This window comes from Mesoplodon densirostris, chromosome 1 (genome assembly GCF_025265405.1).
Source record: "Mesoplodon densirostris isolate mMesDen1 chromosome 1, mMesDen1 primary haplotype, whole genome shotgun sequence".
Classification (NCBI taxonomy): domain Eukaryota; kingdom Metazoa; phylum Chordata; class Mammalia; order Artiodactyla; family Ziphiidae; genus Mesoplodon; species Mesoplodon densirostris.
This window is the reverse complement of record NC_082661.1, coordinates 61,459,452-61,697,671: the sequence shown is the minus strand read 5'-3', so window position 1 is coordinate 61,697,671 and position 238,220 is coordinate 61,459,452. Positions and strand designations below refer to the sequence as shown.

General features: G+C 35.9%; 2 protein-coding genes across 10 annotated transcripts; both read right to left on the bottom strand.

Annotated features, from left to right (window-relative positions):
• Positions 1-1,686: 1,686 nt before the first annotated feature.
• Positions 1,687-177,687, bottom strand: LCORL (ligand dependent nuclear receptor corepressor like). Of its 9 annotated transcripts, XM_060103717.1 has the most exons (8): positions 177,392-177,687; positions 126,460-126,525; positions 114,646-114,725; positions 113,617-113,746; positions 56,914-57,165; positions 32,599-32,692; positions 19,831-24,638; positions 1,831-1,928 (listed from the first exon to the last, which is right to left on the bottom strand). In XM_060103717.1, the coding sequence occupies exons 1-8, from the start codon at positions 177,549-177,551 to the stop codon at positions 1,915-1,917; spliced, it is 5,604 nt and encodes a 1,867-aa protein (XP_059959700.1). In that variant the 5' UTR covers positions 177,552-177,687; the 3' UTR covers positions 1,831-1,914. The 9 variants fall into 9 exon arrangements, with proteins under 9 accessions (XP_059959750.1, XP_059959700.1, XP_059959761.1 ...); XM_060103767.1 differs by lacking the exon at positions 19,831-24,638 and having other exon boundaries at positions 1,687-1,928; XM_060103725.1 differs by lacking the exons at positions 1,831-1,928; positions 19,831-24,638 and adding an exon at positions 28,071-31,279.
• LOC132479913 (GTP-binding nuclear protein Ran-like) lies at positions 76,838-77,618 on the bottom strand. The gene has a single exon (XM_060083679.1). It carries the CDS (start codon positions 77,610-77,612, stop codon positions 76,971-76,973), a length of 642 nt encoding a protein of 213 aa, XP_059939662.1. The 5' UTR covers positions 77,613-77,618; the 3' UTR covers positions 76,838-76,970.
• Positions 177,688-238,220: the final 60,533 nt, after the last annotated feature.

Below are 238,220 nucleotides of genomic sequence, written 5' to 3'. Positions count from 1 at the left end.
TTGCTTATGTTACGATGGTTCCTGGGTTAGGGAAATGTTCACATATACATGTTAATCATGGAGTTCTCTATGTTTTTGGCATAACAAAATATTTATTGTGGGTAATAAAAAATACTAGTAGGAAAAGAATGTGACAGGAAGTCCACTATATACTAATGTATGAATGAGCACTATTTCTTCATTGTAAATTTATTTTCTGAATTGGCACTTGCCTGACTTAAGAAACTTAAACCATGTCATATCAGTCCTCTTTCTTTCTGTAACTCCCAACTAAACACCTTTTACTCCTCTGATAATCATCTCTATTATTCAGAATAGAAATACCTTAACATTGGATGTAATACATTGGTTTTAATAATAATTGTGCTTTTTTTAGGTTTATTTACCAGAGGCCATTTATTTAAGGTGACATTCTAAGATGGAGCTAAAGTAAGAATGCTGTGCTTTTTTGAGCCAAATTGCTACATTACATATGTATATGTGCTTTATAAAACTTAGAAATATAAAAGGAGTCTGAAGGTTACAAAGAATGCTTATTAAGAAAAAGGAAAAGGCAGATATGGTGGTGATATAAAACAATGAAAAATAGATGATTGTTTCTCATTCTGTTGGCTCTGTGTCTTTTCCTGTGCTTCAAATTCCTTATGTAAGCCTTTTTGTTAAATCCCTGTCTTTTTAAAAATAATTTGGGGGTTGGGGTAGGCTGGGAGAAATAAGGACTTAGAAGGTACACAAAATGTGCCATAAGTAAAAGTCTTTAGAAACACAATAAACTAAATCCCATTTAACCCATAGCTAGGCAATCCAAAGGGAAGGGTGTTCTTACATACTTTACATGGACCACCATACCAAAGCTTTCCTTCTTAGCCATGGGAAAAATTAAGCATCAGACTTTGAGTATTCTTACTATTCAAGTTTTGGACACAATCACATAAGCCAATCACAAAAGCTATGCTTTTGTACTACTAAAGGGGTAAGGAATATTATCCTCATTTTAAGACATCCCTTAACACTTTAAAATAAATGGCTAAAATACAGTAAAATCAATGGATGTAAATCCATTTACCATTTTTCATTCAAAATGGATAACTTACAAAAACCAAACAGTATTCTTATCTGCAAGAGGCACAGATTTGCTCAAGAGTCAACATGCAATTGTGCCATTGCTCTTAAAACCCAGACTTTATAGGTTTAAAAGTACAGAGAAATAACTGATCAGTTCAAATTCTCCTTATGAATGGAAACATGCTACTTGATGATAAACTATGATCAATTTTTCTATACATATATAACTTTGAAAGAGATATACTTCTAAGAGATACCTTTGCCTTTTACCAATTTGCTTCGAGGTAGTTGGTATCCACCTGTTATACAACTGTTCATGGGTCAGGTAATCACAAATCCTTACAATACTAGCCTTCTAAGTCTCACAATGCATTATATATTAAGACATTGTGCACGGAAATAAAACTGGGGACAATTATATATTTAAACTTAGGCAGTAAAAAATTCACAAAATACCATTAAAAAGAGAAACTTCAAAAATCCATTTGTACTGCAAAATTCCACAATGGCCTGGTGTAAAACGTAAAAAAACATACAAAGAATATAATCAAAATGATTAATGCTAATGATTTAATATATAGACAAATCACGACTAGAAATATTTCAAAATCAATCGATAAATGCTTATCAGCAGGAAGAATGTTGACGTACAAAATAAGGATAGTGCAAGAAGAACTGCAATCTATTTCTCTTCACTTTTGAGATTTTGGTTATGAACTGTACAGCTCGCTAGAGATGCTGCTGTCAAATTCAGATTCCATTCAATGGGACGATTAAGGCACATCTTAATGGGGCTCAAAGGGCAACTTGCTGTATTCCCATCAGACAAATTCACTTTCTCATCAGTTTTCACTTGTAGCATGCTGGAAAAAAAAAGTGTAAAGCACTTTAGTTTTTACTTTAATTTCAAAGAAACTATCAACCTTCTAAAAGAAAATTCAGTAGTTTTATTGTTCAGATCTCTCAACAATAGAGATTGATTGATTGTTGGGGTTTTTTTAGCTCCTCTCTCCTTAATGAACTGAATTCAACACAGGTAATTGAGAGGTCACTCAGATACCACTGGACAAAAATAGCATATACGGATTTCATCAGTATACATCAGAAAGGATATTTAACCTACTGAGCTTGGCCGGATTCAACCCTTCTTTTAACTTTTCCTTTAACCTACCAGGATCACAGCCACTTTGAGATGAGAAGAAATTAACCTTTGTTGAATGCCTACCATATTCTAGGCACATTCGCATGCATTATCTCATATTTCATAACCACCAAGCAAGGTTGGTATACTGTAAGCTCATAAGAAACGATAAAAGTGAGTCACAAAGAGTTCCAGTACAAATAAAGTCGAGTCATGGGCTGGACCTGGAATACAGTCTTCGCTCTTTCCCTTATGCCTGTCTACTAGCTCTCTGATGAGAATCTTTTCTAAAATCACAGAATTGAGAGTCCAAAGGATAGCTAGCCACTCCACATGTGTAATATTAAAGTCAATTCACATCTTCCAATGTGAATCCTTAGGTTTAGAAATGATTTCATAGCTTGCTATACATTAGCTCATTTGACACAACTGATTAGTTCAGTTAGACTACATTCCTAAGCTTTCTTCAACCGCAGGTCAATGATCCTTCCCACTCGTAAAGAGGAAGCTGAGTTGTGTAGCATTTTAGTGGCTTATTAGAGTTGGTAAATGGCAGCAGCATCCAGACTTCGGTAACATTTTCCTGATCTCTCCTTACAACTTCAAACAACTGACTCACTTGCCATTCAATAAGCCAGAGATTTAACCTGTTAAACCATATTTTAACAGCCATCATATTTTCACTGAGTTGAGTTCTCCCCAAACAGTCCCAGTTCCACCGAATGACATGGTTTCAATTTTTATAAATAGATAATGAAACAAAATGACAGTTTAAAAGATTATTCATCAAAAATAGTAAATCATCATTTAAAAAAATCCAAAACCTAGAGATATGATCAATAACAGTAATGTTTTTCCTTCCTCCAAGGACTGCTAGTCTTCATATTTTTCTTTGTATTTTCAAAACAAGAAAGTCTGATGTATGACTCTTTGAGAAACTCTAAAGCAAGCTATAAAAATACAATGATATTAATTGAGGTAGCTTGGTAGGTAAGTATATCAGGCATCAAACTCCAAAATAAGAAAACAATGGCATGGAGCAACAAATCATAGTCCCAAAAACGATTTATTTTTCTGTTTTCTGTTTTCTATTTGATTGGCAAAGGTGTATTCATCAGAGAATACTACTCAATAACTACACTATTGTTCTTTGCAATACTTTAAAGACTTTTAAAGTTACTTTTCTAGAGTGTACTCCAAATTTGGGAACACAAACGCCAGGGATGCACAAAACTATACACATGCACGGGAAGAAAATAGTCAAGAAAAAGAACTAAATGTTAGTACCAATATACAGATTGACATGTTTAATTCATAAATATATACCTACAAAAAAAACTAGCTGGTGTTTGAAGTTTCGGCACTACTGATCTTGAAGTGCTAGAACCAGAGGCATTAGAAACAGCAGAGCTAGAAGTGACCTTTCTAGTCCCCACTTCTCCGCTTTTTTTTTTTTTTTTAAGAGATGATAGGGAAACTAAGATATAGGAAAATAGAAAAATAAACTGCTCTTTTTCAAAGTGTTCTAACCAGATGTATGAGGACTAATATAAGAATCTCGATCTCTAATTATAATCCAGTACTTACCAGAGCACTTTTCAATTCCATCTTCTCTACCAGTCAAATTATTTAACATTTATTGAATACCCATCAGAAAGCACTTTGGGATACAAAGATGAAGATATAGTCCACGCTTTCAAAAAATTTGCAGTCTATAGGAATTTTTTACAAATAAACCTTTATATTTGGGAATTAAAATTTTGACTAGTTAGGTTTAATGTTAGAAATTTGTTATAGAATCATATACATTTGTACCAAGTGAAAGATTAATAAATGCTCAACTTGATGTATTTTTTAAACGATTTTTTTAATGTTTTAAAACTAGGTAATAAATTTGCAAAATTAAAAATAGATCAATAACTACAAAATGTTATACAATGAAGTCTCTCACTGCTCCTAGCCCCTCTTCCAGGAGCAACTACTGTTGCCAATTTCTTGTGTATTATTCCAGATAGTCTCTCCACATTGATATTTATGTATATATGTCTGTTTCAAATATCTCCTTTCCTCCTACACAATTCTGAGTACTGTTCTGTATCTTGCTTATATATTTTGGAGATTGTTCCATATTTGTACAATGAATATATGATTCTTTTAACAGCTACATAGAACTCCATTCTATGGCTATGTCATAATTGACTTAGCCAGTCTTCAACTGATAAACTTTTGGGCTATTCCAATCTTTTGCTTAAAAATATCAATGTATTGAATATTCTTATATGTGTCTCTTTAAGTATATGTGAAAGTACATCTTCAGGACTGATGTCTAGGATTGTCATGTCTGGGTCAACAGGTGCTTTAAAACTTTTGATAGATATTACCAAAATTCCCTTCACAGACTGTACCTTTTTACACTCTGACCAATGATATATGAAAATGTCTTCCCTCACACTCTTATAACAATGTATAATAAAATTTAGGAAAGCTTAAAAAATTGTATGCCCTTGCTTAATTTGCATTTCTCTTCTCAGTAAAGTTAAACTTATTTTCATATCTTGAAGACATTTGTATTTCCTTTTCTGTGTTGCCAGTTGAGACGATGACTTTTCTCGTATTGCCAGGCAGTTAAGAATTAATCCTGTGTTCTGTGTGATTTACAATCCCACCCCTCCCCACCCTGCCTAGTTTATTTGTTGTTTGTATCTGCTTACAGTGAGTTTGTCATGAATCCATTTAAAATTTTATATCATCAAATATATGTCTTTTATTTCATGGCTTCTCTGTTTTACATCATGATTTAAAAGCTTAAAGAGCAGCATTTGAATCATCTGATAAAGTGGCTTTATATGTCCATATCCAGGATTCTAATGAAAGCCCAGCAATAGTGTATCCAGTGGTACTCTTGAGAGTAAAGAATTGGGGAAAAGAATGTAAGGACCCAGGTTCCAGTTCTGACAATATTAATAATCAGCCTTATGACCTTGGATATGTAACCTTAGCCTCCTTCAGCCTCACTTTCCTCATTTGTAGGAAAAAAAAAAGTAAATGACATCTTCCCTGCTTACATGTTTCTGATGATCTAATGAGAGTCAGTTAACATGCTTTAGTAAGCATATGGAGCTATAAACAAATGCAAACGCACATACTTTGGTGAAAGGGGGAAGAAGCTGGAGAGAGGTACTTATCCGAAGTAAGGCCCCTTCTATCTCTGTCTCTACCATCCAGGAACCCAGATGGCAAGTGAGGCTGAATAAGGGCAAAGGGTGCCTGCAATGATTATGGCAGACAGCTCAGCCTATTTTCAATACTTCAGTAATTTCACTCACCCGAAGAAAAAGCCCCTCTCCACCATTTGAATGAAAGTTTATAGAATATGTGCATTTGGAAAGTACAAAAGATAAAAATCATTTGTGAGTTATGAAAATCCAAACAAGTATCATCTGTGATTTAAAGTAATGATACTGATAATTCTAACAAAAATAATTTTTAATATATACAACTTATAATTTAAACTTGTTTTACTTATTACTGGAGATATGTGATAGTTCATTTCTGTCATACAGACAATAAACTTAAAGTGAGCCACACTGCAGGAAACAAATTTTAATGTGATCAAGACAGGTCCGAAAATAGCATTTGTAGAGCAGTTGCTATATGCCAGGCACTATGCTAAAAGCCTTTTTTACATTACCTGATTAAGTTCTAACAATCATCCACTGAGGCTCAAAGAAGTAAAATGACTTACCCAAGGTCACACAACTGAGTCTTCAGGGCCTATGATCTATTTACACTATCCTGCACACTGACTCTTGGTTTGTGATTCTGTCATGATTCTCCCTTCGTGTTAATATCCATTTATCTATTTCTTTAGAATATTTAACATACACCACATGTCTGGTGTACGGCCATAACCTTATCCAGGGGACCTATATGTTTAGAGCATGAATTTTCTTTATGTTTAAATAAAGAGGGGGCTGCCAGTCATATCTTTTAATTTCTCAGTGTGAAAAAAGAAAAAACGTTAGGGCAGAGACTGACAAGAGGGCTACCATAAAACTATTCTTTAGGTTAAGGGTTTCAGGGAACACAAGTTTATCTTTTCAAAGAGAGAAAGAACTCAGCTGTATGCATGGATAAACAATTCTGATATAGGATTTGGAATTTGAATAGTTGCTATAATGTCCCTGAAACCATCAAATTTGAACTTACTTAACGCCAGTGGGTGACTGGTTTAATTTCCTTTGGAAATAATTAACTGAATTAATTACTGTTAATTCAGTAAAAAGTTTACTGAATAGTTGTAGCTCAGCACTGTCTTTGACCCTGATCTCTCTACAAATCTGTCCAAATATCATGATACGGTTGTCAATTTGCAAAACTAGAGCAGAGAACCTTCCTGAAGTAGACAAGTGTATTCCCATGTTTTGGATGTAATAAGAAGTTATAAAAATGAAGTCACTGGTCTACTGGACCCTAAATGTGATGGTTCTTAGGTTCTAGGAGGCCAGTATAGAGGACCATGCCACAGAGCAAAATCTTTCAGTTCTATATGGAGCTGGCATGTGTTCATCATCCAGGTCCGCTGTTAAGTAAAGTTAAATCTTTAACCAGTACCTACCTAATATGTTAGGAATATAAAAGACTGAGATGGTATCTGTCATCAAGTGTTTTGCAGCTTGGTAAGGAGACAGTGGGGAAAAAGTATTCATAAATTACCAGAATTAAAAGCAGTAAAAAATAAAAGGAGTAGCTAAGGACAAAGGGATTACAGAGAAGGGAAAGATGAATCCCAGAAGTGGGGAGATGAGGGGGAAAAACATTTGAAATAGGTCTTTAGGGATGAGGATTTTAGGAAAGTGGGACAGAGGGAGACTTTAGAGCCTGAGTTCTGATCCTGAATCAAATCACTCACCTGCTGAGTGTACACTCCTTAGCCTCTAAGCTTCAATTTAACTGGATAGTGAAGAAAGAATACCACATCTTAAGGGTAATGTGATTATTAAATGAGTTGATGTAAATAAAGCACCTGGCATAAAGAATGCATGTAATATGCCCAGCTGGACACATAGTAAGGAGTCAATAAATGTGAGTTAGTACTAATAACAAAAATCAAAATAAAAAATTACATGTGTGGGAATAAAGTATGGCAGATATGTGTATGATTTGTTTCTACAATGTTCACCATACTAGTTTGTTCCTATAATTTGTATAGTCAGATAATAATATGACAGTTTAATTTTGAATCTCTGGGCTTAAAGGGGATCAAATGTAAAAAAGCCATACAATGTAGCCAGGTAAACATGGTCCACTAGTGAACCATGAGGTCTAACATGACCAAATAGATCGTTTCTCTTGTTGGCAAACTCTCTTAAGAGTTAGGTTGTACAGGTTTTTTGGTTTTTTTAAAAGACTTAATTTATCTCAAGAGTAAAATTTCCCTTTGGTAAGATACTGATGAATTTAAAGGCTTTGATAGATTGTTAAGGGGGAGATTTTAAGTCAGCCATTTTTTCTGACTTGCTTTTGATTATTTGATGTGGTTACTGGAGGAGCAGAAGAACCTGGTGGTTAAGAGCAAGACTTGGAAATCTGAGAGTCTCGGATTAGAGTCCTAGATTTTCAATTTACTGCAACCAATTTTAGGAAAATTACTTTTTCAATAAAAGATTAGCATGTATACAGATTGCCAACAAACACATGAAAGGATGCTCAACATCACTAATCATTAGAGAAATGCAAATCAAAAGTACAATGAGGTATCACCTCACACCAGTCAGAATGGCCATCATCAAAAAATCTACAAACACTAAATTCTGGAGAGGGTGTGGAGAAAAGGGACTACTCTTGCACTGCTGGTCAGAATGTAAATTGATACAGCCACTATGGAGAACAGTATGGAGGTTCCTTAAAAAACTAAAAACAGAACTACCGTACGACCCAGCAGTCCCACTACTGGGCATATACCCTGAGAAACCCACAATTCCGAAAGAGTCACGTACCACAATGTTCATTGCAGCTCTATTTACAATAGCCAGGACACGGAAGCAACCTAAGTGCCCATCGACAGATGAATGGATAAAGAAGATGTGGCACATATATACAACGGAATATTACTCAGCCATAAAAAGAAACGAAACTGAGTTTTTTTGTAGCGAGGTGGATGGACCTAGAGTCTGTCATATAGCGTGAAGCAAGTCAGAAAGAGAAAAAGAAATACTATATGCTAACACATATATATGGAATCTAAAAAAAAAAAGAAGAACCTAGGGGCAAGACAGGTATAAAGATGCAGGTGTAGAGAATGGCCTTGAGGACATGGGGAGGGGGAAGGGTAAGCTGGGACAAAGTCAGAGAGTGGCATGGACATATATACACTACCAAACATAAAATAGATAGCTAGTGGGAAGCAGCCGCATAGCACAGGGAGATCAGCTTGGTGCTTTGTGACCACCTAGAGGGGTGGGATAGGGAGGGTGGGAGGGAGACGCAAGAGGGAGAAGATATGGGGATATATGTATATGTATAGCTGATTCACTTTGTTATAAAGCAGAAACTAACACACCATTGTAAAGCAATTATACTCCAATAAAGATATTAAAAAAAAGATTAGCACATGGTGCATAGTATGTGCTTAATTAGTAAGTGCTACCATGATTATTAGAGAGCAAATGGTAATCAAGAATTCAAAAGAAAACATTTAGAATTGAATCATTTCTACTGAGAACTGAGATAATCTACCTGAATTTTTAGTTGAATGGAATGAAGGAGATTGCAGTCAGATCAAAGGTACAAAACAAATTCTCTCCAGGAATCAATGAACAGTTTGCACTGCTATGTGACTTAGAAGTGATTCTTGGCCTTGTAGGGATCCCTGAATTTGTTAGTGAACTTGTATATTAAATTAGTACAACACAACTGTGCCTAAAGCAATACTGTATTCAAATATTCAGTAACTACATGTGATTCACATACCTTTATAAAAATAAAATAGAAAACTTCAGTACTAAATTAATATGAAAGTAAAAGCAATTAGCAAGTTGTTTATCTAAAATAATGCCAACTAACTGTAAAAGATCGCAGAACCTGGCATGACTTAAAACAAATGTTTTTGAACCCTGTTCCCATAGGCCTTCTCAGGAACTTATCAATGATCATCATCAATGATTCCGACCCCCTTTTTTTAAAAAAAATATACCATCTGTGGCAGATTAATTCCATTAATAGCCTCAGCTCTTCACCCATCACTATATGCACTCTCTCTGCCCTGTCGTTTTACCATGTCCTCTCATTCTGCCTCACCTATGTGATTTGCTCTAGCTAATGGGATATTAGCAAATATGATGCAAGCTGAAGTTGAGAAATTGGGCAATTATGCTCACTTTTACACCTCTGTTTTTGCCCTGAGAACATGCCTGGGCTGGTTTACTGGATGGCAATGAGAGGCACAGGGGGAAGCTGCTATGGGGCAGGGCGAAGCTGTCCACTTGACAGCCAGCTAACCCCAAAATACTCGATGGAGCCCAGCCAATATCCAAAGAACCTCCAGGCTTATTTGCCAATCACTGATTCATGAGTGAAGTAAGTGCTTATTTACTTTAAGTTAATGAGTTTTGGGTGGTGTGTAATGTAGCATTGCTGTGGCAATAGATAAATAATAGACCATCTCTTCTCAATTGGATCCTCACCATGATGTTTAAACAAGTGTGAGGTCTCTCATTCCTTAAAAAACAAGGCTTCACTCAATCTTTTACCTTCCTGAGGTTAATATTTTTAAAGTTAGATTACTTTACTGAGTTGTCCTATACTTGCTCCCACCATTTTCGATACCTCTCATTCTTTAACCTACTTCAATCTAGCTTCCAGGCCTTTTACTCCATGAGGGCAGCACTAAAGTCACCAATGACATGATAAGTCTAATGAACGATCTTTAGTTTTCTACTTTTTTGCCTTCCTAACAACATTCAACACTGTTGCCCATTTCTTCTGCTATGGACTGGATTGTGTCAGCCCCTCTCTCCCCCATGCCCCTCCCATCTCCCTGCCTCAGATTTATATATTAAGAGATATAGGGCTTTTAGGAAGTAATTAAGGTGAAATGAGGTCACAGGGCGGGGCCATAATCCAATAGGATTGATGTCCCTATAAGACAAGAAGGAGATACCAGAGAACAGGAAAATGGCCTGCAAGCCAGGAAGAGAGCTCTCACCAGCATCAGAACCCTCCAGATCTTGGACTTCCCAGCCTCCAGAACTGTGAGGCAATAAATTTCTGTTGTTTAAGTCATGCAGTCCATGTTATTTTGTTATGGCAGCCTGAGCAGAGTAAGATACCCTCTTCTTGAGACTCACTCTTTTTGGCTTTTGAGACAAAAAACAATACTGGCTTTCCTTTGCCTCTTCCTGTCACTTCAAGGCAACCCACTCTACCTGCAGAGTACATATTGGCATTTCTCAAGGTTGAGTACCAGGCTTTCTTTTCTTCTCCTATACTCTCCCTTAGCTCTCATCCATACTCAGTTTCAGTCATGAATGATATCCTAGATATCTCAATTTTCCTGAGTACTCAACCTAAAGCAGCTCTCCCTAAAAACTCCTTATGTCATTTAATTTCATTAACACAGAATTTACCAGTGCCTTCTGTTTTCTATTTTATTTTTCTCCCCCTCCCCAAAAAATACAAGCTTGATGACAGTAGAAATCCCTGCTGGTCTTGTTCAGTATATTATTTTCAGCACCTAGCATATAGAAACTGGATAAATATTTGTTAAAAAAATAAATCTGGGATATTTGTTTCTGGCCATGATGAAGTAACAAAATGAATTTGCCCTCTCACTTTAAACAACTTAAAAAACCCCCCACAAAATATATGAAATAATGTTTTTAAGATAATGGATGACAGGAAGTATAGGATGACAATGATTCCTGACAAAAGGGAAGCAAAAGGTGGTAAGTCCTAAAATTTGCTCTGGCTTACTGCTTGGAGAGTTGCCAGACTGCAGTATAGGGGGAACCCAAATAGAGCTTGGAAATCTTCCCGAGAAAGGAAGACAGAGTTTGGAGGTGAAGGAGTCCCAGGTGACTAGAATGTGTGGAGCAGAATACAGGAAAGAGAGCTGCAAAGAAAGCTAGTTCCAGAGCTCCTTGCAAGTCTGTAGATAAATACTGATCAATACATGAATGTTTCCCAAGGCTGTGAAATAGACCACTGAAAAGGACCAGCTGGAAAATACCTAGAGGCCAAACAGGACTGGATATAATTGGTGTTCCCACCAAAAAGAATGGAAAGACCTCCTAGCCCCTGGGGCATTAAGTAGAGTCCTCAGACAGGTGTTGGTATTACCTGGCTAGTGGGGTAAAATTAGCCACTGAGAGGACGTGAACATGGTTTTTGAGAACCTGCATGGTCTAGCCTTCACTTGCTCCTCAATCTTCACCACACCTGACATCATGCTCCTCCTTTCCGTCTTGACTCAAGACACACCAGTCATGTCTTATCCTTCTTACCCGCCAGGAATACCAAGCCTCATACTTTTTTCACATTCAGTTCTTCCTGGAAGATCACTCCTCCCCTCCCCATTCTCTGCCACTTGGCCTAGTTGGTTCCTACTCATTCTTCCTACTCACTCTCATTCAGCTCAGTGGTCATTTCCTCAGAGAAGTCTTCCTTCACTTCCTTGACTTGATTAGATCTCCCTATAAGGAATTCTCATAGTTCCACCTACGAATTAAGAAGTTGTAAGATTTGTGTAACTGTTTTCTCAATGTCTGCCTCTCCAAACAAACTTGACCGTGAATGGAGTGACATCTGGTTTTGTCCCCCCATCATATTCCATATGTCTAGCATACTGCCTGGCACACAGGAGACAAACGTTTTTGAAAGAATTAATGGGTCTATAGATACTGGCTTCTAAAATGTAGCCTTCTGTATGTTTATATAACACAGAGACAAAGAAGCAAACAAATGAATTTTCCAGGTTGCCTAGAACTGGAATTGAGGGGGAGAAAAAAGAAGCCAAGGTCTTGCTTAAAATTAAACAAAAACAAGGAAGAAAAAACCTGGCAGGATGAAATCATTCAGACACCTACTCTGCCTTTTATTTTTCTGTAATTAAACAAAAGGTGAATTCAGTAGGCTTTATATTATGATAATCACAGGACACTCAGCTCCCCTACAAAGAAAACTATTTACTGCCCAGGAGAAATGAGGAGAAAAACATGGTAGCCATGAAAGCTGAACTAAAAATTTTGAATTACTAAGTGAAGAAATAGAGAAGGAAAAAAGGGGTAAGAAAAGGGGAGAAGGGAACACTCGAGGAAGGAATTTAAGGTGTGAAGCACTGAAATCAATCTCTTTCTAACAGGTGGTAGCATCTGGTTAAGGAAGAGAAGGGTGACCCTTGAACTTACCTCAGATAGACAAAGCAGGTCTGGAGGCTGCAGGGAGAGAATAAAGGTTTACAAAACAATAAAACTGGCATTGATGGCTCCCCCAGCACCACTCTGCTGGATAAAGACAGGTCTTGTTCCATAGAGAAAAACAAAATAACACAACTACACGTCAGAAATGTATTGTGTGCGAGGTGGGACTGGACAACAGGGAGTGAGTATGGATGGGTGTTGGAATGAACTGGATATAATAATCTTAATTTACTAAAAAAATACAATATTTTTTTTTCTAGTCACACCTTATTAAAATTCTGATATTAACAGGGGTCAGCAAACTTTTTCTGCAAAGGGCCAGATAATATATTAGGTTTTGTGGGCTTTATAATCTCTGTTGCAACTACTCAATTCAGCTTCTGTGTCATAAAAACAGCAATAGACAAACACATAAGTGAATGAGCATGGCAATGTTCCAATAAAACTACTTACAGACGTCCCAAGTTAGAAAGTTAATTTTGTTTGAAAATAGTGCTGTACTCCGTATCCATTAAAAGGGAGAATCAGGGCTTCCCTGGGGGCGCAGTGGTTGAGAGTCCGCCTGCCGATGCAGGGGACGCGGGTTCGTGCCCCGGTCCGGGAGGATCCCATGTGCCGCGGAGCGGCTAGGCCTGTGAGCCATGGCCGCTGGGCCTGCGCGTCCGGAGCCTGTGCTCCGCAACGGGAGAGGCCACAGCAGTGAGAGGCCCGCGTACCGCAAAAAAAAAAAAAAAAAAAAAAAAGGGAGAATCAAACAAATTATCTTTCTATAACTTATACTAATTATGTTGCCAAAGTGAAAAAACAACTTGAAATATTTTTTGATAAGTTCCCTGAGTTCCTTTGTAACTCTAGTATCTAACAATGCATGGTAGATCAAAAGAAAAATATACAATATTTGTTGAATAAATTGAATAGTTTTCTTGAAAGATATGGGGCAATTAGTAAAGCAGAATGTCCGCAACGGCTGACAAAGCAATGGGATATAAGATATGCAAGAAAAATTCTAAGAAAAAAAATCAAGACAAGGAATTACTAAAGTAGCTCTTTCATATTTTAATATAGTATTATGGCAATAATACTATATTAAAACTCTTTAAAACCTGACATTCTTCTCTTTACTCAGTTCCTATGAAAATCACAATGATGGGGAAAATAACCAATTGTAAACAGAATGGATTTTTATTAAAATTTTTTGATTTCATTAGAATACTTTAAATAATTGGGTCACAGTTCTAATATTTTTACTGATGGCACTGGCAAGTAAAATGGTAATATGAAGCCCATGTAATACAGAACAGGTCAATGTATTTATTATTTCTTACATTAAAATATCTGTCTTTGTTTCATCCAGTTCTGACCAAATTAAGAGTGTGGATAAATTAAGACTTGAGGAGACACTGATCTCGTATGTTTTCTTAAACTCATAAGATACTTTCTCATGGTCTGTAATACAGAGAGGAAAGCCACCTGAACTGACTGCTACCACAGCTCTTCCTTTCTTAACTCATTATGAAATAAAATCTAATATACAAAAATGAAACTAATTATACAAAATAGGCTGATCCACCATGCATTGTTAGACATTAGAGTTACAAAGGAACTGAGAGAACTTATCAAAAAATATTTCAAGTTGTTTTTTCACTTTGGCAACATAATTAGTATAAGCTGAAGAAAGATAATTTGTTTGATTCTCCCTATTAATGGATATGGAGTACACCAGTATTTTCAAACAAAATTAACTTTCTAACTTGGGGCATCTGTAAGCAGTTTTATTGGAACATTGCCATGCTCATTCACTTATGTGTTTGTCTATTGCTGTTTTTATGCCACAGAAGCTGAATTGAGTAGTTGCAACAGAGATTATAAAGCCCACAAAGCCTAAAATATTAATTATGTGTCTTCTTTCAATGGCGAATCTTAGTAAAGCACTTACAATTTAATTTTGATTACTCTAACAATTTATGTACAACAAGAACAAATCTAGTACATAGATTAACTTACATTTTTACAGTCATTGCTTTCTTTCTGGGAACATCACAGTAAGTACAGAGAAAGCCTAGCAGGAAACTATGTAGAGCAGTGTTTCCTAATTATGTTGCCCAAACTGTGTTCTGTGGGATATAAAATTTGGAGAATGCGGTTTAACATGCTAATGGGGCACTGCGACTCAATAAGCGCAGGAAAGAGAAGGGAGCATTTCCCAACGTTATTAGACCACAGAACACTCTGCACACAGAACATCTTGGTGGACTAGCGTTTCCTGGAATACACCTTTGGAATGCTTGCATAGCAAACTAGATTAAGGTGACTAAATCATCTGGAAACGTTTTTCTATCAGAATGAAATTCAGAAAACCATCTACTCTATGCTTTACAGTTTTTCCATTAGAAGATAATTATTATGCTGAATAACAGCACATGAAGTAACTCTAATTCTAAATTTTATTTTTAAATGCTAAAGGATACTCTGTGCTGAGGGTTGCCTCAACCATACAAATTTAAAAGAATATCTTGAGTTAGGATTCAAAAAAAATATGGTAAAATGTTCATTAGCAGGACCAGAGAAGTATGCACGGTTAGTATCAGTTTTAGGTAGTTAAAGGAGTAATCACCAATCAGTTATATACCTGAGTGAAAACCAGAATTCTGAATGGAAAGAATATATATATATATTCAGTCGTTTTTGAGGATAGACCACAAAACAGGAGAAGCTGACAAACTGAACTTTTTTCAATCCAATCCAAAGTGTCAACTTGAGTTCTGAATTTTTAAGGGAAAATTTAACGTTTTAGGAAAATAGTAGCTTTAAGTACACACTAGGTTATTCTAGTTTGAAATTTCCTCGGAGGTGTCCAAAGTCCATTTATTACATCCAGATATGTATCAATTAGGAAAAGGCACACCTTTGCTTTAGGAATTCAAGACACTGACATTGAAGAGGTCTATATTATTATTTTCAATAGTCACACACAATTTTAGGCCATTATCACCTCTGAAACCATCTCTTACAATTGGCCCTTCACACACCCCATTCTGCCCTCCCCTCAAATCTACACTGTGTGCAGCTATTAGAAAAACACTCCTTAGAATTACACTTTGATCACATAGTTTATCACAATTCACAGAATGAATTCTTGGTTTGATCTCTTTTCTTCCTGTTACGCCCACTTGGTGAACCTAATTACTCTTAAGTATAAGGGCCCACCTTTCTCCAAGCTTACATTCTGGCAACTGAGATAAAATCACAAAGCTGTTCAATCCTGTTATTTTTTGAGACAGTATTTCAAACATTATCCACAGAGCTCAATGCCCACCATGCTACTCTTAGATTACCTCTTGATTCATAGAAAATAGACTCTACTACCCTCAATATTCTGCCCATAAACTTATAAACTGCTTTGCATCCTCATATATTATACCCACTATTCTCATGTTTTAAGAGAGAAATGACTCCTCCAGCCAAAAGCAATCTCTCTAATGATGCCCCAAGATATCCCATAATCAAGTCAGGGGCTTCACACCATTTCTCCTACTTGCCATCTCATTTTTCTATCTTCAATCTTTTTTTCCACCGGCTTCTTCCCATTGGCATCTAAACATCCTTCAACTGGGCTTCCTTTCACTATTTCCCTATTTTCTCTCCAATCATAGCCATTTACATTTTTCTGTGCTAATTTTCTTCATTTCCTCTTCCTGCATTTAGTCAATCATAACATTTCTGGCTCTATTAGTCCCCCCAAACTGCTCTCTCCCAAATCTCTAAAATAACCTCTTGTGCTATGTTCAATGGAACATTTCAAGGCCTAACTGACCTCTTAATAACATTTTACACTGTTGTTTTCTCCCTTCTTAAAACATATTTCCTTTCACCATGCTCTGCTGGCTTTCCTCTTACCTCCTGACTACTCATCAGTCTCCTTTTACACATATCTTTTCCTTTCTCCATATCTTTGGGGATCCGAGACCCTATGTTCTTCACATTTTACACTGAACAGTCTCTTCCACTCTCATGGCTTCAATTATTTGCTGGCCCCAAAATCTGTATCTCCAGCTCAGACCCCTCTCCTGAGCAAAAATCCCATATTAACTAATTCCTTCCTAAACATCTTTTCTTGGATACCCCACTAGATACCTCAAATTTCTTATGTCTAAAACTGAACACCTTGAGTGTTCTCTTATATCTCAGTGAATATTACAATCACCTACCCAGATGTTGAAGCCGAAAACCTGGATGTTATCCTTTATTCCTCTCTTCTCTAAGACAGGTTGATTCTACTTCATGGATCTCTCTCAAATATATTGATTCTCCCCCATTACTGCCACTATTAGGGCTCAAGATATTTTTTTTTTCATCAACTGATGCTGACCTCACAATTTGGGCTATGCTTCCATCAGTAGCTTTATCTTTTGCCATTTTTCCATCTACCCCCTGCCCCATCCTTAATTCCTATTTTGTGTCTCAGCTATATGAACTAAATTAATCAGTGCTCCAGACAAGCCTGCTCTCTTCTGTCACCCAAATTTTCCCCATGCAATTTGCTTCTGCCTGAAATACTCTCTGGACTTCTAATACTTTGTCATCCTTCAAATTTCAGCTTAAAAGTAGGAATCCTTGCCTAGTTCTCTGAACCTGGGTTCAATTTCCCTGTTACGTGCTCCTACAGTCAATCTCTCCCATCACAGCACTCAGCTTTCTACCAGAATTGCCTATTCACTATCCCCCATGAGATGATAAGCTCCTTGAGAGTACAAACCATGACTTTCACCATTCTATCCTCTTAAAACATATAATATCCCACTTAAAACATAAAATACACTCTATATATTGAATAAATAAGCGATATAGATCTTGTTTTCTCACTTAGATGGAAAAAGAACTTTTTGAACCTTTTCCGGTGCCTAAGAGCATATTGTAGGCATTCAAAAAGTATTTGTTGAAACAAGAATAGAATAGAATTGCATTTCTTCTTCTTCCTTTCCATGTCTACAGTTGATATATAGCAGTACAAATGTAGTCAAGTATAACTTTTAAAACTTCTGTGTACTAAACTATATCTGGGCAGTTAATCTTGAAATGTTTATAAACAAGACATTCATGGTAGAAGCAAAACTCTTTATCAACAGAAATATTCCATTAATTCATTATATACCTAGAAAAGTCCTGTTGTTAAAAGTCTATCTCAAATTTCCAGTCACTAAGTACTCTATGAAGAAGAAAAACACATATAAAACTAATAATGAATTTTAGTGTCATTTCCAAAAAGGCAAAAAGAAGTATGGAATATCAAGAATAATGAGAAAAAAACAACACCTTAAGAAACATTTAGAAATCAGATAATATAACAAATATTGCCATAAATACAACCTTATAAAAATAATGTCCCTGTTGATTGAGTGGAAAAAAAAAAGAATGTAAAAAATAAAGAAGGAAAGTTATCAGTAAAAGATAAATAAAACTTTAAGCAGAACAGGAACTACTACTAGTAATTTTTAAAATGAGAAAAGGTAAAAAACAACTATTAATATGATATTAAAAATTTTTTAAATGTCACAAGGATTTGAAATTAATTTGAAAAGTAATAATTAGGCATCTTCCATCTTATTTTTCTAGGCTGATCTCATATTTATAGTGAGGTGAAGAATCATATTAAAATAAATTTACACTTATACCTTAGAAGGATACGATGGTTAAGAAGCTGGAAGGAACAAAATACAGTTCTGTTGAAAAATGACAATGTAAACTACCTTAAGTATGAAATGAGGATGGTATAAAGAATTAAAAATGAAACACTACACTTTATTCTCCATTCATGGCAGTCTTTTAAAAATATGTGTGAATATTTTTAGGTGAATTATAAGTTCTTTTAAAAAAATAACTATCAGATTTCTTCCCTCTTTTTCCCTGACATACTATTTGTTATAATATTATTTTTAGTTATCCTTAGTGCAAGAAACAAAGGGCATTACTTTTAGATTTGACTCATCTTTCATAATGGAGACTTTAATTTGACCACCTTTAAAATTTTAACCACTGAATGTTAGTTAAAATTTTAAAATCACTGCATGTTAGATATACTGAAATAAGTATTATAAAGTTATTCAGTTAAGTAATTGAATTTTGGGGGTCATAATAATCTTCTAACCTATTAAAACTTGAGTTTAATTACTGATTTTAATATTTTAATTTAAGACCTGAGAGTGTTTTTTTAGCTTTTAAAAAAGTTTTTTTAAAAGGTAATAAAAATAAAGCTGCCAATACCTTCTGGACCCCACAAAAGACTCCCCTAAAATACACAATGTAACAATGCAACCATATGATAAAATATCCTTAAATTTCCAAATGTAACCCGGCACTCTTTCACGTCAGGGAAGTAATCAACAAGCACTACCACACTCTTACTTATCCTAAATTGTCTAGCACCTATCAATAAGCAGAGCTTGAACTCACTATGATGGCAACTACAGTGTTTACACCCAATTTTTGCTAGGTTCTAGGGGTAACACCTGTATACGACTTTCTTCCTTGCTAGGCTATGGATTATCTCCGTAAAGAAATCCTTTATATTCATGGAATCTAGTTCAATATCAGATATGAAAAAACTATTCAACAAGTTGCTGATTTATTGGAAAAAAAATCTTGTTCCTTGACACTCTTTAAATAAATAAAATCTTAAAGTGGTTCCCAAAGTAGTACCAAAGGGTCTAACAACTTAATGGTGAATGTGAGACTGATACCCTAGGATTATTACATATGTTATAGTCTTTATCAATTTAGCCATGAGATAGTTTTTACTTCCTTCCAGATGGTCTCAAATCAAGACAATAAATATATATTAGCCTGTAGTGTAGTAGTTAATTTTTAGATAGTTACTTGGACATATTTATTTGTCTGTTTTCTATATTTTATATTAGAACTATCAGAAGCAAAAGCAGGTAACGTTTACATTAATATTTTTAGAAGCTTTCTATGTCTCAAATATACTTTAATTTGCTTGAAATCCTGGACACATTTAGATGTGGGGAAGTGCACTGGGACATTTAGCAGCACCTAATTTCATGAGTTTCATACTAGGTGCCAAGAAATTAGATTGTCCAAATTTTTTGGAAATAAAACTAAATCAGCTGTCCTTTTTCTACCCATTATCTCATACTTTACTCAAGGCACCTACAATGAAACTTTAAAATTAAGTAGAGAAAAACTTACCTAGTTGGGATTTTGAATAATAGTTTGCCATTTGTCCACTGTTGCAAGACTGCCGTTTATGTCTTTTTGTTGACATTTCTGTGGTCTTCCATGGTGGTCTTTTTCTTTTGTTCAATTTGCTAAGAACTTCAGAACTATCAGAAGGATTCTTGTCATAGTTAACACATTTATTTAATTTACTATTGTCAAGTTGGCTAGGAAATTTATTGCTTGAAGGACTATTTGCTTTAGCATTTTCTATTTCTTTGGATTGCTTTTTAAAAGAATTTTGCCTAGCAGAATGGGATCTTAAGGTAATGTGCTTTGATTCTTCTATGTGAGTTTGATGATTACTTCCACTGTTAACAGATTCAGGAGAGTAAATGATTGTATTTAACTTAAAAGTATTTCTGTGTTCAAGATAGTTGATCTTCCTCAAAAATATTCTACAATCTTTTAAGGTTTTTGACCTCCAATTATTTGGACATACACTTCCTAGTCTTGGGCCCTTTTCAAAATCTTTTTGGCTGCAGTTTGTTCCATTCTCCTTTGCTTCTGACTTAAATTTATTCTCTAAACTACCATGTGTTTTGAAGTCAGACATTGCCACCCTCTGTTGCAAAAAGTCATCCCTGACCTTAGGTGGCAAAATAAATTGATTATCTACTGTGTTTTTTCCTTGGCGTGGGATGTCAGCATTTGTTCCTCCCTCAGTCTTACTCAAAAATTGGTTCTGACAAAAAAATCTTAAGTTCCTCCTTTTAGAGATCCAAGCACCTGTTCCATGGCTGTGCAGCTTTCCCTCTCTTCTCCACCTTTCATGTCGCAACCTCTTAAACTCAGTTCTTTTTAACCTAGTTAGTGTTAAATTACTTTTCACATTTAAGAGTGGAGAGCTAATCATTTTATGCAGTATATGCAACTTCCCTGCTGATTTTGAAGGAGAAGATAGTGCAAATTTTTTAAAGTGCTTTCTGAAGGGGCTGGTATTAAAATCAGAATATTTGGTCCCTAATTTAATTCCTCTGGTATTTATTACTTCCAAAGGGTTTCGTGCATTTGCTTTTCTAACTAGTGAAAGAGACTGTGTTTCTGTTGTTTGCATAAACCAGGTACAGAGTTCATTCAAATCATACTTTTTCCGAAAAAGCATTTTTACAGGTGAAACTTCAAGTTCTAAAAAACAGGTGTCCAAAGGGCTTGCTATTTTGAAGTTATCGTTTTCAATGTGTTCTCTTTTTTTATGAACACAATTTTCAGCTTCATCTCCACTCACGGACACCCAAGCATTTGTTATTTGCTCAAATCTATTGTTTAATTCCTCTAATAAGGAATCGTTTGAAGTGGAAGCAGCCCACCACCTGAGCAAAGGGTTTGATGAAATTACAGGGTCCAAGGATACTTCAGAAATGGGTATTAACTTATCTTCCAAACGCTTTTTTGCATTCCTTGAATTTCTAGCTCCTGGTGTACCTCTGGAAGCTATTTTAATCCTTGACTGCTTATGTTTGTCCTTCTGACTTTTACCTTTCTGCAAATGGAGTTTACATGATTTATGGAGCAGAGCATTTCTATAAATAAGTGAACCAGAAGATGCTAATGAATGTAAGAAATGCAGAGATGGTTTTCGATCCCTAATAGAATGTCTCAAAGGTATAGTAGCAACCATACTTTTTGATCCATTCTTAAATTCGTCAGCTTCAGTGTGCCTTGTATCCACGGTGCACTGGTGATCATATTTTACTTCAGGCAGATTTTTTTCTAATATATTCTCTTGTTCTAAAGGAGGTAAGCAGCTGCTAATACTTACTTCTCTCTCCTGAGGTGAAATTCTATTAATAGTCACAGATATGCCAGAGATTTTCACTTTTGCAGGTCTACCAGGCTTCCTAATTATTGCCAAAGACTTCTGATTTGGTCGAATAATGTTCTTGGAGTGTTGAGGTATCACAGACTTGTTCTTGATAGGTCTAACATATTCAAAGCCAGACCCCAAGGTCTCAGTTTCAGTAGTCAGACTTGAAATAGCACTTATTCTTTCACCCGAGTCTATTTCATATTCTCTAATATTTCTGAGACTATTATATTCTGTTGGAAAATCAGCAACATTATTATTTAAAGACATACCATTGCTTATGTTTACACTTCCTTCAGAAACATGCCTTTTAGTTCTTCTTGACCTTCCATAAATAACAGTTATTATAATACTCTTCTTATATATACCTTCTTTTACTTCTGATATGAGAGATTCTGGGCTTTTCTTTTCAGCACTAAAGGACTCATTTTGGCAAATGCTGATGTCCGTTTGGTCAGTTTTAGGTTTTGGTGGTCTTCCAATTGGTCGCTTAATCTGTTTCACAACCTGGGGACCTATTTTTTTAGGTCTACCTGGTTTTCTTTTAAAAGATGAATCAATAGCACTGCTTGAATATTCCTTAGGTTCCTCTTGTGGCTTATCACTATTCATATCATCTGTAAACACTGAAGAGGATTCTGCAGTTTCTTTTGCACAATTAAATTTGTTTAGTTCTTTTTGGAGACCGTCACTATCATTAAGATTAGAACTATAATTTTCAAAGTTAGCATTTGGGATATTCTCATTTGTTTCTTTTTTTTTTTCATTTACTTGATGAGTTGGTCGTTCTTCCGAAGGAAGATAGCGATCTGATTTGGAGTTATCAACTGAAGTTAAAGTATATTTGACTCCTTCACTGCTTTTAACCTCAGATAGAAACATGAGTTTGATAGGACTAGAATAGTTGGCAAAAGAAGAGCTTTCAATGGCTTCATATTTTGTTGGTACATTTTCAACACTGGAAATCAAGCTACCTGTATTTAAAACAGATGACTTTTTCTTGTTATCAAGTCTTTTGTTATTCAAATCTATTGTAGGTATATGATTGCTTTTAATATTGGTGGATGCCACTATGGATTTTGATAAACTCTGCTCTTTGCATGTCATTCTACTTACAGTAAGAGTCATATTTCTACCAGCATGTTGGTCTTTACCATCAATTTCTATCAATTTCTTGGATGCTTTATATCCTTCCGATAATGACTGATTATTCCAAGACTTTTTGGCCATATTTATTGTATCTTCCAAACGTTCCACAACAACTTGTAAATTAGAATTCATTGCAATTTTGTTTAAATCTATATTGTGTGAGCTTTCAATCTGAATATTTTTTACTGGATCTTTTTTTTTTGTAGAGTCACAAACTTTTTTGGCCTTAGGTGATTTTTTGAAAATATAATTATTTGTTACATATATAGAATACCACCCTGGAGGTACAATATTTCGTTTAGTTCTGCTCAAAAGTCCAGGGACATCACTTTTCAAAGGAGTTTGAATATTCTCTAATTTTGGATTCTCTTTATGATTTTGCAAAAAATTTTTTCCAGCCACAGATTTCTCCTGTGATCTTCTTATGCTCCTTTTCTCAGAAGTTGTTTTAAAGCTTTCTGAAAATGCATCAAAAGCCAAGTTAGTTTCTAAATTAAGAGGTAGTTGCAATGACTGTAATCCATAATCTGGTGAAAATGTTTCTGCATGATTATTATCTTGAAGGCTTTTAGAATTTTGTAAAGAAGGCCCTTGGCAATGATAGAATTCTTCTTTGTCCGCTGAAAATAGTTCATCATGGCACACAAATTTCCTTGGATTTTTTTCAGTGTATTTTTTTCTTATAAAGTTTTCATCAAGACTAGCAAGTTCTCTTTTTATCCGTAAAGACTGCCTTCTAAATATGGATGAATCAGGAGAGTTGCGCATTGCAAGTAAGGTTTCTTGACGCTTTCGAAATCTTGTCTGAATAATTTTATTTTCTACCTTATCATGTTGACTCAGTAATTCCATAAAACTGTAATCACTGGCCTTTGCATTATGCAAGAGAGAGGTTATTAAATCTCTCAATTTTATATCATTATCTCTATTACAATCACTGCTAGATAATTTTATAAGGTTTGTCATATCTATCGTTTCTATTGATTTTAACTTTTCATTGATACGATCCATTAAATCTTGAAAAATTACAGTAGTTTCACCTTTTTCTTGATTTGTAGTACAATTATTGCTGTCTTCCAAGAGCAAACAATCAGAGTTACTGGATTTTTTAGTTTTATGCATTTTACCTTCATGATCATCTTTGTCACTGCTTATTTCTGCTGGTGTCAGAGATGGAGGCTGGTTAATGTTTGTTTCAAGTCTGTTATTTTCTAAGGCTGAAAGCTCTGAGATGACATCTTTCAATTTTTCAAACCCTTCAGTCTGTACAGGTGATAATGGTGGGGGTGAGGGACTTCGAGATCTACAAACGTCTTTAAGACTTACTGAAACATCACATATTTCCCTTGATGAAAGAGGAGTCTGAAAGGCTGATTTTGTGGAATGAATGTTTGGTAACAGTCCAGAACAACACCTGTGAGAATTATAACTGCTTGCAATTCCTCTATTCACTGTCTTAATGTGTTCAATAGTTACAGTTTGGCAAGATAAACAATGTATATCTTTAATACAGACTGGCAGAGGCACAAAACCAGGGCTTTGTCTTTCATTGTGTAAATACCCTCTTTCTGCCAGCCTATATTCACAACTACAGAATAGACCATCTAAGTCATCTTCAATAAGGGGATTTTGAGATTCTGAAGACACAGAATATGATGTATTACAACAGCAAAGAGAAGCAGCATTCTGCTCTTGTACTAGAAATTTCAACATAGCCAAAACTTGTTGCTGGTGATGTATGCACAAAGATTCCACAACTTTGCTTAATGCTGATTTTCCTTTTTCCATTTTAGTAGCTTCCTCTGATTTTGCATCAACAGTTGAACTAAAAATAAAAATCAAACAAAAAATGAATTACAGCAAAAATACTAATATCGTAAGGAATTTTAATTTTAACAGAGTTTGAACAAAAGATATTTTGGTATTGCTGGACTCCTAACTCCTATGGAGAGCTGTAATAGTGACATCTTCATTATTGTTTAGCAAAAATAAAATGAAGCACTGGTGATAATTAATTTCCTATGACAAAATATGAGTCAAAGCAAAGCCCTATGTTTTGTGATATAAAAGCTGCTGTTGATGATAGATATGATTATATTTAGAGATTGTTAATGTTTAGTGCTTTGGGTATATTAAGAATATTTAATGGAAAGTGCTTCAGAAGGAGTTAAAAATTTTAAAGTAGACATTTTATAAATTATTTTGATGGTTATCAGTCCATATTAGTGCAAATAAGAAAAATAAGTGTAGGAGAAAATCTTTCTTATCTTTATTTAAAATAGATATTTTTCAAGGTAGTGAAAATAAAATTATGAAAAAAAGTTTTGCATAGTCACAATCAAGGGATTTAGATTTCATATAAATAACAGACTGTCTTTTCTAAGATTAAACTGCAGGCCTTTTAACCTAATAAGAAAATAAAAATTGAAGCTATTTAAAAATGAAATCTATTTTTAATTGATTTTAGATACTAAATTAATTACATCAAAACTAAAGGCATTACTTACCTAATTATTTAATTTCAAATGCTGGAAAATGTCCCACTGCAAAAACTAACATACATCTAATGTTAACTAAAACCCAGGATTACTTAGCAACCAATGTAGAGGTCTACAAAAGGCTTTTTAATCCAATACCAGCAGCAAGAAGAATAAAATATATTAAAAGAATTCTGTTTCAGAAAAGTATCTATTTAAATTAAACATATCACCAAACTCTGTACATGAAAATAGCCTCCCACTTGTGATTTCTTATATTTGTTGTTAGTTCCTGACTTGTAGAAATTTTATTAGGGTTGGAGTTGAAATATGCTGATTATAAATTGCTATAGAAGATTGTATTTTGTTTAAATAAAGGGTTATTATGTTCATGAATATTAAAACTTAAAGAATTTTTCTTTTAAAATGAAAAGTGAGATTTATTTTTTAAATTTTCCTCCCTAAAACTGGCTTACCCTGTTTCACAGATAAGTATGCAATATTTTATCTACATTTTATAAAAATTACATTGAGTAACAAAAACAACAAAGCAAATGTTTCTAATTTGATCTAATTTGATCAAAATTTTTCTAGAAAAAAGGTATCTAGATTCAACCAATGTTTCACTACTACAACTAGCATGTGATTTGACATAAAGTGGCTATCAAAGAGATAGGAGATACGAAATTACAGTAAAACTTTTTAAGCCCACTGACACCTCTAGACAGATGAAGATAGGACGTGACCTCAGTATCCTTTCTTTTCTGAAAATAATTTTTTGTAAATGTTTTCATGGTTGGGAGTGTAAAATAATTGAACTGACTCTGAAGATTCACTACTGGATAATTCAAGAAACCTATGTAGAGAACAGAGGCAGGAGTAAATGTTAACTATCAAATAAGAAGATATAAGTGATAATATACTCTTTCCCAGTAAATTAAAAATTATAATTTTCACATAAGCAAAAGAAAACCCCACAAGTTCTGATAGACACATTTCCAACAGGTTTCTTTAAAAGTTATGTTATGGCCTATTAAACATATCTGTGACTAAATAAAGAGATTTTACATGTTTCTCAGAAAAATACATTGCACTACATTTTAAAGATTAACATGCTTTTGTAACAGTTCTTGGAATGCTCAAATGATTTTTTTCTGTTAGTAAAGTCTAGAGTAGAAATAATAAAAATTCATGACTAGTGTTGACTATTCTGAAAACCACTGATTTTTATAGCTCTCTTTTGACTTTCCAAGGAAGTCTATACTTATTATTTTTAATAATGGAACTTCAAAAATCTCAAAAATACCACAGTGGCCAGTAATTTCTATCTAATGTCTTATGAAGAACAGCTTTAAAAAGTTACTAATTAGATATTCAGGTATTAAGATTATATATATATATATATATATATATCAGATATTAGATAACTAAGTTCTTAAATTATAAAGCTCCACAATATGCTTATTTGCCTTCAATTTTTTTCTTTTCCATATTTCTTATATGTTAGAATCTCAAAGAAAAACCTAATATATAAGTAAATAGTTGAATACACATAAGCCTCCAATCTAGAATTTATTCTCAATTGATTCTAAAATTGTATGTTTCACAGCTCCCTTGTTTTTCATGCTAAAATTTTTTTCTAACCTTTTCCTGTTCGATTTATATATAAAAAAATTCTGTTTTTTTTGTAAGTTTCTATCCATTTTGCCATTACAAGTTTTGTTGTTGAAACAGCTGTCTTTGGAGAAAGTTAATTTCTAATATTAATATTAATAAAACTGCTTCCTAGAGTGAATCAAAGAAGTCAGTGTAGTCAGTTTTTTCTTTTCTTTTCTTTTTTTTCCTTTTACTGAATGAGTAAATCAATCACACACCAACAGTGTTGTAAATTTAAGTGCAAAAGCATTGAAGTGCTTTACTACAAATTACAACCTAGAAACACGTTAACTGAACAATTAAAATTCATACAATCAGATTTAGATATATAACAACACAAAGTAGAAACAGAATTACAGTACATTTACAACACAAGACAGATACATGAATTCATTAGAAAATATTGTAATAAATAATTCATGAATTATAGTGCAATTGATTTATGCATAAATATAACTAATTGCCTAACAATCAGTTTATATTAACAAAATCTGTCAAAATCAAGGCAGCCACAGAGTTTTACTAAATTACTGCGACAATGGAAATACTGCAATTAAAAAACAAATACAAGTATTTGTACTGTAAACAACTAAAAAAATCGGTCTCACTAAAGTTAGTATACAATTTAATATAAAATTGTCATTAGCTACCAGAAATGGTTTAAACAACTTTACTGAGCAGTAGTTTTCTAAAAACAGAGGCACTGTTTTTTCTTTTCCTTTTTTTTTTTTTTTTAAATATAAAATACTTGAGGAACATTCAAATAAGTAGAAAGCACATAAGGGCTGCTTTCACCTTCATTAAAAGTCTGCTGAAACTGGATTTTTCAGAAAATTGTCAGTTAATAAGTAGTAACTGGTAACTAAATTTATAAAGTACTTTGAAAGTTTAACATAAAGAACATCTTAACAGAATCACTGGGGAGAAGGGGAACCCATAAATTTCCCTGCCTTTCCTAGTTTGTATAATCAAAAGTTAACTCAATAATTAGAAACATTTTGTTTCTTTTAAAAGTTATGGGTTGATCATTACCTATAAACTATCAAAAAATATTTAATTTACTATCTCTGACCAAAAATAAATAATACAAGTACTAAAATGCTGCAAATTAACTATAATATTACCTATAAAACTACTGATCACTGTGAAGTCAATAGCAAAATGATCCCTGATTTTATGAATCCTGTAAAGTTTTTGGTCAGGTCATCTTTTAAATGATATAAAAGTGTTCTGTAAGTATCCCTTTACTATAAACTTCTCAATCAATTTATTAATGTAAATATAGTGTGAGGAATAAAAAAGCTCAATACAATATAAATGTTATGTAATGCATTCAAGCCCCCAAATTCTTGCAAGTAAAATTCTGTATAAAGAGGTCAATAAAATTGTGTTGAAACATTTACTTTAACTTTGTTTTTCAATGGGGGGGGGAAGGGGAAATATATTAAATAATCCAAGTTCTGGCCCTCACAAAATATGGCTTAATTCTTTAAAAAGAAAGATGACCCTGACATCTGCTGTTTTGCAATCTATTATGTATACTTTCTTAGTGGGGGAAAAAAAAGCAAGAGGATTCATACCCTAGTATGCAGGTAACACTAATAGCTGAAGAGGGTTCAGTATGGATCTAAGAGACCAAATAACTACTCGGTTGTGTAGTTTCCCACTCTTCAGTTTCCTTAAAGATATGTAAGCAGTTTTAAAATGTAATAGCTGAAAATTTCTTTAGTATTACATGTATATGTGATTACTAGATACACACAAACACAAGTGTAAAAACACATGTATTTGACAAGGTGCACTTATTTTTTAAATTCAGCTTTAAGTATTCCTTTTGGACTTAGGAAAACTGGCTTAGAAAAAATAATCAGAACCTGAATTTTAATAGAGAAAAGGGGCACTCGAAGAATTTTGAATTTATGAAGCAAATCCCCATTCTTTCTATGGAGGCACATGCTTTATAACATTTTACCACTAAAACTGCATACTTCATAAATCCAACATGGATACTCTGAACCACATTTTGAAACTGCTATATAAAATTACTGGTCTCTCTTATGAGTCTAGTAAAAGTTAAAATGCACTGCCCAGCTTCTAAACTACCCAATTAGTAGAGAGTTTACATTACTGAAAGTTCAAAACAGCTTCAGTGTTAAATATCTGTAAATCTATTCAAGACCCTGAACAAACTGCAAATTTGGTTATTAGCAAAATGATAATGTATCGCCCACCAAAATGAAATCTGTAATTCATTTTGATAAACTGAAAATGTTTTGAAATGTCACAGCAGCAAATATATTAAAGTTACACTGAGGTTTTTCAATAGTAGGAGTGTGTCACAATCCTTAAAATTTAAAGTAGTCATAACATCAACTAACCAGCACATTTTAAACCAAAATTATCATTCTCAAGCTTTTTCTGTGCACATTATAAACATGCTCTAAGTTGCATTCCAACTTTCTTTTCTAACCTTACACATTAGCTTATTTTTCAAATGAAAAACAAAATTAAATTATTTTAATAATTAAATTTAAATTACTTTTTGTTCTTAGTATTCCATCTTACATTAAAGGACTCTATAGCTGCTGGGGTTAACTATGTGTCAGTTTTTTTTAAAGTATATACCTTATAAACCCCAACTTCCTGCTAAATCAACTATTAAATGATAAATATTAAATTTCATTATACATATCATTTAAGGTTTTCTTTTCTATTCCTGGTGGATGCACTTGAGTGCATTTCATATTTCATAGAATGCACTGTAGTGTACTAATACTGTATATATTAATTTTTATTAGTGTGGAGATAGCTGTCTGTTTAAACTTTGATTGGTTGTTTGATATACTTACAACAAATGTAAGTATGCTATGCAAAAATGTTTACAAACTATTAATATATTTCCATTATAAGATGGTTCAACTGAATGGCTGGAGTGGTCTTTCACCAATAAAAATGTTTCACTTGACAATTACTTGTTTTCCCACAACGCTTTATGCTATTGACTACTAAAGAAAACCTGAATCTTTTTCACCTATTTATACAAGGATTAAATACAAACTATCAGAATTAAGTAAGCAACTATATAGTTCTGTCCACAGTGAAAACCCTGAATAAAACTTTTTTTTCAAAAGGCATGTAAGTGGTTTTTGAACTGTAAAATTTCATGTCTCCTGTCAGAGTGAGCATCTGTAATTCCCACATGTGTGTATACAGACACACAAATACACACCTGTGCACATACACACACGCAAACACGCATACACACACACACACGCACATACACACATTTTCCTAACAAGTAATCTACACAGGCTTGCTGCTGTTTTTGCAGCTGCCAGTCCCTGAATCTGTCATATTATATAACCCAGTGTCTGGTAATCGGAGTTTCTTCTTCGGAGGAGTCTTCAGTGTTCCAGATCTTTCTTTTACCTTGTATTCTAAAGTGCTGTGAGGTACCCCATAAATTCCTTGTGCTTTGGAAACACTCATTTTTCCACTCATTACCATTGCAATAGCCTCTTCCATTATTTCATGATCATATTGCCGGTAACGGCCACGTTTTTTCCTGGGCTGCTTATTATCTTTTCGATCCAACCCATCTTCAGTATTTTCAGAGGTTCCATCAACTGTTCCATTTTTAGAATTAAGACACAAAGGAGAGAGGTCCCCATGTAGAAAATAAGAGTCAACACTTGAGTGAGTTACGGGCCCAGAACACTCTATTTTGTTCTGTTTAGGGAGTATATTTTTCAGTTTTTGGAGAGCTGATCCTTCCAGGACTGGAGAGGTTTTGGAAACTTGATACATAACATCCAGCAGACCAGGACCATCAGGTTGTGGTTTTGAAACAGAACTTACTCGTAGCTGAGGAATTTTTAACTGTACAGTAGGATGTGTTTCATATTGTAGGCTTTCATTTTTTTCTTTAAATTGAGTAACCATTTTCTGTAGAGTTAACTGATGGAGGTAACTGGAAGCTGTTGGGAATTTTAATTCTGAGGTTTCAAGCAGATTGAGTTTACTTTTTTCTGTGCGCTCTGCTTGAGCTCTCGCCCACAAGGCTACTTTTTGCAGCACTGCACAAGTTTCTTTACTGTCTTTATATGAGTAACTATCATTGAAATCTCGAGTTTTGTTTTTAAAAGATGCAGGCTTCCCTGCTGGTAAGGCTTCTAAGTGGAGAAGTAAAGTTTTTTGAGGTATGCCATAAAGTATGCCTGCTTTATTTATGTCCAGTGCTCCAGACTGAATGTCTTTCAAAGCTTTTGAGAGCAAACCATCTGCAAACTCAGCACTTCTTTCCACATAGTCCTCTCTGTTTCTGTGTAGTCTCCTGGATGGATGGAATGAAACGATGGTAAACTGATGCATGAGAGACTCTCACACAGCTATGGAAAGGGAGGGTCCACTCCTTTATTATACTCCTTGCTTAGGTAACATCACTGCTTATGACTCTTTTAAGTCTGTGAGATGTAGTAGTTGCTCCTTATCAAAGCAAACGCTATAGTCCTGGTAGGACAATGTGTCAATCATACGGTGGCCTCAACGGGCAGACCTTCCAAGAACATAAAATCCTAGCTCAGTATTTGTAAAAATATTCTCATGATGTTGCTAGTCCTCTGACAGATGCTTGCAGAGCAACACTTATAATTTTTTTACAATTAGAGTTCCATTATATAAAATACCCAAATCCTAAAGGAGTTTTTGTTAGTAGAAAAGTGACGTTACCGCTAAACAAGTAATAAAAGAGTCAACCCCTTTAAAGGAAATTTGTAGCACCAAGAATATTTCCAAACACAAATACCCCATATTTCCACAAGACTAATTTTTCTCTAGATAAAAACTTAAAATCTGAAACAAGTAGATAAGTTATATTTGGGTAAAATACTTTTAGATTTTATACATGTTATTTCTATTTCGAATGTATCACTATAACTTTTAAAGTTTCTTAAACAGAAAGCTCACTATACCTCATGATTCAAAAAGCTATTACAGCCTTAGTTGAAACAGATTACACTCTACATCTGAGATTTAAATGTTACTAAAAATTTTCCTATGCAGTTTGTTAATGGGAAGATGCAAAAGTTACCAAAAAAAAAAAATCCAAAAATCCAACAGAACAGCATTTCACTATTAACTATTTAATTAATTTAACAGCAGCTTTTAAAGCATGAAAGGATTTTTTGTGGTGATTACTAGATAAAGTAGTCTGCCACCACACCTAGAACACAATGAAAAAAATCTAAACACTGTTAAGTTAGTTATAAGAATTAGTAAGCATAATACTTTTAAAACTGGTTGTTTAAAAAAATTAAATAGTGAAATTACATATTTTCCTTAAAATTGCCTCCTAAATATTGAATTTAAAATTCTCTTTACTCGTCCTGCTTCTTAGTTTGTATTCTATGATTAATTTGGTAGTTCATTTTAGTAACATGAACTAAAGTTTGGTGATTGTTCTGATAACTTTTCTTTAACAGAAAGAATAAAAAAGAAAGAGAAAGGACAAATGAAAGGTATGAGAGACACACACTTATGAGTGACAAAAATTCTGGAAGAAAACTATATATGTCAATCTATTCAGAGTAGTATTAAGAGTTCTCTCCATAATTTTATATTAATATTAAATTATATTTCCTAGATATTGCTTACCCAGCCATTGAATTTTCAGAAGAAGGATCACATATGGATGACTCTTCAGATTTTATGCTGGTTTTCTTTGTAGAGAGATCTAACACTCCATCCCCTATAATTTTTGCAAGAGAAAAAACTTTATATTTGTGACAGGTAATCCTTAACATTTTAACATTTCATATTTTGATGATCTACTAATTCATGACCTAAAAATTAACACTTGTATTTGACACATGGCCATCACCAACTCATCTTGTGGTTTTAGCAACAATACATGACTGGGAAGGCACTACATAGGAAAAAAGAACAGAGAAGGAGCTGGCACTGCCAAGTGATATGAAGAAACAAAGAGACTAGATATAAAATGTTTAAAATCCACCCTTGGTCACCTTTTCCACTGTTCTGCAGTGAACAGCCATTGACTGCTCATTCAGTAGAAACATGACTGCTTCCTATTCAAGGCTGCCCAGATGATGCTTTGGCAAAGTAGGAATACGTTGAACAAAACAGAAAGCATAGAAAATATGATGATGAATAAGAAAGCGATAATTAGCATTTACTAGGACTAGTAATATGTGGAACACATACTTTAGGTAATCTGTGACTCTATGTACAACCAATCTATTTTTTAGAACTCAGCATAAAATTTTCCTGTTTTAAATAACTGAAGTGTACAACAGTTGAATCACTGCCTATGTAATGTATTGTGGTTATATCTGTGATTGGATGAAGACACAATATAACATTTTAGGAAAAGTAAACTGTTAGGAAACAACTACATATGTATTTGTTACTAACGTAGTTATTTTTATTACTATTATAATGTTGAATTTACATAGATGAAGCTTCAATGATTCAGATATGTTGTTAATCTGATAAACTTCAAAATCAAAAAGAATAAAAGTAAACTATGAATTTAAAACACAGCAATACATACTGGGAATATATCTCTACAGATAGCTAAAAAATTGAAAATTAAAGCTACAAGAAATAATTTTAAGAAAACCCATGTTTAAAAAATATACTAAAAAATTCAACTAGGTTTAAAAATTTAATTATGTGCAAAGCACTGTTTCAGGAACTTGGAGACCAGCAGTAAAAAAACGGTATACAAAGTACCTATCCTCCCGGTGCTTGTGATCTAGTTAGGTAATTCATACACCACCACCACTGACAACAACCGTATTTCAGGTTGATGATCAGTGCTACTTAGGAAAAATAAAGCAGAGTGAGCTGATAGAGTAATGAGGGTAGGACTAAGGCAGCTGCTATTTTATCAGGTATTATCAGTAAAGGCCTCTTGGGCTTGAACAGAGTCCTGAACAAAGTGACAGGACCAACCAAGCAGATTATCTTGGGGTAAGCTTGTAAAAGGATCAGTTTGTGCAAAGGCTATGATATGGAATCATATCTGGAATGTTTAAGGAACAGCAAAGAGGCCAGGGTGACTAGAGTGGAGTAAGAAGACTGTGAGAGATGAAATCAGAAATCAGGCAGATCACATAGGGCCTTGTAGGCCATGGTAAGAAATTTTATTTTGAAAGATAAGAAACCACTGGAGGATTCTAAGCATAAATCTGGCACAATTTTAATTTATGTTTTTAAAGGATCAATCTGCTGTGGGGAGAATGGACTGCAAGGGGCTAAGGGGGGAACAGGGACACCTGTTGGGAAAGTGCTATGCTATTTCTCACCTCTAGGCTTTCACACTTTCAGTTAGTTTCCTCTGCCTAGAAGTCTCTTAATCCTCTCCTTCTTCTATCCCCACACTCATCCTAATAGTCACCAAATCTTACTCATTATTCAGTCATTCATGACACAACTTGAACTTGGTTGTCATTATTCTAGGTTCCTATACTTGCAACACTTACCTAGAGTATTTAGCATTTAGCAGGCTATATTCTAGTTGCTTATTGACTTATTAGTGTTAGCCACCAGACTATAAGCTATGTGAAGGCAGAGATCATGTCTATTTTATTTACTGATGTATCCCCACTGCCTACAATAGTGGCTGGCACACAGTAAGTGTTCAATAAATATTTGCTGGAAAGAATTGAGAGGAACTAGAAGGAATTCAGTTATTGCTAGAGGTTAGAATGCCTAGATTGAAAAGGTAGAAAGGGAGACTGGACAAATAAAGTACATGGTACATACTACCTTAAAAAATTATTAAATGAAGTGTCTCGCCCCAGTTTATCCATCCAGCCCAATCTTAGGCTTAGTCAACAACTTATCTCAACCATCACACTTCCTGTGCATCTAAACCACTTGCAGTTCCTCAAACATGCTATGTGGTGTCAGGTCTCTCAAACTGCAGTGCACGGTTCCCTCTGCCTAGAATGCTCTTTCCACTTTTCAACTTGCCAAACGCCTCATCTTTAAAGATCCAGATCCCCCCACAAGTAGAATCTTAGTGTTCACCTTGTCAACAGCATCCTGTAACACTTACGACACTCTCATGCAATTTTTGATTTACGTATCTTTTTCTTCCACGAGACTGAATTCCTCAAGGTCAGGAATCCTGACTTACTCATTTGTGTTTCATAAACAAAAGTAGAGTGCTATAACCTACTAAAATAGAGAAATGAATGTTGTCTTCTCCTTTACTATCTCATTTCTCTTCTTCAGCACTTAAAATTTTACTATTTTAAGGTCTTATAAGACCATCTTCAAAAAAGTCATTACTACCTAATCCATATTCAGATTTAACACTGAATTCACTCGTTTTGATTCTGCTCGTTTTATGTAGTTTATAGCATATAAAATACACTCATGTCATAAGTGTGTTATTCCTTGTCAATGTTACAGAATAAATTAATGAATTTCTCCAGTTCTAAATTTTAGACTTTTGATATGGTCGATTTCAGGTTAACTACTCCACAAACCATAAATAAGGAGGTGCAGAGAACTCCTTCTCTCTCTCCTTTATATTAACTATGAAAACTAGGCTGTAGCTCCCTAGCTAGGACAGTAAAGGTATTCTTGTCCTTTTTGGACCACTCCTTGATTGCTGGTTTGATAGCTAATTTCAGTCTTGAGGATGAGCTAGACTTAAGCCCTGCTCCATCTTTAAAAGAACTATGGTTTAAAAGAAGTTTAAAAGGACTTCTTCTTTAGGAACTCTAAACAGTGGCCCAGGTGAGAAATGCTTTTATCTTTTTTTCCATAACCCATTCTCCATACCTAGGCTGCCCATGTTATATATTAAAAATCTCACTTTTTGTTAGTGGTTTTGTCACCTATATTAAAGTATTTTGCTGGTATCATGATTCTTTTTTCCATCATAAAGGCTGTGGCTCAAGAGCTAGAAAAAATCATAAAGAGTAACCCCTAGGATTATCTGAAATAGAAAAACAAAAACAGTAAGAGAAGGGGAGAAATAACTTGGGAACTAGGATTAAGAAAAAGAAAAAATCAGAAATGGCAAAAAAGGGCATTTTCTTGCCTCTGCTGCTGATTTGCACCTATCAGCATCACTTCTTCACAATGGAGATATCACATAACTAGATTGTTTTGTGTGTATACATTTTCAAAGTACTAATAATTAACTTGATGGATAAAAAGTAAGCACCTATCATGCTAAATGATTCAGGGCAACAGAAAATAAGTAGAAGACAGAAAGAGAGACTGAAATTTATTTACCATTCACCTATTGGTAGGTACTTAGGCTGTTTTAGGTTTTCACTATTACAAACAATTCTGAAGCGAAAATCCTTCTAAATGTTTTCTTGTGTTTACGTATAAGAATTTTTCTAAGATGCACACCTAGGAGTGTAAGTGCTGGACAGAAGGGTATACATTTTGAACTTCTGTAGATATTACTAAAATTTTTTCCATAACCTTGACAACACTTGGTGTTGTTGAGATTTTTAATTTTTGCTAATCCGATGAGTAAGAAGAGCAAGTTGCAGGAGTAAATGAACATGAATGCATTTGGTATGCATTTACGTGAATCTCTAAAGCACATAAAACTATTTTGCTTAGAGATGCATAAATAGGTATTGTCAGAGGTTGCTTTCAAGGATAAACAAAAGGATGTGATAGTTCCTCAAGAGAAAACATATTAGAAGCAAATATGATCAAATAACACATTTATTCGTTCTGGGTGACAGGAACATGTTTATGACACTGCATTTTGCTGTATATAAGAAAATTTTCCAAATAATAAAAGCAGATTGTTTCCATTTACTGGTTGTAGACCGAGCATTAACAACACAATTTAATTATTTCTCAGCAAACACTAGTGCAAAAGATATAGAATTAAAGAGAGGCTGATGTAATCTACCAACAAGGTCAGGTAATTGTCTACATGACACTACCAGATAACTTTAAAAATGGACTGGTGTTTGGAAAATTGAAACCATGACCAAATTAAGCAATTTCTTGAGTATCAACATTTTATTGGGTTAATTTTTTTGAGAATTTGCATTCCAAAACCAAGATTTGGATTTCTGTTTACAAATTATTCTCAGCTCTGTATTCTCCTGCAAATTCCTGATGAAGAATCTATTAAAAGCAGACAAATACAACCCTCATAATACAGAATTGTCTTTCACTCCTCCAAAGACACCATTCTTGCTCATCTCTTACCTGCCTCTGTCCATTCTTCAAAGTATGCTCTGTGCTCTCTTGGCCTGGCTAACTTTAACACATCCTTCCGGATCATTCCCTCAAAGAAGGTTTTCCTAATTTTTCCCCAGCCTTCTTTCATATTCCCATAGCACCCTTCATATTCTTCTATACTGTATTTATGATGTGTTATTATAATTTGCCTAGTTTAGCACCTGAAGCCCAATAGTACTGTGAGGATTTAGTAACTATGTTTAGAAGCTATTTACGATTTATATCCAATTAAGTATACTTATTTAGCTGATTTTCTCACAAGACTCACTTCTAAGCAAGGGCCTGAAAGCAACAGTAACTCAATAAAGACCAATTCACTGACTCATCAACAACTTGCTCAATTCTGTCACACCAATCCTAAGCATATAGCACTGCATACAGCAGACCCTGACTGACAAAATAATCATGAACTCAATGAACTTTGTTCAGCTAGTGAGAAAATGACAGCATAGTCAAAAAGTTGATATCTATATGGGAGAGAAGTTAGCTTCACACAAAGAGAAACTCCAGTTCAGTTAAAGAGGCCGAGAATGATTTTTAATCATCAATTCCTATATTCGTTAGGCTCTAATAACAGATTTTTCTTTAGAAATGTCAAGTTGATGATCACTAACCACTAAATTAAATATGAATATTAAAAACATATTTATTAACTCCTCACAATACTATTGGTCTCCGGTTGCTATACAAGACAAATTCATCAAGCTCAGTCCATACCTGAGTATGAACATGAGTTAAAAGACCTTCAAAAACACATTACTTATCATCAATATTAAAGATGTAAATATCAGTAAGATTCAGTACATGAAGGCAAGTGAATTTTAATGACAAAATATCACATACATTTTATGTTGTTTGGACAAGGGGAAAATATTCCAAATTAAATTTCATAATAACACTAATCACTAGCAATAAAACTTTCATCCAAATCAATGCAATATAACATTTCATGATGTTTGATGCAAACCTATGTTAATAGTTTTAATAAATATCTTAATACTATTTCTACTTTATGTCTTTGATCACCTCTTATCTCTCTCCTTAAATGGGTCTTCCTGTCTTTCTTTTAGCCCCTCAATGTATTGTTCTAGTCAGCCTTCAGCTCTTGTTTTTCCCTACTGTACTCTCTAGAAGATTCCCCTGATTTCAAATATTAATCATTTATATTTAACTGATCCTAGAAAACAGAGCTTATATAAAAATCTAAATATATAAAACCATAACATTTTTATAGTGTGCAGAACACCACTCTAAGAGCATTATATGTCTTAACCCCACTTAGGGCTCACACAACCCAATATATAAATAGGTTTTATTTATTTGCAATTTTTAATGATAAAACTGAAGCAAAAGAGGTTTTAATTATCTTGCCCAAGATAACTGTAAGTAGTGAAATGCCATTCAAACTCAGGCAGTTATTCTAGACTCTGTATTCAACTACAAGTCTAATCTGTGTAATGTTTTAAAGTGAAGTTACAATGTTGGTAATGGCGCAATAAATTTGCCACCATCACACATTACCAGTTTAGGAACAAATGCTTTTCTAAATAATCTAGTAATATGCTATCAAAAATCTTAAAAATGTTCACACTCCTCTAGGCATCTATCTTAAGAAAATAGTTTTTAACATTTAAGTGGTTTTATATACAAAGATATACCAAAGATTTCAATATTACTGATAAGCACAAATATATATATAAAATACACACAATATAATCTCGCTAATTTTCTGCTTTCCCCAAGTTTGCCATAATGAGCATATATTCATGAAGAAACCCCACAAACTTATTAACAAAATAATACCAAAGTGTAAAAGCAATCACTTGGGTTTATCCAAATTTTATTTTAAAATTGTTTTTGTTACTTGTTTAACCACTGAGTTAAAGTTTCAGGGTCATGGAGGAAATAATATAATATCAGAGTAGCACATCAATTAAGCTTTAACATTGGTTTTTCCCTCCTTCATTTGCCTTCTTCTTCATATCAAACACTTTTTTAAAAGGGAAGAATTATTGCTTTCTCAATGTGTTTTTATTTAGTGCATACATAGCTGAAATCCCATAGAATTCACTCACCTACTATTTACTAATAATGACAAGGGACAAAATAAATCAGAGTGAAGTGCTTACAGTAAATTTAGGATGTAAAAATTAATAATACTAAATTTAATTAGGAAATATTACTGGTAAAATTAAACAAGGTTTCAGCACTTCCACCATATGCCATTTTAGAATTTCATTGCAGTTATTTTTTTTCTTCAGTTATTCCTACAAATACTGAACTAAAGCAAAGTTTCAAAAGGCTTCAAGTCAATACCTTGAAAAATATTTTAAAAAACACACTCTCTTTTTTATCCCATGTATTGTACTGTGTATTATGTAAGTTTAAGTTTCAACCAAACATTTAAAATGTGGGATGTATACTTATTACAACATCATATTGGAAGACTTTAGATTTGCTAGCCCTTAACATGCTCATCTAAAATTGATTTATGAGTTTAAAAAATCTTTTTATTAAAATACAACATTCATAACAAGAATGAACCTAACTACACAATTTAATGAATTTTCACAAACTGAACATTTCGATGTAAATAGCATGTAGATCACCACCATCAACACAGAAGCCCCCCATCGTATCTCCTCTGGTCCTAACTTACACCTACCTCCACTATCTTGACTTCTAACAGCTTTATGCATGCTGTTTTATGCAGCAATTTCACGTCTAGGAATATGTCCTAAGGTAAAAATTAAGACTGACTGCAAAATACCAGCTCGAGCATGTTCACTAATATACCTGAAGATACAGAATTAAGTATAATGTGATCCTTCCAGAAAATTGAACACTATTCAGCTAAGTAGATCAATTTAAGTATTAAAATGGATCTGCAGAGAAACAGTAACATATGGATATTTAAAAATATTTTAAAAATACAACTTATAGATGATTATATAATGAATGATTTGTGAGAATGAGCTCTGGGAGGAGAGAGTGAGTGTGTGTAAGTGTGTGTGTTGAGTATGTTTTTCCAGAAAATGATTTGGAAGGATTGAAAACCGAAGCAGTTACCTCTGGGTGGATAAATAAAAGATCAATGCATAGCTTTACAGTTCATTCATTTGATTAATATTTATTGCATGGTTATAATATGCCAGTCATTTTTCTAAATGGCACAAAGGAAACAGTAGGGAGCAAAACAGAAAATGTTCCTGCTCTCATGTAATTTACATTCTAGTAGAACAAAGCAAAGTCAATAAAATATTAATTTCACAAGGTGGTAAGGCCTTACAATGAAAATAAAACACAGTGACAGAACAGAATAATAACAATGGCAGGTGGGAAGAGGTTACTATGTTGGAATAAATGATCATTTAAAGCCTCTGGGAAGATGACTTGCTCTTTCTTAAAAAAGAAATTTAATTGAGATACCTTTCAAAAATGCAAAAATATAGAATGATTCCTTCTATCCACTCTTCAGTTTATACAATTACCTAAATTTTTGCTACACTTTCTCTATTTATCTCTATCTACTTAAGTATTTTAAAGTTAATTCCAGCTGTCACATCATTTCTATATTCTTATGCATCTTTAAACATATGAACATTTTTGTACATAACTATAAAAATTCCTTGTTATCACCTAATACGTAGTTTGTACTGAATTTCCTCTAGTGAGTCCAAAATGTCTTTTTACAGTTTGTATGTTCAAATTAGGAGCTAATTTGTCTGTGTTATTCTTGATGGCTATGTCTCTTAAAATGTATAGCAGCCCTTTCCCTCACTGTTTAAAATAATGACACTGACTTTTTGAAGAGGCCAGGTCATCAGTTCTACTAGAGAATGTCTGACATTATGGTTTGTTCTTTTTGCTCTCCTATGGTGTCATTTACTTTGCTCTAAAGCAAATGGTTCTCAAACTTTTGGTTCTCACGATCTCTTCACTCTTACAAATTACTGTGGACCTCAAAGAACTTTTGTTTAGGTGAGTTATAATATTTACCATATTATAAATTAAACTAATTAAAAACTTTAAATATTTGTAATTGATAACTCTATAAATGTTAATGTTTATAAAAACATTTTAATGAAAAATAACTGTCAAAATAAAGTGAGAACTTTAAAAAATAATTTTGCAAATCTTTTAAATGCCTAGCTTCTATTAAGCTTCTTGTTTAATAGGAGACAGCTGGATTCTCATATATGCTTCTGTATTCAATGTGTTCAGAAATCATACATCAGCCTCTGACTGACTGCACTACACACTTGTGAGAGAATGAGAGTGAAAAGGGCAAATAATATGTTATTATTAGTTTTGACCTGGCGTATCCCCTGGAAGAGTTTCAGAGACACTGAGGGCTTCCTGGACCACACTTGAGAACCATTGACCTAAAAAATCGCTTAGATTCATGTTCAACGTCTCTGGCAGGAATACTTCACAAGTGATGTATAACGTCTGTTTCTAATGATGCTTAAGTGATCAGTGTATTCTGATGACAACAGCCTGACCTCTCCATTGTAACGTTCCCCAAGCAACCTCTCCTCTAATAGTTTTATCTTCTGATAATGTTTGATTCAGTTATCTTACTAAGCATTGCAAAATAATAATATTTAAAGTCTGTCGTGTCTGCCATATTTATTAACTGAAATTCTTCTTTAAGAATCTTCCTCAAAAGACTATTTGGTTGTCCTGAAATACAATTTGTAAAAGCAAAGCAAAATAAATGCTTTAACTCTTTCCTCTAATTGCTCATTTTCAAAGTAAGGAGTTGGTATGCTATGCTTCTCCAGTGTAGACTAATGACTTTGAGGGGCACCGTTTTTTGGGGGAGGATTATCATGAACTAATGGATTTTAAAACATTCAACATGTTTCAGTTGAAACTGTTCTTCCTTCTGATGCTTAAATGTTCTCTTATTTGGCCAGTGGGGAACCCTTAATGTTGCCTCCTGCATTTGGTTGACAAATTAGTCTTTGGCACGTCCTTGCTTGCTGGCACAAGATGTTCCAGGCTCATCCTGTACATTTTCTGATCCAGACCTGGATTCCAAGGAAGCCTATTTCCCTTTAAGGGAAAATAACGTTTAGAAGACCACAATCTTGGTCTAAATTCAATGCCACTGAGCTGTCGTGTTATTGCTTTTAGAATATTTCAGTGGTCAGACTAAGAAATGCACATTTTTGAAAAGAAAAAAAAAATCATGAGTTTGCAGTGACATTTCCAATCTACACATGTAATATTACAGGGTGCTTACTTTGATTTTACACTTGTCTGTTTCTTCTCTTACCCTGAAAATCTTGGTTTCCCAAAACAATGTTAACCTGATTATATATTTGATTTATCCTACAGATCCAAAATAACAATGGCAATATTATTACTAATATTACTAAAAGAAGTTTAGAATTTCTTTGAAGCACTCTTTTGTCCTTAGAATATATTCCACCAAGAATGTATAGTCAAAATACTGGGTAAAGTCACCTGACATCATTCTTTTCTTAGTGTTAATATATTACTAACTTGATGCAGCTATGCTCATTTGTTACATTCTTTTTCAAATTTTAGGGATTGCTTTAACTTTAAAAAAATGCTTATTCTTTGGGATCTGAACATTTATATAAAACTACATAACAAGGTCCATTCACAACACTTCTATCCTGCCTCCTCAGCCTCATTTACTTCATTCCCTGATAGGTTTTATCTTTCCTGCTTTGTTTATACAAAAAGAGAACATATATATACTGTTCTGCATCTTGCTTTTATCTCCTAAAACTTGAAAATGTCACTAAAAAGGGATCTTTCTCACCCTTTTTATTCAAATGCTTGGTTTGCCACTGTGTGGATGTACAATAATTTAGTTAACCATTTGGGTTACTTCTAATCCCTTGCTATGTAAGTAATGTTGCCCAATGAATAACCTTGAGTGTATATCATTGATATTTGTGTAAGTGTAATTATAGGCTCAATTCCTTGAAGTGAGATTTCTGGCTCAAAGAGTAAATGCATATATAATTTTAACACGTATTGTCAATTCCCCTCCATAAGGATTCTACCAGTTTGTATTCCCCTAGTAATGAGAATACTAGAGAGTGCTTGTTTCTTCACAGTCTCACCAGAAAGATTATGTTGTTAAACTTGAATTCTTATCAGTCTGATAGGTGTGAACCATATATGACTGTATTTCCTATGAGTTTATAAGTGTGTTTCCCTACGTTTAAAGGCTTTTAAAACCTCTTCTTCTATGAATTGACAGTAAAACAATGCTCATTTTTCTATCACTGGTATATCTTTCGCTTCTCAATTTTTGAAACTCTTAATGCATTAGAGTATTAGTCCTTTATTTTGTAATATAAATTATAAATATTTTTTTCATAGACTACTGTTTCTCTTTTGATTTTTCTGATGGTGTTTTCTTCTTTATCACCCAGAAGTTATTTTTATACACTGGAATTTATTATTGTCTTATTGTTAAGCTGATATTCTAGCTAAGATATAAATGATGAAGAGGGCCAAGCCAGAGAAAGAAGAAGATCTAAAGGCAGAATAATCCAGGAAAGCCATCAGCAAGAGTGAAGGTTCAGAGGCGAAGTAAGCTTAGAATGTGTCAGAAACAGACAGATAGTGTGACTTGCACATACTAAGCCAGGAAGAGAGGAAAAGGAGTTAAGTCCAGAGGGGTAGACAGGGACAAGGTCTTAGCAAAGCCATGTAGGTCATGGAAAGAAAACTTAAATTTTGTTATTCATGTAATAGAAAACTAAGAGGAAGATTTAAATATAGAGTAGTATCAGCTTTACTTTATTCAAGCTGTTATTTTGAACCCCATTTTGGCACACTGATAACTTCAAAGTTAAGGTACATATTATGAAAGCTGTATTTGGAGGGAAAATACATGAAAAAAATTATAAGGGCAATAAAAGCTCAGTGAATTATCACCTGGAAACCATGTTGTGATAGAGTGGCTAATTTTATATCAAACTATAACAAATATTCAGGAAAAATGTAATGGTTATAAAGAAATTGATTTCTTTTTCTTTTTATACTTCATACAGCTAATTAGGTTAGTCAAGTGACAGTTACATGGTAAATAACATTTATTTATGGAACTTCTGAATTTAAACTGCATGGCTTTTTGTGATATTCTTTACAAAACAGAAAAGAGAAAAATCCAGCTTAAATATACCATAACAATTATATTTCTTGACACTCTATAATCTGACTTTAGGGAAAAGCTTTGACTAGTCTCTTGATCTTTAAGTGACTGAGACAATCTTCATACAGTTCCTCAAACATACCTGATTTGCTCCTGCCTTCTTTGATTTCTGATATTTTTTTCTCTGTTTTTGATATTTCTTCTGCCTGGAATGCCCTGCCCTCAGATCTTCATGTGGAGGACCTTCTTCTCATTATTCAATTCTCTGTTCAAACTCACTTCTTCTGGGAGGCTTTCCTGACCACCTTACCTAAAATAATTCTCTCAAATCACTCTTGATATCTTGCTTATTGATTCTTTTTGTAAAATTAGGGGCACGCTGACAGGCATATTTCAAAACAGTAACAAATAACTTCTGGAAATGGAAAAATAATAACAAATTAGAACCTCAAGACAAAGGTTAAACAGTGATTAGAATAGCTCAAGAGGGAATCAGTGAATTGGAGATAGTTCTAAATTAAGTAATCAGGATATAACACAAAGGGACAAAGAAGTGGAAGATATGAAAGAGAAGATAAGAGATATGAAGGATAGAATGAGAGGATACAAAATATGTCTCAGTAAATTTTGACAAGAGAAAAAATGGGAGCTGCATTACACTGAAAAGATAATGGCTGAAAAAAATCACAATTGATAAAAGAAATTTGTCCTCGGTTTTAGAAATGATAGGACTTCCAAGCAGAATGAAGAAAAGAAATCTACACCCGGGACTTCCCTGGTGGCACAGTAGTTAAGAATTTGCCTGCTAATGCAGGGGACATGGGTATGAGCCCTGGTCTGGGAAGATCCCACATGCCGCGGAGAAACTAAGCCCATGCGCCACAATTACTGAGCCTGCACTCTAGAGCCCACGAGCCACAACTACTAAGCCCATGTGCCACAACTACTGAAGCCCATGCACCTAGAGCCTGTGCTCTGCAAAAAGAGAATCCACCATGATGAGAAGCCCGTGCATCGCAATGAAGAGTAGCCCCCACCCACCGCAACTAGAGAAAGCCCTCATGCAGCAATGAAGACCCAATACAGCCAATAAATACATAAATAAACAAATAAATAAATAAATAAAAGGAAAAAAAAATAAAGAAATCTATACCCAAACACATCCAGGACAACCTGCAAAAAAGCATAAACAAAACACAGAGAGAAAAGTGAGAGAGACATGCTAATAAAAAAAGTGTGTAAAGATTGCCTACAAAGAAAAGACTATTTGTTGGGTGGTTATAGCAAAAATAGAAGCCAAGACACTATCATGGTAGCAGTGCTAAGAAAATAATAATAGTCAGCTTAGACTTGTGTACCCAGAAAAAAAACTCTTTGAAGATCAAGGTTAAAAAAAAAAAGAATAAGAAACTGGAAAAATAATCCCAAAGGTTTACTACCAGTAGACCTTTATTAAAAGGATCTCTGGAGCCTGTGCAGCCTGCCACTGCCAACATCCCGTGATCCAGGGACAACTTCCCCAGGAGAACACAGGGCACGCCTCAGGCTGTTGCAACTTCACCCTGGCCTCTGCAGCCCCAGACTCACCCCGCATTCCATACCCCTCCCTCTCCCCAGCCTGAGTGAGCCAGAGCCCCCTAATCAGCTGCTACTTTAACCCCGTCCTGTCTGAGCGAAGAACAGACGCCCTCAGGTGACCTACAAGCAGTGGAGGGGCCAAATCCAAAGCTGGGCCCGGGGAGCTGTGCCAACAAAGAAGAGAAAGGGAAATAAAATGGACAACCTGGAAGAAATGGACAAATTCTTAGAAAAGCACAACCTTCCAAGACTGAACCATGAAGAAATAGAAAATATAAACAGACAAATCACAAGCACTGAAATTGAGACTGTGATTAAAAATTTTCCAACAAACAAAAGCCCAGGACCAGATGGCTTCACAGGTGAATGCTATCAAACATTTAGAGAAGAGTTAACACCTATCCTTCTTAAACACTTCCAAAACATAGCAGAGGGAGCAACACTCCTAAACTCATTCTAAGAGGCCACCATCACCCTGATACCAAAACCAAAGATGTCACAAAGATGACAGGTCAATATCACTGATGAACACAGATGCAAAAATTCTCAACAAAACACTAGCAAACAGAATCCAACAGCATATTAAAAGGATCATACACCATGATCAATTGAGGTTTATCCCAGGAATGCAAGGATTCTTCAATATACACAAATCAATCAATGTGATACACCATATTAACAAACTGAAGAATAAAAACCATGTGATCATCTCAAGAGATGCAGAAAAATCTTTTGACAAAATTCAACACGCATTTATGATAAAAACCCTGCAGAAAGTAGGCATAGAGGGACCTTTCCTCAACATAATAAAGGCCATATATGAAAAACCTACAGCCAACATCGTTCTCAATGGTGAGAAACTGAAAAGCATTTCCTCTAAACTCAGGAACAAGACAAGGTTGTCCACTCTCACCACTATTATTCAACATAGTTTTGGAAGATTTAGCCAAGGAAATCAGAGAAGAAAAAGAAATAAAAGGAACCCAAACTGGAAAAGAAGAAGTAAAGCTGTCACTATCTGCAGATGACATGATACTATATACATAGAGAATCCTAAAGATGCTATCAGAAAACTACTACAGCTAATCAGTGAACCTGGTAAAGTAGCAGGATACAAAATTAATGCACAGAAATCTCTGGCATTCCTATATACTAATGATGAAAAATCTGAAAGAGAACTTAAGGAAAGACTCCCATTTACCACTGCAACAAAAAGAAAAAAAATATCTAGAAATAAACCTACCTAAGGAGACAGAAGAACTGTATGCAGAAAACTGTAAGACACTGATGAAAGAAATTAAAGATGATACACAGATGGAGAGATTTACCATGTTCTTGGATTGGAAGAATCACACTGAAAATGACTCTACTACCCAAAGCAATCTACAGATTCAGTGCAATCCCTATCAAACTACCAATGGCATTTTTCACAGAACTAGAACAAAAAATTTCACAATCTATATGGAAACATAAAAGACCCTGAATAGCCAAAGCAATCTTGAGAAAGAAAAACAGAGCTGGAGGAATCAGGCTCCTGGACTTCAAACTGTGCTACAAAGCTACATTAATCAAGACAGTATGGTACTGGCACAAAAACAGAAATATAGATCAATGGAACAGGACAGAAAGCCCAGAGATAAACCCATGCACAAATAGTCACCTTATTTTTTATTTTTTTATTTTTGCAGTACGTGGGCCTCTCACTGTTGTGGCCTCTCCCATTGCGGAGCACAGGCTCCGGACGCGCAGGCTCAGCGGCCATGGCTCATGGGCCCAGCTGCTCCGCGGCATGTGGGATCTTCCCGGACCGGGGCATGAACCCGTGTCCCCTGCATCGGCAGGCAGACTCTCAACCACTGTGCCACCAGAGAAGCCCGGTCACCTTATTTTTGATAAAGGAGGCAAAAACATACAATGGAGAAAAGACAGCCTCTTCAATAAGTGGTGCTGGGAAAACTGGACAGCTACATGTAAAAGAACGAAATTAGAAAACTCCCTAACACCATACACAAAAATAAACTCAAAATGGATTAAAGACCTAAATGTAAGGCCAGACTCTATAAAACTCTTAGAGGAAAACATAGGCAGAACACTCTATGACATAAATCACAGCAAGATCCTTTCAACCTACCTTCTAGAGAAATGGAAATAAAAACAAAAATAAACAAATGGGACCTAATGAAAGTCAAAAGCTTTTGCGCAGCAAAGGAAACCATAAACAAGATGAGAAGACAACCCTCAGAATGGGAGAAAATATCTGCAAATGAAGCAACTGACAAAGGATTAATCTCCAAAATATACAAGTAGCTCATGCAGCTCAATATCAAAAAAAATCCCAATCCAAAAATGGGCAGAAGACCTAAATAGACAGTTCTCCAAAGAAGATATATAGATTGCCAACAAACACATGAAAGGATGCTCCACATCACTAATCATTAGAGAAATGCAAATCAAAACTACAATGAGGTATCAACTCACACTGGTCAGAATGGCCATCATCAAAAAATCTACAAACGATAAATGCTGGAGAGGGTGTGGAGTAAAGGGAACCCTCCTACACTGTTGCTGGGAATGTAAACTGATACAGTCACTACGGAGAACAGTATGGAGGTTCCTTAAAAAACTAAAAATAGAACTACCATACGACCAAGCAATCCCACTACTGGGCATATACACTGAGAAAACCATAAGTCAAAAGAGTCATGTACCACAATGTTCATTGCAGCACTATTTACAATAGCCAGGACATGGAAACAACCTAAGTGTCCATTGACAGATGAATGGATAAAGAAGATGTGCCACGTATATACAATGGAATAGTACTCAGCCATAAAGAGAAACGAAACTGAGTTATTTGTAGTGAGGTGGATGGAACTAGAGTCTGTCATACAGAGTCAAGTAAGTCAGAAAGAGAGAAACAAATACCGTATGCTAACACATATATATGGAATCTAAAATAAATAAATAAATAAATAAATAAATAAATGGTTCTGAAGAACCTAGGTGCAGGACAGGAATAAAGACGCAGACATAGAGAATGGACTTGAGGACACGGGGAGGGGGAAGGGTAAGCTGGGATGAAGTGAGAGAGTGGCATGGACATATATACACTACCAAATGTACAACAGATAGGTAGTGGGAAGCAGCTGCACAGCACAGGCAGATGGGCTTGGTGCTCTGTGACCACCTAGAGTGGTGGGATAGGGAGGGTGGGAGGGAGACACAGGAGGGAGGAGATATGGGGATATATGCATATGTATAGCTCATTCACTTTGTTATAAAGCAGAAACTAACACACCATTGTAAAGCAATTATACTCCAATAAAGATGTTAAAAAAAAAAGGAATCTCTGATTCCAGAAGACACTTCAAGACATAAGAACAAATAATGAGCCAAGGAAAAAGGTAATCATGTACGGAAATCTAAACAAAACTTGATTATATAAAATAGTTACAATGTTTTAATTGTGATATCATAAAAAGAGAACAGAAGTGGGCTTCCCTGGTGGCGCAGTGGTTGAGAGTCCGCCTGCCGATGCAGGGGACACGGGTTCGTGCCCCGGTCCGTGAAGATCCCACATGCCGCGAAGCGGCTGGGCCCGTGAGCCATGGCCACTAAGCCTGCGCATCCAGAGCCTGTGCTCCGCAACGGGAGAGGCTGCAGAAGTGAGAGGCCCGCGTACCGATTCAAAAAAAAAAAAAAGAGAGAGAACAAAAGCATTAATAAAACGGCTGTCGTGTCAGGGCAGGTAAGAAGTTAAAATATTCCTTACAGGACTTCCCTGGTGGTACAGTGGATAAGAATCTGCCTGCCAATGCAGGGGACACGGGTTCGATCCCTGGTCCAGGAAGATCCCACATGCCATGGAGCAATTAAGCCCGTGCGTCACAACTACTGAGCCTGCGCTCTAGAGCCCGAGTGCCACAACTACTGAGCCTGAGCGCCTAGAGCCTGTGCTCGGCAACGAGAGAAGCCACTTCAATGAGAAGCCCACGCAACGCTACTAAGAGTAGCCCCTGCTTGCCGCAACTAGAGAAAGCCTGTATGCAGCAATGAAGACCCAACGCAGTCAAAAAAAAAAAAAAAAAAAAAAAGAAAGGAAAAGAAAAATTCCTTACATTAACTGCTGAGTTAACTGGCATTAAAAAATTTCTAGGGAAACCACTAACAGAAGAGCAGTAGAGTATATAACTTCAAAATTAGCAAAGAAAAAATGCAATCTAAAAGGAAATAACAAAGGAGGGAAAAAAGCTTAACAAATGGGACAAACAGAAAGCACAAAATAAGATGGTGGAAACAATTACAAGGGTGATGAGGCTACAAAAGAATACAGGATGCTATGTGAAAATATGAGACCGAAACTCAATTTTGGCGGTAATTAGTAAGAATGCATGTGTTATGTCTGTGTGCATCCAATTTAGGAGGTGTGGGGGAGGTTTTCTTAGAGAAGTGATGTTTAAATGGAGACCTGAAGAAAAAACAAGTAAAATTTATTTAGAAAAAATTGGTGTGCATAGGGGGTAGAGTGGCTTCTACAGAGTGGCAAAAGCATGTACAAATGTTCTGAAGCCTGAGTATATGACATTCAAAAAACAGAGAAAAACAATATGAAGACTAAAGAAAGGTGCAAGATGAGACTGAATAGATAGGTAAGATCTGGATCTTGGTGAGTTTAGGATTTTAGACTTTATCCTAAGGACAATTCAAAGCCATTAAAGTGTGTGTGTGTGTATGTGTGTGTGTGTGTGTGTTTTAAGCGTTTTTAAGCAGATGAGTGATATGGCTTTGATTTGGAATTTTAAAAAACCACCTGTTTCGTCTATCCCTAGAGTTAGAGAAGGTTAGATCAGAAGGGACATGAATCATTTAGATATGTTTTATTCTTCAGGTTTACTAAAATATGGTATCTTCTCAAGCATGGAACATAACATTTTCTTCCATATGTCTTCAGCCTTGGAAAACAAAAGTTCAGCATAGAAAAACAAGATGGATAATTTTATTGCCTTCATTAGTAGATATGGAAATATCTTCTAAATTGAAATTAAAAAAAAAAACAAAACTATTCAGTATTTTCCTAACAGAGTAACAACAAACTTCATTTATAAACAGCATAGTTTATAATATGTGATATCATAAAATGATACATTGCTCTTTTAATTATAGTTTAACATCTCAGCTGACAGAGTCACCTACCTTAATCTCAGCCAAGAAACCAGACTAGAATGGCAGCAGCAACAACAAAGGATACTTAGTAACAATTAAACATATCACTGAAATTTATATATTTCATTCAATGAAATGTAAAATTTACCTGAAGCCTAGTTTATATTAGTCTCATACATAATTTATTTTTTTAAAAATCTTATTCAATCTAGGAGACATGATTTCCAAAGTTTAGCCTACTGATAGCAATGTGAAATAATAATTTCTTAAAAGTATTTTTAACTTAATCTGTTGCCAGTTAGCTTAAGGGAGAATAATTCTAAAAATGACAAGTCATTACAGGTCAGTGCAATAATTAATGTTCATCATGACACAATGTTCCATATGTTGTTTAAGAAAGTATAAAGGTATTTCAGGATAATTTCCATCCAATATGTTTAAAATAAGAAATTTCACTACTAAAAAACCATAAATCCAATGATCAAGTATCAATTCTCAGTTTAGTTGTCAATAGCATTTGAAAATAGTAAAGATTTTTAATCCAGTAAATCCAATATGTCATATATCATACACGCCCTGGGGATACAAAACTGAATACACAGGTTTCTGCTCCCAAAGGTTGATTACAGTGGGGAGATAAACACGGAAACAATTACAATGAAGTGAGAAATTTACTATAATGAAAATTCTACCAGAATATTCACTGGACCTCATGGTAGACACCACCACCAACAAGGCCAGTAAAGTGCTGCCCTTTCATCTCTGCCCACATTTGATCTTGTTTTGTACAGAACTGGTAAATTCTTCATGGTTGTCATGATAATGATAAAGGTCCGTAAGTTGCAAATTTCTTCCTGTACTTTGGAATTCAGGAGAAGCTTTTACTTTGGGCCCAGATTAAAATTGTAAAAAAATTTTTTTTGGTTATGCTAATGTTATTTCTACCTGTTTTTTAAGCTACTGCTCCAGGACAAAAGAATTCATAACTTACTTTCTCCCAGTTTCTGAGGCTCAGAGTATTTATACAAATCTGCAGAAATGAAAGTGCACAAAGAAATCTCCCTAATATTTGAAATACCTGGTTAGAAGGTACAATGGAGAGGCAAATAGGAATGTATCTCTCAGGGCAACAATATTTTAAGTCAGTCTACAGTTTGTGGAACAGAGGACAAGGAAAATGAGAAGTATGGAAACTGATTTATGAAGAACAATTAGAGAAGCTATATAAAGATTGGCATGGAAAATAGAGGTTTAGACAGACAAAATAGTTTCAACAAATATTTACAGCACTAATAATAAGTAAAAGGAATAAATTTTCTCATATTGTTGCAGATGGAAAAGAAACCCCAAAACCCTAAAGATTAGCATGGGAAAGAGAAGTCTGGAGATACAATAATTTCTACAAATATTTACAGTACTATTGAGTAAAATAATTATTGCAGATGGAAGAAATATAAAATGAAGGGTGGATGTTTCAGAGATAGGAGCTTAATTGTCAGAGCTGTCAAACAACGATTTTTTGCATGTACTTACTGTCAGTCAGAGGTTGAATTACCATCTTTTATATGACAGAATAAAAGAACCCTATATTGGGATGAAAGCTGAGCAGGATATTCTTTTGAGCACCTTTTACTTGGCTTATTTGGTTATTCTGTAATCTTCTGATAACTGTTTTTGCCTATTTTTCTAAGGTGTCATGTTTTCCTCATTGGCTGTAGTTCTGTTTGATTAGCTGAATGGTTGTACATCAGTTATAAATACTGTCTCCAAATTTGAGGCTTGAATTTTCACTCTCTTCACAGTGACGTTTATAACACTTAAGTTTTACATTTTAGTACAAATTTACACCATTATTGCATGGATTGTTATTTCTGCATCTTAAGAAATTCTTCCTTATTTTAAATTCATTAAGATATAATCCTTTATCTTTTCTAACTTTTAGTTTTGCTTTTAACATTTAGCCCTTTAACCCAACTAAAATTACTTTTGTGAGTGGTGTAAGGTAGGGGATCCATTTTTTCCCCCTCCAAGTGGGTAACCAATTGCCCTGGAACTGTTTACTGAACAGGTCATCATCCTGGTGATTTATAATGACATCTCTTCTGGGCTTGCTAATCTGTCCTAGTGATTTGTATATGGCCCATAGCACCCTGTTTAAATTATTATACAAAGTCTTGATATGTTTTAGAGAAGTCCCTCACCACCTTGACTTGGTAATTCTTGGCTCTTTTAAGTTTTACTCATAAATTTTATGATTGGCAAGTCATTTTTCACAATAAACCCTATCAGAATTTTGACTAGAATGACACTGAATTATTAAGTACATTAAAGATGAACTGCTATCTTTTAGAGTCTTCCCATTCATTTAAAATATAATCACTCATTTTGGGAGTCTTCTTTTATAACCTTCAATAAAGTTTTATAATGTTCTCCATAAGGTCTTAGCTTATTAGCTTCATTCTTAGGTGTTTTAATGTTTTTCTTGCTTTTGTTGCTATTGTAGGTGATTTTTTAAAAACTGGATTTTCTAATTGGATGTTATCATACTAATCTCGTGAGTAGTACCTTTTCTGAATTCTTTCATCAGTTCTAAAACTTTACATAGATATTCTTTCATATTTTCTATATACACAATCATACTGTTTGTAAGTAACCACAATTTTGCTCATTCTTTCCTTATAACCTATTACTTATTATTGCTTACTTTCATATTTCTTCTTTTCTCATCACGTTATATGAGTCAAGACGTCTCATAAAATGTTGAAAATTTTTGTCATGTCCATTACTTCAAATCATTTGGTTATGATGTCCCTCATAGCAGAAGTACTCATCTATTCTTGGGGTGATAAGCATTTTTTATAATAAATGTGTCAGCTTTTGTAAATTTTTTCTGTATCTATTAGGATGATATGGTTGTTTTTTTTTGTAATGTGTAAAGTCATAAAGGTGTCTCAAATGCAGAATAATCTGTGCTTCCCCACAGATGATTTGTAATGTTTTTATAATTCACTATATTCAATTTGCCAACATTTTGTTTAGAATTTTTGTACCTAGGTTTGTAAATAAGACTAGCTTGCAAATTTTCTTTCTTTTGCTATCTGTGCCTTGTTTTGATAAAGATTATATCAATATTTCTCTCTTTTCTATTCTTTAAAATAGTCTGTAAAAGATAGAATTATCTGCTGCCTTAAGGTTATATAAAGTTACCTGTAAAACCATTTGGGATTAATAATTTTATAGATTTATAGGTCAGACAATCCATAAATTATCTACATTATTTATGGCTAGATTATCTACTGGATTTACAGATTACAGCATCTAATTAGAATAAAATAAATTACAAAATGAACAAATGACTTAAACGAGTATTGTTGCAAAATTACAGAGTGAGAATAATGTGAAAAAAGTAAGACTAGCAAATAATAGACAAACAAAGGCAGAACTAATCCTGCTACTACTAGTATGAGCATTTTATTAATTATACTATAAGGTATGAACAGTGAAGTCAGTCCAAAAGTTTTTTTAGTTCTTAAGAAACGATCTGAAATAAGGATTTATACCTTGTATTATTACTAATGAAACGCTCCAAAGTCTACATTGTGTAATAAGATACTGGGGGTGAAGTCACCATGATTAGCAAGACATTTAAAAATTGTTTATAACATCTTTATTTCAACCTTAAAAATTTTAATTTGTGGAAATATTAGTACATATAAGGTATTGGTGTGTATAGATACACACATACATGTGTTATATTAAAAAAAATTTGGTATGCAAGTAGACAAAGTTAGAGCTTACCAATCTATACCACAGCAGAATAGTTTTATAAAAGAAAATCTGATTTGTTACTCTCTGCTTAAAGAAACCTAGCAGCTTTCTACGGCCCTAAGAAAAGTCAAAATCCTTAATATTTCCTACATGGCTTTCTCACAATCTTACCCCTACCTATTTCTTTAGCCTAATCTATTACCATTCTCTCCCTTGCTTTATACACTACAAGTCACACTAAACTAAATGACTTTTCAGCCTCAGAATGTTCACATATATATTTGCGCACTTTGCCTAGAATATCAAAATAATTTAAATAAGTAACTACATTACTTATTCTCTATATATACTTGGGTCTGCCTTATTGCTTAAATTCATAGAATCACAGAATGTAAGGACTGGAAATTTACTTTTAAAATGTCATCTATTCCAACCACTCATCTGATGCTTTTGAATGCCTCTAATGATAAGGCAACAGGGAATCTTTTCCCCTTTCCCCTTTAAAAAAAATGTCTGATATTTAGAAATATTCTTTCTTATATGGACCTGAAATCTGTTTCCACCTAACTTCTAGGTAATGATCCTAATTCTACTCATTGGGCCATTCAGAGAAAGTTCAGTTCTACTTTAGTGGAAGAGCCATACAAATATTTACAGATAACTACTATGTTACTTCCAAGCCTTCTCTTCTGTGGTGGTAGGGAACAGGAGGTAGAGAGTAGGGAGAGACTAATGTCTGAGTATCTTTTATGAGTTGGTTACTTTATATTTAACTTTCACATTGTTCCAATGAGTTTGTTATTATTATTGCCAAGTAACAAATGAGGAAATTAAAGCTCTGATAGGTAAAGTTAACTATTCATGTAACTTAAGTAGCAGAGCTGAGATTTCAACCACAAGTCTGTCACAGATACCAAAGCCTATGTTTTAGTCTCTTTAGAACACTGAACTGCCTCCCACAAAGGAGAAGAGATATAAGAGGGTATGAAACAAGGAAAAGCAAGACAAACAAAAATGCTAAAAATCCCATGCTTTCTAACTTCCAAAATTCAATGTATTGATATATTTTTGTCCTTAAGACATATCAAAATCATCTTCAACATTTCTTTCTCTGTCTTATAACCTACCTAATTATCTCAAATTTCTCAGACCTTACTACATAAATAAACTCATACAAACTACAATTAGGGAAGCAAAAAAAGAAAAGTATTTCCATATTTCAACCTCTCTCAATTTTAATGTCTTACACAGTGAAAAGATTATCTTCTTTAAACACTGACTAGTGTACTCTTCTTTACAGTCTCCAACACCACACTGCCTTCTGCAATCAAACTTAATCCTGACATTTTTTCTGGCTTTGAAGCCTGACAACACTATCCTTAACTTGTATTAACAAAAGCTACTTGTTCTCTCTTCTCCAGGCAAACACTTGTTTGGCATCCTCCACAAGCATTTTAAGGTCTTCCTTCTTTTCCTCTGAGAATCACAACTCTTCCTTCAATTAACAGTTAGATAAGACCAATACAGCCTCATCATTCATGCTTCTTATGAAAAATGTATCTCCATATAGTTAATTATACTTATCCCATGAATTAACTTTTCTCTTTCCCTAGTTACATCTTAAACAATTGAATACAAATCATCTATTTCTTTTTACCTTTCACCTAAGTGCAAAAAACTGAACAGCAAGTGCTTAATGAATGTTCTCAGCTGTACATTACAAAAATACATTTTTATCATATATATCTTTTTATTTATACACTTTCCTTTTAGGTTGCTTGCTAGAATTCTCTCACCATACACTTTACTGTGAAAAAACATTGAGAGAAACTCTCACTTCCAGTTTTATAAACAAAGTCAAATGTAATACAAAAGCTCTAATTCAGCACTTCTCTCTAGTCCATACTACATAGGTTAATTACAAGTAATATTACTTCTGAAGTAAATTCCTCTGTGAATATAAGGTTATATATATTTAAGAATACTAAAAACATAAAATTTATGTCACACACACACTTACACGCACATACCACACATATACACACAAATCTTACCTTGCTGAGTATTTTGTTCTTGCATTCGATTCACAGTGAGGTCTAAGGGGCCTTCCTGCTCTTCCTGAAGGGAGTTTTCTGCTTGATTCATTTGGATACTCTTACATATTAGACTTGGTCCAATTGAACCATTTCTATTCTCTTGAATTTTACCACTTTTTGAAATATACTCAATTGCAAACTGACGTATCATCTTTTTCATTAATTCCTGAGCAACTAGGGGAATGTTAGGATCACAGTTCTGAGGAAGATCTAGGGAAGAAATAAATATAATAAGAATTAAAAAAGAGAATGCAAAATACCTATGTTTAAATTGATCTTAATTACAAATTAATGATTTCACAAGTCTCAGATTCAGTCCATAATTGCGAATGGTTTCTAGGACTTAGCAATAAAAACCTTGTTGGTTTAATTAGTATTATGAGAATGTATCAACCCCAAACTTGGCATTTTTAATTGTTTCTTAAAAATAAATATTTTTGGTCCCAAACTAAAATATAAACAACTAGACATAAAAACAGACAGCTTATTTTCAGAGTTTTAATTCAAATGTATTCTACAAGATACTAAGACACTTAGTATGTGAATATAAATTGTATATATAAGTAACCAAGCAAGTTTTAACTTAATAGAGTAGGTATACACATTAACTATTAAAGAAAATATCTAAACTCTGTAACTATTTATTACCATTAATTCTTCAATTCTGTCAAATGTGCACTTCATATATAGCCTAAATGTCATCATCAAGGATTTTTTTCTTTTTCAACTTTTCATATTGAGAAATTTCAATCAGAAAGAAAAAAATAAAGAACACTACAATGACACAGACAGCCTCTACCAAGATTCAAGAATTGAATTGTTAGCATTCTGCCACATTCACCTTCTTTTTACTTTTATTGGTTTTCAGAACTACTGGAAAGTAAATTGCAGAATTATGAGATTTCACTCTTAAATATTTCAGTGCCCATCTACTAAGATTCTCCTATAAAAACCGCAGTACCACTATTGAGGGTCTTAATCAGTCCTTGGTCCCAAAACATGTTGGTCAGCTACAACCAAAATAAAGGACAGCAGTCATATACAATTCTGCTCGAAACCTGTACAAGAGGTAAAAACAATTGAATGATTTTATAAGAGGTGTGGAATAAAGACAGACCACTTATAAACACAGTATATAATAAGTAATAAAGAGTTTTAATATTGGATGGTGGTGGCTTTTTTCACACACACACTACTGGCCTCACCCCAATCCTTTTATTTACTCTGCTCCTTCAGAGGCAGAATGGTTGGTGAACTAGGAAGGATGACTAAGTGTATTTGGTTAGGCTCCATACTTCTTCCTCTTAGAAGTGGGCCTACTTCTAGAGATAATGGGTTGGCCAAAAAGTTTGTTTGGGTTTTTCTGTAAGATGTTATGGAAAAACCCAAATGAACTTTTTGGCCAAACCAACATGCTCCTCTGCTCCTTAAATGCCTCAACTCTTACCCAGGCAGATCACTGCTGTGTGAACAGGCCTGCCCTGATCCTGGGCTGTCTGAGACTGAAGGGTTGAGTCTCCTTAGTTTTGGGGTTCAGTATTAGCTGGAGCAGTTGTCTAAGAGATCTGAAGGCAAGTCCTCCAACTAGCATCTACTTTTATAGATCCATGATTCTAAAATGCAAGAAGATTAGAAAACATACTATTTAAAGGTGAGGAAACGCAACAAAACTACCTCCACCATGACCACCACCATATCTGGTAGCAAAATGTGACCTCAGCCAACATCAATCTGTTTATGGTGCTGCAGAAATATCAATATATTTGATCACAGGGTGCTGTTTTGGACCTGCTGGAGATGTTACATAATAAACATCTCGATTACATTAGCTCTTTCAAAACAAAGAACGTTGAATTCTGAAAAAACATTTGAGAAGGGATTATGGGCCTATAAAAAAAGTAACATTTTAGTCCTCACATTTATTCTTTGAGAGAGGCACTATTTGTTTCTGAGTACTAGATAAAAAGACTTGGTTATCCAGTTGAGCACTGAGCAACATGCATTTGAACTGTGGGGGTACACACAGACATGGATTTTTTCCAATAAATACATACTACGGTACTGCACAGTCCATGGTTGGTCAGTCTGCAGATGTGGAACCCTGAGTATGGAGGGCCCACTGCAAAGTTAGACTCATTTTTCACTGTGCAGAGGGTCAGTGCTCCTAACCCCCATGTTGTCCAAGGGTCAGCTGTATATATCACATGCCCGTAGCTCATTTATTTTATAACTGGAGGTCTGTACCTCTTAATTTCCCCCTTCACCTATTTCACCCCCCAACACCCCTCCCCTCTGGCAACCCCATATTTGTTCTTTGTAACTATGAGTCTGTTTTAGCTTAGTTTGTTTTTGTTTTGTTTCTTAGAGTCTACATATAAATGAGAACATACAACACAAGGAATATGGTCAATAATACTGTATTAACTTTGTATGAGGACAGTTGCTCACTAGACTTATTATGGTGATCATTTCATCTTGCATGCAAATGTGAATCACTCCACAGTATACCTGAAACTAAAATAATATTGTATGTCAACTATATTTTAATGAAAAAAGAAAGACTTAGCTATAGATTGAAATCTTAGCCATCTTCCTGAATTCAGGCTAGTTACATACCCCTCTGTGTTTTAGTTTCTCTGTTCATAAAAATGGAAATGATAATAGAACCTTGGAAGTCATAATAAGTGTTGCTCATAGGATATTTTAAAGTTATATGAGATTGTAGATAAAATACTGAACTCCTGTACTTGTCATTTTAATAGCTGACATTTAGTCCACTGTTATCTTAGGTTATAGTGAAAATAACAAGAGAAACAAAAAGATGAAGGCTGAGCAGCTATATTTTAAGTAAATCATAAAATGTTAAATAAGTAAAAATATTAACTAACTAGGTTAATATGTAAAATTATTAACCAGCTGGGAAAACACAAAGGACATAATTTCTAAGCCCACGTGATATACTGTGCTCTAGAATAGATAATATTAGCACATGTAACCCAAGTAAACTGATTTGTAACAAAACGAGAAATTTCCATGTTACACATAAGGATTCCCAATTTATACCATTTCTTGATTATTACTTCCAGGAATCCTTGAAGGCATCTGTGAACACTCTTTTCCATCTTTTTTCAAACTTAATCTTGCTTTGAATTATGTGTTAAAAGGAGATACTGATTTACTTCTAGGTATTTTGGTTAATTATCCTGTAATGTATTGGCTAATATCACTTTATAAATTCAAAATAATTATATTTATCAAAAAACAACAGAAATAGGATCAGACATATCATGTGACATGGGCTATTCTTTAGAGTTGAGTTTAGAGCTAAGTTTAAAGCAGAATAGATAATGTTACTTTATTCTATTCAACTACTCAGTTTTTGTTTGTTTATATTGGGAATAAGTCTATGTGTGAGACCAAGGACTTGGCAAAAAACAAAAAAACAAACAAACAAGATAAAAAAGAGGAAGAGACAAAGAAAATGCTGCTCAGCTGCTGATAAGTGAGCCTTCTAGAATACTTGTGCAAATTATCATAACTATAAAAAAATTGAGTTAACTAAAGATCTAGGCCAGGGATATAAACTCAGATGGTTTCACAATTCAGGCAACTAACAAACACTGGGCTAGAAGAGAAAATATGTTGCCAAATGGAAATGGTATGCTCCCAAGAAGACAGAAATAATTTATTTTTGCCCTATCTCTTCATTTTCCAAATTTAACTAATTCAAGAGTTTAGCAAGTTGTTTGTGGTAGCCAGTTTCAAGATGGTCCTTAATGATTCCCACTCCCACCTCCTGGTTTCCAGTGTTGTGTAGTCTCTTCCACATTGTATCAAGGGTGGAATGTGTGATTTAATAACAACATAATGCAGAAGTGTATGTCACTTCCAAGATTAGGTTATAAAAGAATATGGTTTCTACCATGGATACTCTGAACACTGGTGTTCGCTGTGACCCCCACCCACACTATTCTGTCCTCTTGCTCTCTCATCTGGAGAAAGCTGTACTGTGAGCGGCACTGAGGAGGCTCACAAGGAGAGGAACTGAAGTCTCCTGCAAACAGCCAAATGACTGAACTGGGAAGAAGATGCTCAAGACCAATCAACTCCCAAATGACTGAAAAGGAAAACAACACAGCAAAAGTTATGTGATGAAGCTAAAGCAGTGCTTAGAGAACAATTTATAGAAATAAACACATATATTTAAAAAAATTCAACCCAATAACCTAACCTTCCTCCTTAAGAGAAAACAAATCAAAAATTAAACCCAAAGCAAGCACAGAGAAAAAAATAAATAAAAAGGGCAGAAAAAAATAAAATAGAGCATAGAAAGAAAACAGAGAAGAGCAGTAAAACCAAAAGTTGGTTCTTTGAAAAGATCAAAAATTTTACCAAGAATAAAAACCAGAATAGACTTGTTTGTAAAATCAGAAATGAAGGAAGCAATATCACCATTAACATTAAAGGTAATCAAGAAATACTACAAAAAAAAGAAAAAAGCTATACATCAACACATTAGGTATCCTACATGAAATGGCCAAATTCCTAGAAAGACACAAACTATCAAACTCACTCAAGAAGTAACAGTAAAACCTGGACTTGCAAGTAAAAAGACTGAATTAGTAACCAAAAATCTCGCGACAAAGAAAAGCCCAGGGAGACAGATTTACTGGTGAATTCTATTAGACATTTAAAGAGGAATTAAAACCAATCCTTCACAAACTCCAAAACAAGAGATGAGGAAGGAACACTTCCCAACACATTCTATGAGGGCAATATTAGCCTGATCCCAAAACTGGACAAAGAAATCACATGAAAAGAAAACTACTAAACGAAATGAAAACTATCCATTATGAATAGACAAAAATCCAGTTGACTCTTGAGCTACATGGGTTAGAGCTGTGCGGATCCACTTATATGTGGATTTCTTCAATAGTAAATACTACAGTACTACACAATCTGTGACTGGTTGAATCTGTGGATGTGGAAATGCAAATACAGAGGGCTGACCATAAGTCATAAACAGATTTTCAACTGCAAGAAGGGCCAGCCCCTATCCACCACATTGTTCAAGGGCCAACTCTCCAAGCACACAGAAACAGGCAACACATAAAAAGGATTATACAACAAGACAAGGTTGTCCACGCTCACCACTATTATTCAACATAGTTTTGGAAGTTTTAGCCACAGCAATCAAAGTAGAAAAAGAAATAAAAGGAATCCAAATCGGAAAAGAAGTAAAGCGGTCACTGTTTGTAGATGACATGATACGATACATAGAGAATCCTAAAGATGCTATCAGAAAACTACTAGAGCTAATCAATGAATTTGGTAAAGTAGCAGGGTACAAAATTAATGCACAGAAACAAAATTAATGCAAAGAAATTTCTGGCATTCCTACACACTAATGATGAAAAATCTGAAAGAGAAATTAAGGAAACACTCCCATTTACCACTGAAACAAAAAGAATAAAATACCTAGGAATAAACTTACCTAAGGAGACAAAAGACCTGTATGCAGAAAACTGTAAGACACAGATGAAAGAAATTAAAGATGAGACAAACAGATGGAGAGATATACCATGTCCTTGGATTGGAAGAATCAACACTGTGAAAATGACTCTACTCCCCAAAGCAATCTACAGATTCAATGCAATCCCTACCAAACTACCACTGGCATTTTTCACAGAACTAGAACAAAAAATTTCACAATTTTTATGGAAACACAAAAGACCCCGAATAGCCAAAGCAGTCTTGAGAAAGATGGAGCTGGTGGAATCAAGCTCCCTGACTTCAGACTATACTACAAAGCTACAGTAACCAAGACAGTATGGTACTGGCACAAAAACAGAAATATAGATCAATGGAACAGGATAGAAAGCCCAGAGGTAAACCCATGAACCTATGGTCACCTTATCTTTGATAAAGGAGGCAAGAATATACAGTGGAGAAAAGACAGCCTCTTCAATAAGTGGTGCTGGGAAAACTGGACAGCTACATGTAAAAGAATGAAATTAGAACACTCCCCAACACCATACACAAAAATAAACTCAAAATGAATTAAAGACCTAAATGTAAGGCCAGACACTATCAAACTCTTAAAGGAAAACATAGGCAGAACACTCCATGACATAAATCACAGCAAGATCCCTTTTCACCCACCTCCTAGAGAAATGGAAATAAAAACAAAAATAAACAAATGGGACCTAATGAAACTTAAAAGCTTTTGCACAGCAAAGGAAACCGTAAACAAGATGAAAAGACAACCCTCAGAATGGGAGAAAATATTTGCAAATGAAGCAACTGACAAAGGATTAATCTCCAAAATTTACAAGCAGCTTGTGCAGCTCAATATCAAAAAAACAAACAACCCGATCCAAAAATGGGCAGAAGACCTAAATAGATATTTCTCCAAAGAAGATATACAGATTGCCAACAAACACATGAAAGGATGCTCAACATCACTAATCATTAGAGAAATGCAAATCAAAACTGCAATGACATAACATCCCACACCAGTCAGAACGGTCATCATCAAAAAATCTAGGGCCTCCCTGGTGGCGCAAGTGGTTGAGAGTCCGCCTGCCGATGCAGGGGATACGGGTTCGTGCCCCTGTCTGGGAGGATCCCATATGCCGCGGAGCGGCTGGGCCCGTAAGCCATGGCCGCTGAGCCTGCGCGTCCGGAGCCTGTTCTCCGCAACGGGGGAGGCCACAACAGTGAGAGGCCCGCATACCGCAAAAAAAAAAAAAAAAAAAAAAAAAAAAATCTAGAAACAATAAATACTGAAGAGGGTGTGGAGAAAAGGGAACACTCTTGCATTGTTGGTGGGAATGTAAATTGATACAACCACTTTGGAGAACAGTATGAAGGTTCCTTAAAAACCTAAAAATAGAACTACCATACGACCCAGCAATCTTACTACTGGGTATGTACCCTGAGAAAACCATAATTGAAAAAGAGTTATGTACCAATATGTTCATTGTAGCTCTATTTACAATAGTCAGGACATGGAAACAACCTAAGTGTCCATCGACAAATGAATGGATAAAGAAAATGTGGCATATATACACAATGGAGTATTACTCAGTCATAAAAAGAAACTAAACTGAGTTATTTGTAGCAAGACAGATGGACCCAGAGTCTGTCACACAGAGTGAAGTAAGTCAGAAAGAGAAAAATAAATACCGTATGCTAACACATTACGTGGAGTCTGAAAAGAAAAAAAAATGTTCCTGAAGAACCTAGGGGTAGGACAGGAATAAAGACGTAGATGCAGAGAATGGACTTGAGGACACCGGGAGGGGGAAGGGTAAGCTGGGACGAACTGAGAGAGTGGCATGGACTTATATACACTACCAAATGTAAAATAGATAGCTAGTGGGAAGCAGCTGCATAGCACAGGGAGATCAGCTCGGTGCTTTGTGACCATCTAGAGGGGTAGGATAGGGAGGGTGGGAGAGAGATGCAAGAGGGAGGAGATATGGGGTTATATGTATATGTATAGCTGATTCACTTTGTTATAAAGCAGAAACTAACACACCATTGCAAAGCAATTATACTACAAAAAAGATGTTAAAAAAAAAGGATTATACATCAAGACCAAGAATACAAGGTTAGTTCAACATATGAAAACCAATCAGGCAATGTAATATAACGTATTAATAAAGAACAAATGCCACATAATAATCTCCATAGATGTAGAAAAGCACTTGATACCTTTTCATGATAAAAACAATGTACAAACTAGGAATAGAAGGAAACTACCTTAATCTACGAAAGAGTATCTATGAAAAATCTACAGATAACATCACACTTAATGGTGAAGATTGAAAGTTTCCCCCATAATATCAGAACAAGAGAAGGACATATGCTCTCACTACTTCTATTCAACATGTACTGGAGGTTCTAGCCAGTGCAATTAGGCAGGAAAAAGAAATAAAAGTAATTTGGACTGAAAAAGTAGAAGTAAAACTCTCTTTATAGATAACATAATGTTGTATATACAAATTTGTAAGAAATCCACACATAAAAAATTTTAGAACTAGTACGTTCACCAAGGTTACAGGATGCCATATCAATATATAAAAATCAATTTTACTTCTATACAATGGCACTAAACAATTCTAAGAGGAAATAATTAAGAAAATAATTCCATTTACAACAGTATTACGACTTACAGGAATACGACAGTAATACAGTAATACAACAGTATTACGACTTACAGGAATAAGTTTGACAAAACATAAATAAACAGAAATACATCCTGTGTTCATGAACTGGAAAACTTAATATTGTTAACATGATAATAACTCCCCAAATTGATCAACAAATTCAACACAATCCCTATCAAAACCCTAGCTGGCATTTTTGTATAAACTGACAAGCTGATTCTAAAAAGCATATTGAAATGCAAAGGATCCAGAATAGCCAAAATAACCTTGAAAAAGAACTAAACTGGAGGATTAGCAATTCCTGATTTCAAAACTTACTATAAAGTATAATAATCAAGCCTAGGTGTTAATTTCCTAAGGACAGACATACAGATCAATAGAGTAGAATTGAGCCCCAAGAGAAACCATTAATCTATTTTTGATAAGAGTACCAAGACAATTCAGTGGGGGAAATCATTGTCTTTTCAACAAACTGTGCTAGGACAACTGGATATTTACATGCAAAATAATGAAACTGGACCTCCACCTCATACCATATAGAATAATTAACTCAATGCATCAATGACCTAAATATAGGAGTTAAAACTATAAAAATCTGAAAGAAAACTTAAGTGTAAATCTTCATGACCTTAGATTAAGGCAATGATTCCTTAGATTTGACACTAAAACACAAGCAACAAGAGAAAAAAATAGATATAATGAACTTGATTAAAATTTAAAACTTTTGTACATCAAAGGACACTAAGTGAAGAGAGTCCACAGAATAGGAGTAAATATTTACAAATCACATGTCTGATAAGGGTCTACTGTCCAAGTATATAAAGAACTCTTATAACCCAACAATAAAAAGACAAATGCCCAAATAAAAAAACAGCAAATGATTTGAGTAGACATTTCTCCAAAGAAGATATTATTATTGACCAGTAAACACATGACAAGATGATTAACATCATTAGTCTTTAGGGAAATGCAAATCAAAAGCACAATGAGATACCATTTCACACCATGAAGGAGAATTATAATAAAAAATGCAGATAACATGTGTGAGTGAGAATGTGGAGAAATTTGAGTACTCATACATGGTGGGTGGGAATGCAAAATGGTGCAGTCATTTTGGAAAATAATTCTGAAAACACATTAAAAAATGTAAACATAGAATTACCATATGACCCACCAAATTCCACCCCTAGGTATATAACTAAGAAAACCGAAAACATATGTTCAATCAAAAGTATGTATGAATGTTCACAGCAGCATTATTCACAACAGCCAAAAAGTAGAAACAACCCAAATGAATGTCAACTGGTGAATGTATAAATAAAATGTGGTATATCCATACAATAATTATTCAATCATAAAAAGAAATGAACTGATGCATGTTACAACAAGAATGAACCTCAAAACATGCTAAATGAAGGCTGCACATAGTGCAATTTCATTTATATGAAATGTTTAAAACAGGCAAATCTACAAAGAGAGAAATCTATTAGATTAGTGGTTGCCAGAGCTTGGAGAAGAGTAAAAGAATGATGAGTGAGTGTTCATCTAGTAATGGGTTTCTTTTTTAGGGTGAAGAAAATGTTCTGGAATCAGATAGCAGTGATGGTTCCAAAACTTTGTTAATGAGTATTAAAAACCACTGAATTTTATACTTTAAAAAAGTGAATTTTATAGTATGTGAATTATATCTCAATTAAAAAAATAGGAAGAAAGGATAAATTAGAAAGTGGAACTTAGAGCCCAGAGGGCAGATTCAAGAGCCATAAAGAATTTTTCCTTAAGATCTAATCAAATAACTTCCAACATTTGCCCAGCTGGATTTCAGGATTGCTATGGAACAGTGACCCCTGTGTGCACTCCATTTCGCTATTTTTGAACAAGAGTGTTTACAGTGGTTATCCTATGCCTGTCCTAACATTGTACGTTGGGTGTGTGTGGGCAAGTAATTTGCCTTTTTACTTTTAAAGGTCTACAGATCAAGAGAAACTATATTTGAAGTGCTATACCAAAGGAACTACACTCAAGGAACTTCATTTGTACCTGAAACTGAACTAGATAACAAGAGTGTGGTCTCTGAGATGATGCTGTAGTAAGATAAGACTTTTGGAGGTCTTGGGCAGGGGTGAGTGTATTTTACACATGGGAGAGGTGTGAATCACCAGAACCAACTGATTCCAACTTCCTTGTATTCACTCCTTTGTTTAGTATTCTTCCACACTCATAGGTAGCATATAATGCTACTATTTACCTAGAGAGAGAGTTGCTCTTAGGACCAATCTAAGAATATCTGTGTAGGTTGTCTCAATTATGAGACTGTCAAAGTGGATAATGTTGGTCACTAATCCAACAAAAGTTTTAAAGACCAGGATGATGGTATTTTTCTTATCTTCTCTTTCTCCAAAATCCATTTCCCTTCTCTCCATGTTTGATATGTATTAACAATTAATACTTATATAGCACTTTATTTAACATGAAGAACTCTGACACATACTGGTATCATTTAATAACAAATATCATATCAGTGCAGATAATGATATAATGAAAAGTAAGAAGGAAAGCAAAGTTCTACAGAACCACTTATGGTGTACAGTTCTTGCCCTTGCCTTCTATTCTTCCCCAAATATTTTTTTCTAAAAATTTCAATCTACAGAGAAGTTGAAGAGTACAATGTACTTCGACAAAATTTTACCTCTAGATTCAACAACTATTGACATTTTGCGTCACTGGATTTACATATAAACTCACACACACAGGTTATTTATGGGTGAAGCATTTGAAAGTTGCAGATATCATGAAGCTTTAACTCTACTTGAGAAATAAAGAACATTATGATACATAACTATAATGCCATCATCCCTTTCAAAAAATTTAACACAAAAAATATAGTCCCCAACTTTCCTCATTATCTCCTTTACAGCTTTTTCCTCCCCAATCTCAGGTTGCAATCCAGGATTACACATTGTATTTTTTTTAACATCTTTATTGGAGTATAATTGCTTTACAATGGCGCGTTAGCTTCTGCTTCATAACAAAGTGAATCAGTTATACATATACATATGTCCCCAGATCTCTTCCCTCTGGCGTCTCGCTCCCCCCACCCTCTCTATCCCACCCCTCTAGGTGGTCACAAACCACCTAGCTGATCTCCCTGTGCTATGTGGCTGCTTCCCACTAGCTATCTATTTTACTTTTCCCAGCTTACCCTTCCCCCTCCCCGTATCCTCAAGTCCATTCTCTAGTAGGTCTGCATCTTTATTCTCGTCTTGCCCCTAGGTTCTTCATGACCTTTTTTTTTTTTTTTGATTCCATATATATGTGTTAGCATACGGTATTTGTTTTTCACTTTCTGACTTACTTCATTCTGTGTGACAGACTCTAGGTCCACCCACCTCACTACAAAAAACTCAATTTCGTTTCTTTTTATGGTGGAGTAATATTCCATTGTATGTATGTGCCACATCTTCTTTATCCATTCAGCTGTTGATGGACACTTAGGTTGCTTCCATGTCCTGGCTATTGTAAATAGAGCTGCAATGAACACTTTGGTACATGACTCTTTTTGAATTATGGTTTTCTCAGGGTATATGCCCAGTAGTGGGATTGCTGAGTCATATGGTAGTTCTATTTTTAGGTTTTTAAGGAACCTCCATACTGTTCTCCATAGTGGATGGATCAATTTGCATTCCCACCAACAGTGCAAGAGTGTTCCCTTTTCTCCACTCCCTCTTGAGCATTTATTGTTTGTAGATTTTTTTTTTTTTTTTTTTTTTTTTTGCGGTACATGGGCCTCTCACTGTTGTGGCCTCTCCCGTTGCGGGGCACAGGCTCCGGACACGCAGGCTTAGCGGCCATAGCTCATGGGCCCAGCCGCTCCATGGCATGTGGGATCCTCCCGGACCGGGGCACGAACCCGTGTCCCCTGCATTGGCAGGAGGACTCTCAACCACTGCGCCACCAGGGAAGCCCTGTTTGTAGATTTTTTGATGATGGCCATTCTGACCGGTGTGAGATGATATCTCATTGCAGTTTTGATTTGCATTTCCCTAATGATTAATGATGTTGAGCATTCTTTCATGTGTTTGTTGGCAATCTGTATATCTTCTTTGGAGAAATGTCTATTTAGGTCTCCTGCCCATTTTTGGATTGGGTTGTTTGTTTTTTGATATTGAGCTGCATGAGCTGCTTGTAAATTTTGGAGATTAATCCTTTGTCAGTTGCTTCATTTGCAAATATTTTCTCCCATTCTGAGGGTTGTCTTTTCATCTTGTTTACGGTTTCCTTTGCTGTGCAAAAGCTTTTAAGTTTCATTAGGTCTCATTTATTTTTGTTTTTATTTCCATTTCTCTAGGAGGTGGGTCAAAAAGGATCTTGCTGTGATTTATGTCATAGAGTGTTCTGCCTATGTTTTCCTCTAAGAGTTTGATAGTGTCTGGCCTTACATTTAGGTCTTTGATCCATTTTGAGTTTATTTTTGTGTATGGTGTTAGGGTGTGTTCTAATTTCATTCTTTTACAGGTAGTTGTCCAGTTTTCCCAGCACCACTTATTGAAGAGGCTGTCTTTTCTCCACTGTATATTCTTGCCTCCTTTATCAAAGATAAGGTGACCATATGTGTGTGGGTTTATCTCTGGGCCCTCTGTCCTGTTCCATTGATCTATATTTCTGTTTTTGTGACAGTAGCATACTGTCTTGATTACTGTGGCTTTGTAGTATAGTCTGAAGTCAGGGAGCCTGATTCCTCCAGCTCTGTTTTTCTTTCTCAAGATTGCTTGGGCTATTCGGGGTCTTTTGTGTTTCCATAAAAATGGTGAAATTTTTGGTTCTAGTTCTGTGAAAAGTGCCAGTGGTAGTTTGGTAGGGATTTCATTGAATCTGTAGATTGCCCTGGGTAGTATAGTCATTTTCACAATGTTGATTCTTCCAATCCAAAAACATGGTATATCTCTCCATCTGTTGGTATCATCTTTAATTTCTTTCATCGGTGTCTTATAGTTTTCTGCATACAGGTCTTTTTTCTCCTTAGGTAAGTTTATTCCTAGATATTTTATTCTTTTTGCTGCAATGGTAAATGGGAGTGTTTTTTAAATTTCACTTTCAGAGTTTTCATCATTAGTGTATAGGAATGCTAGAGATTTCTGTGCATTAATTTTGTATCCTGCTACTTTATCAAGTTCATTGATTAGCTCTAGTAGTTTCCTGGTAGCATCTTTAGGATTCTCTATGTAGAGTATCATGTCATCTGCAAACAGTGACAGCTTTACTTCTTCTTTTCCGATTTGGATTCCTTTTGTTTCTTTTTCTTCTCTGATTGCTGTGGCTAAGACTTCCAAAACTATGTTGAATAACAATGGTGAGATACACATTGTATTTGATTGTCATGTCTCCCTAGTCTTTCCTCCTGCTTTTTTTTTCTTTTTTTAAAATTTCCATGCCATGTATCTTGTAGCATGTCCCTAAATTTGGATTAGGTTGCTTATGATTTAGGTTCAGGTTAATAATTTTTGACAGGAATAGTACATCAGTGATATGCCGTTTGGTTTATCATACCAGTTGATCCCAGTATTAGTGATGTTGTTGATCACTAGCTGTAAGGTGGTATCCAACAGATATTTCCATTTTAGAGTTACCTTTTCTCCTTTGTAATTAGTAATCTATGGAGTAATACTTTAATGTGATTATCCTCTTCCCCAACAATCTTGTACTTACCCAATGTTTTCAGTATCTATTGATAATTCTTGCCAGAATCAACTGGTACACTACTGGTTACAAAAAATTAATTTTCTTAATTCCATTATTCATTTTCCATTTTTCTATAATATTCTTTAAAAAAAAGAAATGCCTTCTCTTCTGTGACCCTTACCTTTTATTTTTTGTTATTATCACTATGAACTCATAGACTGTCTCTTGTTATTCAATGTGTTATCTATGACTTCATTATTCATTTTAATGCACAAATTATTCCAAATTTGCCCAGTGGAAATCCCTTCATGCTGGTCCTTATATCCTTTTGATATACCTTCTGTTTTTGAGGACTTCCTTTTTTTTTTTTCTGTTTTTTTTTTAGCATATAAAAAATATTCCATGCCTACTTCTACTTTTCCTGTCCCTGACCTGGAATCAACCAATATTCCAAATACCCTATTTTTTCTACTTGTGGTAGGAACTGGTATTTAGGCATCAAGGTCTGATGATAAGTGTGGTCATTGCTACTATGGTGTCATTGTTTCTAAAATCTTACAGTAGGAAAAGTTAATAAATGCTAACTATATACATATTTAAATCATGAGTTCATACTGGGACCTCTATTACCATGGAGTTCTTCTTTTTCTTCCCCCGTTCCATATTTTTATTCCCTTCTCTTACAGTAAAAACTCACAAAATTACTAAACCAATACAACTATTGAAAAATGTTTATCCTCAAAATAACCCCACTGAGAGTACAGAGCACTATATTAGTTATTTGAATTAATTTTTCCTGTGTTTTGTATTATTGATATGATATAGTTAGGTTTATTTGCTTTTTTTGTTTGACCCAATCACAGGGCTTCCTCCCCCATCCTTGTTGATTTAATTTTATTTAAAAAATGCACAAAATTAACATGTCTCAAAACTCAAAACTATACAAGACTCAAAGAAGGTTCACTTATTTTATTTTCCACTACTCCCAAAATAACCAAATTTTATTAGTTTCTGATTTATGCTTTTGTGGTATTTTGTATAAAAATAAGAAAATAGATTCATATATTCTTTCCTCTTCTTTCTTAAAAGTTAACACAGTATACATCCCATTTTCTTCCTCTTGCTTTTTTCACTTAAAAGTATATACCAAGTTAATCCTTCTTATCAGTTCATAGAGATGTTCTTAAAAAATTTTTTTTAACTGAAGTACAGTTGATGTACAATATTAAATAATTTTCAGGTGTACAACAGTGATTTACAATTTTTAAAGATTATATTCCATTTATAGTTACTATAAAATACTGGCTATATTCCTTGTATTGTACAATACATCCTTGCAGCTTATTTATTTTATACACAATAGTTTGTACCTCTTAATCCCCAACCCCTATCTTGCTCCTCCCCCCTTCCCTCTCCACACTGATAACCACTAGTTTGTTCTCTATATCTGTGAGTCTGTTTTTTGTTATATTCACTAGTTTACTTTTTTAGATTTCACATTTAGAAGATATCATACAGTATTTGTTTTTCTCTAACTTATTTCATAAGCATTATACCCTCCAAGTCCATCCATGTTGTTGCAAATTTCATTCTTTTTTATGGTTTTGTATTCCATTGTACATATATGCAATATCTTCTTTATCCATTCATCTGTTGATGGACATTTAGGTCACTTTATTCTATTCTACAGCTCCATGGTAAGCCATTGTTTCTACCACGTGGTCAACCTGTCTCCTATGGGTGGGCATGTGATTTCAAACATTTTGCTATTATAAATAATGCTGCAATAAATAATTTTGTGCATTTCTATTCTCATGTTGTTAAACAAGTACCAACAGGTAAATTCTAAAATGTGGGATTATTGAATCAAAGGGTAAATACATATGTAGTTTTAATAGATATTGCTTAATACTTCTTTGTCAGGACTGTACATTTTGTACTTACCACTGCAATTAATAAAAGTGACTGCTACCTCATAGGTACCCTAACTGAGTGCTGTCAGGCTTTTGAATTTTTGCTAATCTAATAGAAGAGAAATGGTAACTCAGTATTGTTTTAATGTGTAGCTTAATATAAATTTAAGGGTCATTTAAATATCTTATTTTTCTGTGTGTAACACTCTGCTAACACCTTTTGTCCATTTTTCTATTAAGTGGTTGGTCCTATTTTTTCCCTTATTAATTAAAAAAAGTTCCTTATATACTAGGAGATTAACTATTGTAATATACAATGCAAGTATGTTTTCCCAGTTTGCCTTTGTCTTTTAACTTTGACTATGGGATTTTCTTGCTAGACAAATTTCTATTTAATATAAATAAACCCTTTAAATGTAGTCAATATTCTATTTTATTGCATCTGGACTTTAAGTCATACAGAAAGCCTTTGCCCCCTATTCCAGGTTACAACAGAATTCACTCATATTATCTCCTAGTATGTACATGGTTACATTATTTTGTGTTATATTGAAATCTCTTACCCAATTTGAAATTTATTCCAGTGTATATGAGATATGGATCTAATTTTACCTTTTTCTGATTAGTTTTCCAATTATCCTAAAATCAGTTATTATCCTAAAATCAGTCCATCATTTTTCCTGTGATTTGAAACGCCACCTACATCATGTATCTATTTCCCTGGGTGTGTGGGTCTATTTCTCAATGAGTTTGTTTGCCCATTCAGGTAACAGTACTGCCATTTTTTTTTTTTAAAGTTATATGATTTTATTTATTTATTTATTTTTATTTTTATATATATTTTTTTGCGGTACGCGGGCCTCTCACCGTTGTGGCCTCTCCCGCTGCGGAGCACAGGCTCCGGACACGCAGGCTCAGCAGCCACGGCTCACAGGCCCAGCCACTCTGTGGCATGTGGGATCTTCCCGGACCGGGGCACGAACCCGTGTCCCCTGCATCGGCAGGCGGACTCCCAACCACTGCGCCACCAGGGAAGCCCAGTACTGCCATTTTAATTAGAGAGGTTTTAATAACTGGAAGAGCCAGTACTAGATCTTTTTAAAAACCTATTCTTGCATATCTGTATTTCCATATGGTAGCTCCAAAGGGGTGGATGAGATTTCCTAAAGGAATCATTAAATTTATATATTTATTTAGGGAAACCAAAATTGCTTGTTTGTTTATTCCAAAGTATTTGTCTTTTTTTAACTACTGTAAATAGAATTATATCATCTGACTATGTGTACATGAAAGACACTGTTGCTTTAAATTTTGACATTGTACTGATTTTTTTTTTTTTTTTTTGCTGCATTGGGTCTTTATTGCTGTGTGCGGGCTTTCTCTAGTTGCGGGGAGTGGGGGCTACTATTCATTGTGGTGTGCAGACTTCTCATTACAGTGGCTTCTCTTGTTGCAGAGCAGTGGCTCTAGGTGCACGGGCTTCAGTAGTTGCAGCACGTGGGCTCAGTAGTTGCAGCACGCGGGCTCAGTAGTTGCAATATGCAGGCCCTGAAGTGCACGGGCTTCAGTAGTTGCAGCACGTGGGCTCAGTAGTTGCGACATGTAGGCCCTAAAGTGCAGGGGCTTCAGTAGTTGTGGCACATGGGCTCAGTAGTTGCAGCACACGGGCTCTGGGGCATGTGGGCTTCAGTAGTTGTGGCTCAAGGGCTCTAGAATGCAGACTCATTAGTTCTGGTGCATGGCCTTAGTTGTTCTGCGGCATGTGGGATCTTCCCGGACCAAGGATTGAACCCGTGTCACCTGCACTGGCACACAGGTTCTTTTTTTTTTTAATATAAATTTATTTATTTTTAGCTGCATTGGGTCTTCTTCGCAGTGCGCGGGCTTCTCATTGCAGTGGCTTCTCCTGTTGCGGAGCACAGGCTCTAGGCGTGCGGGCTTCAGTAGTTGTGGCTCACGGGCTCTAGAGTGCAGGCTCAGTATTTGTGGTGCACGGGCTTAGTTGCTCCACGGCATGTGGGATCTTCCTGGATGAGGGATCAAACCCATGTCCCCTGCATTGGCAGGCAGATTCTTAACCACTGTGCCACCAGGGAAATCCCTGTGCTAAATTCCTTTACTGTTTGAGTTAGTTTTATTATCAATGTTCTTGGTGTTCTAATATCATTTGCAAACAGAACTAGTTGTATTTCTTCTTCCAATTCTTATGAATCTAAAACAGTTTTCTCTTATCTAATTGCACAAACCCAAACCTCCAACAAGATGCTGAATAGTGGAGACACACGACAATCCTATCTTGTTCCAGTTTTAGTAGGAATGCTGTCAGTAGTTTCCACATTTTAAGCTGTATTTTAAAAACAGGAGTATATGTGTTTTATCAGGTTGAAGATACATGCATAAATTCCTTTTTTTTACCAAATATATTTAGCAGGAACATGCTGAATTTTTCCAAAGACCTTTCGAACATCAGTAGAGATGAAGTACACTTTTTGTTCTTCCTTAGAGTAACAGGTGATTTATGTTAATGGATTTCCTAAGACAGAACCATTGATCAATGGAACACTTGATCAACGATGTATTATTTTACTACAACACTGTAGAATTTTGTTTGATATTTTTGTATTGATATAAATGAGATTATTCTGTAGTCGTGTGTGTATGTGTGTGAACTATATGAGATTTTTATCTAGATCAACATCATAGTCATTTAAAAAATAATTTGGGAACTTACTTTTTATGTTCTGAAAGATTTTAGGAAACATAGAGATTAGCTGATCTTAGAAATTTTGGTAAAATATAACTTTTAAACCTCCCAGCTTGGTGTTTTTGTTGGTTTCTTGATACATTTTTCTATTGCTTAAAAAAAAACACATAAAAACGAATAACTTGTTTAAGTTTTCTAGCTCTTTGTCTTTGGAGACAATTTTGGTAAACTGGATTTTCCTATTAATTTTATCCATTTCACCTAAGTTGTAAAAAACAGAATCTATGACTTTTTAAATTTTCTGCTTCAATGATTATTTCCCCCTTATCATGTCTTCTACATCTCTGCTTTCTCCCTCTGTGCTAACCTCTCCCCTGTTCCCTGGCCAATTGGTTAACTAGTACTTTATCTATTTCATGGCCTTTTCCAAAGAAAAAACTTCTTTTTCTATTTATTTTTTAGTCTTAATGTTTTTCTGTCTTCCACCTTAATAATTTTTGCTTTTATCTTTATTATTTCCTTCCTTGTTCATTATTCTGATTTACTTTGGAGTTTTTTTTTTTTTTTTTTTCAGAAGTGCCTTGTGGCTTGTGGGATCTTAGTTCCCTGACCAGGGATTGAACCCGTGGCTCCCTGCAGTGGAAGCAGAGAGTCCTAATCACTGGATTGCCAGGGAATTCCTATTTTGTGATTTTTTTCCCCTAGCTTTTTTTGATGGGAATTTAACTTATTCTCATTCTGTAGTTTTTACTGATAAAAATATTAAAGGCCAAATCTTTTCCTAATCACTGTTTTAATTATATCCCCTAGATTCTTACATGTATTTTTTCATTATTAGTATATTTTAAAGAGATCCTATACTTTTTTTCTTCCCTTTCACACTAAAGTTGTTTAAAAGAATGTTTACATTGTAGGTGCATAGGACTTAATTTTTTGCTGTTGTTACTCATTTCTATCTTTATGGCATTACGATTTTAAAAAAGCTTTTTTTTGGTATTGTTTCTACTTTATGAACTTCTCAGGATTTCTTTTTGACTTTGTATATAAATTTTTTGTGAATGTTCTATGTACACTTGAGAAAAAAGAATAGTTTATATTACCCGAGGATAGAGTTATACCCATGAACTACCCCTTACTATTATTTTAGGGTTTCTACTATATATCCTTACTTATTTTATTTATTTATTTTATTTGAAATACAACTTTATTCTGATTCTAACTGAAAAGAAATGGGAATGACCGTAACAAACAAGATTCCACCACTGAATACTGTGATGTGACTGTAGCAGTCTTATATTTGAAACTCAAGGAGGAAACAATTGTGTTCCAAAACACCTAAATATGCAGGTCCAAAAAAAATGAAGGTTTTTCTTTTTTAACCGCCACATTCACTCCGAAGCTCATTCATCTCCTTCAGCATCCCAAAGATTAAGCACATGTTCTGCTTAGCTATGTAATAAAGTGGCAAACATGCTGCACCACTGACATCACAGGACAGTTGCCTATAAAACTAGACTTCTGACGCTGGGCTCCAGCTTCACTTTCTCACAGGTCATCATCTTCATCCGGGAGGGCAGTTGTCTGAGTAGCTTCTAGATCGTGCTCATACTGCGCTGCCAACGCTGGGTCCATGACCACCTCTGGCAGGGCGAGAGCAGGCATGGCGACGAACTCCAAGTTAGAGCCTCCGATCAGTTTTCTAGCAAGCCAGAGGAAGGGCTTTGCAAAGCTGTAGTTACTTTTGGCAGAAATGTCATAGTACTGAAGATTCTTCTTTCGGTGTAAGACAATTGACTTTGCCTTAACCCTTCTGTTCTTAATACCCACTTTGTTGCCACACAACACGATGGGGATGTTCTCACACACTCGTACCAGACCTCTACGCATGTTCTTGTAAGTAACTCTCGATGTTACATCAAACATTATAATGGCACACTGAGCTTGGATATAATAGCCATCTCTCAGTCCACCAAATTTCTCCTGACCAGCTGTATCCCATACATTGAACTGAATAGGTCCTCTGCTGGTATGGAACACAAGGGGATGGACCTCAACACCCAAGGTAGCTACATACTTCTTTTCAAATTCACCAGTCGGATGACGTTTCACAAATGTAGTTTTACCAGTACCACCATCACCAACCAATACAAGTTTGAACTGAACTTGGGGTTCTCCTTGGGCAGTCATTGTTATGTTACTCCTCCCGGCTGCCTTCCGCTGCCACCGCTGGGACGTCCTGATCCCCGGCCCCGCGGCCCCCACCTTGGCCTCCTCCTTACTTATTTTAGATCCACTTTACCGATCTAGGACTGAAAGTAACATGTTAATACTCCTGAGGTGTTTGTCCTTTACTCTGAATTCTCTCAAGTTTCTGCTTTATGAAGTTCACTGCTATATTATTTGACACAGATATTAATAAATATTATTTATGAGTTAAGGCCCTTAACAAAGTTTTTTGTCCTCAAGACAACCAATGTAATTTGGTATGCAAGAGAAATATTTTGAGTATTTCACATTTAATTGTACAGACTATTTTTTAAAATGTCTAACCCAAGGGTTAAATTTTCATAAATTAAAACAATTTTATTCCTTCATCAAGGGCATTCTTAAGTGTAACAGCCCTTTTTTTTACTACAATGTGTGCGGTGCTGAAGAACACAAGGACTACTAGGTATAGTTTAGTGCCACTGGTTTGACTCATGCTAGGGTACCAGTAATTTTAACCAACATTGCTCTTGCACCATCAGTTTTAAGGTCAACACAGCAAAAGTGGCAAGTAACATCTTAGAATCATATTTTATAAAGTTTTGACCTTGCAGATTCCTTCAATGAGTCTTAGAGACCCAAGAGTTCCATGTACAACATTTGGAGAACCACCAAACTCAGTATATTTTTAACCCATAATAAATAGTACACTGGAAGGCAATATAGAAGAATGGTTGGAAATACATCATTGTAGTCAGATACACCTGGAATCAAATTTCAGCTCTGCTGATTACAAGCTGTATAACGTTGTGTAAGTTACTTTATAAGCCATAATTTATCTGTAAAGCAGTTTTACTAATAGTGTCTAAAGGAGTTGCTTCAAGGATTAAATGAACTAATGTATAGAGAGTGCTTACCCAGTGCTTATCACATATTCCTCAAAAAGCAGTAGCCTAATTACATAATTTTTATATAAGGCAACTATTTTCTAACAATCCCTATCAGGAGAAAAAAATCAAAGACAATAATTTGGGAAATCTCCCTAGACCAAAAACTTTAAAAATGAGCAAAATACTTGAAGCATTAAATTCCTAGAATTTTAGGATGTAAAATTTCAGATACCAGCGAATTTTGACATTTTCACTTTAATAGCCTTTTTTAAAAAATTGACTTTTTAACTTTATCTTTTCTATTTTATCTTTGCCTATTATTTCACAAGTTTTGTTGATATCTTCTGTGTCTGCCTTTCTCCTAATTATTTAGGGTCACTTTATTTTATTTTATTTTTTATTTTATTTATTTTTGGCTGCGTTGGGTCTTCATTGCTGCGCGGGGGCTTTCTCTAGTTGCGGTGAGCAGGAGTTGTTACTCTTTGATGCGGTGTACAGGCTTCTTATTGCGGTGGCTTCTCTTGTTGTGGAGCACGGGCTCTAGATGCGTGGGCTTCAGTAGTTGCAGCACACGGGCTCAGTAGTTGTGGTTCGTGGGCTCTAGAGCGCAGGCTCAGTAGTTGTGGCACACGGGCTTAGTTACTCCGCAGAATGTGGGATCTTCCCAGACCAAGGCACGAACCCGCGTCCCCTGCACTGGCAGGTGGATTCTTAACCACTGCACCACCAGGGAAGTCCCTTAGGGTTACTTAAAAAAAAAAAAAACTCCTTCACTTAGATGCTCCGCTGACTTATTAAATTTCAAATCTTTTTCTTAATATAAAAATTTAAGGCTATAAATCTCCTTCTACCAAATCCTATAAGGCTTATATAAGAGCTTTAAAATGTATTTTTAATATTATTTAGTGCCAAATATATTCTGACAGCCATTAGGATTCCTTCTTTATCCCATAAATTACTTAAAAATATCATAATATTTCCATATGCATAAACTTATTCCATTAAAGTTATCTTTTTTGTTACTGATTGCCATCTTAACTGAACTGTATCAAGAAATATGGTCTGTGTGATATCAGTTTTTACTTGTTGATAACTTCTTGGGCTTCCCTGGTGGTGCAGTGGTTGGGGGTCCACCTGCCGATGCAGGGGACGTGGGTTCGTGCCCCGGTCCGGGAGGATCCCACGTGCCGCGGAGCAGCTGGGCCTGTGAGCCATGGCCGCTGAGCCTGCACGTCCGGAGCCTGTGCTCCACAACGGGAGAGGCCACAGCAGTGAGAGGCCCGAGTAACGCAAAGGGAAAAAAAAGAAAAAAAAAAGTTTAAGATAACTTTTTAATGGCACAAAATGCAGTCAGTTTTTATAAAACTTTGAGTATACTTGAAAAAATGTTTACAAGGTTTCGAAATTTGCAATGATTAGGTTTGGGGCTCTATGTATGTCCATTACCTCAAACTTATTAACTATGTTGTTCAAATCTTCTTTCTTCTCATTAACACTAGGTCTGTTGGACTTAACAAGATCTTAAACTGCCTATGACGTTCTCCTTGTACTTTTGATAATTTTTGCATCATATTTTCAGGCTGTGTTATTCTGACACACATATTCACAATTGTCATGGTTTTCTGGTGAAACAGTACCTTTTATCATAATATAAAAATCCAATTAATTTTTAATACTTCTCTCTGTCTTTATAAGTCATTATGTTTGATGTTATACATTGTTATGCATATTTGGTCAGGCTTTTACTACTGTGTATTCTTTTATAAAGAACATATAGGTGGATTTGAATTTTTAATCTATCTAATAATCGATGTCTTAATTGGAGAACTCGTACTACATCTATTTAAATAACTAGTATTTCTATTTATTCTTTTTTTTTTTTTTTTTTGTGGTACGCGGGCCTCTCACTACTGTGGCCTCTCCTGCCGTGGAGCACAGGCTCCAGATGCGCAGGCCCAGTGGCCATGACCCACGGGCCCAGCCGCTCTGTGGCATGCGGGATCCTCCCAGACCGGGGCACGAACCCGTGTCCCCTTCATCGGCAGGCAGACTCCCAACCACTGCACCACCAGGGAAGCCCTAGTATTTCTATTTATTCCTATTTTTTGCTTTTATAGGTCCTAATTTTTCTTTTGAAAAAAATTTTCCATGTATTTTCCCTCTTCTACTGGTTTGAAACTAGTATCTCTAGAGCTATTCTTTCATTACTTAGCCCCCAAAATTTCAGATGCATTATTTTTCCTTGTCAAGGAAAGTTTGAAGTTAAGAAATATACTTGCTCTATTAAAAAGGGCTGTACAGTGCTTTAATTCCACTCATACCACTCTAGATTTACATTCTCTTGTTTTCAGGTATTAACGGGATTTATTAATCCCACAAGTAGCTATTATTTTTATTATCTTATGCAATCAATTTTTCTTTAGATTTACTTCAATGTTTACCAATTCGTACTTTCATTCCTCCTTACATTTCTGACTTTCTTTTCAAGATTGTTTTAGTTTTTCCTCAAGTATAACCCTCAAAGGGTTTTTTGGTTTTGTTTTTGTTTTAAGTCTATTGGAGGTAAAGTTTCTGTTTTCCATTTTTTGGGGGGTTTTTTTTGTGGTGTGCAGGCCTCTCACTGTTGTGGACTCTCCCATTGCGGAGCACAGGCTCCGGACGTGCAGGCTCAGCGGCCATGGCTCACAGGCCTAGCCGCTCCGTGGCATGTGGGATCTTCCCGGACTGGGCACAAACCCATGTCCCCTGCATTGGCAGGTGGACTCTCAACCACTGCGCCACCAGGGAAGCCCCTGTTTTCCATTTTTTTAACCTGCAAACAAATTTGTTTCTTGAAAGAGCTTTTACCAGATCCTAAGTTGATAGTCAGTTTCTTTTGTAGGAGTCCATTTCTGCTTAGAAAGCAGCTGTCAGTCTGTTATTCAACTGTAAGTAATCAGTCCTGTACTTCTGGCTGTTATCAACATTTTCTCTTGCTCTGCAGTCTTCAACTAAGTCTGATGTGAATTTATTTTCATTCATCCTGTTAGGTAACACTAGGATCCCTGAATATGATTCATGTCTTTCATAAATTCTAGAAAATTCTCTGGTAGTATCTCTTTAAATATTGCCTCTCTTAAATTCTATTTATAATCCCCACCTTAAATTCTGATTAGGGCTCCCCTGGTGGTGCAGTGGTTGAGAGTCCGCCTGCCGATGCAGGGGACACGGGTTTGTGCCCCAGTCCGGGAAGATCCCACATGCCGCGGAGCGGCTGGGCCCCTGAGCCATGGCCGCTGAGTCTGCGCATCCGGAGCTCTGCAATGGATTTTTTTATTTTATTTTTTATACATGATGGGTAGTTTATGATAGTCTCTAGCTTTTACTCATGCTTTAATTTTAAACTTCATATTTCTTTAAATAGATTAAAACATACCCTTTTTATATTCTTACCTTTTAATTACAAAATCCAGTCTTTGAAGGTTGGTTCTGATTCTTTATTATTTCTGCCAACAATTGTAAACTGTTTGCTTATGTGTTTTATGATTTATTTTATTTTGGGGGAATGAATTCATTTTTTAAAGAACTATATTTGGGACTATTTTGAAAACAAAGATGATTAAAAATTTTTTTTATTGTGGTAAAATACACATAACATAAAATTTACCATCTTAACCATTTTAAGTGTATAGTTTAGTTCAGTGGTATTATATACATTTATAATGTTGTACAACCTTCACCACAATCCATCTCCATAATTTTTCATCTTATAAAACTGAAACTATACCCATTAAACAATAATCTCTCATCCCCCTCCACTCACAGCAACTGCAATTCTACTTTCTGTCTCTATGATTTTGACTACTCCAACTACCTCATATATAAGTGGAATCACACAGTATTTGTCATTTTGTGACTGGTTTATTTCACTTAGTGTAATATCCTCCTCAAGGTTCCACCATGTTGAAGTATATGTCAGAATTTTCCCCCTTTTAAGGGTGACTAATATTCCATTGTATATATACACTACATTTTGCTTATCCATTCTTCTGTCCATGGACAACTGGGTTGCTTCCAATGCAAGATGATTTTAAATTAAATTCTAGATTTTTGAATTAGTTTGAATTCAGATTCTTAAACCCTGTGGCAATTAGTCAATGGCTAAAAATTACCAGGGGAGATTTTCTCCTTTTGGATACAGGTATATATTCTTGCTCTCTATTTTAAGTTTTGATTTTTAATCTAGGATTTTTCATTGTTTCTTTAATGAGAGTTTCATATTTCTAATCATCTATATTTCCAGAATCAAGAAACCAAATCTTCCTTGGTTATAAAATTCCTTGTCATTTCAAAAATAAATACTTCTTTAACAATTCATTTAAAAAACAAGTTATTCATATGCCTTACGTTTAAAAGATATAATTCACGTAAACATACAGAATTATCTCTTTAGATAGTTTAAATATACTAAGGTGATTTATGTTATCTACCTTTAATAACCTTTGAAGCTTAATGATGTAGTGAGACATGTAAACTTCCTAGGGGAACATTCTGAGCAGCTCTAACCCTGCGGAAAAATTTTAAGTCTAAATGTAGAATAATAAGCAAAAGAGCAAATTATTTTTCAATGTTGTCATATCTCATGACAATTCCTGGAGATTTAGTGTTGAGTTCTCATAGTAAAGGGTAGAGTTGGTTAAATCCCCACAGTAAAACTCTCCTTGGGGCCGAGTTACTCATCCTGACAAAAAGCACTCTTTGCTATCTTTTTGATATGCCTCTATGTTTCAACATTAAGTAAGATCTGAAAAGCCTATGAGAACAATAAAGTAAAAATCAGATTAAGGGGAAAAAATCTATGATATGCTTTCCGAATCTTTCCTTCCTTAAGAAAACTAAAAAGCAGATGATATTAGAGAACTTTCAGAATAAAGAATCCAGTATATATAGTCTATGACTTCTTAAAAACTAAGATCACCTGTTTCTTTGAAAACGTCGTTAAAATTGATAACCTCTAACCAGGATGCCAAGAAAGAGTGGCAAGACACAAGTTACAAAAACAGAAATGAAAAAAAAGCCATCACAATTGATCTCATGAGTATTAAAAGGATGATAAATAAACATTATGAACAACTTCATACCCACAAATATGATAACTTACACGAAACAGACCAATTATTTGAAAGACACAATATGGCAAAACACACACAAAGAAATACATAACATGGGTAAGCTGATATCTGTTAAAAATGAATGAATAATCACCTTTCAAAGCAGAAAGCACCAACCCAGATGGTTTCACTGGTGAATTCTATCAAGTATTAGGGAAGAAATTACACCAATACCCTACCATCTCTTCCAGAGAATAGAAGAGGTGGGAGTACTTACCAATTCATTCTAAGGTCAGCATTATAGTAATACAAAAGAAAGATAAAGCTACAGAGCAATATCTCTCATGAAAATAAATTTAAAAATCTTGCTAAATACTAGCAAATCGAATCCAACAATGTACAAATGGAATTATACACAATGACCAAGTGGAATTTATTTCAGGTATACAAAGCAGATTCAACATTTGAAAACCAATTAATGTAATCGACTACATCAACAGGCTAAGAAGAAAAATCATATGATCACCTCAACTGATGCAGAAAAAGCATCTGACAAAACCTAACACTCATTCATAATAAAAACTCAGCAAACCAGGAACAGAGAACTTCTTCAACTTGATAAATAACATCTACAAAAACCTACAACTAACATCATACTTAATGGTGAAAAACTAGATATCTTTCCCCCTAAGATCAGGAACAAGGTAAGGATGCCCCCTCTTATCACACCTATTCAGCATCATAAGGGAAGCTCTAGGTAACATAATAAAAAGCTCTAGGTAACAAGAAAAAACAACAAGACATATACATTCGGGGAATAAAGAAATAAAACTGTTCACAGATAACATGATTGTCTATATGAAAGAATCAACAAAAAAATTCCTGGATATGAATACAGTGAGAAGTTTGACAAAGAGTTACAAGATATAAAGAAGAACCAAACAGAGATGAAAAATACAATTTAACTGAAATGAAAATTACACTACTAGAAGAAAACAACAGTACATTAATGATACAAAGGAACAGATTAGTGAGCTGGAAGACAAAAGCAGTGGAAATCACTGAAGCTGAACCAAAGAAAGAAAAGAAATGAGGGCAGTTTAAAAGACCCCTGGCACAACATCAAGCGTACGTACAGTCCCACTAGAGGGGTCCCAGAGGAGATGAGAGAGAAAAAGGGGCAGAAGACATAATAGCTAAAAAATTCATTAATATGGGAAAGGTCCAGGAAGCACAGAGAGTCCGATACAGGATCAACCCAAAGAGGACCACACCAAGACACACTGTAATTATAATGGCAAAAATTAAAAATAAAGAGAGAATATTAAAAGCAGCAAGGGAAAAGCAACAAATTATATAAGGGAACATTCATTCAGCTACCAGCTGACTTTTCAGCAGAAACTCTACAGGCCAGAAGGGAGTGGCATGATATATTTAGAGTAATGAAAGGGAAAAACCTACAACCAAGAATACTCTACACAGCAAGGCTTTCATTCATATTTGATGGAGAGATTAAAAGTTTTAGAGACAAACAAAAGCTAAGAGTTCAGCTTCACCAAATCAGCTTTATAAGAAATGTTAAAGGCACTTCTCTAAGTGAAAAAGAGGCCACAGCTGGAAACATGAAAATTATGAAAGGAAAATCTCACTAGTAAACGCAAATATACAGTAAAAGTAGTAAATCAACCATGTACAAAGCTAGTAGGAAGGTTAAAAGACAAAAATCATCTATACCCCTAATTAGTAATTAAGGGTACACGAACAGAAAGATGTAAAATATGATTCAAAAACTAACCATGGGGGGAGGGGAGTAAAAATACTGGGGTATTAAAAATGAGTTTGAAATTAAGAGATCAGCAACTTAAATAATACACACACACACACACACACACACACACACACACACCCCTACCTCATGGTAATCACAAATCAAAATAGATACACAGACGAAAAAGAGAAAGGAATCCAAACATAACACTAAAGACAGTCATCACATCACAAAGAAGAGAAAAAAAGGAACAAAAAAGAACTATAAAACCAACCCCCAAACAGCTAACAAAATGGCAATAAATACATACTTATCAATAATTACTTGACACACACTGACTGAAAGTGCGAGGATGGAAAAAGGTATTCCATGAAAACAGAAATCAAAAGAAAGCTGGAGCAGCAATACTTGTATCAGACAAAACAGATTTTAAAACAAAGACTGTAGCAAGAGACAAAGAAGGATATCACACAATAATCAATGGATCAATCCAAGAAGAAGATATAACAATTATAAACATATATGCACCCAACAGAGGAACAACTAAATACATAAAGCAAATATTAACAGTCATAAAGGGAGAAATTGACAGTAACACAATAACAATAGGGACTTTAACACCCCACTTACATCAATGGACAGATCATCCAGACAGAGAATCAACAAGGAAACTGGACTTAAATGACACATTAGATCAAGTGAACTTAACAGATATATATATAGAACTTCCCATCCAAAAGCAACAATATATACTCTTTTCAAGTGCACATGGCACATTCTGCAGGATAGATCACATGCTAGGCCACAAAACCAACCTTGGTAAACATAAGAAAACTGAAATCATATCAAACATCTTTTCCAACCACAATGCTATGACACTAGAAATCAACTACAAGAAAAAAAACTGCAAGAAACACAAACATGTGGAAGCTAAACAATGTGCTAGTAAACAACCAATGAATCACTGAAGAAATCAAAGAACAACAAAAAATACATAGAGACAAATGAAAATGAAAACACAATGATCCAAAATCTATGGGATGCAGCAAAAGCAATTCTAAGAGGGAAGTAAGTGATACAAGTGTAACTCAGGAACCAAGAAAAAAAAATCTCAAATAATAATCTAACCTCACATCTAAAGGAACCAGAAAAAGGAGAACAAACAAATCCTATAAACAGAAGACAAGAAATCATAAAGATGAGAGCAGAAATAAATGAAATAGAAACTTAAAAAACAATAGAAAAGATCAATGAAAATAAGAGCAGGTTCTTTGAAAAAATAAACAAAATTGATAAACCTTTACTCAGACACATAAGAAAAAAGGAGAGCAGGCCCAAATCAATAAAATTGGAGCTGAAAAAGGAGAAGTAACAACCAACACCACAGAAGTACAAAGGATCATAACAGATTCCTTTGAAAAACTATATGCCAATAAAATGGACAACCTAGAAGAAATGGACAAACTCATAGAAATGTACAATCTCCCTATACCGAACCAGGAAGAAACAGAAAATATGAACAGACCAGTAATGAAATTGGATCAGTAATAAAAAAAAACTTCCAACAATGCTGTTCATAGCAGCAACAATGCTGTTTAATAGCCAGCATTTGGAAGTCACCCAAGTGTCCACCAACAGATGAGTGGATAAATAAGATGTGGTATATATATATAATGGAATACACTCAGCCATAAAAGAATAATGAAATTTTGCTACTTCCAACAATGTGGATGGACCTGGAAGGTATTATGCTTAGCGAAATGAGACAGAGAAAGAGAAATACTGTATGTTATTACTTATATGTCGAATCTAAAAAATAAAACAAATGAATGAATATAACAAATCAGAAACAGACTCACAGATATAGAGAACAAACTAGTGATTATTAATGGGGAGAGGGAAGGGGGTGGGGCAGGGTAGGGATTAAGAGGTACAAACTACTATGTATGAAATAAATAAGCTACAATGATATATTGTTCAATGTAGGGAATATAGCCAATATGTTTTAAGTTGAAATGGAGTATAATCTATAAAAATTTTGCATCATTATGTTGTATAACTGAAACTAATACAGTATTATAAATCAACTACACCTCAATAAAAATAAAAGAAAAAAGTCTATTAGGGTGAACATAAGATTATTCTCATTTTAACTTATTGATTTGAGGAATCAAGCCAATAATAAGGTTACTAGGTCATGGATTATTATTTAGATTATTATTCTTTCAGTATACTTTTGGATTCAATAGATTAATACAGCATTTAGAACTGTTGTCTATATATTCATTAGAGGATGATAATTTTTCAGATTTTGAACCAGTTACTTTTATTCTGAAAATGCACTGACAATGTTCATATTATTCTGTACTCTAAAAAAAAAAATTACATATAACATTGTTTGGAAAAATTAAAAAACAAAAAATCCTGGAACTAATAATAGCAAGGTTGCAGGATACAAGGTGAATATACAAAAGTCAATTATCTTCCTATACACCACCAATGAACAAGTGGAATTTGAAACATAATGCAATTTACATTAGCACCCTTTTAATGAAGTACTTAGGTATAAAGCTAAGAAAATATATACAAGATCTATATAAGGAAAACCACAAACAGATGAAAGAAATCAAAGAACTGAATAAATGGAGAGACATCCCATGTTCACAGATAGAAACTCAATATTGTTAAGATGTCAGTTCTCCCCAACTTTATAGATTCAATGTAATCCTAATCAAAATCCCACAATACTTTGTGGGTATTAACAAACTGATTCTTAAGTTTATATAGAAAGGCGAAGGACACAGATTAGCCAACACAATAGCAAAAAAGAGCCAAATTGGAGAACTACCAACCTCAAGACTTATTATAAAGCTACAGTAATCAAGACAGTATGATAATGAGCTCAAACAGACAAATAGATCAGTGAAACAGAATAGAGTGCCCAGAAATAGACTCACACAAACAAGAGTCAACTGATCTTTGATAAAGCAGCAAAAGTAATCAAATGGAGAAAGGTCTGTCTCTAAGAAATGATGGTGGAACAACCAAACAACCACATGCAAAGAAAGAATCTAGACAAAGACCTTGTATTTTTCACAAAAATGAACTCAAAATAGGTCATACACCTAAATGTAAAACACAGAACTATAAAACCACAAGAAGACAACATAGGAAAAACTCTTGGTGTCTTTGGGTTTGGCAAAGACTTTTTAGATAAAACAACAAAAGCATGATGCATGAAAAAATTTGATAAAGTAGACTTTTAAAATTAAAAGTTTTTAATCTGTGAAAGACTCAACTTAAGAGAATGGAAAGACAAGCCACAGACTGAAAGAAAATATTTATAAAACACTTACCTGATAAAGGGCTTTTATGTCCAAAATATATAAACTCAACAATGAGAAAATGAAAAACTGATTAAAAAATGGGCAAAAGATCTGAACAGATTATCTCACCCAAGAAGATATGCAGATAGCAAATAAGTATATAAAAAGAACTGTAAATTAAAGAACTGTAAATTAAAACAATAAAAAGATACCACCACACACCTATTAGAATGTCTAAAATCCAAAACACTGACAACAGCAAATGCTGGTGAGGATGTGGAGCAAAAGGAATTCTCATTCATTCCAGATGGAAATGCAAATTGGTATAGCCACACTGGAAGATAGTTTGGCAGTTTCTTAACAAAGCTAAAGTCTTACCACAGGATCCAGGAATTGCACTCCTAGGTATTTACCCAAATGAGCTGAAAACTTATGTCTGCATATAAACTAGTGAATGTTTATAGCAGCTTTATTTATAATTGCTAAAAACTGGAAGCAAACAAAATGTCCTTCAACAGGTTAATAGATAAACAAAACTGTGGTATATCCACAGCATGGAACATCATTCAGTAATAAAAAGAAATGAGCTATCTACCAAGCTACGAAAAGACAAAGAGGAACTTTAAATGCACATTACTAAGTGAAAGAAGCCAATCTAAAAAGGCTATATACTGTATGATTCCAACTATATATGACATTCTGGAAAAGGCAAAACTATGGAGACAGTGTTTGACACAAGTTGGGGCATGGGGTAGAAGGATGAATAAGTGGAGTACAGAGGATTTTCACAGTAGTGAAACTACTGTGTATAACACTGTAATGGTGGACACATGAAATTGTACATCTATTAAAACCCACACAACTGTACAGCATACAAAAAGTGAACCTAATGTAAACTATGGGCCTTATTTAATAATAATTTATCAACACTGATTCATCAATTGTAACAAATGTACAACCAGCAATGAAGGATGCTGATAATAGGAGAAACTGAGTGGGGAAAGTATATGGACACACTCTGTACTTTCTGTTCAACTTTTCTGTAAACCCAAAACTGCTCTAAAAAATGAAGTTTATTAATTTACCAAACAAAACAAAAAATTGGATTAAGTAAAAAATCCATTTGATTTCATGTAGTTTTCTTCCTGCAAAAAAACTATTCAGTAGGTGGCACCAGAGACCCTTTAAAATAAGGAATTACAGCTGTACTATTCATAATGCTTAGTTTTGATGTTGATACATACGTTGAGATTGTATTTATTCACTAATGAATAATATGATTGATGCTCTTGAAAAAATGCGTTATAGACAACTAAATTTAGATGCAATTTTTATTATTCCGTAAGTAGGTAAATAATCATGAAAATCTAGGAATGGAGATCTGATGAATTATGGAACAACAGTAATCTTATGCTATGGGTAAATAAAAAAGGTGCTATATTAAGCCATTTAAAAACCAAATTCCAAAGCACATTTTGACAACTACATAGCACATCCATTTGACACTTCTAGACTACTAGTGAGCAAGCACCTCATTAATAAATTGTTTTTCTCCACAGACTAAAAGCAGTCACCAAATGTGGCATCAAGGCATTTTAAAATTCATTTTCTCTTCAAGCTGGGACAGAAAAAGTATTATGCCTTTCTAAAATGCAGACGATGAAACATGTTAACTACCCACCAAGCAACTATTGCCTGTCCACCCACTGGGATTCAATCTAACATACTCAATATGCAGTTTTACAGAGAACAAATGAAGTAGACCTGACTTATAAAAAATAATCTCTTCCCCATCTTCTTAATTTATATCACTTTAAAGTGATCTTATTCAGATGCTCAGGAATTATGTATTTTACCCATTAATGGAGACCGAATACCATATACTGCCACTTTGGTGGAGATAGGAGAGAAGGGGTAGAAGAAAGGAGGGAATCAAAGAGGTATCTGGAGAGAAGAGTAAAACATATTCTTATTTTTCCAAATTTAGAATTCAATTCTCGAAAAGAAATGATCAACAAGGCAGCATGTGGCTGAAATATAAAAACAAGTATATTAACCTTTAATTATCATTATAGAGTTCTGTACAATAGAGAATTGTTATTTAACATTTGTTTCCAATAAAAAATACTATTCAGTGCCCTAAAACGAATTAATCCACATTTTAGAACACAGTTTAGCTGTAGTTGCAGAACAACAGAAATGGAGTGGAATTAAGTCTAGGAACACAGTAATTGAAAACGAATCTTGGAAGCGAATCCCCCAAAAGTCTACTACGCATGACTAGGTAATACAAAAACATGGCCACTGATGAATCTCTGATTTGTCCATAAATACATGTATTAATCTTTTTTTTTTTTTTTTGCGGTATGCGGGCCTCTCACTGTTGTGGCCTCTCCCGTTGCGGAGCACAGGCTCCGGATGCGCAGGCCCAGCGGCCATGGCTCACGGGCCCAGCCGCTCCGCGGCATATGGGATCCTCCCAGACCGGGGCACGAACCCGTATCCCCTGCATCGGCAGGCGGACTCTCAACCACTGCGCCACCAGGGAGGCCCCATGTATTAATCTTAATTTGTAAGAGTAAACTATGGTCACTTACACCTTGGGAAACACTGGACGATATATAGCACAGTGATTTCCAATCTTTCATAATTTAATTTCCTATTTACTTTAATTAAAAGACATGCCATAAGAGGTAAGTTGTTTCGTCTGGCAAATTTTATGAAGAAAAAGTAATATCAATTTGAACCAAATATAAAGAAAATTTTTTTTGTTTGGTTTACAGTCTTATTGAAAGTAAATATTTGACTTTTTTCTGGCTTTTTAAAATGTCAAAAATAGCTTCTGTACTTTTTACCAACTTTGAGGACTACTGGACTTCAGGATCTACCAGGTGAGACAAAATCTAATCCAACCTCATAATTTTACAGAAAAGGTAGCAAAAATTTTACATTATTTTGTAATCTTTCATAATTCATTACATAAATTTTATAATAGCTCATAATTTACATATAGGGTTAAGAATTTATAAAATGACACATACTGTATGCCCTTTTAATCCCCCTGAACAATTTAGGATATTCATCCTCCTTTTACACTAGGTCTCCATTCCCTGCACCTATTCCTCAGTGCCAAACTAACATTGTTCTGGGATAATATTCTAATCATTTTAAAGTTTTCAGACAAATTTTGCCAACACTCTATTGCAACTGTTTCTAGCATGCTATAATACATCGTCACTGCTAGATATATTTCAACAAAACAAGCTCTAGCATCCATACTGTACAAACAATTGGAAAAAATATTTTTAAATAGGGGTCTATTAATAAAGAAATGTTGGGACTTCCCTGGTGGTCCAGTGGGTAAGACTCCACGCTCTCAATGCAGGGGGCCCAGGTTCGATCCCTGGTCTGGGAAATAGATCCTGCATGCTGCAACTAAGAGTTCGCATGCCACAACTAAGAAGCCCACATGTTGGAACGAAGATCCCACATGCCACAACTAAGACCTAGCCAATAAATAAATAAATATAAATAAATAAATAAATAAATAAATGTTATCTTCTGCAATCACTGAACTATATTACCAGGAAAAGAAAATTCCTCAATATAAAGAGTAGTATTAATATATCTAACTTTTTAAAGCATTTGTAAGAAAAGAATGTAAGAAGAACATGGGCTAACTGAATCTCTCAAATTTAAAACACCTGATTTTCATTAATAATTTCATCCTTGCTTTACTGAAAATCTCTTGTGATTGAGGCAATAAATGGAAAACCTTACAGACTTGGATTTCTTCTCCTTTTCCTCATCATTCTCTAGAGAAAGATATGAGCAAGTATGACACTTAGCACACCAGAGGCCAAATGGCAGCACACTCTCCTGCCTCCACAATTAAGAGGTACAGCTAAACCATATAAAAAGAAAATTCCTAAGTCATTATATTAACTATCAATTTATCAACTGATAAGACTAGTTACATTTTTCTCAAAAAGAGGAACTAAACCATGTAGAAGTGGAACAAAGTCTGCTCTGTCTAGTTTTACCTAGCATATAAGCAGCCAGGAGAGTCATTTGACCTGGGCCTCACATTTTCAAATTTGCTACATATTTATGATTTTAGTATCATCTTCAAGTGAGGTTATATACTTACATGTGGCATGACTAAAAAAAAAGGCCTACAACTTCAAATTTCCATCCCTCTACTGGACTTCCTGGATATTACAAATTAATACCTTTTGTAGATCTAATAATGATCTTGTAAATACAATTTTATTTCATGTTTTAAATGTGTTTAAAGCTTAACCTGTTAGACAAAAAATTTAAAATATACAACAGTTTGTAAAGCCCACTTCAAAAAGGTAAAGTTGCCAAGCCTCTTTCAAGTTTTCAGAGATCCCCTTTTAATATTTGTAGTTTTCTTCATCTTGGCTTAGTTTCATCTTATGTGTCTAGTTAATTTAGCTACCACATGGAGGATATCAAAACTATGTCTTCTACCTCACAAGGCTGAACAAATTAGGAGGTATAAAGGCACTTCAACAAGGTTAAATCCCTATTCAACAAACACAAAACATTACTAATCATCTTATAAAAGACTTGTATCCAGAATTTATAAAGAATACATAAATCAACAGTAGACAGTAAACAACCCTACTAAAAATGGGCAAACGAATTGAACAGATCTCTAAAAAAGAAGATCTACAAACTGCCTATGAGAACTTGAAAAAGCACTCAACATTATTAGTTATGAGGAAAATACAATTTAAAACAAAATGAGATACCATTTCACACCTACCAGAATAGCTAGTAACAAAGATGGATAACAGTAGTTACTGACAGGGATCTGGAGCAACTAGAACTCTCATGCATTTCTAATGAGTCTGTGAAATGATAAATTTGGGAGAATGATCTGTCAGTTTCTAATATATTTTAAATATACATTGATGCTATGACCCAGCAATTCTACTCTTATGGATTTTCCCAAGAGAAATGAAACAGATGTTCAAAAGGCATAAGAATGTTCATAGCAGCCTTATTAATAATCCCTAGTGACTTATTAATAATCGCTTTCAGAGGAGGTTGTAAGAAAGAACAAAGAATCAAAAGTGATTCTTATACTTTAATACTGAGTGAGTGGGAAGGTGTCAATGGCACTAATTAATGGGGAACATAAGAAAATGAACAGGCTTAAAAAGGGAAATAAGTTTAGATTCACTGAGCTTAAAATTCTTCCATAATATATATGTGGAGATGTCTAGAAAACAGCATGGAACTTGGAGACTGTGGCTCATCAAAACAGAGGTTAAGAGTGGAAGCCAGGAGAGTAGATGAGGTTTTTTTGGGGGGGCACAGTCAAGGAAATACATGTATGTACATAAATATACATATGAATGTATATATAACTCTAAGGACACAGTCCTTAAGGTATAACATTCTGGGGACAGCATGAAGATCAAATAGTAAAGGAGGCAGACAGGATTCTTAACCCTTTTTGTGCAAGAATTCCTTTGGCAGTGTGGTGAAGACTATGGTGGTCTCCTTCTCAGAATCATGTTTTAAATGCACAAATTTGTAGGATTACAAAAGAAACCAACTATACTGAAATACAATTTAAAAAAATTTTAAGTTGAGATATAGTAATAGATTGCTTTTTCTTAATGCATTAAAATATAAGATCTAGTAGTAAGTCTAATATCTACCATAATTTCAAAGTAGTGAGAATATAAACAATAATTATGTGATATGAAAATATCTATGATTTTTATTGCTAGAACAGGTATTATTAATACTACTTTTGTTTGTTATCAGCATTTATATTTGAAGGAAATCTTAAACTTCAGCTAGGGGTTAGTGAAAATAAAGACATCATTTTTTTCCCCCATTCAAGTTCATGAACCCATGAAATCCTGTCCATTAACTTTTTGGGGAATATCCCCGGTTAAGAACAGTTGAACTGGGCTTCCCTGGTGGCACAGTGGTTGACAGTCCGCCTGCCAATGCAGGGGACACAGGTTCATGCCCCGGTCCGGGAAGATCCCATATGCCGCGGAGCGGCTGGGCCCGTGAGCCATGGCCGCTGAGCCTGCGCGTCCGGAGCCTGTGCTCCGCAACGGGAGAGGCCACAACAGTCAGAGGCCCGCGTACAGCAAAAAAAAAAAAAAAAAAAGAACAGTTGAACTAGAAAGTAAAATTAAAGAGACATAAAAACTTGATAAAACAGTATCATGGAAATTACAGCAGCAAAACAGCATATGTTAATTTTAAACTGCAATGATAAAATACTATATCCCCTGCTTCATTTCTTACAATTGGCAAGTAGAACAAGATACAAAGGCCAGAGAACAGCATGTTAAGCAAAGTAAGGTGGAAAAGATTCAGAGGTTTCTGAATATTTTCAGAGAAAGAAAAGAAATCACAACTGTATTTAAACTAATTTTTAAAAATTTATCCCCATTAGGAATCACTTGATAACCACTATAACCATAGACTGCCAATACTATGATCATTCTATGTCTCACACATTCCACTCCCAACCTGCTTCATCCAGCCTCTACTTCTTATATGATCTACTGATATACTCTGCCATGCAAGCCAGGGTCAGAACAGATGAATAATAATGGCACAAGTCCTTCAGTTGGCCTAACTGCTACCCTAGAGATACAAAACAATTCATTATACTGAACAGGAGGGGTAAACCATTTTCCTCTTAGAGAGACGCAGTCAGGCAAGTTACGCTAGATACATTATCTCAATGCTTATGTCTCTCTACACAATAGTCTGTGTTGTAGTGAAAATTTGACTAGAAATTATTTGGAATGCTGAGTCATCTCCCATGACAAACTATCTTTTTTTCTGCCTCCTCAGCAGCTATGGCACTTGCTATTAAGTACTATCAATCTCTGACCCAACAAAGTAGTTGTTTAGACAATGCCTTATTCCTATCAAAGTCACCATCAACAGAGCTTAGAAGTTACTGTCCAGAGGTTATTATTACAGGGGAATTATGGCTGAGTGTACCACAGTGTTTGTAGAATATACCCACTTGTAGATATACTACCCACTATAACCAATGTGGCACTCAGAGAGATACGAACATCTCCAGAGAAGATTTTAGGTCTGCCAAAGCTGGGGCATTCCTGAGAACAAACAGAAAACAAAATAAAGGTGTTAAAAACCAGACTCCCTACCAAAGAAAATCTAATACTTTAACAATATAGCAAAGCCCAAATAAGGCTGTAAAAATTCTAAATGAGTTAAGTTTGATAAGGACTACAGCAGGATCAAGATCATGGAGAATATCGTCTTGCTACAGTAACAGGCAGAAAGGTAAACTGAGGAATGAGGGCTTAATATTCAACTCGCAAGGCTAATACTATTGCTCTGTCTTGCCTACTGAATATGAGCCATAAAAGCTTCTCCCAAGTGTTGCTTTCTTACTTTCTTACTTTTAATTTTAAATGGAATGAGTGTCTAAACAAAATGCTAATAAATTACTAATAACAAGCATTAATTTTTTTTTATCTAGAAAATAACAGGATAGCTACAGAGGCACAGAGCTATCTTTTAACTAAAGATCTCCCTTCATTGTTATAACTAAAGTTATTAAAAATCATTTACCAAGACTCTAAAATAACTATGATATTTGCTCAGGGTAATAAAAGAGACACTAAGGGAAAATACATAGTTTCTGCTCTCTATGAGTTAGCAATCTAGTACGGAAGGATAATATGTAAAGATTGTATATTTCTTAGAGGAGTATCTTGAGGCTCATTTGGTCTTCAATTTCAACATTCCTGAGTAGGGTACACGAGGTTTAAGTCAACAAGAGAATCAAGAGCACATGAATTACTCTCTCTATTCTATCTCTACTGTATCCTATTATTAACATGCCAGTGTCCTCCTTGAGACTAAGCACTATATCTTACTCATTTACCTACTCAGGGATCTACAATGGTACCACAACAAGGTAACTCAATAAATTTCATAAATGATGCTTCACACTTCAAAGGGAATAAAGGGCAGCATTAACAGCTGAGCAATAAGTTAACCTTTTTTGATTTTGGTTTTCTTTTTCTTTTTTTTTTTACAGGACATAGAAAAACAAGAATGAGAAGACATCCCTTTACTCTCTCACACTTTACACAAAAGGTTTCTGAACAGTCACTGAAAGGAATTATTAGAGAAAAATGATTTTTTTTTCTGCAAGTCTTATGAGCTAGTTGGTTCAAAGGCAGAAAAGAATGCAGACTTAGACACTGCTTATGCTGCATTCACTTTGGTTTACTATGTCACTACTGAACACTCACTGCAAAGGATAAATATAAAATCAAGGATCAAATGAGTGGACATGGACTTCCTGAAGCTTCTTTTTATTCCACAGATTTGACTGTCTCAACTGCCCATGTAAAATGAGGAATCTGCCAGATGAGAGGAACATGGAGAACACGTAACCATAGGATCTCTGCCTTTTATAACATTTTAGGGGTTTTTTGCGGGGGGGAGCTAAGGGATAGCTGCACCCCAGTTATACTTCCAAGTTTCATTTCTTAAAGCCTACCTGAGGCCTTACCTAAAGTCACGGTCTACCACAGCTTAATGAAGCTATTTAATCCTTTTGCCCTTCCTTACCCTTCCTGCTTCTCCTGTTTTTTTGCCTCTTTAAAGCCATGATCTGACCATGGTATTTGTGAATCTCCTAGCCTTGTTAAAGCCAAAGTCCAACTCCCCTGTGACTACAACTTTCCCTGTTAGGCTTTTTAGCAATTAAATGTTCTTTCTAAATTCAGCTCATCAATTTTGGACTTTGGAATAATCAGTCTCTAAAGTACGCCTTTAGAGCAGAGTTCTTCAAATTCTGTTGGATATTCACTCATCAACTAACAAAACTGAGAATGCTGCACGTTAAAAATAGGTGTATTTTTCATTTTTATTATCTATTTTTATTTTATCTGTTGTATCTATTTTTTATTATCTATTTCATTTGTATTATCTATTTTTCAGACTTAATTCAGATAAAACTACATAGTAGAATATGTATATCCATTTAACTGGCCATATAAACTATAATATATCACAACACTCAGAATGCAAAAACCAAAGAATAAGGGCTCCATTATCAATCCCTCTTTGTCCAAGGGACCGAACTCTCACTCTTCTCCCAAAACACTAGGTCTCCTTTATATGACAAGGGACTTCTGATATAAAGCCCAAGTAAGGGTGCCACTGTTAGTCCATCTGTCAAAGATTAGTAACAGTTAATTTATTTATTTTTATTATGTTTTAAAAAATATTTTAAATTTTAAAGTAATTTTAGACTACAGAAAAGTTTCAAACGCAGTACAAAGATTTCCTGTATTTTCTTTTCCCAGTTTTTTCTTAATGTTAACTTCCTATATAACCGATTATCAAAACCCAGAAATTAACATCAGTACAATACTATTAACTAAACTGTAGATTTTATTTGGAATTTAACAGTTTTCCCACTAATGTCCTTTTTCTGTTCTAAAATCCAATCCAGGATCTCACATTGCATTTAATTGTCATGTTTCTCCTTAGTCTCATCCAATCAATGAAAGTTCCTCAGTCTTTCCTTTCATTAGATATTAGATGATATTAGATGATATTAGACATTTTGGATGAGTACCAAACAGTTATTTGGGAGAATGTTCCTCAGTATATCTGATGCTTTCTCATGATTAGTTCAAAGTTATGCATTTTGGGCGAGAATACTACAGAAGTGATGTGCATTTCTCAGTGCACCATATCAGTGTACCAATAAGACTGGATATTTGTTACTACTGGTGATGCTACCCTGTATCACTTGGTTAAGTTGGTGTCTGCTCAGTTTCTCGACTGCAGAGCTACTCTTCCTCCTTTGTAATTAATATACTGGGGAAGATACTTTTAGAATATGCACATACTCTGATTCTCATCAAACTTTTGCCCACTGATTTAAGCACTCATTGCTGGATGTAATAATTGTGACTGTGGTGTTCTAAAAGTGATTTTCATTTCTTGCATTCCTTCTACATTTTAAAATTGGAATTCTTCTGTAAGATAGAGCTGTCCCTTCTTCCTTATTTATTTATTTACATCAATATGAAAAAATGGATATTGATTTTATTCTATGGGTTATCTTATTTATTTTTTGGCTCATATTGTTCCAGCTTTGGCCATCAGCAGTTCTTTCAGGTTGGCACCTGCGTCCTACCAATCTACCTTTTTTTGAGACTTCCTTACTTTCTGGAACCACAAAGTGCTCCAAATTCATTTTATACTTTCCCAGCCCCAGCCACGGAAGCAACCACTTCTCCAAGGAGCCTTGGTTCCCTTTATTGGAGAAGTCTTATTTTATCAAGGATGTACATCAATGTAAATAGAATTCCTGCACTCCAGTGGATCACCTTACTTAATCCCTGACTACATGCACACGTGATTTTGGACAGCACCATTTTACAGTACTGGCTCCATGATGGTAATTTTGTTTTTCTTTTTTTTTGGTCTAACAAAATATTCAACAACAATGAAGGAATGTTCTCTATTAATAGTCTAAAACATTTTCAGGGTTAACAAGGATTAAGTTAAAGAAATGCATGTAACAGGAAGAATCACAGACTTGTCAATATTATCCATAGTTTTATCTCTATAACCTTCTAGACACATGTAAGGCCTGCAACTCTGGAACTCCAGTAACTCCAACAAACGACAATGCCAAAGGTACATAAACATACCCTAATCTAGGTAGGCAGTGACCATTACTCCACCAAAGAGTGAGTGTTTCTTTTACAAACAAACCTCAACAACATCAACCAGTACTGCCAGAACAATGAGTGTGCTTTTTAGAAAAACAAAAATGGATAAAAACTCCCATGAAAAAAATTGCCATCATTTAACATGAGCTCACAGATGGTTTTGTAGAACTCTAGAGTATTTTAAGTTGAAAAATGAAGTGTGTGCAAAGTAAATCAGGAGCCACTAGGCCATAACATACCCAAAAGGCTTTGGAGTTCAACTAATACCAGAATATTAGAGCATATGATCAGACTCACTAGAATATTTGGCTATTATCATGGTTCCAGTTGCTCATTAGAGACACTGGTAGCCTAACTTAGTGTATTTAAGACAGAAGCAACCCTGAGGCAGGTCACTTTAACATGTTGCTGGCTTAAATAAAAAATAAATTTTCTTAAATACATATAAAAGTATTTAAACATTTCTAGTTACTATAATGTATACCCTTCATTACCCATATCTAAAGAAGCAAAAAGTAATCTAAAATAATAAATAGCTCCCAAATAATCTATATTTTGCTTTAGAAAATGTGACCTTTCATTACACAAATATATTCATACAAGATTTTCACTCTGTTATTAGTTAATATTTTAAAATTAGTTTTGGTTCTCTGATTAATCAGAACATGAAGGGAATATGAAAAATGGCTAGCAGGATTAGCTAACTTTTCAAACTATCCATGCTGAAATTTTACTTCAAAGTGTCTCACATGATTGTTGAAGGGTGACTGGTGTATATGCCTGTATAATAATTTTTTTCAAATATTCCTTTACCTTTGTTTCACTTCCTTAATGCTACATCGACTAACAATATATCAACGCACTTCAGCAAAAATTTTCCCATTTTATCAACTAAGAAACCAAAGCAAAAAAGTGACTTTTTATTTGTATAAAATAAACACAAAGAACGTTATAATTTGTATTCTGTTTACCTGACAATTCTACTCCCCCAAAGTACCTGAAGAGTACTATTGATATATTTACTGCTGACAGTTCTTAAGTATTACTACTCACTTTTGAGACTGTATGATGCCTTACACTCTGATGTTAGTTATTAATTCATGGGCTCCTGAGGACAATCTTCTTAATGATTACAAGACTTAACTTGAGAACTAAACCCTATGTGATCTTCTTTTTTGATTTAGTGTGATTCCAAGTAACTGATGATAATGATAATAACAGTAGCAGCAGTTTTAGATTACTGAGTACTTACATTATCTCTTCTTCCCACCCCTCCCCAACTTTATTGAGGTATAATTGGTACACAAGAAAAACTGCACATAAATAATGTATACAATTTGGTCAGTTTGGATGCATTATCTCTTCTAATCATCACAATAATCCTCTTAAAAATGCCACAATTATTCCCATTATATAGAAATGGAAACTAGTCTTAAGGAGGTTAAAAAGTTTGCCTAAGGTCATGCAAGGCTGAGTAAGTAGTAGAACCAGGACTAGAACCCAGGTCTAATCCAAAATCTGACCTCTTAACTACTATGACATACTATGAGTAGAGCAAGTCATTTATATGCTGGTACCTAGATTTCTCGTACACTCAAAAGCAAAAAAAAAAAAAAAAAAAAAAATAGTGTAATCCACCATAGGGCTACTCTTCACTGGATGCCTAGTGTACATATGGCACTAAGCTGCATGTTTCATTTATATTATATTGATCTTCAAAATAATATCACCAAGTTAAGTATCTTGCCCAATATCCAGCTTTTTAATTAAAAAACAAACAAAACAGCAAGCAACCCATCTAGGTTTGACTCCATAGCCCATATTCTTTTTTCCACCAGAAGCTACTACTGAACACACAGCACATCTATCAAACTAAAATCTAAACCAGTACCTTTTGTTTCAATAAAACTATTTTTTGGTGGGTGAGGGTAGACAACAGAGTATAAGCACCCACAATTATTATGCCTCTTGCGCATATGAGAAAACTGTCACATAAAAGGGTAAGTAGTTTATCAGAACTATATAACTAATGTATGGGCAAGATTTGAATCCATATGTTTCATGGTAAAACTTATGCTTTGCCCTTTCTACTGAAGATAGAAACATTTTAGACGACTTCACTCAAAACACTTTAAGGGGAAAAACACATAGAACAGTCTGAGCAGTCTGTGAATATAATGGACAACTAGCCAACAGCAAATAGTAAATTGTAACTGACAGTTCATAATTACATGTAAATTTAAAATGGTGAGATGGTAATTTATAAAACTAATTTATCACATTTCACAAGTACAGTATTTGATCAAACCCTCTGCTAGAATCCTAGACTCCTTATATCTTTATAAGAGAAATTCAGAAAGAATTAATCAGCCACTGAGGTTCCAAAGTGCCAGAAAGAATAAGTAATTATTCAAAAGAGAATTATAACTATATCATATTAAATGAGATAGGAGAGTTCATGTGTTAGAGCATATTTAACAAAGTGCTATTTCTACAAAAATTGCACTAAAAAAAGATCTTTATGTGAGATTAAGAAACTGAAAATATAGACTCAAAATTATGGCAAGACAGAACTTCAACCTTTTATTAAAAAGTTGAGGTGGTAGATTGATTCAGTGGCTGGCTTATAACTCAGGTGTTTTTTACACTATAGTTTATCATCCACAAAACCACAGTATATGAAGAAAATTGTCTGGAAAAAACAAAACAAAACAGCTGACTAGTAACATACCTCTCCCTCTCCCTTATTATTTCAGTTCAGGACACATGAACTATTTCAGTCTTTAGCTAATGTTCTTGGCCATTAAGTTTTCTTTCTTTCCTCAAAAGGTCCTGATCTTGAGATTCTAATACCACCCAATTCAGTATATTGGGCTGTCTTAAATTTGCAGGCAGACTACAATCAGGTTTAAAGTTTTACAGCTAAAATACCAAGAGGAAACATACTTTCAAGAATTCTGGATTAGAGTTTTTAGAAGTATTATTTACAATGACAATGAAAACTTTCTATATGCATGCTTTAAAAGTACATCTTAAAAAGAAACTAAGCAAAAGAATAGTCACAGTAGTTTTTACTCTAAAGTCATCTAACAACCTGCTGTTTTTAGGTATATAATAAGACATAACCACTGTTTTAAAAGCATACAAACTAGGGCTTCCCTGGTGGTGCAGTGGTTGAGAGTCCGCCCGCCGATGCAGGGGACACGGGTTCGTGCCCCGGTCCGGGAGGATCCCATATGCTGTGGAGCGGCTGGGCCCGTGAGCCATGGCCGCTGAGGCTGCGCGTCCGGAGCCTGTGCTCCACAACGGGAGAGGCCACAACAGTGAGAGGCCCGCGTACCGCCAAAAAAAAAAAAAAAAAAAAAAAAAAAGCATACAAACTAACAAATATTGTGGTTTAATTTAAAAAATTTAAAATAACATGAAGAAATTGAAACTTAGTGACAAAATTTAAAAAGAAAAAATCAGAGAAAAGCAGACCTCTAAGAAATGAAGGCTTTCCAAGACGTTTTTAAAAAACACAAACCCTTATTTTCACAGCATCGAACAAACACACACAACTTGCGGCAGGAGGACTGAATGAAACATATAAACCATCAGTTCTCATTAAAAAAAAAAAAAAAAATACCCCTCATCTTAGAAACATAGTATTTCATAGAGCAAAATTTTAAGACACCTTAATATATAGCAACTGAGAGCAGGAACCTGTTTTTGCCTTGTCTTTTGAGCAGGCTTCTCCTGTGTTTCCTTGGCCCCTTGCCAACACCCCTGAACCACACTGCTGTATGGTACCCTAAAATTTGTTCAGCAGCTGAGCCATGTTATTCCACCACACACACATGTAGGCAGTGTTCTCACTTTAACCCTAAAATGCATAATTATATATAAATTGAGCAGCAAATACATATTACATGTATATTACATGTTGAAGAGTATCTTCTATGATTTTGATTTACATCTTTGACCAAAACTCTCTTCAAAAAACTAAGAAATGTTTATAAGGAATTGGAAAGATAAAAATTATTAAGATAGTCTTTGCCTCCAAGGAGTTCAAAATCTACTAAAATCAATACTCTTAGAGGGATATGATGGAATAATACTTAAAATTGACAAAGAAGGTAGAAATCGTTTCACAGAATCAAAATTATCCTTAAAAATCTCTTAAATAGGGCTTCCCTGGTGGCGCAGTGGTTGAGAGTCCGCCTGCCGATGCAGGGGACACGGGTTCGTGCCCCGATCCCGGAAGATCCCACATGCCGCGGAGCGGCTGGGCCCGCGAGCCATGGCCGCGGAGCCTGTGTGTCCGGAGCCTGTGCTCCGCAACGGGAGAGGCCACAGCAGTGAGAGGCCCGCGTACAGCAAAAAAAAAAAAAAAAAAAAAAATCTCTTAAATAGCCCACCAGTACAGTGTATACTTATGGTCTGCAGTCTCATACATCATATGTATTATGAAACACACATTTTTTAACATGAGAATCATGCTCTATTTGCAGAGATGCTTTAAAGGTGTGTAGAAACTGAGAGCTATTAAAAAAACAGAATATTTGCTTATCTCCCATCTCATGGCCCCTATGGGGGGACCAAGGGACGCCACAGGTATTCTGACAAAGTAGAACAGTGGACAGATATCCACATGACACAGATTTTTATTTTTCACACTTGGCATGAAATATCTGCTGTGGGATGCTGATGCATTTGACAACTTCTAGAAGTAGGACTTATGAAAGTGTTTTGATAAAAAGATACTCTCAGTCAATCAGGCTTGGGAAAAAGTATCACAATAAACAATGAATGGAGTATGAACAAACCTAGCATATTCTTCTGTTAACTTCAAGGAGTTAAAAGAAATGTTGACTGTAAAGCAAAAAGTCTTACATCTTGCTAAGGAGGCTGGGTTTAATGAAGTGGACCATGGAAATGTAAACTGTTAACATAACACAGTGAAGAGTTTATTAGAAAATCCTTCAACTTGATGCTCATCATTTGTCAGGCAAAGATAAAGGAGTCACAAATACTTGACACCAAATCTTTAAAAAAAATTTCAGATCATGCAGATAAAATGTTTGTTCACACAAGTCAGTCTGATCATGATATGAGAAGACTCCACACATTAAAGGGTGAACAGGAGCTGAAAAACTACAAGTGACGGGAACTTAAATAGTTCATCCATTTTTAAAAGAAGTTTTTAAAAAAATCCCAGTGCCTGTTCTGTAGCTTCAGCTGATGGTTCAGATAAACTAGTTCCATGGATTCAGACACGGATGAACCTTAGGCATTTAATTCACCTGTTCAATACTTCACCAGCTCACTCTGACTTAATACTACTCATCACCAAACAGCAACAGGAACTAAGCCTCCATTTCTTTTATTACCATCAAACTTCATGCAGGCAACTCTTTAATCCATTAAACATCTTAAAAACGCTTTTCTGGGCTTCCCTGGTGGCGCAGTGGTTGAGAGTCCGCCTGCCGATGCAGGAGACGCCGGTTCGTGCCCTGGTCCGGAGGATCCCACGTGCCGCGGAGCGGTTGGGCCTGTGGGCCATGGCCGCTGGGCCTGCGCGTCCGGAGCCTGTGCTCCGCAGCAGGAGAGGCCACAGCAGTGAGAGGCCCGCGTACCGCAAAAAAAAAAAAAAAAAAAAAAAAAAAAGCTTTTTTGATTATTTTACTAAGTACTATTAATAATCATTAACTATCTTACATTATTTAATCAGTTGTTTACATTATAGTACATGTTGCTTGGTCAAGTTATTTAACTGTTACTTCTTTGTATGTAAGTAAAGGAACAGAGTTAAATAATCTCCAAATCCCCTATCTGCTTTTAAATGCTATAATTTTAGCTTGGTCTTAAAAGGAAAATAATCTGGGGCTTCCCTGGTGGCGCAGTGGTTGGGAGTCCGCCTGCCGATGCAGGGGACGCGGGTTCGTGCCCTGGTCCGGGAGGATCCCACATGCCGCGGAGCGGCTGGGCCCGTGAGCTGTGGCCGCTGGGCCTGCGCGTCCAGAGCCTGTGCTCCGCAACGGGGGAGGCCACAACAGTGAGAGGCCCACATATCGCAAAAAAAAAAGGAAAATAATCTGTAAAACTGAGGAATGGGAGTGGCGATCACCTCCTACATGCCTGATCTATAATTTTTCAAAACTGATATTAGCTTTAACTCCTGAAATGTATTTCCCCCAGGTTATCTGTAGTTTGAGTTTGATACCCTATTTTTTTCTTTTTAGCATTTGTTCAAATGTTATTTGACTACCCTTTATAAGACTGCAATTCCCACCTCTACCCTGGCATTCCCTAAGCTCCTTTCCCTGCTTTGCCTCCACAGCACCTACATATATATTTATATCCAGCATGTGTGTAAGGTGTGTGTGTCTGTGTGTGCGCGTGCACACATTCACATTCAACCACAAACAGAATTTACTTGCTTACTGTCTGCTTCCCCTCACCAGCACACAGAAGACAGGGATGTTTTCTGCCTTTTTTCCACTAGTATGGTACCTGGCATATAGAAGGAAACTTAGTGGAACTTTGTTGAATGAATTAACTTCTCTAACTATGGATGAGAAATATGTTTTATAAAGGCCAACATGCTAGTCTTGCTCTGGAGAAAGTCATACTCAGGGAAAGAAAGAAGTAAATTAGCAGGATTTTATGAAAGAACACATAGGTGATGACACAGCTGGTGAATTCATGAGTTACTCAAGAAAATCAGGAAAATATTCTAAAAAGATTTTTAAATGATAAATTAATATGAAACAGTTAAATAGCACGTAGTAACTGTCTATTACTTCCACAGAAAAAGTGCTTTTTCCAATTCAGTACTCATTATTTTGAACAGCATATATAGATTACTACATTCATTCACATACAGGCTAATTTCACTACCTGCTGTATTAGAGACAGAGCACAGGGAAGAAATACTACCCAGGGACAGATGGTAATTCAAAAAATAGGGCCCCAAATAGAATTATATCTCTTCTGAGAATTAGGTCTTCCCTCTCACCTAACAGACTACACTTTCTCAACTGAATTAGAATATGCAAAGAAATAATTTAGACAAACTTTTAAAGAATTATATAAAGATAAATGAAAGAACCACTGCTTCTCCAAAATTTAAAGTATGTCCTCAAAATGTTATCAGAGTTGTGTAAAACCATTGAAAGAATAATTCAATGACTAAACATTTCTGAAAGGAATTTAGAATCATTTATATTTTCATTATTTGGGCTGATTCCTAGAACATCTTAGAATATTGGAACTTTCTTATCACATGCAAGGACTCATTAAAAACTTTGCTAAAAGATCTAGCATACTCCAGCTATAAGTAACATTTTTAAAAAACTGGATAGACAATCATGATTTTAAAGCATTACTGTTGATATTTAAAATATTCCTCTTCTACATGCACTCAATTAAGTTATTGAGTTTTAACTGTACTGGGTATAATTCTAGGTGCTGAGGAGATATAGCAAAATAGACAAAATCCCTGTCTTATTGTTCTTATATTCTAGAAGTGGCAGATAACAAAGATATTAAAAGAGGAGGCAGGAAAACAAACAAACAGACAAATGAAAAGGAGAATGATGGGAAAGAGACTGACTGAAAGAATTATCATAAATGGGATGGTTGGGGCAATGAGTGGTCAGGCCAGGGTAATGTTTGGTAATATGAAGGAGTGCAATGCTCAGGTGCAAAACAAGGATACCAGACAGAGGTAACAGCAACAGCAAGTAGGAAGACCCTGAGATGGGAATAAGGTTAGCACATCTGAGGGAAAGCAAAAAGCCAGAGTCTGCAAAAGAATAAACAATAAGAGATGTGGCTAAAGAGGAGGCAGAAGTAGGACATGTAGATTGAATTTTTGATAGATTTTACTCTCAGTGACATGCAAAGCCATTGGAAGCGTTTGGGCAGAGGAATAATGTCCTGGTTTAGGCTTCAGAAATATCATTTTGCCTTCTGTGTAGAAAAAATGAATTGGTAGAGAAGAGAAAAGTAGAAGAGACACCAGTTAGGAGGCTCTTTAAGTAGTATATGTCAGAGATGAAGTGCCTTGGATTAGGATGGCAGCTATGGAAATGGTTTGAAGGTAGAACCAATGGGAGTTGATGATAGGTTGAATGTGGGTATAGAGGATACTGAGGAATCAAGAAAAGCTCCTAGCTTGGGGGCTGACCAACTGGGGTCAAGGGTGATACTTTTTACTAAGATAGGAAAGGCTGAGGCAGGGGAAGGTTTGGGGAGAGTAAAATCATGTGTTCTGTTTTAGATAGGTCATTCTGAGATGCCTATTGAATATTCTACTGAAGAATACCAAGTGGACAGATATAAGAGAATAAAACTAGAGAAAAGATTAGGATTAGATATAATCCTATAATATTCAGGTGTCATCAACACATACATTGTAATTAAACCCACTGGATGAAATGATGCCATCAAGTAAGAGAAGGCATATTGAGAAGAAAAGACAACTGAGGACTAACTCCTAGGCTCTTCAATATTTAAAGGTAAAAAAAAGACAAAAAGCAGCAAGGAGCATGTGAAAGAAGTAATCTGTAAGACGGGGGAAAAATTAAAAGAATATGATTTCCTAGAAACCAGGATTAAGGAAGTGATCATCCCTATCAAATGATGTTGAAAAGCTGAATAAGGTGAGAACTGATAACTTTCCTCTGAATAGTACAAGATGGAATTACCAATGAAACTGATAAAACAATTTCAGTGGAGTAGTAGAAAAGAAAGTCTAATTGGGATGGGTTGAAAAGAAAAGGGGAGTTGAGAAGTGAAGGTGGTAAAAGTACAGAAAATAAATATCTACTACGTGTCAGATGCTTGAGATATCTCAGCAGGCAAAAATACAAAAATCTAATTCTTCATAGTGCTTATATTCTAGCAAAAGGAATAAGACAATGAACAATAAATATAAAAGAAATAAGTAAATTATATAATATGTAGAAGGTGATTGTGCTACAAAAAGGAAGCATAATTTTTTGTTGTGAACTTTTGAGGAGAAGGATATAAAATAACCACCTGTAACAGAGGAAAGGGACTAGGTGAGACTTAGAAAGTCAGCATAATACGGTGTTTTATTTTAGTCAAGTTCAGCTGTTCCAGGGTAAGTGTGTAAGATATTGAGAATAGGGTTAAAACACAGAGAAGGCTCTGACAAGCAAATATGACAAAGGAAAAGAGAAGCAAGGGAATTAAATTTTTACAGAAAGATGATTACAGCGATTGAGCGCAGTATCTGAGCTGAGTAAGGAGAGACGTGAAGTCGTAAGACAATAACAGTGAGAAGTGGTATGGTCAATAGATAGGGGGTTGCAAGGAGGTTAAAAAAAAATACTGGGATGACTACTGAAATAAAATGATAGTAGAAATAGGGATGGTTGAAATTATATTTGTGAGGTGGCAAAGGTCTAGGGATGATCATGGGAAAGGTGGTTGGAGTGGGATGGAGGAAAAGATCATTGGAAATGAAGAGGTCAAGTAACTGAGAGGCCAGAATGTAGAACGTAACAGCTACATAGAACTTGAAGTCACCAAGAACTAAGATGGGAGGAAGAAAGTGAAAAGGCTGGTAGAGGTGTGCAACATGATAATATGGATGGAATATTTAGATATTCCAAACAAGCTCAGGGTTTGGAGTGAGGATGGCAAATAAATGATTGGAAAGCAGCTATAAAGATCTCAGAAGTTGCTTGTTAATTTTATCACCCCCATATTACATAAAGCAAGGAATTAAAAACATCCAGCAAGGGAAAGGTCTACAAAAGCATTTTTTATGAATATATAGGTTTCACTTAAAGCAATAAAGTAAAGGGAACATTAAGAGAAAAGACTGAGGATATAGGGGATTGCTGATGAAAGACCACAAGTTCCAGAAGACACAGTGGAAAAAATTGGGGTGCTTGTAAAGGTGTAAATGACTGGGTCAAATTAGAGATTAAAAAAGACAAAAGGAGATAAGAATCCATGTGACGATGAATGAATGACCTGATAGTCGGCCTTTAATTCCTGCTATGGATGGTGTTGCAGGCAGAAAGGTGATTTTAACAGAAATGCTTAAAATCTTAAATACAGTTATAATTTTAAGTGTGTTCTTAGAATTTTATTCATATCCTCTACATGGCAAAATAAGAAAAATCTTTTCAAGAACACCTCTGGATTGTGGCTCATAATGGTATGTGGATTATTTTATGACACTAACATACAGTTCCCTGAGAGTTCTAAAAAGGCAGCCCACATATAAAGAGAAAGTCAATGTATGACCACGTGTTACCACAAAGGCACATTTGTATAAGAAACGCTTAGGGCCTGAATGAATCAGGTCAAATTTACATAGTCACTCAAGGATACCTGCATTTAGAGAAAAGCAATCTAAAAGATTAACACTCCTGTTTCTAAGAAGTCAAATGTTTTAGTATCAGTCATAATCCAATTAATTAATAAGCAGTATTAATATTTATTTCATGCAATATTATACAGCTTAAAAATTAAAAGTTTAAAATGAAAAGGATCTGTGTTCAAAAAAGGCATGAAAAACTTTATATAAAACCTAGCTAACAATTAATTTAAGGGGGAAAGGTTGGTTAATAGCAGCTTTCAACTATGTATCAAGGTCTTCGAAAACAAAAGGCCAGAATAGTAGTTACATGAATGCTCAATGTGTGTGGGGGGTAAAAGATAAAGTAGGAAAAACATTATATTTTGATGAAGGAAGGCTTTATTTTGTTATATACACTTAGCAGTATGATTCATTCAGCTACAGTGTGCATACTATCTGTCCAATTTAGTCAAACAGCCTTCTTTAACTGAAAAATAAAAGATGAGATATCTTCCTGAATCGTAAGCCAGTGATTTAAAACTGCTTCAGGCGATCAGAGGATGTGAAGCCAAAGTCAAAATAGTTTAGTTCATATCCTATGGGGACATCTTCAGAAAAGGCATTTTATATCTATATGCCTATGTTTACCCACATTTCAAAACAAATAAACTGACTGATATTCAGGCTATACACAGTAATAAACTTAAGTACAAAGTAGGAAAAGAGAAACAATATATACACACTAAATAATTTTCTTCTTCAAATAAAACAAATAAGTACTAATACCACTGAATATGTAGAGAAACTGGAAGATATATGGACAGTTTATCTTAGTACTCATTCATTCATTCATTCAAAAATATTTATTGAAGTTCTAAGATGTGACAAGGACTATTCCAGATACTGAGGATTCTGCAATTAACAAAACAGAAGCCCCTACTATCATGGAGGTTTCATTCTACTCTAGCACTCTAGACAATTGTCTAGGTTAACCTCTAGAAGGAACTCAATTTTGAAACATTTCTAAAGTAAAGAATATACAAAATTAGTTAAAAGTTCACCTCTGCACTAAAATATCCACTCCCCTGACTGTACTTACTCAACCCTACAAGAGTGTTTTTGACTGGCTTCTAATTATACGGGATAGTCCAAACTATATTTAGATTAAGTAATAAGTTTTATCCAATTATTAAATACTATAAGGGAACTAATCACTAAAGCTGTTCATGTTCATATAAAGCAAAGATGGAATGCTCTGTATGTCTCATAGGTCCTCTCTAGCCTGCTTAATTCAATTAAAATAATCCTAATTCTAGGCTGCTAAGTAGTAGAGAACAGGAACGATTTTCTACTTAATACTTAGAATCTAAGTGTTCCTCACATAGAACATCTTTGACCTTTTTAAATTTCTTCCAAGGATTCAAACGTTCACAACACAAAACTTCTCTGAGCTTCATTATCTCTGTCTGTTAAAATGATAACAAGAGTACCTATCTCTTAACAGTGTTTTGGGATTAAATGAGGTAAGTCACAAAACGGGCTTAGTGTTCAATCATAATTGATGACATCAACCATCTTAATTATCCTAAGTGTGAGTTCTCAATAATAGCAGCTTACATCATCAACTTCCATAAAACTATAGTTAAGAAAGATAATAAACAAGCTACAATAGGGATATTAAAAGATTTCTCTATGTTTTGGCAAGATGATCACATGCTTATGCTCCTCAAACTAAGCAGATTTAAAGTATCAGTAATACTAATGTTATTAATATGCAGCATTCCTAAAAATGACCGAGTTTGAGAAATTTTCAGGAATCAAATAAAAACTTCACTAACAAGATGCTTTATTAGCATTTTATTTGCTTCCGAAGACTCAGAAATATTTCCTATCTTTAAAAACACAGTTTTTGCCTTTTATTTCAAAGTAAAGTTAAAAGAACTTACTAAATAAATAAACAAATATACAAACAAAGGAGTTAAGACCATTTAAAAGATACTGTTATTATCTTCTAGTCTCATCCTGGTCAGACCATATTGGAAATCTCGAAAATGATTTCATTCAAAGAAATTAAAAACAAACAACAGAAACAAACCCAAGTAAACAAGTAGAAAAGTCCTTATGTTTAATTAAATCTGGAAAGTGATGATGGACTACAAATAAAGAAATTAACAAAGACAAAAATACTGAAGACCTGAAGTAAAGCAAAAATACTACTAATAAGAATCTTTCATTTAAAAACTCTGTGATCCTTCAAAGATCTTGAAGAAAACCAAAAAAATCCCCAAATGGAGAGGTCACTAAATATCCATGAACACTCACCCAACCATTGGTAGGAGACCTCTTGGAGACCCAGATGCTTGAATCAGCTGAAATAGTACCAAGTTTTTACTGATTACTCTTAACAGGGCAATGGAGCACAGGCTAACTCCATACTATCAAATACTAAAAGTCATTATTATTGATTAATTTCTACCTACTACCATTACAAATTATTCAAAGGAGGAGGCGACTGAGTAAGTTCTAAGGTAAGTGAAACTTACTGCATGCATGTGTGTAAATGCATACATTTTCTCCAGCTCTCTTCGTGATGTAAGTCTGATAACATAATTCTTATAAATGTAAATGTACAGGCAGAATAAAATTTTCTGTTAATATAAAATTCTTAAAGAAATCATGTAAATAATTTTTATATTGGTTCATAAAGAAAATTTTAAGAAAACAATTTGTTTTTTAAAGATACTGCAAAATTTCTCAATTCTAAGTACTTTGGTAACACACAGGAAAAGATTTTCAGTCCCCTGCACTTAAAAAAATATATAGTTCTTAACTTTAGGCCTTTTAATATACTAATGGTTCTTCTCATCAGAGGATTTTCATATTTCAACACATAACAGAACTTGTAACAGTAAGACTAAACAAAAGCTTCCTTTCTCAAAGGTGAGGACTATATTCAACATTATAGATCAAAACCTGTAAGTTATCTATTTAACAGAAAATATCTGATGTTACCTAATTCAAAAGAGGAGTAAAAGCACTATCAATACTTAGATGAAAATACAATAATGTTTTCCTCAATCTCAGGAAGCTGGGAGGTACAGTGATCCTCCCACCACCACCCTTCATTCCCCCGCACCATGACTTATTCCAAAGGTCTATGTGATAAAAATTAAGACACTCTACTACTGCGCAAATGGCCAAGAACAAAAAATGGAAGGGTCTATATTTCTGTATTTTTCTCAAGTAACTTAAGATATAAAAGTAACTTCTGCCTGATACATGTGTATCAAGCAAGAAAACAAGTGAAAACAGCCCTCATTTGGATTAAATGTTTAGACAGACAGGAAGCAAAGAACAACACTGACATTGTAATGTCAAGTAAGCACATTCAAGCTATCAAAGAAACACTGAAATCTCAAACCAGCAAATATACTACCAACCTGGCTGATAAATGATTTAACTGTTACATTTCTAAAAACAGCTTTGCAATATATTATATCTATCACTTATTGAATACGAAAGAACTTTTGAAGTCAGAAACAAAATAAGGAAGACCAGAAGTATATAAAATTTTCTTCTGCCTATTGTAGATTAAGAAAATAAAGTCAGGGAGAGATTTGAGAATAGAATGGTGAAAAGGAAAGCCTAATAGAAGACTAGCTCTACAGTGATTGCAGATCCTAATGTCCCTAAGAATATGAAGAAAAACTAAGGACAAAGAAGGAAATAATCAAGAATGGAGTAGAGACTGACATATTAAAAACTTGTGTGAGAGAAAAATTCAAACATTTTAGATGTCTATTGCAAATTTTAAATGACAAAGTGTATCAATATTACCTTTCTTTCGAAAGAGTGCATTTAGGTAATTTTCTGCTTGGCATTCAATCTTTTCAGTGTTGGACTGGCCCTGAGATGATAGTTCCTCTGTTGGTGTCGACTGTGAAGAATCAAGAGATGGTATACAATCCTAAAATTAGAAGAAAACAACATAAAAAAAATCATTTTTTATTTAAACATGGGACTCCATTTAAAATGGCAAAAAAAATCTCTAAATGTTTATTTTTTTATCTTTTAAATATATCAAATTATATACAGAACATAAAATTTGAGAAAGGAGTCAGGAAAAAAGAAATTTATCTTTGACAGAGGGACAAACTAGCCTTATTCCTTAGCAAAACTATTGTCAAAAAGGGGGTGGGGGGCAGGTAAAATATATTGTTAAATAAATTCACTATATAGCATGCCAGTAATGAGAGTTTTAAGAACAAAGCAGATATGTTTATCCACTAATCTGACCAAAATGGGTACAAGTTCTCAAATTCCCATTTCTTCTCAGCCCTTCCCACAACAGTACATAAAGAATTAGGACTTCCCACCATGCAAGAAGATGCTGCTTGTCTAGTTTATGCCCTGTTTACAGAAGAAACTAATAATTAATCATTTCACAGGAGATAATTATGATATCCAAAAGACTTCATGAGAAAGTAAAAGGCTAAAACGTAGTACTACATTATCCTCCAACCACTGATTCCTAAGAAATCAGACTACAGGGTGGTCTCAGACCAAACTAGGCTCACCCGTGTCCACCTAAATACAAAACAGATCTGAACTGAACTTTATGAGTCAAAGAGCTTTAAGAAAGAAATGTGAAATAAGCAAAAAAGATGAGAATGTTGGGATTTTTACCTGCAAGTTAAGCTAAATGTTAGACTTCTAACATAAGACTTTAAAATATTCTTCTCATTACCAAAATCAAGTATTTAAACTTCACTGTAAGTCACAAATTTTCAGAACAAATTAAGTTTAAAAAATTGTGTTACAATTGTGCAATTAGTTTAGAAATAATTTCACAGCACTAAAACTTACACTGACTGCTTCTCTCTGTAGGTTACAAAATGAACATTTTTCATCCATAGACCAGTCAGTCAGCTCTTCTGGTTCACAGTCTTCAAAAGAGGGAAAAATATTGATTAAATACACTAACTTTATTAAAACAAATAAAATTACCACTCGCCATAGCAATGGCTCATATAAAAAAGCTAGCTACCAATGTAAGGGGAAAAGGCCCCCCCAAAATTAAACTGGTGACATCTAGAAAGAAATACGGAGAGTAATTTTGCACTATTATTGGACAAAGTAGCAAGAACAATGAGCTGGCTATAAATTAATTTTCCAACAATAGAATTTTAAGTATCATCTAGCCTTCTGAAAGATTCAATTTATCACTGTCTATTAATTTTTATTTTCACTATGAAAGAAGTCAGAAAAAACAGGGAGATACGGGGATAAAGGAATAAATTTTGCACATCATGAAAGACAACATAAAACAGAGAAATGGAACAAAGCACCAGAAAAGCCTACAGATTTGAGAATATGGAATGCTATCCAAGAAAAAAGTAGAAATCCACTGCTAAGAAGTCAGATCAGATTTTCATTACGTGCTAAAGGCTTTGTTGCAAGAGTTAGAGCAAAAAGCAAGTAAACAAGTTATATTATTCAATACAAAACATGGATTTTTTTCACAAGAATGTTCCTTATAATTCAACTGTTGTAATATATTAGCGAGTTCATGGAAAACATTTTCTAATGAAGGAATTTTATGAAGATATAATAATATTGCCATCCTAACTGTACTTGGTTTAGACAGTGATTTTTCAAACTTACTCCTTGCAACAGAAATTCCCTCCAATTTATTTTCCCAAATAAATTCATACACAGAACCTCAAATACATAAACCATTATCATCTGAGGCAGCTACACTGGAACTAATTTGAAAAGCACTGGTATACCACAGTAATTTCTCTTATACTTTTGAAATACATAATGAAATTGAATACATGTTTTCTGCTAAACTACACAGGAAATAAACTCATCCTCCTGGAATGATAATGAATAAATACTACTTAGGTTTAGCCCCTGGGATACTCTTGCATTAATCCAGATATATAGGTCAGAATAGAAGATAATATAATTTGCTGGAATATAAAGAGTATAGTGATAGCTTCCTTTGATTTTGGCAGTGCTCCAGAAATATTCCTTTTATTTATTTAAGCTTGGAAAGAGGAGGGAATGGGAATATAAGATCCAGTATGGAGTAATGGAAAGATGATTGGATTTGAAGTCTCCAAAAATCTGGAATGGAACTTATTATTTGTAGCCTTGCCAAGCCACAAAGGTTTTGTTTTAATTTCCACATCTGTAAAATAAGGATCCCATCACCTAACTTATTTGTGATCAAATTTTAAAAATATGAAAATACTTTATAAACTACAAAACATCATGCAGAGGTGAATTATTAACGAGGTAGAGTCGCTAGTCATTATTTTTTAAATCCTGTACTATCACACATATATTTAATAAGGTTAGCTTGCAGAAGACAAGTTTTAATTGAATATCTGCTTAAGAAAACTGATCACTTTTTGTAAACAACCTGACAAATGAAAAGGTTTACATAACCTATACAGTTAAAAACCCAGAATTGTAGTTATGCAGGTTCATAATTTTCTCCAACCTTTCACCCAGTCAGTACAACAGAAGCATAGATTCACACTCTTGAATATAGGACTGTGCAGTGTCTCTTACAGAGAGCGAGGCACAGCTTTCTGACCAATGAAATTAATATAGAGGAAGTGAAAGTATACCATTCTAAGCAGAGGCTTTTAAAGGCATGGCAAATTTCCCCAATTCTCTTGAATTTCCACCATCCAACATCAGAAGAACTTGGCCCGTAAAGCCATTAATCCTTCAGTCTGGAACATGGAGTCATGAGGAGATGTTATCCCCATCCACAGCCTAGATTCCAGTGAATAAGGTCACCCATAAACATGCAACAGATTTTGGAGCTGTTTGTTATGTAGCATTACTGTAGCAAAAACTTGACTCATATGCCAAGCATAATATAATTTTGATAGATCAAGGAAATCTTACTGCTTTTAAAAATTATGACCTCATGAATAGGGACTATGAAAGGAATCCAGCATTGGGATTTTTGAAAAATAGCTGGTAGGTCTGGAAAAGGTATTTCTGAAAAATCATTGAAAGGTTTCATTAAGTTTCAGTGATAAATATATTGACTCAAGGGACAACAACTTTGGGTTAATTAAGACAATTACCAGTTGTAAAATAAAATTGGGCATGCTGAGATTATCCTCATTTATTTTAGTTATTTTAGGTGAAGTTCTTCAAGGAAATTCAATTAAAATAAATGCCTACATAGTTAAACAAATGGCAGTGAATAATCAATGATTACATAAATGCCATTAAATGTTACTGGGTTCAGAAATCTATGAATTTACTTAAAAATATTTAGTAATTATTCTTTATATAGCAACTTTCAATTTTTCAGTCCAAATAAATGATGATGGTATACATTTTTTTATATATAGGAAAAGCGATTTTGAAAAATCACCTGGAGGCCAGACTTCTCCCTCTGTCCAGGTTGTCCTTTCAGGTCAAAAAAATTAAATAAGCACTACAACAAAACACATTCATTTTATCTCTCAAACAAAATTTGACAATGATTCAGATATTCATCTCTAAAATAAGCTGTCTCTCATTTTGAAACTTTAATACATGAAGGCATAAGCTCAAAAAGGGTCAAAATATGTACCTTATACAACTAGCCTTATTAATAAAAGGCAATGTCATATATGAAACTGATAGTAAATGAATGATAAAAATCAACCTTTCTACCATATATACATATTCTTGTGGTCAAAGTCTGGCTCCAATCATTCACCTGATTTATCTGGGAAAGATAACAGTCTTTGAAATTAGAGAGCCTTGTAGTGAACCTTGGTCTTTCCACATACTATTGATAGATGTGACCTTGGGCAAGTCACTTTCTCTGAGCTTCAATTTCCTCACTGTACAATGAGGATAATAATAATTGCATCTTAATGCTGTAGTAAAAATTAAATAAGAACATACACAAAACACAGAAGTCCAGTAGATGTTACTTTCATTTTTTTAACTAATCACACTTCTTTTGAATGTTTTTATTCTCTTCAGTACCCTCAAGCCATAGAAAATAAATTTGGAGTTCCTAAAGTTCAATGAAAAGTGAAAAAGAATACTGAAACTAGATTTTTCATTAAGGTCATAAAAAACTGATTATAACTTTGTTAAAAGATACATAACAGTAGGCAATATAATTAAAAAATAATTTTTCATTATGAAACTACATATTAACTATATTGAAAGTACAAAGGAGAAAAGAAAAACTATTCATAATCCCATCATCCAGAGATAACGATTAATAGTTTGCAATATCTCCTTCCAGTTTATATTCTATACCTTTTAAAAAATAATGATAAACCTCTAGCCTGGCCAACGAAGGAAAAAAAGAGAAAATATCAGAAATGAAAGATGGGCCATCACTACTGATCCTATGAACATTAAAAGAGTAACAAAGGAATATTATGGACAACATTAGTTTCCCACAGATTTGGATAAAATGGACAAATTTCTTGAAAGACACAATCTACCAAATCTCACACACAAAAAAATATGTAACCTCAATAGGCATTTATCAAAGAAATTAAATCAATAATTAATAGCCTTCCAAAACAGAAAGCACCAGCCCAAATGGTTTCTCTATAATCTGTTCCAGAAAACAGAAGCAAAGGAAATATTTCCTAACTCATTCTTGACTCCAAAACCTGTCTGAACAGACACCTCACCCAAGACGATATGCAGATAGTAAACAGGCATATGAAAAGGTGCTCAACATTACATGCCATCAGAGAAATGCAAATTACGACAAGATACCACTACACATCTATTAAAATGGTTAAAGTCCAGAACACCGACAACATGAAATGCTTGGTGAGGATGTAGAGCAAAAGGAACCTAAATTCACTGCTGGTGGGAACACAAAATAGTACAGCCGCTGTTGAAGATAGTCTGCTTCTTACAAAGCTAAACAGAGTCTTTCCTTTCCAAAGGATCCAGCAATGGTGCTCCTAGGTATTTAACCAAATGAGTTGAAAATGTATGTTCACACAAAAACTTGCACACATATGTTTATAGCAGGTTTATTCATAATTGCCAAACCTAGGAAGTGACCAGGTCTTTCAAATAGGTGAACAAACTGTAGTCCAACCATATAAGACAGTTTTACTGTTTTATTGAACTTTGCTTTACTGCACTGTGCAGATATTGCATTTTTTTACAAATTGAAGGGTTGTGGCAACACTGTGCTGAGCAAGTCTATCAATGCCATTTTTCCAACAGCGTTTATTCACTTTGTGTCTCTGTGTCACATTTTGGTAATTCTCACATTTCAAACTTTTTCATTATTATATTTGCTATGGTGATCTGTGATCAGTGATCTTTGACATTACTATTATAACTGCTTTGGGGTCCAAGAAGTGTGCCGATATAAGTTGTCAAACTTAATCAATCAATGTTCTATGTGTGTTCTTTTTTTTATTGAAGTAGAGTTGATTTATAATGTTGTGTCAATTTCTGCTGTACAGCAAAGTGGTTCAGTTATACGTATTTATATTCTTTTTAAGATTCTTTTCCATTATGGTTTATCACAAGATACTGAATATAGTTCCCTGGGCTATACAATAGGACCTTGTTGTTTATCCATTCTATATATAGTGGTTTGCATCTGCTAACCCCAAACTCCCAATCCATCCCTCCCCCGCCCACTCCCTCTTGGCAACCACAAGTCTGTTCCCTATGTCTGTGAGTCTGTTTCTATTTCATAGATAAGTTCATTTGTGTCATATTTTAGATTCCACATATAAGTGATATCATATGGTATTTGTCTTTCTCTTTCTGACTTCACTTAGTATGATAATCTCTAAGTCCATCCATGTTGCTGCAAATAGTATTATTTCATTCCTTTTTATGGTTGAGTAATATTCCATTGTGTATATATACCACATCTTCTTTATCCATTTATCTGTCAATGGACATTTAGGTTGCTTCCATGTCTTGGCTATTGTGAATAGTGCTGGTATGAACATTAGGGACGCATGTGCCTTTTTGAATTATAGTTTTGTCTGGATGTATGCCGAGGAGTAGGACTGCAGAATCATATGGCAACTCTATTTTTAGTTTTTAGAGGAACCTCCATACTGTTTTCCATAGTGGCTGTACCAACTTACATCCCCAGCAACAGTACAGGAAGGTTCCCCTTTCTCCACACCCTCTCCAGCCATTTGTTAATTGTAGACTTTTTAATAATGGCCATTCTGACCAGTCTGAGGTGGTGCATAATTATAGTTTTGATTTGTATTTCTCTAATAATTAGTGATGCTGAGCATCTTATCATGTGCCTGTTGGCCATCTGTACGTCTTCTTTGGAGAAATATCTATTTACGTGTTCTACCCAGTTTTCAACTGGGTTTTTTTGTTTTTTTGTTGTTGAGTTATATGTCTGTGTATTGTGGAAATTAAGCCCTTGTCAGTCACATCATTTGCGAATATTTTCTCCCACTCTGTAAGTCGTCTTTTCATTTTGCTTATGGTTCCCTTTGCTGCACAAAAGCTTTTAAGTTTGATTAGGTCTCATTTGCTTATTTTTGCTTTTATTCCTATTGTCTTGGAGACTGACCTAAGAAAACACTGGTAGGATTTAAGTCAGAGAATGTTTTGCCTATATTCTCTTCTAGGAATTTTATGGTGTCATTTCTTATATTTAAGTATTTAAGCCATTTTGAGTTATTTTTGTGTATGGTGTGAGGACGTGTTCTAACTTCATTAATTTGCATGCAGCTGTCCAACGTTCCCAGTACCACTTGCTGAAGAGACAGTCTTTTTTCCATTGTATATTTGTGTGTGTGTTCTGACTGCTCCAACTGGCCTGTCCCCAGCATCTCTCCCTCTTGCTGGGCCTCCCTATTCCCTGAAACACAATATTGAAATTAGGCCAATTAATAACCCTACAGTGGCCTCTAAGTGTTCAAGTGAAAGGAGTAGCAGCAAGTCTCTTGCTTTAAATCAAAAGCTAGAAATGATTAAGCTTAGTGAGGAAAGCATATCAAAAGCTGAGAAAGGCTGAAAGCTAGGCCACTTGTGCCAAACAGTCAAGCTGTGAATGCAAAGGAAAAGTTCTTAAAGGAAATTAAAAGTGAACATATGAATGATAAGAAAGTTTTAGTGGTCTGGATAGCCAGCCACAACATTCCCTTAAGCCACAGCCTAATCCAGAGTAAGGCCCTAATTCTCTTCAATTCAGTGAAAGCTGAGAGAGATGAAGAAGCTGCAGGAGAAAAGTTTGGAGCTAGCAGAGATTGGTTCATGACATTTAAGGAGGGAAGCCATCTCTATAACATAAAAGTGCAAGGTAAAGCAACAGTGCTGATGTAGAAGCTGCAGCAAGTTATCCAGAAGATCTACCTAAGATAATCAATGAAGATGGCCACACTAAACAACAGATTTAAAATTTAGACAAATCAGCCTCATATTGGAAGAAGATGCCATCTGGGACTTCCATAGCTAAAGAGGAGGAGTCAATGACTGGCTTCAGAGCTTCAAAGGACAGACTGACTCTCTTGTTAGGGGCTAATGCAGCTGACAACTTGAAGTTGAAGCCAGTGCTCATTTACCATTCCAAAAGTCCTCATTTACCACATTACCTGTGCTCTATAAATGAGACAACAAAGCCTAGATGACAGCACATCTGTTGACAACATGGTTTACTGAATATTTTAAGCTCACTGTTGAGACCTACTGCTCAGAAAAAAAAAAAAATTCCTTTCAAAATGTGAATGTGACTGCTCGTTGATAGTGCACCTGATCACCTAAGAGCTCTCATGGAGATGTACAACAAGATTCATGTTGTTTTCATGCCTGCCAACACAACATCCACTCTGCAGCCCACTGACCAGGAATCATTAAGAAAAACATTTCATAAGGTTACAGTTGCCATACATAGTGATTCCTCTGATGGATCTGGGCAAAGTAAACTGAAAACCTTCTGGAAAGGATTCACCATTCTAGATGCCATGAAGAACATCCATGATTCATGGGAAGATGTCAAAATACCAACATTAACAGGAGTTTTGAAGCAGCTGATTCCAACCCTCATGGATGACTTTGAAGGGCTCCGGACTTCAGTGGAGGAGGTAACTGCAGATGTGATGGAAATAGCAAGAGAACTGGAATTAGAAATGGAGCCTGATAATGCGACTGAATCATTACAAACTCATGATAAAACTTCAAAGGATGAGGAGCTGCTTCTTATGGATGAGCAAAGAAAGTGGTTTCCTGAGATGGAATCTACTCCTGGTAAGATGCTGGGAAGATTGTTGAAATGACAACAAGGGATTTAGAATATCACATAAAATTAGTTGATAAAGCAATGGCAGGTTTTGAGAGGACTGACTCCAACTGTGAAAGAAGTTCTACTGTGGGTAATATGCTATCAAATAGCACTGAATGCTACAAATTGTTTGTGAAAGGAAGAGTCAATCAGTGTGGCAGACTTCATTGTTGTCTTATTTTAAGAAATCACCACAGCCATCCTAACCTTCAGCAACCAACACCCTGATGAGTCAGCAGCCATAAACATCAATGCAAGACCCTCCACCAGCAAAACAATTACAACTTGCCAAAGGCTCAAGTGATGGTTAGCATTTTTTAGCAATAAAGCCTTTTTTAACTAAGGTACATACATTGTTTTTTAGCATAATGCTATTATTGCACACTTAATAGACTATGGTATAGTGTAAACATAACTGTAGAAACCAAAAAATTTATATGCACTGGGAAACCAAAAATTCATGTGACTCACTCTATTGCGTTATTCTCTTTATTGCAGTGTTCTGGAACTGAACCGCAATACCTCTGAGCTATGCCTGTACACTTGGATAAGTCTCTGTGTACACATTGAGGAAAGCTAATATAACTTATATAACTAACTATAAAATAGTATTCGATTCTCTGGTTTTAATATAAATAATCATCAATTCATTTTAGAAAGCTACTCATTTTTTAATTAATACTAGGGTATGGGTTCCTAGTAGGAAGAGATACTACCTATTCATTTTTCTTTCCTCATTGCTCATCACAGTTCCTAACACAAAATAAGCATTCAAAATATGTCATCCAATAAATCTTATTAAAAAGTAGTTTTGTTTGCTCCATCATCATAGTGTTAACAGTTGGGGGAAAAAAAGGATATTAAGCCAAAAATATTAAATGTTGGTCAGTGGTATAAGTCAGGGATTAGCAAACCTTTACTATAATATAAACAGCCAGAGTGCAAATATTTTAGGTTTTGCAGGATATATGGTCTCTGTCACAACCATTCAACTCTACTGTTGAAGGACAAAAGTAGCCATAGACAATATGTCAACAAATGAGAGGGGCTGTTTCCAATAAAACTGTACTAATCGGGCATTAAATATGGACTTCATATAGTTTTCACATGCCACAAAATATTATATCTTCTTTTGATTTTTTTCAACTATTTAAAAACATAAAAACCATTCTTAGCTCACAGGCCATTCAAAAACAGTCAGTGAGCTGGATTTGGCCACAATGCGATCACTTGCATACCTCTGATATAATTTCTCTTTGAAATGTGGACAGAGCTAGGGAAAAACCAATAAGGATCTATCAGCCACTTTACACCTGCCTACTGTATTCTTTTCATATTTTGTAAATATCCATAGTCAGGGCAAGTAAATCAGATGATCGTACAAATGAAAGAAACTGGTTCCCCAATAAGACATGAGAAAGGATTGACTAAAGCAGAAAACAAGAGTGAATTTCTGCTTAAAAGTCATGTGACAGCAGGAAAAGTGAATTCTGGGTTGGTAGAAGAGAGGCATAGAGTATGGGGAACTTTTCAGGGAGTACATAAAAATTGATGACATTCAAAGTTTCTTTGGAGACTTTACTCCAAAAAGAAATAATAGTTATGTTTTCCTCAAAAGGACAAAAAGTCCCAAGAACAGATCAAAGGAGACAGAAAGCTTTTGTTTCCAACAAATTAAAAATTAGCAACACTCAAAAGCTTTCGAAACCATTCAATCTGGAGGTGACTCTGAATAGATTTCAAGAATTAAAATATAAACTTCTCAAAACACTAATACAGATGATAAAAAGCCTTAAAATTAAAAACACACTGTATGCCAGAGTTGACTTTCAAGGTAGCACTATGAAGTTTAGAGTACATTTTTCCACAGAAACAGTAGCAGATTGGCAATGCAGTTTATTTAACTTAAATGTTTTATAAAATAAAAATACTATGCATTTAATTTTATAATAAAAATAATTTAGAGTAATATACAAGGATCCCTTGGCTAGCCAATTCATCTAGTTCCTGAGTTTTGGAAAGTGAGTAACAAGGGTTCAGATTTCCAATGATTTATCTAAAAACATACACTCACCTATGTGACTCCTGCATACAGATTTGTATAATGAGAAATACCTACCCCTGGTAGTCCTAACATCTAAATATTAAACCATTTTAAACAATAATAACAACAAAGAATGCACATTTATTTAAGAGGAGGATAAGAAAAAAGCTGGAGATGTCTATAATGGATAGCTTCTACATGCCTTTTCAAAGGCTCTACACTTTGATAGCTCTGTTGTAACCTTCCTTCAAAATGTATGGCTGTCTTTATCTTTGCACAGATACAGATTTATTACTACAATTAATATTATCCCTCTTAAGCCTGAAACTTTGATTAGAAACCTTTTGTTTTTAATTCAAAAAAGCAAAGAAAAGGAGGAAGAATTTACCTAAGAAACCTGGAGAAAAGTTAGAACATCTGGGGTGAAAAAGGGCAACATCAGTATGTGCCTACGTGTGAGAAGAAGATTGAGTTCCAAAGCTTAGCTAATTTTGTAAATCCTCCCACCAAAAAAAGCACAAAAGAGGATATAAGGTACAAGATCTATCAGAATTAAAAGAATAAATGGAATGAGGTATAAGCAACAGGGTATTAAATTAATTACCATAGATCTACAATGTAATACTGTGCTGCCATTAAGAATGATGATCCAGAACTTTATATACCCAAATGATACACTAGTGAACAAAATCAGTAGTCACAAAAAACTATATACACTGTATATACAGTATGTACTACTTTAATAAAAGAATAAATACATCTAAACATATATTTTAAATTTATATAAAAATGGTGAAGGTTATCTGTGGGTTGTGGAACTAGGAGTAATTTTTTTCTTTCTGATTTATTTGTATTCTCTCATTTTCAAAAATGAACATGTGTTACTTGTATGCTAAGGAAATACTAGTCTAAATATAAAATACAAGAATTTATTTCATTAGGACATTCTGCCCTTTATGTAATAAACTAATTTCCGAAGACATAAATATATGCACACATAACTATATATATAAATAAATGACAGTGAGGGAAGCAAGACGCTTAGAGTTACAAGTTGCAACTTGGGTTATCAGAAGGCAATTAAGTATAATGCTGACTTCTGATCTGAATGAAGACAACAGGTTTAAAAAGAAAGGTTGAAGAAATATCAAGCACAGGTTAAATTCTTGTTTCTTCGGATTTTTCCTTTCTTCATTTACATGCTCAGAAAAATAGGTGAAAGTACAATTAGTACTGTTTATAAATATATCAGGTAAAAATATTTAATGCAGTGTTAAACGATGATAAAACGAGAAATGAGTACAGTTAAGAGATAAAAGAAAAAGCTCTTAGCCATAAGAATGATAATACACTAGAATAAGGCACGTTTTGGAGTCTCCATCCTAAAAGTCATGTTCTGTATGGATATCATTCATCTGACTGAACACGGGTGGTTGGTACAAATGATCTTTCATAGATACCAGCTCTATGGTTCATAACTCAATTATCCTGCTCAACATTAATTAAAAAAAAAAGAATAAGTAGAAAACTTTTGATTGCCTCAACTCAAAAGATTTATTTATACAAGATATCTTGGGTCTTTGTAGAATGGAAAGTACCAGAGAAAAATAGAAGCTAACAGAGTTATTAGCATATAAAACTGAACAGGTACGAGATTCAGAAATAATTGTACCAAAATCAAGGTAGAAAATCTATACTTGCACTGCCCATTTTGTGAATGAGCTGTACTATAAAATTTCAAATGTCTACAAAAATGTTCTCTCCTAGTGCTCTACATTTCCAAGCAAGTAATAAAAAAACTAAACTATATTACAGCAATTACAGCATAGATCAAAATCTTCCACCAGGATTTATGCTAGAGTGTTTGGAAGAGGAGGCTATAAGAAATAACAAATAGTATTAAAACTCTGAACACACATGGCAGGGTATCTCAGAATGACAATCTGAGTTCCAGGCTGCCTATATCATAAGCAACAGGAGATATTTATTTAACTGAACACTTTTAAGTCCTCTTTAAGAATAAGTCAGGGCACATAATGTTTAAAATAACAAAAATTAAATTTTACCATTAAGCCAAAAACAAGCTTTGTTTTCTACTTTGATCAATGTACTAAAAGTTTTTAAAAGATTATATAATAATGTAATAATAGAAATTTTGTTTTAAAATTTGTAATTATCATTATTACATTATATAATAGAAATAATATTTAGATCATTTTATTTACTTATTTAAAAATATTTTCCAATTAAATGAGATCACAAATTCATTTTAATACAAAGTTAGCATAGAACAACCATTTTTCATTTGTAAAATGGACAGATTAAAATTTTTAAATAAAGTTTAAAGAAACATTACCTTCAAATAAACTGAGGTCTCTTCGTAGCCGTGGTCCATAAAGCCCTTCTAAAATACTCTCAAAACCTGTGTTATTAAAGAGAGAAAAGTATATTAACTACTAAAAAAGCTTAATTTTACAATAATCAAAAACCATAAATTCTATATGAATCAGATAATTATATATTTAACATACTATGAGGTGTCATTTTTTCCTTTAGATGAATTAAGTTGAACTAGGCAATATATATAACACAGCAAGAAGTCACACAATGACTACCAGGAATTACATGATTGTAAAAAAAAATGTAAATATTCAAATGTAAATATTCACTTCTAAAACAAGTAAACACCTTTGTCATTTAGAAATAGTCCCAGGTTAAAATAATGAGCAGATTTGTTTTGCAATGATTTGTAGAGATGAAAAGAATAATTAGAAGAGACGTATTACAATCCTGTTTATACTGGTTACAAAAAATGTTAACTTTAAAAAAAGTAGCATCTTTAACCTCAATTTTAAAAACGAGTAAATAAGTGTCAATGGGGAGAAATTTTTGCTGTGAAAAGTATGATATATAAAATTTAAACCTACTTGTAAAAATTAAAACACAACAATTTTGCCTTGTTTTAAGGAAAAAAATTACTGAAAATCTTATTAAGTTAACAAGACTCCAGTTCATGAACTCAGAGTATCCTACTTTGTGGATAAACTAATATTAAGATTTTACAATTTTCTTATTGAAGTCTGCATCATATTCAGTATTAAGCAAGTTACTGATAAACTACAAGGCATCCTGGAAAATGACCAAGATGGCAAAATAAATGGAAAACCAAGAAAAGGAACTAATTTAGGGATGCTTAAATTATGAAGGAAAAAAACTAAAGGAAGCATGATAGACCTGAAAAATAAAAGACAGATTTTCTCAGTAATATTTATAAACTGTAAAACAGGAGAAATACTTCTGTAGAAATGTTTTATAAATCATAAACTGCTTTTAAAAACATTAAAAAACCTCTATACTCAAGATGCATGTTAAAATCAATGGTGTGTCAGTCGAAAAGTGACTTTTTATTTAGTAGAACATGAAGAAATGATGCATCTTACAACTGATGATGTCTTAAATCTGACAAAGTAAGGTAGCTCTCATGGTACTTGGTAAATATGTACTTCAAAAAATCTTTGTGAAATGATTCAGTACTAGTTCCCATGAGTGGAAATTTCAGGCAGAAGAGTGAATGAACTCCCACCAGAGGATGCTTTCAAGAATGTTACAGAAAAGACTTACTATTAGATAAAGACTCAGACTGAACAAGCACCAAATCTGTATTACCAAGATATTCTATTTTTATGTGATCAATTTACTCCAAAAATAATATTGCAAACAACTATTTTAGGATGTTATTCTGTGGTATTTTGGACAAAATGTATAGCGCCCCCCACCCCGGGGTAAGCATACTGAATTTAAACAGTGTATATTTCCTAGATTTAAGCCTGAAAAGAAAGCAAACAGGGACTTACATTTTTCTACTGGGTTCCTCAACTGTTCACTAGATAAGACCAAGGTCTTACATACAGCCTGTTGAGATTTATTCATATTGCATAGTGTTGGTGCTATTGTAAATGATATCCTTAGTTAAAAGTTTTGTTTCTTGTAGGCTTATAGAAACACAATTGATGTTTGTATATTGACTTTGTTATCTAACAACATCGCTAAACTTTGTAATTATAATAATTTATCTGGAAATGCTCTACATATACAAATATGTCATCTATAGATAATGGTAGTTTTGTTCCTTTCTAATCCTTATTGCTTTCTTTTTTCTTGCTCTTGCCTTATTGGATTAGCTAGGACCTCAATTATGATGTTGAAAATTGGTGGTCAGAGTGAGCATCCTTGACATACCCAATCTAAATGGGAACACATTCCAAGTTTCATCATTAAATATGTTTGCTGTATTCTTTAAGAGAAATACTGCTTATCACATTAAGGAAGTTCATCCTATGTTTAGCTTGTTAGGGGAATTTTCCTGCCATGCAAAGATATTGAATTTTACCAAATCAATCAGTTTATTTATATTTGATTTACAAAATTGCATTTCAGGTGTACAACACAGTAATTCAATATTTTTATAGACTATACTCCATACAAAGCTATTATTAAATATTGACTATATTTCCTGTGCTGTAGATTACAACCTTGTAGCTTATTTCATACCTAGTAGTTTGTAAATCTCAATCCCCTTCACACATTTTGCCCATCCTCCCACCCGTCTTCCCTCTGGTAACTACTAGTTTGTTCTCTATAAGTCTGTTTCTGTTTTGTTGTATTCATTTATTTTATTTTTTAGATTTTATTTATAAGTGAAAACATACAGTATTTGTCTTTCTCTGCCTGACTTACTTCACGAAGCATAATACCTTCCAGGTCCATCCACATTGTCACAAACGGCAACATTTCTTTCTTTCTTTTTTTTTTAAGGCTGAGTACCAAATTTATTTTGAATTTATTGAAATAACTATGTCATTTTTCTTTCTTAAATCTCTGAATATAGTGATACAGTGAATTACATTGAATATTAAACCAAACCTCTTCCATTCCTGGGAAAACCATGTCATTTTTCTTTCTTAAATCTCTGAATATAGTGATACAGTGAATTACACTGAATATTAAACCAAACCTCTTCCATTCCTGGGAAAACCCAACATTATCATGAGACATATTTGCTGGGTTCCTTATCTTGATTAGTCCTTTCAAATTTCGGCATCTATGTTCACTAATGAGACTGGTCTGTAAATTTCCTTTGTATTTGATCAAGTTTTTATATCAATGTTATGCTACCCTCATAAAATGAGTGGCAATGTCCTTTCCTTTTCTATTCTCTGGGAAAATATTAGGAAATGTAGGATGCCTTGCTTGAACATTTTAAAAGAACATGCCAGGGATGCCAAATGGAAATAAAGTCTTTCTGAAGTGCCTATTACTGATCAAATTTATTTAACTGTTAAAGGATTATTCATGTATTCTATTTCTTATGTTAGTCACAGTTTTCTGGGAACTTGCCCATTTCAACTATATTTTCTAATTTATTTGCATAAAATATTTCCTTGTATGTTTTTATCTATCTAATGTCAACAATATCAGCAGTCATGTCCTTTTTGCTTTTCATTCCATACTTCAGTTATTTATGATTTCTCTTTTTTCTCAGTCAAGCCATTTAAAGTTTCTCTCCCTCTCTTTTTTCTTAGATTTAAAAAGAATTCTTTTTTGATTCCTTGATCTTCTCTATTGTATGTCTGTTTTCTTATCCATTAATTCCTGTCCCTGCTTTTATTTCTTCCTGCCGTCTATTTTATTCTGCTCTTATTTTTTCTTCCTGAAATGGAAGAGCTCATTAACTTTCAGCCTGTCTTCTTTTCTAACATATGCATTTAAAGTTACTGATTGCCATCTAATAAGCTGCATTCCAGTCATATTTTCTCATCATTCAGTCGAAATATTCCCTAATTTTCATTATGTCTTCTTTTCAGGTTCACAGTTTTTAGAAGTGTAGTTCTTAATTTCCAAATATATATGGATAGTCTATCCTTTTAATAGATTTCTAACTTAATCACACTGTAGTAAAAGAAAATACCCAACGTGATATCAATCTTGAAATTTTCTGAGACTGTCTTTATGGTCAATACACAATTTTTGAAAATTCTCTGCATATGCTTGGAAAGAGTAGTACATACTCTGAAATTGCTGGATGCAATTTTACAGTTTTGGTTTTTCAATGTCTGTTTTTTCTATTAATTGTTGAGAAAAGTAAGCAAAATCTTCTATGAAATTGTGGCTTTGTCTATTTCTCTTTTTTACTTCTTTGAAATTTTGCTTTATATGTTTTTGAAGCTACGTTATTAAGTGCTTATAATTTTATAATTGTTATATCATCCTGGTGAATAGAACTTCATATAATTACAAAGTGAACCTTTTTATTTCTAGCAATGATTTTTGCATTCGACTCTATGGTCTTTTGTTACACCCCTATAAAACACTTTTTGTTATTGTTTCCATAATGTCTTTTTCAATTATTTCTTTACAACCTTTCTGTATTATTAAATAATATGGAATTTCTTTTTCTAAAACACTACAACATTTTGTCAAAATTTAGTAATTTAAATTTAAGAGTTTATATTTGGGTTTAAATTCCTTATCTGTTTTTGTTCTATTTCTATCAAGCTTCTATTTTTCGCCTTTCTTGCAAACTTTGGAATTCACTGAATATTTAATGTTTAATTTTGTTTTTCCTCTTTCAATATGATAATTATGCCCTCTATTTCTATTCTTTTTGAGGTTATCCCAGAAATTAGGATATAGGTCTAACATTAATCAAAATCTTTACCCATCCTTCTAGGACTTAGACCTCCTTCCTATTTATGCTATTGCTCTATATACTTCACTAAACACTATGTTGTTTTATGTTTGCACACATATTTACCACTGTCTCTGCTCTTCATTACTTATATCTCAGAGCATTCATCTAGGAATACTTTGCTTCTGCCTGAAGTACCTCTTTTAGTGAATATGTGTTGCTGTTAACACCCTTCCTAAGACTCTGATCAAAAGTACTTAAGTTGTTCTCATAATATACTTCATGCTGCCCTCTCTCTCTCTCCTATATTTTACATTTCTTTCTTTTTCCTTAACTGCATTTAATTTCTTCTACCACATATATTCCACCACAAATTCCCTCTATTGCACAATCAGCTGACAAACACATCCTCTGATTTTTTAAGTCAATTTTATAGAGATAAAATTGTCATATAATACTATGTACCCATTTAAAAAATAAAGTTCAATAAATTTTGACAAATGCATATTTTCATTTAACTAAGAACATAATCAAGCACAGAATATTTCTGTCAACTCAAATAGTATGTTTGTGCCATATGAGTATATTTCCTGGAACAACCCAAAGCCCAAAGAAACACTAATCTATTTTCTGTCATTATAAATTAGACTTATCTTTTCTATAGTTGCATATAAATGGAATCAGAGCATATATTGTTTTGTGTCTAGCTTCTTTTGCTCAGCCACCTGTTAATGAGATTTATCCATGCTGTTGCATGTATCAACAGTGCTTTTAACTTCTGAGGTGTATTCCCTTATATGGATATAGGGCAAGTTGTTTATTAAGTCTCATGTTGATGGACATTTGAGTTGTTTAAAAGTCTTTGTGAATATATGTTACCATTTCTCTTGAATAAGTAAGAGTGTTATTGCTGGGCTGAGTAGTAAGATTGTTCTGGTTTGTCGTTAATATTTTAAGGAATTGTACAGCGGTTCTGCAAAATGGCTGTACTCTTTTACATTCCCACCAGTAAAATATGAGAGATTCAGTTGCACCACATCCTTACCAACATATAGCACTGTCAATCTTTCTAACTTTAGCCACTGTAAGGAACATGTATGGGTATTGTAATTTGCAATTTCTTGATGACTAATGATTTTAAGCATCCTTTCTATTGAAATGTCCATTTTGTTATGGTAACAGGGTTATGCTATGCAATTTGTATCTTATAAGTTATAGTATTTATTTGCATAAAGTTGTTCAAAAGATTTCCTACTACCCTTTTAATGTCTATACAATCTGCAGTGATATCCCTCTTTCATTCTCAATATCAGTTTAATTATCTCCTCTACTTTTTTATTGATCTCTCTGGCCAAAGTTTTAGCAATTTTATTGATCTTTTCAAAATACCACTTGTGGTTTCAATAATTTTTTTGTTCATCCTTTTCTATGGTTTTTATATCTGTCCTACCTTTATTATATTCTTCCTTATAATTATTTTTTGTTTCATTTGCACTTATTATGTGACCTTTGCCCTTTTCTAGTAAAAGCATTTAAAGCTATAAATTTCTCCCTATTCACTACTTTAGCTCCATCTCATAAATTCTGATAAATTGTCTTTTCATTTTTATTCAGTTCAAAATGTTTGTAATTTTCCTTATGATGCATTGTTATGCGCCCAGGTTATAAATGTGTTTATCTTCCAAATATTTGGGAATTTTCCAGAAGTCTGTTACTGAATCCCAACTGAATTCCTTGTGATCATAAAACATGCTTTGTTAGACTACAATCACCTTAAATTTATTGAGATTTGATTTACAGGTGGCACATGATGTACTATGTTGGTGAATATTCCATGTACACTTGAAAAGAATGTGTATTTGCAGTTATTGGGTGGAGTGTACTATAAATGTCATTTAGGCCTAGCTGACAAAGTGTTAAGTCTTCTATATTTCTATTGGTTTTCTGTCTTATCTTTCTCCTTTAAGTTCTGTCAGTTTTTGCTTTGTGTATTTTGAATTTATGATATTAGGTGCATATATATTTTTTATATTGTCTCCTTTGTGAATTGATTTCATCATCATTAAAAAATGTTCCCCTTTATCCCTGTTCTAAAGGCTTATCCTTTGGCCTGAAGTCTACTGTGTCTGATGTTACATCAGACACAGCAACTTTCTTATGATTAGCATTTTTTTTTTTATACAGTTGACCTCTGACGAACATGGGTTTGAACTGTGTGGATTCACTCACACGTGAATTTTTTCCAATAGTTAATACTATAGTGCTACACGATCTGAGGGTGGTTAAACCCACAGATGCAGACCACAGATATAGAGGAACCACAAATATGGAAGGCTGACTACAAGTTATAGGCAGATTTTCAACTGTGTGGAGGGATGACATCCCTAACCCGCTTGTTGTTCAAGGGTCAACTATATATCTTTTTCCATCCTTTAATTTTTAACGTATGTCTTTATATTTACATTGAGTTTCTTGTGGAAAACATAGAGTTGATATTTCAATACAGTGTAAATATCTGCTTTTTAATTGAAGTGTTTAGATGATTAATATCTAATGTAGTTATCAATACGGTTGGGTTTATATCTGCCATCTTGTTATTTGTTTTCTATTTATTCCATCTGTTATATGTTACTTCCCCCAACTCTCACCTCCCGCAATATTCTTTTGGATTGAATAAGGATTTTTTTAATACTCTATTTTATTTCCACTATTTGCTATTATTAGCTCGACCTCTTTTTAGTTTTTTAGTGCTTGCTACTATAGGATTTATAATGTTCATTTTAACTTTTCAGTCTACCTTCAAATATTATAATATGACTTAATAGACAATGTTAGGAGCAGTATATATCCATGCTCCACCCCCATTCTCGGTGCCACGGTTATATATTTTACATCCACGTCTGTTATAAATCCCACCATACATTACTTTTACTTTAAAAGATAAATTATTTTAAAGAAATTTTAAACAGGAGAATGTCTCTCCTACATTTACACACATATTTACAATCTCTATAATCTTTTTTTCCTTTGTGTAGACCTTATGTCTAAAGAACTTCCTTCAATATTTATTGTACTAAAAGTTTGCTAGCAATGAATTCTTTCAGCTATTGTTTTTCTGGAAAAAAAATCATTCTGTCTTCACTTAAAAAAAAACATTTTGTTAGGTACAGAATTCTAGGTTGACAGCTTTTGATGCCAGCACTTTATAAAGATATCCTTCCATTGTCTAATGGTTTGCAAAGTTCCTGACTGTCTGCAGTCCTCCTCATCTACGTTCCTCTGTAGTAATGTGTCTTTTTTTCCGGCTGCTTTCAAAATTTCCTCTTTATCACTGACTTTGCGCAATTTGATTATTATGTGCTCTGGGTGGCTTTCTATGTGTATATTCTACTTGGGATAAATAAGTTGAACTACCTGGATCTGTGCAGGGTTATAGTTGTTATCAAATTTGGAAAACTCATGGCAATTATTTCTCCCAATATTTTTTGTATGGCCTCCTTTTGTTCTGGATTCCAATTCAGTATTGTTAGACCACTTGATATTGTTCCAAAAATCACTAATGCACAGTTTACTTTTTTCCCTAGTTCTTTTTCTACCTGTTCTGTATTTTGGGTATTTTCTGTTGCTATGTTTCAATTCACTGATCTTTTCTTCTGCAGTGCCTAGTTTGCAATAGGAAACCAGATATTTAAAATATATAATTTGAAGAGTTCTGACATATGCATATGCCCATAAAACCATTACCACAATCAAAAAAACTAACACTTGCAACACTTCCAAACACACACTCACTTTTTTTTAAAATAAATTTATTTATATATATATTTGGCTGCGTTGGGTCTTCGTTCCTGCGTGCAGGCTTTCTCTAGTTGCGGTGAGTAGGGTCTACTCTTTGTTGCAGCACGTGGGCTTCTCATTGTGGTGGCTTCTCTTGTTGCAGAGCATGGGTTCTAGGCACGCGGGCTTCAGTAGTTGTGGCACACAGGCTCAGCAGTTGTGGCTTGCGGGCTCTAGAGTACAGGCTCAGTAGTTGTGGTGCACGGGCTTAGTTACTCCATGGCATGTGGGATCTTCCCGGATCAGGGCTCGAACCCGTGTCCCCTGCATTGGCAGGTGGATTCTTAACCATTGTGCCACCAGGGAAGCCCCCTGCTCACTTGTTTTTAATCCATCTATCCCTCTACTCAGAACCCTAGGCAAACACTATAGATTAGTTTACATTTTTTAGAATTTTACAAAAATAGAAACTTACAGTACAGACTCCATTTTTTTTTTTTTTTGCCTGACCCGTTTCACTCAGCAGAATGATTTTGAGTTTTATCCATACTGTCACCTGTATCATTACTTTGTTATTTTATTTTCTAGTATACTCTATCGTATGGAATTATCCAGTCAGATGTCTGTGGATATTTTCATTTTTCTTGCATATATAATTAATAGTGAAATGGTTGGGTTATATGGTAGGTTTATGTTTACCTTTTTCAAATTAATTTATTTTTTAAATTGAAGTACAGTTGATTTACAGTGTTGTGTTAATTTCTGCTGTACAGCAAAGTGTCTCCATTATACAGATATATACATTCTTCTTTATATTCTTTTCCATTATCGTTTATTCCAGGATATTGAATATATAGTTCCCTGTGCTATACAGTAGGACCTTGTTGTTTATCCATTCTATATGTAATCATTTGCATCTACTAACCCCAAACTCCCAGTCCATCCCTCCCCCACCACCCTACCCCTTGGCAACCCCAAGTTGTTTAGCTTTTTAAGAAATCAAAATGTTTCCATAAGTTATTATATCATTTTATGCAAAAATCCTTAACAAAATATTAGTAAGCCAAATCCAACAACACATGAAAAAGATCATACACCACAATCAAGTGGGATTCATCCCAGGGCCACAGGGATGGTTCAACATATGCAAATCAGTCAGTGTGACAGACCACCTCAATAAGAGAAAAAAACCACATGATCATCTCAAGAGATGCAGGAAAACCATTTGATAAAATTCAACATCTATTCATGATAAAAACTCTTACCAAAGTGGGTGTAGAGGGAACATATCTCAACATATTGAAAGCTATTTATGACAAACCCACAGGCAACATAATACTCAATGGCAAAAAGCTGAAAGCCTTCTCACTAAAATCTGGAACAAGACAAGGATGCTCACTCTTCTCACCACTTCTATTCAACATAGTATTGGAAGTCCTAGCCACAGCAATCAGACAAGAAAAAGAAATAAAAGGTATCCAAATTTTAAGGGGTAAAATTGTCATTATATGCAGATGACATTATACTATATATAGAAAACCCTAAAGACTCCACATAAAAACTACTAGAACTGATAAAGGAATTCAGCAAGGTAGCAGGATACAAGATTAACATACAGAAATCTGTTGCATTTCTTTACACTAATAATGAAATATCAGAAAGGGAAAGTAAAAAAAAAATCCCTTTTAAAATCACATTAAAAAAATAAAGTACTTAGGAATAAACCTGATCAAAGAGGTGAAACACTTATATGCTGAAAACTATGAAGTACTGATAAAGGAAACTAAAGATTCAAGGAAATGGAAAGATATCCCATGCTTTGGGATTAGAAGAATTAGAATAGTTTAAATGGCCATACTACTTATCCAAAACAACCTACAGATTTAATGTGATACCTACCAGATTATGCATGATATTTTTCACAGATTTAAAACAAAGAATCCTAAAATTTATATGGAACCATAAAAGACCCAGAATTGCCAAAGCAATTCTGAGGGAAAAGGACAGAGCTTGGAGGCATAACCCTCCCAGACTTCATACAATGCTACAAAGCTACAGTAATCAAAACAGCATGGTACTGGCACAAAACAGACATATAGGTCAATGGAACAGAATAGACAGCCCAGAAATAAAACCATACACCTGTGGTCAATTAATCTTCGACAAAGGAGGCAAGAATATACAATGGAGAAAAGACAGTCTCTTCAGCAAGCAGTGCTGGGAACGCAGGACAGCTGCATGTAAATCAGTGAAGTTAGAACACTCCCTCACACCATACACAAAAATAAACCCCAAATGGTTTGCAGAGTTAAATGTTAAGACATAACACCATAAACCTCCTAGAAGAGAACACAGGCAAAACATTTCTGAGGTTAAGTTATAGCAGTGTTTTTCTTAGGTCATTCTCCCAAGGCAACAGAAAAATAAAAAGCAAAAATAAACAAATGGGACCTAGAAAAAAACCTTATAAGCTTTTGCACAGCAAAGAAAACCATAAAATGAAAAGACAACTTATGGAGTGGGAGAAAATATTTGCAAATGATGAGACCAACAAGGGCTTAATTTCCAAAATATAAATACAGCTCAGGGCTTCCCCGGTGGTGCAGTGGTTAAGAATCCACCTGCCAATGCAGCGGACACAGGTTCGAGCCCTGGTCCGGGAAGATCCCACATGCCGTGGAGCAACTAAGCCCATGCATCACAACCCATGCCTGTGAGCCACAACTACTGAGCCTGTGTGCCACAGCTACTGAAGCCCACGCGCCTATAGCCTGTGCTCCACAAAAAGAGAAGCCACCGCAATGAGAAGCCCACGCACCTCAACGAAGAGTAGCCCCCACTCACTGCAACTACAGAAAGCTCACGCGCAACAACAAAGACCCAATACAACCTTAAATAAATAAATAGATAGATAGATAGATAGACTCAACTCAAGGGCTACTTAAATAAAAACAAAAACAAAAAAATAGCTCATACAACTCAATTACAAAAAAACAAACAACCCAATCAAAAACTGGGCAGAAGAACTAAATAGACATTTCTCCAATGAAGATATGCAGATGGCCAACAGGCATATGAAAAGATGCTCAACATCACTAATTATTAGAGAACTGCAAATCAAAACTACCCTGAGGTATCACCTCATACCAGTCAGAATGGTCATTACCAAAAAGTCTACAAATAAATGCTGGAGAGAATGTGAAGAAAAGGAAACCTTCCTACACTGTTGGTGGGAATGTAAGTTGGTACAACCACTACGGAAAACAGTATGGAGGTTCCTTAAAAAACTAAACATAGAGCTACCATATGATCAGCAATCCCACTCCTGGGCATATATCCAGAAAAGATGAAAACTCTAATTCGAAAAGATACACGCACCACTATGTTTATTGTAGCACTATTCACAATAGCCAAGGCATGGAAGCAACCTAAGTATCCATTAACAGATGAATGGATAAAGAAGATGCATATATATGCAGTGGAATGTCACTCAGCCATAAAAAGAATGAAATATTGCCATTTGCAGCACATGGATGGATCTAGAGTTTATCACACTAAGTCAATTAAGTCATACAAGGGAAAGACAAATATCCTATGATATCACTCATATACAGAACCTAAAAAATAATACAAATGAACTATTTACAAAACAGAAACAGATTCACAAACATAGGAAACAAATTTATGGTTACCAAAGGGGAAAGGGGGGGAGGGATAAATTAGGAGTTTGGGATTAGCAGATACAAACTACTATATATTAAATAAACAACAAGGTCCTACTGTATAGCACAGGGAACTATGTTCAACATCTTGTAATAAACTATAATGGAAAAGAATATGAAAAACAACATATATGTATAACTGAATCATTTTGCTATACACCAGAAACTAATACAATGTTGTAAATTAACTATACTTCAATTCAAAAAAAGTTATTGTATCATTTTACATTCTCACCAGCCATGTACAAATGTTACATTATGGTTTCTCAACCCCAACATCACTTGGTATGGTCTACTGTGTGTTTTTCTTCTGTTTACTTTTTTTTTTTCTTTTCAACCATTCAAATGACTTAAAACCTTCCTAATGTCATGATATCTCATTGTGATTTTTATTTGCATTTCTCTAATGATTAGTGATGTTGATCATCTTTTCACATGCTTACTGCCATTCATATGTCTCTATTAAAATATTTTGCAAAATTTTTAATTGGGTTGTTTGACCTCTTATCATTGAGTGGTAAGAGCATTTTTGTTTGTTTTTAAATATATTCTGGATACTATCCTTTTTTTTTTTTTTTTTTTTTTTTTTCTTTTTGCGGTATGCGGGCCTCTCACTGTTGTGGCCTCTCCCGTTGCGGAGCACAGGCTCCGGATGCGCAGGCCCAGCGGCCATGGCTCACGGGCCCAGCCGCTCCGCGGCATATGGGATCCTCCCAGACCGGGGCACGAACCTGTATCCCCTGCATCGGCAGGCGGACTCTTAACCACTGCGCCACCAGGGAGGCCCTGGATACTATCCTTTTGTCTGATATATATGTTGTCGCTGTTTCCTCCCAGCTTCTGGCCTTCCTTTCTGTTTTCTTAATGGTGTCTTCCAAGGAATAAAAGTTAATTTTGATGTAGATCAATTCATCCATTTTTTTCCTTTACGGTTGTTGTTTTTGTGCTCTAAGAAACTTTCTCTACACCAAGGCTGCAAAGCTCTTCTCTGAAAACTTATAGAAATTTAAGTTTTACATTTAGGGCTATGGTCCATTTTGATTATTTTTTGTGAATGGTGTGATAGAGCTGATGTTCTTCTTTTCTATATTGATATCTATTTGACCCAGCACCATTTGTTGAACCATTTCTTTCCTTTTTTTTTTTCTTTTTTTTTTTTTTTTTTCTTTTTGCGGTATGTGGGCCTCTCACTGTTGTGGCCTCTCCCGTTGCGGAGCACAGGCTCCGGATGCGCAGGCCCAGCGGCCATGGCTCACGGGCCCAGCCGCTCCGCGGCATATGGGATCCTCCCAGACCGGGGCACGAACCCGTATCCCCTGCATCGGCAGGCGGACTCTTAACCACTGCGCCACCAGGGAGGCCCATTTCTTTCCTTTTTAAATTCTCCATTTTCCTCTTCATTATGTTCATGCTATCCTTTTAATTCTTGAGTATACTTAGGAAATTTTAATAGTTTTCACATCCTTATCTACTAATTCTATTATCTGTTATTTCTGGTTCTAATTCTATTGACTGATATTTTTCCTGCTTTTTCGCATGTCAAGTAATTTTATTCGGATGCCAGACATTATGAATTTTTATATTGTGAGTCCTTTTTTTTTTCCCCTTGAAGAGTGTCACATTTCATTCATTCAGGAAGTTAACTTACCTGAAGATCATTTTGAGGCTTTGAAAAAGGCTTTAAGGAAAGAAGCAGAAAAGCCTTTCCACTACTACCTTTAGTTTTCTTGGATCTCCACTGAATACCTCTTGTATTCCATGACTGTACTTATTCCGGTTGGTGGGAAACTAAATGGTTCCCAGCCCTGTGTAAGTTCTGAAGATTGTTCAAATTATAGCTCACTGGCACTTGTCCTTTCCTAAAGGTGTTATTTATCAGGCCTTGTAGAATGTCATCCTACATATGCATGAAGTGGTTTTCAGCCAGATTCAAGGGTACCCTATGCTGGTTTCTTGAGCTCTTTCTCCATGTAGCTCTCTCCTTTCCAGTATTATGCTCCACAAGTTCCAGCCACTCACATACACCACCCTAAAGGCTGACTGACCTTTGTCTTCTCCAGTCAGTGAGACCACTTTTTGGGCCAATCCTACCTATGCTACAGTCTGGAAACTACCTCCGGGCAAAAAGCTGGAGTGATCATTAGTTTCCTTTTCCTCAGGGACCACAGTTCTGTGCTGCCTGTTTTCCAATGTCTGAAACAAATTTCTTTTAAATATACAGTCCAGTTTCCTAGCTGTCTATAGTGGAGGATAAGTCCAAACCCTCTTACTTCCTCATGGTCAGAGGTGGAAGTCCATTCTCTGACTTGCTGATTTCAGTAATTTTAATTAAACAAGTTTTATAATGTTCTTTTTCAAATATTTAACATCTTATTTACAGTTCCCCATTTCTTGCAGATATTTAGGTCTGTCACTTCTTTAAATATGGTAAGCACAGTGATTTAAAAAATTAGTATCTGATCATATAGTGTATATATATGTATATATATATATGTATATATATATGTAGTCTTTTATGGGTTGGTTCTGCTGTCTGATGGGTCTTGCTCATCTTGCCTTGTTTCTTTGTGCACTTAATTCAGTACTTACTGGCTTTTACCATCAAAAGATTAAAAATTCCCTAAGGCCTAGGATGGATGTGCCCTCCTCCAGAGATGCTTATCATTTGTTTCCAGAAAGCATCTAAGGGCACCGTCAGCTAGAAACCACCTTGTGGTAAACAGAATAATTAATGGCTCCACAGAGAAATCCATGTTCCAATACCCAGTACCCATGAATAAATTATGTTACATAGCAGAGAGGAATTAAGATTGCAAATGTTATTAAGGTTCCTAATCGCTCACCTTAAAATGAGATTAACATGGTGGACACAGTATAATCACAAGGATCTTTAAACTTGGAGGAAGGAGGCAGAACAATCAGAATGAAAGACCGCATTATGAGAATGACTCAACTGATCACTGCTGGCTTTGAAGATGGAAGGGGACCACAAGGCATGGAATGCTGGCAACCTTTAAAAGTTAGAAAATGCAAGAAAATGGATTCTGCCCCTAAAGCCTTCACAAGGAAACACAGCCCTGCCAACAGCATGATTTTAGCCCACCGAAGCCCATCTCAGGTTTCTGACCTCCAGAACTGTAAGATAAATTAATGTTGTCTTAAACCACAGAATCTGTGTTAATGTATTACAACAGCGATAGAAAACTAATATACACTTGTCTTAGTCCATTCAGGCTGTTATAACAAAATACCAGAGACTGGGTGGCTTATAAACAGCAGTAAGATAATAAATTAATGTTGTCTTAAATCAAAGAATCTGTGTTAATGTATTACAACAGCAATAGGAAACTAATATACACTTGTCTTAGTCCATTCAGGCTGTTGTAACAAAATACCAGAGACTGGGTGGCTTATAAACAGCAAACATTTATTCCTCACAGTCCTGGAGGCTGAAAGTCCAAGATCAGGGTGCAAGCACAGTCAGATTCTGGTAAAGGCTCTCTTCCAGGTTACAGAATGCCAACTTCTCCCTGTGTCCTCACACAGTGGAAGGGGCAAGCTAGCTCTCTGGGGCCTCCTTTATAAGGGCAGTAATCCCAATCATGAGGGCTCCACCCTTAGGACCTAATCACTTCCTGAAGGTCCCACCTCCTAATACCATCAGTCCCACCTCCTAATACCATCACTTTGGCCCTTAGGTTTTCCACCTAGGAATTCTGGAGAGACACAAAACATTCAGACCACAGCAACACTTCAACCAATTTCATGGTCTGAAGTTCCTTGATTGACTCAGGGTACAGGTCTGTTAGAAGGCCAGTCTGTGACAAGTTCAATCTCAGATATTTTCCTTCCTTTACGTTTTCCTTTTCCTGCTTTGATCATCAGGCAACCTCCTGGGTCTGCAGGGAAAAAAGATGATATAGGTCTGGTTGCATTTACCCTGAAGGCAAGGTCCTCTAAAGTCCCAGCTTAATTTGGATAGGAATATAAGGATATCTACCTTGAACAAGTTACAGGACTTGAATTCTGATCCTCTTGGCTAGTCAGCCAGGAAAGAACAAATAAAACAAATGACTTCACGCTTAAGCAGTTTTTTACCTCTTATTTTCTTCTTACTTCTAACATTAGCCTGGGTATTCCCAACTATCTTTTCAGCTCTTAAAAAAATTTTTTTTAACCTAGCATTTTCCATTGTTTTCAGCAGAAGGATTGATCTAGATAACTTAGATCACCCTTACCAAAAGCCAAAATTCCTAGTTCATTTTGTTTGACTATAGAGTTCATTTATATAAGTACATGCAGTTTATCCATTTCTCTGTTGAGAACTGTGTGACTTTTCACTTTTTTTGTTATTACAAACAGAACTGCATTAAAAATCTTCATAAATGTGTGATCCTGTCCAAGTGTTAGAGTTTTCTGGGGTAGAAATCTATAAGTGGAAGAATCACTTGGCTCTCAAGTATGAACATTTTCAACTTTACTAGATACTGCACTATATGGTTGAATCATCCTACAGTTCTAACAGTAATGTTAAAGAGTTCCTGTTTCCCACAAATACTCGCCAAAACTTGGTATTACCAGGCTTTATATTTGTCACACATATGAAAATAAAATCACTTATTTTAATTTGCAGTTACCTAATTATTACTAAAATTTAGCGTATTTTGAAATGTTGTATTTTCACATTGCCCTTTTGCCACTTTTCAACTGAACCACTGGCTTTTCAAAAATTCAGTCAGTTTTAGTATTCTGGGTAATAATTAGCAATTTCATGAACTGTACCCTTCCCCACCCCCCACCCCCAGTTATGGCTTGATTTTTCATTTTGTTCTCTTATACCAGAAGTTTTGCAGGGTGCTTTTTGAGGTATAGCTGACTTTAATATTTTTTTCAGAGGTTTTTTTTTTGGGGGGGGTTGTTTTGTTGTAATGTAGCATAAACAAACTTTTTTTTGTATCTTGTATTATGGTTTGTACATTTTTTCTTGTATAAGAAAAAAATTTTTGTCATAGGTAATTATTCTATGTGTATGTATACAATTTTGAAGTTTTGCTTTACAAATGTAGTTCTTTAATCCATCAGAATTCATTTTTATGAAGAGTCTAATATAGAAATCTAATTTTATCCCAAGCGCCATTCCATCTCAATTGATTAGTAAGGCTATCTTTATGTCCTAAGCAATCCCAAAATGCAAGTCTGGATTTTTTTTTATTAATACTTTACTGAGATATAATTTCCTACTATAAAATTCACTCATTGTAAGTATACAATTCAATGATTTTAATATATATACAAAGATGCACAATCATCACCACAATCTAATTTTAGAACATTCCATCACCTCCAAAAGAACCCTTCTGCCCATCTAGTCTCCTCATTCCTACAACCAACCCCAGGTACTGATTAATCCACTTTCTGTCTCTATAAATTTGCCTTTTCTGGATATTTCAAATAAATAAAATCATGTAATATGTGCACTTTTCTGTCTGGCTTCTTTCACTGAGTATAATGTCTGATGTTCATCTATGTTGTAGCACATATTAGTACTTCACCACATTTGTATATCCATTTGACAGCTGATGGAACTTTGGGTTGTTTCTACTTTTTGTCTTATTGTCAATAATGCTGCTATGGGCATTTGTGGACGTATATTATCATTTCTATTGGGTAAGTACACATAGAAATGAAATCTTTAGGTCATATAGTATTTTTACGTTTAAGATTTTAGGAAACTGCCAAACTGTCTTCCAAAGTAGCTAGACCATTTTATATTCCCACTAGCAATTTCTCCACAGTTTACCAACACTTGTCTTTTCAATTACAGCCATTTTAGTGAGTATGAAGTGATATCTCATTTTCCTAGTGATTAATGATATTGAACATCTTATTATGTGCTACTGGTAATTCAAATATGTTCTTCAGTGAAATGTCTATTCAAATCCTTTGCTTATTTTTTAGTTGGGGTCATTTGTCTTCTCATTATTGAGCTATAAAAGTTCATATGGCTATAGGTCCCTTATCAGATATATGATCTATCTGCAAATATTTTCTACAAGTCTGTGCGCTGTCTTTTCACATTCTTGATGATGTCTTTTGAAGCACAAAGGTTTGTAACTTTGATTAAGCCCAACTTATCAACCATTTTTTGTGGATCTGTTTTTAGGCTCTCCATTCATTGATCTGTTTGTCTATTCCTAAGTGCATACCACAATGTGTTAAAGATTACTATTTTATAATTTGAAAAAATATTCTTAATACCATTCAATGATTTTCTTAACAAAGGTCAAACATATCATTTATTGGAGTTATTCTTGCTTATAGTTCTTATGGCCAACTAAAAATGTTAACTTCTAAAAAAAACTTGTTTCTTTTTGGTATACATGGATGTGGCCAATTTATATCCAGTAAACTTGCTAAACTCTTCTAGTAGTTTTAATAACGTATCTATAGATTCCCTTACATTTTTATACACAAACACCTGTGGAAAACCACAACTGTAATTTCTCTTTCAAATCACTGTGCTTCCCCCCCCACCTCCTTAATTTAATTGTTTTGGCTAAGGCCTCCAGTTAATGTTAAACAGAACTGGTAATACCCTAAAATACATACACAAGAAATAAGTGAGAATGACAGCACACTTCACATCCAAAACTATGCAATCTAGAAGATAACAGAATGATACCTTTAAAGTGTTGAAAGAAACTATCAACCCAGAATTCTATATTCAACAAAAGCACCTTTCAAAGATGAAGGTGAAATAAAGACATTTCAGACAGACAAAAACTGAAAGACTAATTATGAGAAGATCTGCATTACAAGAAATGTGAAAGGAAATTCTTCAGGCAGAAGAAAATGTTACCACCGAAACATCTGGATTTATGGAAAGAAGTTAAGATTCCCCCAAAATGGTTAAGATAAAAGGAAATATAAAAGAAAATTTCCCATTTTGGGGGATCTAATCAAACTTGAAAGCTTTTGCACAGCCAAACACAATCAAAATGAAAGGACAACCTACAGAATGGGAGAAAATATTTGCAAATGATGTGACCGACAAGGGCTTTATTTCCAAGATATAAAAACAACTCATACAACTTAATAATAAAAATACAAACAAGCCAATCAAAAAATGGGCAGAAGACCTAAACAGACAATTCTCCAAAGAAGACATACAAATGGCCAACACAACCTGGAAAGCTGTGCATTCTGCATCTTGACAGGTACTTTAGCACCCTCACAAGTCAATTTTTCTAGGCTGATTCAGTGAGGTACATAAATATATTGTTTTGTTTTTGTTTATAGTTCCAAGTCAACTGATTTTCCTGATTAGTGATGAGATAGAGGAATGCTGAGATAAAAATAATTTTGCTAGGAAATAGATCTAGTAAAGACTAATATTTCCATAACCCAAACTCCAACAAACAAACAAACAAAAAAAAAAACAAACAAGGAAAACAGTATGGAGGATCCTTAAAAAACTAAAAATAGAGGTACCATATGATCCAGCAATCCCACTCCTGGGTATGTACCCAGAAAAGATGAAAACTCTAATTTGAAAAGATACATGCACCCCAATGTTCACAGCAGCACTATTTACAACAGCCAAAGTGTCCATCAACAGATGAAAGGATAAAGAAGATGTGGCATACACACACACACACAGAGACACACACACAGACACACACAGACACACACACACACAGAAGAATATTACTCAGCAATAAAAAAGAATGAAACATTGCCATTTGCAGCACATGGATGGACCTAGAGACTATCATAAATAAGTCAGACACAGAACGACAAATACCACATGGTATCACTCATGTGGAATCTAATAAATAATACAAATGAATTTATTTACAAAACAGAAACAGACTCAAAGACATTGAAAACAAAGTTATGGTAAGGGGGAAGAGGGAAGGATAAATTAGAAGTATGGGATTAACAGATACACACTACTATATATAAAATAAACAACAAGGATTTACTGCATAGGAAAGGGAACTATATTCAACATCTTGTAATAATCTATAATGGAAAATAATCTGAATATATACTTACATATATATACATATATATATACATACATGTATCTGAATTACTTTGCTGTACACCTGAAACTAACACAATATTGTACACCTACTATACTTCAATTACAAAAAAAAAAGAGAGACATTTTCCCAGTTTTAACTGCTCTAAAAGATAACTGACTAAAGTAAAAGTAGTAGTAATAGTGGTTAATAGCATATGTAAAATTTTTGCAAATAATATATTTAATGAAGAATTTAAATCCAGAAACTCAAGAAAACAAACCACTCAAAAAAAGGGCGAAGGTAACAGATTTGAACAGACACATCACAGAAAACAAATGGATGGCAAATTAGCATACAAAAAGGTACTCCACATCATTTATCATTGATATGCAAATTAAAATCCCAACAAAATATTACACACCTATTTGAATGGCTAAAAAGAAACTGCTAATACCACATGTTTCTAAGGATGCACAACAACTGGATTTCTCATAAATTATAGGAAGGAATGCCAAATGGCACAACTTTGGAAAACAATTTGATAATTTCTAACAAGCTATATACACATCACCACGTGATCCAACAATCCCACTCTTATTTAACCAACAGAATGAAAACTACATTTATACAAATACCTGTACACAAGTGTTTGTAGAGTTTCATTCACAATTACCCAATGTCCTTCAACTGTTGAATGCATAAACAGTGATACAAGAGACTACTACACAGCAAAAAGAATAAACTATTGATACATGCAACAACATGGATATATCTGAAATGCATACTGTTAAGTGAAGGAAGCCAGACTCAAAAGTACATACTGTATGATTCCATTCATATAACACTATAGGGTCAAAATCAGATCAATGGTTGTTAGTGCTTGGGTATGGGTAAGGAGATGACTACCAAAGAGTAAAAAAGAACTTTTGGGGAGGTCAAACTGTTCTATATCTTGAATGCTGAGGAGTTGGTTATCCAACTGTTAGTGTGTGAGAACTCACAGAACTATACTTTGTAAATTATACCTCAATAAACCTCACCAATGGGACTTCCCTGGCAGTCCAGTGGTTAGGACTCTGCACTTCCACTGAAAAGGGGCACAGGTTTGATCCCTGGTCAGGGTATTAAGATCCCGTCAGCCATGTGGCGCAGCCCAAAAAAAACCTTGCCAAAAATTTTAAATACGGCATAACATGATTTTTGAAGCAGAGAAAAGTGAAAGTCATTATTGAGAACTATATGAACTGTGAAGTTTAGGCAACTTGATAGGTTATCCTTATAAAAAATAAAGTCAACATAAATGACGTCAGGGTTGAGAGTAAAGATGGAAGAATGAAAATTAGATGGCACAGTCATCAATGAGTGTGGAAAGGTAACAGCTTTCTGCATGCTCATGGCATACTAAAAATCTCATGATCTTCAAAAATAAAGACCCTTTTGAACCAAAGTAGAGCAATGATTTAAAAGCAAAAGTATGATACAAGTACACATAGAAAAACTATTTTCAAAAAAAGCTTTTGAGACTAAAAGGATGAGAAGGCAAATATAAGGACGATGTGATATGTTCATATGAATGAGATTTTATAGGAGAGCTCATGAGATGAATCTAATCCCTCCCCGATAGGTGAAATCAATGTCTATATGTATAGTCAACCCTCTGTTCTGGTCAGGTGTTCTTAACCTGTCTCAACTCTATTCATCAAACACTCTATTCATTCCTTTTTCGTTTCCTCTATAGGCCTCTACTTGTTCTTCTCCATTCCACCTTTTGTCTACTAAAGCCCAGGTCTTCTAAGAAAGCATCCCTAATTAAACCATTCCTCATTAATATCTGTTTGGCTTTAAATGCCTGTTGTATATTTTTTGTGCCACACAATTTAAATATCTAAGCTATATCAATGAAGCCTTTCCAAACCCAAGTGTAACTAAACTCAACTGAATTCAGGAAACTGGGGTTCTGGTAGTTATACCTTTTAAATTTGAATATGAGTTCAGAAATATCTTGAGAAATCTACTGTTCCATAAGCCATAAAGAGGCATTCTAATATTTGGCATCTAAACCTAACCCATGATAGCCTCATATTTCTAGATAGATTAACAAAACCCAAAGCAAACAGAAACCAAAACAAAAAACCCACCTCTCTTTAGAAGATGCATCCAGATCTTTGGTTTGGAAAATACAGTCGCCAAATCTACTACAAATAAGAAGAAGAACGAGTCTTTTTTCCCTTTCCTAGAACAAAAGACAAGCCCTGGGCAAAAATTTGAAGTCTTCTCCCCCCTCACCCAAAAACTCACATTTTCCTTTCTTAAGTTCTCTTTGGCTCACTAATACCATTTCTGAAGGTCTAAAATTATGCTGAAATGAATCTTTCCTCATCTTGGTCAAACAGAGATATATCTGAACTAATGATTACAGAAGTGAAATATACCAAGTGATGGTGAGATATGGGGAGTAGTGGGTAACTAAAGTAGAGCAGCAGTAAAACTTGCTGACGATAAGCAACAATATTATAAACTTGAGTGAGGGTAGGTACCCATACTGATGCTTTCTGCACTCCCCACTCTGCTTATAATAATGCTAATTACTAAAGTTGACGTGATAATTACAAATTTAATACTGTATTTTTGTAATGAAAATACATCTGCTACAATGCTTTTCTATTCTTAAATTTACCTTCAGACAAATTCTTGAGTTGCTAGATTCAATTCTGTGTTTTAAAATCTAATTAGATGTATGTAATTATCATTCAAGTAGCAAATGTGAAAAACTGTGACCTATGTAACATACGAACTATCTTTTCCTAAGGTCACAATTATTTAATGAAGTGCTTCTTCAGTAAGTACTCAGATGATAAATCTATTTAAGTGTATCTTTACTTCTATGGTGGCAAATCCATACCACACTCAGTATAAAACTATATTGACTAAAACTATAATTTATACAAAATTTCAGTACTTTGTATCTGCTGGAATTCTTTCAAACACTGACTCCTGAACTTAAATGCAATAAACATTAAGGCAAAAGGCAAGAATTCAGACTTTGGAGTTGGAAGAGACAAGAAAAGGTGGTATCTGGGAAGGTTTTCCAGAAATCAGGACATCCAAACTGAGTCTTAATGGAAGAATGAGAATTAGCGAGGCAAAACAAGGAAGGGCACATTACACATTTAGCAAAGGAGAGCAGCATGCGTAAAGAGATAGGGGAAAAAAAGCTTAATATGCTTAAATGTAGCACTACCCAACAGAACTCTGTGTAATGATAGAAATGTTCTGTACTTGGGCTCTCCAGTACAGGTGATGAAGAACTGATTTTTAAATTTTAAGTTTCAACTAATTTAAGCAGCATGTCTAGAAGCTGAAAAAGTATGGTAAAAGAAAGAAGGGCAATATAAAAGGCTGGAGAGATGCACACGACAGGGATCCGGAAGAGCCTAGCACATTTTGCCAAGTAGTTAATATTTACCCTTAGAGCCAGAATGAGCTATGGTAGGCATTTAGTCAAGAGACAGGATTAGCTTTGCATTCAGAAAAGATCACTCACGCAGGAAGTGGCACACAGACACATTAAGGGGAAAGATGAATAAAGCTAGAATGGTTAGAAAACCAGCAGAAATACAGCAGAGAGAAAACAAGAACATAAATTTAGGCAGAAGTATACCTAAGAAAAAGAGAATGGCTTTAAGCCATATAATACAATTAAATGGAAAAAAAATTAAATGGTCATATAGTTTCATTATTTTCAGGTGGGAGTGAGAGGGGTAAAGATTTCTGGCTTGACACATAGCACAGGGAGATCAGCTGGGTGCTTTGTGACCTCTTAGAAGGGTGGGATACGGAGGGTGGGAGGGAGACGCAAGAGGGAAGAGATATGGGGATATATGCATACGTATTAGCTGATTCACTTTGTTATAAAGCAGAAACTAACACACCACTGTAAAGCAATTATACTCCAATAAAGATGTTAAGAAAATATTAGTGATCGTAAGATTAATGAAATTGTAAGATTTATCTAGTTCTTGTGTAAAAATAGTCCAGTGCCATTGGCTATGCATACTCTTCTTGATTTTTATTGTAGATTTGTTAGCATGTAAACAAATATTTTTCTGGAATAAATAAGACTATGTTCTTCATCCCTGTAAGAACAACTCAGAGTAAATTCTCACATGGCTAATTTAAAGGCTTTCCATCAAACTCAGCACCATGAATAGGATGGTAGTGCTAACCAGCAGGACAGTTACTTCCATGGATGATGCTATAAAGAGATATTCATGGTTTCAAAAGAAATCACCTCTAGTTCATAAGTCAGGGAACATATTATGACATACAGGACGTGGGGGAGAAAGTAAACAAAGAGATTTATTAAAGCATTAATTGTGATAAAGATGCAATTTCCAAAGGTAAATTGATTTTGCATATATATTGAGTATTTCATACTTTTCATACATATGATGGTCTAGTAGAATATTCTCTATGGTATTTCCACATCATACATTTAGAAAATATTTTTGTGGGGAAAAACTTTTATATTTGAATAAAGGTCTGTTTTACTAACAACAACAACAAAAAAGATGTTAAAAAAAGATTTCTGGCTTGAGAAATTGAGAAACATTCACTGAGACAGAAAATCCATGAAATTTTTTTTTTTTGTCTTATATGACTGGTAGATATAAAAGGAGTTCACTTTTGGATATGCTAACTTGGCTATGGGCATCAATTAAAACAAAAACATCTGGAGGTAGAAACACAGACTCAGAGATCATCAGTACACAGATGGAAGATGGAGTCTCATTTGCTAATTAATTAAAACAAGTTTTCATCAAGTATCAGAATCAAAATATTTTTAAACTACCATTTAAAAGTTTTTTTCTATTTTAGTTGCTAATATTGTAATGACATAATTGTTTTTACTACAAATGTTCAGTATTTCAGTACATAACTGAAGAAAAGTTAGTATGTCTCCTGGTATCATGCTACCCACAAGCCCCCACCCCAAGCCTGCCAACACTCAAACCCTAAAAAAAGCCACACTGTATCCCAACTCAGGCATTCACATAAAGTTGTTCCTTCAGCCTACAGTGCATTCCAACCCCCATTCTTACTCCTAAAACATGTCTAGATAACTCTTACTCATTCTTAAAATCTTGGTTTTAAAAATCACTGAAATCCTAAAATTCCTAGAAGAAGACATAGAGGAAAAGCTCCTTTATACTGGTCTTGGTGATAATTTTTTTAGACATAATGCCAAAAGTACAAACAACAAATATAAAAATAAACATGCGGGATACATCAAACTAAGAAGCTTCTGCACAGAAACCAACAATGAATAGGCAACCTATAAAAATATTTGCAAACAATGCATCTGATAAAAAGTTAACATCCAAAATATATAGAGACTCACACAACTCAATGGCAAAAAACAATCTGATTAAAAAATGAACAGAGGAACTGAACAGACATTTCTCCAAAGAAGATATACAAACAGCTACAGGTTCATGAAAAGATGCTCAACATCACTAATCACCGGGGAAACATAAATCAAAAGCACAATGATATCACCTCACGCCTGTTAGGATGGCTGTTAAACTCCCACCAACACCCTTGAGTACTGTTGGTGGGAATGTAAATTGGTGCAGCCACTATGGAAAACAGTATGGGAGGTCCTCAAAAAATTAAAAATAGAACTAACACATGATCCAGAAATTCCACTTCTGGGTATATATCCGAAGGAAACAAAATCACTATCTCAAAGAAATATCTGCACCCATGTGTTCATCGCAGCAATATTTACAATAGCCAAGTGTACTAAGGAAACAATCTAAGTGTCCATTAGTGGATGAACGGATAAAGAAGATGTGATGTGTATCAACAATGGAATATTATTCAGGCATAAGAAAGAAGGAAATTCTGCCATTTGCAACAACATGGATGAATCTAAGGACATTATGCTAAGCGAAGTTAGCCAGACAAAAACAAGTACTGTATGATCTCACTTATATGTGGAATCTGGAAAAAAAAAAAAAAAAGTCAAACTCAGTGGTGGTTACCAGGGACTGGAGTGTTAGGGGAGATGGAGCAATGCTAGTCAGAGTATTAAGCCTTCTGCTATAAGACAAATAAGCTCTGGGAATCTAATGTACGGCATGCTGACTAGAGTTAGTAATATTGTGTTGTGTACTTGAAATTTGCTAAGAAAGCAGATTTTAAGCTTTCTCATCACACACACCAAAGAAGTTAACTATGTGAGGTGACAGACATGTTAGTTAACCTGATTGTGGTAATCACTGCACAAAGTATACATATGTCAAATCATCACATTGTATACTTTAAATATATACAATTTTATTTGTCAATTATACCTCAAAAAAGCTGGGGAAAAAGGATCACTGCCTAAAATTAAAGCTTCATATAATCTAATCTAGCTTTAGACTAGGTTAGACCCATTGTTACATGCTTTATATTATATAATACCCCCTTTGGAGCACCTATCACAATTCTGGTTAGTCATGTCTAATTTTTTAATGTCTCTTCCCAACTAATCAATTATTCATTTAACAAATATTTGTATGTCTACCAGGTGTTCTAGAAGCTGGGGATATATCAGTGAGAAGAAGAGACAAGAATTCTGCTCTCAAACGTGGGAAAGAAGAGTGATAGAGAAAAAAATCACATAAATAAATCTTTGATATTTTTATTTGATAAATGCCACAAAATTGTATAAGCTCCAAAAAAGGAAGGGACAATGTCATCTTGCTTGCTATGACAGTCCTAGCATCTGGCCCATGTAAGGCATTCAAATATTTGTTGAATATGTGTTTGAGAGAAAAATTTCACTGAGACCAAAGACATTCATTCTCAAAACAATTTTTAAAACACAGCCCAATCTGTAAATTAAAATCTTAATAATTATCTTTCCCCCATCAAGTATCTTTCTGAAATTCACAACCATTTATTTATTTACATCCTACCTTGTTCTAAGACGAACCCATATTTGTATCTTGCTTAGTTTAGTGCTTTTTCTATTTCTTGGATGCTACAACACTTTAGCTTCAATGTAACCACTGCCTCTTTCTTAAGTAGTTTCTTGACTGTGTTCTTTCTGTAAGCATATGTCAAATATACATTCTACTCTGACTTAAGGACTGCGGTGCCTCTATTAATAAAAGTGTCTCTATTACAAGACCCTGAAGTCTCCCTAATCCCCAAACATGAGGATATAAATGCAACTACTGGTATCTTCTGGTATTAAGGATGCTGCTAAACACCCTACAATGCACAGGACAACTCCCCACAATAAAAATTTTTCCAGCCCCAAAATAGAGCCAAGGCTGATTTGAAACTCAGCATTAAAGGAACTGAGTTCAACATGTCTGAATAGACACTAGCAGAGAAAAACTCAAAGAATACCTTAATTATCCACCTCTTTCTCTAATTTACATTTATGCAACAAATGGAAACCAAACTAGTCATAAGGAATTACTGAGGAATAAGCACATGTATAAGACAGTTACCCTGTTCAAGACTTCAACATAGTTGATTTGACACCAGAATAATTATTTTACTGTATTTTGATGCTTCTTAGTTATTGATGGGAAAAATAGTCTCATCCTCTCATTAAGAGCTATTAGCATTCCCTGATTTTTATACCTAGTATGAATCTGTTTTGTCCTCTCATAAAATATAGAATGATAATAGATATGGAGTCAAGATCCATGCTGGAGTCTCAAATTTCCCACCATACCAGCCATGTGATCTTGGACATATGACATAACCTCTCTGAGTCACTAATCCTTCTTCTATAAGACTTGGAGTATCATCAACAATTCATATGTTGAAGATTCAATTATTGTTTTCAAACATTTAATAAAACACATATATTCCAGGTAGAAAGTTAATTTGTATGGAATTTCCTAATAAAATGTAATAACTCAATAAATAAATGCTAAACTTTACCAGAAACTAGAAATACACAATTCAGGTATCTGAACTAGATTTTACTCCTACCTGAGTACACAGGCAAAAATTCAGGGAACACATTCTGACCAGGCTGTGTCCATATTATTTCCCTTTACCTCTTACTAAGTTTGTAAATTACTCTTATAAAGTTATAATACTAGAATATTCATATTTTATAGCACTGATAATGTCTCATTTCAAGCAAACCTAACAGGTAAAACAACTAGGTCTACATAAAAATGAAAAGAAAATATGGGATGACAATATGCTTTAGGAAGAAACGATAATTTAAAGAGAAGGTTTGCTGGGCATTTAAAACAGACACAAAAACTGTGCAATTTTTATGAAAGACACCTAGTACATAAAGCATATCTGTCTCTTACACTGAAATAACTTATAGAAAGTAGACTATGTAGGCTTTGTAGAAGACTGACAGCAAGAGAAAAATACATACCTCCAGGATGGAGGAAAAGGAATGGGACTGGTAAAAGATAGATGAGAATTTCAACTTCATCTGTCATGTTTTATTTCTTAAGATAGAAGGTACTTGAATATATACTGTATTACTCTGAAAAATTTTTGGAGGTCTGATACAGTTCATAAGTTGAAAAAAGTTTTATGGTTTCAAACAGTAAATGTGTTACCTTAAAGATTCACCTCTACTGAACATTATTCATAGCAGTACAGAAAATATGAAGTTTACTGGAATGTCTCTGATTACCAAGGCTCTTATAATGGATACTGAAATCACTGTTCTATTCAACTTTCACCATTTAAAAGAACAGCCAACTATACTAATTCTCCTTAAAACTCTTCAATGGGTCTCTATTGATGAATTATAAATATTCTAGGATAGCATATATGGCCTTCCCTGATCTAGCCCCTGCCTATTCGCCAACCTCATTTTATACAACTCCATTATAATTAATATGCCACTTACAAGAAACAACTAACCTTTTACGTTATTTACAAATCTGAGCTTTTGCACCTGTTGTCTATCTGAAATGCTTTTTCCCCATCTTTGTTCATCTATCAAGTGTCCTGTCTTCCAAACTAACCTAAAACATTTTCTTCCAACTTTATAACTAGCTGAGTAATTAATCATATTAAGCAGCAGTTTGTTCACATGCAAAATAAAAGGTCTCTGGGACTTCCCTGGTGGCAGGGGACACAGTTTTGAGCCCCGGTCCAGGAAGATCCCACATGCCGCGGAGTAACTAAGTCCGTGCGCCACAACTACTGAGCCTGTGCTCTAGAGCCCGCAAGCCACAACTAATGAGCCTACGCATCGCAACCACTGAAGCCCACGCACCTAGAGCCCACGCTCCGCAACAAGAGAAGCCACCGCAATGAGAAGCCTGCACACTGCAACAGAGTAGTCCCGCTCGCTACAACTAGAGAAAGTCCGCGCACAGCAACAAAGACCCAACACAGCCAAAAATAAATAAATAAAATAAGTTTATAAACAAATAAATAAAATAAAAGGTCTGGCATACAACAAATACTGTCCAAATGGTATCACAAAGACTTTTCCAACCTTACTTGTCAGAATTCACTGTTACCAGCACCACATTCTCCCAAGTACGTTCACATCCTAACTTGAGACTTTTTTTTTTTGATTGAGAAAGGTAGCTAGAATGTTTAACAACTTGACAACAGGGACAACATTACTGCCTTTCTATTAACCCTAGGATCTATCAGTGATTCACCTAATAAATGTAGTTGAATTCGCCTAAAATGCAGCTGACAGAGGATTTGGCTGAAGAGAGAGAGGGACCATCTACACTTAGTAACACAATGATTTTTCAAGAAAGAAGTAGAGAGTTTTTAAATAATAAGAAAGATTACTACTGTAAAAATGAGCATTTGTAGCAAATACAGTGTTTTAGAGAAGACTAAAACAGGTGATAAAGTCTTCATAGAGTCAACATTTTTGTTACACTCCTAATAAACACCTGCCTTAAGGTCATAGTTTAATGGGGAAGAAAAACAAAAAGCAGACAAGCTCAATAAACATTACATAGAATCCCTGTGATGAGCAAGAAAAGAGTGCTAAAGCCAAACAGAAAGTGAGAGAAATAAGATGGTAGAAGGTACATTATCTTTAGTATTTAATTTGGGGGGTTGGGTGTTAGTAATGGCATGGTGGTTAAAGCAAAGATCAAAATTTTGATTTCTGAGAAGACAAATTCAAGATGAAAAAGTCTAAAAATGAAAAAGAAAACACTTACAAATTAAGGAAATAATACTCAAGTATAAATTAAGTACAAGGTAAGTAAGTTGCAAAATAATCAGCTTTTAAGGCACAGGAAACTTAGAAGCAAAATATACTATAAACTCTGGCTTATCTCAATGACTTAACTCTATCTGAATTCAGTGACTTAATTCTGTAAAAAGAAATAGTTTTCAAAGCCACAAGGGGATGAGGGTAGCAGAGAGTCTATGTTCCTTGAAATCTCAACTCACTTTTGATATAGCGTATCATTCATAAAATTACTGTCATAGCTCCAAATGTCTTTTGGCTATGTCCAAAACAACACAAACTTCAAAGGGCAAATAATATCATTCGCCACAAATAAGGTTATTAAATGTGTCACAAATTATAAAGAAAATTTCCAAAGATACTTTGCAGGACAGCTGTATGGTAGAACGGAAGCAGAAAAGGGAGTACGTAAATACAGGACAAATTTTAAAATTTCAATATAACTTGATAATAATCAATTTTAAGGTAAATCTATATATTTAACTGAAGAGAATAAAACAAAGGCAGAGAATAAGTATATTACCCAATTTCCATTAAATTTATGCTTGTTTATTTTTTAGCAATGCAGGGTAAATGTAATGAAAAAAACTTCATTCACTCGACAATTATTTAAGGACTCAGTGGGTGCCAAGAAAGGGAAGGAAAAAACATGTTTTTTCCTTTACCCATACCCCCCCCCCCACACACACACTTTTTACTTGGTGGGAAATACAGCATAAATGTTATATGACAGAGAAAGGAGAGAGTGATTATCAGTGCATACACAAGGGTACCAAATACAAACTTGGAAAGACTAAGAAAAGCTGAAAAAATGAAGTCTAATTAGCTAAAATGCGACAGAAAAATAATCCAGGAGTTGAATCAAAATTAAATACGTATAATATATATGAATGTCAACTGTATTGTCTGTAATAATGTAAACTGGAAACAGCCCCAAATCTTTCAAAACAGAATAGATGAATAAGTTATCACATATATACATATTAGAATATTATTAGAGCAATGAAAATGAATAATCTACGGGAGACTACATGAAGGAATCTCACAACCATAATATGTTAAAGAAGCTATACACAAAGAATAAATGCTATATAATTCTATTTAAACAAAGTTTCCCAAAATAGGCAAAAAATAATTTATGATGTTAAGAAGTCAGAATACTATTCACGTTTGATGGGGGAGAGATTAGTGACTGGGAGGGATTATGAGGTGACTTCTGGGGGGTTCTATTTCTTAATCTGGTGGTGGTTACAAGAGTATGTTCACTTTGTTCCCTTAAGTGTAAGTTTATAATCCATATACTTTTCCCTATGTAGTTATACTTTTTAAAAATGTTTACAAAAAGAAATGGATAGCAGCTACTGGTAATCCAGAAGGGAAAAAAAATGCAAAAGCCCAAAGACACAGTTCTTGATGATCCAAAAAGGGTTTAGCATGGCTCCTCTGTAAAATGCTAACTATGATACCTATACTCAGGGTTACTATAGGATTAAAGGACAGAATATGAGTAAAGCACATATCTGGCACAAATATTTATAGGTGTTTAATAAATGTTAGCTGTTATTATTACTATACTACTATTACTGTGCTACTGATGAGGCTCCTTGATGGTAGTGCTCAAGGTAGAATGACAAACAAAAAGGCTAAAAGAAGAGAGGCAGCAGGTGATGGGCTTTTCTAAAATATATTATGAATTTAGACTTTATCCCAAGGTGGTGGGGGAGCAATGAAGAATTTTACACAGATGGTAATATGATCACATTTGAGTTTAGGAAATTTGTCAAAGGAAAGAAAATGTGAAGCTTAAAAAAGGATGTTAAGAAGAGGTTATCAGCAAATCATACAGAGAGGTCCAGTAAAGAGAAAGAAAGAAGGAAAAAAAGCGCTGACTTGAAAATCAATACCTAACAACTTTGAGAGAATAGCTTATGATTTTCTAAAGGTTACAAAGTTAATAAGCGATACTTAGAATTAAAGGTACTCTAAATTCATAATTTATTACAAAAATCTCAATTTAATACTTTTTATATAATTGTAACTTTAAGCACACAAATGTCAACAGGACATTCTCTTCAACTATTCATTAAAATTAAACTAAAAATACTTTTTAAAAAAGTCTCTTGGGGGCTTCCCTGGTGGCGCAGTGGTTAAGAATCCGTCTGCCAATGCAGGGGACACGAGTTCAAGCCCTGGTCCGGGAAGATCCCACATGCTGCAGAGCAACTGAGCCTGTGCTCTAGAGCCCGTGAGCCACAACTACTGAAGCCCGGGCACCTAGAGCCCATGCTCCGCTACAAGACAAGCCCCTGTAATGAGAAGCCCACGCACCGCAACGAAAAGTAGCCCCGGCTTGCCACAACTAGAGAAAGCCCGCACAGAGCAACGAAGACCAATGCAGCCAAAAATAAATAAAATAAATAAAAATTTTTTAAAAAGTCTCCTAGAATCATCACAATTGTTATTACTAATGATAAATTATACATGTATGTGTATAGATGGATACCTATATATACTTCTGTCTCTATATATCTCTGTCTATCCATATCTCTTAAAATTCAGACTTTCCAAGTCATAAATTAATTTGATGTGGATCTGAATAAACACCAAGACCAAACTGTAAGTACCAAATTATCATGAGTGCTAGCAAATATTGTAAGACTAATGTGAAAACATTTTTAGTGAGTTATTGTTATTTCAGCAACAACCAAATAAGAGGAATGCTCTGAGACACTTTGACACATTAGCTATATCTCTGTTGATTCAATGGCTCTACAAGATGAAAAACAATGAACTGCTCTTCAACATACACAATGAATCTATTAATAAGCAGTACCTTCTTTGATTTGCTTGATGAACATAAAATGTCAGATAGATCCAAGACATAAGCAGCAATGGTTTATTGGTTTTACAGCCATTCAAAAAGCAGAACAAAAAGATGGGAGGGGGAAGGGAGGGGAGGAGCAGGGAGGGGAAGGGAGGAAAGGGAAGAAAAGAGTAAGCTTCTGGGGTCCAGAGCTCAACTTTTCTGGCTCATAAACAAACCATAAAGAACCAAAAATAGTTTATATTAAGCCTAAAAGCAAGCAGTAAGATATCATAAATGTCATGATGTTTTTCACAATTCTAGCATAAATCCACAACTACCACAAAAAACGTGTAATCTGGCTATGTTCACATTAGAACATGGAATGGATTGATTGCTGCATCCAGACAACCAACATATAAAATGCTTTGTTTAATAAAAATTCTACTATTAAAAATTAGTCCAGAACCTACAACACTATTGTTAAAGCTGGGTCACAGAAATATGGAGATTCATTATGCTTTCTTCTTCTTTTTTGTATATTTAAAATTTCCCATAATGATTTTTATAAATTATGACCAAGCTTTCAAATATTATCCTGGGAAAGCTACTTTTGATTTCCCCAGAGAAAGTAATCAGTGTTTGCAGAGGACTGGTATAAAACATAACTGCAACAGTAAATTCACTGAATAGAATGTGGAAAGTGGCATTCCTGTGAACTTCACCACTTAAAAGCAAACTAACAGGGCCTCCCTGGTGGCGCAAGTGGTTGAGAGTCCGCCTGCCGATGCAGGGGATACGGGTTCGTGCCCCGGTCTGGGAGGATCCCATATGCCGCGGAGCGGCTGGGCCCGTGAGCCATGGCCGCTGAGCCTGCGCGTCCGGAGCCTGCGCGTCCGGAGCCTGTGCTCCGCAACGGGGGAGGCCACGACAGTGAGAGGCCCGCATACCGCAAAAAAAAAAAAAAAAATAGCAAACTAACAAAAATGTCAATTGACACCCAATTAAATATCAGAATAAGGACTAATTCCTTAGTGGGGGAAAAACATTCACAGTCTGGCTTCAAGTCAATTTTTGTACTCTCATGGTTCCTGCCACATTGCAACTCTTGGGCATGCTTTAATAATTTTCCAAAAAACAATATCTCAGACTTCCATGCTTTTGCCTCTGGTGCAAAAGGAAGTCATTGTTGGGTTGAGAATAGAGCAAAAACTTCATCAGATTGTTGTTGTAGGACACAAGATTAAACTAAAAAGAATCAGAGCAGAAGAGGGGAAACTATTAAGAATCTGTGCAGTAGTCCAGGCAAAAAAGTAAGGTTTACTTAGACTGGAGTGGAAATGGAGGGAAAAGAATGGACTTAAGATATATTTGGCTGAGTAATGTTCCATTGTATATATGTACCACATCTTCTTTACCCATTCGTTGGTCGATGGGCATTTAGGTTGCTTCCATAACCTGGCTATTGTAAATAGTGCTGCAGTGAACATAGGGGTGCATGTGTCCTTTTGAATTATGGTTTTCTCTGGGTATATGTCCAATAGTGGGATTGCTGGGTCATATGATAATTCTATTTTTAGTTTTTTAAGGAACCTCCATACTGGTCTCCATAGTGGCTGTATCAATTTACACTCCCACCAGCAGTGCAAGAGGGTTCCCTTTCCTCCACACCCTCTCCAGCATTTGTTGTTTGTAGATTTTCTGGTGATGCCCATTCTAACCACTGTGAGGTGATACCTCATTGTAGGGTTTTTTTTTTTATAAATGTATTTATTTCTTTGTTTTTATTTTTGGCTGTGTTGGGTCGTCGTTTCTGCACGTGGCTTTCACTAGTTGCGGTGAGCAGGGGCTACTTTTTCGTTGCAGTGCACGGGCTTCTCATTGCAGTGGCTTCTCTTGTTGCGGAGCACGGGCTCTAGGCACTCAGGCTTCAGTAGTTGTGGCATGTGGGCTCAGTAGTTGTGGCTCACGGGCTCTTGAGTGCAGGCTCAGTAGTTGTGGCACACGGGCTTAGTTGCTCTGCGGCATGTGGGATCTTCCCGGGCCAGGGTTCAAACCCGTGTCCCTTGCATTGGCAGGCAGATTCTTAACCACTGTGCCACTAGGGAAGCCCCCTCATTGTAGTTTTGATTTGCATTTCTCTAATAATTAGTGAGGTTGAGCAGCTTTTCATGTGCCTCTTGGCCATCTGTTGGAACGAAACTGGGTCATTTGTAGAGACATGGATGGACCTATAGACTGTCATACAGAGTGAAGTAAGTCAGAAAGAGAAAAACAAATATCTTACATTAACGCATATATATGGAATCTAGAAAAATGGTACAGATGAACCGGTTTGCAAGGCATAAATAGAGACACAGATGTAGAGAACAAACGTATGGACACCAAGGGGGGGAAAGCGGGAGGGTGGGTGGTGGGGGGATGAATCAGGAGATTGGGATTGACATATATACACTAATATGTATAAAATAGATAACGAATAAGAACCTGCTGTATAAAAATAAACAAAATAAAATTCAAATAAAAAAAAATATTTGGAAGCATAATAAATAATAATCAGTGAACTGGGTATAGGAGAGGAGATGGACAGTAAGTGAAAGATGACTTCCAGGTCTGTGACTTGTGAAACTAGGTATAATGAGATGAAGAAAACCAGAGGAACAGATTTGTATTTGGTAGAGGGAGATCAAGAGCTCAGTTTTAGATATGTTATATTTAGGGTACCTGAAAGACACACAAGTGGAGAGAGATCAAGTAAATCAAATATTGAGATAGGCTAATAAATGGGAGGAGACAGAGAAAATGAGGGTCACAACGAAACGTTTAGGGTTTTGTTTAAAAAAGTAATCATTATATGTCAAAGCTATGGAAGTCTAAAGCCTACAGTGAACCATGTTACATTCACTCTACTAACTTCAACACAATTTGTGAAAACTGACTTCAGGTAGTCTTTCCAAATTACTTATAATAATTATAAAGTTATTCACATACTAAACAAAAAAATACAACATAAAATTACTAAGTCTATCTAGGCTGTATTTTCCTGACAGATAATAAGGGATAAAATTTGTGGGGGTGGGGGGCGGGGAGGGAAACCAAACACCACACATGATAATAATCAAGGTCCAAAGCTTCCCCTGACCTACAAATGTTAAGAATTCAAGAATGCAGAGGTGCCACATCATTCCTGCAGCAAAATTTCTGAGTTAAGAAAGCTCAGAATTTATACTCTACTATATTCCACTGTATGATTGGTTTCCTTAGCGGTCTTGCTGTACATATTCTTGCAACAACTGGCTTACAGCAAACTAGCACACCCTAATGGTTGATCCTAGATATTGATACGCCTATATATTGACACTACTATCTCAAATATGAAAACCGCTCTATGTCCTATCCTGGATAATGGTCCCACAATCCAACAGGCCTCTTAAACAGAAGTCTGGAAATGATTCTCTACTTTCTCCTTTTTCTGTATGCCCACAGCTCATCTACGACTAAAATCTGTTGATTGTAATGACATATCTCTTGAATTCTTCCCCCTCCTCCATTTCTACCACTACTCTTATTTCAGAGCCTCATAATTTCTTGGTTGGGCTATCCTGACATTCCCAATTGATTTGCCTGTCCTATTCTCCTATTACTCTACTGGCCAAGTAATCTTATAAAACCACAAATTAAATTATGTCACTCCCATGCTTTAAAATCCTTCAATGGTTTTCCACTACCTGTGAGTTACTTAACTTCCCTATCTGTAAAGTGGGGATGATAAAAATAGTTTCTACTTATGTGACTGTTTTGAAAATCAAATGAATCCTAGTGTAATTAAGCACTTAATGCCTAATGAACAGTAAAATGAAATAATTTAAAATAATAATTATTGTTATATTCTGCTTAGATGTTTCTCCATGATTCAGCTTCTATTTCTCTTTTCTCTTCTCATGTCCCACAGTCATTCCTGGACCCATACAAAGAAATCTGATCACTTTTTTCTATACCACAACTTTAATACTGTATGTGCTTCTATTATACCATTTACCATACTTCAGAGTAGGAGAGGCTTGTCTTCACTGCAAGACGATGCTTCACAAAGACAATCTAATGCATCTGAGTCACCTAGCACAATGCCTGGCCCATAAATATTTACTGAAAAAATTATGAAGAGAAAAGAGATGTATGAAAGGATTATAGCAGATGGCCATGCTTCCTTCCACACTGAAAATCCCATTATTCTTGATTTAAAAAAAAAAAGAGAGCAATTTCAGAATAGGTCTAAAGAATGAGAGAGTCAGAAAAAACTCACTGTGACAGAGGATGAAAGCATCTATGGGTTCAGACTGAGGAGAAGAATGAAGATAAATTAGTTAACTAAGATAACTTAGGTAGTAAGCTAATCTGTAGTCATATAGGGAAATTTTACTTCATTTATGAGTTGTACATATCTCTGCTAGAATAGAAATATTAAAAGGTCAAATAATAAGGCAAAGGAGAAAAAACAGGTAAAGATTAAGCTGATGCCATAATATTAGTGTTAAAAAAAAAAAACCCCAACACATATTTTACCAGGGCACTACTTTCCTACACTACGCTAAATGGGTAAAGGGGAGCATAGGCAAAGGATAGCTAAAATGAAACAATAAATTGTCATCAGCTATTTCTATTTGATCACTTGCCATTCTTGGGAAAAGTTCAAAAGAGTTGGAAAGGGGATGGCCATCATTCTTGGAATTGGGATAGAGTGTTAACTGTATATCCTTACATCAAGACTAAAACTTGGGCTTCCCTGGTGGCGCAGTGGTTGAGAACCTGCCTGCCAATGCAGGGGACACAGGTTCGAGCCCTGGTCTGGGAAGGTCCCACATGCTGCGGAGCAACTAAGCCCGTGTGCCACAACTACTGAGCCTGTGCTCTAGAGCTTGCGAGCCACAACTACTGAGCCTGTGCGCTGCAACTACTGAAGCCTGCGCGCCTAGAGCCCATGCTCTTCAACAAGAGAAGCCACCGCAATGAGAAGCCCGCGCACCGCAACGAAGGGTAGCCCCCGCTCGTTGCCAACTAGAGAGAGCCCACATGCAGCAACGAAGACCCAATGCAGCCAAAAATAAATAAATAAATTTATATTTTTAAAAAAAGACTAAAACTTAACATTGACAATCTATGCTGGGGAAATCCCTTGCCCCACTAACTATGTTCTTACCTCCCCCCGTTCCCAATGTTAAGACCAAGAAAGAAATTTGGGGATATTATTCCCTGACTAACCCATCTCAAGGGAACACTTAACTCTAATATGTGCATTCAAATACAGAAGCCCCTGGTTCTCTCTTATTCCAGGGCCAGGAACAAAAGGCCAAGGAGGTCTAGACCCAGAATACTTCTCCCTACTCCTGAATTCAAAGTTCTGAAATAAAACAGAGAACAGCTCTGGTACTAAAGTTTTAAATGCAACTATTTGATCAGAAAGCAGGAAGGATCAGACTTGCTAATTTTTAAACTAGGTTTTACCAAAAGAGTAATATAGACTTATATGTTAATTCTATCTTCATATTTTCTAGATGAAAAGTCTCGGGCAAGTCAGCTTCTCTAAGCCTTGGTTTTTTCATCTGTAAAATGAAGATAAAAATTGTACTATTTCACATGTAAAAATTAAATGTGATTAATACAAATAAAAGCTTATTAGCACAGTGTCTAACACACGATGGTAAGCATTCAATAGACATTAGCTATCATTATTTCAAAGGGCAATTCTTAGTGTTGAAAAGTGTCAGTTTATATATTACCAACTATGAGATTTTAAGAGCTGAAAGTGATTAATTCAAGAGAATGTAATATTTAGACTAATGACATTGCTTTTACGTATTTATTTTTACTTTATATCAATGTTAAATTTACAGAAAATGTTTTAAATATGGTAAGAACTTTTACTTTTCCAGCTATTTGAGAGTAAATGGCCTTACATGATAACCCGTCACCCCTGAATTCTTTAATAAGGGTTTCCTACAAAGGCATTCTCTTACAAATATGACCATTAAAATCAGAAAATTAACAATGAAGCATCATGCTCACTGCTATTGGGGTGTCACTGCTCCTAGGTGCCTTCTCGGTGAACAGTTTAGGGCATAAGTATATATTTCTATATTCTACATCTATATATAAGAAAAATCATGAATTCACATACCAATATCTCTTTTCCAATCCAACACTACAGAAAGCATTCTAGTTTTTTCCACTTCCATAATGGTAACTCCCTTCTCAGACAGTGACAGGCTGGCTCCCATTATCCTTAAGGTTATTTATTTGACTAGTCTCCCATATGTTACCAGCCTCCCATTGTGGCTGCTTCCCCATCCCCACATGGACGCTCTCTTTACCCCTCTCTGCCCCAACGCCCATATACTTCCTCCATGGGTATAACCTCCCCTATTCCTCGTGTCTGGCACTCCTCCTACAAGAATATCCTCCTCATCTTGCTTAGGCACTAACATCCTATACTGAGCTGATCCTCCACTGGAATGTCTTCCTCTCCCCACCCTCAGGTTCTGATCTTGCACTGGAATGCCTCCAACCATGGACTCCCACCATATCCAACTTGAGGCTGAATACACCCAAACCAGGCTACCCTCCTACACAGATGACTTCTGCTGCCACCCCTGGTAGCCATCACCTCCTAGTAGATGCCCTTTTATCCCTCTTACTCTGTACCAGGCTACTCACCTTCACAAATACCGATCTGACCCTGCTTGGCTCCAACACCTTACACTAGTGTGCCCCTCCTATTCAGACTGCTCCTCATACCTCTAGCTCTATCAACCCACATGGGGACCCTCCTCAACCCTGCCAGGCTCTGACATACCCACTCCTTCAAGAGGACATGCCCCCTCCCCCCATATACCCTAACCAGTGTGGACACTTTGTTTGGTCCCACCTGATGGTTTCAGTACTGAAATGTTCCGAAAGGAAAGACGAAGGGAATAAGGAAGAACAACTGATGACATCTAAAAAAAAAAATAAAAAAGAGAGATACCAGTGAATAAACTGCATAAGCACCCATAATCCAAGCTAATTAAAAGGCTAATCTATTTGTCAAAGTATCTGCTTTTTCCACTTAAAGAAACAGTGGTCAATTCTTTTATATTAATTCCTTCTAAATTTAAAAAGTCAATTGAAAATTGCTAAAGAAGGAAGTCTTGTCTTTCTTTTCTAGCCAAACATGCATTTAAGTATCTTACATAGGCCTGTAGAAAAATCTAGTTCATCAAAAACACAAGACTACCAATTTTATTTTGAGAGTTTAAAAAATATGAGTGTTTCAAACACTAGAATTAAATATTTAAAAAAATATTTAGAATATGTAAGTTTGAGTTGTTTTCAGTAAAATGACAATTGTATTGTTTCCAGTACACTTATGCCCAGATACAACTCCGCAAAAATTAGCCTTGATTGTTACAGGAGTAACACCTTTTCCTTGCTCCCTGTTTCCATGAGGAAGGATGCGTCATAAGCACAATCTGAGCCTCTCTTCACTCCTACGGAAGCGAAGTGACTGATCTGATTGGTGATTTTGTAAAGAATAGTTGGGTAGACCCTTGGGAGTAGCTAGCGGGAGAACATACTCACAGAGAGCTCATACTCCGCTCTGCTTCCCTAGTATGCCTAGCACTGGGTGGATAAATTGGCTTGTGCCAGAACACTTGACTCCTTCACCAATCTATTTCTCTAGCCTGTCCTCTATTAGTAATAAAAGTAATATTCTGCTTCCATCTTTCTCCTTGTTTTAATTTTCAAGTTGTTCAGAACCCAAGCAAAAAAGAAGGGTGCCATCTGAGAGTACTTCAGCAATCCAATATCTTAATTAATTTATTGAAGTGGAGATTGCTCATTTTCCCAGTTTTGACTTAAAAGGGCTGCTTCAATTTGAGCTTCTTAAAACTATTAGAAATAAAAAAACCCTCGAACCTGAACCAACAGCAGATGTTCAAAATGAAAATAAGCCGACTTATCTGATCACGCTTATTACCCATTAAAAAAAAAACTTCAAAGGCTTATAATTTCCTCCTTATAGATGCCATAATTTATACTTTCAGTCCTACTTCCTACTCCCACCCTATACTCCAGTGACACTAGAGTGCTGAATATTTTCATAATATACATTACTTAGACTTCTATACCTTTGTTTACACTATCCTTCAACCTGTTCCTTCCAACCTACTTTTCTGCTGGATCATTTAACTTAGGGATCAGCAAACCATGGCCAGTAGACCAAATCTGCCTATTTTTGTAAATAATTTTGTTATTGGACACAGCCATGTTCATTCATTTATAGATTGCTTTTGTGCTACAACAGCAGAGTTGAGTACACGCAATAAAGACCATATGGCCCACAGAGCCTAAAATATTTACGCCCAGCCCTTTACAAAAAAAGTCTGCCAACCCCAGCTTTCAGTCAATCCTTTGAAGCCTAGTCATTTCAGATTCTTCAAATCAAAATTAATTGCTGTCTCCTAAGACTTTCTATTATATTATGCCATCTCTAATACTTAACATCCCTGATAACTGTGAGCTCTTTAAATGCAAAGAATTCCTAGTGTAGGAATTAGCTTTTTTACCCAACCCACAGTTCCCACCTCTCCTAATTCTTATCACGTTTTTAGGGGAAGTATTCTGGAAGAAGCTTCTGCTCTTTTCTCTACCCCTTATTCATCCAACCAAAGGAGAGAGGAATAACTAGTATTGGCAACACTCTGATAGTTGCTCCTAGTGGAATGGATTAATGTTTTAAAGGTCATTTTTCATACATGGTCAAGCCTACCGTTCATTCTGCCTAGATGGTCCTACCTACCTATAAGCAAACCACATGGGGTAGAGCTTCCTTGTATTTTAGAAGAGGCATGCAGCTCTAGCTGCTCTGTCTTTGATAGGTTGGTAAGTTCAATTCAGGATGATATTGTCTTAATTCTGGCCTCAGCTACAAGCCAGGTTCTTCAATACAACCTTACCATCTAAAAAGCTAACATTTTGATCCCTGATTCCTAAGCCTATTTCTAGTTCAGAACCTGGTTAAGGAAGAAACATAGAATTACACTCCCATCAACTAGCACACAGTAGGACTCAAGATATTTGATGACTGACTGACAACAGTAAATTAACTGGAAAAAATCCATCTTTTAAACTGTGTAACACCCTAATGTCACAAACCATATCTTACTTGATGAACTTAATTAGGAAAATATGTTTTGAAGGGAAAACGAAACAATTTTAGAGTTCACATTCAGTGATTCAAACCAAGCCCATCCTATTTATCTAATTTATCTCTCAATATTTTGTTGCTATCAAGTCTCAGTTAATTAACATATAAAGTAATCATGGATATTATCAATTCAAAAAAGTATTCTCCATCTTATTATCCATGTATAAAACAAACATCCCTAGATCCCACACCCTTCCAATTACTGCTCTATACATCTGTTCTTCCTCAAAATGTAGCTTCTCAAATGGTTTCTCCTCTTCCACGCATCTTAAATACTTTCTAACCTATTACAATATAGCTTTCATCCCTACCACTCTGCTGAAATTCATCCGGTCAAGGTCACTAAGAACTTCCATGCTGCAGAAAACAATGCACATTTTCCTGTTTAACGGTACTTAACATCTCATCAACATATAACAAACCCTCCTTATTTTAACACTCTTCTCTTAGATTTGGTAATACCATCTCTCCTGGTTTTCCGACATAGCCAATGGCCTTACTTTTCAGTGTGAAAGTCCAGTGGCTTTCCTTTGAGGCTCCTCTTCCTCCATCCAAGGAATGCTAAGATTCCTTAAGACATGGTACTGAGCACTCCTCTCTTGTTATACTATCCCTTACCCTTAGGTGGTCTCATCCATTTCAAGGATTTAAATATCATCTTTATGCTGGTAATTCCTTAATTTATATTTTTAGCCCAGAAACCACTACTATATAAGTATTATAGCACCTTTCATAAAAACAGAAGATAGTGAACATTTAAGGACAGCTATAAATCTATTATCCGTAGATTTCCATCTATGAAAAGTGAAATGACTCGTGCCTAAGGTTATAATAGAGGCTAAAAAGGAACCATGTTCTTTCAATTCTTAATCCTTTTTACCATTTGTGAAGACTTAACCCCTTGTCCCTAAGCTGTTTACTAAATAGTTTATTATTTAAATATGAAGACTACTGGACAAAGTTTTTTCCCTACATACACACCTTACACACAGCCATCAGAAAAGAACTGGCCAACCTGAATTAACAGAGAAAGTCTCAAACTAGTTTTTCAAGAAATATTTTAGAAAAGACTCTAGGATACAAGTGAATTTTAAAGGAGACTGAGGATGCAGGCAGGGTAGCTGTTATGATTAATAAGATACTCAAGAATTTGGAGCAATGTGCACAAAACAGAAGTAAAGGCAGATGAAAGTGGTTGGGCTGTCTAAAGAAGAAACTAGGCAAATGAGCAGGGAAGAAGCCTGGTGGACTATGATCAACTAACTGGATATGGTTAGGAGCTTTTATTTGATGAAAAAAGACAAATGGGAGATACTACTGCTTTGTAAAGTACAAAATCAAAGTAGCTATTCCAAATAATGATTTAATATAGGTTATAATCTAGACTGAAGGACAGTAAAATCAATGATGCAGATACTGATATAAACTAGAGTCTTACCTAAATCGGCCCAAGTGCTTAACACTTCATCAGAAAAACTGAATCCAAGAGACATTGTAAAGAAAATAATAATAACTTGGTAATAGATCAAGGTAAAGAGAAAAGAAAAACAAAGAAGCAAAATAAGTAAGCAGGGTTGCTGCCAATTAATGGGAAAACTATATAAAAGGAAAGGAGATATAGAAAAGTGATTCTTCATTGTAAGTTGTTTTCTGGAAAACATAAAAATCCTCAAAACAAATTTTTATTTAGCTTTATTAAGAGCAAAGTGCCATTCTACAAATACAAATATGGCATTGTTACCTTAATTAGTTTCCTAATGGTAGCAGTAGGTTGGTCTGGGCCTAGTTACAGCCTCTTATCTATATTCTGTGGTGAATAAAATATACACACACACACCCAAAAAAGAAGGAGTATTATCAAAAAAGAAAAAGATAGAAACTCTAAACCTCAATAACGTATGATACTATAATTGAAAAACTGGATTTACCAAGAAGGAAGAAAAAATTTCATATCCAAAAATCTACATGCCTCTGTTGCTCCTCCCAAGACTGCACAGTGGTAGAAGAATTAAATACCAGGATTGAAAGATAAACCAGGGGAGCATGGAGGATATATAATAGCTACTTCTGGTGACATAACAGGAACTTATCACAGTACCCAGCCAAACAGGGAGGGATACACACATGTAACCAGCCAAGGGAAGTAGCATGGACAGGAAGAGACAGCACCACACAGAAAGGAGAATACATGTGATATGCTCAGACCAGCATACAGCCTGTTTCTAACATATGCAAATATACAAAATTCATATACTGCTTGAACCCAAGGATGGCAGAACTTCCAAGTATACAATAATCCAAGAGTACACAGAATTTTAAATTTTACATGCAAAATTCACAATGTGCCTATTTTACAGAGAAATTTGGATATGTGTCTTTACCACCCAACTCCTCATGATCATCAGATTCCCTTTGCCTGATACATATTATTAGATAGTGCTTTAATTCACATCTTTTTTTAATGGATAAAAAATTTGCTAGTGCCTGAAAAGACAGTTGTGCAAAGTTTTTGGGTAGTTGACCCATTCATACCAGTTCTCAGCAAATCCAGATTTCTAAGTAAATCTACTCTCCAGAATTTACATAGCAATAGTGACAAGATGAGGTAGAAGTTGGTGGAAAAATAAAAGAGTAGGAGGCAAGAAGCAGCCGGAAAGAAGTGTCAAGTTGATTATCTAGAACTTTATTTACCTGGACTATCCCATCTTTAAGTGTTATAGCTCTATGAAGTGCTCCCGTAACTTCTTCAGAGGTTCAAAAATAGAGGAAGAGAATATCCTCTGCTCCTGATACTGCTGATTATCAGTGGGGCAGGTAGTTTGGAAAAGTCTACTCTGCAAACACCTGCAGAGTGTAGAACTCTAAGACAGTGATGTGGGTAACAGGAAGAGTACAGAGAGTAGGTACCAACAAACAGTAGGTTCAAGATGATATAATATGATACAGATTTTTTTTAATGAATTTAATCGAATTTCTTGTATTCAGCTACTACAAAGCCAAAACATTCCTTGCAACGTAGGACGGCATCAAATGTCTTTTGCTTTCTTATACATAAAAAGTGAAGATCAAGCTAAGAGATTATACTGTGATTCTTAAACTCCATGACTCTATGGCTCAAGAATACCCTAGAATATAGATCTTTCAAGGCCTTACTATCTTGTTCTCTAACATGCCTCATGATGTCTTCATTGTTCATCAGCATTCCCACCAGAAAGAATCTACTGGCAAAAACATAAAGCTCAAAGCTTTTAATAATCTGTATAAATAATAATAACAGCAAATGTTTATGGAATGTTTTCTATATGGCAGACACATATTAACATATATCAACACAATTAATTTTCGAACAACCTCATTATCTTCAATTTACAGGTAAGAAACTGAAGTACAGAGAGGTTAAGTAACTTGTCCAACCTGGTAGGTGGTAACAGCTAGAGAGCTAGAGTTCAAACACAGGTAGTCTAGCTTCAGTGCCTATATTCCCATTCACTATATTACGTTATTCAAATAAAAGATTTGGGGAATAAAAGATTTGGGGAAAGCTATCAGTTTGGTTAGTATCAACAGATTTGAAATAAGTGGTACCAAGGTAATCAAGCCTTGGCTGGAATCACTACACTGTAAAACTGTGCTGTTCAATGTGGTAGCCATTTGCCACATGAGGCTACTAAGCACCTGAAATGTAGCTAGTCCAAACTGAGATATGCTATAATAACTGATTTCAAAGACTTAATGTTTTAAAAAGAATGTAAACTAATTCAACAATTTTATATGGATTAATGTTAAAATATTTTTAATATATTGGGCTAAATCAAACATGCTTTTTTAATGTGGCTACTAGAAAATTTTAAATAATATATTTGGCACCCATTTTATTTCTACTGGACAACAATGGTATGTTGGAGTTTATAAAATGATTCTAATCAAATCTCTATTGTTTTACTGTTGTAATCGTAGGCAAATCAGTTACACTGGTTACAATGATCATTAATTTCTGTATCAGAAAAACAGGGCTTAAAAACAGTCCTGACACCTCTTGATCAGATTTTGGTATCTAAATCTATTTTCCACTAAAAAGAATGGAGGGGGGCTTCCCTGGTGGCGCAGTGGTTGAGAGTCCGCCTGCTGACGCAGGGGACGTGGGTTCGTGCCCCGGTCCGGGAAGATCCCACATGTCGTGGAGCGGCTGGGCCCATGAGCCATGGCTGCTGAGCCTGCGTGTCCAGAGCCTGTGCTCTGCAACGGGAGAGGCCACAGCAGTGAGAGGCCCGCGTACCACAGAAAAAAAAAAAAAAAAAAAAAAAAAAAAAAAGAATGGAGGGCTCCTTGGAAGAATGGCTGATGTCAGGGCTGGGACATGTGAAGTACAAGATGAACCTGGAATATCTTGTTTGGGCAGGAAGGAAGTGCTCAAAAATAATCATTGGGCAGGAAGGGGTTGGGGAGACATGTGATTTGTCAAAAAACACTGGAACAGCTTGATGAGGCTCCCACTGGCCAGACCTGGGACAATTTGGAAATCAAAATAATGACAGTAATGGATTTAACCACTGAATAAAATAAGAACCTATGAGTTCATACGGATGAAAATAACTAACAAAATAAATAAAGAAGAAGATGGGATAGACTGCTTTATGACAGAATATCAACTACTAGTTACAGAATGATGAAGCTAGAAAAATCATGAATGGATGTTAAAACTTGTGGGTAAAGTTTTGATGAGACTATGTAAATATCCTGTTCCTCAAAAGTATTTTCCCACAAATTACATATTAATTACAAAAGGACAAATAGTAACTTTCAGGGAGAAATATGGAAAATACCACATTAACCAAATTTTCAAAGCTACCATCACCAACACTGGGACAAAACAACATTATGAATCTCAAGATATGATGTATTAAGAAGGACAGAACATCTCTTCAGAGGTATTCCTGCCAAAAATGCATAACCAATCTAATCATGAGGAAACAACAGACAAATTCAAATTGAGGGACATTCTACAAAATAACTCTCCTGTACTTTTCAAAAAATGTCAAGGTCAAGAAATACAAGAAAGGCTGAGAAAGTGTTTCAGATTTAAAGAGACTAAAAAGAGATATGACAACCAAATGCAATGTATGATCCTAGCTGGGGGGAAAAGCTTATAAAGTAAAATGGATAAAATCTGAATATGGATTATGAATTCAATCATAGTATCATTAATAGTATGTCAGTGTTATATTTCCTGGTTTTAATAACTATACTGTAGTCAGGTAAGCCAATGTCCTTGGCTTTAGGAAATATAACTGAAGAATTTAGGTGTAAAGAGGCATCATGTCTCCAAATTACCCTCAAATGGTTCAGAAAAAAAAAAAAAAGATATAGACATAAGACAAGAATGATAAAGCAAATACTGCAAAATGTAATACAATTGGTGAATGTGGGTAAGGGTATAGAGGAGTTCCTGGTACTATTCTTCCAACTTTTCTTGTAAGTTCGAAATTATATCAAAATTAAAAGTTAAAACAAAACAGAAAACTTAATCCCCAGATCAAATATCCTAATAGACTACACAAGTCCTGATAATGTTTAAAAATATACTAATGCATTTCCTTTATCCTGGACTTGACTTTGCTTTAAATTATATGATTTATCAGATACTAATTATATATTCCATATATAATTCCATAAGATCCAGGACTCTATCTGTTATCACTCAACATGCTGAGTACTAGGATACTATTTATTATATCCAATAAACACTCAAACATTTGTTAGATGAACATATTCAAAAGTATAGCACAGTACAGGATGATTACAGAGAAAAATCAAATTGTAAAAAGCACCACATTGTAAATAAAGCTATTAATTGGGACACACAGCTTACAGGACAACTATTCAATTATAAAAAAAGAAAAACCAGGATTAAATCACAGAGTAGCCATAAACCTAACCTAAAGAGATGAGTTCCACAAATAGAGAAAGGTAAATATAATTTTCCGTATCAAGAGTTAAACATCTTAGCTAACTACAAGCAGTCATGGCAAGGAAAATGAACTTTTTGCTCATAAAATTAGAATATTTATATATGTTATTTAAAAAATGAATGAGATTACTTTAAAGATTTAGGTTAAAAACTGAGATTTTAAAACTTCACTACTGGCTCAATACTAGTTTGCTGTAAGGCCCTGAGAAACTGCTTACAATTTCCATATTTCATTTAAAAATAAGACTTGTGGATCATTTTCTTCCCCAAAGGCAGAAAGAATATTTTATAAAAATAATTTCAACCAATAAGAGCAATGAATATTCAATACAGAAGTACATATACACATATATATCCACACACATACACACATGCAAAGTAAAAAGAATACAGCTTTTTTCAAATATATTTACAAAGTAATAGCAAAAGGTAACTTAAAATAGTTACACAAAATACATTTAATCCCAATTCATACTGTGAGTAGGTGCTTCACATATAGACTACTGAAAAAAACCCAATCAACTAGTGTATATCCTGCTTAAGAGAGTTTTATTGTTTATTTAAAAAACAACCATGATAAAAACAAACTATAAGATGGATCTTCCGAGGTCTCCCAACTAGGACTGGGACTGTGGGAAATAATTCTCAAATATAGTTAGAGCTCAGGAAAAAATTTTCTTTCAAATACCATACAAGTATATACTACATTAAAAATGTAATATAAAGACTTCATATTAGACACACAGCATTAACACAATCTTCAATGTCTTCCAATCCTACTTGAATATCCAAGTAGGTAAGACAGAAGGTATCCTATTTCCCTTTTTCCATCATATCCAATTAATTTTGTGTTTAATTAAAATTCGACTATTTTTCAAAAGCACACATATTTTTGTGAGACAAAGCCATACTTAATGCATCTAAACAAGCAAGATGAGAAAAAAGAAAAAGCCAAGGTATTCTAAAATATAAAAATTGTCCAAAGACACCATCAAATAACTGTGCCTCGGCAAAACTTAACACAATAGTATCTCGAGCCAGTGTTACAATGCTATCATCCTGCCTGATTCTAACTGAACGAACTCAACAATTTTCAAACAGGTTGTCAGTGGAAGAGATCTTTACATAAGCAATTATAAAAACAGGGTCCATTTTGTATTCGGGAGGCACCAGGAACCCTTGGCTTAAAATTTTTATATAAGAATACCGTGAGGGTTTTTTTTTACACTTTTTAAAAAAAGATAAAATCACTTATGAATACCTGACTAAAGCTATTTCCTAGAACATATTCTTAGATAAGAACAAAACATATTTTAAAGGGTAAAACAGTGAATTGCTTGAACATAACTTAAATGCCCCTACTCAGAGCAAACTTCCTTCTCGTACGTTTTCCTATATCCACCGTACTCTGAAGTGCACATTTCTGATTTGAAGTTGTACTAGTTTATCCTACCACGATCTCCTTTTCACTAGTGAAAAACAAGAAAGATCTTCAGGCGCTAACCAAACAAATCTGAGGGGGCTTGGGGAAAAGGGGCGCGAGGTGGCGCAAGAACAGATGGGAACAGGGTAAGAGAGTTGTTTTCTTAGGGCACTAAGGTTACTCCTCAACTCCAAATGCCAAGATTTAACTGCCAGTCGAGAAAGCTGCTGCCACTATCCACTCCTTAGACAATGCAACCTTCCCTCTACCTCTTCTCCTACTTTCCCACCCATCAACCCTTTCCAAAACAAACACAACACACCTCATCCCATAAACTGCGTTATCCCCTCGGCGCCCACTCGGTGTTATCCAACCTGCTGGATAACAGCTCCACGCACACGTCTTACTCAAACAAAACAGCGACGGCGGCAAAGTGGGGAGGTCCCACCACCTCCCGCCACCCCTGAGCAACCCGCAGAATGACAGCCCGGAGCCCAGAAGTTTGAAGCAGAAAGATTCCGATCCAACCAAAAGGGAAGACGGAATTGAAGAACGGGGATGGGAGTTAGGGAGGGCGATGTGCGTGTCTGTGCAAGGAAGGGTCCATCACATGACAGTAAAAGAGGACCCGAGTCTTCGGGGCGTCAGCGAGGAGAACGGGGGGGGTTGCCGTCGCCATGGCAACACCCCCCCCCTCCGTCCAGACTTCCGAAGAGGGAGGAAGAACTTCAAATCCCAACCGTCAGCGCTCGAGCGGCTCCTTCTTAAAGGAGTACACACGGCGCCGCCGCCGCCGAGCGCGAGAGGGCAGAGTTGGGCGCCCCCGCCCCTCGGGCGACGCCCCCGCCGCCCCTCGCCCCCAGCCGGCTCACCCGCGGCCCCCGCCCCGCGAGCTCCCGGGGGTCGTTCAGGTCCCCGTCCCCGGGAACCCGGTCGCGTCGGCCCGCCCGGACCCCGGCGGCAGAAGGGGGTGTGTGTGCGCCTGGCGGGGGCGCGGACCAGCCCGCCTTCCTCCCGCCGGCTCTGCCCGCGGGCTCCTCGTCGGCCGGGCGCCGACCCACCGGCCCGCTTCCTCCCTCTTGACAGGGTGGACGGCGAGCGGCCAAGGGCGCCGAGGAGTTTTGGGGAGAGCGCAAGCGAGCCGTTTCCTCGGGGGCTCGGCGAGCGGGTCCGAACTAACAGTTCCCGGGGAGCCAAAGAGCTGAGGAGGGAAAAGGAGCGCGGACCGCGCCGGGCAAGGAGCCCCCAGACAAAAGGCGAGCGCCGGATCCGCCGCGCCGCCGCCGCTCCCATCTCGCTCCCCCAATGAACTGACCCGAACGGGAGATTCAACTAAACCCCTCTGCCACAAACTCCTCGGGCTGCGGCAGCCGTCGCCGCGCGGAGCCGGGGCCCCGGCCCGTGTCTCTCTTACCTACACAGTGCATGAGGCGGTGGCGCCAAGAGTCGAGTTCCCGCCGGAATCCTCTCCTCTCCGCCGCGCACCGAGGGCTCCGGCACTGAGCGGCGGCGGCGGCGGCGGCGGCGGCAGCAGCGGCGGCGGCAGCGGCCATTCTCTCTCTTCCCTTGTCCATCTGCGTCCCGCGTCACGCGCCCTCATTTACATACGAGCGGCGCAGGCACGAGGCAGGGGCGCGAGCCCTCGGCGCGAGCCCCGGAGCGCGCGCCCCCCGGAGGGGGGTTGATTGACACGTGTCACACTACCTTCCCTCTGCCCTTCCCTCCCCCTCCCACCGCTCCCTCTGGGAGAGGCGGGGAGGGAGCGTGAGGAGAAGGAAGCAACCTGCCGCTTCCGCTGACCCCGCCTCCCCATCTACTCCCCTCTCTCCCCTCCCCCCGGAGTTTACTCAAGCGAGCCATACCGCTCCCGCCGCCCGCGAAAACCCTGAGCAAGAGCCAGAGGCTCGGAGCCCCGCCAGGAACCGGCATGCTAATGGAGCGGACTAGCAACGCTTCCTTTCTGTCTTCGCGACGCGACTCCGGACTCCCGGAGACTTCACTTCCCAGGTCTCCTTGCGCTGGGGCCCCGAAGCGGAGCTTGCTGCCGCGGTGCGATGCATGCCGGTTCTTGTAGTCCACCAGGGATGGGCACGCTTCCGTACCCTTCGCACACTTGGGCTTGCAGCCTGGCCTTCGGCTTCTCAGCTCTGTGCGGCTTGTGGGTTTAGCGCTCAGAACAGTGCGCTGCGCGCGTTGCGGGGTCAGACCCAGCCACCTTAACTTCCTTAGGATCCACGACAGTAAGGCGGTGGAAGCCGCTAGAGTTGTCGGTATCTTGAAGGTTCGGGCTGCGCTTTGTGCTTTAAGTGCTGTAAACTTTTGGGGGTCACTGTGATCTCGTCGCTGCTGGGAAGGAGCAAGCCGGTCATTCGGCTGCATCCGAAATAACTGCCAAACGTCCAGAGAGAGAACCCACAGTAATTTCAGTTTCCAGGGCGATGACATCTCGGAAAGCGAGAATATTTGTAAAGATTAGGGGAAAATTGCGGGGCTTTTCACCGGAAATCGTTTACGGGGGGCTTGGATGTGACTGGGTGAAAACTCCAAAAGGGGGCACTTTTATGCTCCGCAAAAAGTAAACTCCTGGAGGACAGCGACCCATTGAGTCTTGTGTACTGTGTCGTCTTTCACTTGGCTAACCCTAGTACAGTGCGCAGCACGGGATTTAGCACTTAAATGTTGTGGAATGAATTCTGCGCTGAGCTAGAGAAAATATTTCTTCAGAGAGAGAGAAAGCTTTTGATTAGATATAAACTCCAATGACATTTTTAACTTTTGCACTACAGTGATTGTGCATACATTTCTGTATACGTGCAGGGGGCCAAACCGAAGCTATGACACACACAGTTTGCTGAGAAGTACTGTGGATTACTGGGAATTTATGCACAAGTCTGTGGGAAATATGTTTGAATTCTTCTTGGAAACTTCTGTGAGTTCTGAATTCAGTTCCATCCTCCCGTTTTGTGGCTTATCCTTCCTTATCCACCTCCACCTTTTTTTTTTTTTTTTTTTTTTTTTTGCTTCCTAGGAAAAAGTAGTCCTTGCTCATCGTTACCTCCTCAATACTGAATAAGTAGTTTTAAATTTTCAAAAATTAAAAAAAAATGAAGTTTGAAATCTCATAATCATCTTTTTTAGGATGGACACAATTGGAGAAGCAAGTGAAATCACTAGTGAAGGTGCTTTTGGAGTTACCAGTGGATGGTTTCAGTTGTGGATTCTACTCGTGTTGTAATTGCTAAGATGATCAGCCTCTGTAGCTTTTCTATCTCAGTACTCTACATTGGTTAGGATGGGCTAGGTTATGGTGCAGTAACAAAGCATCCAAGAGTTTGAGTGGCTTAAAAACAACAAAAAAAGTTATTTCCTGCTCATCTGTATGTTCATCTCTGGTAGAAGGAAGGGAGAGGGTGGGGAGAGCGTCCCTCCATGAGATTCTCATCAAGCAACCAAATGGCTTAGGGAGGCTCCAACCAATCTCTGGAACTTCCTCACGTACATGATAGGCAAAAGAAAGATGAATGGCAAACAGGTTCTTTCTGAAAGGGATACAAGTCAATTTCACTCACATTTCATTGACAAAAGCAAATCATATGGGCATGCTATCTTCAAGGGAGCAGGAAAGTGTAATCCTACCATTTGCCCAGAAGAAAAATTAACCCAAATTTACTGGTGAACAGCACCAGGGATTACTACGATCCATCCTTCTAGTCACCAATATACATATCACTCTCCTTACACTACAATATACATTCATTCCTATCACAAGTGAAACAATCCAAAAGTTCTATTCAGTAACGGCATTAATCTCAAAGTCCAGCATCTCTGGGTGATGCTTGGTAGTCCCTGTATTAGAACAGGAGAAAAACTTCTGTTGTTATAAAGATCTGAAAAGACAAAATATCTATACTCCCTGGTTACACACACACACACACACAGACACGTGCGCTCAACAAACAAACACTGGTGGGACAGGAACAGAACAACCGTGGTAAACATTTCTGTTTAGAAAGGGGAAGAATGGGAGGCATGCGTGAATAGCTTTAGCAAATATTATACCACAGCTAGCGTGGATTGCAAACTTTCCAGCCTCTAACAACACTTTCCTCGCCACCACCCACTGAGTTTCTAAGTCATAGCTAAATATTTTAGATTTTCTATCATAACTGTACTTCCTTCTGGGTACCAAAGTCTATGTTAGTCAGAATGGGCTCGGTTATGCTCCAGTAACAGAAACCCAAAATCTCAGAGGTTTAATACAGAGATTTATTTCTTACTTAAACTATATGTTCTCCAAAACTCAGTACTGTGGGGGTGAGGAAGAACTGTTCTATGTCCACTCAGGGACCCACATTTACGGGGCCCCACCATCTGAAAGTTCTGCCGTCAGCATGACAAGAGAAAGAAGATGCCAAAGCACAGTCCAGCTCTTAAAGACCTGCCAGAAGTGAAATATTTCACTGGGTGAAGCAAATCATATGGCTATGCCTAACTTCAAAGGAGTGATATATCAGATAGCTTTGAGGACATAACAAACCACCTCAGAACTTAAAAGCTTATAACATCAACTATTTATTTAGTTCATGATTCTGTGGAATAGCAATTTGTGTTAGGCTCAGCCAGACAGTTCTTCTGGCCTGGGCTGGGCTCACTCAGGTGTTTGTGAATAGCTGCCTGTCAACAAGGCAGCCCTGTTTCTGAGGGTGAGCCGTCAGCTGGGACAACAGAGCAATCAATCCAGGTGTCCCTCATCATCAGGAGGCTAGCCTTGGCTTGTTCACACGGTGGCAGTCACAGGGTTCAAAAAGAGCAAGCCCCAATGCACAAGCGCTTTTTATTTTTTAACATCTTTATTGAAGTATAATTGCTTTACAATGGTGTGTTAGTTTCTGCTGTATAACAAAGTGAATCAACTATACATATACATATATCCCCACATCTCTTCCTTCTTGCATCTCCCTCCCTCCCACCTATCCTGCCCCTCTAGGTGGACACAAAGCACCTAGCTGATCTCCCTGTGCTATGGGGCTGCTTCCCACTAGCTACCTATTTTACATTTGGTAGTGTATATATGTCCATGCCACTCTGTCACTTTGTCCCAGCTTACCCTTTTCCCTCCGCATGTCCTCAAGTCCATTCTCTATGTCTGCGTCTTTATTCTTGTCCTGCCCCTAGGTTCTTCAGAACCATTTTTTTTTTTTAGATTCCATATATATTTGTTGGCATACGGTATTTGTTTTTCTCTTTCTGACTTACTTCACTCTGTATGACAGTTTCTAGGTCCATCCACTCGCTACAAATAACTCAATTTCGTTTCTTTTTATGGCTGAGTAACATTCCATTGTATATATATGTGCCACATCTTCTTTAGCCAGTTATCTGTCGATGGACATTTAGGTTGCTTCCATGTCCTTGCTATTGTAAATAGAGCTGCAATTAAAGCGTTTTTTAAGTTTCGGCTTGGGTTACATTTGCTCCAGGCCCATTGGCTAAAGCAAATCATATGGCCAAGCCCAGTGACAATATGGGGAAATAGATCCTACCTCTTAACAGGAAGAGCTGCAAGACACATTGCAAAGGGGTATGGAAAGAGGGAAAGAAATAATTTGTGCCCACTTTTTCAACCTACTGCATGAGGAAAGTGCAATGCTACCATGTTCCCACAAAGCAGGGGAAATAGAAGTATTAACGAACACAACTAATGAATATCATATCTATAGAATTTCTGGGAGAAGGGGAAGATCATGGCCAGATACAATGAAATACACAAATAGAGTTAACTTTGGAATTCAGCTTGACTTTGAAGAGCAAAGACTTTTCCATGGCAAGTATCACAGAGTATGTTGTAATAATCCAAAAACTCGATGTTCGTGTGAGCTCAGTGAACATAATGATAGAAGTCTGGCTGATTCACCTTTGTATTTTCAACATCTAGCACTGTTCTAGGCACTTAGTTGATGCCTAATGTTTATTGATTGATTTGACAAATGTTAGGGATATCTATAAAGACAAGTATAGAGAGGGGGTCATATCCAAGATTGCCTCCTGCACTGAAAATCTAGTTATTCACAAAGGAGTTTTAACATAACAACAGATATATGTTAAGAAAATGTTAATGTTCTTTGGAAAGATGTTTTTGTTCTGTTGTCTTTTTCCAATATATATTGTATCATTGGTTTATTGCTGTGTAAAAAGTCTATAACTTAGTAGCTTAAAAGAACAACCATTTGTTATCACTCAAAAGTCTATGGGTCAAATGGGCAGTTCTGCTCAGTTGGTGAGGCTCTGCTGGTTTTGACTGGGATTTCTAATGCTGGAAGCTGCTTGATCTAGTATGGCCTCACTCTGGTCTGGAGTTTGGCTCCCTGTTTGCTAGGTAAAAGAATGACTGAGCCATGCATCTCATTATCCAGAGACTAGCTAGAGCTTATTTATTTAGTGACAGCATATAAAGCATACAAAGAGGGTAAGCACTAATGTGTAAGTGCTTTTCAAGTCTTTGCTTGCATTTGTTTGCTTGCTACTCTCCTGTTAACCAAGGCCACTCATACGATCAGGCCCAAAATCTGAGAGGGAGAATACTAACTAATGGCATGGATACAGAAAGGTATCACTAAATTAGGGTCATTACTTCAATCAAACCACCATAAATATCCATCCAAGTTCACTATTATCCACTAAAGCTTATAAGCACCTCTATAGAGTATCAAGTATACATACAAACAGCTGGGAAAATTACATTTCTTGATTTATGAGATCATTTGGCAGTCAATTCCCAATCTGGGGTACATTTTAGGAGAATATGATATAAACATACAAATAACTTGGAGTAGTTTGAAATACACATGTTTCCATAGTAAAGAAATATAAAATCACAGAAGTACATGACAAGAGATGTTTTTTTGAGATACTAACCAAAAATGAAAGCTATTCTTTTACTTTGCCACAAAAATTAAAAACCCGGTATACTAATACGATTGTAAAATACCTATTCAATTATGAATTATCAACATGTAACATAAAAATAATATACATTTTATAATTTAATAAAATATAAACATTTTTGTATGAATTAGATATTTGGAAGTATAAGGCATAGCCATTAGATGCCTTAATTAACTATAAATCATATTTCTGAGAAACCATTTTTTGAGTAAACTTTATTAGCTGCTTTAAAAATATCACACTTTACTATATTTCCATTAGTTCTGAGCTATAATGCACTGCACTGATCAGAGATATAAAAATCAATGACAAATTTGATCAACCAATTATTAGGACATGGAACATAGCCCCTTCCAGAAAATTTCTAATCAGCCACATAATCATATTATGCTAAATTTTATGCAAACATCTTAGATTCATCCATGTTTATGAGCCAAAGATTTTTCAGTACTTTTTTTTCTTGTGGGAGTTTGGACTCTAAGGACACCGTTACCTCAGATATACATGCTGATGCATTTAATTTCAATACTGTAGTTAAATAATTAGTTAAATAGATGAGCGATTTTGTCTTCTTGATACATTTCCAAATATTATCAACATCTTTTTTGTACATTTTATAGGGAACAATTATAAGATTTCAAAGGAGGGAATAAAAATTGAAGAAGCAGAAATATAATGATGATGCACTTCATTTCTTCTACTGTAATGTCTGTTTCCTATTCCCAGGCTGTCCTTAGTGTACATAAAAATGGACATGATAGTTGATTCAGTATGGTCACTCATCTCAGGGGCATATCTTAGATTTTTGTTCTCCATGTTCTTTGTTTAGTTCAACCATTGGATATTTTTAAATACATTTTAAAAACATTACTATTATACCCTGTAACCTCTTCATATTAAACATCTTATAGTTGGATACAATTTTCCCTGTATTAGGAAGACTCAGGCCCTAAACTGTCAGGATAACCAATTCTGAAATTAGGGTGAGCATTTTTTTTTTCTTTTTTTCTTACAAAATCATACATCTTTGAGCTTGGCATCTGAATTGAATAAATTTACCATCTATTTTCTCTTACATCCAGGTGGATGTTAATAGGATCTGATCTATCACTACTCTTTTTGTGTGCACTTGAAATTACTTCTGCAGCCTAACTCATTATCATCACTTTCATTTTCATCCTTTTAATAAAATTTCAATGTATTATATGCTTAATGATGGCAATTTAATCCAATTTAATCCAATTGCATAGTTCAGTATCAAAGTTAAATAAAAATGTCATCTACAGCACCTAGTCTATTACAGTTTAGGAAGAGTACGTGTTGTCTAGGTCAATCCCCTACTTTTTCAGATAGGGATACTGAGGCCCAGACAGAATAAGCAATTTATGTAGGTTACACAGCTTACAAGCAGTAGTACCCAAACTAAAGATCAGATTTCCTGATTCCTAATATTGAATTTTTTTGCTATAATAATAGCCATGATTTGTTGAGCATGTACATATGTTATTAATTCATTTAACCTTTCCCATAACCCTATGCAATAAGTACTGTTACTAATATCCACATATCACAGAGAAGGGATTATGAATTGGCCCAGAGAAGTTAACTTGTCCAACTTCACTCAGCTAGTTAGTGATAGAACTGGAATTTGAATCTGTCTTTCCAAATTTAATGACTGCTTTACACTGGGAAGCAGAAAAGAAGTTAATAATGTTGCCTTGTTAAAAGTCAGAAATTGAGGAACCTGGACTTTATATGATTTTCATGAGGGGCTCCTCATTATTTGAGTGAAGATAGTGACACAAACACAAAAGTATGGTCCCCCAGTATTTAATATATCATTCAGCCAAACTGGGGTTTTTGCCGCCCACTTTCTGATATTTCCATGCTGTCTACTGTCATGGAGCTCGTCTAATACTCCTTTCTGTGCTCTTAAAGCATGTTTTTTATACTTTTTCTCATGGGTTTTTATCATATTCTTCCATATATTATAGTTATTTGTGGATATATCTTTTTATTCCACTCTATCACCTTGTTGATTGTGAAGTCAAGGCCTGGGTATTCATCATTTCTTTATACCTGTATTCTACACTTTGCTGGTACCAAAGAGACTTTTGTTAAGTTGAAATAAAAGGGTAACAAATTGGGATTTTTAAAAGAAAACATGAAAGATATAGGACTTTTTTCACCCCCACCAACATTCTCAAGACCTACTCATAAATCCAAACTTATTTTTCACCCCTGATGTCAAGACAATGACAAAAGGAGGTGGCATGTTTGCATTTTACAGAGGTTATATTTCAAACCCAGAAATAATCACTTGGCCTTTCAGTGTGTTGAAATTCCTCATACAAAATAAACCACAATGTCTTGTATGAATAAAGCAAATCACTTTACCTACTAAAATGTCTTAGGGAGCAGAAATAACGAACAATTTATGAATTTGAAAAATCTTTTCCATGCTGATGACAATAGCTAGGATTGAGTCCTCAGTTTCAAATATAGAAAATATTTATGTATTTTGATATAAAAATAGTACAAAATACTAAAATTTCATGGTAAACAGGTCCAGCAATAAAGCTCTGAAGTAAAATCCAGTGGACTGAAGAAGTTTATCTTAAAATATTACCATAAAGAAGGTTTATTTAACCAGAGAAATATGGTAGTAGTGCATATTAATATCCACCTAGAGAATAGATGTGAAATAAAGATAGAAAAGAAAGAAGCAATTAAATTATACTGTGATTTACCCTTATAAAGAAGAGATATGAATTAAAATATGAAGTTGATAAAACTTTAGTACCTTTTAACTTAGTAGTCAATATGTCAAAATTATATAACATTTGATGATTTAAATTATAATTAATAATCACTTATGCAACAGTAGAAGGTAAAAAATAGTCTAATATGATTCTATTGTAGACTTTCAAATTTAATAGGTAAAAATCACCTGATCTTATTAATATACACTGAAGTTATTAAGCTCTAAACCAGAAACTTGAAAGAAAAAGAAATCTAAATATAAAACTCAGAAACTCTTTTGAGTACCATTGGTCTCCCCCAGTCTCTGTTTCTCCATTGTTCTCAGGAAATAGGAGAATCGCAAGACAGAAGGTAGAAGTGAGAAGGTGGCTAAAAAGCCTGGGAATTGGTTGAAAGATTGTGTAAGGAGGGCTGAGAATTACCTCCTCCTCTAGACTCCTTCTTGACATGTATGTGCAGCCAGGCCTTTTTATCCCAACTCCTAGAAGAGACTGGACATTCACTCTTTGGAGAAATTGGACTAGAGAGATTATGGATGTGAGGACGCCAAGTTTAGTAGAGGGAGGGGCTAAAGTTGCAGACTGGACACAGATTATTAAGTAAAAAGTTTGCTAAGTTTCCCCCCAACTTGCTCCTAGAACACCCATAACCAGAGTTACACCTTTTAGCAGGAAATTGGAGCTCTTTCTCAAGAGAAACTCAAAAGTCTCACAAAAAAGAATTGTAGATGCTGACGTTTGAATATCTTCGTAATGAAAAGCTTATCTTCTGCTTGATCACACTTCAGTAAAACCCACCAGTCATAAGGCTCACCCATTTACACAGAGCATCCAAAAAATGTTTAAGGGTTTCATTCATAAATGTGCATTGACAGCTAAGAGTCCTTAGACATTTGAGGCAAAAATCCAAAAGACAGAGACCAAAACAAGCGGATAAAAGGAATTCAAAATAAAACAGAGACAATGCAGGGAATATAAGAAAACTTCCAAGTAATTATAATTAGCATCCTCAAAGAGATAAGAGAAGATATTGCATTATTAAAACAAGAATTACTTTGAAACAAGATGCTGTGGGAACAGAGAACAACAAGGAATCAAGAAAGAGTTCTTGGAAATTAAAAATATTTCAGATGAAATTAAGACAAAATTCCATAGAATTGTTGAGAGGTGAAGATGGAAAATTTCTTAAAGGTAGCATCAAAAAAACAAAAAAAATGTAGAGACAGACAGTAGAAGATGTGAAAATTTCAAGATCAGTCTGGGAAGTCCAACATCTGACCAACCTGAGTTCAAGAAAGAGCCTATAGACAAACTGAGAGGAGGGTATTATCAAAGAAATAATAAAAGTTCCCAGAACTGAGGGAAATGAGCCTCTAGATTAAATGGCTTCATTCCAAGACAAATAATTATGAAATCTCACGATCTCAGGAATAATGAGACAATTCTAAAAACTTCTAGAGAGAAAATGTAAACCATGTACAATGAATAAGGAATCGGAATAGTATCACACTTCTCAGCAAATAACAATGGACAGCATCTTCAAAGTTGTAACTAAAAATTATCTCCAATCTAGAATTCTAAAATCTGTCAAATGATCAATCAGTTATGTGAATAAGGTAGATATGGCTTGCAAGGTCTCAAAGCATTTACTTCCCATGTATTCCTTTTCAGGATGCTACTGGGGGGTGTGATTTCTTATAATTAAGGGGATAAGTAATCATAGATACAGGGAATCCGACATAAAAAAGAGGTCAAAGGAATTCCTAAAGTGAGGAAGGACAGTTATAAATGAGAGCTGGCAGAAGACCCCAAAAGGAAGTCCAAATGCAGGATGGATTTGCTTTTGGATGTAGGATGATGGAGAGATCCAAGAAAGAATTTCCTGGGACAAAATGGAGCAGAAATTGTATAACTGGTTTGACTTGTGGAAAAATAAAAATTGGAAGGATGTTGGGGAGAGCAAAAAGAACTAGTAATAGGCAGATAAGTAACTTAGAAAATGAAAGATCCTCAATGTATGTGACTTTGAATTTTTATCTTTGCTTCTCCAGTGTCTATGATAGTGCCTGGCATGGAAGAGGATCTCAGTGAGTGCTTACTGTATGGATAGATGGATGGATGAATGAATGGATGAATTAATAATGTAATAATAATAATAATAGTAATAATAATAATAAAATAATAATGACTTTGTGCCTTCTTCCACCTGACAGTTCCTTGAACATAGACAAACATCTGTGAATGTTTATTGAATTTTGTTAATGCATATTGTTTATTTAATCATTTCTTAATCCCTTTAGTCAGATTTCTTAGTTTTGAAAAACAAATTAAACTTAAATTTGTTTGATTAAAGTAGGCTATTTATTAAGATTCTGAAAAATTCCGGGTGGTACCTTTAGTCACAGAATGAATCCAGGTACTCAAAAATAATCTGTTTCTCTCCGTCTTTTACTATTGCTTTCTTCTTTGTTGTTTCCGTTCTTAGGTCATATCTCCCAATGTGCTTGGCCAAGGTAACCACTAGTAGTTACAGCTTAATCCCCCAGATTAGCAACACTTCTTTTTTATTAGTTACTCCAAAATACACAGCTTATTCAAAGTTGACCAACTTTTATCGACTTCTTGAGCCAATTATCGCAGCTAGGGGAATAGAATATTCTGATTAGTTAGGCCTGTGTCACATGACCAACTCTAGAACCATGGGTCAGCCTCATCCAAACCACATGGACTCAAAATCAGGGAGAGAGAGTTCCTCAAAGGTCACTATTACCAGAAAAAGGGAATGTAGATATCCAGACAGGCAAAACCAAATAGCTACTTGATTGAAAAAAATTCACCTACTTTACCCTGACCTCTATTACAGAGATGAATATTCCTCCAAACAAGCCTTTCAAAACAGAAAATAGCATTTGAGATTGCTTGTTAAATATGACTTTGTATCTCTTTATATCTCATCTTTGACCTTTCTAACTTCTTGGCATGTAAATTGTAGACCAGCTCTGTTCAATAGAAACATGATGTGAGACATAAATGTAAGCCACATGTACAATTTTAAATTTTTTAGTGGCCATATTTAAAAAGTAAAAGTCATTTAAAAAATATATTTTATTTAGTCCAATACATCTAAAACATTACCACTTCAACATATAATCAATATAAAAGTTTTAATGAGATATTTTACATTCTTTTTTCTGTACTCTTTGAAATTCTATGTGTATTTTACACTTGCAGCACATTTCAATTCAGATTAGCCACATGTGGATGAAGGCTACCATTTTGGACAAAGCATTTCTGGACTGTGAAAGCTTTTATATTCTATCAAGTAAAGTCTTTATTCTTTCTCTCCGCCAACCAATTTCCTCTCTTAAAAACCATCTCTTTCCATTCTAATCATCTTTCTCCCTCCAATCAAATAGTACAATGCATCAAATTGGACAATGTTAATGAGGTCACAGTCTTATGATTTTGAAAAGGGAATAAAAAGAATTCACATATTTTCTACTTTTCAGGAATGAGAACTGAAATAAAATGGCAAATCACCTTGGTGCTTTCATTCAGCATGAGTTAAGGCAATGTGAAACAGATGATCACATCTTGATGACAATTACGGTACTACTTGGCAGGAAGAAGTGAAGAAGAAATTTGTCCTGGTACTATTAAATAGCTGCCCAGATAGGTTCTACAAGGAATAGAAAGAGTGAGAGAAGAATCAAATTATCCACATGCAGCTAATGAAATAGTTGCATCATGTTGTTGGGGGAATCTCAATTGCTAAGATAGAATGTCTGTTAGCACACCTTTATTCCTCAAAGAAGTCTGATTTGCACATACTCACTTTTGAGGATAAATCTTCAGATGTGCTTTTTTGTATGTTTAAAAAGCAGGCTCTTTTTTCTACTATGAATCCCTTGATCCAAGGGTTTATTTTGGCACCTTGAGGATTATGTAAAACTTATTGCCGAAGCAGCATTTTCTTTTAAAGCATCAGTTTCCAAGCAGTCTCTGAGAAAGATAAAAAAGAAAAGAAAATAAAAAGCCCTCCAAAATGTCAACTACTTTGGGATGGATTTTACATGATTTTCTCAGTTCAAACAAAACTGTAGTATATATAAAAAATGTGACAGAATTTTATTTTGCAAATTTAGTATGATTAGAATTTACATGCAGTTATAAAATACTGTTCATTTTTCACAGAAATATCTTAAACAACTTGCATTTGTATACACTGGGTGATTTAATTTAAAAATATCAACACTTAAGATATATACCTTATCATAAAATATATCTTTTAGTCAGAAATCAATACCCCACACATAAAAATTCAATAAACATTTTGGACATCTAATGCTTTTCAAGTGCAACACTAGGCTCTGGGCTTCAAGGATAAGTCACAGAATTTGCTCTCATGATCATGACATATATCTATAGTGTTTCTTGCACACTATTTGTAGACCTTCCTTTTAGAAATCAGATCTTAATTTTCCCCTGAAGACGATTCCCTCTCCTATCCTCAGTTTATCTGCGTCTTATGGAATTGATACTACTCCTGACTGCAGACTAGAGCAGGTGAGTCAGGACTGGCCAGTCAGCACACTGTATTACCCTGTATAGTGATTGGCTCAAGGATAGACACATTACCTAGTCAGGGCCAATGAAACACAGTGAACTCTGGGAGAGACCTTTGTTCTTTTCCACTAAATGTGCTACAACCATTTTGCAACTAAATACATGGTGTTTGAGAATGAAGCCACCACCAAAGAACAGAGCTCACAAAAGGAGAGAAGAAAACCAAGTCCTGTAATGAGCTCTGTCTAAAGCCAATAACCTTGGATAAAAAGATATTATAAGCCTAAAGGCAGCTACAGCATAATGAAAGGGGAAACAGTTTGTTTTGAGAGGACATAAAATGACAATAATAGAGCGATCAGAGAAGAGACTAGGAAGGCAAGGGACAGATCATGGAAGATCACATCCTCCAAGTTAAGGACAATCACACAGAGGATGGCAGGATCACTGACACATTTTAAACAGGGGAGTGACATGGTCATATTTATTTTGTAAAAATCATTTAAAAAGTGCTTTATTTAAGCAAGCACTTAATGAATTTGAACAAAAGCTGCAGTAAGAAGTGGTTTATGTGGGGACACATTTTAACAAGTATTAGATTGTGAACTCATGGAAGACAAAGTCATTTTCATCATATCAAGTTCAATCTCTGATCTATTGTATTGAATCTATGAAATTATTGATATTTGAGTGTGTCTAACTTATAAAAAAAGCAATTACATATGGTTCAATCCAATAGAAGTATATTATATTTTTATATGATAATGGCCAGAAAAGAGCATTTCTAGATTTTTTTTCTCCCATATAGTTGATTTCGTTGATTTAGAATCAGTTTTTTTTAGGGGACTTTTTTTTTTTTTTTTTTTTTTTTGCGGTACGCGGGCCTCTCACCGTTGTGGCCTCTCCCGTTGCGGAGCACAGGCTCCAGACGTGCAGGCTCAGCGGCCATGGCTCATGGGCCCAGCCGCTCCGCGGCATGTGGGATCTTCCCGCACCGGGGCACGAACCTGTGTCCCCTGCATCAGCAGGCAGACTCTCAACCACTGCGCCACCAGGGAAGCCCTAGGAGACGTTTTTATTTGAGACAGAACCCTCTAGAGGTATTGCAGGATGGGTTGGAGGATAGTAGAGGCAAGGAAAACATTAAAAAGGCTTTACCATAGTCCATTCAAGAGCTAATAAGGTCTGGAAACAAGGCAGTGGTGGGGCGAAGGCAAAGATGAAATGAAATGTTTATTTATTTATTTATTGAAGCTAAATTTTTTTGGAATCAAACTAATATGTACACGTGATTTAAGAATAAACTAGTATTGAGTGGTTTTTAATGAAAAAAACAAGTCCGCCCTGCCCTTCCTCATTTCCAGTCCAGTTCTCCACAGCTAACTACTTTGAACTTTTTAACTGTTTATGTTAATAGTTTCTCCTGTGGTCAGTCAGGACCTCCATATTCAATTGTACCCTGTACAACTTGCACAACTGTACATGGCAGCCCTCAAATAGCTCCATATCTCTAGATAGTATGTGTTTACCACTAGTTCTTGACTTCAATTTTTGACATTGTCAAACTATTTTCCCTTCTTCCTACCTTTCAATATAGTTATATCACTATTTGAATACACGTTTTTAAACACATGGGTGCTTGTTATAGGCAGAAAGATGTTCTCCGAAAATTCATATGTTAAAGCCCTAACCCACACAACTTCAGTGACAGCATTTGGAGACAGGGCCCTGAAAGAGGTGATTAAGTTAAAATGAGCCCATGAGGTCAGTCCCTAATTCAATCTCACCGGTGTGCTTATAAGAAGAGGAAATTTGGACACAAAGAGACACCAGGAATGTGTGCACAGAGAAAAGATCATGTGAGGACCCAGTGAGAGGGCAGCTATCCTCAAGGCAAGGAGAGAGGGCTCAGAATGAGATCAACTCTGCTGACACCTTGATCATAGACTTCCAGCCTCCAGAAATATAAGAAAACAAATCTGTTGTCTAAGCCACCCAGTCTGTAGTATTTTGTTAGGGCAGTCCTAGCAAACTAATACAGTGATTAAATTTTTTTTAATCTAATATACTTTTATTCATCAACCGTAGCCAATGTATTTGATTCTCCATTTCTCCAGATGAAGGTTTTTAACACCCTTACCTTTCCATTTGTTCTTTCTTTCCCTTTCAGTTTTCACTTTTCATCATCTACATTTTGCATCATTTGATAACATTTACAATGTACTCTGCAACCATATTTAAATGTATGCTTTATCTATAGGTTGATCCTAAAAATTGGTCATCAGTAAATGTTATCTACATGTTATGACTATGTTCACTGAATAGCCAAGCAGTTTAATTTTTATTTTCTGAAGTGCTTTTCTCTCTCCCTCCCTCAATTTGATGAGCCTGTGGGTTTTCTGGGTTCGGGTAGGCTTAGCTCCAAGTTGCAGGTTGGGTTCATGTGCACGTGCCTCATTCTGGGATCCATGGCTACTTGGGGCATGCTCTTGTCATGAAAATGACAGATAGGCACAAGGGCAAGCAAGACAACATGAAACATTTAAAGCCTCTCCTTATATCACATTGGCTAATATTCCGTTCGTCAAATCGAATCACACAGTCAAGTCCAAAGTCAATGGAGGAGATGGTATATTCTGCACACAATGAACCATGGCAAGATTGTGGGAAAGGGAAGGATGAATTGTTAGCCAATCATACTATCTACCACAGGTACCAATGGCTATCGAAAACCACTATACTTTTCCCTAAATTATTTGCTTAATTCCTTTAGAGAGGAAACCTACTTTTTTTGTTTTCTCAAGCAAATACCTGACTTTTGTTAAAGATTACTTACATTTAAGAAAAAAGCCCATATAATAGAATAATAAAGCAATAGTATCTAGTAATGCCTTATATGAAGCAAGCACTCAGTAAATATTTGAACGAATAAGCAAATGAATGAATAAAAAGAAACTAGTTTTTTAAAAGGGAGCACTCAGATCAGAAAGTTTTAAAAATATTTCTTTTTTTTCTTCCAGATAATTGAGACAGTTTCAGGGTTATACATGAAAATGTACCTTATCTGTCCTGTATTCTTCGTTCTCCTGTTAACTGAAGTTGTTCAGTGAATATATTTAATTTTCATCCTTAAAATACATACAAGGCTAATTTAAAATTGTTTGCTGCATTAAAAATATATACCATGAAGGATAATTTACTTGAAAAATTTAGGATTTCATAGTATAGCTGCTTTAGAATTTAAATGGAAAATATTTCATATTGGTAAGTTTCTAAAAACAAATCTTTATCAACTATCTCACTTTAAAAGAAAGAGGACTGGCCTGAAATGTATGAAAGAATTCAGCCACAGAGGTGAATTTTTCCAGTCCTTGTGGGACTACATCTAGCATAAATTTAAGCCTGGATTTGCAAACGTTCTTAAATTAGAAAGTATTTTCACAATGATTTTCTTTTCTAAACAGTTTTAAAATAATTATTATTAAGTAGTAAATTTTGTTTAAAAAATTTATTTAATTAAGCTCTTTGGCAAAGATTAAAAATAAAAAAACCATTTGGGCCAGCACCATGGATTCCATTCATGAAATGAGGCCAACTGAACAGCTGCTTTGGTAACCTTGGTTTGATTTCTCTCTGAAAATGGTGAATTTGGTAATGAGTAACCTCTGTAATGTTAATGGAATGCAATTTTGTACTGGGAGTAGAATATCTATTCTAAAGTGCATGGTTTGGCTCTACCATCCTTTTTATTTATTTAAAAACTTTGCTCTGTCTGCAGACAGAAGACTATTATTGGAGACTATTAATGAGATCTATATTCACATCTTGGTCTGAATATATACCTCATTGTCCCCTTGGCCATTAATAAGTTTGTATTTCAACCAGTTATTTTTCCTCTCAGAGTGCATATGATAGAGATGTGGAAGATCATACAGACAGGTGAAGGAAGTTTCTGTTGTCATGGAATGTTTCAGGTTTAGAAAGCTTCTATTCTTGAGAGTTTAGATCTCAGGAATAAGCTTACTATTCATAGCTTGCCAAAGCATGTTTGTGACAGCTATTAGTGTCTAATCTCTGGATTTATTTTGAAAAGGTAGGTCTATGGAGTAAGCAGCAAGGGAACTTTGCATGAAGTCAAATTTCTAAGCTTAAAAAAATTATTCCACATCTGTGATTTTTTTGTACAAGCTCAGGTGCCAAATCAGCTATCGCTGGTTGTGTAAAGACAACCTCCTTAAATTCTCTACAGCTTCTGCCTCAGAAGAATAGACTTCCAGCTAGCGAGGGATAAAAAAGGATGAAACAGGAAAAAGTACCTGCTATGTTGACAGTAGGCAGGGTATTTATTTGGGGGCGGGGGCGGGGGGGTGTCCTGTGTTTAATCAGCCTCATCTGACAAAGTGAAAAGATACTAGGGATGTATATTGGTTTCCTAGGGCTGTTGTAAAAAGCACCACAAACTGGGTGGCTTGAAACAATATAAATGTATTATCACACAATTCCAGAGGCCAGGAGTCAGAAATCAAGGTGCTGACAGGGCCGTTCTTTCTGTGAAACCTGTAGGAGAATTTTCCCTTGCCTCTTCCCAGCTTCTGGTGGTTTGTTGGACATCTTTGGAGATTCTTGCTTGCAGCTGCATCACTCCAATCTCTGCCTTTATTGTCACATGGTGTTCTCCCTGTGTGTCTCTGTCTTCACATGGCTGCCTTATAAGGACACCAGTCATTTTGGATTACGGGCCCACTCTACTGCAGTACGACTTCACTTTAACTTAACTATTTACATCTGCAATGAACCTAGTTCCAAATATGGTCACATTCTGAAGTAATTGAGGGTTAGGACTTCAGCATATTTTTTTTGTGGGGAACACAAATCAACCCATAACAGAATATAAAACAGAGAGAGAACTCAAGCTCCGAAGTGAGTCTAGTCAGAAAAGGACCTCTGTTAGCCTGTAATGGAGACTGTGTGAATTAGGAAAGGCGGTCCCTCTGGGTGGACGCAGTCACCATGCCAGGGCTCACAGCTGGAGAGAGAGCACAAGCTGGATTTCAGCCCCCTTTATCCCCTCAGCATAGTGTCTTTATGCAGTGCACAAACAGCCCAAACTAACAGTGGTCCTGAGACTGGAAGTAGATAATGATAACGTGTGGGCAGTAATAATGTTGGCAAGAACAAGTTGATGGAAATGGAGTATTTTGATGGAGATGGAGCAGAGTAGGGAGGGTGGATGGCATTCATTGTCTCATCTCACCAGTATTTACTGAGTATCTACTACATACTAGGTGCTCTGATGGTGCCTGATATACAGCACAGAACAGAATAGAGTAGTCCTCTTCTCTGTCCTTAAGAATTTACATTATCTGTCTAGTGTAGACAAATAATGAATAAGTTGACAGCAAGCACTAAATCATGGAAAGTGTTCTGAAAGAAATAAACAGAATATAATGAGAGAAGAAAATAGGGGAATAGATAACTTTTTTTGGATGGAGTGATCAGGAAACATCACCTTAAAGTGATATTTAAATATAGACCTAATGGTTAAGACTTAGGGGTGACAATTCGTTAAAGCTGCACCTAATATATACTACCAAATGTAAAATAGATATCTAGTGGGAAGTAGCCGCATAGTACAGGGAGATCAGCTCGGTGCTTTGTGACCACCTAGAGGGTTGGGATAGGGAGGGTGGGAGAGAGATGCAAAAGGGAGGAGATATGGGGATATATGTATAAGTATAGCTGATTCACTTTGTTATACAGCAGAAACTAACACACCATTGTAAAGCAATTATACTCCAATAAAGCTGTTAAAAAAAACCCAAAAGCTGGATCTAGTGGGGTGGGACATAAAAGATACCTAACCTAAAAATTCTTTGGCTCATTGATTTAGATCTTTGTATCTTTTTCAATTTAGCTTTTTAATACTACTTTTCTTTTCTATAATTAATAGAATTCATTATTTTGTTGAGAGTTTTTAGTACTCTCCCATTGGAAATAATTTCATAAGTACAATACAATTTAACTTTTTCAGTTCAAAATTTGCAGTAATTGTGAAACGTACATATTATTATACAAGAATTTTATTTCCTCAGAGAACTGGAGCCATCCAGGTTTCCTATGAGGCCTACTGATTCTCCCAGAACAGGGATCAGTTGCCAAAATCTCTGGAAGCAAAACTGAAGATGGATTTGTGCTTGAAATGTTCAAACAAAGTTCCCCACATCTTGGGCATCCAGACTGGTCTCAGTCATTCTAAGCAGGATATTGGGTACCAAAATAGTTAAAATGAAATTGCATTTTCTGATCACCACTTCCTTCCAGTTCTGTATCATTACATTTGAGGTTCAAGATGCAACAAGGAAAATAGACTTCTTTTAAAATAGACAGGGTGAACTAGCTACAAGCTTTTCATATTCAGATGTTTTTTCTGTGCTCAAATACTACTTGCAAAAGAATTGGATTTGAAGTGTCAGTGATACAAAAATAAGGAATAAACTTTGGTTGTTTATGGCCAAAGGGAATTCTATGGCTGAGAAACGCATACGGTACTCTAAGTGGGTCCTTCTCACTATGTAGACTTCACTTGGTGTCACTTCCCCAGACCCCTGGGAATCACTGAGTACTCTGTCATCCCAATCACTCTCCTGTTTTCTTTTCTTCATAGCACTTATCAATATCTAAAGTCACTACATTATTTATTTGCTTATTGCCTGATTTCATATAGTAAAACTCCAGCTAGACGTTGTCTTCTTCAGAGCTGTATCCTTAGCACTTAGAACATAGCACACAGTAAATGCTCAATAAATATTTGAGAATGATTGTAAGAATGAATGAAATTCAGGAATAGAGAAACATTCCTACTGACAAGAGCACTAAAAACTTATTTACTCAAAGGTGGTCAAATGTTTTTAACATTAAATGATTCTTCTACAAAAGCTATTTTATCATGTAAGTCACTTATATTTAAGTAATTCACTAAAAATATTGTTGGGTACAAATTCACACGACTAAACCATTAAGGAGACCATGACTCTACTTCTCTTGAGTTCAAACTGTAATTTATAGGTTGTTTATTCATGAGGGTAGAAATTCCTTCTAACATTCAGTTGGCACTCCTTTGTAGTATGTATCACATTGCTTTGCACATTGCACATAATAAGAATAGTAATAGTAAAAATAAGAATGGCTAATATTTATTGAGCACTTACTACATGACACTGTTTTAAGTGTTTTTATAGATATTTTATGTATATCTCAGAATAACCCTATAACTTTCTCACAGTTACACAATAAGTGACAGAACCAGAATTTGAACCAAGGAAATCTAATTTCTGAACCTATCTTCTTAATCTCAATCATATACTAACTCTACAGTGAAAAGTTGTTACTGTAAAACAGTTAAGCCAATTATTTAAAATATGAGTATTCAGTGAGTGTTCTTCAAATCCTCACTTTTGTAAAGTTATGTATCTTTGAAAGACTTTTGGTTGTTAAAATTTTTTTAAAAGATTAAGATATGTCATCAAATGAAAGATCGTGATCAAAGCTCAGAAGGCAGTTCTACAGTAATTATCTCAAAAATATCTTACATAATCGAAGACTGATTAGAAAGAGATGTAGTTTCTTTACTTAGAGTTTATTTGCAAGTAGCAGAAACCCACACAAAACAGCTTAACATAGGGGGCAATTCATTTGAAGTAAACAAGGATACCCTGGAGAAATCCAAGTACAAGAAATAGTACTGTGTTTTGTAAATCTAGAAGTGGGATTTGACAAGTAATCAAAATCTACTTTCTCTCTCTCTTTCTCCCTCTGGAGCCACAAAGTCCATGTAATTTTCATATCTGCATCATTAATTATCATTCTCCCTCCCTCTGATGGGGAGGAGGGGAGAAGATGGCTGATCAAAAAATGACGTTTCAGCCCTTATACTCAAGCTCAGCACCTGCAGATAACTGAAGTGTATTCTTTATCTCAGGTTCTCAATTACAAATTCCCAGTGGAGAGAGCTCAGTAGTCCAACTTATCTCAGTGTCTATTTGACTGTCTTTGGGCAACAGAGCTGACCCAGTACAAAGGCTCAGTACCTTGGGTGAAGTGGTATGGGTTTGGGAGAAGTCCTCAGAGGAGGAGAGCAGGAACTGGGCATATGTCCCAGAGGTGTTTTCTATAACTTTCAAGGTGACAACCTTGAGGGAGATGGTCACTTATTTAAAAGTATAAGTTCTTGAGTGTTTGCTTTAGAAAGTAAGTTTAATTTCTTTATAGTCCCCTGACCTTTACAATTTGCAGAATTTTGACAGATGGAATGGCAAGTGATGGAAGGACTACTTTAGTGTGGAATTCAGGAAAGGCCTCTCTGATGAGAAAATATTTAAGCTGAAACCAAAATAATAGTTGGCTTATGTATTAAACAGACACTTTGACCTTATGTTAGATCCTGTTTAATATGATTTACAAATATTAACAGTTAGTTTGCACTGGCTTTCTTTTACCAGCAATGGGAAGAGTTCAGATTAATACATATGTCAATTGTTCTCAAATACAGTTCCAATCAAATTTCCAGTTTTGTCAAATTTAATTTCCAAAGTCTATAAAATATGTAATTACAATAAAAATTCCAAAGGAATTATTTATTTCACTTTATTTTTATTTTTTTAAAATTTGGGGTAACATGAAATATAAAACCAGCCAAAAATATGGAAAAGAACAAGTAATGGGGGGAAACTTGCCATGTAAAATATTAAAATACACTAGAAATATTATAATTAAAAATTACTGCATGGGGATGCCATAAGAATAGGTAAACTAATCAACATTAAAGTATAAATAACCTGGAAATGGGATCTTGGCATATATATATATATATATATATATATATATATATATATATATATATATATATATATGAACATATATAATATGATGAAGGTGGCATAAAAGACTAACTGGCAAGGGGAGGAATTATGAAATCAATTAAGCTTGATAACTAGCTAAAAGTGATAAGCAGGATTCTAACATGACTCCCAAGATTTGTGGCCTCTGATGCAAACGCATACTCTCCTAGTTATTCTGTCAAGTACTAATGTAGGTATTTCTGTGAAGGGGTTTTGAAGATGTAACTAAGGTCCCAAATCATTTAGCCTTAAAAATAGGGAGAGGATCCTGATGGGCCTGACCTTATCAGATGAGCCCTTAAAAGGGATAAGCTCCTTCTGGAAGGAGATTTGAAGTGTGAGAAGGATTCCACGTGAGAGAGAGTCTCCCTTGCTGACTTTGAATATGTGGGAAGCCTCCAGGAGCTAAGACCCCTGACAGACAATATGGACCTCAGTCCTACAACCACAAGGGCTGCAATTCAGCCAATAATCTGAATGAGCTTGGAAGCAGATTCTTCACCATACTATCCAGCAAGAAAGACAGCTCAGCCCAAACCTTGATTTCAGCTCTGCGAGACCTTGTGCAAAGAACTCAGTCACATCATGATTGGACTTCTGGCCTACAGGACTATGAGCTAATAGATTGATGTTGTTTTAGTCTGCTCAGTTTGTGGTAATGTGTTATACATCAATACAAAACTAATATATTAACTTTGGGGTGGGGGGAGTAAACATAGAGAAACACCTCTTTGTAATACATCACAATAAACTCCATAAGTACTAATGCTTTCAATGAAAGGAATGAAACCACAATACAAACCTATCTCATCAAAAATGTGACATATTCCTTAATTTTTTATTATGTAATATTAGGTGCAAAAAAAGGATGCATGCACTATATATGTAAGATTTGATGCATAATCCCAGAATGAACACCTTTGAGCCTACCATTCAATTTAAAAATAGAATATTACCAATGCTGTTGAAGCTATCTGTGTTCTTTTAGGATTCTTCCCTTCTTTTTCTGGGCCTCCCCTTCTCTATTCCAACCAGATAAACTCTATCTGGAAATTTATGTTTATCTTTCCTTTGCTTGTATTTGTATTAGCAATAAATTTAATATATGTATGTATCTTTAGATAGCATATTGTTCAGTTTCACTTGTTTATGAGCTTTATAAAAAACTGTACTCAACGTAGCCCTTTATGGTCTGCCTTTTTTCCACTCAAGGTTATGTTTTTAACATTTTATACCTTGTTGTATATAGTATTGGTTCATTCAATTTTACTGCTATATAATAACCCAATGTATCAACATAACCCAATGTATCAACATATTATAATTTATCCAACCTCCTGTTATTGGACATTTTTGTTATATTCATTATTTTTGCTATTAGAAGCAACACTTCCATGACTATTCTTTAACATGTTTCCTGGTTTCTCTAAGATGTATACTTATGAGTTAAATTGTTGGATTTTAGGTATGGGCATTCTCAACTTTACAGGTTAATGCCAAATTCTTTTCTAAAGTAATTGTATCAAACTGTAATCTCACTAGCAGCAGTCTTGTCAATATTTATTATTGTTATATTTCCTAATTTCTGCCATTCTAGTGGCTATATTATGTGCTTCATTGTGTCTTAGTTTACATATCTATGTTATTAATGGAATTGAGGGCATTTTCATGTTTATTGGGCTGTTAGCTTTCTTTTGTAATGTAATTATTGTCCACATCTTTTGGCCCTTTTCCTACTGAATTATCTGACTTCTTCTTATTGATTCACAGAAGTTTTTGGTGTATTCTGGAAACTAATTCTTTGTCAGTTTTTTGTGTTGCAGTTTCTCTCAATAGTTTCTGGTTTGTCTTTTCATTTTCTTTACGGTATCTTTTTTTTTTTTTTTTCTTTTTGCGGTATGCGGGCCTCTCACTGTTGTGGCCTCTCCCGTTGCGGAGCACAGGCTCCGGACGCGCAGGCCCAGCGGCCATGGCTCACGGGCCCAGCCGCTCCGCGGCATATGGGATCCTCCCAGACCGGGGCACGAACCCGTATCCCCTGCATCGGCAGGCGGACTCTTAACCACTGCGCCACCAGGGAGGCCCTATGGTATCTTTTGATGAAAAGAAGTTCTTAATCTTATTATAATAGAATTTATAAGTCTTTTCCTTAATAGTTTGTATCTCATTTAAGGAATAATTTGCTATCCCAAGACAATAATATACTCTCCTAGATTTTGTTCTGAAAGTTTTAAAGTTACCATCACATTTTGTTTGTAATGCATTAGAATTTGATTTTTATATATGACATAAGGTATGGTTTCAGTTTATTTTTATTTTTTCCATGTGGATAATTAGTTGTTTCAGCATTGTTAAAAAAACATTGATTTTCTTCTAATTACCTCTAGAGTAGTCTCTGCCAGATATCAAGATGCCATAAATGCATAATTCTCTTTTTTGGCACTGCAATTGGTCAATTTCTTTATCTCTGTGCTTATAAGACACTATCTTTTTTTTTTTTTTTTTTTTTTTGCGGTACGCAGGCCTCTCACTGTTGTGGCCTCTCCCGTTGCGGAGCACAGGCTCCGGACGTGCAGGCTCAGCGGCCATGGCTCACGGGTCCAGCCGCTCCACGGCATGTGGGATCCTCCCGGACCGGGGCATGAACCCATGTCCCCTGCATCGGCAGTCGATTCTTAACCACTGCACCACCAGGGAAGCCCCCGACACTATCTTAATTAAAATAAATTCATAATAAATCTTTGATATTTGATAGGGCAATTTCCCACGTTTTATTTTATTTTCCAGGTTGTTTAGGTCTTTGTTTGGCCATATAAACTTTAGAATCAGCTTGTTAACTTCCTAGAAGAAATCTGTTGGGATTTAGAAAAAACTTTTTTCACAAAAAATTACAAGTGTACATAAAAATAAGGAGAATGGTATAATGATTCATTATTTTATGAGAGAAAATTAGTTTTGTAAGGGAGTATGGGGGTTTAATCCAGAAAGATGGTGTATTAGTTTGCTAGGGTTGTCAAAATAAAGTACCACAAACGTGGGTGGCTTAAACAATAGAAATATATTGCCACAAAGTTCTCTGGAGGCTAGGTGTCTGAGATCAAGGTGTTTGCAGGGTTGGTTTCTTCTGAAGGAAGTTGGCTCCATGCCTTTCTCCTAGCTTCTGTTTGCTGGCAATCTTTGGCATTCATTGTAGATGGCATTGTCCCTGTGTCTTCATATGGTTTGCCCTCTGTACATGTCTCTCTTCACATGAGGTTCTTTTTATAAGGACAATCTTAGATTAGGGGACTACCTTACTCCAGTATAAACTCATCTTAACTAGTTACATCACAATGACCCTATTTCCAAATAAGGTCACATTCTGAGGTACTGGGAGGTGGTTAGGACTTCAACATATAAATTTTCGGGGGGACACAATTCAACCCATAATGGATAGTTTGAGGTCACAGTGTGGAAAATCTTGGAGAGCATTTGAAAGGGTTTCATATTTGTCCTGTGGGAAGCTTTTGAAAGTTTTTGAACAGAGTAGTGCTTTGATTAAAAGATATTTCTGAAAAACTGATTTGACAGCAGTGTTTTATCAGAGTTATGGTTAAAACATAACATAAGCTCAAAAATAAATTTTTTGGGGGGAAATATATGGGAATTCACAGATGGGAAATAGAGGATCAGACTTGGAAAAACATAGGACCAAATATACTCTAAGGGTCAAGTTAGAATGGTCAGATTGTTAGATCTGACCATTTTCAGTCTTTGTATTACATCTGGTCAATATTGCTATTCTAAGAGGCAGTATGTGATGATTTACCTTGGGTCATAGATCTGCTATTAGGTTTGTAGGTCAAGTCACCTTGATTAACAGTCCAGATGCAGTGGAGGAGAGGTAGTTATCCAAAAGAAAATTGTAGCACTGTAACTAAAGAGCAAATGTCTACAACAGATGTGTAAGGGAAGAACCTAGAGGCAGGGAGCCAGTGAAAAGATCATTTCAAAAGCACAATATGAGGTGATGAGATAATGGACCAGGGTGAAGGAGGTACTATAAGGGAAATTTGATGGTACCCCAAAACTGATTGATAATGAGGTGGGGTTTGCACAGAGTGATTTGAGGGTGATGACAAAAGCAGTGTGGTCAAGAGGGCAAGCTGGTTTTACCGGAAAGTGTAGAAACACTTCTACTTTTTGGTTGTGTAGCATCTAAACATTCTTCATATTTTGGAAAGATTCCAAAACAAGAAGGTAGAGTCCTACCTTCTACCATGGGAGACAAAAGTATGTGTTCAGGAGCAGATAATCTCCCTCCAATCTTCTTCATACAGTAGCTGAAGTGTAGGTGATGTCACCTAGGCTGGACACAACAGATACACCCATGTGGAGCTTTAGTTCTTGTGGGAGTGATGGAAGAGGGCAGTGGATGGTCAGAGGTTATTTTTTTTGTGTGGCAGAGTTGTGAATCCAGTAGCATAAGAGTAATTGTTTAGTGGTGATGACATCCTCAGCAGCCTGTGACTGCAGTGGGGTGTGGCTATGTCTTGGTTTCTGTTTATTTTCGAGGCTGGTTTTCCAGCCCTCCCATCAATCCTGTGAGCTAGCCTCTATAGACTTCCAAACAATTCGTTTCTACTTAAGTGGAGAGTTTGTTCCTTTTGTTTGGAAAGATGGATGATGATGTACAGAGGCCACCGCAGGGTCGACAGTGACTGGCATTTTAGTCATGATGAGTGAAAGCAAAGAGCATGACAGTCACACAGAAATGTTCAGAGTCAGCTGGATAAGGGCAAGCAGTGCATTCAAGGAGTCAGTAGTGGAGGCAGTTTGTTGGTATCTACCTAAATGTGGTTAAGACTGTTATGACAGTGGATGAATTTGCTGGGGAGACAGAGTAAGAAGAGAGAGAATGCCTAGGGCTAATCTTCGGACTATATCACAGTGAGAGAATAGAAGAAAAAAATAAACAACAGCAATCACAGAGGTGGGCAGAAAGACAATACAGTTCAATCAGGTACATCAAGGAAGCGGAGAAGTTCAAGGAGAAGCTGAAGAGTCAAATGGGCCATGAAGTGTTCAAAGAGAAGGGGCAATAAGTGCTCAAAGAGAATGAGAACTAAGTATAATTTATTCAGTTTGTCATGGGTAGCATTTAAAAAATTATGGATATCGAAGCAAAATATAACCTATGTGGTGCTAACACTCATTTGAATGTGGCAGGTCCTGTGATAAGCACTGTGTATTATTGTACGGGAAATAGATAATATTATTTTCTGCCTTATGTACGTAAAGAAACTGAAACTTAGTGAAATGAAGTAATATGCCTGTGTTCACATGGCCAATAAGTTGCAGATTTGGGATAGAAACAGGTTTGTAGGATTCCAGCGGCCATGCTCTTAACCACTCCACTGTAGTTAGTTCACAAGCATGGCAATACAAATGTATTTTAATATACAACTTAAAGCTGAGTTTGCCAGTCCTGTTAAACTTCTTGCTACAACCCAGCAATCTCTCATCCCCTTTCCTGTTGATTGATTTGCGCCTTGTACCATTTTATAGTTTCATTCTATTGGATCTTTGCCACTTATATATGCAATCACATATGGCCCAATTTTTAAAATGAACTGTGGTTATGTGTGTAATCTTTGGATTTGAATGATTCTTAGTACCAGAAAGTATACTGAACTTCTGTAAAACATAGAAGCCTCTCCTCTCATAGTTTGGTTGTTTTGACTTAAGAAAAACAAATGTACATTATCTTCAATAGTTTCCTTAAAATTCACCAGAACATTGATAAAAATCATGTATGCAATGATTTACATGAATGTATATATATGTAAGTATATCTAAAATATATCTTTATCTTTAATACAACATTTTAATTTTAGCCTACAAAGAGGAAAACATTCTGAAGTCATCACTTCCCTTGCCTTTTTCCTCTCTCTCCCTTTCGTTTTCACATCATAATTTGTTATGGACCTAATAGGGTGTAACTCTTGGCTGTGTCACTTATTAAGTATTTGGCCCTAGGCCAGATATTCAACCACTCCAAGTCTCCATTTTCTCACCTGGAAGTGAAGACTATAATGGTACCTACTTTTCTGGGTTCCTGTGAGGACTCAGATACATTGTATATAGAGCTAAGAATAGTGCCAGACACAGGTTCTCTCAATCTCAGTGCAGTGGGCAGGAAAACTTGCTTGCTGGTCTTAGCATGTAGTTGGTTTAGAGCATTCAAATGTCTGTTCCCATCTCTTCTTCCCACCAATTGCCTTCTCTGCTTCATCTTTCCATGTTTTCCACTTTTCATGAAAATATGATTTAAAAGTATTCTTATGTGGCCCTTCTGACTAACCTTACAAATATGATCATTTCATTCACTCAAGTGTTTTCTCAGCTTGTAAGTCATTTGTTTCTCACCATTGCACCATTTTACAGGTCCTTTGTATATCAAGTTATATGTATTTTCAAATTATTTTTCCCACTCCTAATTTTTTGTGTGTGTTGTTGTTATGATGTTGTAGAGGATGTGTTGGGAGACTTAAGTTACAATTCATGCCCTGATACTAACTATCTGTGTTGCTTTGAACAAATCCTTTATGTTGTCTGGGTCTCATTTTTAACTTCTGGAAAATAGGGATTGGGCTAAGAATCAAAGCTAACATTGAGTGTTTTCTGTGTGCTAGACACTTTTCCATAAGTTTTATGATAACCTATGAAGTAAGCTCTGTGGTTATGTCCATTTTACATGAGACAACTGGGGCTTACACTGTTAACTAATTTGTTTCACCTGAGCCAGGTCTGTTTAACATTTGAGTTTGCACTTTAATATCTATAATGATTCTAGAAGGTAATGGACCTCTTGGAATCTAGACTGACATTCTGTTCAGTTTTTTGTTTGTGTAATTTTTTATATATAATTTTTGCACAAAGCAGGGCCAATAGTCTTGATTACCTATCCACTTGAAAATGAAAAGTGTTTAGGACTGCTTTGAGGAACTGTAGCTAACCAAACTTTGGGTAAGTTAAAAAAAAAAACCCTTATACATGCATTATCAACATTTTTGAAAGGATAAAACTCATTTAAAAATATTTTGTTTCAGAAAGCTTTTAAAAATATAAAACTCAGACTTTTGAATTCAAATTCTTAGGGGATTCTTATTTCTTTCTATGGTTGTAGAACTAGGTCCCAGAGTAATGTATAAGATTTTTGTTGTTGTTGTTCTTAACCTTTAAGAATTTATGTTGACTTTGGAATAAATAGTTGTATTTTTATCTCAAAAATCTGATAAAGATGGTAAATTGGTGTTTACACAGTTTGAGGAAAATAGACCATTAGAGAAGCCAGAGCTAGACCATCTCCTGAGCTGGTTAATTCTCCCATAATGTTAGGAAACTGAACAAATTTTAAAAGGTTCTAAGTTCTCTACTGCCTGCTTGAATTCCTCTTTCTAATGGGAATTATTCAGAACTCTGGAAAAGAGTATGAGTCTTTTTAGGGCTAGCCAAGATTCTAGAGAATTAAAACAAAATATTATCTAACCTTCAGAGCACAATAGGTTTTCTTTTGTTTGATTTACCATACCTATCAACATTTCCTAGAATGTGATCCATAAAACACGATTTCTTTGAAAAAAGGATTCTGTGTTCAGATATATTTGGGTAACTCTGGGTGAAACAAAACTGAAAAAAAATGTTTTAAATTGTAGTTCTTCTCAGAGTATTTAGTATTGGAAATACATTAAATTTTTTGATTGACAAATACTCGTTAAACACCTTCCAGGACCAGACACTGTAGTAGCATTTGGGGCATAGTAGACGCATTATTCCTGCCTTTAGTAAAGTAAGGGCTGGTGAGACTCTCTTGTCATTCTGCAAGCAAATGTAAGGTATGCAGTTTCTCTTACTTTTTAGACCACAGGAATCTTTTCTTCCTTCCTTCTCTATAGTGGAGCACTTCTGGAGACTATCGGAGGAACATGCTTTGAGAAAACGTAGGACTACACTTACTAATAGATTCCCTTTATATGAATTTTCTTAGTGTTTTCCCTGAGAAGTCCAGATGCTAGAGAACAAGGCCAGGATGGAAGCAATGAAGTAGACCCAACTGATGACTTTACACACCTAGGTTACCTAAGTGCACCCAGACATGGTGAGGTCAGCACTGGGAACATAGGGACAAGACGGGACACAAGTACTTTGAAGTAGTGAAGTTTTTCAATGATTTAATATCAACAGAGATGCTGATGGACAGCATTTATATTTGGAACTTTTCAAAATATCAATTATCAGTTTGAATTCTAACCAGAGGGTGCATTATGTTTTTTTTCTTCTTGGTGGTGGGGAGATGAAACCAGGAGATTTCGTTGTGCTCAGAGGATTAAGGAACTCTAGGTATCTTTTCTTTGTGGAGAAGAACCAAGGATGCAAAAGTTTGAGATGGTGAGAGCAAAGGTGGTGGGTGAGAGAAGAACATGAATCAGGAACACAAGTTGCGGACCTGAAGTTATTTCCAACCAGTACTATAAACTAGTCACTTTGCAGAAGTGTTGAGGGTTCTGTGGACAGCAGGTCTTACACTTATATGTACGATTTTACATATAAATATGTAAGACCTGCTGTCCATGGAACACTCAACACTGTTCTACAAAATGACTAGTTTATAGTACTGAGATGGTATCAGGAAAGGACAAGGCTTTTGATGTTAGATAGATCTGGATTTGAACCTGAGCTTCTTCATTTCTTATTGGGTGCCTGTGACATAATTATTATGCTCTCAACTATGTGCAAAAGTTCTGTGAAGGTTACAAAGATGGAACAAACAGGAACTTTGTCCTCAAAGAGCTAATGATTTGAATAGGAGATAAGGCATGTACTTTTACCTATGATATAAGGTAGAAAATGAATAAGGATCATAGAGATTATGTGGCGCTATTCAACCTTATATTTTCAGTTTACAATTTCATTCCTTTGAAACAATAAGGGCCTTTCATTTGCATCTGAAGACTGTATCACAGTGAATCTAATTTCTTAAGAAAGAATACTTTGTTGCCAAACACACCGAAATCACACATATTTTTACTATGCCTGTTTCTAGCAAGTTTTGCTTTTATTTGTTACAATTAGGCATTAAACAGATAATGCTATTTCTACTCATAAACAATTTGAATAATTTGTATAGTACTTTCTAAGTTTCAACCTGCTTTCACATCTATTTTCTTATTTTTTCCTTGTAATAATTAGATGTGGTAGGAAACGTACTAGCACTTCTTTTCAACAGATGAAGAAACTGAGGCTCAAGATCATTCAGTGATTTACCCAAGTTCAGCAAATGAGGTAGAGTTGGAAATAAAACCACAGTTAATTGTTTCCAATTCCTGTGTTCTTTCTTGCAGATTGTGGTTTGCCAGCTTTTGGACTTCAGAATCTTAAAAAGGCCTCAAATTTATTCCAAGAGATTAGTGAATCCAAATATATACCAAAAATTAACTATAGTCTAAAGAAATACATTCTCACACATATATTCTCCATGCAGTTAAGATGTTATTATGACAAATATAATGTAATCTCAGTTAAAAATGTAATTAATTCATACCTTTTTTGTTGTTTTGCATTTTTTTCAACTATCATAACCAGTGTCCATTTATTATTATTATTATTAACACGGAAAAGGAATCCTTGATGCCTACTCCTCTAGAAGGAAAATCATCAACTATTTTAAATAAAATGCAAATCAATCAGTTGAAAACAACACTGCAGAGGAAGCTTTTTTCTTTCTTGTCTTCCTTCCTTCCTCCCTCCCTCTCTCCCCCCTCCCTCCCTTCCTTCCTTCCTTCCTTCCTTCCTTCTTTCCTTCCTGCTGGTCAATGCTTTGGAAGCCTGTGGTTTCTTTGTAGTGCAAAGTGCTATTTTTAGTCTGCACCCAAAGTCCTGGAATTCTCATACTGACACAGATGGCCAAATTTTCCTCTTGACCAAACTATTGATGAGACAGGATACAGAAGTCTGTTTCTACCTTTATTTTTGTAATTGCTTTTAACATCTTATGAGATATTCTTAGAATATTTGATTAGGTGATCCAGAAAACAAAAAATTTACCCTATAATTTTATACCAGATTAAACTAAAAACTGGTTCTGCTACTGTAACATGAAATGATAAAATCTTTCCATTTAAGTCCTCAATTAAAAGAAGCAGCTTTTTAATTGAGATTAAAAAAAAAACTGCTATTTTAGGCCTGTAAAAGAACAATGGCAGACCATATGGAAGAAAATCACACAAGAGCGACTTCCCTGGTGGTGCAGTGGTTGGGAGTCCACCTGCCAATGCAGGGGACATGGGTTCGAGCCCTGGTCTGGGAAGATCCCATATTCTGCAGAGCAACTAAGTCCGTGCGCCACAACTACTGAAGCCCATGCACCTAGAGCCTGTGCTCTGCAACAAGAGAAGCCACCACAATGAGAAGCCCGTGCACCGCAATGAAGAGTAGCCCCTGCCTGCCGCAACTAGAGAAAGACTGCGCTCAGCAAAGAAGACCCAATGCAGAGAAAAAAAAAAAAATAAATAAATTTAAAAAACATAAAAAAGAAAATCACACAAGAGAATGGTGAAATAAGAAGGAGAATCATATCAGCCCCCTCTTTCTATCCCCCTCTCCATTTGTCCCTTATTGCTAGAACACTTTTGATGGTGAAAGAAAATGCTATTAATAATTATGTTGTTATATATTGGACAGTCTGCCCCTGGAAACTGGGAATCACGATCTTTTTACTTATCACAACAGAACCAAACATAAGAATCAGCTTCAGTAAGGTATGTTTTAAAACATTTGAAAAATTTTAGAATTCCTTTCCCACTCTCTCACACTTGAACTTCGACTCCCTGTATTAGCAAAGTGGTATGCATGCTTAGCTGCTTTATTGTTCAAAGACAGCAGAATAAAATTCCTTTTAAAAAATGTTAGAGTGGTACTCCCATTAATCCTTGTGTTTTAGTTTCATAAGTCTTAGTGCTACAGATAAGTGGTTGACAAAAGCAAGTCTTGCCAAATATGCAAATAACAGAGAATAATTTAAATATTTCTACCTAAAAATTAGTGTGCTCTATTTTTAAGGAAGTAAAAAGGAAATTCAGTTCAAAAAGATATTTTTCTAAGAATTAATATGAATATAAATTTTCAAATTGTTTAACATCTTTCCCCATTTTTCTTCATTAAGTTCACCATTTCTTGTAGTCTGCTTTTTTCCATTAATTTAATTTGTTTGCGTGTTGCCACTTCCTACTGGCTAATTATTGGCTAATTTATTTTAAAAAGATGAAAAGCATTGACTATTCTAAAGATTAAAAAGCAGACTTCTCCCCCACTAAAGTAGATGATGTGCTGAGACTCTTACAAAAATTCCAAAAGGAAATAATTCCAAGAAAATAATTTATAATAATAATAATAATAATTATTATTATTATTTTTTGCGGTATGCGGGCCTCTCACTGCTGCGGCCTCTCCCCGCCGCGGAGCACAGGCTCCGGACGCGCAGGTCCAGCGGCCGTGGCCCACGGGCCCAGCCGCTCTGCGGCACGTGGGATTCCCCCCAGACCGGGGCACGAACCCACATCCCCCGCATCGGCAGGCGGACTCCCAACCACTGCGCCACCAGGGAAGCCCTATAATTATTTTTAAATAAAGAAAAAACACAATGTGATTTAATACCCAGAAAAGATGGCTGACATAATCACATAAATATTCTGACCATCTTTTCAGGAATTTAAGGAGACCAGTACTGGTAGATTACGTTTAGAACCTTTTTGATATTGCAAGGAGAGGGAAGGCAGTTGGTAAATTTTAAAGAATATAGTTGGAAAATTTTGTTCAGGCTTTTAGATGGTTTAAGTTGTTTTTTATTTATGCAAAATTATATACTTTTAAAAAATTTGTGCTCTGCTTGCAAACAATTTTTCAGTCAACTCTCATTATTCATGGTGTTTATTTCTATCATGTCACTATGAATACTGAATTAGTGAATACTGAAGTTCCACTCCTTGGCAAAATATAGAGTTAAGTTCCTGTGAATCTCTGGTCACAACATTTTTTTTTTAACATCTTTACTGGAGTGTAATTGCTTTACAATGGTGTGTTAGTTTCTGCTTTATAACAAAGTGAATCACTTATACATATATATATATATATATGTTCCTATATCTCTTCCCTGGTGCGTCACCCTCCCAGCCACCTTTCCTATCCCACCCCTCTAAGTGGTCACAAAGCACTGAGCTGATCTCCCTGTGCTATGCGGCTGCTTCCCACTAGCTATCTATTTTACGTTTGGTAGTGTATATATGTCCATGCCACTCTCTCGCTTTGTCCGAGCTACACTTCCCCCTCCCCATATCCTCAAGTCCATTCTCTAGTAGGTCTGTGTCTTTATTTCCGTCTTGCCCTTAGGTGCTTCATGACCAATTTTTTTTCTTAGATTCCATATATATGTGTTAGCCTATGGCATTTGTTTTTCTCTTCCTGACTTACTTCACTTTGTATGACAGAATCTAGGTCCATCCACCTCATTACAAATAGCTCAATTTCATTTCTTTTTATGGCTGAGTAATATTCCATTGTATATATGTGCCACATCTTCTTTACCCATTCATCCGATGATGGACACTTAGGTTGTTTCCATCTCCGGGCTATTGTAAATAGGGCTGCTATGAACATTTTGGTACATGTCTCTTTTTGAATTATGGTTTTCTCAGGGTATATGCCCAGTAGTGGGATTGCTGGGTCATATAGTAGTTCTATTTGTAGTTTTTTAAGGAAACTCCATACCATTCTCCATAGTGGCTATACCAATTCACATTCCCACCAGCAGTGCAAGAGTGTTCCCTTTTTTCCACACCCTCTCCAGCATTTATTGTTTCTAGATTTTTTGATGATGGCCATTCTGACTGGTGTGACATGATATCTCATTGTAGTTTTGATTTGCATTTCTCTAATGAGTAAAGATGTTGAGCATCCTTTCATGTGTTTGTTGGCAGTCTGTATATCTTCTGTGGAGAAATGTCTATTTAGGTCTTCTGCCCATTTTTGGATTGGGTTGTTTGTTTTTTTGTTATTGAGCTGCATGAGCTGCTTATAAATTTTGGAAATTAATCCTTTGTCAGTTGCTTCATTTGCAAATATATTCTCCCATTCTGAGGGTTGTCTTTTGGTCTTGTTTATGGTTTCCTTTGCTGTGCAAAAGCTTTTAAGTTTCATTAGGTCCCATGTGTTTATTTTTGTCTTTATTTCCATTTCTCTAGAAGGTGGGTCAAAAAGGATCTTGTTGTGATTTATGTCATAGAGTGTTCTGCCTATGTTTTCCTCTAAGAGTTTGATAGTGTCTGGCCTTACATTTAGGTCTTTAATCCATTTTGAGCTTATTTTTGTGTATGGTGTTAGGGAGTGTTGGGTAGTAGAGTCATTTTCACAATGTTGATTCTTCCAATCCAAGAACATGGTATATCTCTCCATCTATTTGTATCATTTTTAATTTCTTTCATCAGTGTCTTATAGTTTTCTGCATACATGTCTTTTGTCTCCTTAGGTAGGTTTATTCCTAGATATTTTATTCTTTTTGTTGCAATGGTAAATGGGAGTGTTTTCTTAATTTCACTTTCAGATTTTTCATCATTAATGTACAGGAATGCCAGAGATTTCTGTGCATTAATTTTGTATCCTGCTACTTTACCAAATTCACTGATTAGTTCTAGTAGTTTTCTGGTAGCATCTTTAGGATTCTCTATGTACAGTATCATGTCATCTGGAAACAGTGACAGCTTTAGTTCTTCTTTTCCAATTTGGATTCCTTTTATTTCTTTTTCTTCTCTGATTGCTGTGGCTAAAACTTCCAAAACTATGTTGAATAAGCATGGTGAGAGTGAGCAACATTGTCTTGTTCCTGATCTTAGTGGAAATGGTTTCAGTTTTTCACCATTGAGAATGATGTTGGCTGTGGGTTTGTCATATATGGCCTTTATTATGTTGAGAAAAGTTATCTCTATGCCTACTTTCTGGAGGGTTTTTATCATAATTGTTTGTTTAATTTTGTCAAAAGCTTTCTCTGCATCTATTGAGATGATCATATGGTTTTTATTCTTAAATTTGTTAATATGGTGTATCACATTGATTGATTTGCATATATTGAAGAATCCTTGCATTTCTGGGATAAACCCCAATTGATCATGGTGTATGATCATTTTAATGTGCTGTTGGATTCTCTTTGCTAGTATTTTGTTGAGGATTTTTGCATCTATGTTCATCAGTGATATTGGCCTGTAGTTTTCTTTCTTTGTGACATCTTTATCTGGTTTTGGTATCAGGGTGATGTTGGTCTCATAGAATGAGTTTGGGAGTGTTCCTCCCTCTGATATATTTTGAAAGATTTTGAGAAGGATAGTTGTTAGCTCTTCTCTACACGTTTGATAGACTTCACCTGTGAAGCCATCTGGTCCTGGGCTTTTGTTTGTTAGAAGATTTTTAATCACTGTCTCAATATCAGTGTTTGTGAATGGACTGTTTATATTTTCTATTTCTTCTTGTTTCAGTCCCAGAAGGTTGTCTTTTCTAAGAATTTGTCCATTTCTTCCAGGTTGTCCATTTTATTGTCATAGAGTTGCTTGTAGTAATCTCTCATGATCCTTTGTATTTCTGCAGTGTCAGTTGTTACTTCTCATTTTTCATTTCTAATTCTATTGATATGAGTCTTCTCCCTTTTTTTCTTGATGAGTCTGGCTAAAAGTTTACCAATTTTGTTTATCTTCTCAAAGAACCAGCTTTTACTTTTATTGATCTTTGCTATCATTATCCTTCATTTCTTTTTCATTTATTTCTGCTCTGATCTTTATGATTTCTTTCCTTCTGCTAATTTTGGTTTTTTTTGTTCTACTTTCTCTAATTGCTTTAGGTGCAAGGTTAGGTTGTTTATTTGAGATGTTTCTTGTTTCTTAAGGTAGTATTGTATTGCTATAAACTTCCCTCTTAGAACTGCTTTTGCTGCATCCCATAGGTTTTGGGTCATCATGTTTTCATTGTCATTTGTTTCTAGGTATTTTTTGATTTCCTATTTGATTTCTTCAGTGATCTCTTGTTTATTAAGTAGTGTATTGTTTAACCTCCATGTGTTTTTATTTTTTACAGCTCTTTTCCTGTAATTGATATCTAGTCTTGTAGCATGGTGGTCAGAAAAGATACTTGATAAGATTTCAATTTTCTTAAATTTACCAAGGCTTGATTTGTGACCCAAGATATGATCTATCCTGGAGAATGTTCCATGTGCACTTGAGCAAAATGTGTATTCTGTTGTTTTTGGATGGAATGTCCTATAAAATCAATTTAGTCCATCTTCTTTAATGTATCATTTAAAGCTTGTGTTTCCTTATTTATTTTCATTTTGGATGAGCTGTCCATTGGTGAAAATGGGGTGATAAAGTCCACTACTTTGACTGTTTTACTGTTGATTTCCCCTTTTATGGCTGTTAGTATTTGCCTTATGTATTGTGGTGCTCCTATGTTGGCTGCATAAATATTTACATTTGTTATAGCTTCTTCTTGGATCGATCCCTTGATCATTATGTAGTGTCCTTCTTTGTCTCTTGTAATAGTCTTTATTTTAAAGTCTGTTTTGTCTGATATGAGAATTGCTACTCCAGCTTTCTTTTCATTTCCATTTGCATGGAATATGTTTTTCCATCCCCTCACTTTCAGTCTGTATGTGTCCCTAGGTCTGAAAACGGGTCTTGTTTTTGTATCCATTCAGCCAGTCTATGTCTTTTGGTGGGAGCATTTAATCCATTTACATTTAAGGTAATTCTCGATATGTATGTTCCTATTACCATTTTCTTGATTGTTTTGGGTTTGTTATTGTAGGTCTTTTTTTTCTATTGTGTTTCCTGCCTAGAGAAGTTCCTTTAGCATTTGTTGTAAAGCTGGTTTGGTGGTGCTGAATTCTCTCAGCTTTTGCTTGTCTGTAAAGGTTTTAATTTCTCCATCAAATCTGAATGAGATCCTTCCTGGGTAGAGTAATCTTGGCTGTAGGTTTTCCTCCTTCATCACTTTTAATATGTCCTGCCACTCCCTTCTGGCTTGCAGAGTTTCTGCTGAAAGATCAGCTGTTAACCTTATGGGGATTCCCTTATGTGTTACTTGTTGTTTTTCCCTTGCTGCTTTTAATATTTTTCCTTTGTATTTAATTTATGATAGTTTTATTAGCATGTGTCTTGGTGTGTTTCTCCTTGGATTTATCCTGTATGGGACTCTGTGCTTCCTGGACTTGACTGACTATTTCCTTTCCCATATTAGGGAAGTTTTCAACTATAACCTCTTCAAATATTTTCTCATTCCCTGTCTTTTTCTCTTCTTCTTCTGGGACCCCTACAATTCGAATGTTGGTGTGTTTAACGTTGTCCCAGAGGGCTCTGAGACTGTCCTCAATTCTCTTCATTGTTTTTTCTTTATTCTGCTCTGCAGTAGTTATTTCCACTATTTTATCTTCCAGGTCACTTATCCATTCTTCTGCCTCAGTTATTCTGCTATTGATCCCTTCTAGAGAATTTTTAATTTCATTTATTGTGTTTTTCATCACTGTTTGTTTGCTCTTTAGTTCTTCTAGGTCCTTGTCAAATGTTTCTTGTATTTTCTCCATTCTATTTCCAATATTTTGGATCATCTTTATTATCATTTTTCTGAATTCTTTTTCATGTAGACTGCCTATTTCCTTTGTTAGGTCTGGTGGGTTTTTGCCTTGCTCCTTCATCTGCTGTTTGTTTTCCTGTATTCTCATTTTGCTTAACTTACTGTGTTTGGGGTCTCACTTTTTCAGGCTGCAGGTTCTTAGTTCTTGTTGTTTCTGGTGTCTGTCCCCAGTGGCTAAGGTTGGTTCAGTGGGTTGTGTAGACTTCCTGGTGGAGGGGAGTAGTGCCTATATTCTGGTGGATGAGGCTGGATCTTGTCTTTCTGGTGGGCAGGTCCACGTCTGGTGGTGTGTTTTGGGGTGTCTGTGGCTTTATTATGATTTTAGGCAGCCTCTCTGCTAATGGATGGGGTTGTGTTCCTGTCTTGCTAGTTGTTTGGCATAGTGTGTCCTGCACTGTAGCTTGCAGGTCGTTGAGTGAAGCTGGGTCTTGGCGTTGAGATGGAGGTCTCTGGGAGATTTTTCTCCATTTGATATTACGTGGAGCTGGGAGGTCTCTTGTGGACCAGTGCCCTGAACTTGGCTCTCCCACCTCAGAGGCACAGGCCTGATGCCTGGCTGCAGCATCAAGTGCCTGTCACCCACACGGCTCAGAATAAAAGGGAGAAAAAAGAAAGAAGATAAGATAAGATAAATTAAAATAAAGTAAAATAAAATAATTAACATAAAAAAAATTATTAAGAATTTTTTTTTTTTTTCCTGTACGCGGGCCTCTCACTGTTGCATCCTCTCCAGTTGTGGAGCACAGGCTCTGGACGCGCAGGCTCAGCGGCCATGTCACATGGGACCAGCCGCTCCGTGGCATGTGGGATCTTCCCAGACCGGGGCATGAACCCGCGTCCCCTGCATCGGCAGGCGGACTCTCAACAACTGTGCCACCAGGGAAGCCCAAGAAAAAATTTTTATAAAGTAAAAGAAAAACAAAAAATGGACAGACAGAACCCTTGGCAAATGGTAAAAGCAAAGCTATACAGACAAAATCACACACAGAAGCATACACATACACACTCATCAAAAGAGAAAAAGTGGGAAAAAATTTCTTTGCTCTCAAAGTCCACCTCCTCATTTTGGGATGATTCGTTGTCTATTCAGGGATTCCACAGATGCAGGGAACATCAAGTTGATTGTGGAGATTTAATCCGCTGCTCCTGAGGCTGCTGGGAGAGATTTCTCTTTCTCCTCTTTGTTCACACAGCTCCCAGGGTTCAGCTTTGGATTTGGACCCGCCTCTGCATGTAGGTCGCCTGAGGGCGTCTGTTGTCTCAGACAGAACGGGGTTAAAGGAGCAGCTGCTTCGGGGACTCTGGCTCACTCAGGCCGGGGGGAGGGAGGGGAACGGATGCGGGGCGAGCCTGCGGCGGCAGAGGCCAGCGTGACGTTGCACCAGCCTGAGGCGCGCCGTGCGTTCTCCTGATGAAGTTGTCCCTGGATCCCGGGACCCTGGCAGTGGCGGGCTGCACAGGCTCCCGGGCGGGGAGGTGTGGATAGTGACCTGTGGTCGCACACTGGCTTCTTGGTGGCGGCAGGAGCATCCTTAGCATCCCACGTTCGTCTCTGGGGTCCGCACTTTTAGCCGCAGCTCGCGCCCGTCTGGAGCTCCTTTAAGCGGCGCTCTGAATCGCCTCTCCTCGCGCACCAGGAAAGAAAGAGGTAAGAAAAAGTCTCTTGCCTCTTCGGCAGCTCCAGACTTTTCCCCGGACTCCCAGCTAGCTGTGGCGCACTAGCCCCCTTCAGGCTGTGTTCAGGCAGCCAACCCCTGTCCTCTCCCTGGGATCCAACCGAAGCCCGAGCCTCAGCTCCCAGCCCCCGCCCGCCCCAGCGAGTGAGCAGACAAGCCTCTCGGATTGGTGAGTGCCGGTCGGCACGGATCTTTTGTGTGGGAATCTCTCTGCTTTGTCCTCTGCACCCCTGTTGCTGTGCTCTCCTCCGTGGCTCCGAGGCTCCCCTACTCCACCACCTGCAGTGTCCGCCCGTGAAGGGCCTTCCTAGTGTGTGGAAACCTTTCCTCCTTCACAGCTCCCTCCCAGATGTGCAGGTCCTGTCCATATTCTGTCTCTGTTTTTTTCTTTTCTTTTTTTCTTTTTTTGCCCTACTCTGGTACATGGGGAGTTTCTTGCCTTTTGGGAGGTCTGAGGTCTTCTGCCAGCGTTCAGTAGGTGTTCTGTAGGAGCTGTTCCACATGTAGATGTATTTCTGATGTATTTGTGGAGAGGAAGGTGATCTCTGCGTCTTACTCTTCCGCCATCTTGAAGCTCCTCCTCAGGTCACAGCATTTTTATCAACTGATCAATATATAACCTTGTTTTTATAGGTGTTTCATTTTTAAAAAAATTTATTGGAGTATAGTTGCTTTACAATGGTGTGTTCGTTTCTGCTGTACAGCAAAGTGAATCAGCTATACATATATATATATATTCCCTCTGTTTTGGATTTCCTTCCCATTTAGGTCACCACTGAGCAATGAGTAGAGCACCCTGTGCTATACAGTAGGTTCTCGTTAGTTATCTGTTTTATACATAGTAGTGCATATATGTCAATCCCAGTCTCCCAATTCATCCCACCATCTCCTTCACCCTTGCGATCCATATGCTTGTTCTCTATGTCTGTGTCCCTATTTCTACTTTGCAAATAAGTTCATCTGTATCATTTTTCTAGATTCCAAATACAAGCAATACCATATGATGTTTGTTTTTCTCTCTCTGACTTACTTCACTCTGTATGACAGTCTCTAGGTCCATTCACATCTCTGCAAATGGCACAACTTCATTCCTTTGTATGGCTGAGTAATATTCCATTGTACATATGTACCACATCTTCTTTATCCATTCCTCTGTGGATGGACATTTAGGTGGCTTCCATGTCCTGGCTATTGTAAATAGTGCTGCAATGAACATCAGGGTGCAAGTATCTTTTTTTTTTTTTTTAACATTTTTATTAGAGTATAATTGCTGTACAATGGTGTGTCAGTTTCTGCTTTATAAAAAAGTGAATCAGTTATGCATATACATATGTCCCCATATCTCTTCCCTCTTGCATCTCGCTCCCTCCCATTCTCCCTATCCCACCGTTCTAGCTGGTCACAAAGCACCGAGCTGATCTCCCTGTGCTATGCAACTGCTTCCCACTAGCTACCTATTTTGCATTTGGTAGTGTATATATGTCCATGCCACTCTCTCACTTTGTCCCAGCTTACACTTCCCCCTACCTATGTCCACAAGTCCATTCTCTAGTAGGTTTGTGTCTTTATTCCCGTCTTGCCCCAAGGTTCTCATGACCATTTTTTTTCTTAGTTTCCATATATATGTGTTAACATACAGTATTTGTTTTTCTCTTCCTGACTTACTTCACTCTGTATGACAGACTCTAGGTCCATCCACCTCACTACAAATAACTCAATTTCGTTTCTTTTTATGGCTTAGTAATATTCCATTGTATATATGTGCCACATCTTCTTTATCCATTCATCTGTCGATGGACACTTAGGTTGCTTCCATGTCCTGGCTACTGTAATTAGAGCTGCAATGAACATTGTGGTACATGACTCTTTTTGAATTATGGTTTTCTCAGGGTATATGCCCAGTAATGGGATTGCTATGTCACATTGTAGTTCTATTTTTAGTTTTTTGAGGAACCTCCATACTGTTTTCCATAGTGGCTGTATCAATTTACATTCCCACCAACAGTGTTAGAGGGTTCCCTTTTCTCCACACCCTTTCCAGCATTTATTGTTTGTAGATTTTTTTTGATGATGGCCATTCTGACCTATGTGAGGTATACCTCATTGTAGCTTTGATTTGCATTTCTCTAATAATTAGTGATGTAGAGCATCTTTTCATGTGCCTCTTGGCCATCTATATGTCTTTGGAGAAATGTTTATTTAGGTCTCCTGCCCATTTTTTGATTGAGTTGTTTGTTTTTTTGATATTGAGCTGCACGAGCTATTTGTATATTTTGGAGATTAATTCCTTGTCAGTTGCTTCGTTTGTAAATATTTTCTCCCACTCTGAGGGTTGTCTTTTCTTCTTGTTTATGGTTTCCTTAGTGTTTCTGTTTAAATAAATTATTTAATATATGTTGTTGATTCATTAACACTGAACTCATGCCCAGTGGCACTATAACTCATGTCTGAACCAAGCTTATCTAACACACATATTTTCTCCGCAAGGTATGTCATAGCCTTCTTGTGCTTAGGAACACTAGAAAGCACTACACCATTATGCTTGGGGACCACTTTAAACAGCAAAATCTCCTTCCTACTCCCAAAAAAGGGCACAAAAATGAGAAAAAAATGTGATACTAAATAGATCATGAAATACTGACAGTTGTTTACCATATGAAAGCTGATATAAGAAAGCAGAGAGTCTCCTTGTTTGACCTCAGTGGGAACGTGCACATAGGGAGACTCAATTTTTTCCAATCTGTGCAAGCTTACAAAAGTGCTACGTGTATGGGTTAGTGAGGAGGCAAATGCAGGACACACAATGAGGAGAATGGACTGTATGCTGCTCACCTTTGTGTCATGGGTAACTACAATGTTGCCTGGCATGTAGTAGGGGCTCAGAACATACATTGAATAAGTGGAAATAGTGTCCCTTAATTTTTCCTTGTTTTTTGAATTTTATTTAATTTTTTTTTTATACAGCAGGTTCTTATTAGTCATCCATTTTATACACATCAGTGTATACATGTCAATTCCAATCTCCCAATTCATCACAGAACCCCCCCAAGCCCCACTTTCCCCACTTGGTGTCCATACGTTTGTTCTCTACATCTGTGTCTCTATTTCTGCCCTGCAAACCGGTTCACCTGTACCATTTTTCTAGGTTCCACATATATGCGTTACTATATGATATTTCTTTTTCTATTTCTGACTTATTTCACTCTGTATGACAGTCTCTAAGTCCATCCACGTCTCTACAAATGACCCAATTTCATTCCTTTTTATGGCTGAGTAATATTCCATTGTATATATGTACCAAGTCTTCTTTATACATTCGTCGGTTGATGGGCATTTAGGTTGCTTCCCTGACCTGGCTATTGTAAATAATGCTGCAGTGAACATTGGGGTGCATGTGTCATTTTGAACTATGGTTTTCTCTGGGTATATGCCCAGTAGTGGGATTGCTGGGTCATATGGTAATTCTATTTTTAGTTTTTTAAGGAACCTCCATACTGTTCTCCATAGTGACTGTATCAATTCACATTCCCATCAACAGTGCAAGAGTGTTCCCTTTCCTCCACACCCTCTCCAGCATTTGTTGTTTGCAGATTTTCTGATGATGCCCATTCTAACTGGTGTGAGGTGATACCTCATTGTACTTTTTTTTTTCTTTTTTTTTTGCGGTATGCGGGCCTCTCACTGTTGTGGCCTCCCCCGTTGTGGAGCACAGGCTCCGGACGCGCAGGCTCTGGACGCGCAGGCTCAGCGGCCATGGCTCACGGGCCCAGCCGCTCCACGGCATATGGGATCCTCCCAGACCGGGGCACGAACCCATATCCCCTGCATCGGCAGGCGGACTCTCAACCACTTGCGCCACCAGGGAGGCCCTCATTGTACTTTTGATTTGCATTTCTCTAATAATTAGTGATGCTGAGCAGATTTTCATGCACTTCTTGGCTATTTGTATGTCTTCTTTGGAGAAATGTCTATTTAGGTATTCTGACCATTTTTGGATTAGGTTGTTTTTTTTTTTAATATTGAGCTGCATGAGCTGTTTATATATTTTGGAGATTAATCCTTTGTCTATTCATTCATTTGCAAATATTTTCTCCTAATCTGAGGGTTGTCTTTTCATCTTGTTTATGGTTTCCCTTGCTGTGCAAAAGCTTTTAAGTTTCATTAGGTCCCATTTGTTTATTTTTGGTTTTATTTCCATTACTCTAGGAGGTGGGTCAAGAAAGATCTTGCTGTGATTTATGTCAAAGAGTGTTCTTCCTATGTTTTCCTCTAAGAGCTTTATAGTGTCCGGTCTTACATTTAGGTCTCTAATCTATTTTGAGTTTAATTTTGTGTATGGTATTAGGGAGTGTTCTAATTTCATTCTTTTATATGTAGCTGTCCAGTTTTCCCAGCACCACTTATGGAAGAGACTGTTTTTCTCTACTGTATATCCTTGTCTCCTTTGTCATAGATTAGTTGACCATAGGTGCATGGGTTTATCTCTGGGCTTTCTATCTTGTTCCATTGATCTATATTTCTGTTTTTGTGCCAGTACCATATTGTCTTGATTACTGTAGCTTTATAGTATAGCCTGGAGTCAGGGAGTCTGATTCCTCCAGCTCCGCTTTTTTCCCTCAAAACTGCTTTGGCTACTTGGGGTCTTTTGTGTCTCCATATGAATTTTAAGATTTTTTGTTCTGGTTCTGTAAAAAATGCCATTGATCATTTGATAGGGATTGCACTGAATCTGTAGATTGCTTTGGGTAGTATAGTCATTTTCACAATATTGATTCTTCCAATCCAAGGACATGGTATATCTCTCCATCTGTTGGTATCATCTTTAATTTCTTTCATCAACATCCTAAAGTTTTCTGCATACAGTTCTTTTGTCTCCCTTGGTGGGTTTATTCCTAGGTATTTTATTCTTTTTGTTGCAGTGGTAAATGGGAGTGTTTCCTTAATTTCTCTTTCAGGTTTTTCATCATTAGTGTATAGGAATGCAAGAGATTTCTGTGCATTAATTTTGTATCCTGCAACTTTACCAAATTCATTGATTAGCTCCAGTAGTATTCTGGTGGCATCTTTAGGATTCTCTATGTATAGTGTCATGTCATCTGCAAACAGTGACAGTTTTACTTCTTCTTTTCCAATTTGTATCTCTTTTATTTCTTTTTCTTCTCTGATTGCTGTGGCTAGGACTTCCAAAACTATGTTGAAAAATAGTGGTTCAAAACTACGGACAAGAGTGGATATGCTTGTCTTCTTCCTGATCTTAGAGGAAATCCTTTCAGTTTTTCACCATTGAGAATGATGTTTGCTGTGGGTTTGTCATATATGGCCTTTATTATGTTGAGGTAGGTTCCCTCTATGCCCACTTTCTGGAGAATTTTTATCACAAATTGGTGTTGAATTTTGTCAAAGTCTTTTTCTGTATCTATTGAGGTGATCATATGGTTTTTATTCTTCAGTTTGTTAATATGGTGTATCACATCGATTAATTTGTGTATATTGAAGAATCCTTGCATCCCTGGGATAAATCCCACTTGATCATGGTGTATGATCCTTTTAATGTGTTGTTGGATTCTGTTTGCTAGTATTTTGTTGAGGATTTTTGCATCTATATTCATCAGTGATATTGATCTGTAATTTTCTTTTTTGTGGTATCTGTGTCTGGTTTTGGTATCAGGGTGATTGTGGCCTTGTAGAATGAGTTTGAGAGTGTTCCTTCCTCTGCAATTTTTTGGAAGAGTTTGAGAAGGATGGGTGTTAGCTCTTCTCTAAATGTTTGATAGAATTCACCTGTGAAGCCATCTGGTCCTGGACTTTTGTTTGTTGGAAGATTTTTAATCACAGTTTCAATTTCATTACTTGTGATTGCTCTGTTCATATTTTCTATTTCTTCCTGGTTCAGTCTTGGAAGGTTATACCTTTCTAAGAATTTGCCCATTTCTTCCAGGTTGTGCATTTTATTGACATAGAGTTGCTTGTAGTAGTCTCTTAAGATGCTTTGTATTTCTGCAGTATCTGTTGAAACTTCTCCTTTTTCATTTCTAATTTTATTGATTTGAGTCCTCTCCCTCTTTTTCTTGATGAGTCTGGCTAAAGGTTTATCAATTTTGTTTATCTTCTCAAAGAACCAGCTTTTAGAGTTGTTGATCTTTGCTATTGTTTTCTTTGTTTCTATTTCATTTATTTCTGCTCTGATATTTATGATTTCTTTCCTTCTGCTAACTTTGGGTTTTGTTTGTTCTTCTTTGTCTAGTTTCTTTAGGTGTAAGGTTAGATTGTTTATTTGAGATTTTTCTTGTTTCTTGAGGTAGGCTTTTATAGCTATAAACTTCCCCCTTAGAACTGCTTTTGCTGCATTCCATAGGTTTTGGATTGTTGTGTATTCATTGTCATTTGTCTCTAGGTATTTTTTGATTTCCTCTTTGATTTCTGCAGTGATCTCTTGGTTATTTAGTAATGTATTGTTTAGCCTCTATATGTTTGTGTGTTTTACGTTTTTTTCCCCTGTATTTGATTTCTAATCTCATAACGTTGTGGTCAGAAAAAATGCTTGATATGATTTCCATTTTCTTAAATTTACTGAGGCTTGATTTGTGACCACGATGTGATCTATCCTTCAGAATGTTCTGTGTGCACTTGAGAAGAAAGTGTAATCTGTTGGTTTTGGATGGAATGTCCTGTAAATATCAATTAAATCTATGTGGTCTGTTGTGTCATTTAAAGCTTGTGTTTCCTCATTAATTTTCTGTTTGGATGATCTGTCTATTTGTGTTAAGTGGGATGTTAAAGTCCCCCACTATTTTTGTGTTACTGTCGATTTCCTATTTTATAGCTGTTAGCAGTTGCCTTATGTATTGAGGTGCTCCTATGTTGGGTGCATATGTATTTATAATTGTTATATCTTCTCCTTGGATTGATCCTGTGACCATTATGTAGTGTCCTTCCTTGTCTCTTGTAACATTCTTTATTTTAAAGTCTATTTTATCTGATATGAGTATTGTTACTCCAGCTTTCTTTTGATTTCCATTTACATGGAATATCCTTTTCCGTCCCCTCACTTTCAGTCTGTATGTGTCCCTAGGTCTGAAGTGGGTCTCTTGTAGACAGCATATATATGGGTCTTGTTTTTGTATCCATTCAGCAAGGCTGTGTCTTTTGGCTGGAACATTTAATCCTTTCACGTTTAAGGTAATTATCGATATGTATGATCCTATTACCATTTTCTCAATTGTTTTGGGTTTTTTTTTTTTGTAGATCCTTTTCTTCTCTTGTGTTTCCCACTTAAAGAAGTTCCTTTAGCATTTGTTTTAGAGCTGGTTTGGGAGTGGTGAATTCTCTTAGCTTTTGCTTGTCTCTAAAGCTTTTGACTTCTCCATCAAATCTGCATGAGATCCTTGCCATGTAGAATAATCTTGGTTCTAGGTTCTTCCCTTTCATCACTTTAAGTATATCATGCCACTCTCTTGTGGCTTGTAGAATTTCTGCTGTGAAATCAGCTGTTAAGCTTATGTTATTTGTCGTTTTTCCCTTGCTGCTTTCAATAAGTTTTCTTTGTCTTTAATTTTTGCCAATATGATTACTATGTGTCTCAGTGTATTTTTCCTTGGTTTTATCCTGTATGGGAGTCTCTGCACTTCCTGGACTTGGGTGACTATTTCCTTTCCCATGTTAGGGAAGTTTTTCACTATAATCTCTTCAAATATTTTCTCGGGTCCTTTCTCTCTCTCTTCTCCTTCTGGGACCCCTATAATGCGAATGTTGTTGCGTTTAATGTTGTCCCAGAGGTCTCTTAGGCTGTCTTCATTTCTTTTCATTGTTTTTCCTTTATTCTGTTATGCAGCAGTGAATTCCACCATTCTGTCTTCTAGGTCACTTATCTGTTCTTCTGCTTCAGTTATTTTGCTACTGATTCCTTTTAGTGTAGTTTTCATTTCAGTTATTGTATTGTTCATCTCTGTTTGTTCTTTAATTCTTCTAGATATTTGTTAAACACTTTTTGCACCTTCTCGATCTTTGCCTCCATTCTTTTTCCGAGGCCCTGGATCATCTTCACTCTCATTATTCTGAATTCTTTTTCAGGAAGGTTGCCTATCTCCACTTCATTTAGTTGTTTTTCTGGGGTTTTATCTTTTTCCTTCATCTGGTACATAGCCTTCTGCCTTTTCATCTTGTCTATCTTTCTGTGAATGTGGTTTTTGTTCCACAGGCTGCAGGACTGTAGTTCTTTTTCCTTCTGCCCTCTGCCCTCTGCCCTCTTGTGGATGAGGCTATCTAAGAGACTTGTGCAAGTTTTCTGATGGGAGGGACTGGTGGTGGATAGAGCTGGCTGTTGCTCTGGTGGGTAGAGCTCAGTAAAACTTTAATCTGCTTGACAGCTGATGGGTGGGTGGGGCTGGGGCCCCTCCCTGTTGGTTGTTTGGTCTGAGGCAACCCAACACTGGAGCTTACCTGGGCTCTGTGGTAGGGCTAATGGCGGACTCTCGGAGGGCTCATGCCAAAGAGTACTTCCCAGAACTTCTGCTGCCAGTGCCTTTGTCCTCATGGTGAGACAGAGCCAACCCCCACCTCTGCAGGAGACCCTCCAACACTAGCTGGTAGGTCTGATTCAGTCTCCTATGGGGTCACTGCTCCTTCCCCTGGGTCCTGATGCACACATTACTTTGTGTGTGCCCTCCAAGAGTGGAGTCTCTGTTTCCCCCAGTCCTGTCATAGTCCTGCAATCAAATCCCACTAACCTTCAAAGTCTGAATTTCTAGGAATTCCTCTTCCCATTGCCAGACCCTAGATTTGGAAGCCTGACATGGGGCTCAGAACCTTCACTCCAGTGGGTGGACTTCTGTGGTATAAGTGTTCTCCAGTTTGTGAGTCATCCACCCAGCAGTTATGGGATTTGATTTTATTGTGATTGCACCCCTCCTACCATCTCACTGTGGCTTCTCCTTTGTCTTTGGATGTGGGTTATCTTTTTTGGTAAGTTTCAGTGTCTTCCTGTCAATGACTGTTCAGCAGTTAGTTGTGATTCTGGTGTTCTTGCAAGAGGGAGTGAAGGCACGTCCTTCTACTCCACCATCTTGAACCAATCCTAGTGTCCCTTAATTTTTAAATGTATCCCAGTTGTATTGTCTTACTCTGTTTTATGCTCTTAAGAAGTTTGTGGTATACTAATTTTGTAACGGTGAACATTTTAGAATAATATGAACACTTGTATGTATAGGCTATGTTTCCTCTTTGAACTTAGAAAATCTCTGGCATCTAAAATTGATAAAAATTCTGATGCCAGTCTAAATCTCAGTTCTTTGTAGTGTATCTGTTAATTCCTCCTCTCTGTGCCCCATTTGGAAGATTTTAGGATTTTTTTCTTTTCCTTGAAAAAATGAAACTTCATGTGTATTTGGACTTTTTGAATTGGAACATTTATATCTTTCTGTAGTTCTGGGAAATTTTCTACTTTTATTTCATTTGTTATATCTTTTCCTCTATTCTCTCTATGATGACAGAAATCCTATTAAATGAATTATAAACATCTGAATCTAGATGACATATTTCTTTACGTTTCTTTTATATATTTAACACATTGTCCTTTCATATTGTGTTCTGGAAGCATAAGTTGACATAAATTTCTAACTCAAATATTTATCTTCAGTCATGTCCATTATGCTCTTCAGTCCATGTGTCACATTTTAGCAAAAAACTTACATGTATATTCATATAGAGTTAATTTTTATATATGGTGTAAGGGGTAGGGTACAAACTCATTCTTTTGCAGGTGGATATCAAGTTGCTCAAGCATCATTTGTTAAAAGGATTATCCTTTCCCCATTGAATTGTCTTGGCACCCTTATTGAAAATCAGTTTACCATAAATGCATGGGTTTCTTTCTGGACTGTCAACTTTATTCCACTGATCTATATGTCTAGTCTTTTTTTTTTTTTTTTTTTTTTTGCGGTATGTAGGCCTCTCACTGCTGTGGCCTCTCCCATTGTGGAGCACAGGCTCCAGATGCACAGGCTCAGCGGCCATGGCTCACGGGCCTAGCCGCTCCGCAGCATGTGGGATCTTCCCGGACTGGGGCACGAACCCGTGTCCCCTGCATTGGCAGGCGGACTCTCAACCACTGCGCCACCAGGGAAGCCCTATATGTCTAGTCTTATGTCATATCACACTGTCTCAATTATTGTAGATTTGTATTGAGTTTTAGCAACAGCAAGGTCTCCAGCTTTGTTCCTTTTCAAGATTGATTTGGCTTTTCTGGGTCCCTTGCATTTCCCTATGAATTTAGAATCAACTTGTCAATTTCTGCAAAAGTGACAGCTGTGATTTTGATAGGAATTGTATTTGAATCTGTAGATCAATGTAGCATGTATTGAAATGTTAGCAATACCAAGCCTTCCAAATCCATGAATGTGGGATGTCTTTCCATTTGTTTAGATCTTCTTTAATTGCTTTCAATGATATTTTATAGCTTTTAGTATATAAGTTTTACACTCCATTTGTTAAATTTATTTTAAGTATTTTACTTGTTTGAATGCTATTATAAATGAGATTATTTTCTTAGTTTCATTTTTGGATTGTTCATTGCTAGTACACAGAAATGTAAGTGACTTTTATATACTAATCTTTTATCCTGGCAATCTTGCTGAACTTGTTTATTAGTTCTAATAGCTTGTGTGTGTGCATGTGTATTCCTTAGGACTTTCTACACACAAGACCATATCATCCATGAATAGAGATAATTTCACTTCTTTTTTTCCAACCTGGGTACCCTTTCTTATTTTTCTTGCTCAATGTCCTTGGCTAGACCCTCCAGTACAATGTTGACTGTAAGTGGGAAGAGTGGAATCTTTGTTTTAATCCTCTTCTCAGGGAGAAAGACATTACATCTTTCACCATTAAATATGATGTTAACTCTAGTTTTTTATTTTGTAGAATTTCTTTATCAGCTCGAGGAAGTTTCTCTCTATTCCTAGTCTGTTGAGTGTTTTATCATGACTGAGCATCAGGTTTTGGCAAATGCTTTTTCCACATCTATTGAGATGATGTGACTGACTCCCATTAAAAACCTTGGACTTCAAGGCTTGGGTGAGCTTCCCTGATTGACAGTACTTAGTACACGTTATCACAGTCATTGTAGGGAGAGTCCACATGACTCCAATAGGAAGACGGCTGGAAGCTTCTGCCTTGTCTCTCTTGGAACCTGCCCTTTGTACCTTTTTCCATTCCAGATTTTAATTGGTATCCTTTCTCTGTAATAAACTGTAATCATGAGTATAACTTTCCTGAGTTCTGTGAGTCTCTCTAGTGTATCATGAACTTCAAGGTAGTTTTGGAGACCCTTAGCACAAGCTGATTTGAAATCTTTGTCTAGTAAGTCCAATGTTCAGACCTTCTCAGGGACAGTTTCTACTAACTGTCCCCCCCCCCATCCTGTGTGGCCATACTTTCCCATTTCTTTTCATGTCTCATAATTTTTGTAGAAAATTGAATATTTTAAATAATATTATGTGGTTATTATGGAAACCAGATTTCCGCCACTTCCTCATGGCTTGTTGTCATTGTTTATGTTTGTTATCATGACAGTTTGTTTGCCTAGTGATTTTCCTCAACTAATTTTGTAAAGTCAGTATTTTTTGTCATGTGTGGCCACTGAAGTCTCTGGTCAGTTGGCTTAGTGGCCAGCTAATAATTAGACAGGGATCTCCTTGAATGCTTTGAAGCAATAATTCTCCCAGCCTCTGCCAAAGGGTTCTGGGTGCATGCTTGGCACTATTCACATTCTGCTAGTTACAGCTCTGCCTTACCCTTCACTTCCTGCCTGTGCAGAGCCTTAAGTTTGGTCAGAGGTCAGAGACAAGAGCTTTCCCAGGTCTTTCCTGAGAATGCACTTTGCCACGTAGATTCCCAGGAATATGTTGGTGCTTTCTCAAAGCCTTCTGTGGACATCTAATTACTCAAAAAAAAAAAAATTTAGTCAGCCCTTTGTTTGCCCCAGCTGTTAATCTTAACTCAGGCAACTGTGATGTTAAATCATAGCCACTGGTATTTTTCAATAAATGCCCCATGGAAAAGGCTGTTCACAATGATTGAGTTCTAAGTCAGGTCAAATAAAGACAAGTCCTATGAGTGGGAATTTCCAGGTGTTTAAAAATTATACCTGAGATTTAATTCATAGAGATGTGACTTAGTGATGACATGGAGAGGCCAAGGTCATTAAAAAGGGACATCCAACACCATTCAGGACCACAGGATAAATACCAGGTTTGGCTAGGCAGAAGCACAAATGAGGGGAAGGCCTAGTTAAGAACACTTCTTGGGGTTTCTATGGGAAAGGCAAAGCAGAGCAAAATAAACAGTTTAGGATTGGCTGGTTTAAGTAATTCTGATGGGCTTTGGGTTCTAGTTGCCTGAATACTGGCCCTACAGTGATTTATGGAAGAGGAATTACTGGCTTGGTGTGTGAGTGTCAGATAAGAAGGTGGGTGGGGGCACAACCTTGGATCTGCTCATGAAAGGTGAGTTTCAGGCAGGCTGACTTGTAGGACAGGTAAACATGTGGCTGATAGTTTCGCCCTGTGATTAATGGATGCCAAATAGACATACAGAATCTAAGAACATAGTTAGAACACCAGGGTACTGCCAGACAGGCCAAATAATGATGGTTCTCTTGTAATGGAGATTTTGCGGGGGATTCTAGGCATGTTCTGTACCTTCCATTGACTGTAGACTGCTGTTTTTCATAAGTATAGTTCCATGGCTGTTGGTTTTTACAGCTACTATGGAGCTGGGGAAAGGGGATGGATATAGGGCAAATTAAAACACCCCGAAACTCACTGTTCTTACTGAGAATCAGCCTTTTTTCTTTAATAAACACTCTTTACTGTTTCCTCTGCATGGAACATTATCTCCCCAGGTATCCCCATGGCTTAATCCCTTATTTCATTCAGGCTTCTGATCTAATTTTACCTTATCAGACTATCCTATAAAAAATAGCCTGCTTCTCTATTCCTTTATACTGCTTTTTCTTTATGAATCATTACTATCTTAATGTATTCATTCATTTCTTTCTGAACTACAATATGAATGCCATAAAAGCAAAAACTTTGTCTTGTGCACTGCTCTATCTTCAGAGCCTAGAACAGTGTTTGTCACATAGTAGGTACTTAATAAATGTTTGTTAAATAAATAATTTTGTGAATGCATATCTGACATAAAACAGGCAATCTCTTATTTTAGTCTACCATCTTACTTGACAAAATATATCTGGACCCTAACTTCCTACTGAAGTTTGAGGAGCTAATATGGAGTATGAAAAAAATAACACTTCAAAATGTAGATGTTTAAACTTAGTTTTTACAAATCATATTTTGTCTAAGAACTGCTGGCAGTGGACGAAGCTCTCATTCTATCACAGGGTTGACTTTTTGATCTGCCAGAATCATTAAATAAGATAAATGAGTGTATAATCAGTTTTTGAGTGCCCATTGTATTGTGTTTTATAATGCTAGTTAATCATTGCTACATGTTAAACAGAGATTACTAACCCCAATTTTCAAAGGAGGAAGCTGAGGCCAAAGAAGATGAGTCATTTCGCCAATGGTGCAATGAAATAAGTCACAGTCTGAATTCAAACCCAGGTCTTCAAACTCTAAGTGCAGTGCTTTCTCCATAGGTTGATTCATTAATTTTAAAAATGTTTATTGAGTAGCTACTATGCTCCAGGTTCTGTTTTTTTGTTGTAGGGTACGTAGTGGTGAATAAAACAGAAGAAAACATCTTCATGCTTTATTATATTCTAGTGGTGGTGGCAAGAGAGAAAAATTACAACAAAGTGACAAGTAAAAACTATATGAGATGCCTGATTAGATGGTGACAAGTGCTAAGGAGAAAATGAAGCAGAAAAGGAGATATGGCATTCTGTATGGGGTGTTGACAGTGGTGGACTTAATATTTTAAATAAAGTGCTTCTGGAAGACTTCACTGAGAAGGTGACATCCAATCTGCAATCATCTGGGGGAAGATCATCCTTAGCAGGCAGAAGAAGTACAAAAGCTCTGAGGCTCCTGTGTGCTTGTGTACGTGAAGAAAAGCAAGAACCTGGTGTGTCTGGCATGGAATGACCATGGTGGAGAGTGGTAGGAGATCAATGTCAAGCAGGTAAAGGGGAGGGAATTCAACAGCTTGGATTTTTTAGGACTTTGGTTTTTACTGTGAAGGAAATAGGATGCTGTTGGACAGTTTTGATCAGGGAAGTGAGGTGATAATTTATGTTTTAAAATGATCTTGGGATTTATGTTTATTGAACAGATTTGGCTTGAAAGACCAAAAGTTTAGTGTTATCCATCTTCAGTTTGAGATGCCTGACATATCGAGTGGAACTATTGAGCAGACAATTGGATACAGAGTTTGGAATCCAAGGGAGAGGTCTGAGTGGTGATACAAATTTGGAAATTGTCAGCAGATTGATGGTATTACATTTACAAATGTATTACCAAGTAATACATTTGTATGAAAACACCTAGGGAATGAGGGAAGATGGGGAAGAGGTACAAAGATTGAAATCTGGGGCTCCAACGTTAGGAACCAGCAAAGGAGCCTGAGAGGAGCATCTTGTGAGGTAGAAAGACAACCAGGAGAATGAGGTTGTCCAAGAAGCCAAGAGAAGCAAATGCTGAAAGGAGGAGGGAATAGTCAATTATGTAAAATGGTTCAGAACTGGAGTGTGCAGAAGGGAGAGAAGAGAGAGAAATACTTGTGTATATGTCCTTCTGTTTCAACTAAGAAAGTTTTCTTCCTCCCCACATCCTCTGTAAGTCTGGCCATGTGATGATGTAAGGTGATGGACTGGGTTGGGCGCCATGGTTGACTTGTTTTTGGTATGTGTAATCCCCCTGTCCCTCCTCTGCCTGGATTACTGATGATCCTGGCAAGGAACATTTCCATGGGGATGTGTGCATTTGCTATGTCTGGCTTGTAGACAAGTAAATATAAATGCTGCTTTATCAATTTACAGTACAATTGCTTAGTGGCCAAAAGCAGAGTTGGAAGCCTGCCTCCAACTGTCTTCAGGATAGAGGCCAATCTCCTTAACATGCCATATCAGCCTTCATCAGATGTCTTTATCCCACTTCTCCACCTCCACCGCCTTACCCCACCCCTCCTTCCTACACCATAAAATGCCTATGCTCCATTCACGCTGGACTTCTGCTCACCTCTAGATGCACTGTGCTCTTCTATGCCTCTGCCTTTACCCATGCTATTCCTTATGCTTGCAATGCCCTACCCTGCTTTTGTGCTCAGGAAGCACTGCTGGTCCTTGGAAACCCAGTTCATGTGAAATTTCCACTGTGAAGTCTTCCTGATCCTTAGGCTGGAGCACTCATTACTTTCTCTGCTCCCCCGTCTCCTGTTGGATTTACATATTGCATTGAAATTGTTTATATGTCTGACATTTCTCAAAGGATTTTCAAGGTTCTTACTTATCTCAGTATCCCCTACTTTGCCTGGCACAGAGCAGTTACTTAATGATAATAATAGTGACTTTAAAAAACTATATAGGATGCTTGTCTTTGCGCTAAGTGCTTTTGCATGTATTTTCTCTTTTATCCTCATAACAACTTTCTGAGGTAAGGTTTATTATTTTCCCATGTCATAGTTGAAGAAACTGAGGTTCACAATGGTTATGAAATTGCCACTAGATTTCAAATAGGTTATATAAACTAGATTTCAAATCCAGTTGATTGCAGGGTTTGAGTACTTAATTTCTGTTCTGTACACTTAAAGGAGAAAGGAATAGAAGTTGTTTCTTTCCCCCCTAGGGTCCAAAACTCCCATATTTTTGTCTTTCATTAATTTCTAAGTGAATGTGCCTTGCATTTACCATCATTCTAAATGGTTATGTGGCATCCTTTCCCCTTTTGCATGTATTACAATAGTCCTGTTTGTTTATCCAGGAAGTGTTCAATAGTGATTTGTACCCTGGGCACACCCAGACAGGCAGCTATAGCCCTGCCCGAGTCCAGGCAAAGGTCCTGAGTAGTTAGGTGTGTTGGGGTGGGAGGGGGGTGAATCAGTGAGTAAGCTGGGCTATTATATTGCACAAGTCCTAGAGGAATTACTCTCATTGTGATCTCATGTGTGTTTTTCTGTTTGTTTGTTTGGCTGAACTACACGGTATGTGGGATCTTATTTCCCTGACCAGGGATCGAACCTGCGCCCCTTGCAGTGGAAGCGGGGAGTATTAACAACTGGACTGCCAGGGAAGTCTGTGATCTCATGTGAGTTGTGCACTGAAGGCAGATGGTAGAAAGAGATGGGTGAGTTTGATGGTCAGTTGTATGTGTCAACTTGGCTAGGCTGTGATTCCCAGTTAATCAAACACTCATGTGGGTGTTGCTGTGAATGTATTTTGTAGATCTGTTTAACATCTACAGTCAGTTGACTCTAAGTAAGAGGAGATTATCCTGAAAAATCTGGGTGGGCCAGATCCAATAAGTTGAAAGGCTTTGCGAACAGAGCTGAAGATTCCCTGAGGAAGAAGAAATTCCACCTGCTGACTGCAATGTCAAGCTCCTGCAAGAGTTTCCAGCCTGTCCTTCCTTCCAGCCTGCCCTAAGGATTTCAGACTTGCCTGGCCAGCCTCTACAACTGTGTAAGCCATTTCCTTGCAATAAATCCCTCCCTCTCTCTCTCTCTTTCTCTCTTTCCTTTTATCTCTATATCTATCTCCCATTTCTGTACATATATATCCTACTGGTTCTGTTTTCGCTGGTGGAACCTTGACTGATTACAGTGAGCAAATCAAAAGGTGTCTCTAAGAGAAGTTAGAGAGAAAAAGCAAGAGAAGAATATAATATTATATTAGATAATATGAAGAATGGTCAACGAGTGGAATTGGAGGATTAATTGTCATCCTTTAAGACTGCTTGGATGTTTCCTCATCTAGTCCACCATCCTTTGCCTCATAACCTGGGCAGTTATTCTTCTTCTGTCTTGCTTATTGCCTCCTAGCATGGTATTGAAGTTGCATACTGACATGTTTGTGATTCCCCCACCCTCCTTCTCCATCCCCTGGTATGTGAGTTTTGAGACTCAGGGTATAATTCTTTATCCCTGGCACATAGCTTAGTTCTTGACTCATATTAGGGGTGAGTAAACGTTTGTTGATAAGTGAGTGAGAGTTCACAGCTTTAGGTGCTCAAAGATGCCCCACCCAGGCCATTCTATGGGCCAGGGAGGGCTTTCTGGAGGAAGCAGCCACTGAGAACCAGCAGAAGGGAAACCCCGGCCAGTTTTTATGGCTCTTGTTTCACTCTACCCATTTGTTGGTGCCTTCAGGAGCACACAATTTTCTGGACCCCCTTCTCTGTAATGTGGTCCTATTAACATATTTACAGCACCCCTAGGAGACGGCAGTCAGTGCCTCTCACTTGGTACTGCTGCATTGAAACACCCACTGGCCACTTTACACACACTGGCACTCTCACAAGGGCATCTTGATATCTTGAGGGGCTTGTGGACATTTTCATCTTCACTAGAGACATTCCTTGTGCTCCTTTTATCCTTCTCCATGTTGGCACCAGAGTTTGAACCATTTCCAGAGGACACAGATGTGCTGGATGGTGTACTCTCTTTGCAAGATGAGATGTAAGGACCTTTCCCTGCAGGAAAAAGAGAGCAAAGGTTCTTTTGGAGGGAGAGCACCCACCCTAGGGATGCTCTGAGGGGCCAGGTGTTGACTTTCTCCTGCAGATGGACTTTTCCCTCTGACAGTCTAGAAGTGTGACTTACCTCCTGGTAACGATAGGGAATAGAAGACATGAAACCCTTTCTTCCTTCCTTCTCTCAAGGATCTGCTTCTTTTGAACGTATTTTTTGTGTGTGTCTGCTTCTCATCTCTTCTTTGTTGGAAGCAAAAGGAAACAGGAACTTCAGGCTTATTTATTGAATAAAGAATTGTTGAAAAAACTAAAATTGATAATAAAGATGAAAATATAATTGGAGAAATGGCTAATTCTAGGACTGGGGCAGGAAATAATATAAGATGAACCTGGTGAATCTTGTAGAGCCCCCAAATAAGGAAGGTCTGAACAAATGAACAAAAAAACAAAAAAAGAACTAAAAACCAAACCTACATTGATTTGTATTATGTCAAAGGGGCACAGGAGTCAATTGAAAGAGATGCCAATGCCAAAGCTGGAAATTCTTGGACAACAAAATAAACAAAGTAGTATTGGATTATAACCCAAAGTATAAAATAAATATCTGTAAGTCCACACTGATATAGATAAATGATTGAATAAATAGGTAAATGGGGGAGAAGAGACAAATCTCCCATGCAGAAGACATCCAAATAAGTTGTGCAGATACTCCACCCTCGTGGAGGGGGGCATAACTCCTCACTTCTTAAGTGTGGACTGTATACATTTGTTTCCTTGAAAAATGCATACAGTACAGAAAGGGGAAAAAAGAGTAACTTTATAGTGGGTAAACCTGACAAACACTACTTTAGCCAGGTGACCAAGGTCAACTTCAAAATAATTAGTTCTGTAGATTGTATGTACCCCTTATAAGACTGTGGTAAAAATGACCCTTTACCTCTGTGATCTTCCTCCCCCAAACCCATAATCCCAAACTGGACAAGAGAAAAACATCAAATTCCAGTAGAGGGCATCCTACAACACACCTGACCAGCACTCCTTAAAACTGTCAAGGTTATTAAAAACAAGGAAAATAGATAACTAATAAGGACCTACTGTATAGCACAGGGAACTCTACTCAGTACTCTGTAATGGCCTATATGGGAAAAGAATCTAAAAAAGAGTGGATATATGTATATGTATAACTGACTCACTTTGCTGTACAGCAGAGATTAACACATCATTGTAAATCAGTTATACTCCAATAAAAACAAGCAACAACAACAACAAGGAAAGTGAGAAACTGTCATAGTCAAGATGAGCCTAAAGGAACATGATGACTAAGTGTAATGAGTGTGGTAGCCTTGTGGGATCCTCTAACAGAAAAAGGACATTAGGTAAAAACTAAAAAAAATATGTTAATAAATTCTGGACTTTATTTAATAATAATGTATCAATATTCGTTCATTAATTGTAACAAATGTACCATACTCATGTAAGATGTTAATAATAAGGTATACTGGGTGAGGGGAAGGTATATGGGAACACTCTGTACTATTTGCTCAGTTTCTCTGTAAATCTAAAACCTTTCTAAAAGAAATCTATTTAAAAAAAAAACCTTAGGAGAAGAAGAGGGAAAAAAGCATAAGGGCCTGCTCTGGTGGTATAGGTGTGTAGAATTAAGTGCATGCACACACACATACACAGACCAACACTTTACGACAATCTGCTGAAATAAAGGCTAAGATATTGCATAGTAATTATGATATGTCACTTACCTCTTACCTGACATATTGTCCTATTAAGTCATTGGCTACTGGAGCTTGGTTATTGATTCTCATGGCCATGATCTCTTGGAGAGAGAGGAAAGGGGTGCTGTGCCTACTTGGAATGCTTTCCTATCTTCTTGAAATCTTCCTGTTGTTTAAAGTTCTATTTATTCTGGTTAAGATAGTATGAAGAAAGAGTATATAGAGAGTAAGTAGCTCAAAGCCTGAATGCTTAGGATCTCCTAACCCTTACTCTTCAAATTCACAATCTCCTTGTATGAAGAGGAGAGGAGGTACTCTGTTGGAGGAGAATATCACTTCATATGAAGTTTAATAATCCCTCTTGACATGTTCTATTCGGTTTGATCCAGCAATGGTTCCAAAGCCTAAGAATGTTAAATCAAATTACCGGAAACAACAGAAGTTTGACAAAATGGTCCAAAAAAAAAAAAAAAAAGAAAAAACAAACAAACAAAATGAAAGGGGACATTTTGGGACTTTAGTTTTAGGGTCAGCTGGGTCTACATTGAGAATTAAGAGGAACGGAAGGGCTGTTGAAGAATTTACCAGAAAACAGATAAATAGTTTATATGGACACATATTTTTGATACCAAAGTCAGGACACAGGGCTGGCAAATATGAGAGAGTTTATGGGACAAAGAGATGAACACTTTCAGCTGAGGGTGCCTTGTGAAATCTGGGTCACAGAGTCAATGAAAAGTGAAGAGGTTAGGAAATGGCAAAGTCAGACAACTAAGTAAAGGGGAAATAAGCCGTTGATCCTACAAGCCGTGCTTATCTTTTGTGATTGATGTGCATAACTTCCAAACCAATATCCTTTCTTTTTTCAAATTAACTGAACTCCTATTTTATTGTGTGGAAATATGCCTAGCTACAAAAGGCATTTCTCAGCCTCCCTTTCAGCTATGAGTAGCCATGTGACGCAGTTCTGGACAATGAGATGTAAGCAGAAATTCCTGGGAGGGGCTTCTGAGAAATTCTTTGAAAGGAGCAGAATTAGCTGCTCTTTGTCCTTTCCCTCTTTGCAACTGAAACACTGACTCAAAATTTGATATGAAGGAACAGTCTTGGCACAAGGCGGCAGCATGAGAAGGGAAGACACCTGCAAAGGAAGAGTGAAGACGAGGGAAAAATTAGAAAGAACTTAGATCCTTGAGGGTATCAGAGTGTTACCATTCATTCTTCGACACCCAAACTCTGGACTCGTTTTATGTGACAAAAATGAAGCTTCTGAATGGTTTAGGTTGCTATTTTTATGGTTTTCTTTCCAGCTGAC

Coding starts and splice junctions, on each gene's coding strand:
- LCORL (XM_060103717.1), bottom strand. CDS start 177,551: ATGGACAAGGGAAGAGAGAGAATGGCCGCTGCCGCCGCCGCTGCTGCC. Junction 113,747..114,645: donor TACAGAGAGAAGCAGTCAGT/GTAAGTTTTAGT, acceptor TTCTAATTTTAG/GATTGTATACCATCTCTTGA. Junction 32,693..56,913: donor AGAACAAAATACTCAGCAAG/GTAAGATTTGTG, acceptor CAAAAATTATAG/GGGATGGAGTGTTAGATCTC.
- LOC132479913 (XM_060083679.1), bottom strand. CDS start 77,612: ATGACTGCCCAAGGAGAACCCCAAGTTCAGTTCAAACTTGTATTGGTT.